Here is a 288,358-nt window from a genome sequence, read left to right as displayed (position 1 = left end):
CAGTCGTTCTCGGGTAACAACACCCACTTATCATCTTCGGTGAAGACGAGCATATATGGTTTGTTTTTGACGACGGTAGTGCTCTCAACATCGTCTAAGTCGAACAGTTTACCTCCGAACGATGGGTATATTACCCAATTATTATCACCGGTGTTGACAAGGGTGTACTTAGTGTTGACTGTTGCTCTTGTGGTATCTATCATATCACTTAGGGTTCCACCGGAGGGGATTTCAACGCGTTTGTAAATGTTGTTTTTCAGTTGCAAGGCATACGATTTACCATCTACTCTGGGAGCGTCGAAACCGCGTGTGTCTCCGAGGTCGGAGATCCCGATATTGACGCATTTTTTCACTCCGGGCCCTTGTGCGCTGGTCATGTTACGTGAAGCGTTAAGCTGAGGTATCCTATATTTACAGGATTATGATTTATATCTAACACCGATATTGTCAGCTCAGGTATGTTGCCCTGGGTTAATCTCTTATACTGCCGTGGTGAAAACGACTCGGTTCTACCGTCGTTGAATTTCTCAGTTTTCACCGGCACTGCTCTCAGTATAGTGGAAGGGTGGCCTCCTTGAATGTTGTACGTTGTGCTCACCTGATCGAGATGAATGTACAGCTCTCGGTACGGTACTAGATCGGGTAACTTCGTGCCTGTGACGGTTGTTGTTGGTTTTATCTCGTCAGGAGACATACCGAGTATCCTCGCTAATGGTCGGCCTAGCCTCAATGAGGTTCTTCCGTTGTTGATTAACACCACTGTGCCGTTTGAGTCGTTCATCTTGAGTTCGGCTCCCAGGGGTTTGAAGACCTCGTCGTTTAGCGAGCACACGCTGTAGTAGCCGTCAGTTATTTGACTGCGAGTTCCACTGACGAACAGCTTATTGTTGCTGATATTGATGTTAGTCCATTGCGGTAGGTAGGTGATATCGCAGAGTGCGACTTCGAGTTGACCTGACGTGTTATCGATCGCGTGCGTCAGCTGAACGGCCTCACCGCTCGTTATTCCTGGAAGTGTTATGTACATATTACATATATATTTATTATATAATAGTTTTAAAATGTATTCCCCTGGTGTGTTTTACCCTAAACTGGACGTAGATTTCTCCCCCATGAAGATCGTGGTTGCTCCTGAGTTGTATTTCAATGCCCAGCTTTTAGATGTGTTCGACAAGTATAAGCTTTCGGTGACTAACATCAAGGCAGTCCACGCTTGGTTCAACAACCCTATGCAGTTCTGGCAGAATCAATTAAACTTTGCCGTGTGGTGCGCTACAACGGGGTGTGGTGTGACATTGACCGACACTCGGCGTGGACCGCTGAGTCAGTCTGTGTTCAAGTTCCACGTGTACTACCAGGTCAGACGTATCCTTAAAGAGATCAGCGCCCCCCTCCCACAGGACAAAGCGTGGGACGCAACAAACAACCCGTACGATAGACGGGTCTATGAACGTATTTGCAATGAATTCGAAATAAATCCGAAGACCGATTGGCGTTTGCCGGGGACGAACCACGGGTTGGGTATTCCTTACAGCGATGGGCTCTCAGTAAAAGCATTTAAGAAAGATTTACTAACAAACTTTATAAAACGAAAAATGTTTAGTCCTGGGAATTTTTTCCGTGAATTAGATGAAATTGTTCCTAAACCTACCAAATATGGACCAAAACCAGTGAAAGATGCAAGTGATGATTTACTGAAACGAGGTATACTTAGGCAGGACTTTGCTTTGTCGAGTAATGAATGGAGGGATGATCGTATGGACTTTAAAGGTGGTGTTGCTTTCACAATCCAGAAAGTGGAGCAGTCAACCTCAGACGGGTGGAAAATGTTCATGCTGGACACGTCGAAAGGATTCACTCGTGCTGGGGTAGTCAGGTTGAACGACTCGATTCGAACGTACGTGTGGGCGCTGTTGGGTTCTCAGTCGATGACGCGTTCCAACATCATCGGTAAGGGAACTGCTTTCGGCGCTCAGAAACAGTTCGTTGCCAACGTTGAGGATGCTATCAATTCTCCAGTTGATCTCCCGCGGGCCATCAACCGTTACCAAAACATGTTAGAATACGCCAGATCGAAAGTCAACTACGTGTTCGGCGTGGGGTTGTACATGGCTCCGAGTGATATGCAACTGAGAGTAAAAAAAGTGGTGGGTTATAACAACAAAATAGTCATAGCCACGAAGGATCAAAAGTTGGGTATCAACCCCGATATTAACACCCACTATATCCCACACATCCCACCACGTGAAAAGGGTATAGTGGCGCCACCCCCGGAGCCTAAAGTTCATGTACCCCCCACACACCCTCATGTGCATGTGGGGGTACCCCCCTATCAGCAGCATATTGATAATAAAACAGCCCTAGTGGTTGGTGGGGTAACTTTGGGACTTATTTGGTTAAAGATTTCTTAGCCGCTACGTACACCAGACCCGCCACGGCGACGATGGCTGCCCACATGTTTTGACTGAGCCACGTGGCAGTTTTAGCCAGAGCGCTCAACAACCACGAGACGATGCTACCCAGGATGCCGGGAAGGGCTTCGGCAGCTTTACCAGCCAGTTTAGCTAGGCCTTCCCCGAGTTTTTTTATCCAGTCTTTAACACCACCGCCACTTGGAGTTCCCCCGCCGCCGGCAGGCCCCACAGGGGTTCCCCCCGTCAGTGACACCACCAGGGTTGATATAATGAAACCCAATGCAGTCAGAATGCTGGCGATGGTGATCCCTTGCTCCCGGAACAATATCCGAATCCTGTTGGCTAAAGTTGTATCCTCATTCAGTATTCTATCGATTGTTTCCCGAATGCGACTGATCTGGGATCGAAGCTGTTCACGATTCGAGGAAGCGGATTCCAATCGTGTACGTCTCTCGTCTTCTAAATCACGTATTCGTTCATTGATACGACGCTTCATATCATCGTTTTCAGTTTCGTTGAGTTTGGTTTTTTCCTTAGCGATGTGCTCGTCGATTTCGTTCAGTTTCCCCATGTTGTTCACGAGTTCTCCACACACGCGTTTCACGGCTTCGTCTAAGCCGCGCAGTTCCCTTACCGGAAAGTCAAACCCCAGTAACGGTTTGTCCCAGTAGGTGCTCAACAGTCTGAGGCTTCTGTAGCACGCTGTGGTGTCATTTCATCTCTAGTGGTGAGGTGGGATCTGGTAGCTTGCAGATCTTCTTTAACGGCCTTAGGTATTGCACCACCGTAATCATTCATGTTTAGATTTTTACGGATAAATTCGACACCATGGCGGCTGGCTAGAGTTGACAAGGCCAGTGGTTTTTTATTGCGCTTGTTAACGAGGTCAACCCCTGGGTCAGACTTAAGGCGTAGAACACCCTTTGTATCAATAAAAAAATTATCAAGGTATCGGCCCTGTGGTTCAACGTAGTTTTTATCTCTTCTTAAACTTTCGTAATAATCATCTACCGTTGTTGCCAAAAGTTCTTGGTTCAATGATGAACTAGTAAATGAGGTCTCCTGCTCATCATCGAATGCCTGGGCACTAGCGCCCGGCATCTCCGTCATATCTATGTCTTCATCCATTAGTATTTAAATATATTTTATTTATATATAACAATGTACGGCAGAAAATTAGATCCTTTCAGAAGATTGAGAGAGCCATTAGGCGCCAGAGCCGTGCGACAGTCGGTGACCATCACCAACAATCCCAGCAAGATAGACCAGAATCAAACTCTGCTGGTTAGATTTCCAAACCTTGGTGAGAATGACCTCATTGTACCAGGCACTGTTCGACTGGCGTTCAATATCACGTTGACCTCCGACAACGACAAACGCGAGCTAGTGCGGAACGTGGGTCAAGCTATCATCAAGAAAACGACCGTCAAGATCAGCGGTAACGAGGTGCTGAGCATCGACGACAGCGACGTGTTTCACTGCTACAAGGATCTCTGGAAAAGCGAGGGAGAACGAGTCAATGATGTGTACCAGGGCATCAGCAAATCAACCCGGGCGCGCATAGGATACGTCTTCACGACAGACCAGCAAGACAAGCTATCGGACGGTGAAAAGGCCATCGCTCTAGCATACGGAAATCGATTCTGCGTGCCGCTCGACTTCGAGTTGCTCACGGGACACGCGCCGTTTTACCAGGCCGCGCTGGGTGATAGGCTCGAATACGAGCTCACGTTTAACGACTATAGTAAAGTAGTGCGTACGCCGAACGGTGATGAGGCTAGTTATGCCATAGACAACATCTCTCTGGAGTTCGACATGGTCACTAGCCCGGAGCTGGCCAGGCAGGTTCGAAGCCAGTACTCTGGGAAGATGGCTATCCTGTACGATCGCGTACTGAGGCATAGATCAGTCGTGCGAGATAAGAGCGACACTGTGTGGAATATCAACCTGAACGTGCCGGCGCGATCGATGAAAGGTATCCTGGTCGTTCCCGTGGAGGATTACGATCCATTCCGGAGGGACAGCGAGAAGTTTTTCAACCCCGAGATTGAAAAGGTGGAAGTTACCATCGAGGGCGTGCCCAACCAGCTGTTCAGTCATGGTATGAGACCACACCAGCAGTGGGATGAGATAAAAAAGCTACCAGTGGGGGATTATATAACAAAGGACCTGGACCTCGGCTCCGTGCAGATCGGTGAATACCTGACCACCAAGTACGCCCTATGGTTGGACATGCGATCCACGGATGATGATAAACTGCACGGTAGCGGGCGCCGTATAGATAACGGCAGCGAAGGGATAACCATCCAGATTACTAAGAAGGCTCAAACCGCTGGTAAGTTGAAATTATATCTGTACGTTATTATGGACGCGCAACTTAATATAGACAATGGGAGATTCGTACAAGCCATCTACTAGTGGGGGAGACCCCCAGGGGTACCCACAACTACCCACTGACCCACACTGCGCTATCATATGCGGGCAGACTGGTTGTGGGAAGACCGTTTTCGTCTTGGATATGTTGGAGGGTTACTACAAGGATGTGTTCGATAACATCGTTATCATGTGCCCTACTCTGAGCATGAATAAAACGTACGCGCGACCTTGGGTGATGACTGACCCGGACGTACACAAAATCGACCCTGGGACACGCCTGCAGGACTGGTTGAAAGCTCTTCACGAGAAATTTAAAGGGGAACCGACGCTGTTCATACTGGACGACTGCAGCGCTAATCGCGAGATAACAAAAAAGAGAGACATGCTATCGTACCTGGCCTTCTCCGGCCGGCATGCAAATCACAGCGTCTGGGTGCTAACGCAGAAGTTCAACTCGGTGTTGAAAGACCTCAGGGAGCAGACGCGATGGGTGGCCTTATTTCACTGCAAGGACAGGGATTCGTTTGAGGAGTGTTTGAGAGAGAACGATGTGATGAGTAAATTAGAACGGGAACGGGTGAAGAAACAGCTCGCTGAAACTAAACACGCTAAGCTCGTTCTAAAAACCGACCAACCAGTAGCATATATAGTATGCTAAAGCTAAGCAAAGCTAAGCTAAAGCTAAGCAAAGCTAAGCAAAAGCTAAGCAAAGCTATGATATTTGAAGTATTTGTCGTGTGCAACTTAACCTTCATTTCTCTGTGTTTTGCCTGTATCGGGTATTATATAGTTAAAACTAAATCTTACTTGTTATATTATAAGATGGAGTGTGAGGAATTGCTCGAACAATTGTCGTTGGAGGGTTCCCCCACGCCGCCCGCAGGCCCCACTGATGACAAGCGAGAGAAACTGGTGGCGTTGGCTGTTGGCGGCAAAGCCAAACATTACTTTGGAGACTACACTCCGGATAAAATTAACAAAATGTCAGCCGAAGAAATCGATAAGCTGTACGCTAGATACGAGTCCCGGCTAGGAGCAGAAATGACAAAGACAATAGGATCGGCTATGACCCAGATATACACCGGTATTGTGTCATACTTCTTTCCCATTCCACCAGAGCGCCGACTTTACCTGTGGGAGGACCTCGAGAAAGACCCTTTTATCGAACACGCCGTGAGCTCTATCAGCTGCGGGCTGTACCACAAATATGGTATGTTGTTGGCTCCAGTGACGGCGGCGATTATCACGGCAAAACATTGTCAATTTGAGAGAAAGAATAATAATAATAGTATAGATGGATGCTGCACAGGAAACCCCAGTGGACACAGTGATGGAGGAGACCCCACCCCCAACAGTGAGTCCCGAGGTGACGGTGGAGACCCCTTCAGTGGGGGTACCCCCAACAGTAACCAGGCAGAAGAATCCTAAGAGAGTAGCTGCCGGTAAAAAACGGTGGTGTAACCAACATAAAGTGACCAACCCAACCCGACTGTTGTTGGCTGTAGGCGTAACTGCTGCCGTGGTTATAACATTGTTATACGTGGGGGTACCCTCCCACAGTGAGGGAAACTCTGAGGGTACCTCCAAGCCGCCGGCAGGCCCCACTATTGACCCGCATATCATGTTATAATTTTAATATTTTATATCATATACATAATGTCTGAGGGGAAAACGTTCGTCAACGACGCATACCACGCCACAGTGGTCGCCAGTCTAGCCGTAGGGTACGCTCGGTTGACTAAAATGGTGCTTAAACAACCAACTATCAAGCTAGATTTCAACCTGCAGGATATGGGTATGCTCATAATGAACCTTGGTATGGCGATGGCCACAAAAGACATCCTAGTAAAACAAGGAATAATACCTGAAAATATAATGAAATAAATATAGGGATGGCCACGATAGCTATGATGGCCGGTGGGGCGTTAGTGAATGCCCTGGCATTTTCCGGGAGTAATTTCCTCTTCTCGAAACTACGAGATGGGGCTGAAATACAGGAAGAAAGGAAGCGACACGATCTCGCTATTGAGAACTTACAAAAGGCACAGGCCGAGTACGCTAAAAAACGCCTCCAGAGGATCGATTTCATTAACGAACAACTCAAGCGTGAAAACCATGCCGTTCAAACATTCAACGATGTTGATGAAGCAATGAAAGAATACTACCTACTAACTGGTAAACAATTGGAACCGCTCAATAAACCCACACTCGCTCAGTACTACACACCATCCAAGGGACAAATGAATCGTGAACTGGGCTTCATAGTGTTGGGTATAGCAGCTACTGCGTTGGTTGCGAAGCAATTAAACTAAAATACCCATATAAGTAAACATGAGACCCGCTCCATACCGATGCGAATATATACTTATGGGGAAGACTGAGGCCTGTGGTAGGAAATGCAGGAATCAGGGGTTCTGTTGTTTCCATATGGGAAGTCCTAACTACACGTGTTCTGTGTGTGGTATCGGGGTTAAAGGACACTACTGTCTATGTAAAGCTCACGGAGCGAACGTAGTCAGACATCAACTCATCTACGAGAATAAAAAAGGCTACATAAAAGAACGTAGGCGACTGCTCAAGATAGCCACTTAAGGGTTACCTCCCCTTACTGTGAACCAATTAGACATTGGTTCTCTTAGGTGTAAACACGATGTCTACTGTAAGCGAGCTCAAGCGGGTCGCAAAACAGAGAGGTGTCATCGGGTATTCTCGAATGCGGAAGTCAGCATTGTTGAGATTACTAGGTTTAGAAGCCCCTCCTACGGTAAAACAATTAAAAGCTCAAGCAAAACAGCTTGGACACACGGGTTATTCAAACCTGGGGAGAGCCGGGTTAACCGCATTGTTATCACATGCCCCCGTAGCACGTCCCACTGTAAAACAACTGAAAGCCGAGGCACACGATTTGGGTTTAGGCGGGTATTCCCGTATGAGAAAACCACAGCTTGTAGAATTATTACGACAGAATAGAGCTATTGACCTACAGTTCGTGCGCACTAAGCACGCCGTAGGCAACTATTTGGGAGGTTGGCGCATGCACGTTGATAGAAACATAGACATTACAGATATCAAGCCTCTGATAGCTGATAAGGTCAACCAGGAACTAAATAACCAAGGAAGTATCAAGTTTCAGATCACAGTGAAAATGTCGCTCGATAAGGAGGGCTCCACAGGGGTCACTGAGTATGTTCAGCCTTACTTCCGAGGTCAACAAGAGGTCGTCACACATGCAGAGACCATTGACGCATCAATCGATACCAGTTTTCAGCAGATACGAGAATACCTAGAACGCTATACACACTTGGGGTCCGGGTGGGCTGTAGATAAAATCGATAATGTCTATCTAGACATAGCTAACTACGTGCCGTTCAGAGGCGGGTCATACCTAGCCTTGCCTCCCTACTATAGGAACAAACATGCCATAGTAAACGTTAAGAATAGAGGAAACGATTGCCTGAGGTTAGCTATCAGGTCAGCCTTATTTCCAGCTGGCACTCATTCAGATAGGCTTTCTAGCTATCCCCAAGACGATGGGCTCAACTGGGATGGTATAGATGAACCCACCCCCATATCCCAGATCACTAAAGTAGAAAAACAGAATAATCTGGCTATAAATGTCTTTGGGTATGAAGGTAACACAACAATAGTACACAGGGTCAGCACGGTGAAGGATTGCCAAGTTATCAATATATTCATGATCCAGCGAGGTGAGAAGTATCACTACACGTGGATAAAACATCTCAGCCGGTTGTTGCACGACCAGTCGAAACACGTTGGGGAAAAATACTTTTGTGTACGATGCCTACACGGTTTCAGTCGAGCTGATTTATTAAAATCCCACCGGGATGATTGCCAAGGTGTGGGGCAGACGGCCATACGAGTCGACATGCCTAAGGAAGGTGAAAATATCCTAAAATTCAGTAACCACAAGAACCAAATGTCTGTACCTTATATCATATACGCCGACTTCGAAGCCTTAGTTGTGGGTGGGGATTCCCCCACACCCCCTAGTGGGGGTAGCTTCACCCACAAGACACAAGAGCATAAAGCCTGTTCGTTTGGATACATTGTCGTCCGTTGTGACGGGGAAACGAAAGCTCCGGTAGTGTATAGGGGCCCTGACGCGGCTGAAAGGTTTCTAAAGTGTTTGCAGGAGGAAGAAAAAATTATTAGGAATGCATTGTATAGAATCGCTCCCATGCGTATGACCCGAGCCGACAGGCTAGCTCACGCTAGTAGCACTAACTGTCACGTGTGCGACTCACCACTTAACGGTGATTCGGTGAGAGATCACTGCCACATAACTGGTAAGTATAGAGGCGCCGCTCACAACGCGTGCAACCTCAAGCTTAAAATCAACCCTAAGACAATAAACATCCCCGTTGTCTTTCTCAACTTGAGAGGGTACGACTCACACTTGATCATGCAGGCCATCGCGAAAATCGATGGTAATATAACGTGCATCCCCAACAACATGGAGAGATACATCTCCTTCAGCTTAAACGGACTTAGGTTCATTGACTCGTCACTCGACAGTCTGCTCAAGGCCAACAATACCTTCCCTATCACCGATCGATACACAGACACCGAGACTAGACCCCTGCTTATGAGGAAGGGTGTGTACCCCTATGAGTACATGGATAGTTGGGCCAAGTTCACCGAGACCAGACTACCCCCTATTGACTGCTTTTATAGCAAGCTGAATGAGGCGTCCGTCTCACGAGATGATTACTCGCACGCGACTAACGTATGGAATAAACTGGGTTGTAAGAACCTGGGTGATTATCACGACCTGTACTTGAGGACAGATGTACTGCTGTTAGCCGACGTGTTTGAAACGTTCAGGCGGACTTGTTTAAAGCAGTATAAACTCGACCCCGCATGGTATTACACCAGCCCAGGTCTGTCGTGGGACGCCTTGCTTAAAAAGACCGGAGTTAATTTGGAATTGCTCACAGATTACGACATGCACCTATTCATTGAGAAAGGCTTGCGAGGTGGGATTTCCATGGCATCCAAACGATACGCGAAAGCAAATAATCAATACGTGAAAGGTTACGATCCTAACAAACCAACCAATCACATTCTCTACCTCGACGCAAACAACCTGTACGGCTGGGCCATGAGTCAGTATCTACCTACAGGGGGATTCGAATGGGTACCCCACGTTGATGTTATGGGGGTTGCACCAAATTCGAACAAAGGTTATATCCTCGAGGTTGACTTAGAGTATCCCAAGGAATTACACACATCACACAACAGCTACCCCCTGGCCCCCGAACGTATGAGGGTTAACCCAGACTGGATGTCTGAGTACCAACATAACTTGTCAGGTGGTCGTGTGACAGACGTTGAAAAACTCGTGCCTAACTTAATGAATAAGACCAAGTACATCGTTCACTATCGCAACCTACAGCTGTACCTGTCGTTGGGTATGAGGCTGACCAAAATACACAGGGTGCTCATGTTCGACCAGAGCCCATGGATGGAGCCCTACATCAGAATGAACACAGACCTACGAAAAAAAGCCACCAGTGATTTTGAGAAAAATCTCTACAAGCTCATGAATAACTCGGTGTTTGGTAAGACTATGGAGAATCTGAGGAAACGCGTGACCGTGAAGCTGGTTCGGTCGAGTGAGGAAGACAAGCTCAGGAGATTGATAGCCAGTCCTGCATTCAACCGGAGTAAGATATTCACAGACAACCTGGTTGCCCTACACATGAAGAAAAGCCACATAAAATTCAACCGGCCTGTTTACGTGGGGATGAGCATCCTCGATTTATCCAAACACCTGATGTACGACTTTTACTACAACGAGCTCAAGAAACAGTACGGCGACAGGTATGAAGTGCTGTACACTGACACGGATTCCCTGCTGATGGAGATTCGAACCGAGGACGTGTACGAGGACATGAAAAAACACCTCGATTTATACGACACCAGCGACTACCCTAAGACCCATACCCTACACAGTACGGTAAACAAAAAGGTCCTAGGTAAGATGAAGGACGAGTGTGCTGGCACGCCCATAGCCGAGTACATAGGTTTGAGACCTAAGATGTACTCCATACTGAAAGCCGACAATAGTGAGATCCGGAAGGCTAAGGGGGTTAAGAAGTATGTGGTGAAACAACACATCAAACACGCCAGATTCAAGGAAGCCCTGTTCAAGACCCGTACCTTTAGACATAAAATGAACACACTTAGAAGTGATGGGCATAAGATATACGGACTGACTATAAACAAGACGTCCCTATCGCCTATGGACACGAAACGTTGGATAGCTATTGATGGTATAAACACATACGCGTATGGACATGAAAAAATTTGAGGCTATTTACTACAGCCCGCGTGGGTACTGGAAAGGAGCTAGCGCAGTAGACAAGCTAGCTAAAATAGCGCGAGTACCCACGGAGGAAGCCAAAGCGTGGCTTGAAAAACAAGCCCTGTGGCAGATCTATTTGCCGGCACCACGCTACGTGCCTAGAAGGAGGTTCGGTATTAACATACCTAATAGCGTTCACCAGGTAGACCTACTGTTCCTACCCCACGACAAGAGGTACAAGTATGCCTTAACCGTAGTGGACGTAGCCAGTCGTTACAAGGAAGCCGAACCCTTGACCACGAAAGATTCGGTCCAGGTAGCCAGAGGATTCGAACGCATATACAAACGCAGCCCGCTGACGTGGCCAACAGAGCTGCAAGTTGACCCCGGACGGGAGTTCATGGGTGCCGTGTCACAACTGCTAGCCAAACACGATACAAAGGTCAGGCGTGGCACGGCCGGAGCCCATCGCAGCCAAGCCATAGTTGAGAGATTTAATAGGACTTTGGCTGAGCGCTTGTTCGGCTATCAGTATGCTAGGGAGATGACCACCCCTGGAAAACGATCGACTGAATGGGTCACGAGGTTACCCAAGGTGGTGTCGGCAATCAACCATGAAGTCACCCGTCTCACCGGTAAGAAACCGGCAGACGCTATCAAACTAAAATCAATAGTTGCAGAGTCGGCCGCTCCATTGCGTGGGAAGGAGAAACAGATACCAGATAGGGCCCTAGTGAGGTATCTATACCAGCCGGGAGAACACGAGGGCGATAGCCGTAAGCGAGCCACCGATCCTATATGGTCAGTCAAAACTTACAACATAGATAAAGTGGATATGAAAGCCAACGAACCTAACTTATACTACTTGAGGGATGGGCCGGGTAGGGGATTTGTAAGAGAAGAATTATTGATCGTACCGTACGGCACAGTGTTACCTCCTACCAAGGCACAGTAATTACCGCCAACTTTTTTGTAGTAGGGGTAATAGTAGCAAGAGCTAATGGCCCAACCAAAGCCTTATTTATTAAATAAGGCTTTGTAGAGACATTTCTTGAAAGTGGTCCAGAACTATCATTCCCTATACTACTGTTCGTCTTCTGACGATGAAAGCTTGGTCTTAAATGTAGATTCATGGCCACGATTTCTGATTGTGGAAGTAATTCACAGTCCAGTTTCTCTGAACACCCCTCTCCAAGCTGTTTCAGTACGTTTAACTCTGAATATTGTTTTCACCTTGTGTTCTTTGTATATCCCACCGTCCTATTCTCTTCACCAGTCTGATCTTCAGGCTCCTTATGACCAACTTCCCAATCCCTGTGTAATATTGGGTGATTTGATCGGTCATAACCCACTTTGGGGCGGTAATGACACTAATGGAAAAGGAAAATTACTTGAAGATTTCTTCTCAAATAACAATTTATGCCTTTTTAACGATGGTACTAAAACCTATCTACACCCTGGAACTGGCTCGTATTCCTGCTTGGATCTATCAGCTGTTGATTCCAATTTACTAAATGAATTCGAATGGTCACTTCATGATGACCTCTGTGGTAGCGATCCTACTGTATTAAAGTCAATTACACCATCTGATGTTCCTCAGTCTTCGAGATGGAATTTTGCTAAAGCAGACTGGGCTCGCTATGAAACTCTTTGTGCAGAAAAGCTAACACCAGATGTTTTCATTGATGTTCCCGACTCTATACAGCTCTTTTCTGATAGGCTTCACAAAATAGCTGATGAATGTATTCCGAAATCCTCTGTTATTCCCCACATACGTAAACCTTGGTTTACTGCAGACTGCAAGCAAGCTAGGAAGGCACGCAAGAAGGCTGAGCAATATTTCCGTCGTCATCCAATTTTCCATAATTTAAATAAATTTAAAATACTCAATGCAAAAACCCGACATACTTTCAAGCAAAACAAGCGCCAATCGTGGCGAAATTATGTTTCGAAGATACATTCACGAACGCCAGTGTGAAAGGTATGGACATGATCCAGAAAATTAAAGGTAAGGGTAGCAAACCAAGCATACACCATCTCAAATGCGGAGATGAACTGCTGACGGATAAATCTGATATCGCAAATAAACTGGGTGAAACACTTGCGAAACATTCTTCTTCAGCTAACTATATTCCTCAGTTTCAAACATACCAAAAACAGCAGGTAAACACAATTCTCAATTTTCATTCAGATAATGGGAAAGATTGTAACGAAATCTTTTCTATTCATGAGCTTCATACTGCTCTTGAACAATCCCATAATACTGCAACAGGAACTGATGGTATACATTATTAGCTCCTAAAACACTTACCAGACTCCTGTTTAGAGACACTATTGAATATTTTCGATGAAATTTGGACATCAGGTAAATTTCTTCCATCCTGACGTGATGCCATAGTTATACCTATTCCAAAACCTGAATGTGACCATACCGATCCATCAAATTATAGGCCCATTTCTTTGACTAGCTGTGTTTGCAAAACCATCGAACGCATGGTCAATAACAGGTTAACGTGGTACCTGGAATCTAATAATTTCATCACAAATATCCAATGTGGTTTTCGTAAAACTCGCAGTACCGTTGACCATTTAGTTCGACTGGAGTCATTTGTCAAGAATGCCTTTATCAGTAAGCAACATGCAGTGTCGATCTTTTTCGATTTAGAAAAGGCTTCTGATACCACCTGGAAGCGAGGCATCTTAAAAGACTTACATGACTTTGGTTTACGGGGCCGTATGCCTCAGTTTATATCACACTTTTTAACTGACAGGCAGTTTCAAGTCCGAGTGGATTCTACCCTATCTGATCATTACCATCAGGATCAGGGTGTCCCACAAGGCAGTATTTTGTCAGTCACTTTATTTAGTATCAAGATCAATAGCTTAGGTAAAGTTTTAAATGATTCAGTTGATGGTTCACATTTTGTGGATGATTTTAATATTTCTTGTCGTGGGAAAAATATGCGTACTATTGAACGGCAATTGCAACTGTGCTGATGAATGTATTCCGAAATCCTCTGTTATTCCCCACATAGGTAAACCTTGGTTTACTGCAGAGTGAGTGAGTGAGTGAGTGAGTGAGTGAGTGAGTGAGCTAATATTTAACGTCACATCGGCAATATCTCAGCCATATCGTGACGAGAACATTTAATACTAAAATGAAAGATATATCTATTACAAAATCTGTCAGCGAAGGACAGTAAAACAACTAGGATATCACAGATTAGAATATAAAACTAGTAACTTTACCTAAAACAATGTATCTATACAGGACAATACAATGTAAAAATGGGCTATATATTGCTAACAACTGAAGGTAGATCACCATACTAGGGACCATGGGGACTTACAGTACTTTTGCTACCTGCATGGACCCTAGCTGGATTTACATCATTCCCTCAGCCGTCAGCAATTTGTGAAATCTAGCCATACAATAAAAAGACATTTATTCTACGATTACAAACCTGGAAATTTAGAATTTACTTTCACTGTTTGTTGACTTACATGCCCTCTCAGGAGGACAATAATTTTACAATACTTCAACCCCCTTTGAGGGTACAGCCACTAACAGTTCTAGTTACAAATCTAAACAACCAATAATTAAAATACGTCTATTTACAGAACATGTTATTCGAAATTCAACCAAAAAATCATTTTCTTTTAAAAAACCTATAATTAAATGAGAATTAATGTTTGTAAAAAGATCCTTGACAGTTTTGACATTGAAATATTTATCCCTTGTGATGGAGAATTCAACACAGTCAAGCAGGATATGCTTGACCGTGACTCTCTCATCACAAGGGATACAAAACGGAGGATCTTCACCTTTTAACAGGTATGCATGAGTATATCTGGTATGCCAATACGACATCGTCTTAAAATAACCTCTTCAAATCTGGACTGACAGCCCAAGTAGGTGTAACCAATATAGGGTTTTATTTCGTGTAATTTATTTAAACCTACTTGGGTGTCCCACTTCTTCTGGCACCCGTGGCGAGCCACCGCCTCGTGGTGGGTGCTGGGTAGCGCTAAGAGCTCGCCGACACCCCCGTAGTGGACCCGGGGGGATATTTGGTCCACCAACCCGTTAGCCGTGGGTTGCCCTGTGTCGGTGGAGAAAGGGATCCCGGTGGTTGAGGGCAGTAGGAGCCTGCAACCGTGTTCCTATTGCCTAACAGACCACTTTGGCCCTGACTTCACCTAGACGGGTGGTAGAACTGGCCCGGTTCTATCAATCGGCTGGTCACGCCAAGCCCTGTGCATAGAATTTATTTTTGCTCTTTTAACTTATTGGGTATTGATCCTTTTGATCTGAAATGTACACATATATCTTGACTTATTGGGTATTGGTCCTTTTGATTTGAAATGTACAAACATATATTGATGTATTACATTGCCTAGAGTCCTATGCCAGAAGGCGTGGCTCATGGGCCAATCTGGTAATATGGGCCTCTGAAATCTGTGGTTCTTGGGAATGATGTCATGGACCGAACCAGTCTGACATTTATTCTTTTTGTTTTCATAGCTTTTCATGTCCCAATTGCTGGAGTATAACATCCCTGTAACCCTGGTGTTGCAGTTTGGTTTCCACTGCTATGTCGTCCTTGTTGACACTCGATGGCGGGTGGGGAGCAGGGATGTCGAATTTACTTCTTTACAACATGGCACACCTACAATATGCTGGTTCTCGTTCTACAAATAAACGAAGACACGTAGAAACAGACACAATTTCATCGTCAGATGATGAATGTCCTGCAGTTAACCCTAATTCCTGGCCATGATTTCTGGTTGTGGAGGAAACTAACGGTACACCACTGAAGATCAATCCGTTTGTTATTTTAAAATCTATAGAGGGTATTTGTGGTACTGTGAAAAATGTCACTCGTCTTCGTAGTGGTTGTCTGCTGGTCGAATGTGCCACGAAATAGCAGTCTGTGAACTTGCTTACTGCTCACTACTTTGCTGATTCTGAGGTCACTGTCTCTGCACACAAGTCACTAAGCACGTGTAAAGGCATTGCCCGGGATCGCTCAAAATGCCTGTCTGACATGTCAGAGGATGACATTGTGGCAGAACTCAAATCTCAAGGTGTTATTTCTGTTAAACGTTTTACAAGGAAAGATCATGATAAAATTGTTTCTACAAATACTTACCTTTTGACATTTGCTCTCTCTAAACGTCCAGATTCTATCAAAGCTGGATATTTCGACCTTGGAGTGGATATATTTATCCCTAATCCACTTCGTTGCTTCAAATGTCAGCAATTTGGACATGGTGCCAGGTTCTGTAAGAATGTTTCAGTGTGCTTCCGTTGTAGTGAACAGCATGACGCCTCTGATTGCACAAATGATGTCAAGTGTGCAAATTGCCATGGCAAGCACATGTCATCTTGGAAGATGTGTCCAAAATTTGAGAGAAGTCAAAATCAATAAAATCAAGTACTCAAATAACATCTCTTTTTCAGAAGCAAAAAAACTTGTAGCAGATCTTTCAGCTGTAACTCCTTCCCCAAAATCTTACTCTGCAGCCGTGTCTTCCAGTGTTCACAAAGTGGATAATGGCTGCCAGACTGCAATATCCTGGGTGTTGAACAAACAAATAAAATTGTATACGATTTCTGGTGACTCAGACTGAGACATCTCCGAAGCCTGTGACGGAGACATCTGCTGTGTCCCAATCTGCTGAGTCCGAACCAGCAACAAACACAGAACGGTTAACGGAAAGAGAAAGGTAGTCATTAAAAAAGAAAGAAACAAGAACTCTGAAACATGTTGAGATCCCAGTGCCCTTGACGGTCCCTGTGGAGGTTCATAATCCATTTGAACTTTTACACATGGATATCACTCCGCAGATTAGTGAGCGGAGTAGAAACTGTCTCAGATCTCCTGTAGAACCTCCATGAGTTCTCAAAATATAATACAGTGGAACTGTAGAGGCATACGGACTAATTTTAATGATTTACAGCTTTTAATTCAAGACTTTAAACCATCAGCAATATGTTTACAGGAAACATACCTCAAATCCACAGATAATTTTGATTTAAGGCACTATAATGCCTACAACTGTTTCTCCCCTTCAGGTGCTAAGGCTACTGGGGGGTCCTCTATTTTGGTGAATCATGGAACTATCCACAGCACTGTCCCTCTCAATACCCCTCTTTAGGCAGTTGCAGTGCGTGTTACTCTGCATATTGTTTTCACATTGTGTTCATTGTATATTCCGCCATCATCGTCTCTGCAGCAATCTGATCTCCAGATGCTTTATGATCAACTCCCAAAACCTTGCATTATCATGGGAGATTTAAATGGTCATAATCCGCTTTGGGGTAGCAATAACACCAACACAAAAGGAAAGATTCTTGAGGATTCCTTCACCAATTCTGATTTATGTATTTTCAATGATAATTCTAACACATATCTTCACCCTGCAACTGGCTCATACTCCTCTCTAGATTTAACAGTTGCGGATACCAGCTTATACAATGAATTTGAATGGTCAGTCCAGCTTATACAATGAATTTGAATGGTCAGTCCACGATGATCTTTGTGGAAGTGATCATTTTCCCACTATACTCACAGCCATAAACCCAAGTGATGCTGCACCGTCGTCTAGGTGGAACTTTAACAAGGCAGATTGGTCTTTATTTGAGACCTTATGCAAAAAGCAGATTAAAACCCGAAATCTTTTTAAATGCGTCTGATCCTATTCAGCTGTTTTCTGGTGAATTAAATATGATTGCTGATGATTGTATTCCCAAATCCTCTATGGTTCCACACATTCGTAAACCATGGTTTACCATTGACTGCAAACAAGCTCGAAAGGCTAGGAAAAAGGTAGAAAAATATTTTCGCTGGCATCCAACAGTCCATAATTTAAACCAGTTTCAAATTTCAAACGCCAAGGCTCGTCGTACATTTAAACAGCATAAACGAGAGTCATGGCAAAACTATGTTTCCAAAATAACCTCGGCACCCATGGCGAGCCACCTCCTCGTGGTGGGTGCTGGGTAACGCTAAGTGCTCGCCAACCCCCGTGTGGATCCGGGGGCATATTTGGTCCACCAATCCGTTGGCCGTGGGTTGCGTCCCTGTGTCGGTGGAGGACGGGAGTCTGGGGGTTGAGGGCACTGGGGACCTCTGACTGCGTTCCCTTTGCTCAACACACCCCTTCGACCCTTACTTCACCTAGACGGGAGGTTGAATGGGCCCGGTTCAACCAATCGGCTGGTCATGCCAAGCCCTGTGCATAGATTATAAATATATCATTGCACAAATATGATTTGAAATTGAAATTTTGGTCTTGGATTTATTGGCTTCTGAAACATCTTTGAGGAACGACGTTCCTGTTACTCAACACACCACTTTGGCCCTGACTTCACCTAGACGGGTGGTAGAACTGGCCCGGTTCTATCAATCGGCTGGTCACGTCATGCCCTGTGCATGGACAAACTTCCTCAGCAATTATTGTGCATGTTTGTACATTTGTGACAATGAGCGTTTGTTATTATCATACTCTATACTATAATTATTTGCCTAGAGTCCTATGCCAGAAGGCGGTGGCTCATGGGCCAATCTAGTGATGTTGACCTCCGAATGATGTATGTCTCTAATTTCTTGTCTAGGGCCGAACCAGTCTGGCATTGAATTGGTAGACAAATACAGCTATTCGTGTCATATTCGCTGGAGTATACTATCCCTGTATCCCTGGTGTCAGCATCTTGGATACCCGTTGTTAATAGACACCGTCCTTGTTGACACTCCATGGTGGGTGGGGAGCAGGGATGGTGAATGATTTTCCTTTCGCCATGACTTTCCAACAAGCTGGTTCAACTCGACATGACAAAAAACGACGTCTGGACGAACTAGATCGTCCATCCGACACAAATTCAACCACTGATTCCTGGGCTAGATATCTAGTGATCGAAGCAACTGATTTTATGCCTATCAAACTCAACCCATTTGCCGTGTCAAAAGCTATCTATGGGATCTGTGGGGAGGTGAAAAATGTCACCCGTCTCCGTAATGGTTCACTGTTAGTTGAGTGCGCACGGAGACAGCAATCTCTAAATCTTATGTCTGTTAAAACATTTGCCAGTTTAAAGGTTGCCGTGTCCGTGCACAAAACTCTTAATTCTTGCCGTGGTATCATACGTGACAGGGCACGCTCTCTGTATGATATGAGTGAAGAGGATATTGCAGCTGAGCTTGAAGATCAGGGGGTTACAGCAGTGAAACGTTTCACCATTAAAAAGGATGGAATTGTAACTAAAACAAATACATATCTTCTAACATTTGCCAGACCTTCTTTACCACAGTCAATTAAGGTAGGATATCTTAACATCGGGGTGGATGTGTATGTCCCCAATCCACTCCGGTGTTATACATGTCAACAGGTTGGCCATGGGACTTACTCATGTCGTAATCCTGCAGTATGTTATCGCTGTGGCGATCCTCATGATGGCACAGGTTGCGAGAATGATCTCAAGTGTGTTAACTGCAAAGAGACTCATACTGCTTCTTCAAGGTCATGCCCTATATATCAAAGGGAATCGAAGATAATGAAAATAAAATGTGAAAAAAATCTCTCTTATTTTGAAGCCAAAAAACTTTTCACCACTCAGTCCTCAACCCCATCAAATATAACATATTCTGCTGCAGTTACCCGTTCTGTAGCAATGTCCTCAGCTGCATGTCAAACTGACTTGACCTGGGTCAAATCAGACAAACCTGCTTCTGAACCGAAAGAATCTACTGCCCCAGTCACTCAAATAACGTCTGAGTCTCAGACAGAAATTCAGTCTGAGTCATCACAATTGACTGCTTCGCCACTAGCCACATCACAACCACCCACTATTCCAGTGAAAAAGCAGAAAGGTAAAAAAATACATAGGAAAGAAACACATGTTGTTCCTCTACAAAATACTTTTGGGCCTCTAGACATGGAGGTGACCCTGTACTCACAGGACGAGCGGAGGTGCTTACCCCCGTCACGTTCTCGCGAAAGATCGCCCATTGAGCCACCATGACTCAGCTGGCCAATATAATTCAATGGAACTGCAGAGGGATTAAAAATAACTTTAACGAGTTACAGTTACTCGTACAAGATCATCAACCGTCGGCATTCTGTATCCAAGAGACATATCTTAAAGATACAGATAATTTTAAATTGAGACAGTATGATGCTTACCATTCTTTTTCTCCTCAGAGGGATCGTGCAGCTGGAAGAGCTTCTATTTTAGTACATCACAACGTCATCCATAGCCCTGTCGCTCTAAATACACAATTGCAAACTGTAGCTGTTCGTATTACTTTGCACATGGCGCTGACATTGTGCAGTTTGTACATACCGCCCTCTTCAAGTATTCACAAATCAGATCTTCAAAATTTATATGATCAACTCCCGAAGCCATGTTTAATCATGGGCGATCTTAACGCACACAACCCACTTTGGGGAAGTGTCAACACAAATAGTAAGGGTAAAAGCATCGAGTATTTCATATCTGATAATAACTTATGTATTTTCAATGACGATTCAGCTACTTACCTACATCCAGCTACGGGAACATATTCTTCCCTGGATATATCGTTTGCCGACTCAAATTTGTGTAATGAATTCGAATGGGAGGTGCATGATGACCTGTGTGGGAGTGATCACTTCCCAACTATTCTTAAAGGCATTATCCCTGGGGATGATCCACCCTTATCCAGACGGAACTTCAAGAAGGCTGACTGGTCCTTATATAAAACACTTTGTATTGATCATTTAAAACCTGATGTTTTTGTAAACAGCGAAGATCCTATACAGCTGTTTTCAGATATAATCAATAACATTGCTGACCAAACTATCCCCAAGTCCTCTGCAATTCCACATGTTCGCAAACCATGGTTTACTAATGACTGTAAACAGGCCAGAAAGAGTAGGAGGAAAGCGGAAAAGTTTTTTCGCCGCCACCCTACAGTACATAATTTAGATAGAGTAAAAATTTTAAATGCCAAGGCTCGACGCACTTTTAAACAGAGTAAACGTCTGTCTTGGAGGAACTATGTCTCCAAAATTAATTCCCGTACACCTATGTCTAAGGTGTGGAATATGATACAAAGAATTAAGGGCAAAGGTTCCAGATCTACTGTTCATCATCTGAAGGATGGTGACCGGTTATTAACTGATAAATCTGATATTGCCAACAAGCTTGGTGAAACTCTCGCCAAACATTCTTCTTCGTCCAATTACGTACCTGAATTTCAACACTACCAGAAACAGCAGGAGAAGAAGAGAATAAATTTTACCTCAGACAATGGCGAAGACTATAATGAATTATTTTCATTACATGAGCTACACACTGCCCTTGAGCAAGCTCATGATACAGCGTCAGGAGCTGATGGTATTCACTATCAGCTCCTAAAACATTTGCCCAAATCATGTTTGGAAACAATGCTCAATATTTTTGATTCAATATGGACTTCGGGAAAATTCCCGTCTTCTTGGCGTAATGCTATTGTAGTTCCTATTCCAAAACCTGGCCGGGATCATACTGATCCGTCGAATTACAGACCAATTTCTTTAACGAGTCGTGTCTGTAAAACCATGGAGCGTATGGTAAACAATCGATTAACATGGTTTCTTGAAACTAACAACCTTATCACAAATATTCAGTGTGGTTTCAGGAAGAATCGTAGTACCATTGATCATTTGGTACGTTTAGAATCCTTTGTAAAAAATGCATTTATCAATAAGCAACATGCTGTATCGATCTTTTTTGATCTCGAGAAAGCATACGATACCACCTGGAAGCATGGCATTTTAAAGGATTTACATGGTTTCGGTTTAAGGGGTCGTTTACCTCTTTTTATATCGCAATTTTTTCAAGGCAGGCAATTTCAAGTCCGAGTAGGTTCTACCCTGTCTGATCATTACAATCAGGATCAGGGTGTTCCGCAAGGCAGCATTTTGTCTGTGACCTTATTTAGTATCAAGATCAACAGTTTATCCAAGGTTTTAAACGATTCAATAGATGGATCACTTTTCGTGGATGATTTTAATATTTCCTGTCGCGGTAAGAATATGCATACTATTAAACGGCAACTGCAATTATGTTTAAACAAAATAAATAAATGGTGTCTTGAGAATGGTTTTAAATTTGCTAAGACAAAAACTAATTGCATCCATTTCTGCCGTAAGTATAAACCACATAAGGACCCAGAATTATTTTTTTTAAATGGCACTCCTATCAAAGTCGTTAAGGAGGCCAAGTTCTTAGGTTTGATTTTCGACTCTCATTTAACTTTTCTTCCGCATATCAAATACTTGAAAACTAAATGCCTGAAGGCACTTGATCTATTGAAAGTTGTGTCAAATTCAAAATGGGGAGGGGATCAAGCTACTCTCTTGCACCTATACCGTTCACTTGTCCGTTCGAAGCTTGATTATGGCTCCATCATTTATGGTGGAGCCTGCAAAAGCAATCTAAAACTCCTTGATTCTATCCACCACCAAGGTCTGAGACTTTGTCTTGGGTCGTTCCGAACTTCTCCTGTGGACAGTCTCTATGTCGAAGCCGATGAACCATCTCTTACACAGCGCCGTATCAAATTAGCTTTACAGTATATTACAAAACTATACTCTAACGAATCCAACCCTGCCTTTAACTGTGTTTTCGATCCTCTTTATGAGCATTTATACAACAAAAAGCCTTCTCTTGTTCCACCTCTTGGGCACAGAATTAAACCATTCATTTCTGCTGCCGGCATTGAGCTGAAAAGTATAGCGCCTTCCCGTCTTCTTTCTTCTCCTCCTTGGCAATTAGTGACGCCACAAGTTGACCTCACATTAACAAAGTTTAAAAAATCAGACACAAACGAATTACAATATAAACAAGAGTTTATGCAATTAAAAAATAATTATAGTACATACAAATCCTTATTTACAGATGGGTCCAAGGATGGTTGCACAGTTGCTTGTGCCACTGTCATTGGATCCAGAACAATATCTTATCGATTACCTAGTAACAGCTCTATTTTCACTGCAGAAGCAAACGCAATATTAACGGCTCTTCAATATATTCAAAGACATCCTAATCATGTACAGTATATAATTTTTTCTGACTCTCTTTCTTGCCTTCAGGCTATTAAAAATTTGTCTTGTAAACATCCACTTTTAATTGACATAATTGAATTGTATAATGATCTTGCAACTGGTCAGTGCGACATCGTCTTTTGTTGGTTACCCAGCCATGTAGGTATTTCTGGGAATGCAATGGCCGATCTTGCTGCTAAGGCTGCACTCTGTGACACCACGACTTATTCCATACAGTGACTATAAAGCTAGCATTAGAACTTACATTCGTGATCTGATGCAAAAGAAGTGGGACACCCAAGTGGGAATAAATAAATTACATGCCATAAAACCTTATATTGGTTACACTCACTTGGGCTGTCAGTCCAGATTTGAAGAGGTCATTATGCGACGATGTCGCATTGGCCATACGCGTTACACCCACAGTTATTTACTAAAAGGTGATGATCCTCCGTTTTGTATCCCTTGTGATGAGAGAACCACGGTCAAACATATCCTGCTTGACTGTGTTGAATTCTCCATCCTGTGTTGAATTCTCCATCATAAGGGATAACTATTTCAATGTCAAAACAATGAAGGATCCTTTTAGCACAGTTAGTACTCATTTAATTCTTGGATTTTTAAAGGAAATTGATTTTCTTATTGAATTGTAATTGATATGTTCTGTAGATAGTTGTATTTTAATGATTGGTAGTTTAAATTAGTAACTTAGATTGTTAGTGGCTGTACCCTCAACGGGGGTTGAAGTATTGTAAAATTATTGTCCTCCTGAGAGGGTACGTAAGTCCAATACTCTCATAGTCAATTTAAATCTACTACTAGTTTTTAATCATAGAATATTTGTTGTTTTAAGTCATGGCTAAATTTCAGGATAATCGCCAATAGCTGACGGGATGGTGTAAATCCAGCTAGGGTTCATGCAGGTAGCAGAAGTAATGTAAGTCCCCATGGACCTTAGTATGGTGATCTACTTCAGTTGTTGGCGATCTATAGCCCCGGTTTTATGTTGTATTGTCTTCTTTAATTCCAATGTTTTAACTTTCAATGCTAGTTTTATGTTCTGTGATACTCTAGTGTTTTTACTGTCCTTCGCTGACAGGTTTTACTTTTTCTCTTTTCTCATCCTAACATTACTATAACTTATATTGTTCTCGTCACGATATGGCTGCAATATTGCCGATGTGACGTTAAATGTTAACTCACTCACTCACTCACTCCAAAATAACCTCACGAACACCTATTTCTAAAGTATGGAATATGGTGAAGAAGATTAAAGGTAAAGGTTCCAAATGTAGTGTACACCATCTTAAAGAGGGAGACAATTTTTAACAGAAAAATCTGATATTGCTAACAAGTTAGGTGAAACATTAGCTAAACATTCCTCCTCATCCAGTTATCCACCAACCTTTCAGAAGTTTAAAAATCAGCAAGAAAAAAAGTCAATTAATTTTAGTTCAGATAATGGAGAGGATTATAATAAAATCTTTTCACGAGCTCCATATTGCACTTGGGCAAGCCCATGACACTGCTTCAGGAGCCGATAATATTCATTATCAGCTCCTTAAACATCTACCTGATTCGTGTTTAGAAACATTACTAAATAGCTTTGACAGTATCTGGACTTCTGGTAATTTCCCACCATCATGGCGAAATGCTATAATCATTCCTATTCCTAAACCTGGCCGGGATCACAGAGATCCATCTAATTACAGACCAATTTCTTTAACTAGCTGTGTTTGCAAGACAATGGAACGAATGGTTAATAATTTGGTACCTGGAAACCAACAACCTTATCACTGACATTCAATGTGGTTTCCGGAAAAATCGTAGTACCATCGATCATTTCGTACGCTTAGAGTCTTTCATCAAACATTCCATGCTAAATAAACAACATGCTGTATCGATTTTTTTCGATCTTGAAAAGGCATACGATACGACATGGAAGTATGGCATTTTGAAAGATCTCCATGATTTTGGTTTGAGGGGTCGTTTACCCCTTTTCATATCACAGTTTCTAGAAGACAGACAATTTCAAGTCCGTGTGGGGTCTACCCTGTCTGATCATTACAGTCAGGATCAGGGTGTCCCGCAAGGCAGTAACATTGTCAGTAACATTGTTTAGTGTTAAGATAAACAGTTTATCAAAAGTTTTAAACGATTCAATTGATGGATCGTTATTTGTGGATGATTTTAATATTTCTTGTTGTGGTAAAAGTATGCATACCATTGAGCGACAACTGCAGTTGTGTTTAAACAAGATGAATAAATGGTGTCTTGAAAACGGTGTCAAATTTTCTAAAACCAAGACTAATTGCATACATTTTTGTATAAAGTATAAGCCGCATAAGGACCCTGAACTGTTTCTCAATGAAACTCCCATTACAGTTGTAAAGGAGGCCAAGTCCTTGGGTTTAATTTCTTACTCACATTTAACGTTTCTACCACATATCAAATCCCTCAAGACTAAATGCCTGAAGGCACTTGACTTGTTGAAAGTTGTTTCACATTCTAAGTGGGGAGGGGATCATGCTACCCTCTTACAACTTTATCGATCACTGATTCGTTCGAAACTTGATTATGGTTCCATTATATATGGTGGAGCCTGCAACAGCAACCTAAAACTTTTAGATTCTGTTCACCATCAAGGTCTCAGACTTTGTCTTGGCTCTTTTCGAACATCATCTGTTGACAGCCTCTATGTCGAGGCTGATGAACCATGTCTTAATCAACGCCGTATAAAATTAACTTTACAGTATGTAACAAAATTGTGTTCCAACAAAGCAAACCTTGCCTATAACTGTGTCTTTAATCCTTTGTATGAGGATTTGTATAACAAGCAGTCTTCTCTTGTTCTACCTAATGGAATAAGATTGAAACCTTTCCTTTCTGCTGCTGGCATTCAGCCTTCCCGTTTACTTTCTTCTCCTCCTTGGCAATTGGTGAGACCACAAGTTGACCTTACACTGCCAACATTTAGAAACTCAGAGACTAATGAATTACAATATAAACAAGAATTTAATCAATTAAAAAGTAAATACAATACATGTAAATCCTTATTCACAGATGGATCCAAGAGTGATGGTGCAGTGGCTTGTGCCACAGTCATTAGGTCCAAAACAATCTCTTCCAGATTACCGGATCACAGCTCTATTTTCACAGCGGAAGCAAACGCTATATTAACAGCTCTTAAATATATTGAAAGACACCCTAAACATAAACAGTATATAATCTATTCAGACTCTCTTTCTTGCCTTCAGGCTATTAAAAATCTTTTTTCCAAACATCCACTTTTAATAGAAATTATTGAACTGTTTAATAATCTTGCTACCAGCCAATACGACATCGTCTTTTGTTGGTTACCCAGCCATGTTGGCATTTCTGGGAACACAATGGCTGATCTTGCTGCCAAGGAAGCACTCAACAAATCTGTGACACCACTTCTTATTCCATACACTGATTATAAAGCTACCATTAGATCTTATATCCGTGATCTGATGCAGAAGAAGTGGGACACCCAAGTTGGTATAAATAAATTACATGAGATAAAACCTTACATTGGTTATACCCACTTGGGCTGTCAGTCCAGATTTGAAGAGGTCATACTACGACGATGTCGTATTGGTCACACTAGATATACTCATGCATACCTGTTAAAAGGTGAGGATCCTCCATTTTGTATCCCTTGTGATGAGAGAGTCACGGTCAAGCATATTCTGCTTGACTGTGTCGAATTCTCCATCACAAGGGATATGTATTTTACAGTTAAAACGATGAAGGATCTTTTTACCAGCGTTAGTTTTCATTTAAGTATTGTTTTTTTTTAAAGAAATTGATTTTTTGATTGAATTGTGAGCAATGTGTTTCTGTAAAAAGATGTCTTTTAATAATTGGTAGTTTGGATTCGTAACTAGAATTGTTAGTGGCTGTACCCTCAAAGGGGGTTGAAGTATTGTAAAAATATTGTCCTCCTGAGAATGTACGTAAGTCCACAAACATTCATAGTAAATTTAAGTCTACCAGGCTTTTAATCGTAGTATTCCTGTTGTTTTAATTTTGGCTAGCATATTGTACACTCGCCAGCGGCTGAAGGGTGTAAATCCAACTAGGGTCCATGCAGGTAGCAAAGGTACTGTAAGTCCCCATGGTCCCTAGTATGGTGATCTACCTTCTGTTGCTGGCGATCTATAGCCTGTTTTTATATTGTATTGTCTGAATATTGATATTAGTTTTTAACTTTCCAAGCTAGTTTTAATTCAAATTGTGATACTCTAGTTGTTTTACTGTCCTGTGTGGACAGGTTTTATAACACACATATATTCCTTTTCAGTGGTTTGTTCCCGTCACGATATAGCTGAAATATTGCCGATGTGACGTTAAATATTAACTCACTCACTCACTCCTATAAAGTGCCTGCAACATTTACTAGAGCTTGTAGTATTCTAAAAGGATGCGGTGGTACCTGTGACGGTTTTGCTGAGCGTGTGTTTCAATGATATACGTTAAGCGATGTCTACTTTTTCTCTTACGGATTGGGCAGACCAATACTTGAATATTGTGTGTTGGGGAGATTCCTGCAGTACTGCTTAACACTTTCCACTGTTAACGATTTGATTCCAGAAAGAGACGAAATCTCCAGAACAATGGATCTGGATGACAAACACCTGCTCCTAACATCCTAACATAAGTATCACTCTTTCGTAATTACTGTCTTGCCTGTGCTTCAAAATCAACTTATTATATAATTGCAGAAATGCACGAGAGATGGGACATGATACTGCAATATGAAGCAATTTGGTAAAGATCCACGTGTGTGTATTAGCGCGGCATGTCATCTCTTTGTATGTGTTAGAAGTATATGTGGTAGGTTTACATTTAGTGGTATATATACTGAGTTGATTCCGACGAAGGTTACTATGGGTGTCCATGCGCGAAGCTTTAGACGTAGCGTACTGTAGTGCTGACTCCTCTCTCCACACTTTTCGAAACCCTTATCAACCTCTATATGTTTACTGTCGTCCATAAGGCAACTATACCTGGAACAGAATGGATCATGGCCCTCATAAATCTGGAGATTCGAAACGACTTCATCAGTGTTGAAACGTGTGAGCCAACCCACCCGACTAAATATATCCAGTGAATTATATCCGTTAAAGGTGTAAATTACTAAATCAATGACATTCTGTCATTATGCAATCCGAGTAAGAAACTTACGTATTTGTTTTGCAATCTACATAAATCATCATCAGTGGAACATGTTTGGATTTTTCTCCTCATGTTGGATTCCCTACCTTTTAAGTGGCAGTCAAATGCATCCAGCGCTTTTCCTGTTCGAGTAAAACCCTAAACCCTTCAGGCGTGCTCTGTTTGTTTTGGTTAGGGTAGGTTTGCTTTTGTTGGTATTGTTGATGTTTGCTATTTTAGATGTTGTATTATGACCGTGTCTTAATACGTGCGTTAGCCGAGTAACCGGTAATCAGTCAAATGTATTGTTATAGATATAACACACGTGATTATGCGAGGCATAACATTATTTTACGGGGGAATGTACATGTGGGGAGTTCTGATGAATGAACATGTGCAATAATTTCCATTAAGAGACGCTGGTATGGAACGAACATGATAATATGTAGCTACAGTAATATGCTCACTAAAATATTATTTGGATTCTGGATTAGAGTTTTCAGGAATCGCGGGGTTTAGCGGATCTATGCTGGTTGTTGCATGCGTCGTAATGCAACTTTTGCCTGAAGCCATGAAATCCTTATAATAAAATCAATAAGTGAATTAGTTCGAGACTCAATTATCTGTTAACATGTTTTAACGTGAAGGGTCAAACGAAAACTCTCTACGAATAAAATCGAACGTTTCATGGAAACTAGTACACTGCACCTCACGTTTTCTGTTTTGTAGAGTTTTCTTTTTCATTAATTTTTAATCCCTTATCATACTGCAGTATATACTAAACCACATGAGACCGTCTTCGAACTCAGTACATGACATTCTCTGTACATACTAAAGAAAGCATTGTGCAATGACCTGTTGGTTCTCTCCCAGAGTGCACAAATGCACGTCCATTAGCGTTATTGCTTCTTGTTACCTTGCACAGTACTGAGTTGATGAAACGAGTACTAGTTACCTTCATGCTGTTACACTTGTTAACCGTAGACTTATGTCAGTGCAATGGATATAGAACCTGGGTTCACTTTACTTCACTCACCTCACTGCACACCAAACCATCTGAAGTATTTTCAACCCTTTCCTTCCTTCCTTCTTTTGTCATCAAACGCAATGAATACATGATGTATCTTGCCGTCCAGTTAGTTCTTTGATCAGTTCTGCGATCAGTTGTCAGTAATATTTAGCTTTACAAGAACGATTGAATACTGATAAAATAATTTAGATGTGATAGAGGTGGCGTAAAATTCAATGACGAAATGGTGATGCATTTATAATTCTGTGAAAGAATTATGGATTTTACAGTCGATCACAGGATGAAATAAGGCTGCATTAATCCAATCTCTTCCACGTGTGGTATTAAAATACTAGCTTCCTGAAAGCTTCCGTTTGCATATCAACGCATAATTCCATTTTATTAATGAATTACGACTTTTTTTAGAGAACTAGGATGTGTTTCTCTACCTATTTGCTGCGTATATTCGTCATATTTGGAGGCGATTTGTTTGCACAGTGTATTCGAAAACTTCCGTTGCCGTGACGGAACTGGAATTATCCACATGCAAGGAATTCATCGATCTTTGTGACAACATACACCTCCTCCACCCTCATAGGTTTTCTGTAATGCAAAGCCTATTACACAATTTGCCGCTGTAACGCATGGAGAGAGCACAGGGTGTATTGCGATGAAAAACGACTTCCTTAGATCATTCGTATCCATATAAGACATAAATCATGTGTTTTCTGTTCTACACATGCGAAAATCAGATAACCATGCATTATATACAAATAAAAGTGGAGCGGGGATGTTGGTGTGTGCGTTGTTCGCCTAGTTCCACGGGAGTCGGGTGTACGGTTCAGAACTGGGCCAGATCGGGATCGTCAGGGCTGGGAAACCAATGAGGTTCAAAATGTATTTAGACGAAGCTATTTTAACCATATATGTTCATTCTATCTCTTTCACATATGTTAAAGAAAGTCGAGGATATTCCATTTGCGAGCATATCACGAGCCAATGCCAATGCATGTGAGAAAAAGTCTAAAAAATCCTTACATGCGATCCATTTACAAAGAAATGGAATAAATTGTCACATTATCTCCTAATTTCACTTCACCATCTGTTTCCTCTTTGGCTGAATCCTATGCATATTGTCAACCTGTAAAGCCAATATCTCCGGCTTTTTCATGGTACGCATGTATTTTTGTTATTTCTTCTTATATTCTTATTATTTTCATGTTACTTGTCTGGCACATATTAAATTCCATCACAATATTATCGCTCACTTTTTTGTTTGTTTGGGTTTTATATTTTGCCTATTTGCCTTGTGTTCGGGTTTGTTTACGGGTTCGAACATTACAGCAAATGATTTGTGAAAATCAGTTAGAATATGTGTATATACCAGATAAATGATATCTGTATAAAATCTTGCTGTGCATAAAACGCAGCGTGGATTACAGAGCAATTTGCTTGATGCAAGGTCTTCAAATCCATCAACTTCAAGTCATCTACAACATGAAGTGCTTTAGATGTTGCGCTGCAGTGGGTGATATTAAACAAATACAGTGTGTCCTTTTTAAGTAGAACGAACTTGTTGGTATTGTTATTTCTACCATTGTTACAAATGCAAACATATGTCTCCATCAGTATACTTGCATCATTGCGTCAATATATATTTGTAATGTTTTGTTCTGAGATCTGTGGAAGATATTTGTTCATTCGAATATTATATTTTTTCAACAAATGCACTTGCCCCTATGGATATACTGCGTCTGTTTGATGGTGTTTTATTTCCTCATATTAGTTAATATTGTTATTGGCACCCGTGGCGAGCCACCTCCTCGTGGTGGGTGCTGGGTAACGCTAAGAGCTCGCCGACACCCCCGTAGTGGACCCGGGGGTATATTTGGTCCACCAACCCGTTTACCGTGGGTTGCGTCCCTGTGTCGGTGGAGGAGGGGATCCTGGTGGTTGAGGGCAATGGGGTCAGGACCAGTGTTCCTGTTGCTCAACACACCACTTCGGCCCTGATTTCACCTAGACGAGTGGTAGAATCGGCCCGATTCTATCAATCGGCTGGTCACGCCAAGCCCTGTGTATGGACTTGTGTCATTACACAGTTTTAATTTGGAAAAGAGTTACTTTTGGACTTGGCACATTTGTATATAACATGTTAAAGATTGTCGATATGATGTTTTGAACTTTGCCTAGAGTCTTATACCCTGAAGGCGGTGGCTCATGGGCCAATCTGGTGGATGTGTTATTTATAACTCTTCTGCTGGAGTATATTATCCGAGTATCCTTGGTGCTGCAAGTTGGAGACCCACTTGTTTTTAGCATTGCCCTTGTGATACTCCGTGGTGGGTGGGGAGCTCGGGTGATGAAAATATAAACATTAAACATGGCTTATGAAACCCCAACTAAGAAAACCAAACGTCCTCTTGAAACTGATCCTATTGATGATGACATCCGACCGTCCAAATCAATTGATTTCTGGCCACGTTTTCTAGTGATTGAAACTATTGACAAGACACCTTTCAAGCTGAATCCATTTGCAATATCTTAGGGTATTCAAGGTATTGCTGGAGAAGTCAAAAACATAAGAAAGTTACGTTCAGGTGCGCTGCTGGTTGAATGCTCTAAAAGACAGCAATCAGCCAACCTTATGAGTACCGAATCATTCGTTGGCGTTCCAGTTACGGTCTCTGCTCATAAGACCTTAAATACAAGCAAAGGCATCATCAGGGACCGCGACCGACTATTTGCTGAAATGTCAGGAATTGACATCGCATACGAGATGAAAGATCAAAGTGTGCTCTATGTCAAACGCTTTTCGACCCGAACAACAATGAAACTGTTCCCACCAGTACTTATCTCTTCTCCTTTTCGTCTCCGACAGCTCCAAAATCATTGAAGGCTGGTTACTGCAACATCAAGGTTGACTTGTACATTCCCAATCCACTCAGATGTTTTAAATGCCAGAAGTACGGCCATGGTGTAAATACTTGTACATTGTCCGTTGTGTGTGCTCACTGTGGTGAAGTGAGAAGTTTCTCGGATGCCAAAAAACTTGTTAAGAGATCAGAGCTTCCAGACAGTTATGCGTCTGTAATCAAAACATCAACTGAATCCAGCCATAAACTATCTACTTCATCCACAAGCCGTCAAACAAATTTGACTTGGGTCAAATGTGATTCTCCCCAGATATTATATTCTACCACATCGTCTCAAACTGCGGAGTCACTTCCTAGTCAGTCACAAACGCAGTCAGAGTCTTCTTCTGATCTTAGGCCATCTTCTCAATCGGGTTCACAATCTAAATCGTGATGTGATACTCAGTCAACTGTATCAAGCAAAAGTAAACTGAAGCATGAGGCCTCAAAAAAGCAAAGTGGAAGAGCCCCGAAAGGGTCGGAAAATAGAATACAGTTACACAACAGATATGGATCTCTGGAGGACATGGACGTATCTGAAAACGTCCATTCTAGGGCACATAGCCTGTCGCCCTCCAAAAAGGTGCGGGGTAGATCTCCAATAAATCCTCCCAAAAGATAGTTTCTTCTTATAATATTATACAGTGGAACTGCACAGGGCTAAATAATAATTTTAATGATTTACAGCTATTGATCCAGGACTTTATTCCATCAGCAGTTTGTCTGCAGGAGACATATTTAAAGCAGACGGATACCTTTCAGCTACGCCATTTCAATGCTTACCATTCTTTTTCACCCCCGGGCGCGAGGGCCACTGGAGGAGCTTCTATCCTTATAAACCAGAATATTATTCAGAGCCCTATTATTCTTAATACTGGTCTCCAGGCTGTTGCCGTGAGACTTACTTTACACGTTGCACTCACACTATGCTCTTTATATAGAGTAAATGGCCACAACCCACTCTGGGGTGGTACGACTACTAATGCTAAAGGTAAAATACTAGAGGAGTTCTGTTCCGAAAATGATTTATGTATTTTCAATGATGAGTCGAACACATATCTACATCCTGGCACAGGAACATATTCAGCCCTTGATTTATCGGTTTCTGATTCAAGCCTTCTAAATGAATTTGAATGGTCAGTTGATGATGACCTCTGTGGGAGTGACCATTTCCCAACATTACTAAAACCTGTGAATCCTTCTGATGTTCCTCCAACATCAAGATGGAACTTCAAAAAGGCTAACTGGCGTTTATATGAAACTGTCTGTGTTGACAGGCTTAAACCTGAACTTTTTAATAATGTTCCTGATGCTATTCAACGTTTTTGTGATGAAATGAATGTTATTGCTCATGAGTGTATACCAAAGTCCTCTGCAGTTCCACATATTCGCAAACCATGGTTCAATGATCAATGTAAACAAGCTAGAAAGGAACGGAAAAAGGCTGAACACTATTTCCGTCGACACCCCATGGTGCATAATTTGAATAAATTTTAGATCGTAAATGCTAAAGCACGGCGTACTTTTAAACAAAGCAAACGCCAATCTTGGCAACGATATGAATCAAACATTAATTCACGTACACCAATGTCTAAAGTCTGGAATATGATCCAAAAAATCAAAGGTAAGGGCTCCAAATCTAGTATTCACCACCATATAGATGGAAACCAGTTATTAACTAATGAAACCGATATTGCTAATAAACTTGGTGAAACTTTGGCAAAACATTCTTCCTCGTCAAGTTACGAACCTAAGTTCCAAACATATCAAAAACAGCAAGAAAAGAAAACTATTAACTTTAATTCAGATAATGGGGAAGACTATAACGAAACTTTTTCGTTAAGTGAGCTTCATGCTGCTCTTGATCAGGCTCATGATACTGCTTCAGGAGCTGATAACATACATTATCAACTCCTGAAGCACTTGCCAGATACATGCTTAGAGTGAGTGAGTGAGTTAATATTTAACGTCACATCGGCAATATCTCAGCCATATCGTGACGAGAACATTTACTACTAAAAATGAAATATATATCTATTATAAAATCTGTCAGCGAAGGACAGTAAAACAACTAGGATATCACAGATTAGAATATAAAACTAGTAACTATACCTAAAACAATATATCTATACAGGACAATACAATGTACAAATGGGCTATATATTGCTAACAACTGAAGGTAGATCACCACACTAGGGACCATGGGGACTTTTGCTACCTGCATGGACCCTAGTTGGATTTACATCATTCCCTCAGCCGTCAGCAACTTGTGAAATCTAGCCATACAATAAAAAGACATTTATTCTACGATTAAAAACCTGGAAATTTAGAATTTACCTTCACTGTTTGTGGACTTACGTACCCTCTCAGGAGGACAATAATTTTACAATACTTCAACCCCCTTTGAGGGTACAGCCACTAACAATTCTAGTTACAAATCTAAAGAACCAATAATTAAAATACATCTTTTTACAGAACATGTTATTCAAAATTCAACCAGAAAATCAAGTTCTTTTAAAAAACCTAAGATTAAATGAGAATTTATGTTTGTAAAAAGATCCTTGACAGTTTTGACATTGAAATATTTATCCCTTGTGACGGAGAATTCAACACAGTCAAGCAGAATATGTTTGACCGTGACTCTCTCATCACAAGGGATACAAAATGGAGGATTCTCACCTTTTAAAAGATATGAATGGGTATATCTAGTATGGCCAATACGACATCGTCTTAAAATAACCTCTTCAAATCTGGACTGACAACCCAAGTAGGTGTAACCAATATGCGGTTTTATTTCGTGTAATTTATTTATACCTACTTGGGTGTCCCACTTCTTCTGCATCAGATCACGGATGTAACTTCTAATGCTAGCTTTGTAATCAGTGTATGGAATAAGAAGTGGTGTCACAGATTTGTTGAGTGCTGCCCTAGCAGCAAGATCAGCCATTGTGTTACCGGAAATGCCTACGTGGCTTGGTAACCAACAGAATACCATGTCGTATTGGCCAGTAGCAAGATTATTATACAATTCAATAATTTCAATTAAAAGTTGATGTTTACAAGAAATATTTTTAATCGCCTGAAGACAAGAAAGAGAGTCTGAATAGATTATATATTGTTTACGTTTAGGGTGTCTTTGAATATATTTAAGAGCTGTTAATATGGCGTTTGCTTCTGCAGTAAAAATAAAGCTGTTATCTGGAATTCTAGAAGATATTGTTCTGGTTCCAATGACAGTGGCACTAGCTACTGCACGACCGTCCTTGGATCCATCTGTAAATAAGGGTTTGTAATTGCTATATTTATGTTTCAATTGATGATATTCTTGTTTATATTGTAAGTCATTTGTTTCTGATTTTTTAAATGATGTTAATGTTAGGTCAACTTGTGGCCTAGCCAATTGCCAAGGAGGAGAAGAAAGAAGACGTGAAGGCGATATATTTTTCAGCTCTATACCGGCAAAAGAAATAAATGGTTTAATTATGTGCCCAAGAGGTAGTACAAGAGAAGACTTTTTGTTATACAAATGCACAGTTAAAGGCAGGGTTAGATTCATTAGAATATAATTTAGTAATGTATTGTAAAGACAGTTTCATACGACGTTTTATACGACAGATGGTTCATCGGCCTCAACGTAGAGACTATCAATAGGTGAAGTTCTGAAAGACCCAAGACAAAGTCTTAAGCCAGAGTCAAGAAGTTTAAGGTAGCTTTTGCAGGCTCCACCATATACGATGGAGCCATAATCGAGTTTCGAACGTACGAGTGATCGATATAGATGTAAGAGGGTTGCTTGATCCCCTCCCCACTTTGAGTTGGAAACAACTTTCAACAAGTCAAGAGCTTTCAGGCATTTAGTTTTAAGGGACTTAATATGAGGCAGAAATGTTAAGTGGGAGTCAGAGATTAGGCCCAAGAACTTGGCCTCCTTTACAACTTTGATGGGAGTGCCATCTAGAGATAGTTCAGGGTCCTTATGTGGCTTATATTTTCTGCAAAAATGTATACAATTAGTTTTGGATTTAGAAAATTTAAAGCCGTTTTCAAGACACCATTTATTTATTTTGCTTAAACACAACTGTAGTTGCCGTTCAATAGTATGCATGTTTTTCCCACGACAAGAAATATTAAAATCATCCACAAATAACGATCCATCAATTGAATCGTTTAAAACTTTGGATAAACTATTTATCTTTATGCTAAAAAGTTTAACAGACAAAATACTGCCTTGTGGAACACCCTGATCCTGATTGTAATGATCAGACAGGGTAGAACCCACTCGAACTTGAAACTGTCTGTCATTTAAAAAGTTGGCTATAAATTGAGGTAAACGACCTTGCAAGCCGAAGTCATGTAAATCTCTTAAAATACCATAGTTCCAGGTTGTGTCATATGCTTTTTCCAGATCAAAAAAGATAGACACAGCATGTTGTTTATTAATTAGTGCATTTTTAACAAATGATTCTAAACGCACTAAGTGATCAACAGTACTTCTGTTTTTACGGAAACCACACTGTATATCAGTTATAAGGTTATTTGTTTCCAAGTACCAAACTAGTCGATTATTTATCATGCGTTCCATGGTCTTGCAAACACAGCTTGTTAATGAAATCGGACGATAATTGGATGGATCCGTATGATCACGTCCAGGTTTAGGTATTGGTACTACTATGGCGTCACGCCATGAAGGAGGAAAGTTACCCGATGTCCAAATACCATCAAAATATTTAGTAGAGTTTCCAGACAGGATTCTGGTTAATGTTTCAGGAGTTGATAATGTATGTTATCAGCTCCTGTAGCAGTATGGAGTTCATGAATAGAAAATGTTTCATTATAATCTTCCCCATTATCAGAATTGAAATTAATACTTTTCTTTTCTTGTTGTTTTTGATATTGCTGGAATTTTGGAACATAATTTGAAGAGGAAGAATGTTTAGCAAGGGTTTCACCCAGTTTATTAGCAATATCTGATTTATCAGTAAGCAATTGATCTCCCTGTCTAAGATGATGGACACTAGATTTAGCACCTTTACCTTTGATTTTGTGGACCATGTTCCATACCTTTGACATAGGTGTCCGAGAATTTAGTTTGGATACATAATTTTGCCAAGATTGGCGTTTGATCTGTATAAAAGTACGCCGTGCTTTAGCATTTAAAATCTTAAATTTATTTAAATTATGCACCATAGGATGGCGACGGAAATAAGGTTCTGCCTTTTTCCTTGCCTTCCTAGCTTGTTTGCACTCATCGTTGAACCATGGTTTTCTTATGTGTGGAACTACAGAGGACTTTGGTATACACTCATCAGCTATGGAATTCAGTTCATCAGAAAAGCATTTAATAGCATCAGGAACGTCAATAAAACTTTCAGGTGTAAGTTTTTCAGCACACAGTGTTTCATATAAAGCCCAGTTAGAATTTTTAAAATTTCGTCTTGATGATGGAGGAACATCAGATGGAGTTACAGCTTTTAATACAGTAGGAAAATGGTCACTTCCACATAGGTCATCGTGGACTGACCATTCGAATTCATTTAGTAGTTCAGAATTTGTCAATGACAAGTCGAGAGCAGAGTAGATCCCTGTACCAGGATGTAAATATGTGCTGGAACCATCATTATAAATATATAAATCATTGTCAGAACAAAAGTCCTCCAACAATTTACCTTTAGCGTTTATATTCACACGACCCCAGAGTGGGTTGTGCCCATTTAAATCTCCCATTATAATACAGGGTTTTGGGAGTTGGTCATAGAGAACTTGCAGATCAGTTTTGGCAAACGTCTAAGACGGCGAAATATAGGGCGAGCATAGTGTAAACGCTACATGTAAAGTAATTCTCACAGCAGCAGCCTGCATATTAGTATTAAGTGAAACAGGGCTTTGAATAACGTTTTGTCTGACTAGAACGGATGACCCACCAGTGGTTCTATCACCCGGAGGTGAAAAACAATGATATGCATTAAAATGACGAAGGTCAAATGTATCTGTTTGTTTTAAATATGTCTCTTGGAGACATATCGCTGAAGGTGTAAACTCTTGGACTAATAGCTGTAATTCATGTAAATTAGTCCTCAATCCTCTGCAGTTCCACTGTACAATATTACTGGAATAAACTATCTTTTGGGGGGATGTATTGGGGATCTACCCCGCACTCTTTTGGAGGGCGACAAGCTATGTGCCCAAGAATGGACGTTTTCAGAAACGTCCATGTCTTCAAGAGACCCATATTTATTAAGCAATTGAATTTTATTTTGTGACCCTTTAGGAGCTCTGCCACTTTGTTGTTTTGAAGCATCAGGCTTAGGCTTAGATTTACCTGTAGCAGTTTGTTGTCTATCGGCTGAAGATTGAGACTCAGTGCGTGACTGCGAAGATGATTTATGATCAGAAGAAGACTTTGAAGTTCCAGGAAGTGATTCCTCAGTCTGGGATGACATAGCTGGGTATAGAAGTTGTGGAGAGTCGCTGTTGACCCAAGTCAAGGTAGTTTGGCAGCTTGTAGATGATTTTGTTATTTTAGGGCTACGCACAGATGCGTTTGCTACTGTAGCATAACTTTCTGTAAGGTCAGATCTCTTCACCAGTTTTTTTGCTTCAGAAAAAGAGATATTTTGTGTATACTTTATTCTGTTTATTTCCATTTGCTCTCTCCAGATTGGACACTGTTTCGATGAAGATGAATGGTCGCCTGAGCAGTTAGTGCATTTTTTAAAATCACTGTCACAATCTTCTGTTGTGTGTGTCTTCTCACCACAGTGAGCACACACAACAGACAATGTACAGGTAGATACACCGTGTCCATATTTCTGGCATTTAAAACACTTTAGAGGGTTGGGGATGTATGTCTCAACTTGGATGTTACAGTAGCCTGCCTTCGCTGACTTGGGAGCATTTGGAGAAGAAAAGGAAAACAGATAGGTATTTGTTTGGATTGTTTCATTACTTTTCCGTGTTGAAAAACGCTTTACATAAAGCACACCCTGATCTTTCATTTCGGATGCTATGTCAAGTTCTGACATATCAGCAAGCAACCGATCACGATCTCTGACAATACCTTTACTTGTGTTCAGGGTCTTGTGAGCAGAGACCGTGACCGGAATGCCCACAAAAGAATCAATACCCATCAGATTGGTTGCTTGCTGCTTTTTCCCACACTCAACGAGCAGGGCACCCGAACGTAAGCGTCTAAGATTCTTCACATCTCCAGCGATACCTTGAATACCCTTAAATACTGCAAAAGGGTTCAATTTTAATGGTGTCTTGTCAGGAGTTTCAATTACAAGGAAACGTGGCCAGTACTCAATCGATAAAGACGGTCTATGGTCAGTATCAACAGGATCAATTTCAAGTTGACGTTTTGATTTCTTGGGGGGGATTTCATAAGCCATGGGTAATGTAAATTGGTTCATCATCCGAGCTCCCCACCCACCACGGAGTATCACAAAGGACAATGCTAAAGCAAGCGGGCCTCCAGCTTGCAACACCAAGGATACTCGGATGATATACTCAAGTAGAATAATCATAAAGTAATTACTCTACCAGATTGGCCCATGAGCCACCGCCTTCTGGGCATACGACTCTAGGCAAATTACAAAACAACATAATTCAAAATCAAAGATGTTTCAGAAGCCAATAAATCCAAGACCAAAATTTCAATTTCAAGTCATATTTGTGCAATGATATATTTATAATCTATGCACAGGGCTTGGCATGACCAGCCGATTGGTTGAACCGGGCCCATTCAACCTCCCGTCTAGGTGAAGTAAGGGTCGAAGGGGTGTGTTGAGCAAAGGGAACGCAGTCACAGGTCCCCAGTGCCCTCAACCCCCAGACTCCCGTCCTCCACCGACACAGGGCCGCAACCCACGGCAAACGGGTTGGTGGACCAAATATCCCCCCGGGTCCACTACGGGGGTGTCGGCGAGCTCTTGGCGTTACCCAGCACCCACCACGAGGAGGTGGCTCGCCACGGGTGCCCAATAGGAGTGAAGTATTTCCTCCTGCTCAGTATATTTCATACATACAATGCACCTATTAAACGTTCTGAATCAGTGATATTTGTCACCCCCTACTATGACACGATAACAAACAATAAATTGAGCTGATTTTCCTCCTAATAGTTGTTGTTATTCATTTCATGGACGAATGTTATTGGGTGGAGACCGTTACATTGCACGGAAAAAGGTCAACTATGTTATTGATGAACTTCCTGCTACAAGACGGTTCAGACTCATGTGATTTTATCAGTGATTAGTAACAGTCCTGCATTGGCGTTTTAGCGGAAGTACGATGACCCTTTAGTTTCTCATGTTTCTTGATTTCAAGTTCACTACTGGGCATCTGGCTGTAAAGTATTTCCCTAACTACCAGTGGGGGTTCACGGGGCTACTAAAATGCTTTTGTTGATCTCTGACATGGTTACCTGTATTATGATCATTCCCCAAAGAGTGCGTTGTATATTGTGTCAATCTGTCTATAGACGTCAGATGCAGTGATGCACAGACATGTCACATGCCTAATAGTTGTGGGTGAGTGAGTGAGTGAGTGAGTGAGTAAGTGTATTGTTACTCTGTAACCCTGCAACATTCCGGCTCTGTAAATGATCGAGTTTGGACCAGACAACCCAGTGACAAACAGCATGTTCATCGAATTACGCAAGTGGGATATGATGTACTTTGCCAACCATGTTAGCGAGCCTGACCACCCGACCTCTCTAGTCGCGTAGATCAATTTTAAAGTAATTCGTCACCTACTGCATGTCTAAAATATCTTCCGTGCAATGAAATATAGATTATACTACATACACAATTACGTTCTTGTGTAAGGGAAACGATTTGAAAAGGCTTTGAATTTCATACAATGTACTCATAATTTACCTCTCGACCATTGATAGAAACAACTGTATCCATGGCTACATGATTTCATTAAGTGGGAAAGGATTAACTGTGTGGTTGGTCGTGGTTTTGTTAGAGGTGATAGAACACTGCTGAATAGATATTTGTTGCAGAAACACGTGGGCAGCTGTGGCCGTCGCACACGATATCAATAATATATTACCAAATGGTAAAATATTTTCCTGTGTATTCATGGGAAACAGCTACACCCATCAATACATAATAATACAACGATTGCTCGTGTGTCAGGAAGTTCTGTGGTTCGGTGATAACAGGTAAATCTCCCACAGGGATATTAAATCCTTGTATGACACGTGAGCAACACTATCACCGACACAGGTAGCCAGGGTATTGTATTACCTCATGCTATTATACACTGTTTCCATATTCATAAGAAAAATATCAATTGACTGATTCCGACTTTATCGCGACTATTGAATAGTGGTACTTTAGAGAAAGCTCATCGTGCCTGCCATGAAGAAAGTAACCTGGAAAACAGCCAAAAGCAAGTCAATCGCTCTCCTTTAATACACGGTAACATATGCTACAACTAGGAACAACCTGAAGAACAGGAACACAAATACTGACCACACATCAGATCGGATTCACACATGCCATAGAATGTTAGTTACATGGATTGTGCTCAATATGATGATCACTGGATTGTCTGATCTAGACCTGATTATGTACCCGTTTGTGTGACAGAGAAATGACTTTAACTGCATCCTGACGTGTCTGTCTAGCCTTAACTTGTCACTCAGGTGCTAAATTCATCACACTGATCATGATACTATTTATGTTTGTTGATTAAAAGACAAAACACTCACACAGTTCTGACTTAAATGAAAGCTATCAGCATCTATAAATCTCTTTACATATATGGCTCCTTATACTCTCATCGTTAATCACATCCCTGTTTAGCGGGCTTTAAAAAACACAAACCCGACACAAAAATTTACCCAAATCTGTAACTTCAACTGTTGTCAGTGTGTAGACGGGGATGCTTCGTGACAAAAAGTCATCCATACATATCTGAGGGTTTGGAATCAACAATCCTTCCCTGAAAACCCATCTTCTTGGGAGGGGCGATATTGCAGGCGTCCATCAACTGGATATAAACGTTACAGTGCAGATCGTGGCAGAAAACTTTACAGTGCACGTCGCGGCAGAAACTAACATATCCGAAACATTTGTGTGGATATTGACAAGGTGATGGAGGAAAACCTATCGCTACAAGAGGAGAAGAGTAAACAGAGACAACAAAACCCTTTCCATCTGCGAAGAAATCTCCGCTGAAAGCAGCGTCGATTGTACAATCATTTCTCTCGTGCAACACTTTGAATAGACAACTACCAGGTGTCACTCTGACCTATTACCATGGCAACCAACCGTAAGAAGCATATGAACGGGTAATTCCGGGTATCAACGTTTATGTTGCGTGTTTTACGACAGGTTCTTGAATGAGACGCAGCCTATTTTGTGGGAATCTCAAAGGACACAAAAACATTCTGACCTCTGTGGTAAGAGTGTTCCCACACTCAGCGGTTGCTATTGTGACGAATAAGGGTATAATTTAATACGACAGAAGGCCCTCCCATGTGAACGGCACAGGCGACTTTAATCTAACAGATGACAAAGATGAAAATGTCTCAGTTCTATATTGCGTGAGTTGTTTGATCCGTCGGGCGACGTGCCATAGATTTATCAAGGATACACTGTTCCACCGGAGTATGAATCCTAGACCCGCATCAGTTCATGTTATTAAATTTTGTCCTCCTTAGAGGATACATAATTCTCAAAACGTTCAAAGTCAGTGTAACTTCTCTTTAATCATAGAATCATAGCCGAAGAGATGGTGTAAATCCAGCTAGGGTCTACGCAGGTATCAAAAGTTTTGTACGTCCTCATGATCACTAGTATGGTGTATCTACTCTCAGTTGTTGCGACCTATAACCTGTTTCTATAGTAGATCATCTGCAGTAGCTATGAGTGAGGGTTACTTGCTAGTTTCTAATTGAAACCTGTGATAATCTAGTTGTTTTGCTCCCCTTCCTTGACACAGTTTAATACATTTTCATTTGTTTAATATGAAATTATAACTTGTCTCTTTGTCGGGAAATGGCTGAAATATTGCCGATGTGATTTAAAATCTTAACTCACTCACTCACTCACTCACTCATGCTGTTCGTGAAAATACTACGACGTTTAGATGTGCTCAGTATACATGCTGCTGACACGCTATGGTATTTACAACCAGGGCCCCGTTTCACAAACCTCTAGTAAGCCTAAGATATCGTCACTTTTCAGGTAGCATTCGAACGTCCTATGTTACAGTATAGGAGGTACGAATGTTACGAGAAACGTTACGAGAAACGTTACGAGAACTTAAGCTTACGATAGGCTTACGTTAGGCTAACGTCTTCATAAAACAAGCGCACTACAGGCCAGGTTCTTAGCAGAACCAACAGTAAACTAAACAGTGCTAAAGGGCGAGTTTACACGAAAATGAACCCTTCTGTCTTCCACGTTTTCATCATAAGATATCCTTGACAGGTCATGTCAAAACATTGATTACACAAGCCACGTGGATCTTTAGATTCTACTTGTGCAATTGTACAATCGTACAACTCAAGTGTAATAGTTATCGAGTTTTCTCTGAGCTAGAGCTGGGGCAAAGTCACCCATTTTGTGATAGGTTTAAACCGTGTGGGCACCCGTGGCGAGCCACCTCCTCGTGGTGGGTGCTGGGTAACGCGAAGAGCTCGCCGACAACCCCGTAGTGGACCCGGGGGGATATTTGGTCCACCAACCCGTTTGCCGTGGGTTGCGGCCCTGTGTCGGCGGAGGAGGGGATCCTGGTGGTTGAGGGCAATAGGGACCTGCAATCGTGTTCCTGTTGCTCAATACACCACTTTGGCCCTGACTTCGCCTAGACGGGTGGTCGAATGGGCCCGGTTCGACCAATCGGCTGGTCATGCCAAGCCCTGTGCGGGGATTATTCATGTAATTGCACAAATTTGATTTTGTGTTTGTTTCAATTTTGGTCTTGGCTTTTCACTAACAAAACATTTTAGATTTGAAAACTGATGTTATGAACTTTGCCTAGAGTCTAATGCTTATACCCAGAAGGCGGTGGCTCATGGGCCAATCTGGTGGAATAATTCTTTAATTTTTCTGCTGGAGTATATCATCCGGGTATCCTTGGTGCTTCAAGCTGGAGATCCGCTTGTTTTTAGCATTGTCCTTGTGATACTCCGTGGTGGGTGGGGAGCTCGGATGATGAAAAATGACTTATTCACCATTGCTTACGAAACTCCCTCAAAAAAACCAAAACGTCCACTTGACAACGATGATGAACAGCGACCTTCACAATCTATTGATTACTGGCCACGGTTTCTAGTGATTGAAACTATTGATAAAACACCGTTGAAATTAAATCCGTTTGCGGTTTCTAAAGGCATTCAAGGCATTGCAGGAGACGTGAAAAACATTAGACGCTTGCGTTCAGGTGCTTTGTTAATTGAATGTAGCAAACGACAGCAAGCATCCAACCTCCTTTCCATTGAATCATTTGTTGGTACACCTGTGTCCGTTTCTGCACACCGAACTCTAAACACAAGTAAAGGTATTGTAAGAGATCGGAATCGATTGTTCTCTGACATGACTGAACTGGATATAGCCACCGAAATGAAAGACCAAGGCGTCATGTTTGTCAAACGATTTACCACCCGTAAAAACTCAGAAATCCATCAAACAAATACGTATCTCTTTTCGTTTTCTTCTCCAACTGCTCCTCAATCCATAAAGGCTGGCTACTGCAATATCAGGGTTGAAACATACATTCCCAACCCTCTCAGGTGTTTCAAATGTCAGAAGTTTGGCCACGGTGTGAACACCTGTACGTTGTCTGTCACGTGCGCTCACTGCAGTGAGAAGACGCATGTGACGGAAGATTGTGAGAGCAGTTTTAGAAAGTGTGCCAACTGCTTTGGAGCACACTCGTCGTCCTCCAAGGAGTGCCCGATGTGGAAAAAGCAGATGGAGATTAACAAAATTAAATTTACTAGAAACATCAGTTTTGCAGAAGCTAAAAAAAATTGTACAATCTCCAGAACTAACTGAAACGTATGCATCAGTAACTAGACCACTATCAGATTCAACCCTAAAACAATCCAAAGTCAAAACTATATCAATAACCTGTCAAACAGACTTGACATGGGTGAAAACTAATACTCCCGAGAGGTTTTCACCGGAACAATCCACCCAAACATCAGTTTCAGCCCAAATCCAATCTGAGTCTTTGAGTAATCATGACACATCTACACCACAGGAGATAGCACCATCTCAGTCCAGTGCAAATGTCAAACAGGTTGTTAAAAGTAAACCCAAACCAAGGCCAGATCTTTCTAAAAAACTTCAGAGTGGCAGAGTCTCCAAAGGATCAGAAAATCGTGTTCAACTTTATAATAAATATGGTTCGCTTGAGGACATGGAAGTGTCCGAACACACCCATCAAAGGGCACATAGCTTGTCGCCCACCAAAAAAGTGCGGGGCAGATCCCCAATCAATGCCCCTAAAAGATAGTCCGTTCCAAAACTGTAGTACAGTGGAATTGTAGAGGGTTAAGGACCAATTTCAATGAGTTACAGCTACTAATCCAGGATTTTGCACCATCGGCCTTCTGTCTGCAGGAAACCTATTTGAAGCAGACAGATGCTTTTGATTTACGTCAGTTCGTTTCATATAATTATTTGTCACCTCCGGGTGACAGGGCCACAGGAGGGTCTTCAATCCTTGTAAAGCAGGATGTTATCCATAGTCCTGTAGCTCTCACAACAAATCTCCAAGCTGTTGCAGTGAGACTAACTCTTCATGTTACCTTTACACTATGCTCTCTGTATATTCCGCCTTCTTCAGCACTCCAGCAGTCTGATCTACAAGGTCTCTATGACCAACTTCCTAAACCTTGCATCATAATGGGTGATCTCAATGGCCATAACCCAATTTGGGGTGGTACAAACACTAACACTAAAGGTAAACTACTGGAAGATTTTATAGCCAATAATGACTTGTGTATATACAATGATGATTCAAGCACTTATCTGCATCCTGCAACTGGCACCTACTCTTGTCTAGATTTGTCTCTTGCAGACTCTACTCTACTTAATGAATTTGATTGGTCAGTCCACAATGACCTCTGTGGAAGTGACCACTTTCCAACTATATTATCAGAAAATACTCCATCTGACTCTCCATCATATACCAGATGGAATTTTGCCAAGGCAGACTGGTCGTTATTTCAAACTTTATGTGCATCTAAATTAAGACCCGAATGTTTCAGTCATATAACTGATCCTATTCAATTATTTTCTGACGTTTTAAATAAAATTGCTGATGAATGTATACCAAAGTCCTCTACAACTCCACATGTACGGAAACCATGGTTTAATACAGATTGTAGACAAGCCAGGAAAGCGAGGAAAAAAGGCAGAAAATTATTTCCGTCGTCACCCAACTGTCCATAATTTAAACAAATTTAAGATACTCAATGCGAAGGCGCGTCGTACTTTCAAACAAAATAAACGGCAATCTTGGAGGAACTATGTCTCCAACATTAACTCACGTACGCCAATGTCTAAGGTATGGAACATGGTTCAAAGAATTAAAGGCAAAGGTTCAAAAGTTGCTGTTCACCATCTTAAAGATGATGACAATTTAATTACTGACACACCTAAAATTGCAAATAAACTTGGAGAAACACTTGCCAAAAATTCATCATCGACAAATTATGTTCCTGAGTTTCAGAGATACCAGAAACAACAGGAAAAGACAAAACTTAATTTCGCTTCAAATAATGGTGAAGACTACAATGAAGTGTTTTCTTTACATGAGCTACATATTGCACTTGAGCAAGCTCATGACACGGCAACTGGTGATGATAATATACATTATCAGCTACTGAAACACTTACCTGAACCATGTCTAATGGCACTTTTAGATATATTTGATCAAATATGGACGTCGGGGGAATTTCCCCCTTCATGGCGTAATGCCATTGTAGTCCCAATACCAAAACCTGGCAGGGATCATACAGATCCGTCGAATTACAGACCGATATCTCTAACCAGTTGTGTCTGTAAAACCATGGAACGTATGGTAAATAATAGATTAACTTGGTATCTTGAAACCAATAACCTGATCACAAATATTCAGTGTGGTTTCAGGAAAAATCGTAGTACCATTGATCATTTGGTACGTTTAGAATCCTTCGTTAAAAATGCTATAGTAAATAAACAACACGCTGTATCGATTTTCTTTGATCTCGAGAAAGCTTATGATACGACCTGGAAGCATGGCATTTTGAAGGATTTACATGATTTTGGGTTCAGAGTCCGTTTGCCTCTTTTTATATCAGAGTTTTTAAAAGACAGGCAATTTCAAGTACGAGTGGGTTCAACCCTGTCTGATCATTACAATCAGGATCAGGGTGTCCCTCAAGGCAGTATTTTGTCCGTCACTTTATTTAGTATTAAAATCAACAGTTTATCCAAGGTTTTAAATGATTCAATTGATGGATCACTTTTTGTGGATGATTTTAACATTTCTTGTCGTGGTAAAAATGTGCGTACTATTGAACGGCAGCTACAACTTTGTTTAAATAAAATAAATAAATGGTGCCTTGAAAACGGCTTTAAATTTTCTAAATCCAAAACTAATTGCATACATTTTTGTAGGAAATATAAGCCGCATAAGGACCCTGAACTATCTTTAAATGGCTCTCCCATCAAGGTTGTAAAGGAGGCCAAGTTCCTGGGTTTAATTTTCGATTCTCATTTAACCTTCTTGCCACACATTAAATCCCTTAAAGTTAAATGTCTGAAGGCACTCGATTTGTTAAAGGTTGTTTCAAATTCCAAGTGGGGAGGGGATCAAGTTACCCTCCTAAACTTATACAGATCATTGGTACGATCTAAACTTGACTATGGCTCCATTGTATATGGTGGAGCCTGTAAAAGCAACCTTAAACTATTAGATTCTGTCCACCACCAAGGTCTACGACTTTGTCTTGGATCTTTTAGAACCCCACCTGTTGCCAGTCTCTATGTTGAGGCTGATGAACCATCTCTTACACAACGCCGTATAAAACTGTCTTTACAATACATCACTAAGTTATATTCTAATAAATCTAACCCTGCCTATAACTGTGTGTTCAGTCCGCTTTATGAGAATTTGTACGACAAGAGGTCTTCTCTTGTTCCACCTCTAGGACACAGAATTAAACCCTTTCTTTCTTCGGCCGGCATTGAGCTGGAAAACATAGCTCCCTCCCGTCTTCTTGCTTCTCCTCCTTGGCAGTTGGTTAGGCCACAAGTTGACCTAACATTAACTTCATTTAAAAAATCAGAAACTAATGAATTACAATATAAACAAGAATATAATCAATTAAAAACTAAATATAGCAATTACAAATCCTTATTTACAGATGGTTCCAAGAACGGTGGTGCAGTAGCTTGTGCCACTGTCATTGGATCCAGAACAATAACTTCTAGAATTCCAGATAACAGCACTATTTTTACTGCAGAAGCAAACGCCATATTAACTGCTCTTAAATATATTCAAAGACATCCTAAACACAAACAGTACATAATCTATTCAGACTCTCTTTCGTGCCTTCAGGCTATTAAAAACCTAGCATGTAAACATCCACTTTTAATAGAAATTATTGAACTTTATAACTATCTTGCGACTGGCCAATATGACATTGTCTTCTGTTGGCTACCCAGCCATGTTGGAATCTCTGGTAATACTTTGGCTGACCTTGCTGCTAAGGCAGCGCTAAACAAATCTGTTACACCACTTCATATTCCCTATACTGATTATAAAGCTACCATTAGATCTTACATCCGTGATCTGATGCAGAAGCAGTGGGACACCCAGGTAGGTGTCAATAAATTACATGCAATAAAACCATTTGTTGGTTACACCTACTTGGGTTGTCAATCCAGATTTGAAGAGGTCATTATACGACGATGTCGTATTGGCCACACTAGGTACACGCATGAATATCTTTTGAAAGGTGAGGATCCTCCGTTCTGCATCCCTTGTGATGAAATAATCACGGTCAAGCATGTCTTGCTTGACTGTGTTGAATATTCCATCACAAGGGACAATTATTTTAAATCAAGAACTATGAAGGACCTTTTTAGTAACTTACGTTCTCATTTAATTATTGCATTTTTAAAAGAATTGAATTTATTGACTGACATGTAAATAAATAAGTATTTTATGATTGGAAGTTGAATTAGCAGCTAAGATTGTTAGTGGCTGTATCCTCGAAGGGGGTTGAAGTACCGTAAAATTATTGTCCTCCTGGGAGGGTACGTAAGTCCCAAAACGATTTAAGTCAGATTTAATCTTCCACTTCTTTAATCGTAGAATATGTGTCATTTTAATTTGTGGCTAATCTTGCACACAGTCGCCAACAGCTGAGGGGATGATGTAAATCCAGCCAGGGACCATGCAGGTAGCAGAGGTACTGTAAGTCCCCATGGTCCCTGGTATGGTGATCTACCCTCTGTTGCTGGCGATCTATAGCCTGTTTTTATGTTGTACTGTCCAAATAGTGATACTATCTTTTTTTTAAGTTTCCACGCTAGTTTTAATACTAACTGTGATAGTCTAGTGGTTTTACTGTCCTTCGTAGACAGGGTCTTCATAATATCGATATATATTCTTTTTTGTCATGTCTGTTCTCGTCACGATATGGCTGCAATATTGCCGATGTGACGTTAAATATTAACTCACTCACTTTAAACCGTGTGGTGGCACCCATGAAGAGCCACCTCTTCGTGGTGGGTGCTGGGTAATGCTAAGTGCTCGTCTCCCGTGTGGACCCGGGACAGAATGTGTCCACAGCACCCCATTGCTTGTCGTAAGAGGCGACTAAACTGGGCAACCTGTTGGCCGTGGGTTGCGCCCCTGTGTCGGTGGAGGACGGGATGCTGGTGGTTGAGGGCAGATGGGCTTTTAACTGCGTTTCATTTTCCCAACACACCACTTCGGCCCTTACTTCACCTAGACGGGTGGTTGAATTGGCCCGATTCAACCAATCGGCTGGTCATGCCAAGCCCTGTGCATGGATTATAATTATACAACCGCACAGAATTTTTATTCGGAATTGTTGAACTTATGGTCTTGGCACCCTTCTTGGAACAATATTTGACTTGACTTTGATATGTTGTTCGTGAACTTTGCCTAGAGTCCTATGCCAGAAGGCGGTGGCTCATGGGCCAATCTGGTAGAATCATTAATCTCTTAATTTTTCTGCTGGAGTATATCACCTGGGTATCCATGGTGCTGCAAGCTGGAGATCCGCTTGTTTTTAGCATTGTCCTTGAGATACTCCGTGGTGGGTGGGGAGCTCGGGTGATGAACAAAGATGTCTTAAACATGGAATACCAAACACCCCCTAAAAAACAAAACGTCCACTCGATGATGTTGGAGAACAGCGACAAGGTGCTTCTACTGATCATTGGCCACGATTTGTGATAATGGAAACTCCGGATAAGACTCCCTTGAAACTTAATCCTTTTGCGGTTTCTAAAGGTATCAACGGAATAGCTGGAGAGGTACAAAACATCAAACACTTGCGTTCAGGATCCATTCTAACTGAATGTAGCAGAAAACAGAAGGCTATCAACCTTTTATCTACGGATATGTTTGTTGGAGTTCCTGTGATAGTCTCTGCCCATAGAACACTAAATACCAGTAAAGGTATAATCAGAGACAGGGATCGACTGTTGGCTGCTATGTCTGAGTTACACATTGCTTGTGAAATGAAAGATCAGGGAGTAATATTTGTCAAGCGTTTTACTACCCGCAGGAATAATGAAACCATTCAGACAAATACCTACCTCTTTGCTTTCTCTTCACCGAATCCTCCAAAGTCAGTCAAGGTTGGTTATAGCAATATGTCCGTTGACATCTATATCCCAAATCCTTTGAGATGTTTTAGATGTCAAAAATATGGACACAGTGTTAACAACTGTACAAACCCAATAACATGTGGCCACTGCAGTGAAACTACACATGTTACAGAAGACTATACTAGTAACATAAAGAAGTGCTCAAACTGTACAGGAAATCATTCTTCCTTCTCAAAAGACTGCCCAATTTGAAAAAAAAAACAAATGGAAATTACTAAAATCAAATTTACCCAAAATCTTAGCTTTGTAGATGCCAAAGAATCGTTGAATCAACAGCACCAAGTGGTTCATATGCATCAGTTGCCAGGACATCTTCGGACACTAATCCACAGGTAAATACCTTATCAGTACCCACCTCCTCAATACATTGTCAGACCGACTTGACACGGGTTAAAAGCAACACACCTCAGCCACTCACAGCTGAACAGTCTACTCAGACTGTGAACTCTGGAAATAACGTGGGTATCCAGCCAGACATTCCACCACAGTCTTCTAATCAAGATTCTTCTTCATCCGGGGAACATTCATTATCTCAGTCCAACCAACAAACTCGAACTAAAGTCAGTTCTAAAAACACCGTTCAAAGTATTCATAAACCAAGAACAGAATCATTGAACAAAAATGGCAGACCTCAAAAGGGTTCAGAAAATCCAATCAAGATATATATCAAATACGGTTCTCTAGAGGACATGGAAGTGTCCGAAAACTCCTATCTCAGGGCACATAGCTTGTCGACCTCGAAGGAAGCGAGGGGCAGATCCCCTATCAATCCACCTAAAAGATAAGTCAACCTGCTATTATCGTACAGTGGAATTGTAGAGGTCTTAGGACTAATTTTAATGAATTACAGCTATTAGTCCAGGATCTAACACCATCAGTATTTGTCTACAAGAAACATATCTAGAACAGACGGACATTTTTACTTTGCGCCAGTTTACAGCCTATCATTGTTTTTCCCCTGTAGGTGACAGGGCAACTGGAGGATCTTCTATACTTGTACAGAGGGATGTTACTCACAGTCCCGTTATACTAACAACTTCGCTCCAAGCTGTGGCAGTACGACTTACTCTCGGTGTTGCATTTACATTATGCTCTCTCTATATTTCACCTTCATCTGAACTTCAACAGACTGATTTCAATCACTCTATGATCAACTCCCGAAGTCATGTCTTATTATGGGTGATCTCAATGGTCACAACCCACTTTAGGGCAGCACTAACACTAGCACTAAAGGCAAAATACTTGAAGATGTTATTTCCAGTAATGATCTGTGCATATTTAATAATGACTCAAGTACATATCTGCATCCTGCACGTGGTACTTATTCTTCTCTGGGTCTGCCTTTTGCAGATTCTATTTTGATCACTTCCCAACTATTCTCTCAGAACTAACCCCATCTGCTTCTCCATCGCATACAAGATGGAACTTTCAGAAGGCTGACTGTCCTTTATTCCAAACTATTTGTAAATCCAAACTGCGACCTGGCTGTTTCAGTGATATAACTGATCCCATTCAAACATATGCTGATATTTTCAACGAAATAGCTGATGAGTGTATACCGAAGTCTTCTACGACTCCACATGTACGAAAACCATGGTTTAATGCAGATTGTAGACAAGCTAAAAAAGCGAGAAAAAAGGCAGAAAATTATTTCCGTCGCCACCCAACTGTCCACAACTTGAATAAATTTAAAATACTCAATGCGAAGGCACGTCGCACCTTCAAATAAGGCACCCGTGGCGAGCCACCTTCTCGTGGTGGGTGCTGGGTAACGCCAAGAGCTCGCCAACACCCCCGTTGTGGACTCGGGGGCATATTTGGTCCACCAACCCGTTTGCCGTGGGTTGCGGCCCTGTGTCGGTGGAGGACGGGAGTCTGGGGGTTGAGGGCGCTGGTGGACTGTAATCGTACTCCCTTTGCCCAACACACCCCTTTGACCCTTACTTCACCTAGACGGTTGGTTGAATGGGCCCGGTTCAACCAATCGGCTGGTCATGCCGAGCCCTGAGCACTATATTTCGTTGCTCATTAACTATTTGGCTTGGACACAATGTTGACATAATTGGTTTTAAGTATATATTGTATGATATATGAATTTTCAAATTTGATAAAATTTGCCTAGATGCTGGTGCCAGAAGGCGATGGCTCATGGGCCAATCTGGTAGACTGATTACTTGTTTAATCCTTCTGCTGGAGTATATCATCCCAGTATCCTTGGTGCTGCAGGTCGGAGATCCACTTGTAGATAGCATTATCTTTGTGATACTCGGTGGTGGGTGGGGAGCTGGGATGATGAATCTTATATACATTAACATGGAACCTGAAACCCCCCTGAGAAAAAAACGTCAGCTTGATAATGACCAAAGCACAAATGACAGTTATCGACCATTGAAACAGGTAGACTATTGGCCGAGATTTCTAGTGATAGAATCGGTGGATAAAAAACCAATTAAACTCAATCCGTTTGCTGTTTCCAAAGCAGTGTGTGGTATTGTAGGAGACGTGAAAAATATCAGGAGACAGAGATCTGGGTCGTTACTCATAGAATGTAGTAAACGACAACAAGCAACCAACTTGCTGTCAGTTGATACGTTGGCCGGATGCCCTGTTTTAGTATCAACCCATCGTACACTGAATTCAAGTAAAGGCAATGTCAGGGATCGATATCATCTTTTAGAGGACATGACGGAGCTTGACATTATGGCTGAACTGAAAGATCAAGGTGTCACGCACGTGAAACGTTTTACGAGGTGTCACAATTCTGAAGTAGTTCTCACAAACACATATTTATTGTCATTTGTCTCTCCAACGGCACCAAAGTCAATCAAAGCTGGGTATTGCAATCTTCCAGTTCAAGTGTATATACCAAATCCACTGAGGTGCTTTAAATGCCAGAAATTTGGTCATGGGATAAATTCTTGCTCCAACCGTATTACTTGTGCTCATTGTGGGGAGCAATCTCATGTTACAGAAGACTGTACAAATAACTTTAAAAAATGTGTCAACTGTTCAGGAAAGCATTCCTCCTCATCAAAAGATTGTCCGATATGGAAGAGGGAAATGGAAGTCAATAAAATAAAACATTCTCAAAATATCAGCTATGCTGAAGCTAAGAAGCTTGTTCCCTCTGTTTATCCAAATGACTCTTACGCTTCTGTTAGTAAAAGACCATCCACGACCACACTCTCAGTTGAATGTCAGACAGAGCTGACATGGATAAAACCTACTTCTCCTGAACCCATCACAAATCAAGAATTAGTACCACTAGGAGACTCTGCTACTCAGACTGTAGCCATGACGCCATCGCAGCCTCAGCCTATGCCTTTGTCACAGGACTCCGCAAGTCCAAAGACTCAGCTAGATACTAGAAAGTCCTCTGGTCGAAATGTTAATTCCAATTCCAAATCAGATTCGTGTCTGTCAAAAGCTGTACCTCGACATCAAGTCGCACAAACTGTGAAAGGAAACCAAAAACGTACTAGAATCAACCAAAGCGATAGAGTCGCTAAGGGTTCAAAAAAAGAGATTCAGCTTTTTAATAAGTATGGGTCCCTCGAAGATATGGATACGTCTGAACTTATCCATCACCGGACAGGGAGTTTATCGCCTTCTAGATCAAGACGTGGTAGATCACCAATAAATGCACCAAAGTGATGAATCATTCACCAAATATAGTGCAGTGGAATTGTAGAGGGGTAAGGACCAATTTTAATGCATTGCAGCTATTGGTCCAAGAGTTTGCACCACGAGCAATATGTCTGCAGGAAACGCATCTGAAACAAACAGATCTTTTTAAGTTACGTCAATATGATGCGTATAATTATTTTTCACCTCCGGGTGACAGAGCCACTGGGGGATCGTCAATACTTGTCAAACAAGACGTTATTCATAGCCCTGTAACTCTTACAACTAATCTCCAAGCCGTTGCAGTGCGACTTACTCTTCACGTTGCACTTACATTATGCTCTTTGTATATTCCGCTTTCTTCAGCACTCCAACTATCTGATCTACAATCTCTCTATGATCAACTTCCGAAACCATGCCTTATAATGGGTGATTTGAATGGCCACAACCCACTCTGGGGTGGTACAAATACAAACAGTAAAGGTAAAATACTGGAAGATTTTATATCCAATAATGAACTCTGTATATACAACGATGACTCAAATACATATCTGCATCCTGCAACCGGCACCTACTCTTCTCTAGATTTGTCTCTTGCAGACTCAAATCTTCTTCATGAATTTGATTGGACAGTCCACAATGACCTCTGTGGAAGTGACCACTTTCCAACTATTTTATCAGAAATTTCTCCATCTGAAGCTCCATCTTACACAAGATGGAATTTTTCTAAGGCAGATTGGTCCTTATTTAAAACATTGTGCTCATCTAAACTCCAACCTTCATGTTTCATTCAAATACGTGATAAAATTCAGCGTTTTTCTGACGTTTTAAATGAGATAGCTGCAGTATGTATACCACAATCCTCTACAAATCCACATGTACGGAAGCCGTGGTTTAATACAGACTATAAACAGGCTAGAAAAGGGAGGAAAAGAGCAGAGAATTATTTTCGAAATCATCCAACTGTCCATAACTTAAATAAGTTTAAAGTACTAAATGCGAAGGCACGTCGTACGTTCAAACAAAACAAACGGCAGTCCTGGAGGAACTATGTCTCCAGGATTAATTCACGCACACCAGTGTCCAAGGTATGGAACATGGTTCAGAGAATAAAAGGCAAATGTTCGAAATCTGCTGTTCACCATCTTAAAGATGGTGATAGTTTGATTACTGACACATCTCAAATTGCCAATAAACTTGGCGAAACGCTTGCCAAACATTCTTCATCAGAAAATTATGTTCCTGAATTTCAGAGATACCAGAAGTTACAGGAAAAGAAAAACCTTAATTTTGAATCAAATAATGGTGAAGATTACAATGAAGTGTTTTCCTTACATGAGCTACATACAGCTCTTGAGCAAGCTCATGACACAGCAGCGGGTGATGATAATATCCATTACCAGCTACTGAAACACTTACCTGAACCATGCCTATTGCCACTTTTAGATATATTTGATAAAATATGGACGTCTGGAGAATTTCCTCCTTCATGGCGTAATGTCATTGTAGTTCCAGTACCAAAACCTGGTAAGGATCATACAGATCCATCAAATTACAGACCGATATCGCTTACTAGCTGTGTCTGCGAAACCATGGAGCGTATGGTGAATAACAGATTGGTTTGGTATCTTGAAACCAATAACCTAATAACAAATATTCAATGTGGTTGCAGGAAGAATCGTAGTACCATTCATCATTTGGACCGTTTGGAATCCTTCGTTAAAAATGCTATAGTCAATAAACAACATGCTGTATCAATTTTCTTTGATCTTGAGAAAGCTTATGATACAACCTGGAAGCATGGCATTATGAAGGATTTACATGAGTTTGGTTTGAGAGGCCGTTTGCCTCTTTTTATATCAGAGTTTTTAAAAGACAGGCAATTTCAAGTCCGAGTGGGTTCAACCCTGTCTGATCATTACAATCAGGATCAGGGTGTCCCGCAAGGCAGTATTTTGTCCGTCACTTTATTTAGTATTAAAATCAACAGTTTATCCAAGGTTTTAAATAATTCGATTGATGGATCACTTTTTGTGGATGATTTTAATATTTCCTGTCGTGGTAAAAATATGCATACTATTGAACGACAACTGCAGTTATGTTTAAACAAAATAAATAAATGGTGTCTTGAGAATGGTTTTAAATTCTCAAAGTCGAAAACTAACTGTCTACACTTTTGTAGGAAATATAAACCGCATAAGGACCCTGAACTATATTTAAATGGCACTCCTATCAAAGTCGTAAAGGAGGCAAAATTCCTGGGTCTAATATTTGATTCTCACTTAACCTTCTTGCATCATATTAAATCTGTTAAAGCTAAATGCCTGAAAGCACTGGATTTGTTAAAGGTTGTTTCAAACTCAAAGTGGGCAGGTGATCAGACTACCCTCCTTCACTTATATAGATCATTGATACGGTCTAAACTTGATTATGGCTCCATCGTTTATGGCGGAGCCTGCAAAAGCAACCTAAAACTTTTAGATTCTGTCCACCACCAAGGTCTAAGACTTTGTCTTGGATCTTTCAGAACTTCACCTGTTGACAGCCTTAATGTCGAGGCTGATGAGCCATCTCTTGAGCAGCGACGTATAAAATTGGCTTTACAGTCTATCACAAAACTATGTTCCCATGAGTGAAACCCTCCATATGACTGTGTCTTCAATCCTCTCTATGAGGATTTATACACTCAGAAATCTTCTCTTGTTCCGCCTCTTGGTTTAAGAATAAAACCACTTATTTCTGCTGCCGGCATTGAGCTGGATCATATAGCTCCCTCCCGTCTTCTTTCTTCTCCTCTATGGCAATTGGTTAGGCCACAAGTCGACCTAACATTAATTACATTTAAAAAATCTGGCAAATTTCCTCCTTCATGGAGAAATGCCATTGTAGTTCCAGTACCAAAACCTGGTAAGGATCATACAGATCCGTCGAATTATAGACCAATATCGTTAACTAGCTGTGTCTGCAAAACCATGGAACGTATGGTGAATAATAGACTAGTTTGGTATCTTGAAACCAATAACCTGATCACAAATATTCAATGTGGTTTCAGAAAAAATCATAGCACCATTGATTATTTGGCACGTTTAGAATCCTTCGTTAAAAATGCTATAGTCAATAAACAACATGCTGTTTCAATTTTCTTTGATCTTGAAAAGGCTTACGATACCACGTGGAAACATGGCATTTTGAAGGATCTGCATGATTTTGGTTTAAGAGGCCGTTTGCCTCTTTTTATATCACAATTTTTAAAAGACAGGCAATTTCAAGTCCGAGTGGGTTCAACCCTGTCTGATCATTATAATCAGGACCAGGGTGTTCCCCAGGGCAGTATTTTGTCGGTGACCCTATTTAGCATTAAGATCAATAGTTTATCCAAGGTTTTAAATGATTCAATTGATGGATCGCTTTTTGTGGATGATTTTAATATTTCCTGTCGTGGTAAAAATGTTGAACGGCAATTACAGTTGTGTTTAAATAAAATAAATAAATGATGTCTTGAAAACAGTTTCAAATTCTCCAAGTTGAAAACTAACTGTCTACACTTTTGTAGGAAATATAAACCACATAAACACCCTGAACTATCTCTAGATGGCACACCAATTGAAGTTGTGAAGGGAGCTAAGTTCTTGGGTCTCATTTTTGACTCGCACTTAACGTTTTTACCGCATATTAAATCACTTAAGACTAAATGCCTGAAAGCACTTGACTTGTTGAAAGTGGTTTCAAATTCTAAATGGGGAGCAACTTAAAACTATTAGATTCAGTCCATCATCAAGGTCTAAGACTTTGTCTTGGCTCCTTTAGAACTTCACCTGTTGACAGCCTGTATGTCGAGGCTGATGAACCATCTCTTGAGCAGCGACGTATAAAATTAGCTTTACAGTATGTAACGAAACTATATTCAAATGAGTCAAACCCTGCATATAACTGTGTTTTCAATCCCCTGTATGAGGATTTATACAATAAGAAATCTTCTCTTGTTCCGCCTCTTGGTTTAAGAATAAAACCACTTATTTCTGCTGCCAGCATTGAGCTGGAAAACATAGCTCCTTCCCGTCTTCTTTCTTCTCCTCCTTGGCAGATGGTTAGGCCACAAGTTGACCTAACATTAACGACATTTAAAAAATCAGAAACGAATGAATTACAGTATAAACAAGAATATAATCAACTGAAACATAAATATAGCAATTCTAAATCCTTATTTACAGATGTGTCCAGGGACGGTGGCGCAGTGGCTTGTGCCACTGTCATTGGATCGAGAACAATATCGTCTAGATTACGAGAACAGAGTTCTCTTTTTACAGCTGAAGCTAACGCCATACTAACAGCTCTTAAATATATTCAAAGACACCCGAAACGTAAACAGTATATCATATATTCCGACTCTCTTTCTTGTCTTCAGGCTATTAAAAATATTTCTTGTAAACATCCACTTTTAATTGAAATTATTGAATTGTATAATAATCTTGCCACTGGCCAATACGACATCGTCTCTGGTAACAAAATGGCCGATCTTGCTGCCAAGGCAGCACTCAACAAATCTATGACGCCACTTCTTAGTCCATACTCTGATTATAAAGCTATCATTAGAACTTACATCCGTGATCTGATGCAGAAGAAGTGGAGCACCCAAGTAGGTACAAATAAATTACATGAAATAAAACCGTATATTGATTACACCTACTTGGGTTGTCAGTCCAGATTTGAAGAGGTTATTTTAAGACGATGTCGTATTGGCCATACTAGATATACTCATGTGCACCTGTTAAAAGGTGAGGATCCTCCGTTTTGTATCCCTTGTGATGAGAGAGTCACGGTCAAGCATAGTCTGCTTGACTGTGTTGAATTCTCCATCACAAGGGATAAATATTTTACAGTTAAAACAATGAAGGATCTTTTGACCAGCTTTAATTCATATTTAATTATAGGTTTTTTAAAAGAAATTGATTTTTTGATTGAATGTTGAATGTTATGTTGTGTAAATAGATGTATTTTAATGATTGGTAGTTTAGATTAGTAAAATGAATTGTTAGTGGCTGTACCCTCAAAGGGGGTTGAAGTATTGTAAAATTATTGTCCACAACCATTCACAGTAAATTTAAGTCTACCAGAATTTTAATCGTAGTATTCATGTGATTTTAATTTCGGCTAACTTTTCATACAATCGCCAGCAGCTGAAGGAATGGTGTAAATCCAACTAGGGACCATGTAGGTAGCAAAGGTACTGTAAGTCCCCATGGTTCCTAGTGTGGTGATCTACCTTCTGTTGTTGGCGATCTATAGTCTGCTTTTACACTGTATTGTCTAAATAGTGCTATTAGTTTTAACTTTCCATGCTAGTTTTAATTGAAATTGTGATATTCTAGTTGTTTTACTGTCCTTCGTCGACAGGTTTTTATGATGTATATATGCTCTTTTTCATTGTTGAATTGTTGAATGTTCTCGTCACGATATGGCTGAGATATTGCCGATGTGACGTTAAATATTAACTCACTCACTCACTTACCAGAATCCTACCTAGAAACTCTTCTCAATATTTTTGATGATATTTGGACATCGGGTAACTTTCCTCCCTCATGGCGTGACGCCATAGTAGTACCAATACCTAAACCTGGACGTGATCGTACGGATCCATCAAATTATCGTCCGATTTCATTAACTAACTGTGCTTGCAAGACCATGGACTAGTTTGGTACTTGGAAACAAATAACCTTATAACTAATATACAGTGTGGTTTCCGTAAAAACAGAAGTACTGTCGATCACTTTGTGCATTTAGAATCATCTGTTAAAAATGCACTAATTAATAAACAACATGCTGTGTCTATCTTTTTTGATCTAGAAAAAGCATATGACACAACCTGGAAATATGGTATTTTAAGAGACCTACATGACTTCGGCTTGCGAGGTCGTTTACCTCAATTTATAGCCAACTTTTTAAATGGCAGACAGTTTCAAGTTCGAGTGGGTTCTACCCTGTCTGGTCATTACAATCAGGATCAGGGTGTTCCACAAGGCAGTATTTTGTCTGTCACACTTTGTAGCATCACGATAAATAGTTTATCAAAAGTTTTCACCGATTCAATTGATGGATCGTTATTTGTGGATGATTTTAATATTTCTTGTCGTGGGAAAAATATGCACACTATTGAAATAAATGGTGTCCTGAAAACGGCTTTAAATTTTCTAAATCCAAAAGTAATTGTATACATTTTTGCAGAAAATATAAACCACATAAGGACCCTGAACTATCTCTAGATGGCACTCCCATCAAAGTTGTAAAGGAGGCCAAGTTCGTTGCCTAATCTTCGACTCCCATTTAACATTTCTGCGTCATATCAAGTCCCTTAAAACTAAATGCCTGACGGCGCTTGACTTGTTGAAAGTTGTTTCCAACTCCAAGTGGGGAGTGGATCAAACTACACTCTTACACCTATATCGATCACTGGTCCGTTCAAAACTCGACTATGGCTCAATCGTATATGGTGGAGCCTGCAAAAACAACCTTAAACGTCTTGATTCTGTCCACCATCAAGGTCTAAGACTTTGTCTTGGGTCTTTCAGAACTTCGCCCATTGAAAGTCATCGTTGAGGCCGATGAACCATCTCTTACACAACGTCGTATAAAACTGTCTTTACAATACATTAGTAAATTATATTCTGATGAATCTAATCCTGCGTATAACTGTGTGTTCAATCCGCTTTATCAGGATTTGTATCACAAAAAGGCTTCTCATGTTCCACCTCTTGGTCACAGAATTAAACCATTTATTTCTTCTGCCGGTATTGAGCTGGAACGTATATCGCCTGCCCGTCTTCTTTCTTCTCCTCCTTGGCAATCGGTTAGGCCACAAGTTGACCTAACATTAACATCATTTAAAAACTCAGAAACAAATGCATTACAATATAAACAAGAATATCATCAATTACCCTCTGATCCTTCTTCGGGGCCTCTTAGGCCCGGCATGACATTTAAAAGGTGATTCTGAGTTTACCTTTGGATGTTTTTTCACATGCTTTTATGACTTTTTTTCTAATTGTATTTTATACATATTCTCTAAATTTCTTCCAAAAACTTTGCATTTTCATAATTATTAGAGCGATTTTTTAAAAAAGGTCACACTAACTGCCAAGCGGGCTTGTCAGGCCCAGTGCCTTGGCTGATTTGTAACTCTTTATACTGATATCACATGAAGTGAGGACTTTGCTGCAGGGACTGGCATCTTTCCCAGCAGTGACGTGCAACTCATTCATGTCACTTTTTTGTGCAGAACCATTTAAAACATAATACCTACATGTGGCTTTGTTGAAATGGCTGTTCACGGCGTATCCTCGACGTTGACGCGTCTGAAAGTGATTCAGGAGATAGTTTGTATTTGCCATCAAGTGATGAAGATTCTGAATCCTCTGATACAGGAGAGTCTGACACTGACAGTAGTGCTGCTGCTGAAAATTCCATCAAATACGCTGGTAAAGATGGGAGTGTGTGGTATAGTCAACCGATTACTCAACGTCGTGCACCTGCCCATAATGTTATTCGCGGTCCTTTGAAGAAAGTGATACACACGGACCACATATCGACCGAATCTCATATGTTTCAGGCCTACACTAGTACGGAAATTATAGACATCATTGTCAAATACACAAATGCAGAGGGGCAGAAGAGAAATGATGAGCGGGGTAAAGAAGCATCTGAGTGGCTGAATACAGACAGGGATGAGATATTTGCACTGATTGGCATACTTTTAGCTTGTGGTCATTTGAAGCAAAATATGGTGGATGTTGATACTTTGTGGAGCACATCGTATGGGCCACCTATCATAAGATGCACAATGAGTAAAACAAGATTCAGAGACCTTGTGGCTGCTCTGAGATTTGGTGATAAATGTTCACGTTCCCAAAGGCGTGCTAAGGACAAATTTGCACCAATACGTGACATCTGGGCAAAGTTTGAGTTGTCCCTTCGAAGGTTTTACATACCAGGCGTCAATATTACCGTTGATGAACAACTTGTACTTTTTCGCGGCAGGTGCAGTTTTCTTCAGTATCTCCCATCCGAACCTGATAAATATGGGATAAAGTTATTCTGGGCAGTTGACTCGGAAACATTCTATCCACTTTCATGTATCCCTTATTTAGGCAAAGAAGGAACCAAAAGACAAGTTGGACTTGGACGGTCATTGACACTAGATTTGTGCAGGCCATTCTTTGGCTCTCACAGAAATATCACTGCTGATAATTGTTTTGCTTGTCGTGATCTGGCTGGTGATCTCCTGATTAATGGGCTTACATTTGTTGGAACTTTGCGCCAAAATAAAAAAATTCTACCTCCAGAATTTACATGGAAAAAGGGAATGCAACTCTACGAATCGCGCTTTGCCTTTCAAGATAAAGTAACCCTTGTACAGTACCAAAGCAAGAACAACAACAGCGTGAGGTTGATCAGCACCATGCACAATCAGCGAGAGATTGATGCTTCATCAGAGAAGAAAAAGCCAGTGATTGTGAATTACTACAACAGCACCAAGGGTGGTGTGGACACAATGGATTACATGGCCCACCAATACACAACCAAACGAAGGACAAGAAGATGGCCCCTTGTTATGTTTACAAATATGCTGGACACAGCAGGCATTGCAGCATTTACAGTGTGGACAATGAAATATTCTGAGTGGAAATCCACAAACACTAGCAGGTACATATTCTTTACTGTTTTCACATGTAAACTTAAGTCTGTACCTCATTGTTCTCCATCTATAGGTGCATTGTGTCGATATTATTTTTGCACTCTCTTACACTTTTCTCTGTAGATATATAATCTCTCATACATTCTCTCACTAACAATTGTCTTCTGCTCACATTTCATTTCATATTTCATTCTCATATATATTCTTCCTCACGTCTGTCTCTCACTCAATTAATCCTCTCAGTGTCTCATAGGCACCCGTGGCGAGCCACCTCCTCGTGGTGGGTGCTGGGTAATGCTAAGAGCTCGCCGACACCCCCGTAGTGAACCCGGGGGGATATTTGGTCCACCAACCCGTTTGCCGTGGGTTGCGTCCCGTGTCGGTGGAGGACGGGATCCTGGTGGTTGAGGGCACTGGGACTTTTAACTGTGTTCCATTGCCCAACACACCACTTTGGCCCTGACTTCACCTAGACGGGTGGTCGAATGGGCCCGGTTCGACCAATCGGCTGGTCATGCCAAGCCCTGTGCATGGAGGATATGTATCATTGCACAAATTTTATTTGGATTTTTACTTTCGGTCTTGGCTTATTTGTTCATTGAGCTTTTCGAAATTTAAAATGCATTTTTGAAGTTCTGAACTTTTGCCTAGAGTCTTATGCCCAGAAGGCGGTGGCTCATGGGCCAATCTGGTAGATTAATTATTTCTAATTCTTCTGCTGGAGTATATCATCCGGGTATCCTTGGTGCTGTAAGCTGGAGGCCCGCTTGCTTTAGCATTGTCCTTGTGATACTCCGTGGTGAGTGGGGAGCTCGGATGATGAACCGTATTACACTAACCATGGCTTATGAAACTCCAACAAAACAAACCAAAACGTCCACTTGATATTGACCTTGTTGATACTGACCATAGACCGTCTACATCGATTGAGTATTGGCCACGTTTCATTGCGATTGAGACTCCTGACAAGACACCGTTGAAATTAAACCCCTTTGCTGTATCCAAAGGTATTCAAGGTATTGCTGGGGATGTGAAGAACATAAGACGCTTACGTTCGGGTGCCCTGCTAGTAGAGTGCGGGAAAAAGCAGCAAGCAACAAATCTGATGAATATTAAATCTTTCGTGGGCATTCCCGTCACGGTTTCTGCACACAAAACCTTGAATACAAGTAAAGGTATCGTGAGAGATAGAGATCGATTGTTTGATGATATGTCGGAACTTGATATAGGATCTGAAATGAAAGATCAAGGTGTACTATATGTCAAGCGCTTTACAACTCGCAGAAACAACGAAACCGTCAAAACAAATACGTATCTGTTTACTTTTTCATGTCCTAATGCTCCAAAATCAGTGAAGGCAGGCTACTGCAACATACAAGTTGATACCTACATCCCCAACCCGCTCAGGTGTTTTAAATGCCAGAAATATGGACACGGTGTAAATACGTGCATATTGTCTGTTGTGTGTGCTCACTGTGGTGAGAAGACACACACAACAGAAGATTGTGACAGCAATTATAAAAAATGCACCAATTGCTCAGGCGACCATTCGTCCTTTTCTAAACAGTGTCCTATTTGGAAGGAGCAAATGGAGATCAATAAAATAAAATTTACTCAAAATATCTCTTTTTCGGAGGCCAAAAAACTGGTAAAGAGATCTGATCTTCCACAAACTTATGCTACAGTAGCAAAAACATCATCGGGATCAAAATCTAACACTACATCAACCACAGGCTGCCAAACTACCTTGACTTGGGTAAATGGCGATTCTCCACAGCTTTTGTACCCAGCTATATCATCACAGACTGAGGAATCACTTCCTAGTACCTCAAAGTCGTCTTCTGATCTCAAATCATCATCTCAGTCACACTCAAAGTCTCAATCCACAGCTGATAGTCAACAAACTGTGAAAAATAAATCGAAGCCAAAGCCTGATGCTTCAAAACAACAAAGTGGCAGAGCTCCTAAAGGGTCACAGAACAAAATTCAATTGCTCAATAAATACGGGTCTCTTGAAGACATGGACGTTTCTGAAAACGTCCATTCTAGGGCACATAGCTTGTCGCCCTCTAAAAGAGTGCGGGGTAGATCCCCAATAAATCCCCCCAAAAGATAGTTTATTCCACTAATATTGTACAGTGGAACTGCAGAGGATTGAGGACTAATTTACATGAATTACAGCTATTAGTCCAAGATTTTACACCTTCAGCGATATGTCTCCAAGAGACATATTTAAAACAAACAGATACATTTAACCTTCGTCAGTTTAATGCATATCACTGTTTTGCACCTCCGGGTGATAGGGCCACTGGCGGATCATCCATTCTAGTCAAACAAAACGTTATTCAAAGCCCTGTTTCACTTAATACTAATATGCAGGCTGTTGCAGTGAGAATTACTTTACATGTAGCGTTTACGCTATGCTCTCTTTATATTTCTCCGTCGACGACGTTTGCTAAAACTGATCTTCAAGCTCTATATGATCAGCTCCCGAAGCCCTGTATTATTATGGGAGATTTAAATGGGCACAACCCACTCTGGGGTAGTGTAACTACAACCACTAAAGGGAAATTGTTGGAGGACTTTTGTTCTGACAATGACTTATGTATTTATAATGATGGTTCCAACACATATTTACACCCTGGGACAGGGACCTATTCTGCTCTTGACTTGTCATTGACAACTTCCGAACTACTAAATGAATTCGAATGGTCAGTCCACGATGACCTCTGTGGAAGTGACCATTTTCCTACTATGTTAAAAGCTGTAACTCCATCCGATGTTCCTCCATCATCAAGACGAAATTTTAAAAAGGCTAACTGGGCTTTATATGAAACACTGTGTGCTGAAAAACTTAAACCCGAACGTTTTATTGACGTTCCTGATGCTATTAAATGCTTTTCTGATGAACTGAATTCCATAGCTGATGAGTGTATACCAAAGTCCTCTGTAGTTCCACACATAAGAAAACCATGGTTCAACGATGAGTGCAAACAAGCTAAGAAGGCAAGGAAAAAAGCAGAACATTATTTCCGTCGCCATCCTATGGTGCATAATTTAAATAAATTTAAAATTTAAAATGCTAAAGCACGGCGTACTTTTAGACAGAACAAACGCCAATCTTGGCAAAATTATGTATCTAAAATAAATTCTCGGACACCCATGTCCAAGGTATGGAACATGGTCCAGAAAATCAAAGGTACTAAATCTACTGTCCATCATCTTAAACATGGAGATCAATTACTTACTGATAAATCAGATATTGCGAATAAACTGGGCGAAACTCTTGCTAAACATTCTTCCTCTTCAAATTATGTACCTAAATTTCAGCAATATCAAACACAACAAGAAACGAAAACTATTAATTTCAATTCTGATAATGGGGAAGATTATAATGAAACTTTTTCTATTCATGAACTCCATACTGCTCTTGATCAAGCTCATGACACTGCTACAGGAGCTGATAACATACATTATCAACTCCTGAAGCACTTACCAGAAACCTGTTTAGAGACGCCCTTACCTATTTTTGATGATATTTGGACTTCAGGTAAATTTCCTTCTTCATGGCGTGATGCCATAGTAGTACCAATACCTAAACCTGGACGTGATCACACGGATCCGTCCAATTATCGTCCGATTTCAATAACTAGCTGTGTTTGCAAGACCATGGAACGCATGATAAATAATCGACTTGTTTGGTACTTGGAAACCAACAACCTAATCACAGATATACAGTGTGGTTTCCGTAAAAATAGAAGTACTGTCGATCACTTAGTGCGACTGGAATCATTTGTGAAAAACGCACTAATTCATAAACAACATGCTGTGACTATCTTTTTTGATCTAGAAAAAGCATATGACACAACCTGGAAACATGGCATTTTGAGAGATCTACATGATTTCGGTTTGCGAGCTCGTGTGCCTCAATTCATAGCCAACTTTTTAAATGACAGACAATTTCAAGTTCGCGTAGGTTCTACTCTGTCTGATCATTATAATCAGGATCAGGGTGTTCCACAAGGCAGTATTTTGTCAGTCACACTTTTTAGTATCAAGATAAATAGTTTGTCAAACGTTTTAAACGATTCAATTGATGGATCATTATTTGTGGATGATTTTAACATTTCTTGTTGTGGTAAAAATATGCATACTATTGAACGGCAACTGCAGTTGTGTTTAAACAAAATAAATAAATGGTGTCTTGAAAACGGCTTCAAATTTTCGAAGTCCAAAACTAATTGTATACATTTTTGCAGAACATATAAGCCACATAAGGATCCAGAACTATCTCTAGATGGCACTCCCATCAAAGTTGTAAAGGAGGCCAAGTTCCTGGGATTAATTTTTGACTCACATTTAACGTTTCTACCGCATATCAACTCCCTCAAAACTAAATGCCTGAAGGCACTTGACTTGTTGAAAGTCGTTTCAAATTCTAAATGGGGAGGGGACCAAGCTACCCTCCTGCAACTTTATCGATCACTGATCCGCTCAAAACTTGATTATGGCTCCATTGTATATGGTGGAGCCTGTAAAAGCAACCTGAAACTTTTAGATTCTGTTCAACATCAAGGTCTAAGACTTTGTCTTGGCTCCTTTCGGACTTCACCTGTTGACAGCCTGTACGTTGAGGCCGATGAGCCATCTCTTGAGCAGCGACGTATCAAATTAGCTTTACAGTATGTAACAAAATTATATTCCAGTGAGTCAAACCCTGCATATAACTGTGTTTTCAGTCCTCTGTTTGAGGACTTATACAATATGAAATCTTCGCTTGCACCGCCTCTTGGTTTAAGAATTAAACCATTTCTTGCTGCTGCCGGCATTGAGCTGGAAAATATAGCTCCTTCCCGTCTTCTTTCTTCTCCTCCTTGGCAGTTGGTTAGGCCCCAAGTGGACCTAACACTGACCACATTTAAAAAATCAGAAACCAATGAATTACAGTATAAACAAGAATATAATGAATTGAAACATAAATATAGCAGTTATAAATCCTTATTTACAGATGGGTCCAAGGATGGTGGTGCAGTTGCTTGCGCTACTGTCATTGGATCCAGAACAATATCTTCTAGATTACCAGATAATAGTTCTATTTTTACAGCCGAAGCTAACGCCATATTAACAGCTCTCAAATATATTCAAAGACACCCGAAACGTAAAGAGTATATAATATATTCCGACTCTCTTTCTTGCCTTCAGGCTATTAAAAATATTTCTTGTAAACATCCACTTTTAATAGAAATTATTGAACTGTATAATACTCTTGCTACTGGCCAATACGACATCGTCTTTTGTTGGTTACCCAGTCACGTAGGTATTTCTGGGAATGTGATGGCTGATCTTGCTGCCAAGGCAGCACTCAACAAATCTGTGACACCACTTCTTCTTCCATATTCAGATTAGAAAGCAAGCATTAGAACGTATATCCGTGATCTGATGCAGAAGAAGTGGGACACTCAAGTAGGTATAAATAAACTACATGAAATAAAACCCTACATTGGTTATACATACTTGGGTTGTCAGTCCAGATTTGAAGAAGTCATTTTCCGACGATGTCGTATTGGCCATACAAGATACACTCATGCATACCTCTTAAAAGGCGAGGATCCTCCGTTTTGTATCCCTTGTGATGAGAGAGTCACGGTCAAGCATATTCTGCTTGACTGTGTTGAATTCTCCATCACAAGGGATAAATTTTTCAATGTCAAAACTATCAAAGACCTTTTTAGCACTGTTAGTTGTCATTTAATCATTGGTTTTTTAAAAGAAATTGATTTTTTGGTGGAATTTTGAAAATTATGTTGTGTAAATAGATGTATTTTAATGATTGGTAGTTTGAATTAGTCACTTGAATTGTTGGTGGCTGTACCCTCAAAGGGGGTTGAAGTATTGTAAAATTATTGTCCTCCTGAGAGGGTACGTAAGTCCACAAACATTCACAGTAAATTTAAGTCTACCAGGATTTTAATCGTAGCATTCATGTTCTTTTAATTTCGGCTAACTTTTCATACAATCGCCAGCAGCTGAAGGGATGGTGTAAATCCAACTAGGGACCATGTAGGAAGCAAAGGTACTGTAAGTCCCCATGGTTCCTAGTGTGGTGATCTACCTTCTGTTGTTGGCGATCTATAGTCTGTTTTTATATTGTATTGTCTAAATAGTGCTATTAGTTTTAACTTTCCATGCTAGTTTTAATTGAAATTGTGATATTCTAGTTGTTTTACTGTCCTTCGTTGACGGGTTTTTATGATTTATATATGCTCTTTTTCATTGTTGAATGTTCTCGTCACGATATGGCTGAGATATTGCCGATGTGACGTTAAGTATTAACTCACTCACTCACTCACAGTGTCTCATCTTGTAAACATCTGTCAACCCTCTATTCTATTCCCTATTGCCACCTTTTGTAATTCTTTACCTGTCCCTCTATTAGTTCATAATACTTCCATGATTCCAGAAGGAGGGAATTCTTGAGGACAACTGCGGAACAGTTGATGTCACCACAGATACAGAAACGCAGGAATGAAGGAAGAACAACTGCCAATGTTCGACTTGAGGTTTCCAAGATCTTTGACACAGCAGAGGACACAGAACCATCCAGCCCAAAGAGAAGAAGGAGGTGTTGCCTTTGTCCATCGTCCAAGGACAGAAAGTCCAAACAAAGATGCGACAGTTGCACCAGAAATGTTTGCAAGGAACACAGTACCATGAAAATTGTCTGTGATGACAGTACTCCTTGACTGTTGCAGCAGCTCAGCCATTTTACATTATCAGATGTTTAGCTTACTGTTTTATAGTTTAAATTCTGTGACAGGTTTTGGCAGGCTGACGTTGACAAGGCATAAATATTGTACCTGAGTGTTCTATCAAAAGAAATATTGGAATAACAAATATCTTTCTTTTTCATTTAAAAGGCAAGCTTTATTTTTCTGAATATTACAGATAATTTGAAATTATTTTTTGTTCAGTATGGCTTGTAGCGCTCCTTTTTACTCTTGGTGGTCTTGCATTGGTCACATTTCTTGGGTGGTGGTCGCCAAGGAAAGTCAATAAGTTGTTTGATGGTCAGCCTGATGCACTGCAAAATAACATAGCTTTCATAAAATCCAATAACTGGCATACTGACATAGTTAGAGTTTATAGTCATTACAAAACTATTCATTCGGAGCTGTAAAGAGTTACATATGCGCTCTACTTACATCATCTTTCTTGTCATAGTGGGCATCATATTGGCCTGAAGATGCATCGGCAAAACGTTGTCGGACAACATTGCGTATTTCGAGGGGGTAGATTAGGGTAGACCCAGGAGTCGCAAGCTTACCACCATGCTGAAATATACATTGTAAATTTCATGTAAACCATTCTGAAATGTTAAATAAAGAATTTGAACGTAAACTATATATTGTAATGTTATACATGTGGTTAGAGCGAATGTTAAAGTAACAACAAAACGAAACTAAAAGAAAAACAAAACCTACAACAAACTGCCCATACATATATCTATAAGCCTCCTGACGGCTGGTTCCATGATGCATGAGGATGTGATAAAGACCCTGTTGAACTTTGTCTCTGTAACCAAAGATATCATCATAAAAAAGACCCCACATTTTTAGTTAAATATCACTGGTTTAAAACGTCTGTGATCAATAAACTGTAAAATTTTGAAACTTAATAAACTTATCCAATTTGTGAAAATATTGCAAATACTTACCCATTATTCTCAACCATCCTCATGAATTCATTCATTGTCCTTCCTTTTCCAAATAAACGAATTGCCAAACGCATCGGACATCCTAGGCAGCAGACATTGGATTGAAACTTTAAGTTTACTAGTACCTGGGCCTGACAGGCCCCCTTGGCAGTTAGCATGCGTTTTTTTTCACCAGGATCAGAGGGTTAAAACATAAATATAGCAATTACAAACCCTTATTTACAGATGGATCCAAGGACGGTGGCACAGTGGCTTGTGCTACTGTCATTGGATCCAGAACAATATCTTCTAGATTACCAGATAATAGTTCTATTTTTACTGCAGAAGCAAACGCCATATTAACAGCTCCCAAATATATTCAAAGACACCCTAAATGTAAACAATATATAATCTATTCTGATTCTCTTTCTTGCCTTCAGGCTATTAAAAATATCTCTTGTAAACATCCACTTTTAATAGAAATTATTGAATTGTATAATGATCTTGCAACTGGCCAATACGACATCGTCTTTTGTTGGTTACCCAGCCATGTAGGAATCTCTGGTAACACATTGGCTGACCTGACTCAACAAATCTGTGACACCACTTCTTATTCCATACTCTGATTATAAAGCTAGCATTGGAACTTACATCCGTGATCTGATGCAGAAGAAGTGGGACACCCAAGTGGGTATAAATACATTACATGCAATAAACCTTATATTGGTTATACCCACTTGGGTTGTCAGTCCAGATTTGAAGAGGTAATCATGCGGCGATGTCGTATTGGTCATACTAGATATACTGATTCATACCTATTGAAAGGTGAGGATCCTCAGTTTTGCATCCCTTGTGATGAGAGAACCACGGTCAAGCATATCCTGCTTGACTGTGTTGAATTCTCCATCACAAGGGATAAATATTTCAATGTACAAACAATTAAGGATCTTTTTAACACCATAAGTTCTCATTTAATTCTTGGATATTTAAAAGAAATTGATTTCATCTTTGAATTTTGATTATTATGTTCTGTAGATAGCTGCATTTTAATTCATGGTAGTTTGGATTAGTAACTTGAATTGTTAGTGGCTGTACCCTCAAAGGGGGTTGAAGTATTGTAAAATTATTGTCCTCCGGAGAGGGTACGTAAGTCCCAAAACATTTCCTGTACGTTTAGACTTATGCTGTTTTTAATCGTAGTATATGTGTATTTTTATGTTTTGGCTAGATGTGACTAAATTCCTAACAGCTGAGGGGATGATGTAAATCCAACTAGGGTCCATGCAGGTAGCAAAGGTACTGTAAGTCCCCATGGTCCCTAGTATGGTGATCTACCTTCAGTTGTTGGCAATCTATAGCCTGATTTTATGTTGTATTGTCCGAATAGTGATATAATTTTTAACTTTCCACACTAGTTTTAATCATACTTGTGACAATCTAGTTGTTCTGCTGTCCCTCGTTGACAGGTTTTTATAGTATCCATATATTTCACTTCAGTATTAAACGATATGGCTGAGATATTGCCGATGTGACGTTAAATATTAACTCACTCACTCACTCACTCACTCACGTACAAAGAGTATACATTATCATGTGAATGATGCGCATAAAGAACGCTTTTGAATTCAACCTGTATTCGAAGGTTTACACAACTCAGTACTCCAATCACCACACGGTGTTGCATAACATCATTACCCACGTAAATACAGGGAGAATAGCATACACTGAGGAAAAATAAGAATATGACATTATGAGACCAACCAAACATTTCATTGTTATTTCCTGTTGTCGGGAACAAATGTTGAACTTGAGTGTGATCACAACATATTTCGGGCAGATGAAACGAATACAGATAAGTAAACATTCACAGATACTTGATAATGCTTGAAGAATAGATCTCATAAAGAAAGAAGAACGAGGCGTGTATGGTATGATAGAGATAGATATATAGAGAAGGAATCTACGGACCAAGATATTTATAACAACACAAAGAACTATCTAATAGCCAGCGACACATAGAACAAGAAACATAAGACTTACAAAATATATAATTGAGTGGATAACGCACTTGGTACAGCAGCATATTATCCAGCTGCAAGTGATCCAGTTAAAGGTCACATGCAACCAAAAAATCAAACATAATTAAAACACATTTATCACTTATTCATGACATATAATATACATTGCTGCTTGTAAAAAAAAAACAAATAAACACAATTATAAGCGTACAATCGCGATTCAAAAGTGCAATATTTTGTACTTGGGTTTACTTTCCCCGAAATGAAGCCTTCGGGAGACCGAACCCAGTCATAGCGGGTGGAGATGCACTTAAATGTAACGACGGCTTCCGATTGGCTGTTTCATTTGCTGATATGCTGAGGGTTCATTGTGCCTACAGAAAGATGATCTGTTTGATGAGCATTTTAGAAGTATAGCCAGTCACAAGAAAGTAAGATTCTTTATGGATAACAACTTCTTTTTGTGTACCTGATGCGTCGTTTTCAGTATGGATTCATATACTGTTGTCAAACAAAATCATATGCACGAAAAGAAGTCGTTATCCATGAAGAATGTATATAGAGATGTTGGGTTTGGAAAATACATGTTCTCTGAATTTGCGCTCGATCCAATAAATAATCATATCAGTAGAGATGGTAAACTACTGCGTGGTTGGAATCTGTCATTCGTCCAAGTACAAAGCAGGACTTGAAACTGACAAGAGTTTGCACCAGCTTCCGTCAGATCCGGTCATCCGAAAAAAAATGAATGTAGTTTGTTTGCAACCCACAGACATAAAAACATGTCATGTGTATCACACGTGCCTAGTTACATAATGTGGCAGACACGGGACTCATGTGCACGAGTCATAAATAAACTTATTTTCTTTATGTCGTATAGTCTGATAGGTGTTAAGTTCAAACTGCACGTGGTCAGTGATTGAAGCTGTGTATTGCATGTTGTCTTTAGCAGACAGGCAGACAGACATATAGGTGTGAATAAACCAGACACTGAGCTTTCTCTGTGACAGAGACTGCTTACCACAATCAATAAGTTATTTTACGTAACGAGTAGATTATTTACTTGTTTGTGTACACAACCAAGATGTCAATGCTCACGACCTCAGACGCTGGGCATGCATACTGTTTCAAGCTCTGCGAACCTATTCACTGCTCATGCGTTATGGACGCAGCGCAGCACAGCTGTTGAAACCAGTTCCCCCCTCCGATTTCGTGGGCTTTATTTTCATCGCGTTTTTTTCAACTTTATAGGTTGAATTGGCATTTTTTTATGATTTGTTTCGGTAAGTGCATACCGAAAGGTACCAGAATCTGCAAAGTTCTGTTTTACGTTGCATGTGACCTTTAAGTTATATTTATATTTGATCAGGTCGGCCTCTCACGAGATCACTGTGTTGCGTGGGACCTTCATTTATGTACACACGGGTATGTGTTGTTCTCAATTTTGACCTTTTGATAATGACTTGTCGTTTATCCCAGAAGGAACCAATCTTGACTCTAAGATTTCGTCGATTCTCCGAACGTTTCCTGCCTATCTGGTGACTCCTGTCGATGTCCGAGATCGAGATACGGATGTCAGGATGCGCAGTTTTCAACTCTTCTGTTACCGATTCGTCTGTATTTTCTCCCTCGTTCCCAGTAATGCCTGCAATTCTGTTGAATGTCTTCAGTTATACTGTTCTAAATCATCAGTTTTCTGTGTGACTTCTTTTCTAAGCAATATAATCTGTGCCTTGAGGGGTTTGCTTTTGCCTTTGAGTTTAGAGATTGCGTTTAGAGTTTACACAACAGATCTAAAATTTCTGTGTTATGAGATCAGCAGTGATCTTCATAACCTGTTACCCCTTTCCAAAAGGTATTAATAAGCATATGTGTGACAATCGTATTCATGTATCGTACTAGGTTACCTCCCTTCCCCAATAATAAAGCTTATATGCTTGCAACGCAAGACTTGAACATAACCTGAAAGAGGAAGCTGTTGACTATTTTACATTTGACACATCTCGCAAGGGTGGCAGAGGCATTGATCTCCCGAAAGATGTTGGATACGCGTTCATCATGTGAGACAAAACGAGAATTTGACAATTTCAAGGTTGTATTCAAAAGTGATAGATCATAACATTAGACAACGTGCAAGTGTGTCCACGGATGGGATAGTTATAAGAGAGAATATAAAGGGTGCAGTTTCACAGCATACGTTTCAAGGGTAAAAAAGGACAGGTAAGCATATTAGATTTTTCTTCTCCCACCCACAGATATTTGATCCTTATTTCTGAGTGACTGAGTGAATATTGTTTAACTCCCCAGTGAGCTTTGCTTGAGCTCCTGTGTGAAACAGACGACTGGCGTTTTCTGCTCTAATCACGTGTGGCAGCATGAGCATAATCGATGCGATTCTGAAAAGAAGTAAATATTCTCGACGTTTCCAACATCTGACTCCCATTGTGCTTTGTTGTGAAGTAAATGTGGCACGAATTATCACTGTTACTCAAACGGACCTCTGCTGTAATACCATACCCTTCCTCTCGATAGATATCAAACATGTATGAGGATGATATAACCAAGGCCATCATGCCGGTTAATACGATGGCATGAAGTAACAATTTTGACAATTTTAATGATAAAATATGAGTGAAGCACAAGCATACTGATGCTGTTTTTAACATGTAACCGTGCACTATGTCGTGTCCGGAATAATGTTTTAACTTGACAGTTACTAATTTAACCGCTGCTAATTGTTGCTCAGCTGTGCACTTTGCTTTATGGTCTTTGTTGGAGGGACCTACTAATGGTTGAACGTTTACTTCATTAGTATACGATCACGTCGTATAACGCTTACGTTGCTTTGTTATGCGGTTTCCTGTCTTGAAATAATGCAAAGCACTGACTCATTTCTCATGTAAATAGTGAGAATAGTAATGGCGTAAATAACACACGTAATTGTCTAATATCTTTGCTTTAAATGTAGACCTGTGTCGTCAAGAGTAAATATAGGATGTAAAGGGAAGAGTTATTCTCTCCTGATTAACTCCTGCTAACATAACGAAGTCACGAGAAACCTTTCTCTTTTGAGTGTGTATTGGTGTATTTTCGAGTGTATGTAAATGTATAAATGACAGTCGTGTGAGACACAGGTAAACTGTAGCTCAAATGGGGTTGCGCAGCATAGAAAATATGACAAGTCTTCTTATATTCGAGCAAAGCAAGCAAAGGTTGGCAACGTACTTCCCTCGTATTTCCTACCCCATGTTCAATGATTTCTCACGTGAAATGTCGTTCTTCGTCTCTATTATCTGTCACCTTCCGGTTGAACGGAGTGAAGGAACAAGAGTAAGCAGATTGTTTATAAAAAATACCATATTGCCTAATCTTATCATGAAGCTGTTGGGGTTTATTTGTCTTATCTGTCGTCGCTATTGTTAGCATTTTCATAACATTTATTCAGTATGAAAACACTTCTGACGTGATGGACGAATGAAGCAGTTGAGGTAACTATAATAGCCTCCTGTTCCTTCACTCCATTGCACTGGAAGCTGGAAGGGGGAATGGAGGTGAAGAACGGTCTGATCCACCACGACTTGCGCTTAAAATGTTGAATACAAATTATTTCACGTGAGTAATTGTTCAACATGGGGTTAGAAATGTGAGTACAATCCAGTTAGGCAATGGGTGTATACCTTTGATGGTGGCGATATTTTATTTTGTCATGAAAAATAGTTCTCGAGCCGAAGCGAGGAAAGTACGTTGCCAGCCTTTGCTCGCTTCGCTGGCATGTAAGAAAGGTGGCCTTTTTCTCTATGCTGTGCAATCCATATGAGCTACATTTGCCTGTGTGTGAGGAAGTTGGAGAACTATCGCGCCATGAACATGGGTTGGATTCTCATCTACATGTACTTCCTGCTTACATGTCTATTTTTTCTGCACACCCACACCAGGCTTACGTTATACCCTCGTCTGGATTCTGAATGTAATACTTATCGGCGAAACCGCATTATCAGTGGTTCAAGGGAGATTACTCTCTCCCTCTACCTCGTTCAGGCGAATGTGGGCCCACATTCGAAACTAATGTACCTTGAAAACATCAAATAAATTATGTCTCACAAAAAATACTCAAAAATTCAATATAATTGTGGCATATTGACTTGCAATGTATGAAATAATTCCTAAACAAGTTAGACAATACCCAAAGACACTAAGCAGTGCCCCGCGAAACTAGGCCGTGGATTCATTAATATTCATGAGTTGTTTCTGTTTAATGTATATGACAGAACAACTGAAACCCTGTTGCCAATAATCATTGCCCATGTAGAAGTTGGCACCAAAATTATTACAGATGAATTCAAATCATATACTTGTCTACAAAATGCAGGGTATGACCATGACACTGTTAAACACAAAGATGGTTACGTAGATACAAAAACTGGGGCCCACACAAATTCAATCGAAGGATTTGGGGGCAATGCAAAAGCAAAGTTCAAGACAATGCATGGAGTCCCAAGAGCACAGTTGGCTTCTCAGCTTGATGAGATCATGTTTAGATGGAACAACAAAGCTGGTTCTATGTTCACAATCATGCTTCGTCTTTTTGCCAAATATTACACATTGTGAATCAATTTATGAGGTATGCTTCATTTTGTATGAAAATACTGAGAGTTTTCCATCAGCTATAGTGACTATAGCTAGCATCAGCTAGCATGAGTTCTCGTTAAATTGTTCATGTCGTTACTCCTCAAAATGTTCACGATGACCTTTTCCAACATATGGTACTGAAAGCATGTATGTATAATAGTTCCTGTCAACTATTTGACAAAACTACCTCTGATAGTTCTACACAGATATTTAATCAGCATCTGTGCGGGTGACTGAAGTTTTCCTGTCAGATTCAGTGTGAAATTTGATAAATTTTCTTCACTATCATGAAATGCATTGACAGGGATAATAGTAATCATCTTGTTTGTTGTTTTTAGCCTTGTGAATCAATTCATGAGTTATGCTTCATACATTTTGTATGACAATACTGAAATGTTTCCATCAAATTCATGTGACTATAGCTAGCATCAGTTCTTAAGCTTGTTAAGGGTTCATGTTGTTACTCTTCTAAATGTCCATGACGCCCATAAATTAACATTTCAAACATATGGTGCTGAAAGGATGTATGCATAATATAGCTCCTGGAATGAATAGAATTTAGAATCATCAGAACGTGTTATTTTTTCATTGTGAGAGTGATTCATTTTTGTAACATTTGAATGGTAAGAAAAGTAGATTTAGTTGGTTTCCAAAATGTGGGCCCACCTACAAAATCTCTGAAGAAAAACACATAAGTGGACCCATAAATCTGTCCACTTTAAGAACTTCAGTTTTTAAGGTGAGTTCGATCACATAAAGCAGATTTATTTATCTTCTTAAAATGTGGGCCCACCCACAAATTTCTGTATAGGGATAAAAAATAAGTGGGCCCACATGTGTTTTCATGTCAATGCAGTATCGTAGTTTTGTGGTTGACACAACTGTTAAGCAAGGACAATGGAATAGCCTACCTTTCCTGACTCTGACATCGGTTACTTCAACATCATGGGGAGCTCTGTAATTTTATAACTCGAGTAGGATTACTAAGAAAATACCTGTATCTATACAATGTGGGCCCACATCCGAGTCCCTCCAGTAACCAACAAGTGGGTGATCTAGAATTTGGTAATATTTGACAAACACGCAGAGAAGTCTTGAAGCTCAATAATGTTATTCATAGTGATGGAAATGGCTCTCTAAACAGAATAACCTGAGCATTTTAATGCTAAACCTGACGGACGATATCGTACATCGCTTTTGCAGCGCCATGTTTTTCTCAGGTACGAAACTAAACGTCATAGCTCGAGGCTGTATTTAGGGATGTCTCCTCTCGCAACTCGAACCACTGATAATGCGGTTTCGCCTACTTATCGATATCGCATATACATTCCTTTCAAATACGAATGATTTTCGTTGAAGAAGTACAGTTTTCATTGTGGAAATATTTCACTGGGTCCAACTGAAACAAAGATAAGATATTAAAAAAATGCAGTACATGTTGCTTACATATTGAAATATATTATGAAAATGAACATTATAATTTCCATGTGTACACAAAGTTATATTACTGCGAACAGATAACATGCTGTCATTCCCTCATTTTCTACCACACATAGAAATTGCAAACTAGTGGCCTAATTCACTGTGCCAAAAGTACGAAACCACATGCCGAAACTGAAAATTCAGTCACCTTGTCAAAAATATATATGTTTTTGTTTTCCAGCCAAAGTTTCCACCGAGCAAACATCACACGTAAATTTTGATAGCTACGACCCTGGTTTATCATCTATGATAATGAAAAGCACACAGTTGATTTATCTGAATTCGTAAACTAAATACAACGACTTTGCCATTGGCAGAGAAATCTGAAAATCTTCTTACGTCAAAAATAAACTGATTATACCCGTTTATCCAAGTACACAGCAAATGCCTATGTGCATTTCTTATGTAACAAAGAAGTTCCGTTGGTATCCTCAAAACAACATATGTCAAATTTGGGATTTCACTTTCTCAGTCAAGTACAAATTCTAGTACTCTTTTGGTTGAGTCCCATCCGGGATTCGAATACGCACCCTCAGAGTCAGGCACCCAATCGCCAGCACACAAACCCAGCCGCCTAGCCCGCTCAGCCACCGCGACTTCCACCTTACTGACAAAGTGAAATCCCAAATATGACATATGTTGCATTTGACCACTTTCTAAATGGCATCGGGTAATCCTCAAAACAGTTTCGGCCCATAAGTGTTTTCAGGCTGCTTGCGACACAGAGATTACATCTTTCTTGCTGTACCTCGCGTTTGATGGTATAAACCTACACGGGATAATTGCCATCATTCACTTGATGGTCAATTAATGAATTTATAACGGATATAAATAGCGGTAACACCACTAAAATTACTCGACATAGGTTCCCATCTGGTATTTCTCCAGTTTGGAGTAAATACTCCACATTGTATATTAAGGTCAGTAGTGTTTATGAGTGTAGATTTACGTAATCTATACTGAATACACCCTCTCGTAAAGTACGAGTGTAAAAACAACATCCTTCCTACAAAGAATTAACAGCCACTGCCTTGACTGATTGATTGTTGTTCATTATTGGCTCACTAATGGCGGCCATCATACAGTTAGTTGCCAGGTGTGCTCTCCCGGGTGACCAGTGAGATTATGTCAGTGTGAAAAATTCTCAAACGATGTGTCACTTTTTCGCTTATTGGAGTGTTGAAAGACACAAGACATAGAGCAGGATTATTTAGCAGCTCCAGGTGAATGGAATATCGTTCTTTTATGTGGATATTAATGGATCAATATCAAATAATGTTTTTCTTGTTTATGAATGAATAGTAATTCAAGTGATCGAAGTTACCACAGATGATGAAATATTCCATCCGCTGGATAACATAAATAGTTAAGTCTGCGTATCTTAAATAGTAAATTTAAACAGTTGGTGGGATGCATTATGGTGTGTTCAACAGACTTTAGTTCAATTAATACTGCCGTATGGCTCTGCTGTTTTGGGGAACAAGTGAATTCAGTTGTATATATGCCATCCAACATACGGCATGTCGTCTCTTTTTAGATGTAGGTCATAATACAACGAAATTAGCCGTAAGAGGTGAGATGGGTTGCTTCCCTAAACTCACAAAATACTGTATTGGATCTGTGTTATTGAAAACGCCTATAGTTTCCCAGGCCCGATAGCATTATAAGCAAATTCACAACTGGCCATTCTCCTTCAGTAAGCCATGCGATAACAAAGTTCTACAATTATTAAGTTCTTTGGATTTATCTCTTTTTGATGTGCTGCATATGTCACCAATGGATTTCATTTTTATAAAAGAGAAGTTGTTTGATATTGACTACTCTAACTTGATTACCCAAAACCCCTCTTGTACAATGGCTGTGTACATATTGTAAGAATACTGTTAAAGACGAGGTCCATTTTCTATAGAAATGTAACATATATTCCCACACGTGGCCAATTTTATGGCAAAATGCACGCTCTCTTAACCATCTGAATGTGATAACCTAGTGAATCCCTTAGTTGCTTCAGTGTTACTGATTTTTAAACGAAAAAAAACTACTATAACGTGTGATATTACACCACCCACCTTTTTTTCGTGCTATCTGTATACAGAGATATGTTTGTCTACTCATTGTTTTATGTATTTGTTACTTATGCTAAAAATGTTAAAAGAAGAAAACTACTATGTCGTATGATTTTACACCGAGATCAATATTTATGCATTGTCATATGGATCATAATTTGTCACGTAGACCTGTAAAAGCACATTGATAAATTTCATCAATGTGATTCAGAACATTCTATAAACTATGTAAACATCTGCATGACACATTAATAAAATAATCTCTCTCTCTCTCTCTCTCCCTCTCTCTCTCTCTCTCTCTCTCCCTCCCTCCAAATAGTCTATATTGTCCAAATAGTGATATTAGTGCTAACTTTCCACGCTAGTAATCTAACTGTGATATTGTAGCTGTTTTCATACCATATAAATATTCGGAAACCATGTCAGTGTTAAATGTTCTCGTCACGATATAGCTGAAACATTGCCTATGTGACGTTAAATATTAACTCACTCACTCTACATGTAGAATTAGGGCAACCGGCATTTACTTTGCCCACGGCCATATCTCTAAACCAATTGCATTTTTTAATACACGATTTTTTAATGGATGTCAACATTATAACAAGGAACACACAATTTGGGAGTATATTCACATTCTGTCATCGAGCTTTTTTGGTGTCAGTTAAGAAATTAAAGGAGTAAGGCTTTGCTTCAAAGCGTGGTGCTCTTTATTTTATAGAGGTTGACGTCCATAAAATGACTTTTGCTTTTGTGGTTCTTGCTTCTATTTAATAGTTCATAAGATTAATTTCCGAATTTCTCATTTTCAGAATGACAATCACCAACGCCGTGCCCAAGTCTTTCCTTTTACTGACACAATCCCTTTGCGGTCAGTTCCACATATTTTCTGAAATCCTATATATGCCAGTTAATGCAAATATTAGTTTTCGTTTACGATATTAACATGATATTTGATTACTAGTACTTCAAAAAACGTTATATATATGTTGCTGAAGACTTATATTCATAGTGTACAAAGACATATGGTTTACACCCTACGGTCCATTTAGGTATCCCTCTTTAAGATTATTTCAAATTTAGTAAAAGCTGATAACTTACCATCGAATTTCGAAAAAGTATAAATATATATAATCCACATTTCTGAAATGTTCTTTACAGTTTCTGCGGTACTCATCTGCTCATATCCCAACTATCTGTGGTCGTCTGGAGAGTTGATCTGTACAGGGGATGGCTTTATACACAAGTATATCAACCCCAGTGAATTTGATGTTGCTGAATGTCAACTGCCAAATGGAAAATGCGATCCTGCGAACGCATCGGCGTCTGTCATCAATAAAACTCAAACAGTCCTCAACATTACTCACATAAAAACAACAGATGCGGGAGAATGGTCATGTGCGACTAAACTTAACACTGATTCCAGATGTAATCTAACAGTTGTGAGTAAGTACTTTTTCATATTTCTGACTGTTCAGACAAAACGGGGCCAATTTCAAGCGATGCCCACGAGACATGAATATTTACTTACGTCCTTGAATCTGGTATTTGTAGTCTGAGGTCAAGATCGTTCGTATCGCTAACATAAGGAATATAGGAAAGGTATCTGTTGTGTTAGTTGTTTCATTTATTTCCAAAATAGGTTTGTGCAACAGGATATTTAGCTAACCCCGAAAGTAACATGCCCGAAAATAACATTTAAATTAAGGCCAGTTAAAATTTTCTGACAATTTCAGCGTGCTCGTGATTGAGATAAGAGTCCAACTTATGGTACATTGAGTCCCTTTCAAATAGACCTTCATCCAAGTGACATGTGGAAATGTTTGCGCTATGTATTATCGGAATGAGTTAGTTACTGCTTGTCTCCTTCAGGGGAGTCGTGAAAATATGAACTATGTCCTTGATCAAAATATAGGAATACCAGGAAGGACATTCACACCGTGAGTGCCAATATTTCCTAAAGCACGTCAGGTAGTCGATGCAAGATCTTGAAATTGTTTGGTGTTTACGTTTTGTCCCATTATCATGCCTTGATATGTATGAATTTTTACAAAGGGGAATTAGTCGCGTTTTCTCACTTCCCCTCCATCATTAATCTGGAAATCTAAAATACTTTGTTGAAATGGACAAAAATGAGATAAGGCGACGTGTTAATAAAGTCTCATTGTTTCCAGTTCTAACACTGGCTCTTCAGCATAAGAAGTGAACAACTGTACGCACGGAATCGCTCGTGTATTTTATAAGTCAGATTAATTTTTTGTGGGTACATTTCGCCTTAAGACCTACATTACAATGTTTGTGGTTACAAAATAGTATTCAAGTCACTTGAACATATGGTTACATACATGGTTACATGTATGGTTACACACAGTAAAAACATCTTTGAAATATATTGGTACAGACTTAACAGTCATAATGTTCTATTTGCTAAAACCTACCCATACTATCACGCTTTGATATTAGTTTAACCTCCAACCCCAACTGGTTGCATAGGGGTACATATATTTATACTTTTTCGAAATTCGATGGTAAGTTATCAGCTTTTACTAAATTTGAAACACTCTTAAAGAGGGATACCTAAATGGACCGTAGGGTGTAAACCATATGTCTTTGTACACTATGAATATAATTCTTCAGCAACATATATACTTGTCTTAAGAGATGACCAACTGAATTGAATCGTTATTATCTGCGTCGTACTCGATAATATCTCATACTAGCCGAAATATCTTGAATGATGACGCTTTTTTGTGTCAGTCACAGTCGATAAAAGATCTAATTCATTTAATCCACAACATTTATTTCCACTATGGTATCGTTCTATTGTTTGAATGTTTCAGAGACACCAACATGTAGCATCACCAGTAAGCAGGACACTAACTCACTTGTCCAGTACCAGGAGCTGTCCCTTACAGTGGACGTTCGAGACTACTACTGCTCCACCGCCCACAACATCTCCCTCCAGACCGGGAATGTGACAACCCTGCTGATGAAAGCTGATTCTGTACCAAGTGTCACCGATAATACTTCATCGGTAACACTAAATGTGACGGACTCCCATCTTGGCAAAGTAGGACTGGTGTTTAGATGTGACAGCAGTCAGTGGAGTGTAGAGTGTGCTGGTGTGACTAAATTCGGTTAGTTTTAACGCATCCACATGAAGCACATTACCAAGTGTATCAGCTCGTGTTGATGTAGATTCCAAATATGATATTTATAACAGAATGTCGTTGCAAAATAATGTAGCACCCATCAAAAGTATAGACTTACTAGCCTCTTACTTCAGACAGCTGTTGTAAACTAGATTTTGCAAAAATCATTCCATACCATTTAAAGGTACTGTTAAAACACGGACTCATATATGGTAAAACCAATTCGGAATGGTTAAAAAATTATTGTCCTGAGTTCAGTAAATGAGGAAAATCAGTGAAAATTGGCATTTATTTTTTCAATGAAACGTGACATCAATGCGCAGCTGTCTACATGTACGATATCTGCACATGCGTCTTAGAAATGTGATGCATGATCCTTATGCAGTTCATCTTAATTAAGTTTGCAGTTGATTTCTCCATGTTAGTGGAGAAATTATGCACACACGCACACACACACACGCGCGCACACGCACACGCACACACGCACACACACCACAAACATCTGAAGATCCTTAGGACAGACATAATTTCTTCAATTTTGACCGGTTTCACACAGTTGACGTGATCATCATAAGAGTAACTTTAGAGACTACACTTTGTGTGTAACGATATTGACGAAATATTGGATCTACCTTTATAGGAAGGTTCTGTGAAAGGTAATTCCTTAAACCGCTCAAAGACTTTATCAAGGGCTATACTTTGACCAGCTTTAGGTGTACTGTTACTTTTGTTCTTATTGAACGTCACATCTTCAGTATTTGTCATATTGAAAATGGTATACACACGCACACACACATATTGAGAGGAAGTGATTTAAGTGAGCCTAATCTTTTGATTGATGGGTTCCCATAAATACACATAATATATGATTTAATGTTTACATGATCCTTATAGCAACATATACTGAACGTCAATATTACACTATTCTGTCATCTTAGTTTAGCGCTTTTATTTAACAGCCCCAAAGAAACCAGAATGCGACATCACCAGTGACAAGGGCACAGAGACACTCACCCTGCACGGGGAAGTGACACTGACCGTGAACGTTGCTGCATATTACGATATACAAGGCTCCTACTGTTCTGGAGATACAAATTTCACACTGCAGACAGGTGAAGTCTCGCAATTACTACATGTTGGTGACCAAGGTCTTTCACCAATAACACTCAACGTGACTGAAACACACTTGGGTGGGGTAAGGCTGGTATTCAACTGTCAAGTCCAACACTGGAATCTCAGCTGCAACGGTGTGACCCGACTCCACAACAGTGAGTAATATGTGTTTCTTGAGTGAGAGATCATAAAACCACAAAAATATGCCCCGTGCCAAAACACAATAATGCTTATATGTAGCGATATCCTGTCATGGGTTACCACTATCCTGGCACTATTTGGTTCTTAATCGTATTCCATCTGAAGTATCTGAAACGTATCCTTACATCATGCCCTGAATCTAAATGATGAGTTTGACATCCATGTGTAATAAACTGGAACTATCGATAGGACGACCTCTTGTAAAAATGTCATTCCGTATAAATAAATACATAAATAGATAGTCCATTTCCATTTATTGTTTGTCGTTCCAATAAACACTACTGTGTAAGTGTACTTGCATATTGTGAGTGGGTGAGTTAAGCTTTACTTCGCGTGTAGCTATATCCCAGCAATATCACGGCGGAGGGCACCAGAGATGGGCTTCACACAATGTGTACATTGTGTATTATAAACGTCACTATACGATATAGAAAAATAATTCAAGGGTTGCATGCCAAAACGACCTAAGTCAGACTTGGTTGTTTTGGAATAATAACAGAGGTACATGCAGCTTGAGAAGTTTTTTCCGGTGATTGTAAGGGTGTTGGGGTATGATTTATAGTTTTCAAGAAAATAGCTATTAAAATCTGGTACACAGTGCCAAAATGACCTAAGTCAGACTAAGGTTGTTTTGGCTGATAACAGTCATGACTTATGTTGTTCTGGCATGGAACTGTCGTAGACTCTTCCGGAAGGAGGTAGAAAAGTCTTCCCCCGTGTGGATTCCAAGCAAACAAGCACCTCAAATTAAGGACAACTCTGGACTTAAAACAGCTTGTATAAATTATACAAAATGATAATTTATGATTAAAAATTCAACAAAATATGTGACTGAATGGTGAAATTATTAATTTAGACCTGTAAACTCCATTTTCCACTCCTGTGACTTAGGTTGTTTTGGCAGGGAATGAATCAAACATGTTAATAGGATGTTTTATTCCTACTAAATGGGTTCAAAGGATAATTAACATGGTTTGAAGCAGGAGATGAAACGTTTAAGAAATATTACATCTTTCACTTTTCAAATCTTTTGTTTTGGGGTAGTAAAATCTTGTTATTTATTTATATTTATTGCTTTTTACCCATTCTGAAGTACAATGAAAACCTCTGTTTCTTTCTTGTGACGAATGGTCTCTCTACTGCGGCTTTGAGAGAGACTTTTCAGCACTTCGAACCGACCATCTTATTCAGGAACTTAGCTACCGTTCATAGACGCTGTACAAGCCTGTCACTTTGGGCGAGATACATCTACCTCAGTCTTCAAAGATGTGTTTGCCTTTCAAGATCAGATGAACGTTATGGGTTTTCAAATTATATAATACCACTGTGTACCAATGTGGAGAAGCTTATGCTCTGTAGCGTACATGTTATCCTCGATAATGTCCGGGGTATACGTCCCGATAAAAACTCCACAAGAGTAGAAAAGATATATGGTAACATATACCCTGGAGATTATTGAGGATGCATACATGTATGCTCATTGCAGTCATTGCATGTACTAAAAAAAGCTTACAAATGAGTAAGAATACACTCAGGTAATTAGAATATACTGGAGTAAGAATATACTGAAGAAATAAGATTATCCTGAAATAATCACAATATACTGAAGGAGTAAGAATATACTGGAGGAGTAGGGATACACCTAGGAATCAAAATACACTGGAGGAATAAGAACATACTGGGGGAATAAGAATATACGGGAGGAGTAGGGATACACTGGAGGAGTAAGAATATACTGGAGGAGTAAGAATATACCGGAGGAGTAGGGATACACTGGCGGAGTAAGAATATACTGGAGGAGTAAGAATATACTGGAGGAGTACGGATACACTGGAGGAGTAAGAATATACTGGAGGAATCAAAATATACTGGAGGAATCAAAATATGCTGGCGGAGTAAGAATATACTGGAGGAGTAAGAATATACGAGAGGAGTAGGGATACACTGGAGGAGTAAGAATATACTGGAGGAGTAGGGGTGCACTGGAGGAGTAAGAATATACTGGAGGAGTAAGAATATACTGGAGGAGTAGGGATACACTGGAGGAGTAAGAATACACTGGAGGAGTAAGAATGCACTGAGTAAGAATACATTGATGGATTAACACTACACTGAAGAAGTACGAACACACTGACGAAGTAAACTTACACCCCGACAGTTTGTGTCCCTCGAAAAAATAACAAGTCGTTCTCTATAAATTCTTGTCTTTCAGCGAAATATTAAATTTACAATGTAAATGCAAGAATTCAGTCAATCTTTGATAACTGATGCACTTCAGGATTCGTATTTGTTATTGTTTATTCACCTTACTGCTATCGAGTGCATGTCCACAATATATCACATTAGGATTGCATGCCCATACCAGGACCTATTCTATTGTCATTATTATCATTTAGCATTGAAATAGAATAATATGTATAGTTACCATCACAATCAGGGTAATTTACACTGAATTAATCAAATTAGTTAAGTATATTAGTGACTTAGTTTATTTTGGCAAGCAACTTTTGTGACTTAGGTTGTTTTGCCATGGAAACTTGTGCTGACTTAGGTCATTTTGGCAGGTAATGAAGAAGTCAAAAATGCAATAAATGTTGAAATATTAATGGAAACTCGTGTAACGACTCACAATCCTTCATTGTATGTTTCATGTTATGAGTTAAGCCTATTTCCGCCTCCATATCTATAGTAAAACTGAAATACTGTTTTTCGTCTCTCCTGTAAAGTTGCAAAAAATGACTTAGGTTGTTTTGGCATGCAACCCTTCAATTTGTATCATTCACACCTACATGTTAATATTACGATTATGTGAATGATATAAACCATTTTCAATATCAAACAGTTATTTTTACCATGCACATACTAGAAATATCGTAGCCTCAGAACTGTTCGATGCCCAAGTACTATGACTGTATTCATTGTGTATGAGTAACACAGCAATCTGACTCAACATGTCCTTCCAACATTAGGACACAACGCTGGCTTTTTCACTGCGGATGCGTGTATTAGTTCGAAAAACATATTTTCATGTCGTGACTTTAATTACAACAATTCACTAACACGTTTCATTTCAATCGTTGTCCATTTACAAAACAATGTATATTTATTACTTTGCCGTTATCACAAGTTCTTGCCGTCTTTCGATCGACTGCACGGTCGCGTGTTCCAATTTCTGCATATGCCGGCGGCGGGTGGTTGTCGGGTGACAGCTGAGTGTAACAGATGTTTATACTCCTTAACATTGCCACGGGTTGCTCTCGTCGTGTTGATCATATTTTCCACATTTCATCTCATATCACTTTTGGGTCTAACTGAAATTATATATCATGCTCTTGCTTAAACTTCCCCTATGTTACAGAAAGAAAACCACTGGACCAAGTAGCGACACCCTCAGTGCTAATCATTTCTGCTTCTGTAGTTGGCAGCCTGGTTCTAATCGTCGTCGTCGCCATTGTCATCGTGTTTGTCGTTAAGAGAAAGGTAAATCGAATAAAACAACGCTCGTCAGTTCAATCTTGTTCGCCTCCATACATAACTGTGGGGCAACCCACAAGTGCTGCTTATGCTGCCGTGGAAGTGAATAACTCCATACGACTACCATCTGGTCCAGGTCGATCCCACAAGGTAGATGTGATCGATGCAGGAGGTTATGCTAGTGTCGCAGATGTCGTCACTAACGGTGAACACACATCTCCTTGGCCACCAAGGGATGAATCTGATGAATTATCTGCACCATCTGCAGATAGGCTTAAGAAGGAGATAGGTGTCATTGTACAGAAGATTGTCCCAGAAGATGATCAAGCATGTGTTAATGAACTGTATGCCTCTGTAAACAAGCTGGAGTATACGACTACAAAGAGTGATACTACATCAGTATGATAAGTCATCATTTTATTGCATCAACAGTATGATTTGTTCTGTTTCAAGTTTCGGAATTCAATTAAATTTCACTCTAGTTCATCTTTTTGCTACTGAATTGACGGGCGGTGAGATAGCCTAGTGGTTATAAGTTTTTTCGTCACGCCGAAGACCAGGGTTCGTTTCCCCAAAATCTGAGAAGCCCATTTCTGATGTCGCCCGCCGTGGTATTGCTGGAATATTGCGAGGTTAGATAGGGACATGGTTTCATTACTCTGTAGGTATAGTCATGGAATGAAAAGCCACACCGTGTAAGATTGTAGGTACAGTGAAATACGTTGGGAATTCCTCATGATGTAAATAATGTCAGTTATTCTGGTTACCAATACTTGGCCATATACATGGGTCAGATTGTTTCTTCACTGTACACGCGTACATATGTAGGTGTAGATATATGTCATGTGTTGTCAGTATAGACTACACACTAACCAGAGACCCCAATGCTGTGATCAGGGGTGACTTCATGAATCGTGTGGTTAGGTTCGTTGATTGCCAGCCAAAGTAGCGGACAGCTGTTGAAATTACGAAAGTTGTTTTCGTAATATCAGTTAACTGGATAGATAACCGGTATCAGGGTCAAAAATGAACGAACGACCTGCTCTTTTGTAGTTTTATAGTCTGTGATTGTCCGTCACAGCACCTTGCACAACACCTGATATGGTAGTGAACACCAGTGAAGAAGATATAAGTGTCTGAAGTGGGATGGTCCTTAGCAATACATACAAACGTAAGAGTTGGGGATGCATCTGTGTAGGGTGTATAGTGGGGTGGGGGTGGATAGTGAGTCCTCACGCAAGACAGGACACGTTCTTGGAAGGAAACAATTTACGTTGTTTAAACAGTATACGTTTTGAGTCACTCGCGTCATACTTAGGGAATAGCTATTTCGTTACGAACTAAGAAAATATACTGACCCGTAAAAGAAACGCACGTTCATTTTATTGCAAACATTCAGTTCAATACTTTTCTCGCAGTAAAGCATATTAAACTATTATCAAACCACGGTCACCACGATGACTTTAATGTTGTTTCCGTTTTTTCTTGGTGAAATTGCGCAAACGCGACCTTAGTGATGCAATTTTGCTTTTTGCATGACATTTTCGTGCTGCTCACAAAACATGTGCTTTTCGTGCTTGATGGGCCCTTTATAAGGTACGCCATTCAGAAACATCGCACATTACCAAATGTAACGGGGGATAGCTGAGAAAAGATGCGAAGTCTAACTCAATAGCAAAGAGGGGTCGCCATTGGGATGTTGCAGGCCGGATCCACAGCAACTGCGGTCGCCAGGCACTTCCAATGTCACATTGCGACAATCACAAGGCTCTCGGCAAGGAATCAACAGACGGGAAATATTCAGGATCGACCAAGATCTGGACGGCCGAGAGTAACAACGCCAACTCAAGATGGCCACATCCGGGTTACTCGTAACCGACAACAAAGAGCGACGCAGACGGCTTTAACCATCCAAGGACCACGTCACCACATCTCTGCAGACACCGTTCGTCGTCGACTGAGGGCAGCAGGCATCAGATGTCGACGTACTTATGTAAGGCCGATTTTAGCGTCACCGCCAACAACGCTTGCAGTGGGCCAGACAACATCAACGATGGTCAACAATTGCAGTGTCAACAATTGAGGAATCCAGGTTCAACATGTCTCACGCCGACGGCCGAGTACGTGTATGGAGACGACGCCAACGTTGCGTTGTGGAGGCTGACCGCTGGGCAGGAGGAAGTCTGATGGTCTGGGGAGGCTTCAGCTACCACCACAGAACACCACCTGTGTTTCGTCAACGTGTGACTGCTGTCGTTTACAGAGATCAAGTTCCCAACAACACGTTGTACCCCTTTTCCAAGCACAGCGTCCTCCCCAAATCTTCCAGCAAGACAATGCTCGTCCCCACACGGCACGGGTCTCCATGGACTTTCTGAGAGCTAACAGCATTCCTGTGCTGCCCTGACCCTCTCTGTCCCCCGATATGGCACCGATAGAACACGTGCGGGAAGAAATTGGAAGAAGAATGCACACAGCTGGTCCACCTCAAAACCTGAGGGATTCGGAAGCACGGTTGACAAGGGAATGGAATCAACTGCCACAAGCCTTCTTCCAGAGACTTGTTGACTCGATTAGACGTCGCTGTACTGCCTCTGTCGACAGCAATGGCGGTCACACACGTTACTGATTACGAGACTCTGTTTTGTCATTTTTACTGTTTATGGGTGCTTATGTTTTTGTTACCAGAGATGAATTTTCCATCAGAAATCATGCACCATTTCATCAACAATCATGTGTCTGTTGTTTTTTCAATTAATTAAGGTTATGAGTACCCAAGATAGCAGTGTAAGATTTTTGAAAACCGACTTGCGTTTCTTTTGCGGTTCAGTATAGTTCCTATAAAGTGCCTGCAAGAATTACTAGAGCTTGTAGTATTCAACGACTAAAAGGATGGGGTGGCAGCCGTGACGGTTTTGCTGAGCGTGTATCTCAATGATATACATCAAGCGATGTCTACTTTTTCTCTTACGGACTGGGCAGACCAATACTTGAATATTGTGTTTTGGGGAGATTCCTGCAGTACTGCTTAACACTTTCCACTGTAAACGATTCCAGAAAGAGACGAAACCTCCAGAACAATGGATCTGGATGTCAAACACCTGCTCCTAACATCCTAACATAAGTATCACTCTTTCGTAATTACTGTCTTGCCTGTGCTTGAAAATCAACTTATTATATATTTGCAGAAATGCACAAGAGATGGGACATGATACTGCAATATGAAGCAATTTGGTAAAGCTCCACGTGTGTTTTTTAGCTCGGCATGTCATCTCTTTGTATGTATTGGAAGTATATGTAGTAGGTTTACATTTAGTGGTATATATACTGAGTTGATTCCGACGAAGGTTACTATGGGTGTCCATGCACGAAGCTTTAGACGTAACGTACTGTAGTGCTGACTCCTCTCTCCACACTTTACGAAACCCTTATCAACCTCTATATGTTTACTGTCGTCCATAAGGCAACTATACCCGGAACAGAATGGACCATGGCCCTCATAAATCTGGAGATTCGAAAAGACTTCATCAGTGTTGAACTTGTGAGCCAACCCACCCGACTAAATATATCCAGTGAATTATATCCGTTGAAGGTGTAAATTACTAAATGAATGACATTCTGCCATTATGTAATCCGAGTAGGAAACTTACGTATTTGTTTTGCAATGTACATAAATCATCATCAGTGGAACATGTTTGGATTTTTCTCCTCATGTTGGATTCCCTTCCTTTTAAGTGGCAGTCAAATGGATCCAGCGCTTTACCTGTTCGAGTAGATTGATATGTCTGTTATGAGAATAGCTGTACCTCTTCGTAATGATCAAAGTCTGTCTGCTTTGACAACCCTAAACCCTTCAGGCGTGCTCTGTTTGTTTGGGTTAGGGTAGGTTTGCTTTTGTTGGTATTGTTGATGTTTGGTATTTTAGATGTTGTATTATGACCGTGTCTTAATACGTGCGTTAGCCGAGTAACCAGTAATGAGTCAAATGTATTGTTATAGATATAACACACGTGATTATGCGAGGCATAACATTATTTAACGGGGGAATGTACATGTGGGGAGGTCTGATGAATGAACATGTGCAATAATTTCCATTAAGAGACGCTGGCATGGAACGAACATGATAATATGTAGCTAAAGTAATATGGTCACTAAAATATTATTTGGATTCTGGATTAGAGTTTTCGGTATCGCGGGGTTTAGCGGATCTATGCTGGTTGTTACATGCGTCGTACTGCAACTTTTGCCTGAAGCCATGAAATCCTTATAATAAAATCAATAACTGAATTACTTCGAGACTCAATTATCTGTTAACATGTTTTAACGTGAAGGGTCAAACGAAAACTCTCTATAAATAAAATCGAACGTTTCATGGAAACTAGTACACTGCACCTCACGTTTTCTGTTTTGGTAGAGTTTTCTTTTTCATTAATTTTTAATCCCTTATCATACTGCACTATATACTAAACCACATGAGACTGTCTTCGAACTCAATACATGACATTCTCTGCACATACCAAAGAAAGCATTGTGCAATGATTGCACAATTGGTTCTCTCCCAGAGTGCACAAATGAAAACGTCCATTAGGGTAATTGCTTCTTATTACCTTGCACTGTACTGAGTTGATGAAACGAGTACTTGTTGTTTTTGATACTGCTGAATTGTAGGTACATAAGTAGAAGAGGAAGAGTGTTTAGCGAGGATTTCACACAGTTTATTCGCAATATCTGATTTATCAGTAAGTAACTGATCGCCATGTTTAAGATGATGGACAGCAGATTTAGTACCCTTACCTTTAATTTTCTGGACCATGTTCCATACCTTGGACATGGGTGTCCGAGAATTTATTTAGGATACATAATTTTGCCAAGATTGGCGTTTGTTCTGTTTAAAAGTACGCCATGCTTTAGCATTTAAAATTTTAAATTTATTTAAATTATGCACCATAGGATGGCGACGGAAATAATGTTCTGCTTTTTTCCTTGCCTTCCTAGCTTGTTTGCACTCGTCGTTGAACCATGGTTTTCGAATATGTGGAACTGCAGAGGACTTTGGTATACACTCATCAGCTATGGAATTCAGTTCCTCAGAAAAAACATTTAATAGCATCAGGAACGGCAATAAAACGCTCGGGTTTAAGTTTTTTCAGCACACAGTGTTCATATAAAGCCCAGTTAGCCTTTGTAAAATTCCGCCTTGATGATGGTTGAACATCAGATGGAGTTACAGCTTTTAATATAGTAGGAAAATGGTCACTTCCACAGAGGTCATCGTGGACTGACCAATCGAATTCATTTAATAGTTCTGAATTTGTAAGTGACAAGTAGAGAGCAGAATAAGTCCCTGTCCCAGGGTGTGAATATGTGTTGGAACCATATATTTATATTTACACTACCCCAGAGTGGGTTGTGCCCATTTAAAACTCCCATTATAATACAGGGCTTCGGGAGTTGGTCATATAGAGCTTGAAGATGGCAAAATATAGAGGGAACATAGCGTAGCGTAATTCTCACTGCAACAGCTTGCATATTAGTATTAAGTGAAACGGGGCTTTGAATAACGTTTTGTCTGACTAGAATGGATGATCCGCCAGTGGCCCTATCACCCGGAGGTGAAAAACAATCATACGCATTAAATTGACGAAGGTCAAATGTATCTGTTTGTTTTAAATATGTCTCTTGGAGACATAACGCTGAAGGTGTAAAATCTTGGACTAATAGCTGTAATTCATGTAAATTAGTCCTCAATCCTCTGCAGTTCCACTGTACAATATTATTGGAATAAACTATCTTTTGGGGGGATTTATTGGGGATCTACCCCGCACTCTTTTGGAGGGCGACAAGCTATGTGCCCTAGAATGGACGTTTTCAGAAACGTCCATGTCTTCAAGAGACCCATATTTATTGAACAATTGAATTTTGTTCTGTGATCCTTTAGGAGCTCTGCCACTTTGTTGTTTTGAAGCATCAGGCTTCGGCTTTGGTTTACTTTTCACCGTTTGTTGACTATCAGATGTCGATTGAGACTTTGAGTGTGACTGAGATGATGATTTGTGATCAGAAGACCTTGAGGTACTAGGAAGTGATTCCTCAGTCTGTGATGATATAGCAGTGTACAAATGCTGTGGAGAATCGCAATTTACCCAATTCAAGGTAGTTTGGCAGCCTGTGGTTGATGTTGTTTTAGAGCTAGAACCTGATGATGTTTTTGCTACTGATGCATAACTTTCTATAAGATCAGATCTCTTTACCAGTTTTTTGGCCTCAGAAAAAGAGATATTTTGAGTAAAGTTTATTTTTTTGATCTCCGTTTGCTCTTTCCAAATAGGACACTGTTTAGAAAATGATGAATGGTCGCCTGAGCAATTGGTGCATTTTTTATAATCGCTGTCACGATCTTCTGTTGTGTGTGTCTTCTCACCACAGTGAGCACACACAACAGACAATGTGCAAGTATTTACACCGTGTCCATATTTCTGGCATTTAAAACTCCTTAGCGGGTTGGGGATGTACGTATCAACTTGTATGTTGCAGTAGCCTGCCTTCACTGATTTCGGAGCATTTGGACATGAGAAAGTAAACAGATACGTATTTGTTTTGACGGTTTCGTTGTTTCTGCGAGTTGAAAAGCTCTTGACATATAGTACACCTTGATCCTTCATTTCAGATCCTATATCAAGTTCCGACATGTCATCAAACAATCGATCTCTATCTCTCACGATATCTTCACTTGTATTCAAGATTTTGTGTGCAGAAACCGTGACGGGAATACCCACGAAAGATTTAATATTCATCAGATTTGTTGCTTGCTCCTTTTTCCCGCACTCGACTAGCAGAGCACCCGAACGTAAGCGTCTTATGTTCTTCACGTCCCCAGCAATGCCTTGAATACCTTTGGATACAGCAAAGGGGTTCAACTTCAAAGGTGTCTTCTCAGGAGTCTCAATCACAATTAAACGTGGCCAATACTCAATCCATGTAGACGGTCTATGGTCAGTATCAACAGGGTCAATATCAAGTGGACGTTTTGTTTTTTTGTAGGGCGTTTCATACGCCATGGTTAGTGTAATACGGTTCATCATCCGAGCTCCCCACCCACCACAAGGACAATGCTAAAGCAAGCGGGCCTCCAGCTTACAGCCCCAAGGATACCCGGATGATATACTCCAGCAGAAGAATTAGAAATAATTAATCTACCAGATTGGCCCATGAGCCACCGCCTTCTGGGCATAAGACTCTAGGCAAAAGTTCAGAACTTCAAAAATGCATTTTAAATTTCGAAAAGCTGAATGAACAAATAGGCCAAGACCGAAAGGAAAAATCCAAATAAAATTTGTGCAATGATATATATACTTCATGCACAGAGCTTGGCATGACCAGCCGATTGGTCGAACCGGGCCCATTCAACCACCGTCTAGGTTAAGTCAGGGCCAAAGTGGTGTGTTGGGCAATGGAACACAGTTAAAAGCCCCAGTGCCCTCAACCACCAGGATCCCGTCCTCCCCCGACACTGGACGCAACCCACGGCAAACGGGTTGGTGGACCAAATATCCCCCCGGGTCCACTACGGGGGTGTCGGCGAGCTCTTGGCGTTACCCAGCACCCACCACGAGGAGGTGGCTCGCCACGGGTGCCTAAACTGATTTGAACACGAGTCACTCTTCTTACCATCCTAATATGCTTTTGAGAGTATGGGGTATGTCACAACACATGTGTGACTATGCATGCGAATGAGCGGTCACATGTTGTAAACCGGTAACATTTAATGAGGAAGGATATATCTCAAAATACCTAATGTTAACATGTCACTATGAGATAGGAAACTAACTTTCCTCAGAAATATTGATCCTAATTTGAATGATAACGACTCTTTAGGATTGCTTTGTAATTACACGCTGAATATGTGACATGGGAATATATTCATAACCTGCACTTGCATGTGCTTACACTAAAATTGGCGCAAACCACAATTTTCGGTGCAGGTGTTAGGTGTGGGTGTATAAATTACTTGCCTTTTTGTAAATGACAACTGACGCTCACTGTTTATCCATATAATGGTATCACTTCATAAATGGGCATAAATTAGCAACCTCAGGAAGCTGAATGTTTCTATGTTTGTTTCTTGTTGGGTTAACAGGTATCTGAACTAACAGTACGCCCCCCTTCTGGAGGAAGTGAGCAGCAATCTGTGCACAATGTTGCAGTCAACTCGGAAGGATCTGCCTCTGGTAATAGCCAATACGTCCATGCACTGCGTGTTCATTTTGGGTGCAAATCAGGTATTGTAGGTGTCACCTTGGAATCATATAACAGAATCATCACACGCGATAGGTCACAGAAATATATATGTTCAATCGGTCTGCAGACAAATCCCCTGTTGACAAAATCCCCCCAGGGAAAAACAACAACCTTGGACCCCCTTAGGACAAAAAACAACAACACGTAGAACAAGAAAACCGAATTAATAATGAAGGAAAAAAACTATTTAGCCGGCATCACACTTACAATGAAAAATAGCAAAAATTGGATTTTTAATTCAATACGTATACGAGACAGACAGACAGATGACAACCTTTACGTTATGGTATCAAGGAGTATGCCTCTCTAGTTCCTGGAATATCACAAAAGCCAGCTATATTGTCACTAATAAAGGTGTATATCACACTGTAGTGTTCACATCACACTTGTTTCTACAAGTTTTTTTTATCTGGCCTCATTGACTGATTATATACATACAGGGTTTCAGTACATCTAATTATCACTTCACATGCTGTATATCACTCTTCTGTGTTCATATCTCAGTGTTTGGGGATTTTGCCCAAAGGTTCTTATTTATTTTAGGGGGATTTGTTTCCTAATTGGTTTTGCCTTGAGGGTTTTTTGTCCAAAATGGTTTTGTTCGACAATCGCTCCGTCGTTCTAGTACACCACACAATTCACATCAGCCATTTCGTTCTAGCTGAAATACATCGTAGATGGAAATATGAATCACATAATTTCAGCTTGGTTTTATTACTTCATTCATTTGTCTTGTCAAGTCACGATATGGCTGAAATATAGCCAATGTGGCCATATATTTTAACTCAGTCAGTCGTTCGTCTTGAGTCTATGTGCTAATATTAGATTTTCAGAAACAAATAGACTTTGCTAATTTCATGTAACTGTTTCAGGTGGTGATCACCTGCATCCTGAAGCTGGAGGAGAATATACGGCTCTGGATAGAAGTGCTGTCCAACCTTCAAACATATACGAACCTCTGGCAACATACGAACAGATATCCAATATGTGAAGCGTTAAAAGTCTACGAAGACACCATATACCGCAATTTGACTTTGCATATGAACACATTCTCACCTTTGTACGAAAAACATTACAAATATCTTGAAAAACATTGCGATTTAGACTTATTACCAAAATCAATAATAATTACAATGTAATATGTAAAACAAAGACCACACTGAAACGATATAATGTGCAGTAGAGAAGGGTGAAAACCTCCAGTATGTTACAACAGTACTTTGTTAGACAAATGTATATGAGATCACGTGACCACGTTATATTGTTGGAGAAGCATGCGTATTTGTATGGATCACATTTAATACAGAAGTAAATACACATGAGTAATATACTCAGAGCGTTTCCCTGAAAAATTAAACGTGCGAAAAGTCGATATCTTAAGCTTTCCCTTGCTAGGTGTGTTCCCAATATGACTAGTCCTAGTTTGACTACCCGGCCAATACACAGAGCCTCTTCAGTTTCTCTCCTTTGCTTGATATCATTCTTACATTCCAGTAGCAGGAAGAGCTGTGTCCATGCCCTAAAATACTGCATATTGACTGTGTATTTTCAAAATAGTCAAAATACGTTGTATAATGATAGTAGATGCACTGTGACGTTGTGACTGCTTTGAAATACCTATATTTAGAATATAGTTGATATTTTCTTGGAAATTTTGACCGACTTCTATCAACATGGTGGTTACCCAGCATTTCCTACATAAAACGGCGAAAATAAAACCTTCCCTTTGAAAACAACGCCTCACTTTTAAATCAGGTGTTTTTTTATAGTTAACATTCAAATTTGCAGCGCTTTATGAAGTAAGCAGTATATAATTTGACATTGCCAACTTCAGTAAGTGCCCGTGTGCTGGTATCTAACCATACCTGATAAAGATAAGTGTCCTACTACTGCCACTTTTATTTGCCATTATACACGCACAACAGAATTTCCAGTTTGGACCTACAGTGTGTATGATCTATACCGTGTGCCATTTGCCAACAGACATGCCATTTACAAGGCATCTTTAATATTAGATACTTGCCCTATATCCTATGTCTCTAGGTACCTTAGACCAACAAACAAAATATTACAATAATCTATTCGAAACAGAAATAGCACATGGAACATAGAGGGACCATGCAATTTTCTAAGGTGTGCATTAACTACTGAGGAACCGAATACCTCCGTGATTATGTATTTAAACAACGACAGTTTAAAGCACGAGTGGGCTTCATCCCACTGTTGTGAACACTTGGATCATTCTTTGATCACAATTCCAATGCCACGTACAAGAATATGCATACGTTATAAAAAGGAGACACAAAATTTTAAAATCGACCAACGACAATCGCGTCAAGTTAGCGAAATCCAAAGCAAACTGTGATGCTATTCATCACGTAAGCACAAACCACAGTAGGGTCCTGAATTATCAAAATCAAGGTGGTTGAGAGCGCCAGATTCTCGTGTCTCACACACTACCTGCAGTCCACTGGTAAAAGACGTTTCGAGTTCTAAGTGGGGAGTAATGATGACACAAAGGTTGATGATCACTTACTTGATAAAATCATACGAGGCATATTTAAGTATCGTGTGCATAGGTGTAAGAATTATCCACGTGGTGTTACAAATATGTCAGGCTTTGGCACTAATTATACTAACACGATATTCCTGTAAAAGACGTATTTAGAAATCTGCAAAGCCTGATTCAGAATTTTTTGGAATATTAATATTTAACAACACATATCTGCAGCTGAACTTGATCTCACTCTCAAGTGTCCTCAGACAACTCCTGTCTTCTCTAACTTCACTTTGAAACCCATCCTTTGGTATCCTAACAGGATTACGACTAATTGCGCTCAATCTATACTCAGAATTAAACGTTGATACACCTTAACGTATATTCATGGATATTCTTGTGAATAATTTTTCCCAACCAGAGCAAAAGTGTGTTAAGAAGCATTTGTGGTGGTGTATTGCAAACAATAAGGCCCTTGTTCATGGCTGACAAATTTAAACCATGGACATCTCTCCAGCCGTATCGACAGAACTTGAATTTATGTTAGGTGATGTTTCACCTTTGAAACACGCCGGGGATAATCGACAGTTCTGACGTTATCCAAATCCTGCAACAATGCCACAGGAATTCCACCAAATCCTTCCTCGGATATAGTGAGTGAGTGAGTGAGTTTAGTTTTACGTCGCACTTAGCAATATTCCAGCTATATGGCGACGGTCTGTAAATAATCGAGTCTGGACCAGACAACCCAGTGATCAACAACATGAGCATCGATCTGCGCAATTGGGAACCGATGACATGTGTCAACCAAGTCAGCTAGTCTGACCACCCGATCCCGTTAGTCGCCTCTTACGACAAGCATAGTCACCTTTTATGGCAAGCATGGGTTGCTGAAGGCCTATTCTACCCCGGGACCTTCACGGGTCTCCTTGGATATAGACTGATCTTAACGGGGCGAAGTGGTCTGGTCTGTTTCTATGCGCACGGTGTGCACACTGGCTGCTACCTACAATTATACTTTGTGTATAGGTTCTTCTTATGTATAAAGTTGTGTGTCACTTGCTTGATAACATTTTGCACCTACATCGGAATGTAGCATCTATTAAACACATGGATTATCGATAACAAGCAAAGTGGAAAACGACTAAAACCTAACCTGACATCAATGGCTTTCGTGAGATTTTGCCTAGGAATTATTAGCCTTCAATCAACACATAAACAGACTCATCATGTTCACAAAGGTCATATTTTAGTCATCAGTTAAAACACTGTGATATTGTGTTCCTAATGCTATTTGTCTTTCCGTGTCGGCTGCATTCAAAGTACCCCTTAATATTTCAGGAAATTTTTCTCCCCCAATATGATTGTTATTTGTCATCGAAATGATTGCATGAGTTTCCTTATGTACGATAGTCATGCTTAGTTATATGACATAACTTTCGAACAACACAAGCCGCCTTTTCCCTAGTTTTAATGCCACTAAATCTCTCTCTCTCTCTCGCTCTTTTGTCAAACATCCTCTCTCTCTCTTCTCTTTGTCGTTGTCTCTCTCGTGGTCTCAACAAAGGTCATGCATAAATATGTATGTAAGAACATCTGGTATTGCGGAGTGCTATACACATCATGTTGACTTTAGTAAGGGAAGAAAAAACAATGTCATATCTCGTGTACAAATACACGTCAATATTGACTCATACCGGACAAGGAAATATGATATGGATACTAAGCGTGTTACGACTGTATAACACATCTGAGAATGATGAATGCATCTGCTCTGTGTCGATGCTTGCTGATACCCACTACATTTTCCCGAACACTGTGTCTCATTAAAGCGATTCATGAACACATACACTTTCATCGTATGACATGGTCACAATCCCATGCAAGTACAGTTGTTTAAGTGTTGTATGGAATAATACTTCACGGCATTCACTGAGAGAAACAACATCCAATGGTGGTATTAATTCATAGTCACTAAACGCCAAGAAGAAACGTTACCCTGAAAATAGGACAATTTAACACTTCTGAAAAAGGTGTACGTCACCATAATATGAATGTTTTTGAAATTGTTTTTTGATTTGCATAAAGCTGTATTGTTCAACTTATAACGTCTAAGATATATTTGATAGTTTTCAGAAATTCAATAGGGTAGGAGGCTAACGTTTCAGTTGACGTTTGGTATACATATGCATTAACACAGCAGATGTGGCGTGTTGCAGTCGGTTGCCGGATTTCTGTTGCCTTGACGGAAATCGCGCAATTACTTATTTGCGCATTCTGTAATCATGCAGCATTTACATGCCTCTTGTCAGCCAATGATGATGTTTTTGTATCACAATATAAACTTTTATTCTGGATCCGTTTTTGTCACATTATGAGGATCGGTGTAACCAGATAAGTAATTTTATTTTGAAATCGAAAACTGAGAGTGCATCACGTTTTGCTCATAACGGATGCTGAAGCCTGTCAATAATTATACGTCTCCCATTATTGGTGTTAGTAGTTTCAGCTTGTGTTAGATTTTCTTAGTCCAGTGATATCTTCGTGGATAGCGTTTCCGGTAGTTAATTGCGCGTTTCTGGAAACTTCGCATGACTGTGAAGGGGGCAAGATGCCTCTGTGATCCACATTACACTACGGGCACCCGTGAACGGCTACCTCCTCGTGGTGGGTGCTGGGTCACGCCAAGAGCCGTTCAAAGCCCCGTGTGGACCCGGGTCAACTAGGTCCATAGCACCCCATTGCTGGTTGCAAGAAGCAACCGAATTGGGCAACCTGTTTGCCGTGGGTTGCGTCCCGTGTCGGTGGAGGACGGTAGTCTGGTGGTTGAGGGCAGCAGGAGCCTGAACCGTGTTCCTGTTGCCCAACACACCACTTCGGCCTTACTTCACCTAGACGGGTGGTAGAATCGGCCCGATTCTATCAATCGGCTGGTCACGCCAAGCCCTGTGTGTATGGACTAGACTTATTTGTCATCACACAATTTGGATTTGTTCATGTTAACCATTGGGTCTTGCTGAAATTGTTCATAACAGATGTTTAAACTTTTGAACAATGATGTTTTGCACTTTGCCTAGAGTCCTAAGCCAGAAGGCGGTGGCTCATGGGCCAATCTGGTGGATTTGTTATTTGTAACTCTTCTGCTGGAGTATATCATCCGAGTATCCTTGGTGCTGCAGGCTGGAGATCCGCTTGCTCTAGCATTGTCCCTGTGATACTCCATGGTGGGTGGGGAGCTCGGATGATGAAATGAAAAAACAATAACCATGGCGTATGAAACGCCCTACAAAAAAACAAAACGTCTCCTTGAAGATCATACTGATACTGACCTTAGACTGTCCAATCCTACTGAATACTGGCCACGTTTTCTAGTTGTTGAGACTGAAGATAGAACACCCTTGAAATTAAACCCTTTTGCTGTGTCGAAGGGTATCCAAGGCATTGCTGGGGACGTAAAAAATATCAGAAGATTACGTTCTGGTGCACTCTTGATTCAGTGTACCAAAAAGCAACAGTCAACAAACCTGTTGAACACTAAGACATATGTCGGCATTCCCGTCACAATCACGGCACACAAAACGCTCAACACGAGTAAGGGAATTGTACGGGACCGCGATAGATTACTCGCTGACATGTCAGAATTAGATATTGCCTCTGAAATGAAAGATCAGGGTGTTCTTTATGTGAAACGATTCTCAACTCGTAAAAATAATGAAACTGTCACAACCAACACTTATCTGTTTTCCTTTTCCCTACCTTCTGCTCCAAGATCACTCAAGGCCGGCTATTGCAATCTAAATTTTGACACGTACATTCCGAATCCTCTCAGATGCTTCAAATGCCAAAAATTCGGACATGGTGTAAATTCTTGTACATTATCCGTTGTGTGTGCTCGCTGTGGTGAAAAGACACACACAACAGAGGATTGTGACAGTTCTGTTACAAAATGCACCAACTGCTCAGGGAATCATCCGTCTTATTCTAAAGAGTGTCCTGTTTGGAAACAGCAAATGGCAATAAATAAATTAAAGTTTACACAAAACATCAGCTTTGCTGAAGCAAAGAGACAAGTATTAAGCTTAGAACAAACAGAAAGCTATGCTTCCATTGCCAGAAGAGCGCCAGAAACAGCAACTAGAGTACCTACAGTATCCACTAGCTGTCAGACAAACTTGACTTGGGTCAAAACGGATTCCCCAAACCTTTTCTCACCCGCTACATCTACTCAAACACGAGAATCACTTACTGGTACGTCCCAAATACAATTAGAAACATCCCCTGATCTAGAACCATCTTCTCTGTCATCGACAAAGTCTCAGCAAAGTCTCAGTAAAATTAAAGGTAAACAGCAAGATTCTTCAAAGAAACTGAGTGGGAGAGCCCCGAAAGGGTCACAAAATAAAATTCAGCTATTCAATAAATACGGATCGCTTATGGATATGGACGTGTGTGAAAACGTCCATTCTAGGGCTCACAGCTTGTCGCCCACCAAAAAAGTGCGGGGTAGATCCCCAATAAACCCCCCAAAAAGATAGGTTATCAGAATAATCTTTTACAGTGGAATTGTAGAGGTCTAAGGACTAATTTTAATGAGTTGCAGCTCTTAGTCCAGGATTTAACACCATCAGCTTTCTGTCTGCAGGAGACCTATTTAAAACAGACAGATACTTTTGACCTGCGTCATTACAAGGCATATCATTGTTTTTCACCTCCTGGTGACAGGGCCACGGGAGGGTCTTCCATCCTAGTCAAACAGAATATTATCCATAGCCCTGTTTCACTTACTACTGATCTTCAGGCCGTCGCAGTGCGACTAACTTTGCATGTTGCATTTACATTATGCTCTCTCTATATTTCTCCGTCATCAACGTTTCACAAAAACGATCTTCAAGTGCTGTATGATCAACTCCCGAAGCCCTGTATCATAATGGGAGATCTGAATGGACACAACCCACTCTGGGGTAGTGTAACTACAAACACTATAGGTAAATTGTTGGAGGACATTTGTTCTGACAATGATTTATGCATTTATAATGATGGTTCCAACACATATTTACACCCTGGGACAGGGACTTATTCTGCTCTCGATTTGTCACTTACAAATTCAGAACTACTAAATGAATTTGAATGGTCAGTCCACGATGACCTCTGTGGAAGTGACCATTTTCCTACTATATTAAAAGCTGTAACTCCATCTGATGTACCTCCATCATCAAGGAGGAATTTTAAAAAGGCTAACTGGACTTTATATGAAACACTGTGTGCTGAAAAACTTCAACCCGAACGTTTTATTGACGCTCCTGATGCTATTCAATGTTTTTCTGAGGAACTGAATTCCATAGCTGATGAGTGTATACCAAAGTCCTCTGCAGCTCCACATATTCGAAAACCATGGTTCAGCGATGACTGCAAACAAGCTAGGAAGGCAAGGAAAAAAGCAGAACATTATTTCCGTCGCCATCCTATGGTACATAATTTAAATAAATTTAAAATTTTAAATGCTAAAGCACGGCGTACTTTTAAACAGAACAAACGCCAATCTTGGCAAAATTATGTATCCAAAATAAATTCTCGGACACCCATGTCCTAGGTATGGAACATGGTCCAGAAAATTAAAGGTAAGGGTACTAAATCTACTGTCCATCATCTTAAACATGGATATCAATTACTTACTGATAAATCAGATATTGCTAATAAACTAGGTGAAACCCTCGCAAAACATTCTTCCTCATCTAATTATGTACCAAAATTCCAGCAATATCAGAAGCAACAAGAAAAGAAAACTATTACTTTCAATTTAGATAATGGGGAAGATTATAATGAAACATTTTCTATTCATGAACTCCATACTGCTCTTGATCAAGCTCATGACACTGCTACAGGAGCTGATAACATACATTATCAACTCCTGAAGCACTTACCGGAATCCTGTTTAGAGACGCTCTTATATATTTTTGATGATATTTGGACTTCAGGTAAATTTCCTTCTTCATGGCGTGACGCTATAGTAGTGCCAATACCTAAACCTGGACGTGATCATACGGATCCATCTAATTATCGTCCGATTTCTTTAACTAGCTGTGTTTGCAAGACCATGGAACGCATGATAAATAATCGACTTGTTTGGTACTTGGAAACAAATAACCTTATAACTGATATACAGTGTGGTTTCCGGAAAAACAGAAGTACTGTCGATCACTTAGTGCGTTTAGAATCATTTGTTAAAAACGCACTAATTAATAAACAACATGCTGTGTCTATCTTTTTTGATCTCGAAAAAGCATATGACACAACCTGGAAATATGGTATTTTACGAGACTTACATGACTTCGGCTTGCGAGGTCGTTTACCTCAATTTATAGCCAACTTTTTAAATGACAGACAGTTTCAAGTTCGAGTGGGTTCTACCCTGTCTGATCATTACAATCAGGATCAGGGTGTTCCACAAGGCAGTATTCTGTCTGTCACACTTTTTAGCATCAAGATAAATAGTTTATCAAAAGTTTTAAACGATTCAATTGATGGATCGTTATTTGTGGATGATTTTAATATTTCTTGTCGTGGGAAAAATATGCATACCATTGAACGGCAACTGCAGCTTTGTTTAAACAAAATAAATAAATGGTGTCTTGAAAACGGCTTTAAATTTTCTAAATCCAAAACAAGTTGTATACATTTTTGCAGAAAATATAAACCACATAAGGACCCTGAACTATCTCTAGATGGCACTCCCATCAAAGTTGTAAAGGAGGCCAAGTTCTTGGGACTTGTTTTTGATTCACATTTGACCTTTTTGCCACATATTAAATCCCTTAAAACCAAATGCTTGAAGGCACTCGATTTATTAAAGGTTGTTTCTAATTCAAAGTGGGGAGGGGATCAGACTACCCTCCTTCACTTGTATAGATCACTCATCCGCTCAAAACTTGATTATGGCTCAATCGTATATGGTGGAGCCTGTAAAAGCAACCTGAAACTATTAGATTCTGTCCATCACCAAGGTCTAAGACTTTGTCTTGGTTCCTTCAGAACTTCACCTATTGACAGTCTCTACGTTGAGGCTGATGAACCATCTCTTGAGCAGCGACGTATTAAGTTAGCTTTACAATACATTACTAAATTATACTCTAATGAATCTAACCCTGCCTATAACTGTGTTTTCAATCCCCTTTACGAGGATGTATACAATAAAAAATCTTCTGTTGTTCCACCTCTAGGACACAGAATTAAACCATTTTTTGCTGCTGCCGATAATGAGCTGGAAAATATAGCTCCTTCCCGTCTTCTCTCTTCTCCTCCTTGGCAGTTGGTTAGGCCCCAAGTGGACCTAACACTGACCACATTTAAAAAATCAGAAACCAATGAATTACAATATAAACAAGAATATAATGAATTGAAACATAAATATAGCAGTTATAAATCCTTATTTACAGATGGGTCCAAGGACGATGGCGCAGTAGCTTGTGCCACTGTCATTGGATCCAGAACAATATCTTCTAGATTACCAGACAACAGTTCTATTTTTACCGCTGAGGCTAACGCCATATTAACAGCTCTTAAATATATTCAAAGACGCCATAAACATAAACAATATATAATCTATTCCGACTCTCTTTCTTGCCTTCAGGCTATTAAAAATCTTTCTTGTAAACATCCACTTTTAATAGAAATTATTGAATTATATAATGATCTTGCTACTGGCCAATACGACATCGTCTTCTGTTGGTTACCCAGCCACGTAGGCATTTCCGGTAACGCAATGGCCGATCTTGCTGCTAAGGCAGCACTCAACAAATCTGTGACACCACTTCTTATTCCTTATTCTGACTACAAAGCTACCATTAGAGCTTACACTCGTGATCTGATGCAGAAGAAGTGGGACACCCAAGTAGGTATAAATAAACTACATGAAATAAAACCCTACATTGGTTATACATACTTGGGTTGTCAGTCCAGATTTGAAGAAGTCATTTTGCGACGATGTCGTATTGGCCATACAAGATACACTCATGTATACCTTTTAAAAGGTGAGGATCCTCCGTTTTGTATCCCTTGTGATGAGAGAGTCACGGTCAAGCATATTCTGCTTGACTGTGTTGAATTCTCCATCACAAGGGATAAATTTTTCAATGTCAAAACTATCAAGGACCTTTTTAGCACTGTTAGTTGTCATTTAATCATTGGTTTTTTAAAAGAAATTGATTTTTTGGTGGAATTTTGAAAATTATGTTGTGTAAATAGATGCATTTTAATGATTGTTAGTTTGAATTAGTAACTTGAATCGTTGGTGGCAGTACCCTCAAAGGGGGTTGAAGTATTGTAAAATTATTGTCCTCCTGAGAGGGTACGTAAGTCCACAAACATTCACAGTAAATTTAAGTCTACCAGGATTTTAATCGTAGCATTCATGTTCTTTTAATTTCGGCTAACTTTTCATACAATTGCCAGCAGCTGAGGGATGATGTAAATCCAGCTAGGGACCATGCAGGTAGCAGAGGTACTGTAAGTCCCCATGGCCCCTAGTATGGTGATCTACCCTCTGTTGTTGGCGATCTATGGCCTGTTTTTATATTGTACTGTCCAAATAGTGATACTATTATTTTTTAAGTTTCCACACTAGTTGTAATAATAACTGTGATAGTCTAGTGGTTTTATTGTCCTTCGTCGACAGGTCCTTCATAATATGGATATATATTCTTTTTGTCACGTATGTTCTCGTCACGATATGGCTGCAATATTGCCGATGTGACGTTAAATATTAACTCACTCACTCATTACACTACGACTGTATGCTACAAACGTGGCCACAGTAGCCATTTTCATTTGGGGCAAAGTAATCCGTAAGCATTATGTAATGTTATTGAAACGTTTCTTCTCAAGGGTGTTGTCAAGCAAGCCACAGAGACTGTTTGTAAGGCTATGCGAAGAAATTCTAACTCATGCTATAGTAATAAATTCTGCATTGATTATAGGAGCAGATATCCACACTGTATTGCGTAGCGCCGGTTTTGGAGTGAAACGGTATTGTGTTTGGGCGTTTCATCGAGTGATACTTTGCAAACGAGTCGATCTTTCTCTGTTGTGTCCAATCCACCAATCTGGCTATTCATTTAGGTGAAGACTTGTTGGCAAGTTTAAGGGTGTACTTTGCACATGAGTCGACCGCAGGTGCACACACTCGCAACATTTGCTCTTCGTGCAAGGCATAAAATCGTATTGATACGTGAGACAAATCATGAGCATTACTGATTGATTCAGTTGATTGTATTCTGTACTTTAGAATCCGGTACCCCTTCAAAAAAATTTAAAAGTTGCTGTATTTCTGTAGCATGCTATATTCTGAAGAGTTACCTCCCTTGGGCCATTATAAAATTCATCTTTGTGGCAACTCAGATGTGAGCATGACTTGAACAGGGAAGCAGTTGAATGTCTCTCGTCAATTGGGGACTCTGAGTAGACATCACGTGAGTCAAACCGAGAATTTCACCGTTTCACTGTTGTATTCAAAAGGGACTCGTCAGAATATGAGGCAAATTGTGAGGATGGCCACAAAACGAATAGTAATAGGAGAGGGTAAATAGGATGCACGTTCCTTGGAAGTCATGACTCAGGTAAGCATATTATGTCAAATATCGTCTCCACCCATGGACGAATATCATGATCCTCATTTCTGAGTGAATATTGTATAACTCTCCAGTCAGCATTGATTAAGCACCTGTATGAAATAGAAGCGTGACCTTCTAAACATATGTTTGGCAACACGTAGACAATCTTCAATTCAGAAATGAAGTAACTATTTGGACAATTTTAGTCATATGATATAAGTGAAGTACAAGTACATTCATATTACCTTCAAAATGTTCTACTACTGTAATTGTGCACAGTGTCAAAAATGTATATTTGAACAACGTCAAGAGTCATTAATTGTGGTTCAGTTGTGCACTTTGCATAAGATGTATGGCACCCGTGTATGGCACCCGTGGCGAGCCACCTCCTCTTGGTGGGTGCTGGGTAACGCCAAGAGCTCGCCAACACCCCCGTAGTGGACCCGGGGGGATATTTGGTACACCAACCCGTTTGCCGTGGGTTGCGTCCCGTGTCGATGAAGGACGGTAGTCTGGTGGTCGAGGGCAGCAGGAGCCTGGAACCGTGCTCCTATTGCTCAACACACCACTTCGGCCCTTACTTCACCTAGACGGGTGGTAGAATCGGCCCGATTCTATCAATGGTCACGCCAAGCCCTGTGCATGGTGACTGTATTTTGCACATTTTAACTATTATTGGGTATTGGCCGTTTCTACTGTGTTGAGTATTCCATCACAAGGGATGAGTTTTTTAATTCACGAACTCTGAAGGGTCTTTTTAATAACACAAGCTCTCATTTAATCATTGCATTTTTAAAAGAATTAGATTTATTGACTGAATTGTAAATAAATATTTTATTATTGGAAGTTTAAATTCATAACTGTGCTTGTTAGTGGCTGTATCCTCAAAGAGGGTTGAAGTACTGTAAAACTATTGTCCCCCGAGAGGGTACGTAAGTCCACAAACATTCAAAGTAAATTCAAAGTTTCCACGTTTTTAATCGTAGCATAAGTGTCTTTTTATTTGCATGGCTAGATTTCCCAAATTGCTGACGGCTGAGGGTATGGTGTAAATCCAGCTAGGGTCCATGCAGGTAGCAAAAGTGTTGTAAGTCCCCATGGTCCCTAGTATGGTGATCTACCTTCAGTTGTGAGCAATCTATAACCCATTGTTATATTGTATTGTCCTCTATAGATAAATTATTTTAGGTGTAGTTACTAGTTTTACATTCATTTCTGTGATATTCTACTGTCCTTTGTTGACAGGTTTTTATAATGTATATATGATCTTTTTCATTGTTGAATGTTCTCGTCACGATATGGCTGAGATATTGCCGATGTGACGTTAAATATGAACTCACTCACTCACTCATTGGCCGTTTCTATGTCAAATATATACACTATTTATTTATTGAACTGCCTAGAGTCTTATGCCAGAAGGCGGTGGCTCATGGGCCAATCTGGCACTATTGACCTCCAGGTTCAAATTGTCATCAAATAAATGTAGGGTCTGAACCAAACTGACTTTTATTTTGTTTGGCAATATTTGCTACTTGTGTTCATATTGCATGAGTATAACATCCTTGTAGCCCTAGTGTTTGTCGTTGGGTTCCACTACAGCACTGTCCTCGTTGACACTCGATGGCGGGTGGGGAGCAGGGATGTCGAATGTTTTACCTTTCAACATGGCTTCCCCTCAAATCACTGGTTTTCGGTACACACCTAAGAGACGGCATATTGATATAGATACTATTTCGTCTTCTGACGATGAAAGCTTGGTCTTAAATGTAGAGTCATGGCCACGATTTCTGATTGTGGAAGTAATTCACAGTCCAGTTGCTCTAAACGCCCCTCTCCAAGCTGTTTCAGTACGTTTGACTCATAATATTGTTTTCACCTTGTGTTCTTTGTATATCCCACAGTCCTATTCTCTTCACCAGTCTGATCTTCAGGCTCTTTATGACCAACTTCCCAATCCCTGTGTAATAATGGATGATTTGAACGGTCATAACCCACTTTGGGGCGGTAATGACACTAATGGAAAAGGAAAATTACTTGAAGGTTTCTTCTCAAATAACAATTTATGCCTTTTTAACGATGGTACTAAAACCTATCTACACCCTGGAACTGGCTCGTATTCCTGCTTGGACCTATCAGCTGTTGATTCCAATTTACTAAATGAATTCGAATGGTCAGTTCATGATGACCTTTGTGGTAGCGATCCTACTGTATTCAAGTCAGTTACACCATCTGATGTTCCTCCGTCTTCGAGATGGAATTTTGCTAAAGCAGACTGGGCTCGCTATGAAACTCTTTGTGCAGAAAAGCTAACACCAGATGTTTTCATTGATGTTCCCGACTCTATACAGCTCTTTTCCGATAGGCTTCACAAAATAGCTGATGAATCTATTCCGAAATCCTGTATTATTCCCCACATATGTAAACCTTGGTTTACTGCAGACTGCAAACAAGCTAGGAAGGCACGCAAAAAGGCTGAGCAATATTTCCGTCGTCATCCAATTTTCCATAATTTAAATAAATTTAAAATACTCAATGCAAAAACCCGGCGTACTTTCAAGCAAAACAAGCGTCAATCGTGGCGAAATTATGTTTCGAAGAAAAATTCACGAACGCCAGTGTGAAAGGTATGGAACATTATCCAGAAAATTAAAGGTAAGGGTAGCAAACCAAGCATACACCATCTCAAATGCGGAGATGAACTGCTGACGGATAAATCTGATATCGCAAATAAACTGGGTGAAACACTTGCGAAACATTCTTCCTCAGCTAACTACATTCCTCAATTTCAAACATACCAAAAACAGCAGGAAAAGACAATTCTCAATTTTCATTCAGATAATGGGGAAGATTGTAACGAAATCTTTTCTATTCATGAGCTTCATACTGCTCTTGAACAATCCCATAATACTGCAACAGGAACTGATGGTATACATTATTAGCTCCTAAAACACTTACCAGAGTCCTGTTTAGAGACACTATTGAATATTTTCGATGAAATTTGGACATCAGGTAAATTTCCTCCATCCTGGCGTGATGCCATAGTTATACCTATTCCCAAACCTGGACGTGACCATACCGATCCATCAAATTATAGGCCCATTTCATTGACTAGCTGTGTTTGCAAAACCATGGAACGCATGGTCAATAACAGATTAACTTGGTACCTGGAATCTAATAATTTCATCACAAATATCCAATGTCGTTTTCGTAAAACTCGCAGTACCGTTGACCATTTAGTTCGACTGGAGTCATTTGTCAAGAATGCCTTTATCAGCAAGCAACATGCAGTGTCGATCTTTTTCGATTTAGAAAACGCTTATGATACCACCTGGAAGCACGGCATCTTAATAGACTTACATGACTTTGGTTTACAGGGCCGTATGCCTCAGTTTATATCACACTTTTTAACTGACAGGCAGTTTCAAGTCCGAGTGGATTCTACCCTATCTGATCATTACCATCAGGATCAGGGTGTCCCACAAGGCAGTATTTTGTCAGTCACTTTATTTAGTATCAAGATCAATAGCTTAGCTAAAGTTTTAAATGATTCAGTTCATGGTTCACTTTTTGTGGATGATTTTAATATTTCTTGTCGTGGGAAAAATATGCATTGACCTCATTTAAAAAATCAGACACTAATGAACTACAATATAAACAAGAATGTAATCAATTACATACTAAATGTAAGGCACATAAATCCATATCTACAGATGGGTCCAAGGTCTAGACTGCCATATAACAGCTCTACTTTTACTGCTGAAGCTAACGCCATCTCAGTGGCCCTTAAGTATATTAAAAGACACTATAAACATAAACAGTATATAATCTATTCAGATTTTCTTTCTTGCCTTAAGGCTCTTCAAAATATTTGTTGCAAACATCCACTTTTAATTGAAATTATTGAATTGCATAATGATCTTGCTACTGGCCAATACGACATCGTCTTTTGTTGGTTACCCAACCACGTGGGCATTTCTGGTAACGCAATGACCGATTTTGCAACCAAGGCAGCACTCAACAAACCTGTGACACCACTGCTTATTCCATACACTGATTATAAAGCTTCCATTAGATCTTATATCCATGATCTGATGCAGAAGAAGTGGGACACCCAAGTGGGTATTAATAAATTACATGCAATAAAAAATTATATTGGTTTTACCTATTTGGGTTGCCAGTCAAGATTTGAAGAGGTCATCATGCGGCGATGTCGTATACTCATGCGGCGATGTCGATATACTCATGAATATTTATAGAAAGGTAAGGATCCTCCATTGTGCATCCCTTGTGATGAAATAATCACACTCATGCATGTCTTGCTTGACTGTATCGAATATTCCATCACAAGGGATAAATATTTCAAATCACCAACTATGAAGGATCTTTTAGTAACATAAATTCTCGTTTAATTTTTGCATTTTTAAAAGAATTGGATTTGCTAACGGATTTGTAAATAGATAAATATTTATGGTTCGAGGTTTAAATTGATAGCAAAGTGGCTGTATCCTCGAGGGGGGTTCAAGTAGTGTAAAATTATTGTCCTCCTGAGAGGGTACGTAAGTCCACAAGCATTCAAACTCTGTGCTATTTTAATCGTAATATATGTGTCCTTTTAAATGCATGGCTAGACGTGCCTAAATTGCTAACAACCGAGGAGATGGTGTAAATCCAGGTAGGAACCATGCAGGTAGCAACAGTACTGTAAGTCCCCATGGTCCATAGTGTGGTGATCTACCTTCAGTTGTTGGCAATCTATAGTCCATTTTTATATTGTATTGTCCTCTATGATTAAACTGTTTTATAACTACTTACTAGTCTTAGATGGATATCTGTGATATATACCAGTGCTTTTACTGTTCTTCGTCAACAGGGTTTTAGTTTCTTATATTCTTTCATTCCACAATGTCGTTCTTACTTGTTCCCGTCACGATATGGCTGCAATATTGCCGATGTGACGATAAAATTTAACTCACTCACTCACTCCTTGATATATGATCACATGGTAGAAAGTTTACTATGTAGTGTTAGGTGGTCTTTGTTATTAGTTATAAATACCCCCCGACAGACCCTTGTTTCGATTATGTTAGATTCTTGCCTTCACCATCCTTACTTAAGGCATTCCTTCTGGACTCCTGAATTATTTTTCTGCAATAGGACAGTTAATCAGATTTCCTGTACCTATGTCTATGCCCATTACAGTACTTGGATTTGTTTTCCTCTTATAATGTTTTCAGTGCTCTTAAATATCATTGTTGGTCTGCCAATAAACCGAATTGTATTTACCGGGAAGGCTGTCCACACGTCCGAACTCTGAATGTATATATTCATATAACATTGGAAACCACATGAATTGGAAAGATGTATGTATCCAAAATGTATACAGATCCCATCAACTGTTTGAGCATAAATTCACCCTCGAACTAACGGGATGCACTTTCGGAATGCTGTCTTGCAGCAATTGTTACTCCTTGCGCATGCGACAACCTTAGTTGGCTGTATTCCAGCTAAGGGTTAGCAAACTGTGCACTTTAGCCCAAGGTGCTCCATGTCTCTTCAAGTAGCCTGAGGAAAGTTCCGTATGTGCCGTTTGTACAACGTGGATTTGCTTGGCACAACGTACTTCATGTACACGGTCATATCTCCATTCTTTATGGATTGCGATAATCTGTGTATGATATTGGCGACGATCCATTGCACTTTTGTTACATTTTTGGGCGGGTGCACTAAACAATAATGCTGAGCAAATTTTAGCGATTGTCTGTTTGGGTTTACACGTTTGTAGAGTGTTGGTGACATTCTTTAGCACAGTAACGTTTGTAATTTTGTGGTAACGTCCAATATTTAATGGATACATTTCTTTGAGTGTCATTTACAAATAATTCTCATAAGACGAACTATATCACAAAGAATACACAGATCCGGAGAAAAATTATGCTCCGTCATCGGGCTCTTGTTCATTATCAGGTAATGAAGGAGTACCCCAAAACCTTTTTAGATGCTGACATCTTTTTTAGACTACGGCATCATCTACAACAGGTCTATATGTTACGTATTTAATAGTTCATTAGACTACTTTATGTGTCAATTTTCCATTCCTAGGATGACAACCAACACAGCAGTGCCCAAGACCTTCCTGTTGCTGACACAATCACTTTACGGTCAGTTCAGTACATTTGGGGAAATCATTTCAGTAAATGACATTTTAACGAGTCCCTTTAAATGAAAATCGATGCAAATGTTATTTTGTATTTACGATACTTGAGTAATACAAAAGGGCTTGACAAACAATCACTAATCCACACTTTTGAAATATTCTCCACAGTATCTGCGTTACTCACCTGCTCACATTCCAACTATCTCGGGTCTTTTGGACAGCTGATATGTGGAGGGGAAGGTCGTGCACACACGTATACTAATCCCAATGGAGATGTCGCTGCTGAATGTGGATTGAAAGATAGATCATGCGACACTCAGGACGTATCAGCGTCTGTCATCAATAACACTCTCTCAGCCCTCAATATATCTCGTGTAGAAACAACAGATGCTGGCGAATGGTCATGTACTGCAGGACTTCATGGTGGCGGCAAGTGTATTCTTACAGTTGTCAGTAAGTATATTGTTACGAGTGTGTATTTTTTGTATATTTTGTTATTAATTAGGTAATAATTATGATGGGTCACATTTTACATAATAGATAATCCGCATTTTTAGAATTCTCGCAGCAGGCTTGTCCGGTAATTATCTGCCCTTGATTTCCTGTTTGTTTACTTCCGGGAGATTGTTTCGAGGGCATTCTACGGCGTTGGCGATGGCCGTAGATGTCCGAACGTTCAGGTAATGACTGAATATATATAAGAAGGCTGGTTGCCGTTTTGCAACACGGACATTCACTGGAGTTTCAGATTTTGAAAAATGTGTTGAATCATTACATTGATGAGGGAGTTTTTGAAGATGATGTTTTGAAAATGGTGCCAGGGGAAGGTTGAAAAATCAACTGAAAATAAAGAAACTTGAAATTCAATTACAAATTCAAAAAAAAGAAAATAGAAAACAATAAGAACTGAAAAAGATGGAAATGAAAACGTTTGAGATGGAGAAGGACACGGAAAGAGAAAGGGAAGGGAAAGGGACAGAGTCACAAAGGAATTAGAATTGAAGGAATTGCAAATCGACAAAGGAATTGCAAATCAACAAAGAAACTGCTCTGAAAAAAACTTGAAAACCCTTCTCAACCCAGAGATTCTTCATCATTTGACATTGCAAGGCGTACTAGGCTTGTACCACATTTTAATGAGAACGAGGTAGACAAGTATTTTCTACATTTTGAGAAAGTTGCTGAAAATTTCCAGTGGCCTAGGGAGTAATGGACTATGTTATTGCAAACTGTTTTGAAGGGTAAAGCTCAGTATGCTTATTCAGCTTTGTCAATACAGCAAAGCTCAGATTTTGATCTTGTGAAGAGTACACTTTTGAAAGCTTAAGAGTTAGTACCTGAGGCTTATCGTCAGAAATTCAGAAGTGCTCACAAAAGGGATTTTCTATTCTATTTTCAATTCTACCTATTTTGATGGTTTGAGACAGTTAGTGCTGATGGAAGATTCCAAGCACAGTGTTCATGCTGACCTTAAGCCTTATTTGGATGAACAAAAGATTGATGACTTACATAAGGCAGCAATGTTGGCAGATAATTATTGTTTGACTCACAAGAGTTCTTTTAAGTTCTTGTAAGTAATACTAAGTTTTCTGGCCCAAAGGGCTTAAGACTTCAGGACATGCAGGTTACAGTGGTGGTAGAACAGGTTCAAATTCTAGTGGCAAGCAGTCACATACTTTTCAGTCTAAGCCTAAGACTACCAGTGGTTCTGATCCTGTTTGTGCGTATTGTAAGAAGCCAGGTTATTTGATGTCTGCATGTTACAAACTCCAGTTTAGAAATCAGGCTACAGGTTCCCCAAATGCTTTTGTGTCCATCGCACCTACGACTTTCTTTCCAGGTGGTTATGAGGAGAGTTTTGTCTGTGAGAGTATGTCTCCAGATTATGTAGTTCGGAAGGTGTTTTTGCATTTTGTGTATAAAGGTTCTGTGTCACTTATGGGAGATAATTCTACCATTTAGCCCATTATTATCTAGAGGGATACTGGAGCTCTTCAATCTCTGATTTTGAGGGATATTTTGCCTTTTTCTGATGAGTCTTCAGCTAGCTCGGATGTTTTGCTTCAGGGTATAGGTAGCATTTCTTCTGCTCCTCTCCATTTTGTGAATTTGACCTCAGAATTGATTTCAGCTGAGGTGAAAGTTGGTGTTCTTGACTCTCTCCCAGTTCCGGGTGTTGATTTGTTGAGCGGTAATGATCTTATGGGGTCAAAAGTTGGCGCTGATCCAATTGTCACTGTTTTGCCAGAGAGTTCAGTTAGTATTGAAAAGTTGGAGGATGAAATCTCAGGTTTCTTTCCTTGTGCAGTGACTCGTTCAATGTCGAAAGGCATTTCTTCCAAGACTTCTTTGGAGAATGATACCATTTATGATTTGTCAGGTACATTCATGGATCATTCCTTGTGTGAGGTGGAGACAGATGACTTCAAAGAGTAGTAGCTCGTCAGGACTTCTTGATAAGTCAGATAGTTTGTCAGGTGGTGAACACATTCTTTCCAGAGAGCAGTTTATTAGTGCTCAGCATGAGGATGTTGAGGTGCAGACGTTGGCTGAGAAGGCTGTTTCTTTTGAGGAGGTTAGCAAGGTTCCAGTTTGTTACTACTACAAGGATGGTGTTCTTCGGAGGATGAATAGATTGTGCCATCAAATTGTGATACCAAAATTATTTCGAAAACACGTACTTTCAATGTCACATGAAAGTCCCATGGCAGGTCATTTGGGTGTAAACAAAACTTGTGAGAAAAGTTTGGCACATTTCTTTTGGAGAAGTTTGAGACACGATGTGGCTGAATTTTGTAAGACCTGTCATGCATGCCAAAGTGTAGGAAAAAAACATCAGAAAATTCCTTCTGCTCCCTTAAAACCCATACCGGCTTTTGAGGAACCTTTCCGTAGAGTTATTATTGATTGTGTTGGGTTCAGTACCTAAGACTAAATCTGGTAATCAGTATTTACTCACAATCATGTGTGCCTCTACCAGATTTCCTGAAGCAATTCCGCTTCGTAGGATTCTGCGAAACGTTCTTTTCCTGAAGAGGGAGAGTGTTACGAGTGTGTATTTTCTGTATATTTTGTTATTAATTAGGTAATAGTTATGATGGGTCACATTTCGTATAAAAGATGATCCGCATTTTTAGGATTCTCGCAGCAGGCTTGTCCTTGACTTCCTGTTAGTTTACTTCCGGGAGACTTTTTTGAGGGCATTCTATGGTTTTGTCGATGGCCGTAGGTGTCCCAACTTTCAGGAAATGACTGAATATATATATATATAAAGGCTGATTGCCGTGTTGCAACACGGACATTCTCTGGATTTACATCATTGCCAACAATCCGCCAACACCTGAATCCTTGATAATGAAAGTTCACATTCTAAATTCATGTTATATATGTTTGCCTAGAGTCTGATGCCAGAAGGCGGTGGCTCATGGGCCAATCTGGAGATACTGACCTCTAAATTCTGAGCTTCTTAAGGGGAATGGCATGGGCCGGACCAGCCTGACATTTCGTCTTTTAGACATCTTAGCTAAATACGTCTGTATCTCTGGAGTTTAACATCTCTGTAGCTCTGATCGTGCAGTTTGTTTTCCACTGTGGGATCGTCCTTGTTGACACTCGATGGTGAGTGGAAAGAAAAGAAAAATATACGTAGACATCTTTCAACATCATCTGATGATGAAGTGTCTTCCGCAGAAGTGGATACTTGGCCATGAGTCTTGGTCTTTGAAGCAACAGATGGAAGTCCATTGAAACTGAATCCCTTTGCCATTTCTAAGGGCATCAAAGGTGTCTGTAATGAGGTGACAAACGTAACAAGGCTTCGTTCTGGTTCACTCCTTATTGAATGTGCCCGAAGGTGACAGTCTATCAACCTGTTAGGATTAAAACAATTCGCTAACACTCCAGTTGTTGTCTCTACACACAGATCATTGAATACTTGCAAAGGCATTGTCCAACACAGATCTCGTTGTCTGGATTATATGTCGGAGGAAGACATTGTTACAGAACTGAAACATCAAGGAGTGACGTCTGTACAGCGTTTTACGAGAGAAAAAAATGACTAACACAAATACCTACTTGTTTACGTTTGGACTGTCTACTATACCAAAAGCCGTTAAAGCAGGTTATGTCAACATCTACAGCATTTACAAGTACCGTCTACCCCATCTACGTCTGTAACGGATCATAATCCATTTGAACCTCTCGATATGGAGGTTACTCCTTCACAACCAGTACATGGGAGAAGTCGTACTCGATCCCCTGTTGAGCCGCCATTAATAGTACTACCAATTTAATACAATGGAATTGCAGGGGTCTTGGGAACAATTTTAACGATCTACGGTTATTATCTCAAGATTTTAAACCATCAGCTTTTAGTCTACAAGAGACATACCTGAGAAGTACTGATAGCTGAATCGCGTCAGTTCAATTCATATCATTCATTCTCACCCCCAGGAGATAACGCCACTGAAGGTGCCTCTGTTCTGGTGAGGCAGGGTGTTATTCATAGCCCTGTTCGTCTTAAAACCAATCTTCAGGCTGTTGCTGTCCGTCTTACTTTACAGATAACCTTTACACTTTGTTCTTTTATATTTCTCCTTCTTCGGTTATTCAGCAGTCCGATCTTCAGTATCTATTTGATCAGCTCCCAAAGCGCTGTCTCATCATGGGTGATCTTAATGACCATAACCCTCTGTGGGGAAAGTCTGCAACTAACCATAAAGGTAAACTCCTTGAGGATTTCATTTCAAATAATAACTTATGAATATGTATTGATGGATCAGCCACATACTTGCATCTTGGTACAGGAACATAATCTGCACTTGATCTGTCACTAACAGAACCAGATATTTATAACGAATTCGAATGGTCAGTCCACGATGACCTGGGTGGAAGTGACCATTTTCCCACAATACTTTCTGCTATAAACCCTAATGATGATCCTCCCCCAAGAAGGCGGAATTTTAGAAGGGCCAACTGGACTTTATTTCGGACTCTTTGTTCCGACCAATTGAAATATGAATGTTTTGACATTGTTATAGATCCTATTCAGTTGTTTTCGGACAAGTTAAATGAAATAGCTGATGAAACTATTCCTAAGTCCTCTGCAACACCACACATTCGAAAACCATGGTTTACTGATGATTGCAAACAGGCCAGGAAATGTAGGAAGAAGGCAGAGAAATACTTTCGCCGGCATCATACAGTTCACAATTTCAATAATGTTAAAATAAATAGTGCCAAGGCTCGACGTGTTTTTAAACAGAATAAGTGTCATTCATGGCGAAACTGTGTTTCCCAAATAAATTCTCGTACACCTATTTCAAAGGGGTGGAACATGATTCAAAGAATAAAAGGCAAAGGTTCCAAACCTACTTTTCATCATCTGAAAGATGGTGACAGTTTATTGACAGATACAGTTGACATTGCCAATAAGCTTGGGGAAACTCTTGCCAAACATTCGTCTTCGTTTAATTACAGTCCAGAATTGCAAGAATATCAGAAACAAGAGGAGAATAAGAGTTTGAATTTTAACTTCATTACATGAACTCCATACTGCACTTGAGCAAGCTCAAGATACAGCAACAGGGGCTGATGAGATCCACTATCAGCTCCTGAAGCATTTGCCCGAATCATGTTTGGGAACACTGCTACATATTTTTCATTCAAAATGGACTTCAGGGAATTTCCCAACTTCCTGGCGTAATGCCATTGTAGTCCCTATTCCAAAACCTGGCCGGGACCATACTGATCCTTCAAATTACAGACCAATCTCTTTAACGAGTTGTGGCTGTAAAACCATGGAACGAATGGTCAACAATAGATTAACTTGGTATCTTGAAACCAGTAACCTTATAACAAATATTCAATGTGGTTTCAGGAAAAATCGTAGTACCCTTGATCATTTGGTACGACTAGAATCGTTTCCTAAAAATGCCATAGTAAATAAACAACATGCGGTATCAATATTCTTTGATCTTGAGAAAGCGTATGATACCACCTGGAAGCATGGCATCTTGAAGTATCTACAAGATTTTGGTTTAAGAGGTCGTTTACGTTTTTTATATCACAGTTTTTAACTGACAGGCAATTTCAAAGTCGAGTGGGTTCTACCCTGTCTGACAATTATAATCAGGATTAGGGTGTCCCACAAGGGAGTATTTTGTCTGTTACTTTATTTAGCATTAAAATCAACAATTTATCAAAAATTTTAAATGATTCGATTGACGGATCACGTTTTGTGGATGATTTTAATATTTCTTGTCGTGGGAAAAATATGCATACTATTGAGAGGCAACTGCAGTTGTGTGTAAACAAAATTAATAAATGGTGTCTTGAGAATGGTTTCAAAGTTTCTAAATCCAAAACTAATTGCATACATTTCTGCTGCAAATATAAACCACATAAAGACCCAGAACTGTTTTGAAATGGCACTCCCATCAAAGTTGTCAAGGAGGCCAAGTTCTTAGGTCTGATTTTTGACTCACATTTAACGTTTCTGCCACATATCAAATCCCTAAAAACTAAATGCCTGAAAGCACTTGATTTATTGAAAGTGTCTAATTCAAAGTGGGGAGGTGATCAAGCGACTCTCCTACATTTATATAGATCACTTGTCCGTTCGAAGCTTGACTATGGCTCCATTGTATATGGTGGAGCCTGCAAAAGCAACATAAAGCTGTCCATCATCGAGGTATCATGCTTTGTCTTGGCTCCCTTAGAACTTCTCCTGTTGACAGCCTTTACGTTGAGGCCGATGAGCTTTCTCTCAAATCAACGCCGTATAAAACTATCTTTACAGTACATTACAAAATTATCCTGCATTTGATTGTGTCTTTCGTCCCCTTCGTCCCCTTTATGAGGATCTGTATAACAAAAAGTCTTCCCTTGTTCCGTCCCTTGGAGTCAGAATTAAACCATTCATTGCTGCTGCTGGCATTGACCCGGAAAATTTAGCTCCTTGTCGACTTTTTTCTTTTCCTCCTTGGCAGTTGGTTAGGCCACAAGTGGACCTAACATTAACTACGTTTATAAAATCAGAAACTAATGAATTACAATATAAACAAGAATATCATCAAGTAAAAAGTAAATATAGCAATTACAAAACCTTACAGATGGGTCCAAGGACGGTGGTGCAGTAGCTTGTGCCACTGTGATTGGATCCAGAACAATATCTTCTAGAATTCCTGATAACAGCTCTATTTTTACTGCAGAAGCAAACGCCATCTTAACAGCTCTTAAATATATTCAAAGACACCCTAAACATAAACAATATATAATCTTTTCTGACTCTCTTTCTTGCCTTCAGGCAATTAAAAACCTGTCATGTAAACATCCACTTTTAATAGAAATAATTGAATTGCATAATGATCTTGCTACTGGCCAATACGACATCGTCTTTTGTTGGTTACCAAGCCATGTAGGCATTTCTGGTAACACAATGGCCAAGGCAGCACTCAGCAAGTCTGTGACTCCACTTCTTATTCCTTACTCAGACTATAAAACTGTTATTAGATTTTATATCCGTGGTCTGATGCAGAAGAAGTGGGATACCCAGGTAGGTATAAATAAATTACATGCATTAAAACCTTATATCGGTTATACTTACTTGGGTTGTCAGTCTTGATTTGAGGTCATTATGCGACGATGTCGTATTGGCCATACGAGGTATACTCACGAATATTCATTAACAGATGAAGATCCTCCGTTTTGTATCCCTTGTGATGAAAGAATCACAATCAAGCATGTCCTGCTTGACTGTATTGAATATTTCATTAAAAGGGATAAATTTTTTAACTCACGAACTTTAATAATGTTACCTCTCATTTCATTTTTCACAGACTTAAATTTGCTAAATGAATTGTAAATAGATAAATATTTTATTCTTGGAAGTTTGAATTAGTAACTTAGAGTGTAGCAAATATAAAGTCCCCATGGTCCCTAGTATGGTGATCTACCTTCTGTCGATGGTGATATATAGTACGTGTTTTATATTGTGTTGTCCACATAGTAATATTAGTTTTAACTTTCCACTGTAGTGTTAAATTGTAACTGTGATATTCTAGTTTTTTTACTGTCCTTTGTTGACAGGTTTATTTATGAAATACATATTATCCATTTCCGTGTTAAATGTTCTCGTCACGATATGGCTGAAATATTGCCGATGTGACGTTAAATATTAACTCACTCACTCACTCGCTGTCAGACCGATCGCTGTGTTTACATTCTGCACATATTTGATTCTCTCTCGCAGTAAGACTTTGGCGAGTTTACTATATTGCATCTTGTGACCCATTACCTTAGATTTTGTCTCACTTGCACTGTAATTGAGATCAGTGTTGTGAAATTGACTTGTGACTTAGTATACCTTGCTCTCTTTGTTTATTAGTAATACAGAATTTGAATGTTCATGACTTGTCTTTTTCTGATTTGCTGGTTCCCGGTGGATTTCATACATTGTTTGTCACGGCAAATTCTTAATCGTAACAATATTTCAATTTCACATTTCCGACTGTTCAGAAAGAAGTGGTATACGTTCAAATGATGCCAACGGTTTTTATGGATCATGAATGTTTGCACCTGACATCCGCTGAATCAGAGCTGTGTGTTATGAGGCCAGGCACGTTATTATTAACACACAGTCATTCTCCTGTTGATCAATGTTAGCACTGTGTCAATTTATGAAATATTCTGTATTGGATTATTTATTGCGTTTGGTTACCAGAAAGGTTATGTGGAATTGGATATTTAGGTAACCCGTAAAATAACATTCAGTTTGCGGTTTCAAGGTCAGTATGATCATTTTGACACTTTCCGCGTAATTCCAAGCTATTGTAAATTCATACCCTTCCAAGACGAGTTAATATTAAAGATTGTTTCGATCGGTAGTGTCTCATTGTTGTATTATCCCCCATCAATAATGTAGCACGATCTGTTGTGATGCACAACAATTGCATTGTGTGATGTATTACGTACGTCCCATTGTAGCCAATTCACCAGTGGCGCATACGCGCAGGAACTGAATTGTTCTATACTTGTCGAATCAATGCTTGTATTTCCTCTTTTATCTCATGATGGCTCTTGGTGCAGTGGTGTGGCGCAATAACCATACGGTCATGTTTCCCCTTGTTAAAGAAGCAAATGGTAAGATAGCAAATGACAATTTGACAACACGACAGCTTTAAAAAAAAATAACATTGTCATGATTTCTTAAACCTAACTTGTATCCTATATAGTCTAAAAGGAGCAGGTCATCACATAAATTTATTCCTGCGATTGTCTGGTATACATTTTCCCTGAATTCGAAATGAATGAAAATTCTAACCGATATGCTCCCTCTTGCACCGGCGCTGAGTGGAATGAACGAGAACATTCCTCGTAGGCCTCTCTTGTCCATGCACGAGTGTTCCTCAGGCTGCCCTCCTTATAGGACTAGTCCCTAGTCCCAAGCTGATCATGCAGCATGCTCCCTTATCTACCCACGTGAGTACCTCAGAGTGATCAGTCTTCTTGTCGCACCACTGTGTTGACGAAATGAACTCAACTGCATGAACGTTAGGGTTTAAAACATACATGCACACGGTAAGTTCTCGGCAACATACATTCTTGTCTTAGAAGACAATCAACAGCACTGATTCGTTAAACTAGACGTACTCGATACTATCCGAATATGTCTTGATTGATGACGCTACTTGTGTAAATCACTGATCTATCTGTCCTAAACTAGAATTTAAATTTTTTTAAACACAAATGTTGTTGCCTGTGGCGTTCAAGACACAAACGAAGGTTGTAGCAAGGGTTTTGCTGAGCCCATGTGTAAATACTTCGGTGCATGCACAGTTCATATACTTCTGTGAGACATATCAATGAAAGATTTAATTTGTTTACTCTACTTTCATTTATTAAAGCGAGGGTATCATTCTAAAGTTGGTAACGCGTGGTCTACTACTCCGAGGTCGGTCGCCGGTCGATCCCAGCTGATTGTAGCGCCTCCATAAACGGGAAATGGTTGTATGATGAACGTTAAAGTTCCTTGCCATAGATGACTGTGATCCGCCAGTTTCTAGATGTCCGATAGCGATGTTCCTGTCAGCTGCACTTAATCTTGGCATTTTCAATTCGTCGCTGAATGTCGTTGCACGCTAACTGAAAAGTGTTCACTGCCTTCCTTATATATCCTACATTCTGGTGCATAAATACAGCACTTTTCACGTGCTTAGCGCAAAAGGTTTAATTTGCATGTGCACATCTCATGAATCATATTCATTTCAAACATCACTATTTCGTGAAAAGATGTGTGTAAGCGATTTTTCATGGACATTACCTAGGTTTGATTTAACAATACAATGCCGTGAATTTGAAGTACTATTATCACCTGTGCGTTTCTTTTTTGACAGAGTATATTTTCTTGTCTCAACAGACGACCAACCGAACCGATTCGTTAAACCTCCTCGTGGTGGGTGCTGGGTAACGCCAAGAGCTCGCCAACACCCCCGTAGTGGATCCGGGGGGGGGGGGGGGGGGGATATTTGGTCCACCAACCCGTTTGCCGTGGGTTGCGGCCCTGTGTCGGCGGAGGAGGGGATCCTGGTGGTTGAGGGCAATAGAGGCCTGCAATCGTGTTCCTGTTGCTCAATACACCACTTTGGCCCTGACTTCGCCTAGACGGGTGGTCGAATGGGCCCGGTTCGACCAATCGGCTGGTCATGCCAAGCCCTATGCATGGAGTATTGTTATATTTTTCAATGCACAAATATCATTTAGAATTGTTATAACTTTGGACTTGGCTATATTATCTAAAACATTTTTTATTCTGACATATGTTGTTCTGAAATTTGCCTAGAGTCCTATGCCAGAAGGCGGTGGCTCATGGGCCAATCTGGTGGAACTATTAATCTTTTAATTTTTCTGCTGGAGTATATCATCCGGGTATCCTTGGTGCTGCAAGCTGGAGATTCGCTTGTTTTTAGCATTGTCCTTGTGATACTCCGTGGTGGGTGGGGATCTCGGATGATGAAGTCTCAACCCTTAATATGGCTTATGAAATCCCCACAAAAAAAAAACAAAACAAACGTCCTCTTGAAAATGATGTTGATGATAATGACCTTCGACCGTCCAGATCAATTGAGTTTTGGCCACGCTTTCTTGTGATCGAATCTGCTGATAAAACGCCTCTAAAATTGAACCCGTTCGCAGTTACCAAAGGTATTCAAGGTATTGCCGGGAAAGTTAAGAACATTAAACGGTTACGTTCAGGTGAACTGGAGGTTGAGTGTGGGAAACGGCAGCAGTCAGTCAATTTGATGAGCATAGAATCGTTTGTTGGAATTCCGGTCACTGTATCTGCTCATAAGACGTTAAACACGAGCAAAGGGATCATCAGAGACCGTGAACGGTTGTTTTCTGACATGACAGAACTTGATATCATGACTGAAATGAAAGATCAAGGTGTGCTCGACGTCAAACCCTTTTCAGTCCGTAAAAACAATGAAAGTGTTCGAACCAATACTTATCTGTTCTCCTTTTCATCTCCGACAGCTCCAAAATCATTGAAGGCTGGTTACTGCAACATCAAGGTTGACGTGTACATTCCGAACCCGCTCAGATGTTTTAAATGTCAGAAGTACGGCCATGGTGTAAATACTTGTACATTGTCCGTTGTGTGTGCCCACTGTGACGAGAAGACACTCACAACAGAAGATTGTACCAGTGATTTTAAAAAATGCACCAACTGCTCAGGCGACCATTCCTCATTTTCGAAACAATGTCCTGTTTGGAAAGAACAAATGGAAATAAATAAAATTCACTCAAAATATCTCTTTTTCTGAGGCCAAAAATATAGTAAAAAGATCTGATCTTCCAGAAAGTTATGCTGCAGTAGCAAAAACAACACTGGAGTCACGCTCTAAAATAACAAAATCATCCACAGGCTGCCAAACTACCTTGACTTGGGTAAATTGCGATTCTCCACAGCTTTTGTACCCTCCTATATAATCACAGACTGAGGAATCACTCCCTAGTACCTCAAAGTCGACTTCTGATCACAAATCATCATCATCTCAGTCACATTCAAAGTCTCAATCAACATCGGCTAGTCAACAAACGGTGAAAAGTAAACCGAAGCCAAAGCCTGATGCTTCAAAACAACACAGTAGCAGAGCTCCTAAGGGGTCACAAAATAAAATTCAATTGTACAATAAATATGGGTCTCTTGAAGACATGGACGTTTCTGAAAACGTCCATTCTAGGGCACATAGCTTGTCGCCCTCCAAAAGAGTGCGGGGTAGATCCCCAATAAATCCCCCCAAAAGAAAAAAAAGTTTATTCCAATAATATTGTACAGTGGAACTGCAAAGGATTGAGGACAAATTTACATGAATTACAGCTATTAGTCCAAGATTTCACACCTTCAGCGTTATGTCTCCAGGAGACATATCTAAAACAAACAGATATATTTGACCTTCGTCAATTTAATGCATATCATTGTTTTTCACCTTCGGGTGATAGGGCCACTGGAGGATCATCCATTCTAGTCAAACAAAACGTTATTCAAAGCCCTGTTTCACTTAATACTAATATGCAGGCTGTTGCAGTGAGAATTACTTTACATGTAGCGTTTACGCTATGCTCTCTTTATATTTCACCATCTTCGGCTTTTGCCAAAACTGATCTTCAAGCTCTATATGATAAGCTCCCGAAGCCCTGTATTATAATGGGAGATTTAAATGGGCATAACCCACTCTGGGGTAGTTTAAATACAAACACGAGAGGTAAATTGCTGGAGGACGTTTGTTCTGACAATGACATGTATTTATAATGATGGTTCCAACACATATTTACACCCTGGTACAGGGACTTATTCTGCTCTCGACTTGTCATTGACAAATTCAGAACTATTAAATGAATTCGAATGGTCAGTCCACGAGGACCTGTGTGGAAGTGACCATTTTCCTACTATATTAAAAGCTGTAACTCCATCTGATGTTCCCCCATCATCAAGACGGAATTTTAAAAAGGCTAACTGGGCATTATATGAAACACTGTGTGCTGAAAAACTTAATCCCAAACGTTTTATAGACGTTCCTGATGCTATTAAATGTTTTTGTGAGGAACTGAATTCCATAGCTGATGAGTGTATACCACATTCCTCTGTAGTTCCACACATAAGAAAACCATGGTTCAACGATGAGTGCAGACAAGCTAGGAAGGCAAGGAAAAAGGCAGAACATTATTTCCGTCGCCATCCTATGGTGCATAATTTAAATAAATTTAAAATTTTAAATGCTAATTGAGTGAGTTCACATTTAACGTCACATCGGCAATATTTCAGCCATATCGTGACGAGAACCATTCATGTCATACATAATAGAGAATGGTTAAAAAAAATCTGTCAACGAAGGACAATAAAGTAACTAGACTATCACAGAAAAATATTTAAAACTAGTAATGAAAGTTAAAACAATTCAACTATAGAGGACGATACAATATAAAAACAGGCTATAAACTGCCGACAACTGATGGTAGATCACCATACCAGGGTCCATGGGGTCTTACAGTACCTTTGCTACCTGCATGGACCCTATTTGGATTTACACCATCCCTTCAGCCGCTGGCGATTGTACGAATGTTTAGCCAACTTTAAAAAGAACAAATATACTACGTTTAAAATCGGGTAAGCGGAAATTAAACTGTGAAAGTTTTGGGACTTACGTATCCTCTCAGGAGGACAATAATTTTACGATACTTTAACCCCCTTTGAGGATACAGCCACTAACAATACTAGTTGCTAAATTACACTACCAATCATTAAAATATATCTATCTACAACAGTTATTAATCAAAATTCAATCATGAAATCAATTTCTTTCAAAAAAGCAATAAGTAAATGAGAACTAACACTATTAAAAAGATCCTTGATGGTTTTGACATTGAAATATTTCTGCCTTGTGATGGAGAATTCAACACAGTCAAGCAGGATATGCTTGACCGTGACTCTCTCATCACAAGGGATACAAAACGGAGGATCTTCACCTTTTAACAGGTATGCATGAGTATATCTGGTGTGGCCAATACGGCATCGTCGCAAAATGACCTCTTGAAATCTGGACTGACAGCCCAAGTAAGTGTAACCAATATAGGGTTTTATTTCATGTACTTTATTTTATTTATTTATACCTACTTGGGTGTCCCACCTCTTTTGGATAAGGTCACGGATGTAAGATCTAATACTAGCTTTGTAGTCAGAATAAGGAATGAGAAGTGGTGTCACAGATTTGTTGAGTGCTGCCTTGGCGGCACGATCGGCCATTGTGTTCCCAGAAATTCCTACATGGCTGGGTAACCAACAAAAGACAATGTCGTATTGGCTAGTAGCAAGATCATTATACTATTCAATTATTTCTATTAAAAGTGGATGTTTGCAAGAAATGATTTTAATCGCCTGAAGACAAGAAAGGGAGTCGGAATAGGTTATATATTGTTTATGTTTGGGGTGTCTTTCAATATATTTAAGAGCGGTTAATAGAGCGTTTGCTTCTGCTGTGAAAATAGAGCTGTCAGCCGGTAATCTGGAAGAGATTGTCTTAGACCCAATGACTGTGGCACAAGCCACTGCCCCACCATCCTTGGATCCATCTGTGAATAAGGCTTTATAGGTATTGTATTTACTTTTTAATTGATGGTATTCTTGTTTATATTGTGATTCATTAGTCTCTGATTTTTTAGATGTTGTCAGTGTAAGATCAACTTGTGGCCTAACCAATTGCCAAGGAAAAGAAGAAAGTAAACGAGAAGAAGCTATATTTTCTAGCTCAATGTCAGCAGCAGAAAGGAAAGGTTTCACTCTGATACCAAGAGGCGGAACAAGTGAAGACTTCCTGCTGTACAAATCCTCATACAAGGGATTAAATACACAGTTATATGCAGGGTTTGATTCGTTAGAATATGATTTTGTTACATACTGTAAAGTCAATTTGGCACGGCGTTGGGTAAGAGATGGCTCATCAGCCTCGACATAGAGGCTGTCGACAGGTGATGTTCGAAAGGAGCCAAGGCAAAGTCTGAGACCTTGGTGGTGAACAGAATCCAAAAGTGTTAGGTTGCTCCTACAGGCTCCACCATATACAATTGAACCGTAATCAAGTTTCGAACGGATCAATGATCGATAAAGTTGTAGGAGGGTAGCTTGATCCCCTCCCCACTTACAATTTGAAACGACTTTCAACAGGTCAAGTGCCTTCAGGCATTTAGTTTTGATGGATTTGATATGGGGTAGAATCGTTAAATGTGAGTCAAAAATTAATCCCAAGAATTTGGCCTCCTTGACAACTTTTATGGGAGATCCACTTAGAAACAGTTCAGGATCTTTATGCGGTTTATATTTTCTACAAAAATGTATACAATTAGTCTTGGATTTAGAAAACCTAAAACCGTTTTCGAGACACCATTTATCAATTTTATTTAAACACAATTGTAGTTGCCGTTCAATAGTACGCATGTGTTTTCCACGACAAGAAATATTAAAATCATCCACAAAAAGAGATCCATCAAGTGAATCGTTTAAAACCTTTGACAAACTAATGATCTTAACACTAAACAATGTGACGGACAAAATACTGCCTTGTGGGACACCCTGATCCTGATTGTAATGATCAGACAGGGTAGACCCCACTCGAATTTGAAATTGTCTATCTTCTAAGAATTGTGAAAATTGATATGAAAAGGGGTAAACGACCCCTTTAACCAAAATCATGGAGATCTTTGAAAATGCCATACTTCCATGTAGTATCATATGCCTTTTCAAGATCGAAAATATTGATACAGTATGTTGTTTATTTAGCATGGAATGTTTGATGAAAGATTCTAAACGTACCAAATGATCGATCGTACTACGATTTTTCCGGAAACCACATTGAATGTCAGTGATGAGGTTGTTGGTTTCCAGGTACCAGACTAGACGATTATTAACCATACGTTCCATTGTCTTGCAAACACAGCTAGTTAAAGAAATTGGTCTGTAATTAGATGGATCGGTATGATCCCGGCCAGGTTTAGGAATAAGAATGATTATGGGAAATTGCCAGATGTCCAGATACTGTCAAAGATATTCAATAATGTTTCTAAACACGATTCAGGGAGATGCTTAAGGAGCTGATAATGAATATTATCGGGTCCTGAAGCAGTGTCATGAGCTTGCCCAAGAGCAGCATTGAGCTCATGAATAGAAAATAGTTCATTATAATCTTCCCCATTATCTGAATTAAAATTAATATTCTTTTTTTCTTGATGGTTTTTAAATTTCTGAAAAGTAGGTGAATAATTGGATGAGGAGGAATGTTTAGCTAACGTTTCACCTAGTTTATTAGCAATATCAGCTTTTTCCGTTAAAAGAGTGTCACCCTCCTTAAGATGGTGCACGCTCCTTTTGGAACCTTTACCTTTTATCTTCTTCACCATATTCCATACCTTAGAAATAGGCGTTCGTGAGTTAATTTTAGAAACATAATCTCGCCATGACTGTCGTTTACTTTGTTTAAATGTACGACGACCCTTTGAAATTTTAAACTCATTTAAGTTGTGGACGGTGGGATGCCGACGGAAATATTTTTCTGCCTTTTTCCTAGCTCTTCTAGCTTGTTTGCAATCAATAGTAAACCATGGCTTCCGAACGTGTGGAACCATAGAGGACTTGGGAATACATTCATCAGCAATCATGTTTAATTCATCAGAAAACATCTGTATAGGATCAGACACATTGAGAACGAATTCTGGTTTTAATCTGCTTGTACATAAGGTCTCGAAAAAAGACCAATCTGCCTTGTTAAAGTTCCATCTAGACGACGGTGCAGCATCACTGGGGTTTATGGCTGAAAATATAGTGGGAAAATGGTCACTTCCACAAAGATCATCGTGGACTGACCATTCAAATTCATTGTATAAACAGGAATCAGCAACAGATAAATCAAGACTGGAGTATGAACCAGTCGCAGGATGCAGATATGTGTGAGAATCATCATTAAAAATACATAAATCAGCATTTGTGAAGAAATCCTCAAGAATCTTTCCTTTCCCGTTGGTGTTACTACTGCTCCAAAGTGGGTTATGACCATTGAAGTCTCCCATGATAATACAAGGTTTTGGGAGTTGGTCATAAAGCATCTGAAGATCAGATTGCTGTAGAGACGATGATGGCGGAACATATAAGGAACACAAGGTAACAACAATATGTAGAGTTACACGGACTGCAACTGCCTGAAGAGGGGTCTTGAGAGAAACATGACTGTTGATAGTGATATGGTTCACTAAAATTGAAGATCCTCCGGTAGCTTTATCTCCTGGAGGTGAGAAACAGTTGTAGGAATCATACTGTTTGATATCAACTATATCCGTTGATTTGAGATAGGTTTCTTGCAAACATAATGCTGTTGGTTTGAAATCTTGAATTAATAATTGTAAGTCGTTGAAATTGGTTCTAAGGCCTCTACAGTTCCACTGAAGAATATTGAAAGAACAGTTCATGGAGGTTGAACTGGAGATATTGGTACTGAGGAAGATCCTCTCCGTTGGATTAGTGGAGATGGACTGACTTCCATGTCTAAAGGTTCAAAGCTGTTATGAACCACTACAGGGAATGTTAAGGGGGAAGGCACCTCTATATGTTGGAGGGTCCTTCACTCTTTCTTCTTCAATTGTTTCCTTTCTTTGCTTGTCAGTTTTACAGTTTGTTGTGATACCTTTGCTGTATCAGTTTCAGATCCAAGCCCTGGTTTAGATGCAGTCTGATGTTCGCTATTAATGTCAGTCTGTGATACAGACGTGGTAGATTTGTTAACTTGTTTAGCAATTGGAGTCAGTGATCGTTTGTCTGTGACCCAGCAGATGTCAGTCTGACATGCTCTGTCCAAAGTGCATTTTGGAGAGGAAATGGCAGCAGAGTACGAGATTGTGGAGGGAGGAGTAGGAGTTTGCTGAGTCAATAGTTTATCTGCTTCAGAAAAAGAAATATTATTGGTATACTTGAGTCTGAGTATTTGTGATTGTTTCTGATAGACTGGACAGGATTTTGATGAAGAGAAGTGCTCACCGTGGCAGTTAGCACGCCTAATGGCATCTGTACAGGTAGTGCCTTCATGATCTTTACTGCAACGGGAGCAAGTTCGGGACTTAGTACACGACCTGGCCCCATGCCCAAACTTCTGACAATTATAACATCGGAGTGGATTTGGTACGTATACATCGACTCCGATGTTGAAACAACCAGCCTTAATTGATGATGGTACTGTGGGAAGTGCAAACGTGAGAAGATAAGTGGTCGTTGGAACAGTTCTGTCCTGATCTTTCCTGGTGAATCTTTTCACAGACGTGACTCCTTGAGATTTGAGCTCTGATGCTATCTCATCCTCGGACATATCAGAAAGACATCTGGCACGATCACGGATGACACCCCTACATGAATTTAGATATTTGTGAACAGTGACTGTGATTTCAGTAGTCCCAAAATGATCAGCTTTGAGGAGATTAATTGACTGTTGACGCCGTGAACATTCGACAAGCAGAGACCCATTTCTGAGACGCGTTACATTCTTGACATCTCCACAAATCCCTTCAACAGCCTTGGACACAACAAAAGGGTTAACCTTGAGAGGTGCTCCATCAACTCCATTAACCACCAGAAACCGTGGCCGTGAGTCGATATTACTTTGAGAGGCACTTTCATCTTCAGAAGAAATGTTATCTGTATCTAAATGTCTTCTTTTATTTTTCGATCTAGAACCAGTGGTGGGTAAGGTTGCCATGATAAGGACAATCGTTCAACATCCCCGCTCCCCACCCACCATGGAGTGTCAACAAGGACAGTGCTGAAATGGAAGCCGACTACAAACACTAGGGTTACGGGGATGCTATACTCCAGCAAAAGAGACACAGGTAGCTGCCATAGTCAAACAAGAGTAAAAGAAAGGCTGGTTCTGCCCTAGACATTTACCCGAAGACAAAGAGAACCTGGAGGTCAATAATGCCAGATTGGCCCATAAGCCACCGCCTTCTGGCATAGGACTTTAGGCAGAATTAGTTCTAACATGATAGTGTATATTAGAACAGATCAAGAAATAACGTAATAGTCAATGGTAACAAAGTTAAATGCGTCCACGCTCAGGGCACGGCGTGCCCAGACGATTCATAGAATCGGGCCGATTCTACCACCCGTCTAGGTGAAGTAAGGGCCGAAGTGGTGTGTTGGGCATTAGGAACACGGTCACAGGCCCCTGGTACCCTCAACCACCTGGATCCCGTCCTCCACCGACACAGGGGCGCAACCCACGGCCAACAGGCTGGTGGACCAAATATTCCCCCGGGTCCACTAGGGGGGTGTTGGCGAGCTCTTAGCGTTATCCAGCACCCACCACGAGGAGGTGGCTCGCCACGGGTGCCTTTAAATGCTAAAGCACGACGTACTTTTAACAAAACAAACGCTAATCTTGGCAAAATTATGCATCCAAAATAAATTCTCGGACACCCATGTCCAAGGTATGGAACATGGTCCAGAAAATCAAAGGTAAAGGTACTAAATCTACTGTCCATCATCTTAAACATGGAGATCAATTGCTTACTGATAAATCAGATATTGCTAATAAACTAGGTGAAACCCTTGCTAAACACTCTTCCTCTTCTAATTATGTACCACAATTCCAGCAATGTCAAAAACAAGAAGAAAAGAAAACCATTAATTTCAATTCTGATAATGGGGAAGATTATATTGAAACGTTTTCTATTCATGAACTCCATACTGCTCTTGATCAAGCTCATGACACTGCTAAAGGAGCTGATAACATACATTATCAACTCCTGAAACATTTACCAGAATCCTGTCTGGAAACTCTCCTAAATATTTTTGATGATATTTGGACATCAGGTAACTTTCCTTCATCATTGCCTGACGCTATAGTAGTACCAGTACCTAAACCTGGACGTGATCATACTGATCCATCCAATTATCGGCCGATTTCGTTAACTAGCTGTGTTTGCAAGACCATGGAACGCATGATAAATAATCGACTTGTTTAGTACTCGGAAACAAATAACCTTATAACTGATATACAGTGTGGTTTCCGTAAAAATAGAAGTACTGTCGATCACTTAGTGCGTTTAGAATCATTTGTTGAAAATGCACTAATTAATAAACAACATGCTGTGTCTATTTTTTTTGATCTCGAAAAAGCATATGACACAACCTGGAAATATGGTATTTTAAGAGACTTACATGACTTCGGCTTGCGAGGTCGTTTGCCTCAATTTATTGCCAACTTTTTAAATAACAGACAGTTTCAAGTTCGAGTGGGTTCTACCCTGTCTGATCATTACAATCAGGATCAGGGTGTTCCACAAGGCAGTATTTTGTCTGTCACACTTTTTAGTATAAAGATAAATCGTTTGTCAAATGTTTAAACGATTCAATTGAGGGATCGTTATTTGTGGACGATTTTAATATTTCTTGTCGTGGTAAAAATATGCATACTATTGAACGGCAAATGCAGTTTTGTTTAAACAAAATAAATAAATTGTGTCTTGAAAACGGCTTTAAATTTTCTAAATCCAAAACTAATTGTATACATTTTTGCAGAAAATATAAACCACATAAGGACCCTGAACTATCTCTAGATGGCACTCCAATCAAAGTTGTAAAGGAGGCCAAGTTCTTGGGCCTAATCTTTGACTCCCATTTCACATTCCTGCCTCATTTCTGCCTGAAGGCTCTTGACTTGTTGAAAGTTGTTTCCAACTCAAAGTGGGGAGGGGATCAAGCAACCCTCTTACACCTATATCGATCACTCGTACGTTCGAAACTCGATTATGGCTCCATCGTATATGGTGGAGCCTGCAAAAGCAACCTTAAACTCCTTGATTCTGTCCACCATCAAGGCTTAAGACTTTGTCTTGGGTCTTTCAGAACTTCACCTATTGATAGTCTCTTCGTTGAGGCCGATGAACCATCTCTTAATCAACGTCGTATAAAAGTGTATTTACAATACATTACTAAATTATATTCTAATGAATCTAACCCAGCCTATAACTGTGTGTTCAATCCCCTTTATGAGGATTTGTATAACAAAAAGTCTTCTCTTGTTCCACCTCTTGGGCTCAGAATTAAACCATTTATTTCTTCTGCCGGTATTGAGTTGGAAAGTATATCGCCTTCCCGTCTTCTTTCTTCTCCTCCTTGGCAATTGGTTAGGCCACAAGTTGACCTAACATTAACATAATTTAAAAAATGGTAACACACTGGCTGAAGTTGCTGCTAAAGTAGCACTCAACAAATCTGTGACACCACTTCTTGTTCCTTATAGTGATTACAAAGCCACCATTAGATCTTATATCCGTGATCTGATGCAGAAGAAGTGGGTACCAAGTGGGTATAAATAAATTACGTGAGATAAAACCTTACATTGGTTATACCCACTTGGGTTGTCAGTCCAGATTTGAAGATGTTATTTTACGACGATGTCGTATTGGCCACACTAGATATACTCATGTGTACCTTTTGAAAGGGGAGGATCCTCCGTTTTGTATCCCTTGTGATGAGAGAGTCACGGTCAAGCATTTTCGTACAATCGCCAGCAGCTGAAGGGATGGTTTAAATCCAACTAGGGACCATGCAGGTAGCAAAGGTACTGTAAGTCCCCATGGTTCCTAGTGTGGTGATCTACCTTCCCATGCTAGTTTTAATTGAAATTGTGATATTCTAGTTATTTTACTGTCCTTCGTTGACGGGTTTTTACAATGTATATATGCTCTTTTTCATTGTTGAATGTTCTTGTCACGATATGGCTGAGATATTGCCGATGTGACGTTAAATATTAGCTCAGTCGTTAAACTCTGTGTCGTACCCGACACTATCCGACATATCTTGATTGATGACGCTACTTGTGTAAATCACTGACCTGTCTTTCCCAAACTAGAATCTAAAAGCTAGCTTTCTTTTAACATAAATACTGTTGTCTGTTGCATCGACGCAACTGAACAAGCGAAGGTTGGAGCATGGGTTTGCTAAGCATATGTTTAAACACTTCTGAATGCACATCTCCTATACATCGTCGGTGAGAAATGTCAATGAAAGATTTTATTTGTTTTCTCAACTTTCATTAATTCAAACTATGTTCTTCTTCCTTCTCTCCTCACATCGCTCTCTCACTGACTTTTCAGAGACACCAACGTGTAGCATCACCAGTAAGCAGGACACAAACTCACTTGTCCAGTACCAGGATCTGTCCCTCACGGTGGACGTACGAGACTACTACTGCTCCACCGCCCACAGCATCTCCCTCCAGACCGGAAATGTGACTACCCTGCTGATGGAAGCTGACTCTGTACCAAGTGTCACGGATAACACCTCATTAGTAACACTAAATGTGACCGACTCATTTCTGGGCAAAGTAGCACTGGTGTTTAGATGTGACAGGAGTCAGTGGAGTATAGAGTGTGCTGGTGTGACTAAATTCGGTTAGTTTTCACGCATCCACATGAAGCAGATACAAAGAGTATATAATCTGTTGTTGATGTAGCTTCCAAATATGATATATAAAATAGAATATCGTTTTAAAATAATATGGCACTCATCAAAATTATAGACTTATTAGCCTCTTACTTCAGTCAACTGTTCTAAAGTAGATTGAAAAATATTTCTATTATGTTTAAAGGTATTGTTTAAACATGAACAGATGTATTGTAAAACAAATTCCGGATGTTGAAAAGATAACTGTGATGAGTTCAGTAAATGATGAAAATGAGTTAAAATTGGAAATTTGTCAATGCAACTTGACATCAAAGCGCAGCTTTTACATGCACGATATCTGCACATGCGTTTTAGACATTTGATGCATCGTCCTCATGCAGTTCATATTAATAAAGTTTGCAGTTGATTTCCCCAAATTAGTGGAGAAATTATATACACTCTGAAGATCCTTAGCACACACATAATTTAATCAAATTCGACCGGTTTCACACTGTTGATGTGATCATCATAAGAGTAACTTTAGAGACCACACTTTGTGTGTAACGATATTGCTAAACTATGACGTCACTGAGATATAAAGTCTCACTCCTGAACGCCGGGAATCTCCCGTCTGTCCAATGTAGCCCGATGAATAGGAAGGAGCCATATTTGTGCAGTACCTTTTACTTGTTTGTAATGGGAACCATCAAAATGAAGAGCGTTATTGCTCAGGATGAGCTTTCTGCTTTCGGTAATGAATTTTTTATGTATTCTATCTGGAATCACAGTCGCATATTTTCCTAGCCAATAGCTCATAGCTTATATTCCTAGATCATGTGGACTATAGAAGTAGAGATTAACAATAAAGCTTACAAAGTTTGTACCTTCTTGTACTGATTTGGGGAGACTTATTGAAAGAATCAGTAACTGAAAGGTTTCAGTAGTATACTCTCTCAAAAAGGAAACGCACGGGTAGATGGTAATTTTTCAACGCACTTTAATCCAAGTCAAACTATAAAAATATTATGACAACAAATTATATTGATTACATGTATAAATAAGTAATCAGTCACCAAAACACATCACTTGGTAAAGACAATAATCATAAATACGTAGGCTGACAGGTTTGGATGGAGAAGTGCATCGATGTGGGCGAACATTTCTTATAACCCACGAACTGACTAAGTCCATATAGAGGGGAATCTCACCGCTATTCATTACAGAAATGAAATTCGAGTTTTCGACCCCCAGATAAAAAATCTTCAGCCGGATAACGCCACACCCCATACAGTACGCATCACAATGAACTTCTTCACCAGTCAGAATATAACAGTGCTTCTATGATTCTCTGTATCCACAGATTTTAAACCCAATCAAACATCTGTGGGATTATCTCTATCGACGGCTTTAACGACGTCAGACGCTTCACAATGACGTGATTTTTGGAGAATGAGCTTTAGGTGTACTGTTACTTTTGTTCCTAGCGAGCGTCACATCTTCAGTACCTGTCATATTCAAAATGGTATTTATAAAAAATACTATATAAGAAGTAGTTTCCGAAATAATAACACAACTCGGATCTTCACCTACATGTTTCAATCGTGTATCTTAGAGAGAGCTCTAAGTGAGACTAATATTTTGATTGATGGGTTGTAAATTTCCATAATATTTGATTTAATGTTTACATCATTATAGCAACATATACTTTACGCCAATATTATACTACCCTGGCTTCTTAGTTTAGCCCTTTTCATTTAACAGCCCCCAAGAAAACAGAATGCAACATCACCAGTGACAAAGACACAGATATTCTAACCCTGCACGAGGAAGTGTCACTGACCGTGGACATTACTGCGTATTACGATATTCAAGGCTCCTACTGTTCAGCAGATTCAAACTTCACACTGCAGACAGGTGATGTCTCGCAATTACTACATGCTGGTGACCAGGGTCTTTCACCAATAACATTCAATGTCACTGAAACACACTTGGGTGGGGTAAGGCTGGTATTCAACTGTCAAGTGCAACACTGGGATCTCAGCTGCGGCGGTGTGACCCGACTCAACAACAGTGAGTAATGTGTGTTTCTTGAGAGAGTGAGTGAGTGAGTGAGTTAATATTTAACGTCACATCGGCAATATTGCAGCCATATTGTGACGTGAACATGTTACATATTGAAATGAAGACGTGCATATAGTAAAAACCTGTCAACGAAGGACAGTAAAATGACTAGATTATCACATTGAGAATATAAAACTAGCGTCGAAATCTAAAAAATAATAGAACAATACAAACCAATTTGGACATCACAATGTAAAATTGGGCTATAGATTGCCAACAACTGAAGGTAGATCACCACACTAGGGACCATGGGGACTTACAGTACCTCAGCTTCCTGCATGGACCGTAGCTGGATTTACACCATCCCTTCAGCCATTAGCAATTTGGACAATGCTAGCCATACATTAAAATAACAAATATACTACGATTAAAAACTATTGGTAAATTTAAACTGACAATGAAAGTATCGGGACTTACGTACCTTCTCCGGGGGACAATAATTTTACACTACTTCAACCCCCTTCGAGGGTACAGCCACAAACAATCAAAGTTACTAACATAAACTACCAAGCATTAAAATACAACTATATACAGAACATATTAATCAAAATTCAACAAGAAAATCTATTTCTTTTAAAAAAACAATGATTAAAGGACAATTAACTGTGCTAAAAAGATCATGAAGTGTTTTCACATTGAAATATTTATCCCTTGTGATGGAGAATTCAACACAGTCAAGCAGGATATGCTTGACTGTAACTCTCTCATCACAAGGGATAGAAAACGGAGGATCCTCACCTTTCAACAGGTACACATGGGTATATCTTGTATGGCCAATACGACATCGTCGCATGATGGCCTCTTCAAATCTCGACTGACAACCCAAGTGGGTATATCCAATATACGGTTTTATGGCGTGTAATTTATTTCTTCCCACTTGGGTGTCCCACTTCTTCTGCATCAGATCACGGATGTAAGTTCTAATGCAAGCTTTGAAATCAGAGTAAGGGATAAGAAGAGGTGTAATAGATTTGTTGAGTGCTGCCTTGGCAGCAAGATCGGCCATTGTATTTCCAGAAATGCCCACGTGGCTGGGCAACCAACAAAAGACTATGTTGCATTGGCCAGTAGCAAGATCATTATACAATTCAATAATCTCAATTAAAAGTGGATGTTTACAAGACACATTTTTTATAGCCTGAAGGCAAGAAAGAGAATCAGAATAGATTATATACTGTTTATGTTTAGGATGTCGTTGAATATACTTAAGAGCCGTTAATATCGCGTTTGCTTCTGCAGTAAAAATAGAGCTTTTATCTGGTATTCTAGAAGATATTGTCCTGGAGCCAATGACAGTGGCACAAGCCACTGTGCCACCGTCCTTGGATCCATCTGTAAATATGAATTTGTAATTGGTATATTTTTTTTTAAGTTGATAATATTCTTGTTTATATTGTAAGCCATTGGTTTCTGATTTTCTAAATGAGGTCAATGTTAGGTCGACTTGTGGTCTCACCAACTGCCATGGAGGAGAAGAAAGAAGTCGGGAAGGAGCTATATTGTCCAGCTCAATACCAGCAGCAGCAATAAATGGCTTAATTCTGAGCCCAAGAGGCGGGACAAGAGAAGACTTTTTGTTATACAAATCCTCATAAAGAGGGTTAAAGACACAGTCAAATGCAGGATTTGACTCAGTAGAAAATAATTTGGTAATATATTGTAAAGAGAGCTTTATACGGCGGTGGTTAAGAGAAGGTTCATCGGCCTCAACGTACAGACTGTCAACAGGAGAAGTTCGAAAAGACCCAAGACAAAGTCTTAGGCCCTGGTGGTGGACGGAATCAAGTAATTTTAGGTTGCTCTGACAGGCTCCACCATAGACGATCGAGCCATAATCAAGTTTCGATCGTACCAACGATCTATATAAGTGAAGGAGGGTCGTTTGATCCCCTCCCCATTTTGAATTAGAAACAACCTTTAACAAGTCTAGTGCCTTCAGACATTTAGCTTTAAGGGATTTAATGTGTGGTAAGAACGTTAAATGAGAATCGAAAATTAAACCCAAAAACTTGGCCTCCGTTACAACTTTGATGGGAGTGCCATTTAAAAATAGTTCAGGGTCCTTGTGTGGGTTTTATTTTCTACAAAAGTGTATGCAATTAGGCTTGGATTTAGAAAATTTAAAGCCGTTTTCAAGACACCATTTATTTATTCTGTTGAGACATAACTGCAGTTGTCTCTCAATAGTGTGCATATTTTTCCCACGACAAGAAATATTAAAATCATCCACAAATAATGATCCATCAATGGAATCATTTAAAACACTGGATAAACTGTTGATCTTAATACTAAATAACGTAACAGACAAAATACTACCTTGAGGGACACCCTGATCCTGATTGTAATGATCAGACAGGGTTGAACCCACTCGGACTTGAAATTGCCGGTCTTTTAAAAACTGTGATATAAAAAGAGGCAAACGGCCTCTCAAACCCAAATCCTGTAAATCCTTTAAAATACCATGCTTCCAGGTCGTATCATAAGCTTTCTCGAGATCAAAGAAAATTGATACAGCATGTTGTTTATTGACGATAGCATTTTTGACAAAGGATTCTAAACGTACCAAATGATCAATGGTACTTCGATTTTTCCTGAAACCACATTGAATATTTGTAATAAGATTGTTGGTTTCAAGATACCAAATTAAACGATTGTTTACCATTCGTTCCATGGTTTTACAGACACAGCTCGTTAAAGAAATGGGTCTGTAATTCGACGGATCAGAGTGATCCCGACCAGGTTTTGGTATAGGGATGACAATGGCATTACGCCACGAAGATGGGAAATTCCCCAAAGTCCATATAGTATCAAAAATGTGTAGAAGTGTTTCCAAACATGATTCCGGTAAATGCTTCAAGAGCTGATAGTGAATATTATCATCTCCTGTTGCTGTATCATGAGCTTGCTCAAGGGCAGTATGTAGCTCATGCAGTGAAAATAGTTCGTTGTAATCCTCAACATTGTCTGAGTTAAAATTAATTCTTTTCTTGTTGTTTTCTTGTTGTTTCTGGTATGTCTGAAACTCAGGGACATAGTTGGTTGAAGAGGAATGCTTAGATAGTGTTTCACCAAGTTTGTTGGCAATGTCAGCCGTTCCTGTCAATAAAGAGTCACCATCCTTGAGATGATGAACAGAAGATTTCGAGCCTTTACCCTTGATACGTTGAATCATATTCCACACTTTTGAAATCGGTGTACGAGAACTGATTTTGGAAACATAGTTGTGCCAAGACTGACGTTTATTTCGTTTGAATGCACGTCGAGCCTTGGCATTTGAAAGTTTTACTTTGTCTAAATTATGGACTGTGGGATGTCGACGAAAGTATTTTTCAGCTTTCTTCCTACACTTTCTGGCTTGTTTACATTCATTGGTAAACCATGGTTTACGAATGTGAGGATTTGCAGAGGACTTAGGTATTGTGTGATCAGCTATGGCATTGAGCTTATCTGAAAATAACTGAATTGGATCTTCGGTATTATTAAAATGGTCAGGAGTTAGATTTGAATAACACAATACCTCATACAGGTGCCAGTTTGCATTTTTAAAATTCCACCTAGATGACGATGAAGCAGCATGTGGGCTGGTCGCTGTCAGAACAGTGGGAAAATGATCGCTGCCACAAAGGTCGTCATGAACGGACCATTCAAATTCAGTTAATAAGTTCGCATCTGTAAGAGAAACGTCCAGTGCTGAATACGTTCCAGTGGCAGGATGTAAGTACGTGTTTGAATCGTCATTAAATATGCACAGATTATTGTCATTTATGAATTCCTCGAGTATTCTCCCTTTGGTGTTTGTAGTTATACTTCCCCAAAGAGGGTTGTGTCCATTCAGGTCCCCCATGATAATACAGGGCCTAGGAAGCTGATCGTATAGCTGTTGAAGATCAGATTGTTGCAGTGTCGTAGATGGAGGGATATACAGTGAACACAGAGTAAATACAATGTGCATAGTCAGCCGTACAGCAACAGCTTGGAGATTTGTCTTAAGAGGAATGGAGCTGTTTATGGCATCCTGACGAATCAAAATAGAAGATCCTCCTGAAGCCTTATCTCCGGGTGGAGAGAAGGAATGGTAACAGTTGTATCTTCTTAAAGCAAAGTCGTCAGTAGATTTAAGATACGTCTCTTGGAGACAAACTGCTATGGGCTGAATATCTTGGACTAATAATTGTATCTCATTGAAATTTTTCCTGAGTCCTCTGCAATTCCACTGAGTGAGACTTGAGCCACTCATGGGGGCTGAACTGGGGATCTAGGACATGTAGAAGGACCACTCCCAGGCACGATACAGTGCGAGGAAGTGATATCCATCTCAAGCGGTTCAAATGAGTTATGAACCGTCACAGGGGTTTCCAAAGTGGAAGGCAGCTCCAAATGCATTACCGTTTTACCCTTTTTCTTTGAATGTTTCTTTTTATTTCTTGATAGTTGACTTTTCTCATTTTCTTGGTCACTTGTAGAATGAAGCGTATGGACAGATAGCGGTTCAGGGAGATCGTCCGTCTGAGAGGCTGATGAAATTTCTGCAAAGTTGGAGATGAGATAAAGTTACCAAGGCTGATCTGCTTATCTGTCACCCAAGACAAATCTGTTTGACATGAGACTGATTGTCTTGTGACAACATGTGAAAATTGAGTTTGCTGAGTTAAAGAAACTGCAGCGGAGTAAGTAGAAGCAGTAGACTGTGTGACAGTGGAAACTAATTTTCTTGCTTCACTGAAAGAGATATTGTTTGTGTACTTAATTTTGAGGATTTTAGATTGGGTTTCAAATCTAGGACATGATTTGGATGATGCTAAGTGCTGTCCGTGACAGTTAGCACACTTGATTTCATTATTGCAGTCAGAGCTCTCATGCGCCCCGCTGCAACGGACACAGATAACCTTGTGATTGCAAGTCTTGGTACCATGGCCAAATCTTTGGCATTTAAAACATCTCAGTGGTGTTGGTATATACACTTCCACAGCAATGTTATAATACCCGGCCTTTATAGATTTGGGCAAAGAGGACAAGGCAAAGGTAAGGAGGTAAGTGTGTGTTTTGACAATAGTGTTATCCTGTTTCCTAGTGAACCGTTTTACAGATGTAACACCTTGACTTTTTAAAGCAGCTGATATTTCATCTTCTGTCATGTCAGACAGACACTTTGCATAATCCCGCACTATTCCTCTACATGAATTGAGTGACTTGTGCACCGTGACAACAACCTTGGTGTTAACAAATTGCTGAAGGTTCAGCAAATTGACAGATTGTTGCCTCCGTGCACATTCAACAAGCAGTGAACCACTTCGGAGAACAGTGACATTTTTCACCTCTCCACATACACTTTGAATGCCTTTGGACACAGCGAAAGGATTAAGTTTCAGTGGGTTTCCGTCAAAAGAAGAGATAACAATGAACTTTGGCCAAGAATTAGCTACATCTGAAGAAACTTCTTCATCAGAGGATAAAGATTCTACGTGGCGACGTTTATTTGCCTTCAATGAACCAGGATTGGGGTTTTGAGACATGGCGTGTGAGTAATATTCAGCACCCTTGACCCCCACCCGCCATCGAGTGTCAACAAGGACGATGTTGCAGAAGCAACCATCTACAACACCAGGGCTTCAAGAGTGGTATACTCCAGCAAATACAACGTGAATAGCCATATTTGCCTACCAAAAAGCACAGTCAGGCTGGTTCAGCCCTAAACAGGTAATTGGAGGCATACAGAATTCAGAGGTTGACATTACCGGATTGGCCCGTGAGCCACCGCCTTCTGGTATAGGACTCTAGGCAATTTAAAATCAGGAATAATTTGAAAATATTTGGATAACAGATATCAAAGACACCAATATCCAATGGACTAACTGTGCAAAAAATAGTTCTACGCACAGGGCATGGCGTGACCAGCCGATTGGTTGAATCGGGCCCATTCAACCTCCCGTCTAGGTGAAGTAAGGGTCGAAGGGGTGTGTTGAGCAAAGGGAACGCGGTCACAGGCCCCCAGTGCCCTCAACCCCCAGACTCCCGTCCTCCACCGACACAGGGCCGCAACCCACGGCAAACCGGTTGGTGGACCAAATATCCCCCCGGGTCCACAACGGGGGTGTCGGCGAGCTCTTGGCGTTACCCAGCGCCCACCACGAGGAGGTGGCTCGCCACGGGTGCCGTTTCTTGAGTGAGAGATCCTAAAACCACAAACATATGTCCCGTGCCAAAACACAATAATGCTTATATGTACCGATATCCTGTCATGGGTTGTCACTGTCCTGTCACTATTTGGTTTGTTCTTAATTGTATTCCATGTGAAGGGTATCCTTACATCATGCCCAGAATCTAAATGCTGAGTTTGCCATTTATGAATAATAAACTGGAGCTATCGATAGAACAACATCTTGTAAAAATGTCATTCCGTAAAAAATAATTCCGTAAATTTATTGTTTATCCAATAAACATTACTGTGTAGGTGTATTGGCATATTGTGAGTGGGCGAGTCTGAGCTTTACGTCGCGTGTATCGATATCACGGCGCAGGGCACCAGAGATGGGCTTCACACATTGTGTCCATTGTGCATTATGAACGTAATTGCACGATATTGAAAAATAATTTATTTATTCAAACCTACATGTCAATATTACCTTTGTGTGAATGATAGAAACTATTTTCAATATCAAACGATGATTTTTTCCTTGCACATAGCAGAAGTATTGTAGGCTCAGAACTGTACGATGCCCACGTACTATAACTGTACTCATTGTGCATGAGTAACACAGTAATCTGATTCAACTTATCCTCGCAACCCTTGGACACGACGCCGCGTGTATTAATTCAAAAATCGCATTTCCATGGTGTGACTTTACTTTCAACAATTCACTGTCACGTTTCATATCAGTCCTTGCCAATTTCCAAAACAATTCATATTTAATACATTGCCCTCATCACAATTTCTTGCCTTCTTTCGATCGACTACACGGTCGCGTGTCCCAATTTCTGCATATGCATATGCAGGAATCATGTCTTTATATGACTACCCCACGATATAAACCTCTCACAAAATGAGTGAGTTTGCCCCAGCTCTAGTTCAGAGAAAACTCGATAACTATTACACTTGAGTTGTACGATTGTACAATTGCACAAGTAGGATCTGAAGATCCACGTGGCTTGTGTTGGTACACAGCTTAGGTATTTGGTGTTTTAAGTAATATTTTACTTTTTATCTGGAAGTGGCGGCTGGTGAGATCAAGGACTTTCAAGTCCTGTCTGTTATAATGATAGGACGCCACAGCCTGTGTGAATATATAAGATACACGGGTATTCTAAGGATACTAATAGGGCTTAGCAGCCATCGACCGTATGGTAACTCAGAGGAAGGAGACTAAGTATGTTGCCATAATCGACAATCCATGAAAACAAGTGTAAAGTGGAAGTGTACACGAAAACTCACGTATCGTCGTATATGAACCAAAATAGATCTTTAACTACTTAATATCGGTGTTTGTAAACTCTATACTATTTTTCTTACAAAAAAATATATAACCTGCACTATAAGTGCTGAAGTTTATGCCGAGCTAAACAGTCGAGAGTTATCGCCCTGTTGATTCTTTCAAATAATTAGAATACGCTTGTGTTTACTGCACTTTTGCTACGATGTTCTTGACATGGATGATATAACACGTATACATCAGCAAGTGTATGCGACGGGTAGATAATCGGATCACTCACAGTATCAGAACAATACACAGTGTAAAAGGGTAATCCGAGATGGGCGTCATTTACATTTGAAAATAGTGGGTCTTTCACCGTGCACCATCTGATATATTTTGCTAGATGTTATTTTTGTACAATGTAACAGCGTGGAACCCACGTGAAATGGGTCCAAGACGTCAATCATAAATAATTTCGGCATCAATGACGTCATTTCCACGGGACATAAGCTATGTTGTATTCATTGTGGACACAGAAATCTTGGTTAATGCAGAAACTTAACTTGTAACACCAGACCAAAAGTTAGTTACTTCTGATGTCTGTGTTGCTTTGGCTATAGAACCACCTGTCAAGGATATCTTATGATGAAAACGTGGAAGACAGAACGGTTCATTTTCGTGTAAACTCGCCCTTTAGAGGCACCCGTGGCGAGCCACCTCCTCGTGGTGGGTGCTGGGTACCGCCAAGAGCTCGCCGACACCCCCGTAGTGGACCCGGGAGGGTATTTGGTCCACCAACCCGTTTGCCGTGGGTTGCGGCCCTGTGTCGGTGGAGGAGGGGATCCTGATGGCTGAGGGCAATGGGAGCAAGACCAGTGTTCCTATTGCTCAACACAGCACTTCGGCCCTGACTTCACCTAGACGGGAGGTTGAATGGGCCCGGTTCAACCAATCGGCTGGTCACGCCAAGCCCTGAACATTACTGTATGTAATGTTACACAAAAGTTTGAGAATCGTAAGATGTATAATATTAGGTCTTGGCCGACTTTTGGATCTTCAGAATTTCCAATTTCATGCCCAAAAGGCGGTGGCTCATGGGCCAATCTGGTGGAATTATTAATGTTTTAATTCTTCTGCTGGAGTATGTCATCCGAGTATCCTTGGTGCTGTAAGCTGGAGGCCCGTTTACTTTAGCATTGTCCTTGTGATTCTCCGTGGTGGGTGGGGAGCTCGGGTGATGAACCATTTAAACTAACCATGGCTTATGAGAACCCAACAAAAAAAAACAATACGTCCACTTGATATTGACCCTGTTGATAGTGACCATAGACCGTCTGCATCAATTGAGTATTGGCCGCGTTTCATTGTGATTGAGACTCCTGACAAGACACCATTAAAGTTGAACCCCTTTGCTGTATCCAAGGGTGTTCAAGGTATTGCAGGGGATGTGAAGAACATAAGACGCTTATGTTCAGGTGCCCTGTTAGTAGAGTGCGGAAAAAAGCAACAAGCAACTAATTTGCTGAACATCAAATCTTTCGTGGGTATTCCGGTCACGGTTTCTGCACACAAAACCTTGAATTCAAGCAAAGGTATCGTGAGAGATCGAAACCGATTGTTTGATGATATGTCGGAACTTGATATAGGATCTGAAATGAAGGATCAAGGTGTACTCTACGTCAAGCGCTTTTCAACTCGGAGAAACAGTGAAAGCATTAAAACGAACACCTATCTGTTTACTTTTTCATCCCCAGGTGTTTTAAATGCCAGAAATATGGACAAGGCGTAAATACTTGCACATTGTCTGTTGTGTATGCTCACTGTGGTGAGAAGACACACACAACAGAAGACTGTGACAGTGATTATAAAAAATATACCAATTGCTCAGGCGACCATTCGTCATTTTCTAAACAGTGTCCTATTGGGAAAGAGCAAATGGAGATCAATAAAATGAAATTTACACAAAATATCTCTTTTTTCGAGGCCAAAAAACTGGTAAAGACATCTGAACTTTCGGAAAGTTATGCTACAGTAACAAAAACATCATCGGGGTGTAGCTCTAAAACAACATCAACCACAGGCTGCCAAACTACCTTGACTTGGGTCAATTGTGATTCTCCACAGCCTTTGTGCACTGCTATATCATCACAGACTGAGGAATCACTTCCTAGTACATAAAAGTCTTCTTCTGATCACAAATCATCATCTCAGTCACACTCAAAGTCTCAATCGACAGGTGATAGTCAACACACCGTGAAAAGTAAACCGAAGCCAAAGCCTGATGCTTCAAAACAACAAAGAAGCAAAGCTCCTAAAGGGTCACAGAACAAAATTCAACTGTTTAATAAATATGGGTCTCTTGAGGACATGGGCGTTTCTGAAAACGTCCATTCTAGGGCACATAGCTTGTCGCCCTCCAAAAGAGTGCGGGGTAGATCCCCAATAAATCCCCCTAAAAGATAGTTTATTCCAATAATATTATACAGTGGAACTGCAGAGGATTGAGGACAAATTTACATGAATTACAGCTATTAGTCCAAGATTTCACACCTTCAGCGTCATATCTCCTAGAGACATATTTAAAGCAAACAGATACATTTGACCTTCGTCATTTTGATGCATATCATTGTTTTTCACCTCCGGGTGATAGGGCCACTGGCGGATCATCCATTCTAGTCAAACAAAACGTTATTCAAAGCCCTGTTTCACTTAATACTAATATGCAGGCTGTTGCAGTGATAATTACTTCACATGTAGCGGTTACGCTATGCTGTCTTTATATTTCACCGTCTTCGGCTTTTGCCAAAACCGATCTTCAAGCTCTATATGATCAGCTCCCGAAGCCCTGTATTATAATGGGAGATTTAAATGGGCACAATCCACTCTGGGGTAGTGTAAATACAAACACTCGAGGCAAATGTTTGGAGGACTTTTGTTCTGACAATGATTTATGTATTTATAATGATGGTTCCAACACATAGTTACACCCTGGGACAGGGACTTATTCTGCTCTCGACTTATCATTGACAAATTCAGAACTATTAAATGAATTCGAATGGTCAGTCCACGATGACCTGTGTGGAAGTGACCATTTTCCTACTATATTAAAACCTATTTCCATCTGATGTTCCTCCATCATCACGACAGAATTTTAAAAAGGGTAAGTGGGTTTTATATGAAACACTGTGTGCTGAAAAACGTAAACCCGAACGTTTTATTGACGTTCCTGATGCTATTAAATCTTTTTTCTGATGAACTGAATTCCATAGCTGATGAGTGTATACCAAGTTCCTCTGTAGTTCCACACATAAGAAGTTTCCGTCGCCATCCTATGGTACATAATTTAAATAAATTTAACGTTTTAAATGCTAAAGCACGGCGTACGTTTAAACAGAATAAACGCCAATCTTGGCAAAATTATGTATCCAAAATACATTCTCGGACACCCATGTCCAAGGTATGGAACATGGTCCAGAAAATCAAAGGTAAAGGTACTAAATCTACTGTCCATCATCTTAAACATGGAGATCAGTCACTTCCTGATAAATCAGATATTGCTAATAAACTAGGTGAAACCCTTGCTAAACACTCTTCCTCTCCAAATTATGTACCAAAATTCCAGCAATATCAAAAACAAGAAGAAAAGAAACTTATTAATTCCAATTCCGATAATGGTTAAGATTATAATGAAACGTTTTCTATTCATGAACTCCATACTGTTCTTGGTCAAACTCATGACACTGCTACTGGAGCTGATAACATACATTATCAACTCCTGAAGCACTTACCGGAATCCTGCCTAGAAACTCTTCTCAATATTTTCGATGATATTTGGACATCGGGTAACTTTCCTCCCTCATGGCGTGACGCCATAGGAGTACCAATACCTAAACCTGGACGTGATCATACGGATCCGTCTAATTATCGACCTATTTCACTAACTAGCTGTGTTTGCAAGACCATGGAACGCATGAAAAATAATCGACTTGTTTGGTACTTGGAAACCAATAACCTTATCGCAGACATAGAATGTGGTTTCCGTAAAAACAGAAGTACTGTCGATCACTTAGTGCGTTTAGAATCATTTGTTGAAAATGCGCTGATTAATAAACAACATGCTGTGTCTATCTTTTTTGATCTTGAGAAAGCATATGACACAACCTGGAAATATGGCATTTTAAGAGATTTACATGATTTTGGTTTGCGAGGTCGTTTGCCTCAATTCATAGCCAACTTTTTAAATGACAGGCAAATTCAAGTCCGTGTGGGTTCTACCCTCGCTGATCATTACAGTCAGGATCAGGGTGTTCCACAAGGTAGTATTTTATCTGTCACTCTTTTTAGCATCACCATCAACAGTTTATCGAAAGTTTTAAGCGATTCAATTGATGGATCGTTTTTCGTGGATGATTTTAATATTTCTTGCCGAGGTAAAAATATGGATACCATTGAGCGGCAACTGCAGTTGTGTTCAAACAGAATAAATAAATGGTGTCTTGAAAATGGCTTCAAATTTTCGAAGTCCAAAACTAATTGTATACATTTTTGGAGAACATATAAACCACATAAGGACCCAGAACTATCTCTAGATGGCACTCCCATCAAAGTTGTAAAGGAGGCCAAGTTCTTGGGATTAATTTTTGACTCACATTTAACGTTTCTACCACATATCAAATCCCTCAAAACTAAATGCCTGAAGGCACTTGTCGTTTCAAATTCTAAATGGGGAGGGGACCAAGCTACCTTCCTGCAACTTTATCGATCACTGATCCGGTCAAAACTTGATTATGGCTCCAGTGTATATGGTGGAGCCTGTAAAAGCAGCCTGAAAGTTTTAGATTCTGTTCACCATCAAGGTCTAAGACTTTGTCTTGGCTCCTTTCGAACTTCACCTGTTGACACCCTGTACGTTGAGGCCGATGAGCCATCTCTTGAGCAGCGATGTATCAAATTAGCTTTACAGTATGTAACAACATTATATTCCGGTGAGTCAAACCCTGCATATAACTGTGTTTTCAGTCCTCTGTGTGAGGACTCATACAATATGAAATCTTTGCTTGTACCGCTTCTTGGTTTAAGAATTAAACCATTTCTTGCTGCTGCCGGCATTGAGCTGGAAAATATAGCTCCTTCTCGTCTTCTTTCTTCTCCTCCCTGGCAGTTGGTTAGGCCACAAGTTGACCTAACATTAACGTCATTTAAAAAATCAGAAACTAATGAATTACAGTATAAACAAGAATATAATGAATTGAAACATAAATATAGCAGTTATAAATCCTTATTTACAGATGGGTCCAAGGACGGTGGCGCAGTAGCTTGTGCCACTGTCATTGGATCCAGAACAATATCTTCTAGATTACCAGACAACAGTTCTATTTTTACCGCTGACGCTAACGCCATACTAACAGCTCTTAAATATATTAAAAGACGCCATAAACATAAACAATCTATAATCTATTCCGACTCTCTTTCTTGTCTTCAGACGATTAAAAATCGTCCTTGTAAACATCCACTTTTAATTGAAATTATTGAATTATATAATGATCTTGCTACTGGCCAGTACGAAATCGTCTTCTGTTGGTTACCCAGCCACGTTGGCATTTCCGGTAACGCAATGGCCGATCTTGCTGCTAAGGCAGCACTCAACAAATCTGTGACACCACTTCTTATTCCTTATTCTGACTACAAAGCTAGCATTAGAGCTTACACTCGTGTTCTGATGCAGAAGAAGTGGGACACCCAAGTAGGTATAAATAAACTACATGAAATAAAACCCTACATAGGTTATACATACTTGGGTTGTCAGTCCAGATTTGAAGAAGTTATTTTGCGACGATGTCGTATTGGCCATACAAGATACACTCATGCATACCTATTAAAAGGTGAGAATCCTCCGTTTTGTATCCCTTGTGATGAGAGAGTCACGGTCAAGCATATCCTGCTTGACTGTGTTGAATTCTCCATCATAAGGGATAAGTATTATTCTGTAAAAACTGTTAAGGATCTTTTTAACACAGTCAGCGCTCATTTAATTATTGTTTTTGTAAAGGAAATTGATTTCTTGGTTGAAGTTTGAGTACTATGTTCTGTATATAAATGTATTTTAATGATTGGTAGTTTAGGTTAGGAACTAGAATTGTTAGTGGCTGTACCCTCAAAGGGGGTTGAAGTATTGTACAATTATTGTCCCCCTGAGAGGGTGTAAGTCCACAAACATTCCATGTAAATTTAAATCTACCAGGTTTTTAATCGTAGTATTCATGTTGTTTTAAGTTTGGCTGGCATATTGTACACTCGCCAGCAGCTGAAGGGATGGTGTAAATCCAACTAGGGTCCATGCAGGTAGCAAAGGTACTATAAGTCCCCATGGTCCCTAGTTTGGTGATCTACCTTCAGTTGTTGGCGATCAAAAGCCTGATTTTATAGTGTAATATCCTAATGGTGATGTTGTTTTTAACTTTCCATGCTAGTTTTAATTCCATTTGTGAACAAGGGATAAGTATTTTACAGTAAAAACAATGAAGGATCTTTTTACCAACGTTAATTCTCATTTTATTATAGGTTTTTTAAAAGAAATTGATTTTGTGGTTGAATTTTGAATAATATGTTTCTGTAAATAGATGTATTTTAATGATTGGTAGTTTGAATTAGTAACTTGAATTGTTGGTGGCTGTACCCTCAAAGGGGGTTGAAGTATTGTAAGATTATTGTCCTCCTGAGAGGGTACGTAAGTCCACAAACATTCACAGTAAATTAAAGTCTACCAGGTTTTTAATCGTAGTATTCATGTTCTTTTAATTTCGGCTAACCTTTCGTACAATCGCCAGCAGCTGAGGGGATGATGTAAATCCAACTAGGGTCCATGTAGGTAGCAAAGGTACTGTAAGTCCCCATGGTCCCTAGTGTGGTGATCTACCTTCAGTTGTTGGCGATCTATAGTCTGTTTTTATATTGTATTGTCTAAATAGTGCTAATAATTTTGATATTAGATGTTCTCATCACGATATGGCTGAGATATTGCCGATGTGACGTTAAATTTTAACTCACTCACTCACTCACTCACTCGCCCTGTAGCACTGTTTAGTTTACTGTTGGTTCTGCTAAGAACCTGTCCTGTAGTGCACTTGTTTTATGAAGACGTTAGCCTAACGTAAGCATATCGTAAGCTTAAGTTCTCGTAAAGTTTCTCGTAACATTCGTACCTCCTATACTGTAACATAGGACGTTCGAATGCTACCTGAAAAGTGACGATATCTTAGGCTTACTAGAGGTTTGTGAAACGGGGCCCTGGTTGTAAATACCATAGCGTGTCAGCAGCATGTGTACTGAGCTGATCTAAACGTAGTAACATTTTCACGAAGAGCATGAGTCAGTGAGTGAGTGAGTGAGTTAAGATGTTAAATCACATCGGCAATATTTCAGCCATATCCCGACAAAGAGACAAGTTATAATTTCATATTAAACAAATGAAAATGTATTAAACTGTGTCAAGGAAGGGAAGCAAAACAACTAGATTATCACAGGTTTCGATTAGAAACTAGCAAGTAACTCGCACTCATAGCTACTACAGATGATCTACTATAGAAACAGGTTATAGGTTGCAACAACTGAGAGTAGATACACCATACTAGTGATCATGAGGACGTACAAAAGTTTTGATACCTGCGTACACCCTAGCTGGATTTACACCATCTCTTCGGCTATGATTCTATGATTAAAGAGAAGTTACACTGACTTTGAACGTTTTGAGATTTATGTATCCTCTAAGGAGGACAAAATTTAATAACATGAACTTATGCGGGTCTAGGATTCATACTCCGGTGGAACAGCGTATCCTTGATAAATCTATGGCACGTCGCCCGACGGATCAAACAACTCACGCAATATAGAACTGAGACATTTTCATCTTTGTCATCTGTTAGATTAACGTCGCCTGTGCCCTGTGCCGTTCACATGGGAGGGCCTTCTGTCGTATTAGATTACACCCTTAATCGTCACAATAGCAACCGCTGAGTGTGGGAACACTCTTACCACAGAGGTCAGAATGTTTTTGTGTCATTTGAGATTCCCACAAAATAGGCTGCGTCTCATTCAAGAACCTGTCGTAAAACACGCAACATAAACGTTGATACCCGGAATAACCCGTCCATATGCTTCTTACGGTTGCTTGCCATGGTAATAGGTCAGAGTGACACCTGGTAGTTGTCTATTCAAAGTGTTACACTAGAGAAATAATTGTACAATCGACGCTGCTTTCAGCAGATATTTCTTCGAAGGTGGAAAGGGTTTTGTTGTCTCTGTTTACTCTTCTCCTCTTGTAGCGATAGGTTTTCCTCCATCACCTTGTCAATATTCACACAAATGTTTCGAATATGTTAGTTTCTGCCGCGACGTGCACTGTAAAGTTTTCTGCCACGATCTGCACTGTAACGTTTATATCCGGTTGATGGACACCTGCAATATCGCCCCTCCCAAGAAGATGTGTTTTCAGGGAAGGATTGTTGATTCCAAATCCTCAGATATGTATGGATGACTTTTTGTCACGAAGCATACCCGTCTACACGCTGACAACAGTTGAAGTTACAGATTTGGGTAAATTTTTGTGTCGGGTTTGTGTTTTTTAAAGCCCGCTAAACAGGGATGTGATTAACGATGAGAGTATAAGGAGCCATATATGTAAAGAGATTTATAGATGCTGATAGCTTTCATTTAAGTCAGAACTGTGTGAGTGTTTTGTCTTTTAATCAACAAACATAAATAGTATCATGATCAGTGTGATGAATTTAGCACCTGAGTGACAAGTTAAGGCTAGACAGACACGCCAGGATGCAGTTAAAGTCATTTCTCTGTCACACAAACGGGTACATAATCAGGCCTAGATCAGACAATCCAGTGATCAACAAAATGAGCACAATCCATGTAACTAACATTCTATGGCATGTGTGAATCCGATCTGATGTGTGGTCAGTATTTGTGTTCCTGTTCTTCAGGTTGTTCCTAGTTGTACCATATGTTACCGTGTATTAAAGAAGAGCGATTGACTTGCTTTTGGCTGTTTTTCCATTTTACTTTCTTCATGGCAGGCACGATGAGCTTTCTCTAAAGTACCACTATTCAATAGTCGCGATAAAGTCGGAATCAGTCAATTGATATTTTTCTTATGAATATGGAAAAAGTGTATAATAGCATGAGGTAATACAATGCCCTGGCTACCTGTGTCGGTGATAATGTTGCTCACGTGTCATACAAGGATTTAATATCCCTGTGGGAGATTTCCCTGTTATCACCGAACCACAGAACTTCCTGACACACGAGCAATCGTTGTATTATTATGTATTGATGGGTGTAGCTGTTTCCCATGAATACACAGGAAAATATTTTACCATTTGGTAATATATTATTGATATCGTGTGCGACGGCCACAGCTGCCCACGTGTTTCTGCAACAAATATCTATTCAGCAGTGTTCTATCACCTCTAACAAAACCACGACCAACCACACAGTTAATCCTTTCCCACTTAATGAAATCATGTAGCCATGGATACAGTTGTTTCTATCAATGGTCGAGAGGTAAATTATGAGTACATTGTATGAAATACAAAGCCTTTTCAAATCGTTTCCCTTACTTAGGAACGTAATTGTGTATGTAGTATGATCTATATTTCATTGCACGGAAGATATTTTAGACATGCAATAGGTGACGAATTACTTTAAAATTGATCTACGCGACTAGAGAGGTCGGGTGTTCAGGCTCGCTAGCATGGTTGGCAAAGTACATCATATCCCAGTTGCGTAATTCGATGACCATGCTGTTTGTCACTGGGTTGTCTGGTCCAAACTCGATCATTTACAGAGCCGGAATGTTGCAGGGTTACGGAGTAACAATACACTCACTCACTCACTCACTCACAACTATTAGGCATGTGACATGTCTGTGCATCACTGCATCTGAAGTCTATAGACAGATTGACACAATATACAACGCACTCTTTGGGGAATGATCATAATATACAGGTAACCAAGTCAGAGATCAACAAAAGCATTTTAGTAGCCTCGTGAACCCCCACTGGTAGTTAGGGAATACTTTACAGCGGAATGCCCAGTAGTGTTCTTGAAATCAAGAAACATGAGAAACTAAAGAGTCATCGTACTTCCGCTAAAACGCCAATGCAGGACTGTTACTAATCACTGATAAAATCACACGAGCCGGAACCGTCTTGTAGCAGGAAGTTCATCAATAACATAGTTGACCTTTTCCGTGCAATGAAACGGTCTCCACCCAACAACATTCGTCCATGAAATGAATGATAACAACTATCAGGAGGAAAATCAGCTCAATTTATTGTTTGTTATCGTGTCATAGTAGGGGGTGACAAATATCACTGATTCAGAACGGCGTGTTTAATAGGTGTATTGTATGTATGAAATATACTGAGCAGGAGGAAATACTTCACACCTATTGGTTTGAACTCTTCTCACGCAGAGTTTTAATTCCACTCGTAGGACCAAAGATTTCAAAACGAATAACAATATTAACTAATATGAGGAAATAAAATACCATCAAACAGACGCAGTATATCCATAGGGGCAAGTGCATTTGTTGAAAAAATATAATATTCGAATGAACAAATATCTTCCACAGATCTCAGAATAAAACATTAATAATATATATTGACGCAATGATACAAGTATACTGATGGAGAAATATGTTTGCATTTGTAACAATGATAGAAATAACAGTACCAACAAGTCCGTTCTACTAAAAAAGGTTTTCAACACACTGTATTTGTTCTAAGGAACATTAACATCATCCACAAAGTATTTGCTGTAATGTTCGAACCCGTAAACAAACCCGAACACAAGGCAAATAGGCAAAATATAAAACCCAAACAAAGAAAGAATATAAGAAGAAATAACAAAAATACATGCGTACCATAAAAAGCCGGAGATATTGGATTTACAGGTTAACAATATGCGTATGATTAAGCCAAATAGGAAACAGATGGTGAAGTGAAATTAGGAGATAATGTGACAATTCTTTCCATTCCTTTGTAAATGGATCGCATGTGAGGATTTTTTAGACTTTTTCTCACATTGGCATTGGCTCGTGATATGCTCGCAAATGGAATATCCTCGACTTTCTTTAATATATGTGAAAGAGGTAGAAGACTCTCGTCACCAATGAACATATATGGTTACAATAGCTTCCTCTAAATACATTTTGAACCTCATTGTTTTCCCAGCCCTGACGATCCCGATCTGGCCCAGTTCTGAACCGTACACCCGACTCCCGTGGAGCTAGGCGAACAACGCACACACCAACATCCCCGCTCCACTTTCATTCGTATATAATGCATTGTTATCTGATTTTCGCATGTATAGAACAGAAAACACATGATTTATGTCTCGAATGATCTAAGGAATTCGTTTTTCATCGCAATACACCCTGTGCTCTCTCCATGCGTTAGAGCGGTAAATTGTTAGGCTTTGCATTACAGAAAACCTATGAGGGTGGAGGAGCTGTATGTTGTCACAAAGATCGATGAATTCCTTGAATGTGGATAATTCCAGTTCCGTCACGGCAACGGAAGTTTTCGAATACACTGTGCAAACAAATCGCCTCTAAATATGACGAATATACGTAGCAAATAGGTAGAGAAGCGCATCCTAGTTCTCCTAAAAAGTCGCAATTCAGTAATTCATTAATAAAATGGAATTATGCGTTGATATGCAAACGGAAGCTTTCACTAAGCTAGTATTTTAATACCACACGTGGAAGAGATGGGATTAATGCAGCCTTATTTCATCCTGTGATCGACTGTAAAATCCATAATTCTTTCACAGACTTATAAATATATCAGTATTTCATCATTGAAATTACGCCACCTCTATCACATCTAAATTATTTTATCAGTATTCAGTCGTTCTTGTAAAGCTAAATATTACTGATAACTGATCGCAGAACTGATCAAACAACTAACTGGGCGGCAAGATACATCATGTATTCATTGCGCTTGATGACATTTTGCCCTGTGTGCTCGTGGTGCAAAATCAAGACAAAAGAAGGAAGGATTGAAAATACTTCAGATGATTTGGTGTGCAGTGAGGTGAGTGAAGTAAAGTGAACCCAGGTTCTATGTCCATTGCACTGGCATAAGTCTACGGTTAACAAGTGTAACGACATGAAGGTAACTAGTACTCGTTTCATCAACTCAGTACTGTGCAAGGTAATAAGAAGCAATAACTCTAATGGACGTTTTCATTTGTGCACTCTGGGAGAGAACCAACAGGTCTCTGCACAATGCTTTCTTTGGTATGTGCAGACAATGTCATGTATTGAGTTCGAAGACAGTCTCATGTGGTTTAGTATATAGTGCAGTATGATAAGTGATTAAAAATTAATGAAAAAGAAAACTCCACCAAAACAGAAAACGTGAGGTGCAGTGTACTAGTTTCCATGAAACGTTCGATTTTATTTATAGAGAGTTTTCGTTTGATCCTTCACGTTAAAACATGTAAACAGATAATTGAGTCTCGAACTAATTCAGTTATTGATTTTATTATAAGGATTTCACGGCTTCAGGCAAATTTGCATTACGACGCATGTAACAACCAGCATAGATCCGCTAAACCCCGCGATACCGAAAACTCTAATTCAGAATCCAAATAGCTCGTGGCGTATTAGTGAGCATATTACTTTAGCTACATATTATCATGTTCGTTCCATACCAGCGTCTCTTAATGGGAATTATTGCATATATTCATTCACCAGACCTTCCCACATCTGAGTGAGTGAGTTAACATTTAACGTCACATCGGCAGTATTGCAGCCATATCGTGACGAGAGCATTCTTAAAAAAGGAATCTATATGTATATGATAAAAACCTGTCGACGACGGACAGTAAAACAACTAGAATATCACAATAAGAAATAAAACTAGCGTGAAAAGTTAAAACTAATATTCCTATTCAGACAATACAATATGAAAACAGGCTATATAGATCACCAACAACTGAAGGTAGATCACCATACTAGGGTCCATGGGGACTTACAATACTTCTGCTACCTGCATGGCCCCTAGCTGGATTTACATCATCCCCTCAGCTGCTGGTGATTGTATGCAAGATTAGTCACAAATTGAAATGACACATATTCTACGGCTAAGACAAAATGGAAGATCAAATTTGACTTCAAATGTTTTGGGACTTACGTACCCTCTCAGGAGGACAATACTTTTACGGTACTTCAACCCCCCTCGAGGATACAGCCACTAACACTCTAAGTTACTAATTCAAACTTCCAAGCATAAACTATTTATCTATTTACAATTCATTTAGCAAATCTAATTCTTTTAAAAATGTAATAATTAAATGAGACCTAACAGAATTAAAAAGATCCTTCAAAGTTCGTGAATTAAAATATTTATATATTGTGATGGAATATTCAACACAGTCAAGCAGGACAGATCTTATAGTAGCTTTATAATCTGAGTATGGAATAAGAAATGGTGTACCAGATTTGTTGAGTGCTGCTTTAGCCGCAAGATCGGCCATTGTGTTACCAGAAATGCCTACGTGACTAGGTAACCAACAAAGGACGACGTCGCATTGGCCAGTAGCAAGAGTGTTATACAGTTCTATAATTTCAATTAAAAGCGAATGTTTACAAGAAATATGTTTAATAGCCTGAAGGCAAAGAAAGAGAGTCGCAATATATTATATACTGTTTATGTTTAGGGTGTCTTTGAATATATTTAAGAGTAGTTAATATGGCGTTTGCTTCTGCAGTAAAAATAGAGCTGTAATCTGGACGTCTAGAAGATATTGTTCTCGATCCAATGACAGTGGCACAAGCCACTGCACCACCGTCCTTGGAACCATCTGTAAATAAGGATTTATAATTGCTATATTTAGTTTTTAATTGATTATATTCTTGTTTATACTGTAATTCATTAGTTTCTGATTTTTTAAATGAAGTTAATGTTAGGTCAACTTGCGGCCTAACCAACTGCCAAGGAGGAGAAGAAAGGAGACGGGAGGGAGCTATGTGTTCCACCTCAATGCCGGCCGAAGAAAGCAAGGGTTTAATTCTGTGTCCTAGAGGTATCATAAACCGGATTGAACACACAGTCATAGGCTGGGTTAGATTTATTAGAATATAATTTAGTAATGTATTGTAAAGACAATTTTATACGGCTTTGTGAAAGAGATTATTCATCAGCCTCAACATAGAGACTGGCAACAGGTGAGGTTCTAAAAGATCCAAGACAAAGTCTTAGACCTTGGTGGTGGATAGAATCTAATAGTTTGAGGTTGCTTTTACAGGCTCCACCATACACAATGGAGCCATAATCAAGTTTTGACCGGATCAGTGATCGATAAAGCTGCAGGAGGGTAGCTGGATCCCCTCCCCACTTAGAATTTGAAACGACTTTCAAGAAGTCAAGTGGCTTCAGGCATTTAGTTTTGAGGGATTTGGTATGTGGTAGAAAGGTTAAATGCGAGTCAAAAATTATTCCCAAGAACTTGGCCTCCTTTACAACTTTTATGGGAGATCCATTTAGAAACAGTTCAGGATTTTTATGCGGTTTATATTTTCTACAAAAGTGTATACAATTAGTTTTGGATTTGGAAAATTTAAAGCCGTTTTAAGACACCATTTATTTATTTTATTTAAACACAGCTGCAGTTGCCGTTCAATAGTATGCATATTTTTACCACGACAAGAAATATTAAAATCATCCACAAATAACGACCCATCAATTGAATCGTTTAAAACTTTTTGACAAACTATTTATCTTGATACTAAAAAGTGTGACTTACAAAATACTGCCTTGTGGAACACCCTGATCCTGATTGTAATGATCAGACAGGGTAGAACCTACGCGGACTTGAAATCGTCTGTCATTTAAAAAGTTGGCTCTGAATTGAGGCAAACGACCTCGCAAACCGAAATCATGTAGATCTCTCAAAATGCCATATTTCCAGGTTGTATCATATGCTTTTTGAAGATCAGAAAAGATAGACACAGCATGTTGTTTATTGATTAGTGCGTTTTTCACAAATGATTCCAGTCGCACTAAGTGATCGACAGTACTTCTATTTTTACGGAAACCACACTGTATATCTCTTATTAGGTTATTGGTTTCCAAATACCAAACAAGTCCATTATTTATCATGCGTTCCATGGTCTTGCAAGCACAGCTAGTTAATGAAACTGTGACGGTAATTGGACGGATCCGTGTGATCACGTCCAGGTTTAGGTATTGGTACTACTATGGCATCACGCCATGAAGAAGGAAATTTCCCGGAAGTCCAAATATCATCAAAAATTGATAAGACCGTCTCTAAACAGGTTTCCGGTAAGTGCTTCAGGAGTTGATAATGTATGATTACACGATTACTAAGAAAGTGAAATCCCAAATATGACATATGTTGATAATGTATGTTATCAGCTCCTGTAGCAGTGTCATGAGCTTGATCAAGAGCAGTATAGAGTTCATGAATAGAAAACGTTTCATTATAATCTTCCCCATTATCAGAATTGAAATTAATAGTTTTCTTTTCTTCTTGTTTTTGATACTGCTGGAATTGAGGTAAATAATTAGATGAGGAAGAGTGTCTAGCGAGAGTTTCGCCCAGTTTATTTGCGATATCTGATTTATCAGGAAGTGACTGATCTCCATGTTTAAGATGATGGACAGTAGATTTAGTACCTTTACCTTTGATTTTTTGGACCATGTTCCATACCTTGGACATGGGTGTCCGAGAATTTATTTCGGATACATTATTTTGCCAAGATTGACGTTTGTTCTGTTTGAAAGTACGCCGTGCTTTAGCATTTAAAATTTAAAATTTATTTAAGTTATGCACCATAGGATGGCGACGCAAATAATGTTCTGCTTTTTCCTTGCCTTCCTAGCTTGTTTGCATCGTTGAACCATGGTTTTCTTATGTGTGGAACTACACACTCATCAGCTATGGAGTTCAGTTCATTAGAAAAGCATTTAATAGCATCTGGAACGTCAATAAAACGTTCGTGTTTAAGTTTTTAAACACACAGTGTTTTATATAAAGCCCATTTAGCCTTTTTTAAAATTTCGTCTTGATGATGGAGGAACATCGGATAGAGTTACAGCTTTTAATATAGTAGGAAAATGGTCACTTCCACAGAGGTCATCATGGACTGACCATTCAAATTCATTTCGTAGTTCGGAATTTGTCAATGACAAGTCAAGAGCAGAATAGGTCCCTGTCCCAGGGTGTAAATATGTGTTGGAATCATCATTATAAATACATAAATCATTGTCAGAACAATAGTCCTCCAACAATTTACCTCTAGTGTTTGTAGTTACACTACCCCAGAGTGGGTTGTGCCCATTTAAATCTCCCATTATAATACAGGGCTTCGGGAGTTGGTCATATAGAACTTGAAGATCGGTTTTGGCAAACACTGAAGACGGTGAAATATATAAAGAGCATAGTGTAAACGCTACATGTAAGGTAATTCTTACAGCAACAGCCTGCATATTAGTATTAAGTCTTTACCAGGTTTTTTGCCCCAGAAAAGGAGATATTTTGAGTGAAATTTATTCTGTTTATCTCCATTTGTTCTGTCTATATAGGGCACTGTTTCGAAGAAGATGAATGGTCGCCTGAACAGTTGGTGCATTTTTTATAATCACTGTCACAATCTTCTGTTGTGTTTGTCTCCTCCCCACAATGAGCACACACAACAGACAATGTGCAAGTATTCACGCCATGTCCATATTTCTGGCATTTAAAACACCTGAGCGGGTTGGGGATGTAGGTATCAACTTGTATGTTACAATAGCCTGCCTTCACTGATTTAGGAGCATTAGGACATGAAAAAGAAAACAGATAGGTATTAGTTTGGAATGTTTCATTGTTTTTTTCGGGTTGAAAAGCGCTTCACATACAGCACACCTTGATCTTTCATTTTTGATGCAATGTCAATTTCGGACATATCACCAAACAATCGATCACGATCTCTGACGATACCTTTACTAGTGTTCAAGGTCTTGTGAGCAGAGACCATGACCGGAATGCCCACGAAAGATTTCATGTTCATCAGGTTCGTTGCTTGTTGCTTTTTCCCGCATTCGACTAACAGGGCACCCGAACGCAAGCGTCTAATGGTTTTCACCTCCCCAGCAATACCTTGAATACCCTTGGATACAGCAAAGGGGTTCAGCTTTAATGGTGTCTTGTCAGGAGTCTCGAAAACAACGAAACGCGGCCAATATTCAATCGATGCAGACGATCTATGGTCAGTATCATCAGGATCAATATCAAGTGGACGTTTTGTTTTTTTGGTCGGGGTTTCATACGCCATAGTTAGTGTAATATGGTTCATCATCCGAGCTCCCCACCCACCACGGAGTATCACAAGGACAATGCTAAAGCAAGCGGGCCTCCAGCTTGCAGCACCAAGGATACCCGAATGATATACTCCAGTAGAAGAATTACAAAGAATTAATCCACCAGATTGGCCTATGGGCCACCGGCTTCTGGGCATAAGACTCTAGGCAAAATTCGGAACTTTCAATACTTTCCAAAACCAGAAAAGTCGATGAATAATTCAGCCAAGACCGAAATTAAAAGTCCAAATAAAATTTGTGCAATGACATACATATATATATAATCCATGCACAGGGCTTGGCATGACCAGCCGGTTGGTTGAATCGAGCCAATTCAACCACCCGTCTAGGTGAAGTAAGGGCCAAAGTGGTGTGTTGGGCAAATGGAAAGCAGTTAAAAGCCCAAATGTCCTCAACCACCAGGTTCCCGTCCTCCACCGACACGGGACGCAACCCACGGCCAACAGGTTGTCCAATTTAGTCGCCTCTTACGACAAGCAATGGGGTGCTGTGGACACATTCTGTCCCGTGTCCACACGGGACCTTCCCACATGTAAATTCCCCCGTTAAATAATGTTATGGCTCGCATAATCACGTGTGTTATATCTATAACAATACATGTGACTGATTACTGGTTACTCGGCTAACGCACGTATTAAGACACTGTCATAAAACAACATCAAAATAGCAAGCAACAACAATACCAACAAAAGCAAACCTACCCTAACCAGGAGAGTACGACTGAAGGGTTAAGGGTTGTCAACGCAGGCAGACTTTGATTATTACGAAGAGGTAGAGCTATTCTCATAACAGACATATCAATCTACTCGAACAGGGAAAACGCTGGATGCATTTGACTGCCACTTAAAAGGAAGGGAATCCAACATGCGGAGAAAAATCCAAACATGTTCCACTGATGATGATTAATGTAGATTGCAAAACAAATACGTAAGTTTCCTACTCGGATTGCATAATGGCAGAATGTCATTCATTTAGTAATTTACACCTTCAACGGATATAATTCACTGGATATATTTAGTCGGGTGGGTTGGCTCACAAGTTTCAACACTGATGAAGTCGTTTCGAATCTCCAGATTTAAGAGGGCCATGATCCATTCTGTTCCAGTTATAGTTGCCTAATGGATGACAGTAAACATGTAGAGGTTGAGTGTGGAGAGAGGAGTAAACACTAAAGTACTCTACCTCTTAAGCATCGCACATGGACACCCATAGTAACCTTCAACGGAATCAACTCAGTATATATACCACTAAATGTAAACCTGCTACATATGTCTGACACATACAAAGAGATGACATGCCGCGCTAACACACACACGTGGAGCCTAACTAAATTGCTTCATATTGCAATATCATATCCCATCTCTCGTGCATTTCTGCAAATATATAATAAGTTGATTTTGAAGCACAGGCAAGACAGTAATTACGAAAGAGTGATACTTGTGTTAGGATGTTAGGAGCAGGTGTTTGACATCCAGATCCATTGTTCTGGAGATTTCGTCTCTTCCTGGAATCAAATCGTTTACAGTGGAAAGTGTTAAGCTGTACTGCAGGAATCTCCCCAACACACAATATTCAAGTATTGGTCTGCCCAGTCCGTAAGAAAAAAGTAGACATCGCTTAATGTATATCACTGAGATACACGCTCAGCAAAACCGTCACAGCTGCCACCCCATCCTTTTAGTCGTTGAATATTACAAGCTCTAGTAGTTGTTGCAGGCACTTTATAGGAACTATACTAAACCGCAAAAGAAACGCAAGTCGGTTTTCAAAAATCTTACACTGCTATCTTGGGTACTCATAACCTTAATTAATTGAAAAACAACAACAGACACATGATTGTTGATGAAATGGTGCATGATTTCTGATGGAAAATTCATCTCTGTTAACAAAACATTCAGCACCCATGAACAGTAAAAATGACAAAACAGAGTCTCGTAATCAGTAACGCGTGTGACCGCCATTGCTGTCGACACAGGCAGTACAGCGACGTCTAATCGAGTCAACAAGTCTCTGGAAGAAGGCTTGTGGCAGTTGATTCCATTCCCTTGTAAACCGTGCTTCCGAATCCCTCAGGTTCTGAGGTGGACCAGCTGTGTGCATTCTTCTTCCAGTTTCTTCCCGCACGTGTTCTATCGGTGCCATATCGGGGGATAGAGAATGCCAGGGCAGCACATGAATGTTGTTTGCTCTCAGAAAGTCCATGGAGACCCGTGCCGTGTGAGGAATGAGCATTGTCTTGCTGGAAGATTTGGAGTGGACGCTGTGCTTGGAAAAGGGGTACAACGTGTTGTTGGGGAACTTGATCTCTGTAAACGACAGCAGTCACACGTTGACGAAACACAGGTGGTGTTCCGTGGTGGTAGCTGAAGCCTCCCCAGACCATCAGACTTCCTCCTCCGTAGCGGTCAGCCTTCACAACGCAGCAGTTGGCCTAACGTTCATTACGTCGTCTCCATAAACGTACTCGGCCGTCGGCGTGAGACATGTTGAACCTGGATTCGTCAGAAAACAACACTTGCTGCCATTGTTGATGCCGCCATCGTTGATGTTGTCTGGCCCTTTGCAAGCGTTGCTGGTGGTGACACTAAAATCGGCGTAAGGACGTCGACATATGATGCCTGCTGCCATCAGTCGACGACGAACGGTGTCTGCAGAGATGTGGTGACGTGGTCCTTGGATGGTTGAAGCCGTCTGCGTCGCTTTTTGTTGTCGGTTACGAAGGTGAGTAACCCGGATGTGGCCATCTTGAGCTGGCGTTGTTATTCTCGGCCGTCCAGATCTTGGTCGATCCTGAACATTTCCCGTCTGTTGATGCCTTACCGAGAGCCTTGTGATTGTCTCAATGTGACACTGGAAGTGCCTGGCGACCGCAGTTGCTGTGGATCCGGCCTACAGCATCCCAATGGCGATCCCTCTTTGCTGCTGAGTTAGACTTGGCATCTTTTCTCAGCTATCTCTCGTTGCATTTGGTAATGTGCGATGTTTCTGAATGGCGTACCTTATAAAGGGCCCATCAAGCACGAAAAGCACATGTTTTGTGAGCAGCATGAAAACGTCATGCAAAAAGCAAAAATGCATCACTAAGGTCGCGTTTGCGCAATTTCACCAAGAAAAAACGGAAACAACATTAAAGTCATCGTGGCGACCGTGGTTTGATAATAGTTTAATATGCTTTACTGCGAGAAAAGTATTGAGCTGAATATTTGCAATAAAATGAACTTGCGTTTCTTTTGCGGTTCAGTATATTTTCGTAGTTCGTAACGAAATAGCTATTCCCTAAGTATGACGCGAGCGACACAAAACGTATACTGTTTAAACAACGTAAATTGGTTGCTTCCAAGAACGTGTCCTGTCTTGCGTAAAGACTCACTATCCACCCCCACCCCACTATACACCCAACACAGATGCATCCCCAACTCTTACGTTTGTATGTATTGCTAAGGACCATCCCACTTCAGACACTTATATCTTCTTCACTGGTGTTCATTACCAATATCAGATGTTGTGCAAGGTGCTGTGACGGACAATCACAGACTATAAAACTACAAAAGAGCAGGTCGTGCGTTCAGTGTTTTTACCCTGATACCGGTTATCTATCCAGTTAACTGATATTACGAAAACAACTTTCGTAATTTCAACAGCTGTCCGCTACTTTGGCTGGCAATCAACGAACCTAACCACACGATTCATGAAGTCACCCCTGATCACAGCATTGGGGTCTCTGGTTAGTGTGTAGTCTATACTGACAACACATGACATATATCTACACCTACATATGTACACCTGCACAATGAAGAAACAATCTGACCCATGTATATGGCCAAGTATTGGTAACCAGAATAACTGACATTATTTACATCATGAGGAATTCCCAACGTATTTCACTGTACCTACAATCTTACACGGTGTGGCTTTTCATTCCATGACTATACCTACAGAGTAATGAAACCATGTCCCTATCTAACCTCGCAATATTCCAGCAATATCACTGCGGGCGACACCAGAAACGGGCTTCTCAGATTTGGGGGAATCGAACCCTGGTCTTCGGCGTGACGAAAAAACTTCTAACCACTAGGCTACCTCACCGCCCATCAATTCAGTAGCAAAAAGATGAACTAGAGTGAAATTTAATTGAATTCCGAAACTTGAAACAGAACAAATCATACTGTTGATGCAATAAAATGATGACTTATCATACTGATGTAGTATCACTCTTTGTTGTCGTATACTCAAGCTTTTTCACAGAGGCGTACAGTTCATTAACAGATGTTTGATCATATTCTGGGACAATCTTCTGTACAATGACACCTATCTCCTTCTTAGGCCTATCTGCAGATGGTGGAGATAATTCATTAGATTCACCCCTTGGTGGCCAAGGACATGTGTGTTCACCGTTAGTGACGACATCTGCGACACTTGCATAACCTCCTGCATCGATCACATCTGCCTTGTGGGATCGACCTGGACCTGAACAAGATTGAACTGTCGAGCGTTGTTTAATTCGATTTACCTTTCCCTTCACGACAAACACGATGACGATGACGACGACGACGATTAGAACCAGACTGCCAACTACAGAAGCAGAAATGATTAGCACTGAGGATGTCGCTACTTGGTCCAGTGGTTTTCTTTCTGTAACATAGGGGAAGTTTAAGCAAGAGCATGATATATAATTTCAATTACACCCAAAAGTGATATGAGATGAAATGTGGAAGAGGTTGTGGTTCACATCACATCAAAATATGGTCAACAAGACGAGGACAACCCGTGGCAATGTTAAGGAGTATAAACATCTGCTACACTCAGCCGTCAGCCGAGAACCACCCGCCGCCGCCGCGCGGCCGCGGGGACGAATAAATGTGTTCATGAAGAAGAGGACGTGGATGAACATTTTGTTGCAATATCCAAATGAAAATAGATCAGCTAAAATGATTAAAGTGGAAGACTGCACCTCACACACCCCATTACATCCCACCGTTGCTATCGGGATCTCAGAGACATTAACACCAAGACCAGTTCTGTATGTGTATTGAAAAGGCGACAGCTGTATAGAGACGTAAACCTAGAGTGACATCGTTTGTGTATTCCATCAGACAACCTCGAGCTCTGTTTTTTGTTATGATTTATATGCAACACGTTATTTGTACATGTGTGTTTTTTATTGCCCATGCTAGTTTGTAAACGAATGATAATGTATATATTATGTATCTCTCTCTCTCTCTCTCTCTCTCTCTCTCTCTCTCTCTGGTGTTGGTTTAACATTGCACCTCTGTGTCATTTTATTATCCAAACATGTGTTCCATAGGCGATATTTCTTTTTGTGAGATCAATCGATATTTCCTGTTTGACATCGTTTTGACCAAAAGTAGAAAACGTTGACCTGACATCCTCATTTATATGACATAACAATGCTTTGATGTCAAAAGCCTGATAAAGTCACTTTGCTATGACATCGCTACACTGCAAGTCTAATGGCAACACCGTGGTCAGAGATGTACATTTTTTCATTGAAAACTAATGAAGGGTTACTTTTTATCACCAGGTATGTAATGCGGGGGGATATAGTCGACGCCTCGTCTTTCTGTCTGTCCGTCCGTCGGTCCGTCGGCCGTTCGTAATCACTTTGTTTCCAGAGCATGACTCAAAAACTGTTCAATATTTTTGGACCAAAATTGATAGATATAATAATCTGAACATATGATTGTGCTTTTTGCTATGTACATAGTTTTGGCATTTTCACTTGTTTTTTTTTTGTTTTTTTTTCATGGAACCTTGTGGTCTTAGTCTAATGTTGGGGTGGGCTTCGTTTCGGAAGCATAGCTAAAAAACTATTCACTATTTTTCTGCAAAAAAACTTGGTAGATATTCCATTAGTGCCTTTTTCTATTTACAGGTTTTTTGCATCTTGTTTGTTTTTTTAATTTTTCCATGGATCATTTTGGTGTTAGTCTAATGGACGGCGGGTTTCACTTCCGGAGCATAAGCCAAAATCCGTTCAATATTTTTTTTTCAAAACTTGGTAGATATCTCAGTCAGAACCTAAAGTGGTGCCTTTTTCTATTCACAGGTTTTTGTAATTTATTATTTTCTGGGTTACCAGGGAAACGTTTCGGACGTAGTCTCAAAATGGAGGGTTGGGCTTCTTTTCCAGAGCAGAACTAAAAAACTTCTTAATATTTTTAATGATTGTCATAAATCATACAAAGTGATATACAGGAGTGAGTGAGTGAGTGAGTTAACATTTAACGTCACATCGGCAGTATTGCACCCATATCGTGACGAGAGCATTCTTAAAAAAGGAATCTATGTATATGATAAAAACCTGTCGACGACGGACAGTAAAACAACTAGAATACCATAATAAGAAATAAAACTAGCGTGAAAAGTTAAAACTAATATCCAGACAATACAATATAAAAACAGGCTATATAGATCACCAACAACTGAAGGTAGATCACCATACTAGGGGCCATGGGGACTTACAATACTTCTGCTACCTGCATGGTCCCTAGCTGGATTTACATCATCCCCTCAGCTGCTGGTGATTGTATGCAAGATTAGCCACAAATTCAAGTGACACATATTCTACGGCTAAGACAAAATGGAAGATCAAATTTGACTTCAAATGTTTTGGGACTTACGTACCCTCTCAGGAGGATAATACTTTTACGGTACTTCAACCCCTCTTGAGGATACAGCCACTAACAATCTCAGTTACTAATTCAAACTTCCAAGCATAACATATTTATCTATTTACAATTCATTTAGCAAATCTAATTCATTTAAAAATGCAAAAATTAAATGAGTGAGTGAGTGAGTTAAAATTTAACGTCACATCGGCAATATTGCAGCCACATCGTGACGAGAACATACGTGACAAAAAGAATATATGTCCATATTATGAAGGACCTGTCGACGAAGGACAGTAAAACCACTAGACTATCACAGTTATTTTTACAACTAGTGTGGAAACTTAAAAAATAATAGTATCACTATTTGGACAGTACAATATAAAAACAGGCCATAGATCGCCAACAACAGAGGGTAGATCACCATACTAGGGGCCATGGGGACTTACAGTACCTCTGCTACCTGCATGGTCCCTAGCTGGATTTACACCATCCCTCAGCTGCTGGCGATTGTATGAAAAGTTAGCCGAAATTAAGAGAACATGAATGCTACGATTAAAATCCTGGTAGACTTAAATTTACTGTGAATGTTTGTGGACTTACGTACCCTCTCAGGAGGACAATAATTTTACAATTCTTCAACCCCATTTGAGGGTACTGCCACCAACGATTCAAGTTACTAATTCAAACTACCAATCATTGAAATGGATCTATTTACAGAACATACTTTTCAAAATTCCACCAAAAAATCAATTTCTTTTAAAAAACCAATGATTAAATTACAACTAACAGTGCTAAAAAGGTCCTTGATAGTTTTGACATTGAAAAATTTATCCCTTGTGATGGAGAATTCAACACAGTCAAGCAGAATATGCTTGACCGTGACTCTCTCATCACAAGGGATACAAAACGGAGGATCCTCACCTTTTAAAAGGTATACATGAGTGTATCTTGTATGGCCAATACGACATCGTCGCAAAATGACTTCTTCAAATCTGGACTGACAACCCAAGTATGTATAACCAATATACGGTTTTTTTTCATGTAGTTTATTTATACCTACTTGGGTGTCCCACTTCTTCTGCATCAGATCACGAGTGTAAGCTCTAATGCTAGCTTTGTAGTCAGAATAAGGAATAAGAAGTGGTGTCACAGATTTGTTGAGTGCTGCCTTAGCAGCAAGATCGGCCATTGCGTTACCGGAAATGCCCACGTGGCTGGGTAACCAACAGAAGACGATATCGTATTGGCCAGTAGCAAGATCATTATATAATTCAATAATTTCTATTAAAAGTGGATGTTTACAAGAAAGATTTTTAATAGCCTGAAGGCAAGAAAGAGAGTCGGAATAGATTATATATTGTTTATGTTTATGGCGTCTTTGAATATATTTAAGAGCTGTTAATATGGCGTTAGCTTCAGCGGTAAAAATAGAACTACTATCTGGTAATCTAGAAGATATTGTTCTGGATCCAATGACAGTGGCACAAGCTACTGCGCCACCGTCCTTGGACCCATCTGTAAATAAGGATTTATAACTGCTATATTTATGTTTCAATTCATTATATTCTTGTTTATACTGTAATTCATTGGTTTCTGATTTTTTAAATGTGGTCAGTGTTAGGTCCACTTGGGGCCTAACCAACTGCCAAGGAGGAGAAGAGAGAAGACGGGAAGGAGCTATATTTTCCAGCTCAATGCCGCCAGCAGCAAGAAATGGTTTAATTCTGTGTCCTAGAGGTGGAACAACAGAAGATTTTTTATTGTATAAATCCTCGTAAAGGGGATTGAAAACACAGTTATATGCAGGGTTAGATTCATTAGAGTATAATTTAGTAATGTATTGTAAAGCCTACTTAATACGGCGCTGCTCAAGAGATAGTTCATCGGCCTCAACGTAGAGACTGTCAATAGGTGAAGTTCTGAAGGAACCAAGACAAAGTCTTAGACCTTGGTGATGGACAGAATCTAATAGTTTCAGGTTGCTTTTACAGGCTCCACCATAAACGATTGAGCCATAATCAAGTTTTGAGCGGATGAGTGATCTATACAAGTGAAGGAGGGTAGTCTGATCCCCTCCCCACTTTGAATTAGAAACAGCCTTTAATAAATCGAGTGCCTTCAAGCATTTGGTTTTAAGGGATTTGATATGGGGCAAAAAGGTCAAATGTGCATCAAAAACAAGTCCCAAGAACTTGGCCTCCTTTACAACTTTGATGGGAGTGCCATCTAGAGATAGTTCTGGGTCCTTATGTGGTTTATATTTTCTGCAAAAATGTATACAACTTGTTTTGAATTTAGAAAATTTAAAGCCGTTTTCAAGACACCATTTATTTATTTTATTTAAACAAAGCTGCAGTTGCCGTTCAATGGTATGCATATTTTCCCACGACAAGAAATATTAAAATCATCCAGAAATAACGATCCATCAATTGAATCGTTTAAAACTTTTGATAAACTATTTATCTTGATGCTAAAAAGTGTGACAGACAGAATACTGCCTTGTGGAACACCCTGATCCTGATTGTAATGATCAAACAGCGTAGAACCCACTCGAACTTGAAACTGTCTGTCATTTAAAAAGTTGGCTATAAATTGAGGTATACGACCTCGCAAGCCGAAGTCATGTAAGTCTCGTAAAATACCATATTTCCAGGTTGTGTCATATGCTTTTTCAAGATCAAAAAAGATAGACACAGCATGTTGTTTATTAATTAGTGCGTTTTTAACAAATGATTCTAAACGCACTAAGTGATCGACAGTATTTCTGTTTTTCCGGAAACCACACTGTATATCAGTTTTTAGGTTATTTGTTTCCAAGTACCAAACAAGTCGATTATTTATCATGCGTTCCATGGTCTTGCAAACACAGCTAGTTAAAGAAATCGGACGATAATTAGATGGATCCGTATGATCACGTCCAGGTTTAGGTATTGGTACTACTATAGCGTCACGCCATGAAGAAGGAAATTTACCTCAAGTCCAAATATCATCAAAAATATATAAGAGCGTCTCTAAACAGGACTCCGGTAAGTGTTTAAGGAGTTGATAATGTATGTTATCAGCTCCTGTAGCAGTGTCATGAGCTTGATCAAGAGCAGTATGGAGTTCATGAATAGAAAATGTTTCATTATAATCTTCCCCATTATCTGAAGTGAAAGTAATAGTTTTCTTTTCTTGTTGCTTCTGATATTGCTGGAATTTTGGTACATAATTAGAAGAGGAAAAATGTTTTGCGAGGGTTTCACCCAGTTTATTAGCAATATCTGATTTATCAGTAAGTAATTAATATCCATGTTTAAGATGATGGACAGTAGACTTAGTACCTTTACCTTTAATTTTCTGGACCATGTTCCATACCTTGGACATGGGTGTCCGAGAATTTATTTTGGATACATAATTTTGCCAAGATTGGCGTTTGTTCTGTTTAAAAGTACGCAGTGCTTTAGCATTTAAAATTTTAAATTTATTTAAATTATGTACCATAGGATGGCGACGGAAATAATGTTCTGCTTTTTTCCTTGCCTTCCTAGCTTGTTTGCAGTCATCGCTGAACCATGGTTTTCGAATATGTGGAGCTGCAGAGGACTTTGGTATACACCCATCAGCTATGGAATTCAGTTCCTCACAAAAACATTGAATAGCATCAGGAGCGTCAATAAAACGTTCGAGTTGAAGTTTTTCAGCACACAATGTTTCATATAAAGCCCAGTTAGCCTTTTTAAAATTCCTCCTTGATGATGGAGGTACCTCAGATGGAGTTACAGCTTTTAATATAGCAGGAAAATGGTCACTTCCACAGAGGTCATCGTGGACCGACCATTCAAATTCATTTAGTAGTTCTGAATTTGTAAGTGACAAATCGAGAGCAGAATAAGTTCCTGTCCCAGGGTGTAAATATGTGTTTGAACCATCATTATAAATGCATAAATCATTGTCAGAACAAAAGTCCTCCAACAATTTACCTTTAGTGTTTGTAGTTACACTATCCCAGAGCGGGTTGTGTCCATTCAGATCTCCCATTATGATACAGGGCTTCGGGAGTTGATCATACAGCACTTGAAGATCGGTTTTGTGAAACGTTGATGACGGAGAAATATAGAGAGAGCATAATGTAAACGCAACATGCAAAGTTAGTCGCACTGCGACGGCCTGAAGATCAGTAGTAAGTGAAACAGGGCTATGGATAATATTCTGTTTGACTAGGATGGAAGACCCTCCCGTGGCCCTGTCACCCGGAGGTGAAAAACAATGATATGCCTTGTAATGACGCAGGTCAAAAGTATCTGTCTGTTTTAAATAGGTCTCCTGCAGACAGAAAGCTGATGGTGTTAAATCCTGGACTAAGAGCTGCAACTCATTAAAATTAGTCCTTAGACCTCTACAATTCCACTGTAAAAGATTATTCTGATAACCTATCTTTTTGGGGGGTTTATTGGGGATCTACCCCGCACTTTTTTGGTGGGCGACAAGCTGTGAGCCCTAGAATGGACGTTTTCACACACGTCCATATCCTCAAGCGATCCGTATTTATTGAATAACTGAATTTTATTTTGTGACCCTTTCGGGGCTCTCCCACTCAGTTTCTTTGAAGAATCTTGCTGTTTACCTTTAATTTTACTGAGACTTTGCTGAGACTTTGTCGATGACAGAGAAGATGGTTCTAGATCAGGGGATGTTTCTAATTGTATTTGGGACGTACCAGTAAGTGATTCTCGTGTTTGAGTAGATGTAGCGGGTGAGAAAAGGTTTGGGGAATCCGTTTTGACCCAAGTCAAGTTTGTCTGACAGCTAGTTGATACTGTAGGTACTCTAGTTGCTGTTTCTGGCGCTCTTCTGGCAATGGAAGCATAGCTTTCTGTTTTTTCTAAGCTTAATACTTGTCTCTTTGCTTCAGCAAAGCTGATGTTTTGTGTAAACTTTAATTTATTTATTGCCATTTGCTGTTTCCAAACAGGACACTCTTTAGAATAAGACGGATGATTCCCTGAGCAGTTGGTGCATTTTGTAACAGAACTGTCACAGTCCTCTGTTGTGTGTGTCTTTTCACCACAGCGAGCACACACAACGGATAATGTACAAGAATTTACACCATGTCCGAATTTTTGGCATTTGAAGCATCTGAGAGGATTCGGAATGTACGTGTCAACATTTAGATTGCAATAGCCGGCCTTGAGTGATCTTGGAGCAGAAGGTAGGGAAAAGGAAAACAGATAAGTGTTGGTTGTGACAGTTTCATTATTTTTACGAGTTGAGAATCGTTTCACATAAAGAACACCCTGATCTTTCATTTAAGAGGCAATATCTAATTCTGACATGTCAGCGAGTAATATATCTCGGTCCCGTACAATTCCCTTACTCGTGTTGAGTGTTTTGTGTGCCGTGATTGTGACGGGAATGCCGACAAATGTCTTAGTGTTTAACAGGTTTGTTGACTGTTGCTTTTTGGTACACTCAATCAAGAGTGCACCAGAACGTAATCTTCTGATATTTTTTACGTCCCCAGCAATGCCTTGGATACCCTTCGACACAGCAAAAGGGTTTAATTTCAAGGGTGTTCTATCTTCAGTCTCAACAACTAGAAAACGTGGCCAGTATTCAGTAGGATTGGACAGTCTAAGGTCAGTATCAGTATGATCTTCTTCAAGGAGACGTTCTTTTTTTTTGTAGGGGGTTTCATACGCCATGGTTATTGTTTTTCCATTTCATCATCCGAGCTCCCCACCCACCATGGAGTATCACAGGGACAATGCTAGAGCAAGCGGATCTCCAGCTTGCAGCACCAAGGATACTCGGATGATATACTCCAGCAGAAGAGTTACAATTAACAAATCCACCAGATTGGCCCATGAGCCACCGCCTTCTGGCTTAGGACTCTAGGCAATGTGCAAAACATCATTGTTCAAAAGTTTAAACATCTGTTATGAACAATTTCAACAAGACCCAATGGTTAACATGAACAAATCCAAATTGTGTGATGACAAATAAGTATAGTCCATACACACAGGGCTTGGCGTGACCAGCCGATTGATAGAATCGGGCCGATTCTACCACCCGTCTGGGTGAAGTAAGGGCCGAAGTGGTGTGTTGGGCAACAGGAACACGGTTCAGGCTCCTGCTGCCCTCAACCACCAGACTACCGTCTTCCACCGACACGGGACGCAACCCACGGCAAACAGGTTGCCCAATTCGGTTGCTCCTTGCAACCAGCAATGGGGTGCTATGGACCTAGTTGACCCGGGTCCACACGGGGCTTTGAACGGCTCTTGGCGTGACCCAGCACCCACCACGAGGAGGTGGCCGTTCACGGGTGCCCAAAAATTAAATGAGAGGTAACAGAAATAAAAATATCCTTCAAAGTTCGTGAATTAAAATATTTATTCCTTGTGATGGAATATTCAACACAGTCAAGCAGGACATGCTTGACTGTGATTCTTTCATCACAAGGGATACAAAACGGAGGATCTTCACCTTTTAATAGATACTCGTGAGTATACCTCGTATGGCCAATGCGACATCGTCGCATAATGACCTCTTCAAATCTGGACTGACAACCCAAGTAAGTATAACCGATATAAGGTTTTATTTCATGTAATTTATTGATACCTACTTGAGTGTCCCACTTCTTCTGCATTAGATCACGGATATAAGATCTTATTGCAGCTTTATAATCTGAGTATGGAATAAGGAGATATTGTTCTCAATCCAATGACAGTGGCACAAGCTACTGCACCACCGTCCTTGGATCCATCTGTAAATAAGGGTTTGTGATTGCTATATTTATGTTTTAATTGATTATATTCTTGTTTATATTGTAATTCATTAGTTTCTGATTTTTTAAATGACGTTAATGTTAGGTCAACTTGTGACCTAACCAACTGCCAAGGAGGAGAAGAAAGGAGACGGGAAAGAGCTATGTTTTCCAGCTCAATTCTGGCCGAAGAAAGAAAGGGTTTAATTCTGTGTCCTAGAGGTGGAACAAGAGAAGACCTCTTGTCATACAAATTTTCATAAACCGGATTGAACACACAGTCATAAGCTGGGTTAGATTTATTAGAATATAATTTAGTAATGTATTGTAAAGACAGTTTTATACAGTGTTGTGAAAGAGATGATTCATCAGCCTCAACATAGAGACTGTCAACAGGTGAGGTTCTAAAAGATCCAAGACAAAGTCTTAGACCTTGGTGATGGACAGAATCTAATAGTTTGAGGCTGCTTTTACAGGCTCCACCATACACAATGGAGCCATAATCAAGTTTAGATCGTACCAATGATCTGTATAAGTGAAGGAGGGTAACTTGATCCCCTCCCCACTTTGAATTTGAAACAACCTTTAACAAATCTAGTGCCTTCAGACATTTAGCTTTAAGGGATTTAATGTGTGGCAAGAAGGTTAAATGAGAATCGAAAATTAAACCCAGGAACTTGGCCTCCTTTACAACCTTGATGGGAGTGTCATTTAAAGATAGTTCAGCGTCCTTATGCGGCATATATTTTCTACAAAAATGTTTGCAATTAGTTTTGGATTTAGAAAATTTGAAGCCATTTTCAAGACACCATTTATTTATTTTGTTCAAACATAACTGCAGTTGTCTTTCAATACTGTGCATATTTTTACCACGACAAGAAATATTAAAATCATCCCCAAATAATGATCCATCAATTGAATCATTTAAAACCTTGGATAAACTGTTGATCTTAATACTAAACAAAGTGACAGACAAAACACTACCTTGAGGGACACCCTGATCCTGACTGTAATGATCAGACAGGGTAGAACCTACTCGGACTTGAAATTGCCTGTCTTTTAAAAACTCTGATATAAAAAGAGGCAAACGACCTCTCAATCCAAATTCATGTATGTTGTTTATTTACGATTGCATTTTTCACGAAGGATTCTAAGCGTACCAAATGATCAATGGTACTGCGATTTTTCCTGAAACCACACTGAATATTTGTAATGAGATTATTGGTTTCAAGATACCAAACTAATCTATTATTCACCATACGTTCCATGGTTTTACAGACACAGCTAGTGAGAGATATCGGTCTGTAATTCGACGGATCTGTATGATCCCTGCCAGGTTTTGGTATTGGGACTACAATGGCATTACGCCACGAAGGAGGAAATGCTCCAGACGTCCATATTTTGTCAAATATATCTAAAAGTGTGACCAGACATGGTTCAGGCAAATGTTTCAGTAGCTGATAATGAATATTGTCATCACCTGCTGCAGTGTCATGAGCTTGGTCAAGAGCTGTATATAACTCATGTAATGAGAAAACTTCATTATAATCTTCACCATTATTTGATTCGAAATTAAGTTTTTTCTTATCCTGTTGTTTCTGATATCTCTGAAACTCAGGGACATAATTTGCCGATGAAGAATCTTTGGCAAGTGTATCGCCAATTTTATTTGCAATATGAGACTTGTCAGTAATTAAATTATCACCATCTTTCAGATGGTGAACTGAAGATTTAGAACCTTTACCTTTAATTCTTTGAACCATGTTCCGTACCTTGGACATTGGCGTGCGCGAATTAATCCTGGAAACGTAGTTCCTCCAAGATTGCCGTTTGTTTTGTTTGAAGGTACGACGGGCTTTCGCATTGAGGATTTTAAACTTATTCAAGTTGTGGACAGTTGGATGATAGCGGAAATAATTTTCCGCCTTTTTCCTCGCTTTTCTGGCTTGCCTACAATCGGAATTGAACCATGGTTTCCGTACATGTGGAGCAGTAGAAGACCTTGGTATACACTCATCAGCTATTTTATTTAAAGTGTCAGAAAAAAGCCGAGGGGATCAGTTACTTCACTGAAACACTGCGGCCGTAGTTTAGATGTGCATAACGTTTTAAATAACGACCAGTCTGCCTTGGAAAAATTCCATCTTGTATAAGATGGAGAATCAGATGGATTAGTTGCTGTTAAGATAGTTGGAAAGTGGTCACTTCCACAGAGGTCATTGTGGACTGACCACTCAAATTCATTAAGTAGAGAAGGGTCTGCAAGAGACAGATCCAGAGAAGAGTAGGTGCCAGTTGCAGGGTGCAGATAAGTGCTTGAATCATCATTGTATATACACAAGTCATTATTGGCTATAAAATCTTCCAGTATTTTACCTTTAGAGTTTGTGTTTGTACCACCCCAAATTTGGTTATGTCCATTGAGATCACCCATTAAAATACAAGGTTTAGGAAGTTGGTCATAGAGAGCTTGAAGATCAGACTGCTGGAGTGCTGAAGAAGGTGAAGTATATAAAGAGCATAGTGTAAAGGTAACGTGAAGAGTTAGTCTCACTGCAACAGCTTGGAGACTAGTTGTGAGTGTTACGGGACTATGGATAACATCCTGTTTTACAAGAATTGAAGACCCTCCAGTGGCCCTATCACCTGGAGGTGAAAAACAATTATATGAAGTGAACTGATGTAGATCAAAAGCGTCTGTCTCCTTCAGATAGGTTTCCTGGAGACAGAAAGCGGATGGTGCAAAATCCTGGACAAGTAGCTGTAACTCGTTGAAATTGGTCCTTAGGCCTCTACAGTTCCACTGTACAATATTTTTGCAATGGATTATCGTTTGGGCGGGTTGATTGGCGATCTACCCCGTACTTTTTTTGAGGGCGACAAGCTGTGTGCCCTTGATTGGACGTTTTTGGACACGTCCATGTCCTCAAGTGATCCGTATTTATTATAAAGCTTAATTCTGTTTTCAGACCCTTTTGGGGCTCTGCCACTTTGCTTTGTTGAAGAATCAGGTACAACTGGTAGTCTAGACTGCGTACCTTGTGTACCTCTCTGATGAGTGTAAATTGGCACGGCTCCCACGGCCGAAAGCTATGATTACACGATGCCATTTAGAAAGTGGTCAAATGCAACATATGTCATATTTGGGATGTCAGTCTCATTCAATTCATTTTTTAAATGTGGTTAATGTTAGGTCAACCTGTGGTCGAACCAATTGCCAAGGAGGAGAAGAAAGAAGACGGGAAGGAGCTATATATTCCAGCTCAATGCCGGCTGAAGAAAGAAAGGGTTTAATTCTTAAACCAAGAGGCGGAACAAGAGAAGATTTCTTTTTGTATACATCCTCATACAGAGAACTGAAAACACAGTTATATGCAGGGTTTGACTCACTAGAATATAATTTTGTTACATACTGTAAAGCTAGTTTTACACGTCGCTGCTCAAGAGATGGCTCATCAGCCTCAACGTACAGACTGTCAACAGGTGAAGTTCGAAATGAGCCAAGACAAAGTCTTAGACCTTGGTGATGAACAGAATCTAAAAGTTTTAGGTTGCTTTCACAGGCTCCACCATATACAATGGAGCCATAATCAAGTTTTGACCGGATCAGTGATCGATAGAGCTGCAGGGGGGTAGCTTGATCCCCTCCCCACCTAGAATTTGAAACCACTTTCAACAAGTCAAGTGCCCTCAGGCATTTAGTTTTGAAGGATTTGATATGTGGTAGAAACGTTAAATGCGAGTCAAAAATTATTCCCAAGAACTTGGCCTCCTTTACAACTTTTATGGGAGATCCATTTAGAAACAGTTCAGGATCTTTATGCGGTTTATATTTTCTACAAAAGTGTATACAATTAGTTTTGGATTTAGAAAATTTAAAGCCGTTTTCAAGACACCATTTATTTATTTTATTTAAGCACAGCTGCAGTTGCCGTCCAATAGTATGCATATTTTTACCACGACAAGAAATGTTAAAATTATCCACAAATAACGATCCATCAATTGAATCGTTTAAAACTTTTGATAAACTATTTATCTTGATGCTAAAAAGTGTGACTGACAGAATACTGCCTTGTGGAACACCCTGATCCTGATTGTAATGGGCACCCGTGGCGAGCCACCTCCTCGTGGTGGGTGCTGGGTAATGCCAAGAGCTCGCCAACACCCCCGTTGTGGACCCGGGGGTATATTTGGTCCACCAACCTGTTAGCCGTGGGTTGCGGCCCTGTGTCGGTGGAAGAGGGGATCCTGGTGGTTGAGGGCAATAGGGGCCTGGAACCGTGTTCCTATTGCCTAACACACCACTTTGGCCCTGACTTCACCTAGACGGGTGGTAGAATGGGCCTGGTTCTATTAATCGGCTGGTCATGCCAAGCCCTGTTCATAGCTCACTTTTTGCACATTCAACATATTGGGTATTGGTTCTTGTGATTATCAATTTCAATATAAAAATCTTTTGTTACATTTAATTGCCTAGAGTCTAATGCCAGAGGGCGGTGGCTCATGGGCCAATCTGGTGGTATGGACCTCTAAGTTCTGAGTTTCTGAGGACTTATGTCATGGGCCGAACCAGCCTGGCATTTCATCTTTTAGATTTCTTAGCTATTTATGTCCTTATTTCTGGAGTATAACATCCCTGTAACCCTGGTGCTGCAGTCTGGTTTCCGCTGCAGCATCGTCCATGTTGACACTCGATGGCGGGTGGGGAGCAGGGCTGTCGAATAATATTCTAATACCATGGCTCTAAATATGCATTCTGGTTCATCAAAGACGTACAAGCGGAGACATCTTTCTTCGTCATCCGATGAGGAGGTATCCCCTTCAGTGAATGATTCTTGGCCAAGGTTTTTGGTTATTGCAACTGATGATGGGAGTCCACTTAATATAAACCCTTTTGCTGTTTCCAAGGGCATCCAGGGTGTCTGCGGAGAGGTAAAGAATGTCACTCGCCTCAGAAATGGTTCGCTCTTGGTAGAATGTATACGACGACAACAATCTGTCAATCTGCTGGGCTTGCAGCATTTTGTTAACAAACAGGTTGTTGTCTCCGTTCATAAGACACTGAATACTTGTAGAGGAATTGTTAGAGACAGGTCTCATTGTTTGTCAGACATGTCGGAAGAAGAAATTGTGGCCGAGTTGAAAGACCAAGGTGTGAAGCGTTTCATCAGGAAACAGGATTCAAATGTGGTCAAAACTAACACCTACCTTTTCACTTTTTGTATGACAGTACTCCCTAAATCTGTTAAAGCAGGATACTGTAATATCGGAGTGGAAGTCTATGTACCAAATCCACTCCGGTGTTACAAATGCCAAAAGTTTGGACACGGTGCAAGATCTTGCACAGGCCAGTCTGTATGCTCACGTTGCAGTGGACCTCATGAGAGTACTGATTGCACTGATACCATCAAGTGCGCCAACTGCAGTGGTGAACATCTGGCTTCGTCTAAATCTTGCCCAATGTTTGAATATGAAAGCCAAGTTCTAAACATCAAATACGCAAATAACATCTCTTATTTTGAGGCAAAGAAATTAGTAAATACTCCATCTAAATCTTCTACTGGTCAAACATATTCAGCTACAGTTTCTTCGTCTGCTCCAAAATCTGGTAAGAAATCAGTTTCAACATCCTGTCAGACTTTAATATCTTGGGTGAATGCAACTCAGATAACCTTGGATGACAATCCTCCACTATCACATGAGTCTCAACGCTCCTCATCGTCCCAGACAGAATCTCAGCCAGAAGCCATGAATTCAACACAGGCGACAAAAGGCGTTGATCATATATCTAGCAAAGAAAAGAAAAAAATGAGGAAAAAGACCAGAGCTCTTCAACATTTAGAAGAGTCACCATCAGTGACGGTTCAAAATCAGTTTGAAGCGCTTGACATGGAGATCACTCCTTCACAAACAGGGTGCAGGAGTGGCGCTACCAAACACGCACGGTCTCCAGTTGAACCTCCCTAGATATTTTTATGACATTAGTACAATGGAATTGCAGAGGCCTTAGGAACAATTTTAACGACCTACAATTATTATCACAAGATTATACACCATCGGCGTTTAGTTTACAAGAGACTTATCTGAAAAGTACTGATAAATTTGAATTGCGCCAGTATAATTCATTTCATTCATTCTCACCTGAAGGTGATACAGCCACTGGCGGTGCTTCTATTCTTGTGAGGCATGATGTAATCCATAGCTCAGTTCCCCTTAAAAGTAACCTTCAGGCTGTTGCGGTCCGGCTTACTTTGCAGATAACCTTTACGCTTTGTTCTTTGTACATCTCTCCTTCTTCAGCTCTTCAGCAGTCCGATCTTCAGGATCTATTCGACCAGCTTCCTAAACCATGCATAATCATGGGTGATCTTAATGCCCATAACCCTTTGTGGGGAAGTGCCGATACCAACAATAAAGGTAAAATTCTTGAAGATTTCATTGCAAATAATAATTTGTGCATATTTAATGATGGATCTGTCACATATTTACACCCTGGTTTTGGAACCTATTCTGCACTCGATCTGTCGCTCACAGATGCAAACATATATAACGAATTCGAATGGTCTGTCCACGACGATCTTTGTGGAAGTGACCATTTTCCCACAATACTTTCAGCTATAAATCCGAATGATGAACCCCCTGCAACAAGGTGGAATTTTGATAAAGCTAACTGGCCATTATTCCAGACACTGTGTGCTGACAACTTACAGCCTGACTCTTTTCTCAATGCCCCAGATCCGATTCAGTTGTTCTCTGAAAAACTGAAGAATATCGCCGATGAAACTATTCCTAAGGCTTCTGCTAAACCACATATTCGCAAACCGTGGTTTACTGATGATTGCAAACAAGCTAGAAAGTGTAGGAAAAAGGCAGAGAAATACTTTCGCCGCCATCCTACTGTTCACAATTTTAATCATTTCAAAGTAAATAATGCTAAGGCTCGACGTACTTTTAAACAAAGTAAACGCCAGTCTTGGAAGACCTTTGTATCAAATATTAATTCACGTACACCAATGAAAAAGGTGTGGAACATGGTACAGAGAATCAAGGGTAAAGGCAGAAATTCTAGTGTTTATCATCTAAAAGATGGACCCGAGGTTTTAACAGATAAAATTGACATTGCAAACACGTTGGGTGAAACTTTAGCGAGGCATTCTTCTTCCTCAAACTATAACACAAAGTTTCAAAAATATAAAGATCAACAAGAAAAACGTAATATTAACTTTCATTCTGATAATGGTGAAGATTATAATGAACTCTTTTCACTACATGAGCTGAATACTGCCCTATCGCAAGCTCACGATACGGCAACAGGTGCTGATAATATCCACTATCAGCTCCTGAAACATTTACCTAATACATGTCTTAAAACTCTTCTGAACATTTTTGATCATATTTGGACAACAGGCCATTTTCCTCCGTCGTGGCGTCAAGCCATTGTTGTACCTATACCTAAGCCTGGTCGGGATCATACAGATCCATCAAACTACAGACCTATTTCACTAACTAGCTGTGTTTGCAAGACCATGGAACGCATGGTCAATAATAGATTAGTGTGTTTTTTAGAATCCAATAATCTTATTACTAACATCCAATGTGGTTTTCGCAAAAATAGAAGCACTATTGACCATTTGGTTCGACTAGAATCATTTGTTAAAAATTCCATTGTCCATAACCAGCATGCTGTATCAATCTTTTTCGACCTTGAAAAAGCTTATGATACAACATGGAAATATGGTATCTTAAGAGATTTACATGATTTTGGTTTGAGAGGCCGTTTGCCTCATTTTATATCACAATTTTTAGCAGGCAGACAATTTCAAGTTCGTGTCGGATCATCCCTGTCTGACCATTATAATCAGGATCATGGGGTTCCACAAGGCAGCATTTTGTCTGTTACCTTGTTTAGCATAAAAATCAATAGTCTCTCGAAAGCATTACATGACTCAATAGATGGGTCATTGTTTGTGGATGATTTTAATGTTTCATGTCGTGGTAAAAATATGCATACCATTGAGAGACAATTACAGATGTGTTTAAATAAAATTCATAAATGGTCACTTGAGAATGGATTTAAGTTTTCACAGATAAAAACCAAATGTATACATTTTTGTCGGAAATATAAGCCTCATAAAGATCCTGAACTGTTTTTAGATGGCTCTCCAATTACCGTTGTAAAGGAAGCCAAGTTTCTTAGACTGATTTTCGACAAACATTGGACCTTTTTACCACATATTAAGTATTTGAAGACCAAATGCCTGAAAGCATTAGATCTCCTAAAAGTGGTGTCCAATTTAAAGTGGGGAGGGGATCAAACTACCCTCCTTCATTTGTACAGATCACTCATCCGATCAAAACTTGATTATGGTTCCATCGTGTATGGCGGGGCCTGTCGAAGCAACTTGAAACTGCTTGATTCTATCCATCACCAGGGTTTAAGACTTTGTCTTGGATCTTTCCGCACTTCTCCTATTGACAGCATTTATGTTGAAGCTGATGAGCCTTCTTTAACCCAAAGACGTATTAAATTATCTTTGCAGTACACTACTAAACTATATTCGAATCAGACGAACCCTGCATATAACTGTGTATTCCATCCCCTCAATGAGGATCTGTACAACAAAAAGTCTTCTCTTGTTCCACCTCTAGGGATAAGGATTAAACCTTTCCTTTCTGCTGCTGGCATTGACCTAGAAAATATTTCTCCTTCTCGTCTGCTGTCTTCACCTCCTTGGCAATTGGTTAGGCCACAAGTCGACCTAACCTTGACTATATTTAAGAAATCAGAAACGAATGAGTTACAATATAAACAAGAATATAATCAATTACAAAGTAAGTATAATACATATAAATCCATATTTACAGATGGATCCAAGTATGGTGGGGCAGTGGCTTGTGCCACTGTCGTTGGATCCAAAACAGTATCTTCTCGACTGCCAGATCATACCTCAATTTTCACAGCTGAAGCAAACGCTATACTAACAGCCTTAAAATATATCAATAAGCATTCCAAATATAAGCAGTATATAATCTTTTCAGACTCTCTTTCGTGCCTTCAAGCTATTAAGGGTCTTTCTACCAAACATCCACTTTTAGTAGAGATTATTGAATTGTACAATGATCTTGCTACTGGCCAATACGACGTCGTCTTTTGTTGGTTACCCAGCCACGTTGGCATTTCTGGGAACACACTTGCCGATCTTGCTGCCAAAGCAGCACTCACCAAAACTATGACATCACTTCTTATTCCATACTCTGATTATAAAGATGTCATCCGATCTTACATTCGGGATCTTATGCAGAAAAAGTGGGACACCTAGGCAGGTATAAATAAATTACATGAAATTAAACCCCACATTGGTTACACCTACTTGGGTTGTCAGTCTAGATTTGATGAGGTCATCATAAGGCGATGTCGTATTGGCCACACTAGATATACTCATGAATATCTATTGAAAGATGAGGATCCTCCGTTCTGTATCCCTTGTGATGAAAGAATCACAGTCAAGCATGTCTTGCTTGACTGTGTTGAATATTCCATCACAAGAGATAAGTATTTTAAAACACGAACCATGAAGGATCTTTTTAGTAATGTTAATCATCGTTTAATTATCGCATAAAGTACGCCGTGCTTTAGCATTTAATATTTTAAATTTATTCAAATTATGCACCATGGGATGGCGACGGAAATAATGTTCTGCTTTTTCCTTGCCTTCCTAGCTTGTTTGCACTCATCGTTGAACCATGGTTTTCTTATGTGTGAAACTACAGAGGACTTTGGTATACACTCATCAGCTATGGAGTTCAATTCATCAGAAAAACATTTAATAGCATCAGGAACGTCAATAAAACAGCGAGCATAGCGTAAACGCTACATGTAGAGTAATTCTCACTGCAACAGCCTGCATATTAGTATTAAGTCATACAGGGCTTTGAATAACGTTTTGTCTGACTAGAACGGATGACCCGCCAGTGGCTCTATCACCCGGAGGTGAAAAACAATGATATGCATTAAAATGACGAAGGTCAAATGTATCTGTTTGCTTTAAATATGTCTCTTGGAGACATATCGCTGAAGGTGTAAACTCTTGGTCTAATAGCTGTAATTTATGTAAATTAGTCCTCAATCATCTCAATCATATTTGTGCAATGATATATTTATAATCTATGCACAGGGCTTGGCATGACCAGCCGATTGGTTGAAACGGGCCCATTCAACCTCCCGTCTAGGTGAAGTAAGGGTCGAAGGGGTGTGTTGAGCAAAGGGAACGCAGTCACAGGTCCCCAGTGCCCTCAACCCCCAGACTCCCGCCGTCCTCCACTGACACAGGGCCGCAACCCACGGCAAACGGGTTGGTGGACCAAATATCCCCCCGGGTCCACTACAGGGGTGTCGGCGAGCTCTTGGCGTTACCCAGCACCCACCACGAGGAGGTGGCTCGCCACGGGTGCTCCGCACTCTTTTGGAGGGCGACAAGCTATGTGCCCTAGAATGGACGTTTTCAGAAACGTCCATGTCTTCAAGAGACCCATATTTATTAAAGAATTGAATTTTATTTTGTGACTCTTTAGGAGCTCTGCCACTTTGTTGTTTTGAAGCATCAGGCTTAGGCTTAGGTTTACCTTTAGCAGTTTGTTGTCTATCAGCTGTCCATTGAGATTCAGTGCGTGACTGCGAAGATGATTTATGATCAGAAGGAGACTTTGAAGTTCCAGGAAGTGATTCCTCAGTCTGGAATGACATAGCTGGGTATAGAAGTTGTGGAGAGTCGCTGTTGACCCAAGTCAAGGTAGTTTGGCAGCTTGTAGATGATTTTGTTATTTTAGGGCTGCGCACAGACGATGTGTTTGCTACTGTAGCATAACTTTCTGTAAGGTCAGATCTCTTCACCAGGTTTTTTTTGCCTCAGAAAAAGAGATGTTTTGGGTAAACTTTATTGCCGTTTGCTCTTTCCAGATTGGACACTGTTTCGAAGAAGAATAATGGTCACCTGAGCAGTTAGTGCATTTTTTAAAGTCACTGTCACAATCTTCTGTTGTGTGTGTCTTCTCACCACAGTGAGCACACACAACAGACAATGTGCAGGTATTTACACCGTGTCCATATTTCTGGCATTTAAAACATCTGAGCGGGTTGGGGATGTAGGTTTCAACTTGGATATTGCAGTAACCTGCCTTTACTGATTTGGGAGCATTTGGATATGAAAAAGAAAACAGATAGGTATTCGTTTGGATTGTCTCATTGTTTTTTCGGGTTGAAAAACGCTTCACATACAGCACACCTTGATCTTTCATTTCACATGCTATATCAAGTTCGGACATGTCAGCACACAATCGATCCTGATCTCTGATGATACCTTTACTCGTGTTCAAGGTCTTGTGAGCAGAGACCGTGACCGGAATACCCACAAAAGATTCAATACTCATCAAGTTGGTTGCTTGTTGTTTCTTGCTGCACTCAATTAGTAAGGCACCCGAACTAATGTTCTTAACATCTCCTGCAATACCTTGAATGCCCTTTGACAGCTGATAGACAACAAATTGTTAAAACTAAACCCAAACCTAAGTCTGATGCTTCAAAACAACAAAGTGGCAGACCTCCTAAAGGGTCACAAAATAAAGTTCAATTGTTCAATAAATACGGGTGTCTTGAAGACATGGACGTTTCTGAAAACGTCCATTCTAGGGCACATAGCTTGTCGCCCTCCAAAAGAGTGCGGGGTAGATCCCCAATAAATCCCCCCAAAAGATAGTTTATTCCAGTAATATTGTACAGTGGAAATGCAGAGATTTGAGGACTAATTTACATGAATTACAGCTATTAGTCCAAGATTTCACACCTTCAGCGTTATGTCTCCAAGAGACATATTTAAAACAAACAGATACATTTGACCTTCGTCATTTTAATGCATATCATTCTTTTTCACCTCCGGGTGATAGGGCCACTGGCGGATCATCCATTCTAGTCAGACAAAACGTTATTCAAAGCCCTGTTTTACTTAATACTAATATGCAGGCTGTTGCAGTGAGAATTACTTTACATGTAGCGTTTACGCTATGCTCTCTCTATAGTTCACCATCTTTGATGTTTGCCAAAACCGATCTTCAAGCTCTATATGATCAGCTCCCGAAGCCCTGTATTATAATGGGAGATTTAAATGGGCACAACCCTCTCTGGGGTAGTGTAACTACAAACACTAAAGGTAAATTGTTGGAGGGCTTTTGTTCTGACAATGATTTATGTATTTATAATGATGATTCCAACACATGTTTACACCCTGGTACAGGGACTTATTCTGCTCTCGACTTGTCACTTACAAATTCAGAACTATTAAATGAATTCGAATGGTCAGTCCACAATGACCTGTGTGGAAGTGACCATTTTCCTACTATATTAAAAGCTGTAACTCCATCTGATGTTCCTCCATCATCAAGACGGAATTTTAAAAAGGCTAACTGGACTTTATATGAAACACTGTGTTCTGAAAAGCTTAAACCTGAACGTTTTATTGACGTTCCTGATGCTATTAAATGTTTTTCTGATGAACTGAATTCCATAGCTGATGAGTGTATACCAAAGTCCTCTGTAGTTCCACACATAAGAAAACCATGTTTCAACGATGAGTGCAAGCAAGCTAGGAAGGCAAGGGAAAAGGCAGAACAGTATTTCCGTCGCCATCCTATGGTACATAATTTAAATAAATTTAAAATTTTAAATGCTAAAGCACGGCGTACTTTTAAACAAAACAAACGCCAATCTTGGCAAAATTATGTGTCCAAAATAAATTCTCGGACACCCATGTCCAAGGTATGGAACATGGTCCAAAAAATCAAAGGTAAAGGTACTAAATCTACTGTCCATTATCGTAAACATGGAGATCATTTGTTTACTGATAAATCAGATATTGCTTATAAACTAGGTGAAACCCAAGCTAAACACTCTTCCTCTTCAAATTATGTACCAAAATTCCAGCAATATCAAAAACAATAAGAAAAGAAAACTATTAATTTCAATTCTGATAATGGGGAAGATTATAATGAAACGCTTTCTATTCATGAACTCCATACTGCTCTTGATCAAGCTCATGACACTGCTACAGGAGCTGATAATATACATTATCAGCTCCTGAAGCACTTACCAGAATCCTGCCTAGAAACTCTTCTCAATATTTTTGATGATATGGCACCCGTGGCGAGCCACCTCCTCGTGGTGGGTGCTGGGTAACGCTGAGAGCTCGCTGACACCCCCGCAGTGGACCCGGGGGGAAATTTGGTCCACCAACCCGTTTGCCGTGGGTTGGCCCTGTGTCGGCGGAGGAGCGGATCCTCGTGGTTGAGGGCAATAGAGGCCTGCAATCGTGTGCCTGTTGCTCAATACACCACTTTGGCCCTGACTTCGCCTAGACGGGTGGTCGAATGGGCCCGGTTCGACCAATAGGCTGGTCGTGCCAAGCCCTGAGTATGTATATTCTAATGCATAAATTTCCAAAACCTTTTAAAGTTTCTCAAATGTCTTGGCTAAATCTTTATATATTTGAATTTCAAATGAGTTACTTCAATTTTGTGTTGTAATTTGCCTAGAGTCTTATGCCCAGAAGGCGGTGGCTCATGGGCCAATCTGGTAGAGTAATTACTTTGTGATTATTCTACTTGAGTATATCATCCGAGTATGCTTGGTGTTGCAAGCTGGAGATCCGCTTGCTTTAGCATTGTCTTTGTGATACTCCATGGCGGTTGGGGAGCTCGGATGAAACTATACACTACAACATGGACCTTGAAACCCCTTTAAAAAAGAAACGTCAACTCGATAATGATCAAAGTACAACTGAAAGTTGCAGGAAATCCAAACAAATAGACTACTGGCCACGATTTCTGGTTATTGAATCTCCGGACAAACAACCAATCAAATTGAACCCGTTTATTGTTTCTAAAGCAGTTTATGGTATTGCTGGAGATGTCAAAAACATCAAAAGACTGAGATCTGGATCGTTGCTCATAGAGTGCAGCAAACGACAACAAGCAAACAACCTTCTTTCAACAGATAGTTTAGCTGGATCTCCTGTTAAAGTGTCTATCCACCGGACCCTCAATTCAGGTAGGGTATTGTTAGGGATAGGCATCATCTTTTGGAGGACATGACAGACCTTGACATCATGTGCGAACTTAGAGATCAAGGTGTCACGTACATGAAACGATTCACTCGACGTGATTCAGAACTCAACAGTAATTCCAACGCATACGTACCTGTTCTCATTTGTATCTCCAACTGCACCAAAATCTATCAAAGCAGGGTATTGTTATCTGCAAGTAGAACAGTACATCCCAAACCCACTGAGATGCTTTAAATGTCAAAAATTTGGTCACGGGGTAAATTCTTGTTGAAATCCTATAACTTGCGGTCATTGCGGAGGGCAATCCCACGTGACAGAAGATTGTGAAAGCAACTATAAAAAATGCGTCAACTGTTCTTGGAAACATTCGTCAAAAGAGTGCCCAGTGTGGAAGAGGGAAATGGAGGTGAATAAATTAAAGCACATTCAAAACATTAGCTATGCTGAAGCGAAGAAACTCGTTCCATCCTTTGATCAAAGTGCTTCTTATGCTTCAGTTACCAAACGACCAAATCCTACTACAGCCTCTGTTGAATTTCAGACAGAACTGACACTGGTTCCAAATGAAGATCTTGCACAACGCGGAGAATTTGCTACACAGACTGACTCGTTACACTGATCTCAATCTCGGTCTGTGTCTTCTTTACCAAACGGCTCTACATGCCTTATGACTCAATCGGATAAAACAAACACTAACAGTGAAAATGCTTCTTCGAAACACAAAACAGGCTCGGGTTCGTCCAAAAAAGTAAATGAAGCTCTGGCTAAACAAACTGTCGAAAGGAAATCAAAAGTTAAACAGAATCAATCAAAGTGAAAGGCTGACTAAAGGTTCAACAGATGAGATTCAGCTGTATAATAAGTTTGGATCCCTTGAGGACATGTATGTGTCCGACCATGGCAATGGTAGGACACATAGCTTATCACCATCAAGGAAGGTGAGGGGTAGATCTCCTGTACATCCTCCTCGGATGAAATAATGTCTTCATCTATAATTGAGTAGAATTGTAGAGGACTCAGAACTAATTTTAATGACTTACAACTGTTAATCCAGGATCATAATCCGTCAATATTCTGCATTCAAGAAACCTATCTAAAGCAGACGGATAATTTTGATCTACGTCATTTTAATGCATACCATTATTATTTCTCCCCCAGGCGACAGGGCTACTGGTGGATCATCTATCCTGGTGAGGAATAATGTTATTCATAGTCAAGTCATGCTCAAAACAAATCTCCAAGCCGTGGCAGTGCGACTTACATTACAAGTTGCATTTACCCTTTGTTCATTGTATCTTCCACCATCCTCTGCTGTTCAGTTACGTGATTTGCAAGCTCTTTATGATCAACTACCTAAACCCTGTTTGATCATGGGTGATCTCTGGGGTGGTACTAATACAAACACCAAAGGTAAATTACTGGAGGATTTCATCTCATATAATGATCTTTGCATTTATAATGATGGTTCAAAGACATATTTACATCCTGGCACGGGAACATATTCAGCTCTCGATTTATCAATGACTGATTCCACCCGATTTAGTGAATTTGAGTGGTCAGTCCATGATGACCTCTGTGGAAGTGACCACTTCCCAACAATATTAAAACCTGTCAACCCATCTGATGCTCTGCCATCATTACTATGGAATTTTAGAAAGGCCAACTGGGCTTTATATGAAACCCTGTGTGCTGACAAACTTAGACCTGGCTGTTTTCTTAATGTTCCCGATGCTATAAAAGATTTCTCTGACATACTAAACACCATTGCTGATGAGTGTATCCCAAAGTCCTCTACAATTTCACACATAAGGAAACCATGGTTTAACTCTGATTGCAAACAAGCTAGGAAGGCACGGAAAAAGGCCGAACATTATTTTCGTCATCACCCTATGGTTCATAATTTGAACAAATTTAAAATCCAAAATGCTATAACTCGCCGTACTTTCAAGCAAAGTAAACGTAGCTGAGCATTATTTTCGTCGCCATCCTATGGTCCACAACTTAAACAAATGTAAAATTTTAAATGCGAAAGCAAGGCGTACTTTCAAGCAAAGTAAACGCCACTCGTGACAAAACTATGTATCTAATATCAGTTCCCACACGCCTATATCTAAGGTATGGAATATGATCCAGAAAATCAAAGGTACGGCTCTAGATCTAGTGTTCACCATCTCAAAGATGGAAACCAGTTATTAAATAATAAAGCAGATATAGCCAATAAACTTGGAGAAACACTGGCGCAACATTCTTCTTCCTCGAGTTATCTACCTCAATTCCAAAAGTATCAAAAACAGCAAGAAAAGAAAGCTATTAATTTTACTTCAGATAATGGGGAAGATTACAACGAGGTATTTTTGATTCGTGAACTCCATACAGCTCTTGACCAGGCCCATGATACTGCTACAGGAGCTGATAACACCCATTATCAACTTCTGAAACATTTACCGGAATCATGTTTAGAGACCTTTTTACATATATGTTATGATATCTGGACATCTGGAAAGTTTCCTTCTTCATGGCATGATGCTATAGTTATCCCTATCCCTACACCTGGACGTGATCATACAGACCCTTCGAACTATCGGCCTATATCACTAACGAGCTGTGTTTGCAAGACCATGGAACGCATGATAAATAATCGACTTGTTTGGTACTTGGAAACAAATAACCTCATTACAGATATACAATGTGGTTTCCGTAAAAAACAGAAGTACAGTCGATCACTTAGTGCGTTTAGAATCATTTGTTAAAAATGCACTGATCAATAAACAACACGCTGTATCTGTCTTTTTCGATCTTGAGAAGGCATATGATACAACATAGAAATTTGGCATTCTGAGAGATTTACATGACTTCGGTTTGCAAGGTCATTTGCCTGAATTCATTGCCAACTTTTTAAATGACAGACAATTCCATGTCCGTGAGGGGTCTACCCTGTCTGATCATTACGATCAGGATCAGGGTGTTCCACAAGGCAGTATTTTGTCCGTCACTCTTTTTAGCATCAAGATCAACAGTTTATCAAAAGTTTTAAACGATTCAATTGATGGATCGTTATTTGTGGATGATTTTAATATTTCTTGGTAAAAATATGCATAGCATTGAACGGCAATTACAGTTGTGTTTAAACAAGATTAATAAATGGTGTCTTGAAAACGGCTTTAAATTTTCCAAATCGAAAACTAACTGCATAAATTTTTGTCGTAAATACAAACCACATAAAGACCCTGAACTGTCTCTAGATGGCACGCCGATTAAAGTTGTGAAGGAAGCCAAGTTCTTGGGTCTAATCATTGATTCACACTTAACATTTTTACCGCATATTAAATCACTTAAAACTAAATGCCTGAAGGCACTTGACTTATTGAAAGTGGTGTCAAATTCTAAATGGGGAGGGGATCAAGCTACCCTTCTCCATCTATATCGATCACTCGTACGTTCTAAACTTGATTATGGCTCCATCGTATATGGTGGAGCCTGCAAAAGCAACCTTAAACTTCTTGATCCTGTCCATCACCAAGGTCTAAGACTTTGTCTTGGGTCCTTCAGAACTTCACCAATTGCGTTGAGGCCGATGAACCATCTCTTGCACAACGCCGTATCAAATTATCTCTACAATATGTCACAAAACTATACTCTATCGAATCTAACCCTGCATATAACTGTGTCTTCAATCCTCTTTATGAGGATTTGTATAGCAAAACGTCTTCTCTTTTTCCACCTCTTGGGCTCAAAATAAAGCCGTTCATTGCTGCTGCTGGTATTAAGCTGGAATATATAGCTCCTTTCCGTCTTCTTTCCTCTCCCCCTTGGCAGTTGGTTAGGCCACAGGTTGACCTAACATTAACGACATTTGAAAAATCAGAAACGAATGAATTACAGTATATACAAGAATATAATCAATTGAAACATACATATAACAATTACAAATCCTTATTTACAGATGGGTCCAAGGACGGTGGTGCAGTTGCTTGTGCTACTGTCATTGGATCCAGAACATTATCTTCTAGATTACCATATAATAGTTCTAGTTTTACAGCTGAAGCTAACGCCATATTAACAGCTCTCAAATATATTCAAAGACACCCGAAACGTAAACAGTATATATTATATTCCGACTCTCTTTCTTGCCTTCAGGCTATTAAAAATATTTCTTGAAAACATCCACTTTTAATTGAAATTATTGAACTGTATAATACTCTTGCTACTGGCCAATACGACATCGTCTTCTGTTGGTTACCCAGTCACGTAGGTATTTCTGGGAATGTGATGGCCGATCTTGCTGCCAAGGCAGCACGCACCAAATCTGTGACACCACTTCTTCTTCCATATTCAGATTACAAAGCTTGCATTAGAACGTATATCCGTGATCTGATGCAGAAGAAGTGTTATTAAAAAGATCCTTCAAAGTTCGTGATTGAAAATAGGTATCCCTTGTGATGGAATATTCAACACAGTCAAGCAAAATGTGCTTGACTGTGATTCTTTCCTCACAGGGGATACAAAACGGAGGATCCTCACCTTTCAACAGGTGTTCATGTGTATATCTGGTGTGGCCAATACGACATCGTCGCATAATGACCTCTTGAAGTCTGGACTGACAACCCAAGTAGGTGTAACCAATGTAGGGTTTTATTGCATGTAATTCATTTACACCTAATTGGGTGTCCCACTTCTTCTGCATCAGATCACGTATATAAGATCTAATAGTAGGTTTAAAATCTGAGTATGGAATATGAAGTGGTGTCACAGATTTGTTGAGTGCTGCCTTGGCAGCAAGATCGGTCATCGTATTCTCAGAAATGCCTACGTGGCTGGGTAACCAATAGACGATGTCCTATTGGCCAGTGGCAAGATCATTATACAATTCAATATTTTCAATTAAAAGTGGATGTTTACAAGAAACATTTTTAATAGCCTGAAGCAAGAAAGAGAGTCTGAAAAGATTATATACTGTTTATGTTTATGTTGTTTTTCAATATATTTAAGAGCTGTTAGTATGGCGTTAGCTTCAGCTGTAAAAATAGAACTGTTATCTGGTAATCTAGAAGATATTATTCTGGATCGAATGACAGTGACACATGCCACTGCACAACCATCCTTGGACCCATCTGTAAATAAGGATTTGTAATTGCTATATTTATTTTTTAATTGATTATATTTTTGTTTATATTGTAAGTCATTCGTTTCTGTTGTTTTAAAAGTAGTTAATGTTAGGTCATCATGGAGCCTAACCAATTGCCAAGGAGGAGAAGAAAGGAGTCGTGAAGGTGCTATATTTTCCAGGTCAATGCCTGCAGCAGATATAAATGGCTTAGTTCTGAGCCCTAGAGGCGGAACAAGAGAACCCTTTTTGTTGCACAGATCCTTATAGAGAGGATTGAAGACACAGTTGTGTGCAAGGTTAGATTCGTTCGAGTATAGTTTTATAATATATTGTAATGCTAACTTTGTTCGTCATTGTGTAAGAGATGGTTCATCTGCCTCGACGTAGAGACTGTCAACAGAAGTTCTGAAAGACCCAAGACAAAGTCTTAGACCTTGATGGTGGACAGAATCTAATAACTGTACGTTGCTTTTGCAAGCCCCACCATATACAATGGAGCCATAATCAAGTTTCACTAACGGATTGGTGACCGGTATAAGTGCAAGAGTGTAGTTTGGTCCCCTCCCCACTTTGTGTTGGAAACAACTTTTAACAGATCAAGTGCCTTCAGGCATTTAGCTTTAAGGGATTTGATATGTGGCAGAAAAAGTTTAATGTGAGTCGAAAATAACACCTAAGAACTTGGCCTCCTTTACAACCTTGATGGGTGTACCATTTAGAGATAGTTCAGGGTCTTTATGGGGTTTGTATTTACGGCAGAAATGTATACAATTAGTTTTGGATTTAGAAAATGTAAAGCCGTTTTCAAGACACCATTTATGTATTTTGTTTAAACACTACTGCAGTTGGCGTTCAATGGTATGCATATTCTTACAACGACAAGAAATATTAAAATCGTGCACAAAAAGTGATCCATCAATTGAATCGCTTACAACCTTTGATAAACTGTTGATCTTGATACTGAACAATGTGACAGACAAAATGCTGCCTTGCGGGACACCCTGATCTTGATTGTAATAATCAGTCAGGGTAGAACCCACTCGGACCTGAAATTTCCTGTCATTTAAAAAGTTGGATATAAATTGCGGCAAACGGCCTCGTAATCCAAAGTCACGTAAATCTTTTAAAATTCCATGTTTCCATGTTTTATTAATCATAGCTTTCTTCACAAAAGATTCTAAACGCACTAAACGATCGATAGTACTTCTGTTTTAACGGAAACCACATTGTATATCCGTTATAAGGTTATTGCTTTCCAAGTACCAAACAAGTCGATTATTGATCATGCGTTCCATGGTCTTGCAAACACAGCTAGTTAGTGAAATGGGCCTATAATTGGAAGGGTCTGTATGATCACGTCCAGGTTTCGGGATGGGAACAATTATAGCATCACGCCAGGATGAAGGAACGTTGTCAGACGTCCAAATATCATCAAAAATATGCATGAGTGTCTCCAAACAGGACTCAGGTAAGTGCCTCAGTAGTTGATAAGGTATGTTAACAGCCCAAGAGCAGTATTGTGAGCCTGATCTAGAGGAGTATGAAGCTCATGGATCGAAAAGGTTTCAATGTAGTCTTCCCCATTATCTGAATTAAATTAATTGATTTCTTTTCTTGCTGTTTTCGATATTTTTGAAATTCTGGAACATAATTTGATGAGGAAGAATGTTTGACCAACGTATCACCAAGTTTATTTGCAATATCTTCTTTATCACTTAGTAACTAGTTTCCATCTTTTAGATGGTGGATGCTAGATCTAGAACCCTTACCTTTGATTTTCTGTATCATATTCCAAACTTTTGATATTGGCGTACGCGAATTAATTTTTGATGCATAATTTCGCCACGAGTGGCGTTTACTTTGCTTGAAAGTACGCCTTGCTTTCGCATTTAAAATTTTACATTTGTTTAAGTTGTGGACCATAGGATGGCGACGAAAATAGTGCTCAGCTTTCTTCCTTGCCTTTCTAGCCTGTTTGCAATCATCGTTAAACCATGGTTTAACCATATGAGGAATAGAGGACTTAGGAATACATTCGTCAGTTATATTATTTTGTTTATCTGAAAAACATGTTATGGCATCGGGAATATTATGAAAACGTTCAGTTTTAAGGTTCTCACGACAGAGATGTTCATATAAAGTCCAGTTAGCCTTATTAAAATTCCATCGTGACGATGGAGGAACATCAGATGGATTCACAGGTTTTAGCAATGTTGGGAAATGATCACTTCCACAGAGGTCATCGTGGACAGACCATTCAAGTTCATTCAATAAGTTAGAGTCTGTAAGTGACAAATCAAGAGCTGAATAACTTCCTGTGCCAGGATGAAGATACGTGTTTGAACCGTCGTTATAAATGCATATATCGTTGTTTGAAATAAATTCCTCCAGCAATTTACCTTTAGTGTTTGTATTTATGCCACCCCAGAGTGGATTGTGGCCATTTAAATCGCCCATGATTAAACACGGTTCAGGTCGTTCATCATAAAGAGCCTGCCGATCGCTCAGTTGAACAGCTGATGATGGAGAAATGTATAAAGAGCACAATGTGAATGCAACGTGCAACGTAAGTCGCACTGCAACGGCTTGGAGATTTGTTGTGAGTCTAACTGGGCTATGGATAACATTTTGTCGCACCAGGATTGAAGCACCACCAGTAGCTCTATCACCAGGCGGAGAAAAATAGTGATATGCATTGGATTGACGTACGTCAAAATTATCTGTCTGTTTCAGATAGGTTTCTTGTATGGAGAGAGCTGACGGTTTATAATCTTGGATTAATAATTGTAAATCATTTAAGTTGTTCTTAAGTCCTCTACAGTTCCACTGTAGTACAGGCGAAGACATTACTTCTTCGGAGGATAAACAGGAGATCTACCCCTCTCCTTTCGTGATGGTGACAAGCTGTGAGTCCTGCCATGGCTTTGCTCGGACACATCCATGTCATCAACAGATCTAAACTTGCTACAAATTTGGATATGATTATTCGCCCCTTTCGAGGTTCTTCCACTTTGAGTCTTTTTCAAAATGTCACTATTTTGTTTTGACTTGTGTTTTGAGGCTGACCCAATCGCAGATTCTGCAATCATCTAAAGTCTGTTTGGATATATGCATTTATAACGACGGTTCTGGGTTACGTGATCGTTTCTGAGATGTCAGCTGATATCTGCGATTTAAGAATGTCTTTGGATGAGTCAATGGTTTGTGAACTACAGGTCACTTGTGAAGACCTTGACTGGACATTAGCAGATAGCAAGGTTAGAGCAGAAGTCCTTGCCCATGTGTAGTCTGCCTGGCAACCTACAGAATTATATGTAATAGGTTTTTGCTTAGAGGTCTGAATAGATGCAACAACTGCGTTAGAGTACGTTGAGCCTGATTGTTCTTGTGAAAGAACAAGTTGTTTTGCCTCTGAAAATGACACGTTTTACTGATGCTTTATTTGTGAAATTTTATACTGAAGCTTCCAAGTAAGACACTCTTTGGAGGAAGATGGATGGTGGCCAGAACAGTTAACACAAGAAGGAGTTTTGTCAGAAAGGGTACCATCTTCACACTTTCCAGGACATCTGTGACATACAGCTTGATTGTGGCAAGACTTTGAACCATGACCATATTTTTGGCAGGTATAACACCTCAAAGGATTTGGAATAAATGTGTCAACTTTCAAATTGCAGTACCCCGCTTTTAGTGATTGTGGGTGTTTAGGCAGACAAAAGGTGAACAATTACATGTTTGTTTGGAAAGTTTCGTTGTTCTCTTTGGCAGTGAAGCGTTTGACATGGGTAACGCCTTGTGAGTGCAATTCTGTCACAATCTCCTGTTCGCTCATGTCTGAAAGGCAACGTCCAACGTCACGGACGATGCCTTTACTGCTATTCAATGTCCTGTGAGGGGACACCACAACAGGAACATTCGCGAAGACTTTAGATGATTGCAGAATCTGCGATTGGGTCAGCTTTCGACATTCAATGAGCAGTGAAACAGATCTTAGTTTTTTTATTTCTTTGACATCACCTGCTAAACCTTCGATGCCTTTGGCCACAGCAAAAGGATTGAGCTTAAGAGCTCCACCATCTGGTGCTAACATAACAAGGAAACGAGGCCAGTTATCCGGGTTAGTGACAATTTCAGGAGTCTCATCCTCCGAATAAAACGAATCATCGGATTCATAAGAACGTTTCTTTAGGTGACACCAGGGATACCAGGAGGGTATACTCAAGTAGAATCATCAAGAAGATTTTCTACCAGATTGGCCCATGAACCACCGCCTTCTGGCAAATTAAACTCTAGGCAAGTAATTTTGTATTTGCTTACAGTAAACAAGTGATGAAATTGAATTCAATTTTAACCAAGTCCAGAAAATACCCATTTATATAAATCAAATGTGTGCAAACCAACGTACATTGCACAGGGCTTGGCGTGACCAGATTGGTTAAACCGGGCCCATTCAACCTCTCGTCTAGGTGATGTAAGGGTCGAAGGGGTGTGTTGAGCAAAGGGAAGCCCCCAGTGCCCTCACACCCAGACTCGCGTCCTCCACCGACACAGGGCCGCAACCCACGGCAAACGGGTTGGTGGACCAAATATTCCCCCGGGTCCACTACGGGGGTGTTGGCGAGCTCTTGGCGTTAACAGGACCACAGGAACATCGGGCCCAGACTTGGTGGTACGCCTGAGAGTGTTCAGTGCAAGTTGTCGACCTTGGCCGCACATCTCTGAGTCTCCTCTGGATCTCGTTCCACGTGTGTTCTATCGGGTTTAAGTCTGCACTGAGGGTAGGCAATTGAAGACTCTGTATGCTCTGTTGCCTCAGAAAGTCTCTAGTTGCTCTGGCAGTATGGGGACGCGAGTTTTCCTGCTGGAAGACATGGTTTCAACGACGACCAAAGTATGGGGGAGTGAGTGAGTGAGTTTAGTTTTACGCAGCACTCAGCAATATTCCAGCCGTATGGTGCCAGTCTGTAAATAATCGAGTCTGGACCAGACAATTCAGTGACCAACAACATGAGCATCGATCTGTGCAATTGGGAGCCGATGACATGTGTCAACCAAGTCAGCAAGCCTGACCACACGATCCCGTTAGTCGCCTCTTACAACAAGCACAGTCACCTTTTATGGCAAGCATGGGTTGCTGAAGGCCTATTCTACCCCGTGACCTTCACGGGTCACCAAATTATGGCACGAGGAAGATCTCAGTGCTTGAACAATATAGGGTGCAGGTGTTCCATTTCCATTTCCCCTACCGGGACTAATATTCTGGAGCACAAAAGGGCCTAGTTTGGGACTGAGAGCAATAGCATCCCACACAATTGTGTTCAGACCTCACCACGAGTCTCTTTCCAGGACACAATCATCTGCAAAACGCTCCCGCGTCATCACTACACCCTCACTCTGCTATCAGTCGTCGAGAAGCAATACCGGCTTCCGGCGGAGAAGATTACAGTTCACCAATCCCGGGGACGAAAAATTCCAGTGATGTGCGAGTCGCTTGAGGCAATGTCGAACAGTAAGGATCGGACCCAGGTAAGGCCTGTCACATCTGACGTTTCTCTGCCTCAAACGCCTCCGCACTATGTCGGTGGTGATTGGCCTATGGTGATTTCCAGTGCTTGTCTGTGCAGTTTCCATAAACCTAGTAGAACCATTTTGCAGGTGAGGATATATAATCTGCTGGTTTTGCCTCAGCATTGTCACGGGCGGTCTTCCACTGCGAGGACGTTCGGCTGTGCATTCAGTGGATTGGACTCGTTGCTGCAGGCGGTATATTGTTCGAACATGAACAGAACTATGATATCCAACATGTCTTTCAGTCTGGTCAGCATTCAGTATTCAAGTTTGGTCTCTCTGCTCCCTTGATAATGGTGGCCTGTTGCTACTGTCGAAACGTGAATGAGTCGGTGTATGTTCGGTGACTCTACTTATAGGGATGACATCTCGTGATGCAAGTGCATTGTCATTTTCATGAAATGCACACCAAAAATCTCGTCCAATCATTACTTTAGTAACAACGTTTTCACGACGTGTTTCTTTTTATCAAATACAAAACCTGAAACCAAAATTTCTTAAACTGTGGCCACGAACCAGATCTAGGTAACACATAAAAAGTGAAAAAATAGAAACTAAGACGAAACATAACTTAACATAAAATTTCTCAGATGTTGTATCGCCACTTACAAACCTTTTAGAGGTAAAGGTAAAATTCCAGAGGGATATCAGTTGTCAGTCTGCTCTTGAAAATGTCAAAGCCATTCTCATGAATTTAGCAATATTGCAGGCACCAAAATTGGAGATAGTTTATGCCAGTGATGTAGGTGCAAGTGCTGTCCTGATTCAAGAGGAAGATTCAGGAATTGAACGTCATTTTAAAAAACTTTTCCAAGACATTTGACAAGCAGCAAAGGAATTATTCTTCCATTGAGAAAGAGACATTAGGCCTTTTCATAGTTCTACAGTATTTTGAAGTGTATCTAGGTACCACTGCATTATCAACTGCAGCGTTTACAGACCACAATCCATTGACTTTTCTTCATTAAGAATCAAAGACTTATGGAATGGAGTTTAACCTTGCCAGGGTTCATTTTTTTTATCAGAGACGTTAAAGGCAAAGAAAATGTTTGTCCTGAGGCACCTTCCAGGTTGTAAATATGTTACGTCAGAACTATCCTGACAGAACGTCGTCGACAAGCTCGCCGATTGTGGTGTCTAAATCATGTCTGCAACTGTAATTTGGTGGGGAAGTGTCGTTTTTACAGATGAGTTCAGGTTTAACATTACCGTTGATGGACGTCAACGTGCCTGTAGAAGGGTGCGCGAACGTAATGCACAAGCCTGTGTCTTGGATATTAATCGCGTTGGCGATGATTCCATGATGATTTGGGGTGGAATAACAACATGTCAAAGAACCCCTTTTGTGATTTTTCAGGGCAACGTAATCGGTGTGGGCTAAAGGGATCAGATTACTTGACCTGTGGCAATTCCTTTTCTGCAACGTCATGGCCGTGGGTTAACATTCCAACAGGACAATGCCCACCCTCATACGGTAAAGGTTGCTATGGATTTCTTACAACACCACAACGTTGACGTTGCCCAGCATGTTTGGGACGAGACAGATCGACGTCTACACCGTCTTCTTCATCCTCCCTCATACAGCAAGGGTTTGCATGTATTTCTTGCAACACCATAACGTTGACCTACTGTCGTGCCCTGCAAATTCACCGGATCCCTCCCCGATAGAGCATGAGATGAGATGGATCGACGTCTACGTGGTCTTCCTCAGATAACGTCCTTGGCCTTGCAACAGAATTTAGCATAGTTTTGCGTGACATCCCGCAAAGCCTTCCTTGTACGTTTGATATGCTCGATACGTCGTCGATGCACTGCAGTTCTCAACGCCGATGGAGGCATTATTGAGCATGTGACATGGTCGTTTGACCCCTTTCTCATTTGTGGACTAGTTATGATTGACTTTTCAATTGAAATTCTCTATACTTGTTATGGCCTCATGATCCCTCCATTAAAGTTTATATGTACTTTTGACATAGTTACCCTACTTATCAACTGGGATAATATTGTTACAGTGTACAGTTTAAGTGGCTGGCATATAGTTACTGTGTTGACGACACACACACGGACACACAGGGATTTACTTGAGTTGTCATCATTCGGCCTATCTGCATATGTATACTTCCTCTTCCTATTGTCAACATCGACCTAAGTCCAACATTGACCTCTCATCGTGTAACATTCAATATAACTGTTTGTCACTCTCAAACCAAGACGCAATGGCGCACACGCATAGGGAGTGAATTGTTCTATACCTGTCAAATCACTACGTGTATTTCCTCTTTTATCTCATGATGAGTCTTGGTGCACGTATGTAGCGCAGTAACCATACGATCACGCTTGGCCCCCCTCTCTAAGAAGCAAGTGGTAATATAGGGATGATAATGCGACAACATGACACACAGCTTTAAAAAAAAAGTAGCTTTGTCAAGATTTCTTGAAACTTAACACGTCTCCTATCTAGTCTTGTTTTCTAGTCATCGCATATATCTACTGTTATTAGGAATTGATCTTTTAGTTTTTGTATTTTCATTATTAAAAGTGTTTGCTAAGTACGTAAAACTATATACTTTGCGTTATTTAGATTCGAATTTTCCACATTAACCAAGAGTTCTATGTTCACAACAAACACATCAAGGCTCATGTGTCGAATCCGTTACTTTATGAAGTTTCGCTGTCAATACTGGGACTAACAGAAACTAGTTGTAGTAATTTAGAGTAATGAGGTGAATGAAATCAGTTGAGAGAAATACAGGACAAGTAGCATTTTTTAACACTAATAACGCTTGGGATGATAAAATAAGGGTCTAGTGATTATTTGACGTGGTTGTAAAATGATTACAATCAAAGCTAGGGAGACTGGTAATGTAATCCACTGAGAAAGGCACAATTTTTCCCGTAGATAGTAGGACTAATTATCATATGTGAGCCGTGGACTTTCAAAATTGGGACGATCATTTAGCTCATTGTTTGAATTGACTAGACTAATTAAAGACATGTGAAATTTCACTGTCAAAATCGGGAATTTATATAAACCCGTCAACAATGTTATACGTATGTGATATATTCTTTGAGGTGAGGTTCGGCATGAAAACACGCACGGTCATTCATATGTTGTGGTAAGCTTATATTTCAGCCCTAATGCTTTCTTCGTATTTTTACAACTGAGAATGCTTGAATTCTGATACTAACCCTAAATTGCGTTATGTAACGAAAGTTAAACAGATTGTCGATTAACGATTAGATGTATATGCATTTCTAAACTTGACATCAGTGTGAGTACACTTAAACAATTTCGAAAATACTGACACACTTCTGGCAAAAAATATATAAATAAATAAAATAAATGCAGTCCTTTCAGTTCCCAGGACACCAGCATGCAACATCACCAGTGACAAGGACACAGAGATTCTAACCCTGCATGAAGCGGTGACACTGACCGTAGACATTACTGCGTATTACGATATCCGGGGCTCCCACTGTTCAGTAGATTCAAACTTCACTCTGCAGACAGGTGACGTCTCGCAATTACTACATGTTGGTGACCAAGGTCTTTCACCAATAACATTCAATATGACTGAAACACACTTGGGTGAGGTAAGGCTGGTATTCAACTGTCAAGTCCAACACTGGAATCTCAGCTGCGGCGGTGTGACCCGACTCAACAACAGTGAGTTACATTAAAACTCAAATGCTAACGAGGAGTATGTTATCACAAGTACTTCTTTGATTGCGATCCGTAATACGTAGCAGTACCACCTATAATGCAGGGCATGTTTTTCACCCTATTACGCCTTTTAGACTGCGTGCAGTCTGGATCAGTATTGAGTTTTCTTTTACACTCACGTTCCACACTGCATTGCAGCTGAGTCTTCGTTCTGATTGTTTTATTCAAAGTAAACCAACATATGTCTGTTTTCTGACGTATTGTCTGACCTTGTCTGAATACTCCGTTTGCAGAAGATAAAGCAATTGGACAAATAGCCACAAGCTCAACTATAGTTATTATTGCTGGAGTTGTCGGTGCCGCATTGTGTCTCATCGTCCTCGCCATCATCATTTTCCTTGTCGTCAAAAGAAAGGTAAACTGATTTGAACACGAGTCACTCTTCTTACCATCCTAATATACTTTTGAGAGTGTGGGGTATGTCACAACACATGTGTCACTATGCAAGCGAATGAGCGGTCACATGTTGTAAACCGGTAACATTTAATGAGTGAGGATATATCTCAAAATACCTAATGTTAACATGTCACTATGAGATACGAAACTAACTTTCCTCACAAATATTGATCCAAATTTGAATGATAACGACTCTTTAGGATTGCTTTGTAATTACACGCTGAATATGTGACATGGGAATATATTCATAACCTGCACTTGCAAGCCGCAATTTTCGGTGCAGGTGTGGGTGTAGAAATTTCTTGCTTTGTAAATGACAACTGACGCTCACTGTTTATCCATATAATGGCATCACTCCTTAAATGTGCATAAATTAGCAACCTCAGGAAGCTGAATGTTTCTATGTTACTTTCTTGTTGGGTTAACAGGTATCTGAATTAACAGTACGCCCCCCTTCTGGAGGAAGTGGGCAGCAACCTGTGCACAATGTTGCAGTCAACTCGGGAGGATCTGCCTCTGGTAATAGCCAATACGTCCATGCACTGCATGTTCATTTTGGGTGCAAATCAGGTATTGTAGGTGTCACCTTTTAATCATATAACAGAATCATCACACGCGATAGGTCACAGAAATATATATGTTCAATCGGTCTGCAGCCAAATCCCCTGTTGACAAAATCCCCCCATGGAAAAACAACAACCTTGGACCCCCTTAGGACAAAAAAACAACAACACGTAGAACAAGAAAACCGAATTAATAATGACGGAAAAAGACTATTTAGCCGGCATCACACTTACAATGAAAAATAGCAAAAATTGGATTTTTAATTCAATACGTATACGAGACAGACAGACAGATGACAACCTTTACGTTATGGTATCAAGGAGAATGCCTCTCTAGTTCCTATAATATCACAAAAGCCACCTATATTGTCAGTAATAAAGGTGTATATCACACTGTTGTGTTCACATCATACTTGTTTTTACAAATTTTTTTTATCTGGCCTCATTGACTGATTATATACATACAGGGTTTTCAGTAAATCTAATTATCACTTCACATGCTGTATATCACTCTTCTGTGTTCATATCTTAGTGTTTGGGGATTTTGCCCAAAGGTCCTTATTTATTTTAGGGGGATTTGTTTCCTAATTGGTTTTGCCTTGAGGGTTTTTTGTCCAAAATGGTTTTGCTCTACAATCGCTCCGTCGTTCTAGTACACCACACAATTCATATCAGCCATTTCGTTCTAGCTGAAACACATCGTAGGTGGAAATATGAATCACATAATTTCAGTTGGTTTTATCACTCCATTTGTTTGTCTTGTCAAGTCACGATATGGCTGAAATATTGCCAATGTGACCGTATATTTTAACTCAGTCAGTCGTTCGTCTTGAGTCTATGTGCTAATATTAGATTTTCAGAAACAAATAGACTTTGCTAATTTCATCTAACTGTTTCAGGTGGTGATCACCTGCATCCTGAAGCTGGAGGAGAATATACGGCTCTGGATAGAAGTGCTGTCCAACCTTCAAACATATACGAACCTCTGACAACATACGAACAGATATCCAATATGTGAAGCGTTAAAAGTCTACGAAGACACCATATGCCGCAATTTGACTTTGCATATGAACACATTCTTACCTTTGTACGAAAAACATTACAAACATCTTGAAAAACATTGCGATTTAGACTTATTACCAAAATCAATAATAATTACAATATAATATGTAAAACAAAGACCATACTGAAACGATATAATGTGCAGTAGACAAGGGTGAAAACCTCCAGTATGTTGATAGACAAATGTATATCAGATCACGTGACCACATTATATTGTTGGACAAGCATGCGTATGTGTATGAATCCCATTCTATATAGAAGTAAATGCACATGAGTAATATACTCAGAGCGTTTCCCTGAAAAATTAAATGTGCGAAAAGTCGATCTCTTAAACTTTTCCCTGCTAGGTGTGTCGTGACACCGGTTTATTCCCAATATGACTACTCCTAGTAATATGACTACCCGGCCAATACACAACTTGTCTCTGTCGAGTGTTGTTTTAATTACTTGCTCTCAAAAACTTTAAAAGTTTTGTTTGATTTGAGAGAAATATTAACGTGGAAAAGTTCTCTGCAGTTCGAAGAATCCCTACATGCGATGTCACCAGTGTCAAGGACACAGGGACGCTTACACTGCATGTCGAAATGATCCTCAAAGTAGACACACTGCCCATTACTATGTACGAGGCGCTTTCTGTCCTCTTTCTCAGAATCAGCATAGTATGCACTGTTTAGGTAAATCGAACAGAAACCACAATCATCGGTTCAACCCTGCTGTACTCCGAAAGTATATTTGCAATGCAGTTTCGTTTGTGATTCTGTCAATCCAGAGCCTCTTCAGTTACTCTCCTTTGCTTGATATCAGTCTCACATTCCAGTAGCAGGAAGAGCTGTGTCCATGCCCTAAAATACTGCATATTGACTGTGTATTTTCAAAATAGTCAAAATACGTTATATACTGATAGTAGATACACTGTGACGTTGTGACTGCTTTGAAATACCTATATTTAGAATATAGGTGATATTTTCTTGGAAATTTTGACCGACTTCTAACAACATGGTGGTTACGCAGCATTTCCTACATAAAACGGCGAAAATAAAACCTTCCCTTTGAAAACGACGCCTCACTTTTAAATCAGGTGTTTTTTTTAGTTAACATTCAAATTTGCAGCGCTTTATGAAGTAAGAAGTATATAATCTGACATTGCCAACTTCAGTAAGTGCCCGTGTGCTGGTATCTAACCATACCTGATAAAGATAAGTGTCCTACTACTGCCACTTTTATTTGCCATTATACACGCACAACAGAATTTCCAGTTTGGACCTACAGTGTGCATGATCTATACCGTGTGCTATTTGCCAACAGACATGCCATTTACCAGGCATCTTTTACATTAGGTACTTGCCCTATATCCTATGTCTCTAGGTACCTTAGACCAACAAACAAAATATTACAATAATCTATTCGAAACAGAAATAGCACATGGAACATAGAGAGACCATGCAATTTTCTAAGGTGTGCATTAACTACTGAGGAACCGAATACCTCCGTGATTATGTATTTAAACAACGACAGTTTAAAGCACGAGTGGGCTTCATCCCACTGTTGTGAACACTTGGATCATTCTTTGATCCCAATTCCAATGCCACGTGCAAGAATATGCATACGTTATAAAAAGGAGACACAAAATTTTAAAATCGACCAACGACAATCGCGTCAAGTTAGCGAAATCCAAAGCAAACTGTGATGCTATTCATCACGTAAGCACAAACCACAGTAGGGTCCTGAATTATCAAAATCAAGGTGGTTGAGAGCGCTAGATTCTCGTGTCTCATACACTACCTACAGTCCACTGGTAAAAGACGTTTCGAGTTCTAAGTGGGGAGTAATGATGACACAAAGGTTGATGATCACTTACTTGATAATATCATACGAGGCATATTTAAGTATCGTTTGCATAAGTGTAAGAATTATCCACGTGGTGCTACAAATATGTCAGGCTTTGGCACTAATTATACTGACACAATATTCCTGTAAAAAACGTGTTTAGAAATCTGCAAAGCCTGATTCAGAATTTTATGGAATATTAATATTTAACAACACATATCTGCAGCTGAACTTGATCTCACTCTCAAGTGTCCTCAGACAGCTCCTGTCTTCTCTAACTTCACTTTGAAACCCATCCTTTGGTATCCTAACAGGATTATGACTAATTGCGCTCAATCTATACTCAGAAGTAAACGTTGATATGCCTTAGCGTATATTCATGGATATTCTTGTGAATAATTTTTCCAACCAGAGCAAAAGTGTCTTAAGAGGCATTTGTGGTGGTGTATTGCAAACAATAAGGCCCTAGTTCATGGCTGACAAATATAAACCATGGACATTTCTCCAGCCAGCACACTACAGCCCGTATCGACAGAACTTGAATTTATGTTAGGTGATGTTTCACCTATGAAACACGTCGGGGATTATCGACATTTCAGACGTTATCCAAATCCTGCAACAAAGCCACAGGAATTCCACCAAATCCTTCCTCGGATATAGAATGATCTTAACGGGGCGACGTGGTCTGGTCTGTTTCTATGCGCACGGTGTGCACACTGGCTGCTACCTACAATTATACTTTGTGTATAGGTTCTTCTTATGTATTAAGTTGCGTGTCACTTGCTTAATAACATTTTGCACCTACATCGGAATGTAGCATCTATTCTACACATGGAGTATCGATAACAAGCAAAGTGGAAAACGACTAAAACCTAACCTGACATCAGTGGCTTTCGTGAGATTTTGCCTAGGAATTATTAACCTTCAATCAACATATAAACAGACTCATCATGTTCACAAAGGTCATATTTTAGTCAACAGCTAAAACACTGTGATATTGTGTTGCTAATGATATTTCGTCTTTCCGTGTCGGCAGCATTCAAAGTACCCCTTAATATTTCAGGAAATTTTTCTCCCCGATATGATTGTTATTTCTCATCGAAATGATTGCATGAGTTTCCTTATGTACGATAGTCACGCTTAGTTATATGACATAACTTTCGAACAACACAAGCCGCCTTTTCCCTAGTTTTAATGCCACTAAATCTCTCTCTCTCTCTCGCTCTTTCTGTCAAACATCCTCTCTCTCTTCTCTTTGTCGTTGGCTCTCTCGTGGTCACAATAAAGGTCATGCATACATATGTATGTAAGAACATCTGGTATTGCGAAGTGCTATACACATCATGTTGACTTTAGTAAGGGAAGAAAGAACAATGTCATATCTCGTGTACAAATACACGTCAATATTGACACATACCGGACAAGGACATATGATATGGATACTAAGCGTGTTACGACTGTATAACACATCTGAGAATGATGAATGCATCTGCTCTGTGTTGATGCTTGCTGATACCCACTACACTTTCCCGAACACTGTGTCTCATTATAGCGATTCATGAACACATACACTTTCATCGTATGACATGGTCACAATCCCATGCAAGTACAGTTGTTTAAGTGTTGTACGAAATAATACTTCACGGCATTCACTGAGAGAAACAACATTCAATCGTGGTATTAATTCATAGTCACTAAACGCCAAGAAGAAACGTTACCCTCAAAATAGGACAATTTAACACTTCTGAAAAAGGTGTACGTCACCTTAATATGAATGTTTTTGAAATTGTTTTTTGATTTGCATAAAGCTGTATTGTTCAACTTTTAACGTCTAAGATATATTTGATATTTTTCAGAAATTCAATAGCGTAGGAGGCTAACGTTTCAGTTGGCGTTTGGTATACATATGCATTAACACAGCAGATGTGGCGTGTTGCAGTCGGTTGCCGAATTTCTGTTGCCTTGACGGAAATCGCGCAATTACTTATTTGCGCATTCTGTAATCATGCAGCATTTACATGCCTCTTGTCAGCCAATGATGATTTTTTTGTATCACAACATAAACTTTTATTCCGGATCCGTTTTTGTAACATTATGAGGATCGGTGTAACCAGATAAGTAATTTTATTTTGAAATCCAAAACTGAGAGTACATCACGTTTTGCTCATAAACGGATGCTGAAGCCTGTCAATAATTATACGTCTCCCATTATTGGTGTTAGTAGTTTCAGCTTGTGTTAGATTTTATTAGTCCAGTGATATCTTCGTGGAAAGAGATTCCGGTAGTTAACTGAGCTTTTCTGGAAACTTCGCATGACTGTGAGGGGGGCAAGATGCCTCTGTGATCCACATTACACTACGACTGTATGCTACAAACGTGGCCACAGTAGCCATTTTCATTTGGGGCAAAGTAATCCATAAGCATTATGTAATGTTATTGAAACGTTTCTTCTCTTTTCTTTTGTAAGGCTATACGAAGAAATTCTAACTCATGCTATAGTAATAAATTCTGCATTGATTATAGGAGCAGATATCCACACTTTATTGCGAAGTGCCGGTTTCGGAGTGAAACGTTATTGTGTTTGGGCGTTTCATTGAGGGATAATTTGCAAACTTTCTCTGTCGTGTCCAATCCACCAATCTGGCTATTCATTTAGGTGATGACTTGGTGGCAAGTTTGAGGGTGTACTTTGCACAAGACTGCAGGTGCACACAGTTGCTCTTCGTGCAAGGCTTAAAATTGTATTGATATGTGAGACAAATCATGAGCGGTACTGATTGATTCAGTTGATTGTATTCTGTACTTTAGAATCCGTTACCCCTTCAAAAAATTCATTTCTGTAACATGCTCTATTCCGAAGAGCTACCTCCCTTCCGCCATTATGTTCATGACTTGACCAGGGAAGGAGTTCAATGTTTTACATTTGACACCATCTCGCAACTTTGGTAGGGTCTCTCGAAAGACGTCGGTTGGGTACGCATACACTGGTTAGACATCACGTGAGGCAAACAGAGGATTTCACCGTGTCACTGTTGTATTCAAAAGGGAAACGTCAGAATATGAGGCAAATTGTGAGGATAGCCACTGAACGAATAGTAATAGGAGAGGGTAAATCGGATCCACGTTCCATGGAAGTCATGACTCAGGTAAGCATATTATATTTTTCAAATTTCGTCTCCACCCATGGACGAATATCATGATCCTCATTTCTGAGTGGATATTGTATAACTCTCCAATCAGCATTGATTAAGCTCCTGTATGAAATAGAAGCGTGGCCTTCTACACATATGTCTGACAGCATGAAGACAATCGGCAATTCAGAAATGAAGTTAAAATGACCCAACAATCCCTTTTCGTTCTCCTCGATATGTTAATCCCAATAGAATGTGTTGTGAAGAGAATGTAACACGAATGGTCTTATTTACTCGAACTTACCTCTCATGTAATATCCTACCCACCATCTTGTCAGATATTACAAATGTATGAGGATTAAATAACCTAGACCACAATAGCACCAATGACACATTCCGGTAAAGACGGCGGCGTGAAGTAACTATTTGGACAATTTTAGTCATATAATATAAGTGAAGTACAAGTACATTCATGTTACTTTCAACATTTTCAACAGTTTTAACTGTGCACTATGTCTAAAATATATATTTGAACAATATATCAGGAGTCAGGAGTCATTAATTGTGTTTCAATTGTGCACTTTGCATAGGTGGTTCTTTTTTGGAGAGAGACACTTGTGGGTGATACATACGAAAGTGAGAGTTTACTTCCTCAGTATATGATCACTTGGTAGAATGTTTGGGTTGTATTGTCAGGTGGTCTTTATTAGTAGTTATTTATAAATACCCCCGACAAACCTTTGTTTCGATTATGTTAGATTCTTGCCTTCAACATCCTTACTTAAGACATTCCTTCTGGACTGTTGATGTATTTTTCTGCAAAAGCACATTTAATCAGATGTCCTGTACCTGTGTCTGTGCCCATTACACTACTTGGATATGTTTTCCTCCTGTAATGTTTTCAGTGCTCTTAAATATCATTGTTGGTCTGCCAATAAACTGAATTGTATTTTCCGGGAAGGCTGTCCATACGTCCGAACTCTGAATGTACATATTCATGTAGCATTGGAAACAACGTGAATTTGAAAGATATATATATATATATCCAGAATGTATACAGATCCCATCCACTGGTTAAGCATAAGTTCATCCTCGAACCAACGGGACGCACTTTCTGAATGCTATCTTGCAGCAAGTGTTACTCCTTGCGCATGCGACAATCATTTAGTAATAAGCCGCACGTAAGTAACATGCAAGGGCTATATTCCAGCTAAGGGTTAGCAAATTGTCTTTTGCCCAAGGTGCTCCAATTCTTTTCAGGCAGCCTGACGAAGGTTCCACATGTACCGTTTGTGCAACGTGGCACTACGTACTTCATGTCCACGGCCATATCTCTGATTTGTAATGGATTCTGATTAATTATTTGGGACGATCGATTGCAATGTTCTTACATTCGTAATATGTACACTAAACACAAGATGTCGAGCGAAATGTTAATGCTGCTCGTGGATCTTCTAACTCAAAGATTTGTGCTTGGGGTCATACGTTTGTCGCGTGTTGGTGACTTCTTTCAGCACTGTAACGTTTGTAATGATTCACATTAGACGAACTTTTTTATGTCACCACTGTAATAAGGAACACAATATTTCGGAGTAAATTCATGCTCCTTCATTGGTTTCTTTAATAGGTGAGTGAGTGAGTGAGTTAATATTTAACGTCACATCGGCAATATCTCAGCCATATCGTGACGAGGACATTTAATACTGAAATGAAATACATGTATCGTATAAAAACCTGTCAGTAAAACGACAGTAAAGGACAGTAAAACAACTAAAATATCACAAATGAGATTAAAACTAGTGTGGAAAGTTTTAAAATAATATCACCATTCGGACAAAATCAGGCTATAGGTTGCCAGCAACTGAAGGTAGATCACCATACTAGGGACCATGGGGACTTACAGTGCCTTTGCTACCTGCATGGAGCCTAGTCGGATTTACATCATCCCCTCAGCTGTTAGCAATGTAGACATATCTAGCCAAAAATTAAAAATACAGATATACTACGACTAAGAACAGTGGAAAGTTTAAATTTACTGTGAATGTTTTTGGACTTACGTACCCTCTCAAGAGGACAATAATTTTACAATACTTCAGCCCCCTTTGAGGGTACAGCCACCAACAATTCAAGTTACCAATCCAAACTTCCAATAATTAAAATACATCTATTTACACAACATGATTTCAAATTTCAACCAAAAAATCAATTTCTTTTAAAAAATCAATAATTAAATGAGACCTAACGCTGGTAAGAAAATCCTTAATTGTTTTAACTGTAAAATACTTATCCCTTGTGATGGAGAATTCAACACAGTCAAGCAGGATATGCTTGACTGTAACTCTCTCATCACAAGGGATACAAAATGGAGGATCCTCACCTTTTAAAAGGTATGAATGAGTATATCTAGTATGGCCAATACGACATCGTCGTAGTATGACCTCTTCAAATCTGGACTGACAACCCAAGTGGGTATAACCAATGTAAGGTTTTATCTCATGTAATTTATTTATACCCACTTGGGTGTCCCACGTCTTCTGCATCAGATCACGGATATAAGATCTAATGGTGGCTTTGTAATCACTGTAAGAAATAAGAAGTTGTGTCACAGATTTGTTTAGTGCTGCCTTGGCAGCAAGATCAGCCATTGTGTTACTAGAAATGCCTACGTGGCTTGGTAACCAACAGAAGACAATGTCGTACTGGCGAGTAGCAAGACTATTATACAATTCAATAACATCAATTATAAGTGGATGTTTACATGACAAATTTTTAATAGCGTGGAGGCAAGAAAGAGAATTAGAATAGATTATATATTGTTTACGTTTAGGGTGTCTTTGGATATATTTAAGAGCTGTTAATATGGCGTTAGCTTTAGCTGTAAAAATAGAACTATTATCGGGTAATCTAGAAGATATTGTTCTGGATCCAATGACAAAGGCACAAGCTACTGCGCCACCGTCCTTGGGCCCATCTGTAAATAAGGATTTATAATTGCTATATTTATGTTTCAGTTGAATATATTCTTGTTTATACTGTAATTCATTCGTTTCTGATTTTTTAAGTGATGTTAATGTTAGGTCAACTTGTGGCCTAACCAACTGCCAAGGAGGAGAAGAAAGAAGACGGGAAGGAACTATATGGTCCAGCTCAATGCTAGAAGCAGCAAGAAATGGCTTAGTTCTGACCCCAAGAGGCTGAAGAAGGGAAGACTTTTTGTTATACAAATCTCCATAGGGAGGATTAAAAACACAATTAAATGCGGGGTTAGACTCATTAGAAGCTAATTTTGTAATGTATTGTAAAGATAGTTTGATACGACGTAAGTTGAGAGACGGCTCATCAGCTTCGACATATATACTGTCGATAGGAGAGGTTCTAAAGGAACCAAGACAAAGTCTTAGGCCTTGGTGGTGCACAGGATCAAGTAGTTTTAGGTTGCTTTGACAAGCGCCACCTGGACGATGGAGCCGTAATCAAGTTTAGATCGGATCAGTGATCTATATATGTGGAGAAGGGTAGATTGATTCCCTCCCCATTTTGAATTTGAAACTACCTTTAATAAATCGAGTGCCTTCAGACATTTGGCTTTAAGGGATTTAACATGCTGCAAAAAGGTCAAATGTGAGTCGAAAATAAGTCCCAAAAACTTGGCCTCCTTGACGACTTTGATTGGGGCACCACTGAGAAATAGTTCTGGTTCTTTATGGGGTTAGTATTTACGACAGAAGTGTATACAATTAGTTTTTGATTTAGAAAATTTAAAGCCGTTTTCAAGACACCATTTATCAATTTTGTTTAAACACAGCTGCAGTTGCCGTTCAATAGTATACATATTCTTACCGCGGCAAGAAATATTAAAATCATCCACAAATAAATATCCATCGATTAAATCGTTTAAAACTTTAGATAAACTGTTGATCTTGACGCTAAAAAGAGTGACAGACAAAATACTGCCTTGTGGAACACCCTGATCCTGATTATAATGATCAGTCAGGGTAGAACCCACACGGACTTGAAATTGTCTGTTATTTAAAAATTTAGCAATGAATTCAGGCAAACGACCTCGCAAACCGAAATCATGTAAATCTCTCAGAATGCCATATTTCCAGGTTGTGTCATATGCCTTCTCAAGATCAAAAATGATAGACACAGCATGTTGTTTATTAATCAGTGCGTTTTTCACAAATGATTCTAAACGCACTAAGTGATCGTCAGTACTTCTGTATATCTGTATATCTGTGATAAGATTATTAGTTTCCAAGTACAAAACAAGTCGATTATTTATCATACGTTCCATGGTCTTGCAAACACAGCTAGTTAATGAAATCGGACGATAATGGGATGGATCCGTATGATCACGTCCAGGTTTAGGTATTGGTACTACTATGGCGTCACGCCATGAAGAAGGAAATTTCCCGGAAGTCCAAATATCATCAAATATTGATAAGAGCGTCTCTAAACAGGATTCTGGTAAGTGCTTCAGGAGTTGATAATGTATGTTATCAGCTCCAGTAGCAGTATCATGAGCTTGATCAAGAGCAGTATGGAGCTCATGAATAGAAAATGTTTCATTATAATCTTCCCCATTATCAGAATTGAAATTAATAGTTTTCTTTTCTTGTTGTTTTTGATATTGCTGAAACTTAGGTATATAATTAGAAGAGGAAGAATGTTTAGCAAGAGTTTCGCCCAGTTTATTCTCAATATCTGATTTATCAGTAAGTAATTGATCTCCATGTTTAAGATGATGGACGGTAGATTTAGTACCTTTACCTTTTATTTTCTGGACCATGTTCCACACCTTGGACATGGGTGTCCGAGAATTTATTTTAGATACATAATTTTGCCAAGATTGGCGTTTGTTCTGTTTAAAAGTATGCCGTGCTTTAGCATTTAAAATCTAAAATTTATTGAAATTATGCACCATAGGATGGCGACGGAAATAATGTTCTGCTTTTATCCTTGCCTTCCTAGCTTGTTTGCACTCATCGTTGAACCATGGTTTTCTTATGTGTGGAACTACAGAGGACTTTGGTATACACTCATCAGCTATGGAATTCAGTTCATCAGAAAAGCATTTAATAGCATCAGGAACGTCAATAACACGTTCCGGTGTAAGTTTCTCCGTACACAGTGTTTCATATAAAGCCCAGTTAGCCTTTTTAAAATTTCGTCTTGATGATGGAGAAACATCGGATGGAGTTACAGCTTTTAATACAGTAGGAAAATGGTCACTTCCACAGAGGTCATCGTGGACTGACCATTCAAATTCATTTAGTAGTTCTGAATTTGTCAATGACAAGTCAAGAGCAGAATAGGTCCCTGTCCCGGGGTGTAAATATGTGTTGGAACCATCATTATAAATACATAAATCATTGTCAGAACAAAAGTCCTCCAACAACTTACCTTTAGTGTTTGTAGTTACACTACCCCAAAGTGGGTTGTGTCCATTTAAATCTCCCATTATAATACAAGGCTTCGGGAGTTGGTCATATAGAGCTTGAAGATCGGTTTTGGCAAACGTCGAAGACTATGAAATATAAAGAGAGCATAGTGTAAACGCTACATGTAAAGTAATTCTCACAGCAACAGCCTGCATATTAGTATTGAGTGGAACAGGGCTTTGAATAACGTTTTGTCTGACTAGAATGGATGATCCGCCAGTGGAGGTGAAAAACAATGATATGCATTAAAATGACGAAGGTCAAATGTATGTGTTTGTTTTAAATATGTCTCCAAGAGACATATCGCTGAAGGTGTGAAATCTTGGACTAATAGCTATAATTCATGTACATTAGTCCTTCATCCTCTGCAGTTCCACTGTACAATATTATTGGAATAAACTATCTTTTGGGGGGATTTATTGGGGATCTACCCCGCACTCTTTTGGAGGGCGACAAGCTATGTGCCCTAGAATGGACGTTTTCAGAAACGTCCATGTCTTCAAAAGACCCATATTTATTAAACAATTGAACTTTATTTTGTGACCCTTTAGGAGGTCTGCCACTTTGTTGTTTTGAAGCATCAGGCTTTGGCTTCGGTTTACTTTTCACAGTTTGTTGAGTATCAGCTGTTGATTGAGTCTTTGAATGTGACTGAGATGATGATGATTTGTGATCAGAAGACGACTTTGAGGTTCTAGGAAGTGATTCCTCAGTCTGTGATGATATAGCAGGGTACAAAGGCTGTGGAGAATCACAGTTTACCCAAGTCAAGGTAGTTTGGCAGCCTGTGGTTGATGTTGTTTTAGAGCTAGAACCCGATGATGTTTTTTGCTATTGTAGCATAACTTTTTTGGCCTCAGAAAAAGAGATATTGTGTGTGAATTTTATTTTATTGATCTCCATTTGTTCTTTCCAGATTGGACACTGTTTAGAAAAGGAAGAATGATCGCCTGAGCAATTGGTACATTTTGTATAATCACTGTCACAACCTTCTGTTGTGTTGTCTTCTCACCACAGTGAGCACACACAACAGACAATGTGCAAGTATTCACACCGTGTCCATATTTCTGACATTTAAAACATCTTAACGGGTTGGGGATGTAGGTATCAACTGGAATATTACAGTAGCCTGCCTTCACTGATTTGGGAGCATTAGGACATGAAAAGGTAAACAGATAGGTGTTCGTTTTGATGGTTTCGTTGTTTCTGCGAGTTGAAAAGCACTTGACGTAGAGTACACATTGATCCTTCATTTCAGATCCTATATCAAGTTCCGACATATCATCAAACAATCGGTCGCGATCTCTAACGATACCTTTGCTGGAGTTCAAGGTTTTGTGTGCAGAGACCGTGACCGGAATGTCCACGAAAGATATGATGTTAAGCAAATTAGTTGCTTGTTGCTTTTTCCAGCACTCTACTAGTAGGCCACCTGAACGTAAGCGTCTTATGTTCTTCACGTCCCCTGCAATACCTTGAATACCCTTGGATACAGCAAAAGGGTTCAACTTCAAAGGTGTCTTGTCTGGAGTCTCAATCACGATGAAACGTGGCCCATACTCAATCGATGCAGACGGTCTATGGTCACTATCAACAGGGTCAATATCAAGTGGACGTTTTGGTTGGTTTTTTTGTTGGATTTTCATAAGCCATGGTTAGTTTATTTTGGTTCATCATCCGAGCTCCCCACCCACCACGGAGTATCACAAGGACAATGCTAAAAACAAACGGGCCTCCAGCTTGCAGCACCAAGGATACCCAGATGATATACTCCAGCAGAAGAATTAAAAGATTAATAATTCCACCAGATTGGCCCATGAGCCACCGCCTTCTGGCATAGGACTCTAGGCAAATTGCAGAACAACATATTTCAAAATCAAAAATGTTCTAGATAAAAAAACCAAGTCCAAAGTTACAACAATTCCAAATGGCACGTGTGCATTGATAAATATAAAAAGTACTTCATGCACAGGGCTTGGCATGACCAGCCGATTGGTCGAACCGGGCCCATTCGACCACCCGTCTAGGCGAAGTCAGGGCCAAAGTGGTGTATTGGGCAACAGGAACACGGTTACAGGTCCCTATTGCCCTCAACCACCAGGATCCCCTCCTCCGCCGACACAGGGACGCAACCCACGGCAAACGGGTTGGTGGACCAAATATCCCCCCGGGTCCACTACGGGGGTATCGGCGAGCTCTTGGCGTTACCCAGCACCCACCAAGAGGAGGTGGCTCGCCACGGGTGCCTTCTTTAATAGGTAATGGCGGAGTACGAATTTACACCAAAACGTGAGGTTCGTTAGATTATAGATGTTGATATCCACAACGGGTATATATGATACGCCTCCTTATTTAATAGTTCATTTGAACAGTTTTTGAATTTTCCATTTCCAGGATGACAGCCAACACAGCCGTACTCAAGACCTTTCTGTTGCTGACACAATCACTTTGCGGTCAGTTCAACACATTTAGGGAAATCGGTTCAGTAAATGACATACTAACGAGTTTTTTTAAATGAAAATCGATGCAAAGGTTATTTTGTATTTACGACAATGTAATACCTGAGAAATTCCAAAAGAGTTGAGAAACAAACAATCAGTAATCCACACTTCTGAAATATTCCCCACAGTTTCTGCTGTACTCATCTGCTCACATTCCAACTATCTGGGGTCGTCTGGACAGCTGATCTGTGTAGGGGCAAGTCTGCTACACGTGTATGTCAACCCCAGTGGAGCTCGCGTTGCTGGATGTGAATTGTCAAATGGATCATGTAAGACTCGGAACGTATCGGCCTCTGTCATCAACAGCACTCACTCAGTCCTCAACATTTCTCGTGTAGAAACAACAGATGCTGGAGAATGGTCATGTACTGCTGGAATTGATGGTGACGGCAAGTGTATTCTGACTGTTGTCAGTAAGTATATTTCAATTTAATTTTTCCCAATGTTCGGACAGAAGAGGTATAATTTCAAAAGATGCCAAAGGTTTGTATTGATCATGAATGTTTGACCTTACATCCATTGAATCAGAGCTCTGTGTTATGAGTGAGTGAGTTAACATTTAACGTCACATCGGCAATATTGCAGCCATATCGTGACGAGAACAATATAAGTTATAGTAATGTTAGGATGAGAAAATAGAAAAAGTAAAACCTGTCAGCGAAGGACAGTAAAAACACTAGAGTATCACAGAACATAAAACTAGCATTGAAAGTTAAAACATTGGAATTAAAGAAGACAATACAACATAAAACCGGGGCTATAGATCGCCAACAACTGAAGGTAGATCACCATACTAAGGTCCATGGGGACTTACATTACTTCTGCTACCTGCATGAACCCTAGCTGGATTTACATCATCCCCTCAGCTATTGGCGATTATCCTGAAATTTAGCCATTGCTTAAAACAACAAATATTCTACGATTAAAAACTAGTAGTAGATTTAAATTGACTATGAGAGTATTGAACTTACGTACCCTCTCAGGAGGACAATAATTTTACAATACTTCAACCCCCGTTGAGGGTACAGCCACTAACAATCTAAGTTACTAATTTAAACTACCAATCATTAAAATACAACTATCTACAGAACATATCAATTACAATTCAATAAGAAAATCAATTTCTTTTAACTCATTAAGGGCGAGAGCCGCATATATGCGGCAAATTAATTAATATTGGGGGTTATGAAAAGCACCTCTCATTCAGCGAGAGCCGCGTATTGGGGGTTTTACATTTTAAATTCGTACATTACCTATAATTTCAATCAATTTAGCAGTAATGATCAAAGATTAACCTTTCTTACGAGAGAGATTACTTTCTGTGTTAATCAGAAGAACTATTAATGTGTTTTGATAACAATTGCTTGCAATGACGGGGGCTTATACAGGCAAATGAACACATGTCTGCGAGTAAAGGGATTATGAGATGTTGTTACAGGAGGTACTTGTTTGTTACTCGTCATTGGGAGTGAATACTAAGATACTGTGCTTGCACATTGATTGAATTAACGGTGACAAGGTTACGAAACCTTCTTCTAAATTAAATCATTCATTCACTCATTGTAATAGTTCATATAATGAATCGTAGACATAAATAGCAATATTGTATTACACTCATGTTCGTGTAGATTTGAAATAAACCAAGTTGCCGATTTAGACCTAATTCATTTGCGACTATTGATTTTTAAACGTTGACAATAATACATAATCGAATATGAAGTGATAACTCTTGCATCTACTCACAATATACATATATAGTACACATAAATCATACAAAGGTACCTGGGGTATTTTGTTCAAGCTGTTTCATGCTTATTTGAAATGTGATTTTTCAATGCAGTTTACATAAGCATTGTGTAAGAAACGTTTGTATTTGATCTCTGTAATTATCTTATCCTGTGTAATGATCACGTGTATTAGATCCATCGTCAATAAAAGGAGGAGAATATATCAGTTACGGAATTGATGCGTATAATCATTCAATCAGACAACACTAAATATATGAACACCTCTTTCAACCTGAAAATAACAGCCTCTGGTCGAATGCATGTCCAGGTAAACTTTTGTCCTGTGACAAATGTAAAACAAACTTATGCGCTGTGACATCATTGGACATCCTGTTTTGTGGAGTCACGCCCATTGCCAATCTTCTGAACCTCGTTTGCTTTCAAAACAAATATAAGAATGCCCATCTTCATAAATATTTGGGGAGATTCAACTACAAGTGTATACATCACAATAAATCAGTATCCTGTTACTTTTTTTAATTCTATAATACATGTACTTGAATTATGATATTTATTTATAACAATGTACAGATTATATTGAAATGTTCAGCAAGCCATTATGCTTGATGTACATGTAGTGTGCGCAAAAAGTATACGCAAATAAATACTATCTCTACTCAATGATTGGATTGGGTTATCCGGGGTAAAAATAATCGGATTGTACCGCTTTGAGCGCTTAGAAAAAAAATAAACTTGTCAAAGTGCTTGTTAGTCCTACGTGTACATTTCAGGCATTTTTACGATTATGTATGTTCACGATACACCAAAGTTTTTCATGATAGCTAGAGTTGATAAAGCCGAAATCTAGCATATCGATTGGTCAACGAACTAACCAATAGTCAATCTGTATCCAAGCTGTCTAGTGACCGAACGTACTCTTCAGCAATTTAGCCCACGCCCCATCACCTGTCATTTCCAATGTGACAGGTATCTCCTGATACGATTGGTCATAGATAACAAATCAGGGACTTTATTGAACAGTTAAGATACAAAACGTCCTATTCGGGAACTTTGATGACGCCCATCCCATGACCCTTTGTCTTATGTATGTGCAAGGAATAGCATTATACAATATGTATGCATGTATGTTCTTACATTTTCTGCGTTAAATCTAGATGAACCAAAGCGACAAACTGAATCTGTTATATGTAAGTCACAGACTAGCTTATTAGTACTTTCCTTTAAATATCCAGTATACACTTGCAATGTATCAGCAAAAACGCTTCTTTCATAGATTATTATGCATGTGCGTAAATTCGTCTTTACTGCCATTGACATAGATGTTTTGAACAATTTAATCTCTCACAATGATATGAGAGGGACATCATTTGGTTTAAGTATGTCTTACATACAATGAAACGGACTGGCAAACGTCGAGACATCAAATGCAGATGTTCAAGCTGTGATGTGTTTTTGTGCGTTGACTGTTTTGAGGCCTACCATAAAGACTTGTTCCAAGGACGATAACGCTTTATGCACTAGTTGTGTTGTACAAATGGTACGGTATACCATTCTTGTCAGTTGTTGGACACAATGTGTGAAGCCCGCGCGATACTGCTGGAATATAGCTAAAATCGCTGTAAAACTAAATTCAAACATTCTCTTCAATTGTTGCATTTCAGTCGTTATTCTTTTACATGTCCAAAATACTAAGAACATGTGTGTTCACCATCTGAGAACGAATACACTCATCATAGTGTCAGTCTACTCCCATACGTCTTATGTGTTTCTTTCATACATCATTACAGTAACTGATGTTATGTTTACAATACACAAATTGTTGCATGATAGTTGATACAGCCGAAACACAACATAGCCATTGGTCAACGATAAAGCCAATAATCAATTTCTACCCTATCACTTTGAGTGTCCAAACGTGCTCTTCAGAAATTTAGGCCACGCCCCATCACCTTGCCCTTCCTATGTGACAGGTTCTCACGATACGATTGGTCAAAGTATCAGCCAATATAATGAGTAACTGAGATAAAATGCGTTACAGTCGGGGTATTTTATCCCTTCACATGACGGGGAGCTTTGTTTAGCATCGAGTAATGATAAATGTATCATGCAGTATGTATGTGTATGAATGGTGATGTATGTTTGCAGCGTTAAGTTAAGATGAACAAAGTGACAAACTATAAATATCTATATGTTCCATGTTACTTATACACCTATTGATACTTTCCTTGAAATAGTCAGTAAGCACGAGCAATGTATTGGCAAAAAATCTAGACGATTATAATGCAAGCCCGCCTCTTTTTAAACTCTATCATAAATAATATATTAGAATTCAGTCCATACGATGAGAGAGACAGGAGGAATGTGTATATATGTTCATCTCGTACGTACAAAGACCGCGTAGGTGTTGATAAAAATACAGCACACACTGGCAAAGGGGTATGAGAGACACAGGTAATAAATTACATGAAATGCTGTAATATATGTATTCACATCGGCCTCTTTCCCATTTACATCTCTACGACACAATTAAATAATCAGTACTTGTTTGTGAGACTAGACAGTTTCCTGTCATATCCGAGACCTGCCAGGGAAATCAGGCATGATTAGCACTAATTAGCCTCGTCGCAGCAATCAGGCAGTCAGCGAGGGGTGCAAGGTGTTGGGCAGTGGAGCGGCTCCAGGGCTTAATGAGTTAAAAATCCATGAATTAAATGAGTACCAACTGTGCTAAAAGATCCTTCATTGTTTTGACATTGAAATAGTTATCCCTTATGATGGAGAATTCAACACAGTCAAGCAGGATATGCTTGACCGTGGTTCTCTCATCACAAGGGATACAAAATGGAGGATCATCGCCTTTTAGTAAATAACTGTGGGTGTAACGCATAATGACCTCTTCAAATCTGGACTGACAGCCCAAGTGAGTGTAACCAATATAAGGTTTTATGGCATGTAACTTATTTATTCCCACTTGGGTGTCCCACTTCTTTTTTCATCAGGTCACGAATGTAAGTTCTAATGCTAGCTTTGTAGTCACTGTATGGAATAAGAAGTGGTGTCACAGATTTGTTGAGTGCTGCCTTAGCAGCAAGATCGGCCATTGCATTCCCAGAAATACCTACATGGCTGGGTAACCAACAAAAGACGATGTCGCACTGGCCAGTTGCAAGATCATTATACAATTCAATTATGTCAATTACAAGTGGATGTTTACAAGACAAATTTTTAATAGCCTGAAGGCAAGAAAGAGAGTCAGAAAAAAATTATATACTGTACATGATTAGGATGTCTTTGAATATGTTGAAGAGCCGTTAATATTGCGTTTGCTTCTGCAGTGAAAATGGAGCTGTTATCAGGTAATCGAGAAGATATTGTTCTGGATCCAATGACAGTGGCACAAGCAACTGTGCCACCATCTTTGGACCCATCTGTAAATAAGGATTTGTATGTACTATAATTATTTTTTAATTGCATAAACTCTTGTTTATATTGTAATTCGTTTGTGTCTGATTTTTTTAACTTTGTTAATGTGAGGTCAACTTGTGGCCTCACTAATGGCCAAGGAGGAGAAGAAAGAAGACGAGAAGGCGCTATACTTTTCAGCTCAATGCCGGCAGCAGAAATGAATGGTTTAATTCTGTGCCCAAGAGGCGGAACAAGAGAAGGCTTTTTGTTGTATAAATGCTCATAAAGAGGATCGAAAACACAGTTAAAAGCAGGGTCGGATTCGTTAGAGTATAGTTTTGTAACATATTGTAAAGCTAATTTAAACTTAGAAAATTTAATTAAAACTGATTATCTTTTTTTCCTGCTGATCCTTAAATTGCTGAAAGGCTGGTAAATAATTGGACGAAGAGGAATGCTTAGCTAACGTTTCACCAATCTTATTAGCAATGTCAGATTTATCTGTAAGAAGAGTATCACCCTCCTTGATATAGTGAACACAACATTTAGACCCTTTGCCTTTAATCCTCTGCACCATATTCCATACCTTTGAAAGAGGTGTTAGTGAGTTAATGTTAGAAACATAATTTTGCCAAGACTGGCGTTTATTTCTTTTAAATGTGCGGCGAGCCTTGGCATTTGAAATCTTGAATTGATTTAAGTTATGGACTGTTGGATGTCGTCGGAAGTATCTTTCCGCCTTCTTCCTGGCCTTTATAGCTTGCTTGCAGTCACAGTTAAACCATGGTTTGCGAATATGTGGAACCATAGAGGACTTGGGAATACAATCTTCAGCAATCATAGTCAGTTCATCAGAAAAAACTTGAATAGGATCAGAAACGTCCAGAAATATCTCGGGCTTTAATCTTTTATTACACAAGGTCTTGAATAAAGACCAGTCAGCTTTTTTTAAAGTTCCAACTGGATGAAGGTGGGGCATGACTGGGGTTTATGGCTGAGAGAATAGTAGGGAAATGGTCACTTCCACAAAGGTCATCGTGGACTGACCATTCAAATTCATTATATAAAGTAGGCTCCGCAACCGAGAGATCCAGAGAAGAGTAAGAGCCAGTTGCCGGGTGAAGATATGTTTGAGAACCATCATTGAAAATACACAACTCATTATTGGAAAAGAAATCCTCAAGTATCTTTCCTTTTGCATTTGTGGTGGTACTACCCCAAAGTGGGTTATGACCATTTAAATCGCCCATGAGTATACATGGTTTTGGAAGCTGGTCATAAAGCATCTGAATATCACGTTGCTGTATGGAGTGAGTGAGTGAGTTAATATTTAACGTCACATCGGCAATATCTCAGCCATATCGTGACGAGAACGTTTAATACTGAAGTGAAATTATATGGATACTATAAAAACCTGTCAACGAGGGACAGTAAAACAACTAGAATATCACAAATATGATTAAAACTAGTGTGGAAAGTTAAAACTTATATCACTATTCGGACAATACAATATAAAATCAGGCTATAAATTGCCAACAACTGAAGGTAGATCACCATACTAGGTACCATGGGGACTTACAGTACCTTTGCTACCTGCATGGACCCTAGTTGGATTTACATCATCCCCCCAGCTGTTAGCAATTTAGTCATATCTAGCCAAAAATTAAAAATACACATATACTACGACTAAAAACAGTGGAAGTCTAAACGTACAGGAAATGTTTTGGGACTTACGTACCCTCTCAGGAGGACAATAATTTTACGGTACTTCAACCCCCTTTGAGGGTACAGCCACTAACAATTCTAGTTACTAATCTAAACTACCATGAATTAAAATACAGCTATCTACAGAACATAATAATCAAAATTCAAAGATGAAATCAATTTCTTTTAAAAATCCAAGAATTAAATGAGAACTTACGGTGTTAAAAAGATCCTTAATTGTTTTTACATTGAAATATTTATCCCTTATGATGGAGAATTCAACACAGTCAAGCAAGATATGCTTGACCGTGGCTCTCTCATCACAAGGGATGCAAAACGGAGGATCCTCACCTTTCAATAGGTATGAATGAGTATATCTAGTATGGCCAATACGACATCGCCGCATGATTACCTCTTCAAATCTGGACTGACAACCCAAGTAGGAATAACCAATATACGGTTTTATTTCATGTAATTTATTTATACCTACTTGGGTGTCCCACTTCTTCTGCATTAGATCACGGATGTAAGTTCTAATGCTAGATTTATAATCAGAGTATGGAATAAGAAGTGGTGTCACAGATTTGTTGAGTGCTGCCTTGGCAGCAAGATCGGCCATTGCGTTACCGGAAATGCCTACATGGCTGGGTAACCAACAGAAGACGATGTTGTATTGGGCAGTAGCAAGATTATTATACAGTTCAATAATTTCAATTAAAAGTGGATGTTTACAAGAAATATTTTTAATAGCCTGAAGGCAAGAAAGAGAGTCGGAATATATCATATACTGTTTACGTTTCGGGTGTCTTTCAATATATTTAAGAGCTGTTAATATGGCGTTAGCTTCTGCTGTAAAAATAGAACTATTATCTGGTAATCTAAAAGATATTGTTCTGGATCCGATGACAGTGGCTCAAGCTACTGCGCCACCATCCCTGGACCCATCTGTAAATAAGGATTTGTAATTGTTATATTTATGTTTCAATTGATTATATTCTTGTTTATACTGTAATTCATTCGTTTCTGATTTTTTAAAAGTCGTTAATGTTAGGTCGACCTGTGGCCTAACCAACTGCCAAGGGGGAGAGGAAAGAAGACGGAAAGGAGCTACGTTGTCCAGCTTAATACCAGCAGCAGCAATAAACGGCTCTATTCTGAGCTCAAGAGGTGGAACAAGAGAAAAGATTTTGCTATACAAATCCTCATAAAGGGGATTGAAGACACAGTTATATGCAGGGTTAGATTCGTTAGAGTATAGTTTTGTGACATATTGTAAAGATAATTTGATACAGCGTTGTGCAAGAGATGGTTCATCGGCCTCAACGTAAAGACTGTCAATAGGTGAAGTTCTGAAGGACCCAAGACAAAGTCTTAGACCTTGGTGATGGACAGAATCTAATAGTTTGAGGTTGCTTTTGCAGGCTCCACCATATACAATGGAACCATAATCAAGTTTGGATCGTACCAATGATCTGTATAAATGAAGGAGGGTAGTTTGATCCCCTCCCCACTTAGAATTGGAAACAACCTTCAGCAAATCTAGTGCCTTCAGGCATTTAACTTTAAGAGATTTAATGTGTGGTAAGAAGGTTAAATGAGAATCGAAAATTATACCCAAGAATTTAGCCTCCTTTACTACTTTGATTGGAGTACCATTTAAAGACAGTTCTGGGTCCTTATGCGGTTTATATTTTCTACAAAAGTGTATACAATTAGTTTTTGTTTGAGAAATTTTAAAGCCGTTTTCAAGGCACCATTTATTTATTTTATTTAAACACAACTGTAATTGCCGTTCAATGGTGCGCATATTTTTACCACGACAAGAAATATTAAAATCATCCACAAAAAGTGATCCATCGATTGAATCAGTTAAAACCTTTGAGAGACTGTTGATCTTAATACTAAAGAGAGTGACAGACAAAATACTGCCTTGTGGGACACCCTGATCCTGAGTATAATGGTCACACAGGGTAGAACCCACTCGGACTTGAAATTGCCTGTCATTTAAAAAGTTGGATATAAATTGAGGCAGGCGGCCTCGTAATCCAAAGTCATGTAAATCTTTTAAAATCCCATGTTTCCATGTCGTGTCGTATGCTTTTTCTAGATCGAAAAAGATTGAGACAGCATATTGTTTATTAATTATGGCATTCTTAACAAAAGATTCTAAATGCACTAAATGATCGATGGTACTTCTGTTTTTACGGAAACCACATTGTATATCTGTTATAAGGTTATTAGTCTCCAAGTACCAAACAAGTCGATTATTTATCATGCGTTCCATGGTTTTGCAAACGCAGCTCGTTAGTGAAATTGGTCTATAATTCGATGGATCAGTATGATCACGTCCAGGTTTAGGGATGGGTACAATTATGGCATCTCGCCACGAGGGAGGAAATTTTGCAGTTGTCCAAATGTCATCAAATATATGTAAAAGTGTCTCTAAACAGGATTCTGGCATGTGCTTCAGAAGTTGATAATGTATACCATCAGCACCGGAAGCAGTATCGTGAGCTTGGTCAAGAGCAGTATGAAGTTCATGCATCGAAAAGGTTTCATTGTAATCTTCCCCATTATCTGAAGTAAAATTAATATATTTCTTTTCCTGCTGTTTTTGATATTTTTGGAATTCAGGTACATAATTTGATGAGGAAGAATGTTTCGCCAAAGTCTCACCAAGTTTATTAGCAATATCTGATTTATTAGTCAATAACTGATTCCCATCTTTAAGATGGTGAATACTAGATTTAGAGCCCTTACCTTTTATTTTCTGGATCATGTTCCATACCTTTGAAATTGGCGTACGTGAATTTAGTTTTGAAACGTAATTTTGCCATGACTGGCGTTTATTTTGTTTAAAAGTACGCCTTGCTTTAGCATTTAAAATTTTAAATTTGTTTAAATTATGCACCATAGGATGGCGACGGAAATAATGTTCTGCTTTTTTCCGTGCCTTTCTAGCTTGTTTGCACTCATCGTTGAACCATGGTTTTCTTATGTGTGGAACTGCAGAGGACTTTGGTATACACTCATCAGCTATGGAATTCAGTTCATCAGAAAAACATTGAATAGCATCAGGAATGTCAATAAAAAGTTCAGGTTTAAGTTTTTCAGCACACAGTGTTTCATATAAAGCCCAGTTAGCTTTTTTAAAATTCCGCCTTGATGAAGAAGGAACAGCAGATGGAGGTACCGATTTTAATATAGTAGGAAAATGGTCACTTCCACAGAGGTCGTCGTAGACTGACCATTCAAATTCATTAAGTAGATTAGAGTCTGCAAGAGACAGATCCAGAGAAGAGTAGGTGCCGGTTGCAGGATGCAGATATGTGCTCGAATCATCATTACATATGCACAAATCAGTATTGAAAATAAAATCTTCCAGTGGTTTACCTTTAGTGTTTATATTTGTACCACCCCACAGTGGATTATGGCCATTGAGATCACCCATTATTATACAGGGTTTTGGAAGCTGGTCATAGAGAGCTTGCAAATCAGACAGGTGAAGTGTTGAAGAAGGCGGAATATACAACGAGCATACTGTGAAGGCAACATGAAGAGTAAGTCTCACTGCAACGGCTTGAAGATTAGTTGTAAGTGAGACAGGGCTGTGTATAACATTCTGATTTACAAGGATTGAAGATCCTCCAGTGGCCCTATCACCTGGAGGAGAGAGAGAATGATATCCAATGAACTGACGTAAGTTAAAATTGTCTGCCTGCTTCAGGTAAGTTTCCTGTAAGCAGAAAGCTGATGGTTGTAAATCCTGAATCAACAGCTGTAATTCATTAAAGTTGGTTTTTAGTCCTCTACAATTCCACTGGACAATACACGGAGAAACTGTTTCTATGGGGGACTGATTGGGGATCTACCCCTGATCTTTTTTGTTGGTGACAAGCTACGAGCTCTACAGAGGATGTTGTCAGAAATATCCATATCTTCAAGAGATCCAAACTTATTATATATTTGGATTGTATTTTCTGCCGCTTTTGAGGTTCTGCCCTTATGGTATTTTTTGCAGACTCATTTATTGGTTTGAGTTTTTGTTTTGGTAGTTGCTTCCCATTATTCCCAGAGGAAGGTTTGCAAATGGGCTGTGATGATGATTGTTCCTGGGAAGATGGCCGAGACTGAACTTCTTCTCTAACAGTTGTTGATGTACATACAAGAGTTTGCGTTGACTGGTCAGGACAGTAGATTTCGGGTGCAACAGTGTCAACGCTGATGAAGTGGACACTGTTGAAGTTACAGTTTGATTTGTTGATGTTCTCGCAACTGAAGCATAGGATTCGTTGGGTTCTGATGTGTGAACAACAAGTTTCTTTGCATCAGCAAAACTAAGATTCCTTGTGAATTTGATTTTATTAATTTCCATTTGTTGTTTCCAGATCGGACATTCTTTTGAAAAAGATGAATGTGTTCCAGAGCAGTTGGTGCATTTTTTAAAGTTGCTGTCACAGTCTTCAATAACATGAGTTTTTTCGCTGCAGTGAGCGCATGTAATAGCATTTGTGCAGTTGGTAACACCATGACCATACCTTTGGCATTTGAAACATCTCAACGGGTTAGGAATATAAGTATCAACATTGAGACGACAATATCCTGCTTTAATTGCTTTTGGTGCAGTTGGAGAAGGAAAATGGAATAGGTAGGTGTTTGTTGGTTTAGTTTCTGAGTTTTTTCGAGTTGTGAATCGTTTCACAAAAATCACTCCTTGTTCTTTCATTTCTGTGGCTATATCTAATTCACTCATGTCGGCAAACAGTTGATCCCGGTCTCTGACAATTCCTTTGCTAGTGTTCAAAGTTCTATGTGGAGATACCGAAACTGGTATTCCAACCAAAAGCTGTGTTGACATCAAATTTGTTGTTTGTTGTTTCCTGCTGCATTCAATGAGCAAAGAACCTGATCGCAGTCGTTTGATGTTTGGGACTTCACCTGCAATACCTTGGATACCTTTTGACACTGCAAACGGATTTAATTTTAATGGTGACTTGTCAAGTGTCTCAAGAACTAAAAATCGTGGCCAGTATTCAGTTGAGTTAGAAGGTCGTTGGTCATCATCATCACTGTCCAGTTGACGTTTGTTTCGTTTTTGGGGGGTTTGTATTCCATAGTTAGTGTAGAAGGTTCATCATCCGAGCTCCCCACCCACCACGGAGTATCACAAGGACAATGCTAAAAAGCAAGTGGGTCTCCAACTTGCAGCACCAAGGATACCCGGATGATATACTCCAGCAGAAGAATTATAAATAATTAATCTACCAGATTGGCCCATGAGCCACCGCCTTCTGGGCATAAGACTCTAGGCAAGGTAAGAACTTCAAAAATGCATTTCAAACTCAGAACATATCGATGAACAATAAGGCCAAGACCGAAATTAAAATGTCCAAATACAATTTGTGCAAAGGCACGTATATATAGTCCATGCACAGGGCTTGGCATGACCAGCCGATTGGTTGAATCGGGCCAATTCAACCACCCGTCTAGGTGAAGTAAGGGCCGAAGTGGTGTGTTGGGCAAATGAAACGCAGTTAAAAGCCCATCTGCCCTCAACCACCAGGATCCCGTCCTCCACCGACACGGGACGCAACCCACGGCAAGCAGGTTGCCCAATTTAGTCGCCTCTTACGACAAGCATTGGGGTGCTGTGAACACATTCTGTCCCGGGTCCACACGGGAGAAGAGCACTTAGCGTTACCCAGCACCCACCACGAGGAGGTGGCTCTTCATGGGTGCCTGCTGTATGGAAGATGATGGTGGGATATAAAGTGAACACAGAGTAATTACAACATGTCGAGTCACGCGGACAGCCACAACTTGAAGATGGGTATCAAGTGAAATAGGACTATGAATCGTACCCCGACTCACCAAAATAGAAGAGCCTCCAGTGGCCCTATCACCACCTGGAGAATACCGATGATAACAGTCATAATTCTTTAAATCGAAGTTATCTGTGGATTTCAGATACGTCTCTTGTAAACACAGTGCAGATGGTCTGAAATCCTGAACCAAAAGTTGTAAATCTGTGAAGTTGTTTCGTAATCCTCTACAGTTCCACTGTAATATGTGCGAAGAAATCACCTTTTGGGGGCATTAATTGGGGATCGACCCCGCCCTTTCTTTGAGGGCGATAGGCTATGTGTCCTGTGCCGAATGTTATCAGACACATCCATTTCTTCAAGGGAGCCATATTTGTTAAACAACTGGATCTTGTTGTCAGATCCTTTAGATGGCCTGCCACTCTGCGACTTTAGGGACGATTCCGTCCTGGGTTTTGTTTTGTTTTTTACAACATGTTTTCCATTTGTTTCTGATGACGTTGACTGAGATGACTGAGATGACAGTACGTTTTGACAAGTTGTTTGGGAGGAGGTAGATTCGAGGATAACAACTGAATCGGAAGTGAACGGCATTCGTTGAGGAGACTGTGTTGTTGTCCATGTGTAAACTGTTTGACATCCAATATCTTTACATGAAATATGCCGACTAGCAGGGTACTGGGCAGACTGTGAAGTTGGTCGTGACACGGCTGCAGAATAGGAAATGCGTGTGGATTCTTCTTCATCTAGAACGATTTTCTTCGCATCTTTAAATGAGATATTCCGTTCATATTTGATTTTAAGTATTTTTGACTCACGCTTCCATGTTGGGCATTCCTTTGAAGACGACATATGATCACCGCCGCAGTTAACACATGAAGGATCGTTCGTACACACATTACTGTCTGCACAACTACCAGCACAGCAATGGCAAGCAGCTGGTTTAGTACATGTGTTGGATCCATGGCCAAAACGTTGACACTTGTAGCATCTCAGTGGATTAGGAATGTAAATATCCACTTTGATACTACAATATCCTGCTTTAATCGAACTAGGAATTTTCGGAAGACCAAACGTGAAAAGATATGTGTTGGTCTTAAAGATTTCACCATGGCGTTTTGAAGAAAAGCGTTTCACAGCTACAACATGTTGGGTTTTCGTTCTTGCAAAATGTCATCCTCTGTCATGTCAGCAAGGAGATGACCATTATCACGCACTATCCCTTTGCAGCTGTTCAGGGACCGATGCGGGGAAACCACCACTGGAATATTTGCGAGGGTCTTGATGGAAAGAAGACTAACGGCTTGTTTGTGTCGTCTACATTTTATCAATAGACACCCACTACGCAACCTTCTAACATCTTCAACATCGCCAGCGATTCCTTGAATTGCCTTTTCAACAGCAAAAGGATTTAGTTTCAATGGATTACCATCTACTGAAGTGATAACCAAAAATCTGGGCCAATTTTCATTAGTCACAGGAGGCGTTCGCGGTTCATCAGTATCATACAAATCATTAGATTCGTGTGAACGTTTTTTCATCGGGGGTTCCATGGTTGTAGTGATTTTGATTCATTCCCCTAGGTCCCCACCCACCACGGAGTGTCAACAAGGACGATGCCTTACGCCTGCGGATCTCCAACAGGGGATACCAGGGGAGTATACTCAAGTAAAACCATCATAAAAATGGTTTACCAGATTGGCCCATGAGCCACCGCCTTCTGGCATGGGACTCTAGGCAGGATAATATAACCAATAAGGTACGCAGTAGATATCAAAATTGCCAATACCGAATAATAAGTACAATGTGCAATAACCAATAAGGCATGCAGTAGATGTCAAAATTGCCAAAACCCAATGAAATGTGCAAAAATATTCACCATGCACAGGGCTTGGCGTGACCAGCCGATTGATAGAACCGGGCCAGTTCTACCACCCGTCTAGGTGAAGTCAGGGCCAAAGTGGTGTGTTAAGCAACAGGAACATGGTTTCAAAATCCCATTGCCCTCAACCACCAGGATCCCATCCTCCACCGACACGGGACGCAACCCACGGCAAACAGGTTGCCCAATTCGGTCGCTCCTTGCGACCAGCAATGGGGTGCTATGGACCTAGTTGACCCGGGTCCACACTGGGGGTTTGAAGAGCTCTTAGCGTTACCCAGCAATCACCACGAGGAGGTGGCTCTTCACGGGTGCCTCTGTGTTATGAGGCCAGGCTCGTTATTATTTACTCACAGTAACTGTCCTGTTAATCAAAGCTAGCATAGTGTCAATTTATAAAAGGGTGTCTATTTTGCGTATATATTTTAGTTGTTTTACCTACTTTCAAAAAAAAGGATCTGTAGAACTGGATATTTAGGTAACCCTTAAACGACATTCAGTTTGCGGTTTTAAGGTCAGACCCTTTCTGAAGTGAATTACATATTACAGATTGTTTCATTGTCGCGTGGTCGATCATAGCGCAGTGATGCGTCTCAATAACCATGTCAGGGATCATGCTTCCCCTTTTCGAGAGAAGCAAATGGTACAATAGTGATGACAATGCGACACCAAAGCTTTAAGAAAAGGACCGTTGTCAGGATTTCTTTAAGTAACCTATGTAGTCAAAAGAGCAGTTCCCCGCCAACACATATTCTTGTTCGGACGCCTATTATTTGGTATAAGTTTTTACTGAATTTGAAATGAACTCAAACACACGAATTTGAATTGACTGACGTTTGGTTTAATGCATCTATCTATGTACACGTTAAATCCTCAGCAACATATGTTCTTGTCTTGAAAGACGATCAACCCTACTCATTCGTTAAACTGTCTTAAGTACTCGATACTACCCGAAATGTCCTGACTGATGACGGCACATGTGCCAATAACTGACGTGTCTGTTCCAAACTAGAATCGAAATTCGCGTTCATTTAACACAAATGCTGTTTGCCTCTGGTGTCAAAAGACACAAATGAACACGCGAAGGCTGTAGCAATGGGTTTGCTAAGTACATGTTTCAATACGTTTGTGAATGGTCAGTTCATATACTTCAGTGAGAAATGTCAATGAAACATTTATTAAATTTGTTTACTCTACTTTCATTTATTCAAACTATGTTATCATTTCTAAAGTTTGAATGTTTCAGAGACGCCAACGTGTAGCATCACCAGTAAGCAGAACACTAACTCACTTGTCCAGTACCAGGATCTGTCCCTTACGGTGGATGTACGAGACTACTACTGCTCCACCGTCCACAACATATCCCTCCTGACCGGAAATGTGACAACCCTGCTGACGGAAGCTGACTCTGTACCAAGTGTCACGGACAACACCTCATCAGTAACACTAAATGTGACGGACTCCCATCTGGGCAAAGTAGGACTGGTGTTTAGATGTGACAGCAGTCAGTGGAGTATAGAGTGTGCTGGGGTGACTAAATTCGGTTAGTCTTAACGCATCCAAATGAAACATATAACCAAGTGTATAAGCTGGTGTTGATCTAGCTTCTAAATATAGGAAAATAATGTAGTAACCATCAAACGTTTTGACTTACTATCCTCTCACTTCAGTAAACTGTTCTAAACTAGATTTTTGAAATACATTCTATTCTGTTTATAAGTACTGTTTAGTTGTCGGTCAAGAATTTACTGTTTGTGAACTCTCACTCTTGAACGCAGTTTATCTCCCGTCTGTCCGATATACCCCTCGCCGCATCCAGTGCACTTTATGACATATATGAGATTCTGAGGTGCGTCTGTCATATTTTCATGTACTTCGAAGATTTGATCAGTTTTGAACTGGTATACATTTCCCTCTATTAGATATTGGCGTGTATCACAATGTGATCTCTCGCATTTGGTTACAGATTATGTTTTTTAACAAGGCTTTTACAAAGTTTGCCATCTTCAAAATTTGCTTGATAATCTTTCCATGACCATTGCTTTTAATCAACTTGCCCTCTGATAGTTTATCTATCTCGTACGGACAGGCGAGGTTCATAAACGTTGGTAAATAGTTAAGGATTTCGAGGGTTTAAGGTGTATACAATTGGAAGGACAATTCATGATTTTTCCTTAATGTTTAGCAGTTCACTTCTGTTCAGTTGATTTGCTTTAGCAAGAGAATAGTTCACTACTTGCCTCGCTGTTTCTGTGTTAAATAAAACTTTTAATTCATTTAGCCTGAAGTCTACACGGTCTGGATTTGAAACTATGTTGCATTTTCTTCGCGCTAAAGGGTAAAGAACACTGTCTGTTGTGTGGCGTGTGTGACATCAATTGTAGTCTAGATACTGTTTTGAATCTGATACTATATAATGTATATCCTTTTACAATGTTGTTTGATATTGAACCGTGCACGTCAAGGAAAGGAAGATGTTTACTGTTTATCTCTCTCGTAAAAGACAAACTTGGGTGTAAATTTTGTAGCATGTTGGAAATCAAATTCCAAATCACTTTCACTTCGTTTCCAGAGAATAAAACAGCAGTCATCTAAGAATCTATTCATTGATGTTGAAATTAAATAGTTCGCCAAACGTCTCTTCTATTTTAGAATATAGTTCCTCTAAGTATCCTAGAAGAAGGGTTGCATAGGTATGAGCCATATTTGTGCAGTACCATTAACTTGTTTATAATGGGAACCATCAAAACGAAAAGTGCTATTGCTCAGGATGAGCTTTATTCTTTCGGTAATGAATTGCTTAGGTATTCGATCTGGAATCACAGACAGACCTTTTTGTAGCCAGTAGCTCATAGCTTATATTCCTAGATCATGTGGACTATTGGTGTAGAGATTAACAACAAAACTTATCAAGTTTGTACCCTCCTCTACTGATTTGGGGAGACTATTGAGGAAATCAGTATTACCCTGTAAATGGGTTTTGACGTGTTGGGTGAAAAAAGAAACGCACGGGTAATTTTTCAACCCACTTTAATCCCAGTCAGACTATAAAAATATTATGACACCAAATTATATTGAATACTAGTACATGTTTAAATGAGGAATCAGTCATCCAAACATATCACCTGGTAAAAACAGTAATCATAAACACGTAGGTTGACAGATTTGGATGGGAAAACGTGCAACGGTGTGGGCGACATTTTTTTTTCTTAAAACCGAAAGAACTGACTAAATGCTTATAGAGGGAAATCTTACCGCCATTCATTAAAGAGGTAAAATCTTTCCCGTTTACGAACAGATACAAAATTTTCAGCAGGATAACGGCACACCTCATACAGAACGCATCACAATGAACTTCTTCACCAGCCAGAATATAACCGTGCTTCCATGGCTCTCTGTATCCCCAGATTTTAAACCACTTGAACACCTTTGGGATTATCTTGATCGACGGCTTTAACGACGTCAGACGCTTCACAAACTACGGCAAGCATTGTAGGATGACTGGACTAGAAAACCCTGGATGCGGATCCGAACACTTATTCCGTCTATGCCCAGGAGATCCCAATCAGTGCTCCAAGCAAACGGAGGTCACAACCGGCACTGGCATTAAAGCCGGCTCCGGTGCAGCGCTGGGGTTGTCGTGACATAAACGTACCTTCATTTGGTGCAGCTTCCCATTGACCCTCATCATACAAAGCTTGATATCTGTGAGGGGTTTATTTACTGTGCTATTGTCATTCAAAATACAGATATTTTGTTCCCAGATGAATCTCGGTGCGTTTCGTTTTTGAGAGAGTGTATATCTTCAAAATTGCTTAACCTATGTGTTGGACATTGTGGCCCCGCAATAATAGGTAGTAATTTTAAATCATTCGCAGATTGGGTTTTACTGAACTTAATAACCGCACTTTTGTGAATTTGAGGAAGTCTGTAGAAGATAATTTCATTCGATTCGAAATTAATCAAGTAATCTTTTTTTACTGGAATAGGAGTGACGTATATATTTTTTTTAAGATTGAAGATTACTATTTTTCCGAGCCTTCTGGAAGCTTAATATATACCATGTGTAAGAATGTCTAGTGACAGCTGCAGATAATAGTTGGTGTCCATGAAAACTGTCACAGGCTCCGTCTTTATCGGACTTTTGATTCACAATGAATTCATTTTGGAGAACGAGTTTAAGGCTTTCTGTTTTTACCCGAAATGTTAGATATACCTTTATAAGAATGTTCTGTGAAAGCGAATTCCTTATATTGCTCAAGGACTTTATCAGGGGCTTTATTTTTACCAGCTTTAGGTGTGAAGTTACTTTTGCTTTTAGCGAGCGTCACATCTTCAGTACCTATGTCATATTCAAAATGGTCTCTATATGTATACATATATGTTGTGTTTTGGTACACACACGCATGCATGCATGCATGCATACATACATACATACATACATGCATGCATGCATGCATGCATACATGCATACATACATACATACATACATACATACATACATACATACATACATACATACATACATACATACATACACACATGCATGCATGCATACATACAGACATACATACAGGCATACATACAGGCATACATACAGGCATACATACATACATACATACATACATACATACATGCATGCATGCATGCATACATACATACATACATACAGGCATACATACAGGCATACATACATACATACATGCATGCATGCATGCATATATACATACATACATACATACATACATACATACATACATACAGGCATACATACAGGCATACATACATACATACATACATACATACATACATACATACATACATACATACATACATGCATGCATGCATGCATGCATGCATGCATGCATGCATGCATACATACATACATACATACATACATACAGGCATACATACAGGCATACATACATACATACATGCATGCATGCATGCATATATACATACATACATACATACATACATACATACATACATACAGGCATACATACAGGCATACATACATACATACATACATACATACATACATACATACATACATACATACATACATACATACATACATACATGCATACATACAGACATACATACAGGCATACAGGCATACATACAGGCATACATACAGGCATACATACATACATACATACATACATGCATGCATACATACATACATACATACATACATACATACATACATACATACATACATACATACATACATACATACATACATACATACATACATACAGGCATACATACAGGCATACATACATACATACATGCATGCATGCAGGCATATATACATACATACATACATACATACATACATACATACATACAGGCATACATACAGGCATACATACATACATACATACATACATACATACATGCATGCATGCATACATACATACATACATACAGACATACATACAGGCATACATACATACATACATGCATGCATGCATGCATGCATGCATACATACATACATACATGCATACATGCATACATGCATACATGCATACATACATACAGACATACATACAGGCATACATACAGGCATACATACATACATACATACATACATACATACATGCATGCATGCATGCATGCATGCATGCATGCATACATACATACATACATACATACATACAGACATACATACATACATACATACAGACATACATACAGGCATACATACAGGCATACATACAGGCATACATACAGCCCCAAAGAAACCGGAATGTAACATCACCAGTGACAACGACACAGAGGTTCTAACCCTGCATGAGGAAGTGACATTGACCGTGGATGTTACTGCGTATTACGATATACGGGGCTCCTACTGTTCTGTAGATTCAAACTTCACACTGCAGACAGGTGACGTCTCGCAATTACTACATGCTGGTGACCAGGGTCTTTCACCAATAACATTCAATGTGACTGAAACACACTTGGGTGGGGTAAGGCTGGTATTCAACTGTCAAGTGCAACACTGGAATCTCAGCTGCGGCGGTGTGACCCGACTCAACAACAATGAGTAATGTGTGTTTCTTGAGTGAGAGATCCTAAAATCACAAACATATGTCCCGTGCCAAAACACAATAATGCTTATATGTAACGATATCCTGCCACGGGTTACCATTATCCTGTCATTATTTGGTTTGTTCTTAATTGTATTCCATCTGAAGTGTATCCTTACATCATGCCCAGAATCTAAATGCTGAGTTTGCCATTCATGAATAATAAACTGGAGCTATCGATAGAACAACCTCTTGTAAAAATGTCATTCCGTAAAAATAATTACGTAAATTTATTGTTTATCCAATAAACACTACTGTGTAAGTGTATTGGCATATTGTGAGTGGGCGAGTCTGAGCTTTACGTCGCGTATAGCGATATCACGGCGGAGGGCACCGGAGATGGGCTTCACACATTGTGTCCATTGTACACTATGAACGTAATTGCATGATATTGAAAAATAATTTATTTATTCAAACCTACATGTCAATATTACCTTTGTGTGAATGATATAAACTATTTTCAATATCAAACGATGATTTTTACCTTGCACATACCAGAAGTATTTTAGGCTCAGAACTGTACGATGCCCACGTACTATAACTGTACTCATTGTGCATGAGTAACACAGTAATCTGATTCAACTTATCCTCGCAACCCTTGGACACGACGCTACGTGTATTAATTCAAAAATCGTATTTCCATGGCGTGACTTTACTTTCAACAATTCACTGTCACGTTTCATATCAGTCCTTGCCAATTTCCAAAACAATTCATATTTAATACGTTGCCCTCATCACAATTACTTGCCTTCTTTCGATCGACTACACGGTCGCGTGTCCTAATTTCTGGATATGCGGCGGCGGCGGGTGGTTGTCGGGTGACAGCTGAGTGTAGCAGATGTTTATACTCCTTAACATTGCCACGGGTTGCTCTCGTCGTGTTGATCATATTTTCCACATTTCATCTCATATCACTTTTGGGTCTAATTGAAATTATATATCATGCTCTTGCTTAAACTTCCCCTATGTTACAGAAAGAAAACCACTGGACCAAGTAGCGACATCCTCAGTGCTAATCAGTTTTGCTTCTGTAGTTGGCAGCCTGGTTCTAATCGTCGTCGTCGTCGTCACCATCGTCATCGTCTTTGTCGTGAAGAGAAAGGTAAATCGAATAAAACAACGCTCGTCAGTTCAATCTTGTTCGCCTCCATACATAACTGTGGGGCAACGCACAAGTGCTGCTTATGCTGCCGTGGAAGTGAGTAACTCCATACGACTACCATCTGGTCCAGGTCGATCCCACAAGGTAGATGTGATCGATGCAGGAGGTTATGCTTGTGTCGGAGATGTCGTCACTAACGTTGAACACACATCTCCTTGGCCACCAAGGGATGAATCTGATGAATTATCTGCACCATCTGCAGATAGGCCTAAGAAGGAGATAGGTGTCATTGTACAGACGATTGTCCCAGAAGATGATCAAGCATGTGTTAATGAACTGTATGCCTCTGTAAAGAAGCTGGAGTATACGACAACAAAGAGTGATACTACATCAGTATGATAAGTCATCATTTTATTGGATCAACAGTATGATTTGTTCTGTTTCAAGTTTCGGAATTCAATTACATTTCACTATAGTTCATCTTTTTGCTACTGAAGTGACGGGCGGTGAGATAGCCTAGTGGTTATAAGTTTTTTCGTCACGCCGAAGACCAGGGTTCGATTCCCCAAAATCTGAGAAGCCCATTTCTGATGTCGCCCGCCGTGGTATTGCTGGAATATTGCGAGGTTAGATAGGGACATGGTTTCATTACTCTGTAGGTATAGTCATGGAATGAAAAGCCACACCGTGTAAGATTGTAGGTACAGTGAAATACGTTGGGAATTCCTTATGATGTAAATAATGTCAGTTATTCTGGTTACCAATACTTGGCTATATACATGGGTCAGATTGTTTCTTCATTGTACACGTGTACATATGTAGGTGTAGATATATGTCATGTGTTGTCAGTATAGACTACACACTAACCAGAGACCCCAATGCTGTGATCAGGGGTGACTTCATGAATCGTGTGGTTAGGTTCGTTTATTGCCAGCCAAAGTAGCGGACAGCTGTTGAAATTACGAAAGTTGTTTTCGTAATATCAGTTAACTGGATAGATAACCGGTATCAGGGTCAAAAATGAACGAACGACCTGCTCTTTTGTAGTTTTATAGTCTGTGATTGTCCGTCACAGCACCTTGCACAACACCTGATATGGTAGTGAACACCAGTGAAGAAGATATAAGTGTCTGAAGTGGGAATGTCCTTAGCAATACATACAAACGTAAGAGTTGGGGATGCATCTGTGTAGGGTGTATAGTGGGGTGGGGGTGGATAGTGAGTCTTCACGCAAGACAGGACACGTTCTTGGAAGGAAACAATTTACGTTGTTTAAACAGTATACGTTTTGAGTCACTCGCGTCATACTTAGGGAATAGCTATTTCGTTACGAACTAAGAAAATATACTGAACCGTAAAAGAAACGCAAGTTCATTTTATTGCCAACATTCAGTTCAATACTTTTCTCGCAGTAAAGCATATTAACCTATTATCAAACCACGGTCCCCACGATGACTTTAATGTTGTTTCCGTTTTTTCTTGGTGAAATTGCCCAAACGCGACCTTAGTGATGCAATTTTGCTTTTTGCATGACATTTTCGTGCTGCTCACAAAACATGTGCTTTTCGTGCTTGATGGGCCCTTTATAAGGTACGCCATTCAGAAACATCGCACATTACCAAATGTAACGGGAGATAGCTGAGAAAAGATGCCAAGTGTAACTCAACAGCAAAGAGGGATCGCCATTGGGATGTTGCAGGCCGGATCCACAGCAACTGTGGTCGCCAGGCACTTCCAATGTCACATTGCGACAATCACAAGGCTCTCGGCAAGGAATCAACAGACGGGAAATATTCAGGATCGACCAAGATCTGGACGGCCGAGAGTAACAACGCCAACTCAAGATGGCCACATCCAGGTTACTCACCTTCGTAACCGACAACAAAGAGCGACGCAGACGGCTTTAACCATCCAAGGACCACGTCACCACATCTCTGCAGACACCGTTCGTCGTCGACTGAGGGCAGCAGGCATCAGATGTCGACGTCCTTATGTAAGGCCGATTTTAGTGTTACCGCCAACAACGCTTGCAGTGGGCCAGACAACATCAACGATGGCGGCGTCAACAATTGCAGTGTCAACAATTGAGGAATCCAGGTTCAACATGTCTCACGCCGACGGCCGAGTACGTGTATGGAGACGACGCCAACGTTGCGTTGTGGAGGCTGACCGCTAGGCAGGAGGAAGTCTGATGGTCTGGGGAGGCTTCAGCTACCACCACAGAACACCACCTGTGTTTCGTCAACGTGTGACTGCTGTCGTTTACAGAGATCAAGTTCCCAGCAACACGTTGTACCCCTTTTCCAAGCACAGCGTCCTCTCCAAATCTTCCAGCAAGACAATGCTCGTCCTCACACGGCACGGGTCTCCATGGACTTTCTGAGAGCTAACAGCATTCCTGTACTGCCCTGACCCTCTCTGTCCCCCGATATGGCACCGATAGAACACGTGCGGGAAGAAATTGGAAGAAGAATGCACACAGCTGGTCCACCTCAAAACCTGAGGGATTCGGAAGCACGGTTGACAAGGGAATGGAATCAACTGCCACAAGCCTTCTTCCAGAGACTTGTTGACTCGATTAGACGTCGCTGTACTGCCTGTGTCGACAGCAATGGCGGTCACACACGTTACTGATTACGAGACTCTGTTTTGTCATTTTTACTGTTTATGGGTGCTTATTTTTTTGTTACCAGAGATGAATTTTCCATCAGAAATCATGCACCATTTCATCAACAATCATGTGTCTGTTGTTTTTTCAATTAATTAAGGTTATGAGTACCCAAGATAGCAGTGTAAGATTTTTGAAAACCGACCTGCGTTTCTTTTGCGGTTCAGTATAGTTCCTATAAAGTGCCTGCAAGAATTACTAGAGGTTGTAGTATTCAACGACTAAAAGGATGGGGTGGCAGCCGTGACGGTTTTGCTGAGCGTGTATCTCAATGATATACATTAAGCGATGTCTACTTTTTCACTTACGCACTGGGCAGACCAATACTTGAATATTGTGTTTTGGGGAGATTCCTGCAGTACTGCTTAACACTTTCCACTGTAAACGATTCCAGAAAGAGACGAAACCTCCAGAACAATGGATCTGGATGTCAAACACCTGCTCCTAAAATCCTAACATAAGTATCACTCTTTCGTAATTACTGTCTTGCCTGTGCTTGAAAATCAACTTATTATATATTTGCAGAAATGCACGAGAGATGGGACATAATACTGCAATGTGAAGCAATTTGGTAAAGCTCCACGTGTGTGTGTTAGCGCGGCATGTCATCTCTTTGTATGTATTGGAAGTATATGTAGTAGGTTTACATTCAGTGGTATATATACTGAGTTGATTCCGACGAAGGTTACTATGGGTGTCCATGCGCGAAGCTTTAGACGTAACGTACTGTAGTGCTGACTCCTCTCTCCACACTTTACGAAACCCTTATCAACCTCTATATGTTTACTGTCGTCCATAAGGCAACTATACCCGGAACAGAATGGACCATGGCCCTCATAAATCTGGAGATTCGAAAAGACTTCATCAGTGTTGAACTTGTGAGCCAACCCACCCGACTAAATATATCCAGTGAATTATATCCGTTGAAGGTGTAAATTACTAAATGAATGACATTCTGCCATTATGCAATCCGAGTAGGAAACTTACGTATTTGTTTTGCAATGTACATAAATCATCATCAGTGGAACATGTTTGGATTTTTCTCCTCATGGTGGATTCCCTTCCTTTTAAGTGGCAGTCAAATGCATCCAGCGCTTTACCTGTTCGAGTAGATTGATATGTCTGTTATGAAAATAGCTGTACCTCTTCGTAATGATCAAAGTCTGTCTGCTTTCACTAAACCCTTCAGGCGTGCTCTGTTTGTTTGGGTTAGGGTAGGTTTGCTTTTGTTGGTATTGTTGATGTTTGCTATTTTAGATGTATTATGACCGTGTCTTAATACGTGCTTTAGCCGAGTAACCAGTAATGAGTCAAATGTATTGTTATAGATATAACACACGTGATTATGCGAGGCATAACATTATTTAACGGGGGAATGTACATGTGGGGAGGTCTGATGAATGAACATGTGCAATAATTTCCATTAAGAGACGCTGGCATGGAACGAACATGATAATATGTAGCTAAAGTAGTATGGTCACTAAAATATTATTTGGATTCTGGATTAGAGTTTTCGGTATCGCGGGGTTTAGCGGATCTATGCTGGTTGCTACATGCGTTGTAATGCAACTTTTGCCTGAAGCCATGAAATCCTTATAATAAAATCAATAACTGAATTACTTCGAGACTCAATTATCTGTTAACATGTTTTAACGTGAAGGGTCAAACGAAAACTCTCTATAAATAAAATCGAACGTTTCATGGAAACTAGTACACTGCACCTCACGTTTTCTGTTTTGGTAGAGTTTTCTTTTTCATTAATTTTTAATCCCTTATCATACTGCACTATATACTAAACCACATGAGACTGTCTTCGAACTCAATACATGACATTCTCTGCACATACCAAAGAAAGCATTGTGCAATGATTGCACAATTGGTTCTCTCCCAGAGTGCACAAATGAAAACGTCCATTAGGGTTATTGCTTCTTATTACCTTGCACTGTACTGAGTTGATGAAACGAGTACTTGTTGTTTTTGATACTGCTGAATTGTAGGTACATAAGTAGAAGAGGAAGAATGTTTAGCGAGGATTTCACACAGTTTATTAGCAATATCTGATTTATCAGTAAGTAACTGATCGCCATGTTTAAGATGATGGACAGCAGATTTAGTACCTTCACCTTTAATTTTCTGGACCATGTTCCATACCTTGGACATGGGTGTCCGAGAATTTATTTAGGATACATAATTTTGCCAAGATTGGCGTTTGTTCTGTTTAAAAGTACGCCATGCTTTAGCATTTAAAATTTTAAATTTATTTAAATTATGCACCATAGGATGGCGACGGAAATAATGTTCTGCTTTTTTCCTTGCCTTCCTAGCTTGTTTGCACTCGTTGTTGAACCATGGTTTTCGAATATGTGGAACTGCAGAGGATTTTGGTATACACTCATCAGCCATGGAATTCAGTTCCTCAGAAAAACATTTAATAGCATCAGGAACGGCAATAAAACGCTCGGGTTTAAGTTTTTCAGCACACAGTGTTCATATAAAGCCCAGTTAGCCTTTTTAAAATTCCGCCTTGATGATGGTTGAACATCAGATGGAGTTACAGCTTTTAATATAGTAGGAAAATGGTCACTTCCACAGAGGTCATCGTGGACTGACCATTCGAATCAGAGCAGAATAAGTCCCTGTCCCAGGGTGTGAATATGTGTTGGAACCATATATTTATATTTACACTACCCCAGAATGGGTTGTGCCCATTTAAAACTCCCTTTATAATACAGGGCTTCGGGAGTTGGTCATATAGAGCTTGAAGATCAGTTTTGACAAACGTTGAAGATTTCGAAATATAGAGGGAACATAGTGTAAACGCTACATGTAAAGTAATTCTCACTGCAACAGCTTGCATATTAGTATTAAGTGAAACGGGGCTTTGAATAACGTTTTGTCTGACTAGAATGGATGATCCGCCCGTGGCCCTATCACCCGGAGGTGAAAAACAATAATACGCATTAAATTGACGAAGGTCAAATGTATCTGTTTGTTTTAAATATGTCTCTTGGAGACATAACGCTGAAGGTGTAAAATCTTGGACTAATAGCTGTAATTCATGTAAATTAGTCCTCAATCCTCTGCAGTTCCACTGTACAATATTATTGGAATAAACTATCTTTTGGGGGGATTTATTGGGGATCTACCCCGCACTCTTTTGGAGGGCGACAAGCTATGTGCCCTAGAATGGACGTTTTCAGGAACGTCCATGTCTTCAAGAGACCCGTATTTATTGAACAATTGAATTTTGTTCTGTGATCCTTTAGGAGGTCTGCCACTTTGTTGTTTTGAAGCATCAGGCTTCGGCTTTGGTTTACTTTTCACCGTTTGTTGACTATCAGATGTCGATTGAGACTTTGAGTGTGACTGAGATGATGATTTGTGATCAGAAGACCTTGAGGTACTAGGAAGTGATTCCTCAGTCTGTGATGATATAGCAGTGTACAAATGCTGTGGAGAATCGCAATTTACCCAATTCAAGGTAGTTTGGCAGCCTGTGGTTGATGTTGTTTTAGAGCTAGAAGCTGATGATGTTTTTGCTACTGATGCATAACTTTCTATAAGATCAGATCTCTTTACCAGTTTTTTGGCCTCAGAAAAAGAGATATTTTGAGTAAATTTTATTTTATTGATCTCCGTTTGCTCTTTCCAAATAGGACACTGTTTAGAAAATGATGAATGGTCGCCTGAGCAATTGGTGCATTTTTTATAATCGCTGTCACGATCTTCTGTTGTGTGTGTCTTCTCACCACAGTGAGCACACACAACAGACAATGTGCAAGTATTTACACCATATTTCTGGCATTTAAAACACCTTAGCGGGTTGGGGATGTACGTATCAACTTGTATGTTGCAGTAGCCTGCCTGTACTGATTTCGGAGCATTTGGACATGAGAAAGTAAACAGATACGTATTTGTTTTGACGGTTTCGTTGTTTCAGCGAGTTGAAAAGCGGTTGACATATGGTACACCTTGATCCTTCATTTCAGATCCTATATCAAGTTCCGACATGTCATCAAACAATCGATCTCTATCTCTCACGATACCTTCACTTGTATTCAAGATTTTGTGTGCAGAAACCGTGACGGGAATACCCACGAAAGATTTAATATTCTTCAGATTTGTTGCTTGCTGCTTTTTCCCGCACTCGACTAGCAGGGCACCCGAACGTAAGCGTCTTATGTTCTTCACGTCCCCAGCAATGCCTTGAATACCTTTGGATACAGCAAAGGGGTTCAACTTCAAAGGTGTCTTCTCAGGAGTCTCAATCACAATTAAACGTGGCCAATACTCAATCGATGTAGACGGTCTATGGTCAGTATCAACAGGGTCAATATCAAGTGGACGTTTTGTTTTTTTTGTTGGAGTTTCATAAGCCATGGTTAGTGTAATACGGTTCATCATCCGAGCTCCCCACCCACCACGGAGTATCACAAGGACAATGCTAAAGCAAGCGGGCCTCCAGCTTACAGCACCAAGGATACCCGGATGATATACTCCAGCAGAAGAATTAGAAATAATTAATCTACCAGATTGGCCCATGAGCCACCGCCTTCTGGGCATAAGACTCTAGGCAAAAGTTCAGAACTTCAAAAATGCATTTTAAATTTCGAAAAGCTGAATGAACAAATAGGCCAAGACCGAAAGTAAAAATCCAAATAAAAATATATATACTTCATGCACAGAACTTGGCATGACCAGCCGATTGGTCGAACTGGGCCCATTCAACCACCCGTCTAGGTGAAGTCAGGGCCAAAGTGGTGTGTTGGGCAATGGAACACAGTTAAAAGCCCCAGTGCCCTCAACCACCAGGATCCCGTCCTCCACCGACACTGGACGCAACCCACGGCAAACGGGTTGGTGGACCAAATATCCCCCGGGTCCACTACGGGGGTGTCGGCGAGCTCTTGGCGTTACCCAGCACCCACCACGAGGAGGTGGCTCGCCACGGGTGCCTAAACTGATTTGAACACGAGTCACTCTTCTTACCATCCTAATATGCTTTTGAGAGTGTGGGGTATGTCACAACACATGTGTGACTATGCATGCGAATGAGCGGTCACATGTTGTAAACCGGTAACATTTAATGAGGAAGGATATATCTCAAAATACCTAATGTTAACATGTCACTATGAGATACGAAACTAACTTTCCTCAGAAATATTGATCCTAATTTGAATGATAACGACTCTTTAGGATTGCTTTGTAATTACACGCTGAATATGTGACATGGGAATATATTCAAAACCTGCACTTGCATGTGCTTACACTAAAATTGGCGCAAACCACAATTTTCGGTGCAGGTGTTAGGTGTGGGTGTATAAATTACTTGCCTTTTTGTAAATGACAACTGACGCTCACTGTTTATCCATGTAATGGTATCACTTCCTTAAATGTGCATAAATTAGCAACCTGAGGAAGCTGAATGTTTCTATGTTTCTTTCTTGTTGGGTTAACAGGTATCTGAATTAACAGTACGCCCCCCTTCTGGAGGAAGTGAGCAGCAACCTGTGCACAATGTTGCAGTCAACTCGGGAGGATCTGCCTCTGGTAATAGCCAATACGTCCATGCACTGCATGTTCATTTTGGGTGCAAATCAGGTATTGTAGGTGTCACCTTGGAATCATATAACAGAATCATCACACGCGATAGGTCACAGAAATATATATGTTCAATCGGTCTGCAGACAAGTCCCCTGTTGACAAAATCCCCCCAGGGAAAAACAACAACCTTGGACCCCCTTAGGACAAAAAAAACAACACGTAGAACAAGAAAACCGAATTAATAATGAAGGAAAAAAACTATTTAGCCGGCATCACACTTACAATGAAAAATAGCAAAAATTGGATTTTTAATTCAATACGTATACGAGACAGACAGACAGGTGACAACCTTTACGTTATGGTATCAAGGAGTATGCCTCTCTAGTTCCTGGAATATCACAAAAGCCACCTATATTGCCACTAATAAAGGTGTATATCACACTGTTGTGTTCACATCATACTTGTTTTTACATGTTTTTTTTATCTGGCCTCATTGACTGATTATATACATACAGGGTTTCTAGTAAATCTAATTATCACTTCACATGCTGTATATCACTCTTCTGTGTTCATATCTCAGTGTTTGGGGATTTTGCCTAAAGGTTCTTATTTATTTTGGGGGGATTTGTTTCCTAATTGGTTTTGCCTTGAGGGTTTTTTGTCCAAAATGGTTTTGTTCTACAATCGCTCCGTCGTTCTAGTACACCACACAATTCATATCAGCCATTTCGTTCTAGCTGAAATACATCGTAGATGGAAATATGAATCACATAATTTCAGCTTGGTTTTATCACTTCATTCGTTTGTCTTGTCAAGTCACGATATGGCTGAAATATAGCCAATGTGGCCATATATTTTAACTCAGTCAGTCGTTCGTCTTGAGTCTATGTGCTAATATTAGATTTTCAGAAACAAATAGACTTTGCTAATTTCATCTAACTGTTTCAGGTGGTGATCACCTGCATCCTGAAGCTGGAGGGGAATATACGGCTCTGGATAGAAGTGCTGTCCAACCTTCAAACATATACGAACCTCTGGCAATATACGAACAGATATCCAATATGTGAAGCGTTAAAAGTCTACGAAGACACCATATACCGCAATTGGACTTTGCATATGAACACATTCTCACCTTAGTACGAAAAACATTACAAACATCTTGAATAACATTGCGATTTAGACTTATTACCAAAATCAATAATAATTACAATGTAATATGTAAAACAAAGACCATACTGAAACGATATAATGTGCAGTAGGCAAGGGTGAAAACCTCCAGTATGTTACAACAGTACTTTGTTAGACAAATGTATATCAGATCACGTGACCACATTATATTGTTGGAGAAGCATGGGTATGTGTATGGATCCCATTCAATACAGAAGTAAATACACATGAGGTATATACTCAGAGCGTTTCCCTGAAAAATTAAATGTGCCAAAAGTCGATCTCTTAAACTTTCCCCTGCTAGGTGTGTCGTGACATCGGTTTATTCCCAATATGACTACTCCTAGTTTGACTACCCGGCCAATACACAACTTGTCTCTGTCGAGTGTTTTTTTAATTACTTGCTCTCAAAAACTTAAAAAGTTTTGTTTGATTTGAGAGCAATATTAACGTGGAAAAGTTCTCTGCAGTTCGAAGAATCCCTACATGCGATGTCACCAGTGTCAAGGACACAGGGACGCTTACACTGCATGTCGAAATGATCCTCAAAGTAGACACACTGCCCATTACTATGTACGAGGCGCTTTCTGTCCTCTTTCTCAGAATCAGCATAGTATGCACTGTTTAGGTAAATCGAACAGAAACCACAATCATCGGTTCAACCCTGCTGTACTCCGAAAGTATATTTGCAATGCAGTTTCGTTTGTGATTCTGTCAATCCAGAGCCTCTTCAGTTTCTCTCCTTTGCTTGATATCAGTCTCACATTCCAGTAGCAGGAAGAGCTGTGTCCATGCCCTAAAATACTGCATATTGACTGTGTATTTTCAAAATAGTCAAAATACGTTATATACTGATAGTAGATGCACTGTGACGTTGTGACTGCTTTGAAATACCTATATTTAGAATATAGTTGATATTTTCTTGGAAATTTTGACCGACTTCTATCAACATGGTGGTTACGCAGCATTTCCTACATAAAACGGCGAAAATAAAACCTTCCCTTTGAAAACGACGCCTCACTTTTAAATCTGGTGTTTTTTTTAGTTAACATTCAAATTTGCAGCGCTTTACGAAGTAAGCAGTATATAATCTGACATTGCCAACTTCAGTAAGTGCCCGTGTGCTGGTATCTAACCATACCTGATAAAGATAAGTGTCCTACTACTGCCACTTTTATTTGCCATTATACACGCACAACAGAATTTCCAGTTTGGACCTACAGTGTGCATGATCTATACCGTGTGCTATTTGCCAACAGACATGCCATTTACAAGGCATCTTTTACATAAGGTACTTGCCCTATATCCTATGTCTCTAGGTACCTTAGACCAACAAACAAAATATTACAATAATCTATTCGAAACAGAAATAGCACATGGAACATAGAGAGACCATGCAATTTTCTAAGGTGTGCATTAACTACTGAGGAACCGAATACCTCCGTGATTATGTATTTAAACAACGACAGTTTAAAGCACGAGTGGGCTTCATCCCACTGTTGTGAACACTTGGATCATTCTTTGATCCCAATTCCAATGCCACGTGCAAGAATATGCATACGTTATAAAAAGGAGACACAAAATTTTAAAATCGACCAACGACAATCGCGTCAAGTTTGCGAAATCCAAAGCAAACTGTGATGCTATTCATCACGTAAGCACAACCCACAGTAGGGTCCTGAATTATCAAAATCAAGGTGGTTGAGAGCGCCAGATTCTCGTGTCTCATACACTACATGCAGTCCACTGGTAAAAGACGTTTCGAGTTCTAAGTGGGGAGTAATGATGACACAAAGGTTGATGATCACTTACTTGATAGTATCATACGAGGCATATTTAAGTATCGTTTGCATAAGTGTAAGAATTACCCACGTGGTGTTACAAGTATGTCAGGCTTTGGCACTAATTATGCTAACACGATATTCCTGTAAAAAACGTGTTTAGAAATCTGCAAAGCCTGATTCAGAATTTTTTGGAATATTAATATTTAACAACACATATCTGCAGCTGAACTTGATCTCACTCTCAAGTGTCCTCAGACAAGTCCTGTCTTCTCTAACTTCACTTTGAAACCCATCCTTTGGTATCCTAACAGGATTACGACTAATTGCGCCCAATCTATACTCAGAATTAAACGTTGATACGCCTTAGCGTATATTCATGGATATTCTTGTGAATAATTTTTCCCAACCAGAGCAAAAGTGTGTTAAGAAGCATTTGTGCTAGTGTATTGCAAACAATAAGGCCCTAGTTCATGGTGACAAATTTAAACCACGGACATCTCTCCAGCCAGCACACTACAGCCCGTATCGACAGAGCTTGAATTTATGTTAGGTGATGTTTCACCTATGAAACACGTCGGGGATTATCGACATTTCAGACGTTATCCAAATCCTGCAACAATGCCACAGGAATTCCACCAAATCCTTCCTCGGATATAGATCTTAACGGGGCGAAGAGGTCTGGTCTGTTTCTATGCGCACACTGGCTGCTACCTACAATTATACTTTGTGTATTTGTTCTTCTTATGTATTAAGTTGTGTGTCACTTGCTTAATAACATTTTGCACCTACATCGGAATGTAGCATCTATTCCACAGATGGGTTATCGATAACAAGCAAAGTGGAAAACGACTAAAACCTAACCTGACATCAATGGCTTTCGTGAGATTTTGCCAAGGAATTATTGACCTTCAATCAACATATAAACAGACTCATCATGTTCACAAAGGTCATATTTTAGTCATCAGCTAAAACCTTGTGATATTGTGTTGCTAATGCTATTTCGTCTTTCCGTGTCGGCAACATTCAAAGTACCCCTTAATATTTCAGGAATTTTTTCTCCCCCGACATGATTGTTATTTGTCATCGAAATGATTGCATGAGTTTCCTTATGTACGATAGTCACGCTTAGTTATATAACATAACTTTCGAACAACACAAGCCGCCTTTTCCCTAGTTTTAATGCCACTAAATCTCTCTCTCTCTCGCTCTTTCTGTCAAACATCCTCTCTCTCTTCTCTTTGTCGTTGGCTCTCTCGTGGTCTCAACAAAGGTCATGCATAAATATGTATGTAAGAATATATGGTATGGCGGAGTGCTATACACATCATGTTGACTGTAGTAAGGGAAGAAAGAACAAATACACGTCAATATTGACTCATACCGAACAAGGAAATGTCATATGGATACTAAGCGTGTTACGACTGTATAACACATCTGAGAATGATAAATGCATCTGCTCTGTGTCGATGCTTGCTGATACCCACTACATTTTCCCGAACACGGTGTATCATTATAGCGATTCATGAACACATACATTTTCATCGTATGACATGGTCACAATCCCATGCAAGTACAGTTGTTTAAGTGTTGTACGGAATAATACTTCACGGCATTCACTGAGAGAAACAACATTCAAACGTGGTATTAATTCATAGTCACTAAACGCCAAGAAGAAACGTTACCCTGAAAATAGGACAATTTAACACTTCTGAAATAGGTGTACGTCACCTTAATACGAATGTTTTTGAAATTGTTTTATGATTTGCATAAAGCTGTATTCTTCAAATTATAACGTCTAAGATATATTTGATAATTTTCAGTAATTCATAAGGGTATGAGGCTAACGTTTCAGTTGACGTTTGGTATACATATGCATTAACACAGCAGATTTGGCGTGTTGCAGTCGGTTGCCGGAATTCTGTTGCCTTGACGGAAATCGCGCAATTACTTATTTGCGCATTCTGTAATCATGCAGCATTTACATGCCTCTTTTCAGCCAATGATGGTTTTTTTGTATCACAACATAAACTTTTATTCTGGATCCGTTTTTGTCACATTAGGAGAATCGGTGTAACCAGATAAGTAATTTTATTTTGAAATCCAAAACTGAGAGTACATCACGTTTTGCTCATAACGGATGCTGAAGCCTGTCAATAATTATACGTCTCCCATTATTGGTGTTAGTAGTTTCAGCTTGTGTTAGATTTTATTAGTCCAGTGATATCTTCGTGGAAAGCGTTTCCGGTAGTTAACTGAGCTTTTCTGGAAACTTCGCATGACTGTGAGGGGGCAAGATGCCACTGTGATCCACATTACACTACGACTGTATGCTACAAACGTGGCCACAGTAGCCATTTTCATTTGGGGCAAAGTAATCCGTAAGCATTATGTAATGTTATTGAAACGTTTCTTCTCAAGGGTGTTGTCAAGCAAGCCACAGAGACTGTTTGTAAGGCTATGCGAAGAAATTCTAACTCATGCTATAGTAATAAATTCTGCATTGATTATAGGAGCAGATATCCACACTTTATTGCGTAGTGCCGGTTTTGGAGTGAAACGGTATTGTGTTTGGGCGTTTCATCGAGTGATACTTTGCAAACGAGTCGATCTTTCTCTGTTGTGTCCAATCCACCAATCTGGCTATTCATTTAGGTAATGACTTGTTGGCAAGTTTAAGGGTGTACTTTGCACATTATAAACCCTTATTTACAGATGGATCCAAGGACGGTGGTGCAGTGGCTTGTGCCACTGTCAGTGGATCCAGAACAATATCTTCTAGACTACCAGGTAACAGCTCCATTTTTACAGCTGAAGCTAACGCCATACTAACGGCTCTTAAATATATTCAAAGACACCCTAAACGTAAACAGTATATAATATATTCCGATTCTCTTTCTTGCCTTCAGACTATTAAAAATTTGTCGTGCAAACATCCACTTTTAATAGAAATTATTGAAATGTATAATGATCTTGCAACTGGCCAATACGACATCGTCTTTTGTTGGTTACCCAGCCACGTAGGTATTTCAGGGAATACACTGGCTGACATTGCTGCTAAGGCAGCACTCAACAAATCTGTGACTCCACTTCTTATTCCATACACTGTTTATAAAACTGCAATTCGATCTTATATCCGTGATCTGATGCAGAAGAAGTGGGACACCCAAGTGGGTATCAATAAAGTACATGAAATAAAACCTTACATTGGTTATACCCACTTGGGTTGTCAGTCCAGATTTGAAGAGGTCATACTACGACGATGTCGTATTGGTCATACAAGGTATACACATGCATACCTGTTGAAAGGTGAAGGTCCTCCATTTTGCATCCCTTGTGATGAGAGAACCACGGTCAAGCATATCCTGCTTGACTGTGTTGAATTCTCCATCACAAGGGATAAATATTTCAATGTAAAAACCTTACTTTCGGATCTTTTTAACACAGTCAATACTCATTTAATTATTGGATTTTAAAGGGAAATTGATTTCCTTGTTGAATTATAATTGATATGTTCTGTAGATAGTTGTATTTTAATGGTTGGTAGTATAGATTAGGAACATTGATCATTAGTGGCGGTACCCTCAAAGGGGGTTGAAGTATTGTAAAATAATTGTCCTCCTGAGAGGGTACGTAAGTCCCAAAATTTTGAAAGTAAATTTACACTTTGCATGACTTTTAAGTGTAGTATTTGTGTTATTTTAATTTCGGCTAAAATTTCTTACAATCGCCAGCAGGTGAAGAGATGGTGTAAATCCAACTAGGGACCATGCAGGTAGCAAAGGTACAGTAAGTCCCCATGGTCCCTAGTCTGGTGATCTACCTTCTGCTGTTGGCGATCTATAGCCTGTTTTTTATACTGTGTTGTCCAAATAACGATATCAGTTTTACCTTTCCACACTAGTTTTAATGCTAATTGTGATATCCTAGTTGTTTTACTGTCCTTCATTGACATGTTTTATAATGGACACAATAGTCGTTTTCATTGCTGCATGTTCTCGTCACGATGTGGCTGAAATAGTGCCGATGTGACGTTAAATCGTAACTCACTCACACTCACTCACTTAAACCGTGCGGTAGTCATATAAAGACATGATTCCTGCATATTCCGGCCGCGGGGACGAATGAATGGTGTCTGTGAAGTGCAGACGCCGTACATACACTCACGTTATGTGTTCATGAAGAAGAGGACGTGGATGAACATTTTGTTGCAATATCCAAATGAAAATAGATCAGCTAACATGATTAAAGTGGAAGACTGCACCTCACACACGTCATTACATCCCACCGTTTCTATCGGGATCTCAGAGACATTAACACCAGGACCAGTTCTGTATGTGTATTGAAAAGGCGACAGCTGTATAGAGACGTAAACCTAGAGTGACATCGTTTGTGTATTCCATCAGACAACCTCGAGCTCTCTGGTGTTGGTTTAACATTGCACTTCTATGTCATTTTATTATCCAGACATGTGTTCCATAGGCGATATTTCTTTTTGTGAGATCAATCGAAATTTCCTGCTGTGACCATAAATAGAAAACGTTGACCTGACATCCTCATTTATATGACATAACAATGCTTTGACGTCAAAAGCCTGATCAAGTCACATTGCTATGACATCTCTACACTGCAAGTCTAATAGCAAAACCGTGGTCAGAGATGTACATTTTTCATTGAAAACTAATGAAGGGTTACTTTTTATACCCAGGCATGTAATGCGGGGGGATATAGTCGACGCCTCGTCTTTCTGTCTGTCCGTCCGTCGGTCCGTCCGTCCGTTCGTAATCACTTTGTTTCCAGAGCATGAATCAAAAACTGTTCAATATTGTTGGACCAAAATTGATAGATATAATAATCTGAACCTATGATTGTGCTTTTTGCTATTTACATAGTTTTGGCATTTTTACTTTTTGTTTTGTTTTTCCATGGAACCTTGTGGTCTTAGTCTAATGCTGGGGTGGGCTTCGTTTCCGAAGCATAGCTAAAAAGCCATTCAATATGTAGGAATATGTCATATTCTGATGACTCATGTTTATGATAAACAGAGGTGAGCCCCGGATATTTGTAACGTGGTGATATATGTGATATCAAAAGACAGGCGAGTGAGATTCCATACATATCAGATAAGTATTTTTATCTTTACTTTGCCGTCCAAAAATAATGTCTCAGAACACAAATAGTGTCTCAGTACAAAATTAGTGTCTCAGTACACAAAAATAGCATCTCAGTATAAAATACTGTCTCAGTACAAAAGAGAAAAGTTAAACCGTTACGTGACCGTTACGGGATTATTACACCAGCTTAATTACGGTTTATTTTACAACTTCAGTCTGGATATCAATTTTCTTCCTACAGCTAATGTCACCTGGCCGTGATAAAATTAGTTGGGGCTATTTATCTTGGATTTATTACAGTTGTGGACTGGATGTTTATACATGACCATTAAGACATTTACTGGTGCAATAAATAATAACTTGAGTTTTAAGCTTGACATGTTCAATGCTACAAAGCCTGTTTTGCCAGGTACGTTACATTAGCTGTAGCCATGACATGAAGGCTAATTAAAGTGGTGACATTTCAATATTAGCGACTCTTCAAAATAATGTGAGCATTCAGGCATATCTATTCAAAATACATGCATACAGAAAAATATATGTGGCAAATATATACAAACTACATACATGCAAAAAATATACATAGAAATATGAAGACTACAAAGATAAATTGTGCACTGTCACAAAACCATATTTTGGCAATAAAATTGTAGAAATTGTAAATTTTACTGGGAGAGAAACTGCCAAACTGGCACTGCAGCCAACGGACACGGACATGACGCTGAGACATCAAGACGCTGGATGTACAGTGATTGAAGTCAGTCCTAGGTGACAGCTTGTTCATGTCCAACCACATACTTGTACGTATGCCGAGGAAGTGGATTGGGTGACTTGAGTCTGCGGGATGAGAGGTGAACCGAGACATTCTCTATGACACGAGCTGAAGCAGAGTGGAATGTACCAGCTGCTGCCGCGGCAAAGATATATCAGAAAAGAGCTAGTGCATTGTGATCACCACCGTGCTACGCCAGTTGTTCTGCTGCTCTAGGTTATCGTGACATTGGTCAGTTTGATTTATACTTCCACCATGTCAGCCGGTCAAGGGATTTATCACCTCTGTCAGGAATCAGAAATCAGAATATTTATTGTCATAAATCATACAAATTGATATACAGGACATACAAATATTTTGATAAGCTAAAAATGTTGCAATAGCGTATGCAATACAATACAATACAATACAATACAATACAATACAATACAATACAATACAATGCAAATGCATAACTGAAAGAGATAATACCAAAGGATGATAGTCAGAGTTCATAGGGGAAATAAAGTTATCAGTATGAGGGTCACTACAAAAATGATTAGTGGTTAAACTTTTTCTTACATCATCTAGGCCTGTGCATGATAAGATGACATGAAATTCGTCACATATAACATGGTGGTTACACATTGTATACACCCTATTTCCTATGCAGATGTTATATCGGTCCATCTGATGGTTTCAACCTGTAAACAACTTGTGATAACCGAATCAGGGCTGCGCAGTACAGGAGATGAAGCCAAGATTTCTGAAAAGACCCCTCTATCATATTGTTTAACGCACTGTCCTGGACATTATTTACAGGTCTTGTTTAGACATGCATGTCAAGAAGACACAGTCTACTTAGAAATCATTGGAAGTGTTCGATGTCTTGGTCACTTCTGGTCAATCAACAACACGGTTGATGTGTATATACAGACCCCAACCATCAGTAAGCTATCTGATGATGACTTTTTTCAGGAACTGTCAGATCTGCGTTCTTCATGTGCTAAGATCCACACTGTATTTTTGGAAGATTTTAATGTTCATTTTAACACTCCACAAAAACCAAGTGTGAAGAAAATCCTTGACTTTCTCAATACTTATTCTCTCAAGCAACTCGTAATTAAACCTACTCATAAATCAGGGAGCATTCTGTATTGGATTGTTCCCCGACTGATGAGAACATTGTGAGAGAAGTTGTAGTTGCCGACAGACAAGCATCTGACCACATTGTAAAATATACCCTCTAATTCCAGAGGCCTCAAAATCAGTACCGCATGGTTTTGTGTAGAAATCTAAACAGGATTGATTACAATGCTTTCAAAGAAGATCTGAGGTAGTCGGAGTTTCTTCAGATAATACTTCTTCCACATGCTCCTTGGTACAAAGACATTGTTCACGAGGTCAATCGTCAGCGACGTCGAGCAGAGCGTCAGTGGCGTCAATCAGGACTGGAAGTAGACAGACAGATCTTCCGATAACACAGAAATCTCGTAGCTTCAGCTATCAGACAAGTCAAGGGAGATCACTGTCTAAATGAGACTGGTAACTGCTGTAGTAAACCTGACCGTCCGTACAGATTCATGAAATTTCTAAATCAAGTAATTCTTGAAGACACTTTCAACAAGTTATTTATGTCAAAGATAGAGATGATAAGGAACTCTCTCATATCTAATTGTTCAGTCAATGAGGTTGGTGAAAGTCCTACTTTCAGTAGGCATATTCTCAGTAACCTGGAGCCTTTCACAGATAAGGAGATCAAATCACTGGTAATGGGAGCTAAGTCTACAACATGTGAAAATGATCCAATGCCACCAAGCTTGTGAAACACCTGGACATGCTCATTCCTATGATCACTGATATTGTGAACAAGATCCTACAATGAGGTGTATTTCCAGAGGCCTTTAAGAAATCCTTTGTTCGACCACTATTCAACAAGTCTGAGCTACAGGGAGGCTGGTAGTGTGAGACTGCATCCGGGATTCGATCGCGCACCCTCAGAGTCAGGCACCTAATCGCCAGTACACAAAGTCAGCCGCCTAACCCGCCCAGTCACCGCGACTTCCACAAAATTGAAAGTCGGACAACTGGTGGTCTAGACTGCGTACTTTGTGTACCCCTCTGATAGGTGTAAATTCGCTCGGCTCACATGGCCGAAAGCTATGATTACACGATGCCATTTAAAGTGAAATCCCAAATATGACATATGTTGAATTTGACCACTTTCTAATGGCATTGTGTAATCACAAGGTGTGACCTTGTGGACAAGTACCAGTCTGCATACCGGGAACATCACAACACTGAGACAGCTCCTATACATGTCAGTGATATCCTGAGACAAATTGTGGACGCAGTGGCTTTGATACTCCTTGATATGCCATCGGCTTTTGACACTGTAGATCATAGTGTCCTACTACAGATCCTCAAAACAAGATATGGAATCGCTGGTACAGCCCTCAAGGATCAAGGGGTGACACAAGGCTCAGTATTGGGCCCACTGCTGTTTGTCCTGTGCATTGGTCCATTTGCTGACATCACCTCAACTCACAGTCTGCAGCATCATTCATATGCAGATAACCAACTTATCAAGGCAATGATGCAAATATCCCACTGACGGTCTAGCTGGGATTTCTGTGTGTACGAGGCACATCAAATCTTAAATGACAAACCATATATTGAAACTAATTGACAGCAAGCGAAAGATCTTTTGATTGGATCCAAACTTGCTTTTAAAAATCTTTCCCTGCTTTCGAAAATACCTGCCAAATCTGTGACAATAGCTATAGCTGAAGCTGTCGTCCCTGTCGGTTTCACTGCAATAGATCTTCGTATAGTCCTGTGACTTTCACCTTCTTTCTATCAGTAACATACGTCCCTATCTCTCAGTGGATGCTTCCCATGCCTTGGTCAGAGCCCTCATAACTTCAACGTTGGATTATTGCAACTGTTTATTGTTCGGCATTCCTCAGAAACTCTGTGACAGACTCCAGAAAATCCAAAACACTTCCACTCGCATCATTTAACGTTGTCATGTTAAGCCAGTACATTAGGAGCTTCACTGGTTGCCAATCAAAGTCAGGATCGAGCACAAGATACAGTGTCTTACCTACAAAGCCATGCAAGGTCTTGCTCCCCTGTACTTGTCTAACATGCTACCATCATTATCCAATTCACGCAATCTTCGTTCCAACAGCCGGGACCTGCTCACTGTGCCCAGCTTTAAACTGTAGTGCAGGGTTCTTTCACCTATGCAGACCCTACTCTCTGGAGCTCTCTTTCTTTGACCTAATAACTATTGACAATTTCGACTTATTCAAGTCAAAACTTTCTCCCAGCAGTAGTTCCCTGTGCTCTAGTACCACTTCTGTAATATGTACATACGTCACTCTGTAACGCCTTGAGCATGTCTGTCGATGTGGATTGGGCGCACATATAAATATGCATTTTTCATTATGTTTTACACATTGAGACTGAAATGGAGCATAGAGGGTTCGGGTGATCCTGGCACCGTCAGGCTGGTAAAGCTCATCAGCTCAGGGCCCTCGCCCCCTCTACACGCAGCCCAGACAGCGAATGGGACTTCTCCCAGGAAACTAGTCGAACCCACCAAGACCTTTCCAGAGAATATGGAGGCTCCCCAACACTGCAGCCTTCTGCTTTACCCAAATAGTCAGAAGGGCTGTGCTCCCGGTGGAGAACCCGGGCACTCTCCTGATCTGTGCCAAGGGCACCGAGGACAATGGGGTCAACAGTGTATTTGGGATTCAAGCAAGACATTTCAAAGTCGAGGTCCGCATATTTGTCATGCTTTTCCTGAATCTTGCCAATCACGTTGCTGTCAAAACGGACAGATAATTCAATGATATATATATTTTCAATGGCTTTGTAAAAAAGGACAAGATGAGGTTTGTTGGCTGGAATTCGCCTCAGGCTGTGTATGGGTCTATTCCTATTAAAAGCATCATTTTCCAGGACACCCTGACATGTTCAGGGTCGTGCCATGGATAGACTTCGGAGTCAAAGCCACAGGCATGGCGGAGACGAGAGTAAAAGCAACGAGCCATGCCATCGTGTCCTTTAAGATATGTTGTTTGTGCCAAGGAAGGGCATCCACTGACAAGGTGTTGGACAGTCTCTATAAATTCATTGTAACGATGACATTTCATGTTAACATTTTGATTAAGAATCACATTTTGACGATTGTGAGTGGGAAGAGACTGGTCCTGAGCAGCAAAAAGGAAGCCCTCAGTTTCACATTTGAGACCAGCCGACTTCACACAGGCGAAGGGGTCAGTTGGATTGCTGTTCTGTTCTGCACACTGCATGTACACACGATGCAATGGTTTCTCAGACAGCTTCTCCACAAGAGACCGACTCTGGGCAGACTTGGTGAAGGACTTCACCTGCTTTACTCCCATCACTGTACCGTCCAGCAGCACATCGCCATCAACGAAATCAGCCTCAAATTTCAGATTGTGTTCAACAACCCTGGCACGCTTAAAATAGCTGTGGAAGTCCTTGCTTTCATCACAAATCTTGACATGCATCATGTTTCGAGCATTTAGCTCTGAACTTCAGATTTTCTTTAAACGAGATTTATACTCGGCCCGAAGTCTATCTTGAATCTGTGCATTCTGGATATTGTCTCGAACTTACATTCCAAGATAGGTGTATGCCTGATCTTCCACAAGATGCTCAAAAACTCCTCCCCCTTGTAACGTGACTGATTCATCATTGGTTGCCTTGCCACCTTTCAAATGAGGAGTGTTACATTTGTCGAGTCCAAATACCATGCCAATATAACTAAAAAGGACTCGACAAGGAGAACCTGTTCTTTGAAATTGCCAATGTCATCCATGTAGAAGAAATGAGTAAGAGGTGATGGGGATCTGTGCTGAGGAGGTCCGGGGTGGTAGCAGAAAATAGAGACAAACAAAAAAGAGAAACTAAGGACTAAAGGAATTGGAATAGAAACCGAAGTCTGCACCTGCCCTTGCGGGCACATCTCAAATTGAGTTGACCAGCAACTCATTAAAGACTTGAGTAAATCAAGAAGCCGCTCAGGAAGGTCAATACACTGCAAAGACTTCAGAATCCATTCGTGAGGGACAGAGTCGTATGCTTTGTTTTGTAGTCAATCCAGCACATAGACAGGTTGCGGTGATACGTTTTAGCCTCTTCCAAAATCATTTTGAGTACAAGAAGTTGATCCTTCCACCCCCAACATCCCTTTCTCGCCCCCTTCTGCTCTCTGTAAATTATCGCATTGGAAGAGCAGTAACATGACACGGGGTTTGTCAAACACCCTGTGAATAATTTCTATTGCGTATTCACACACGATAGACTATATTATCATTAATCTGTGATTTGCGGTTTTCTTCCACAACACATGCTTGCATTTGTGTGGAGGAAATGCTTGTACAACAGCTGGTGTCTCGTTTATGGGTTGTTATATATTATCAGTTCTAAAAATATATGACAGGAAAATATAGGGTAGGGAAAAGTGGAAACTTTACAAATATGTAATGTGATATGCAGTCGGGTTGAGTAATTTGGGTAATTAATCTATCGGATTTAACAGCGACATTTTGAACGTTATTTCAGTTGTTAGGAGGTGGCTCGACCTAATTGTGATGGAAATAAAAGATGTCCCAGGTCGCAGCGGTTGTTCACTTCGATCACTTTCTTAATCATAAGACATCGTCCTTATGGAGCAAACGTAGCATAAGATGTGAGTGGCGAGGAGTGGATCAGAGTATGGTGAATGGAGTGAGCATATGAAGAGAGAGAGAGTTGAGTTGAATGGAGAAAAGGAATGGGGCGGGATGGAACGATTTTAGAGGAGCGGAGTGGTGGGGAGTATGGCAACTGGAGTCATGGAGGAATGGATTGGAGTGAGTGAATTAACTGGTGTGGAGTCTAGTCAACTGAGTGAGTGAGGAAATGGAGTGAGCGGATTGAATTGTGTGGACTGGGGGTGGTATGAGTGAAGCGACGTGAGTGAGTGAGTTAAAATCGGCGCCACACAATGCACTATAGGGTGAACCCTCCTTGTTAACCAGTGACATTATTTAACCATCAAGGTTACCTCGGCGCATATATTTATCAGTGAGAGGTACATCAGTACTATGCACCCTCAGCATCTAGCCACAGTGCTACTGAAATACTGACCATGTTGCTATACAATGACACTCCATACTGTTAGCTTCTTTTTAAAGCGAAAGAAGAAGTATTCCAAAACACCTGAATAGTCACATGGCCCGACGCAACATAATAAGGCCACAGCTGCATATGCTGACCTCGATCCGTATGTGCAGTGTGTGTGAGAGAGAGACGGGCCGTGCAGAAAACAGATAATTGACACTACACAGAGCCGGGTGCGTCGCTAAATCATAGGCGGTAAACATGTACGAGTTGCCTCCCTTTATAAAACAGTTTAACTGTTACTGAGTAATAGTAAACTATTGCTGGAGACGTAGTTGGATGTGACGCTATGTCGTAGAAAGATATTTCAACACGATCATAGGACCAATACACGTCCAAGAGATGCAAGTCTGCAAGACAGCACATGCGTGGGATTTGTTGCAATTGTACATCCATGTTGAATCCATCATGAAAGGCACTAGTCGACCTAAAATTAACTTCATTTAAAAAAACAGAAACTAATGAATTACAATATAAACAAGAATATCATCAAATAAAAACTAAATATAGAAATTACAAACCCTTATATAGAGATGGTTCAAGGACGGTGGTGCAGTAGCTTGTGTCACTGTCATTGGATCCAGAACAATATCTTCTAGAATTCCAGATAACGGCTCTGTTTTTACTGCAGCAGCAAACACCATATTAACAGCTCTTATATATATTCAAAGACACCCTAGACATTGACAGTATGTAATCTATTCTCTCTCTTTCTTGCCTTCAGGCTAATAAAAATTTGTCTTGTACACATCCACTTTTAATTGAAATTATTGAAATGTATAATGATCTTGCCGCTGGCCAATACGACATTGTCTTTTGACGAAGGTGCTTGAACACTTGGAGGCGCCACCTTCTTCGCAACCACCTGTAGAGGTTCAAAATTCTTTTGAATCGCTGGAAATGAAGGTTACTACTCCGTTTCAAACCAAAAGGAATGTTCTTCCTTCACGTTCTCGTTCACCCATTAACCCACCATGAGTGCAAGTCACATTATACAGTGGAATTGTAGTTCACGTCAGAATAATTTCAATGATCTGCAGGTATTAATTCAAGATTACAAACCATCGGTAATTTGTGTACAAGAAACTTTGCTTAAGACAAGAGATAAATTTGATTTACGGCTTTACAATTCATATCATCACTATTCTCCCGCGGGAGTTAAAGCTACTGGTGAATCGTCAGTACTAGTGCGACAAGGTGTGATACACAGTCCTGTTCCTCTAGCTACGCCCCTTCAAGCTGTTGCAGTCAGGGTTACATTAAACATAGTGTTTACTCTTTGTTCTTTGTATATACCACCCTCCTAATCACTTCAACAGTCTGAACTCAGGCTCTATATGAGCTCCCTAAGCCATGTGTTATCATGGGTTATTTAAATGGTCATAAGCCATTTGGGGTTCTCATGATAGAAATACCAAGGGCAAAGTACTTGAAGAGTTTTTCTTGCATAATGATTTGTGCATTTTTAATGATGGTTCTCACACGTATTTACATCCTGCCACTGGCACGTATTCGTGCCTTGATTTATCACTAGTTGATTCTAATTTGCTTACAGAATTCGAATGGTCAGTCCACGATGACCTCTGCTGAAGTGATCATTTTCCTACCATTCTAAAATTTGTGACACCTTCTGATGTCCCTCCATCATCACGATGGAACTTTGCTAAAGCTGACTGGGATTTGTATGAAATTCGCTGCTCTGCAAAACTAACACCTGATGCTTTTGGTGATGTTTCTGATCCGATAAAAATCTTCTTTAAAGAACTTCTTCAAATAGCTGATGAATGTATCCCGAAGTCTCCTTGAAATCCACACATACGTAAATCATGGTTTACTGCTGACTGCAAACAAGCTAGGAAGGCCCGGAAGAAAGCTGAACAGTATTTCCGTCGCCATCCTATGGTCCATAATTTAAACAAATTTAAAATTTTAAATGCTAAAGCAAGGCGTACTTTTAAACAAAATAAACGCCAGTCATGGCAAAAATACGTTTCAAAAATACGTTTCTAGTATTCACCATCTTAAAGATGGGAATCAGTTACTGACTAATAAATCAGATATTGCAAATAAACTTGGTGAGACTTTGGCGAAACATTCCTCCTCATCAAATTATGTACCTGAATTCCAAAAATATCAAAAACAGCAGGAAAACAAATATATTAATTTTACTTCAGAGAATGGGGAAGATTACAATGAAACCTTTTCTATACATGAACTTCATACTGCTCTTGACCAAGCTCACGATACTGATTCCGGAGCTGATGGTATTCATTATCAACTTCTGAAGCACTTGCCAGAATCCTGTTTAGAGACACTTTTACATATATTTGATGACATTTGGACAACTGCAAAATTTCCTCCCTCGTGGCGAGATGCCATAATTGTACCCATCCCTAAACCTGGACGTGATCATACTGATCCATCGAATTATAGACCAATTTCACTAACGAGCTGCGTTTGCAAAACCATGGAACGCATGATAAATAATCGACTTGTTTGGTACTTGGAGACTAATAACCTAATAACAGATATACAATGTGGTTTCCGTAAAAACAGAAGTACCATCGATCATTAAGTGCGTTTAGAATCTTTTGTTAAGAATACCATAATTAATAAACAACATCCTGTGTCAATCTTTTTCGATCTTGAAAAAGCATACGACACGACATGGAAACATGAGATTTTAAAAGATTTACATGACTTTGGATTACGAGGCCGCCTGCCTCAGTTTATATCCAACTTTTTAAATGACAGGCAATTTCAAGTCCGAGTGGGTTCAACCCTGTCTGACCAATATACTCAGGATCAGCGTGTCCCACAAGGCAGTATTTTGTCTGTCACTCTGTTTAGTATTAAGATCAACGGTCTTTAAAAGTTTTAACTGATTCAATCGATGGATCACTTTTTGTGGATGATTTTAATATTTCTTGTCGTGGTAAAAATATGCGCACCATTGAACGGCAATTACAGTTGTGTTTAAATAAAATAAATAAATGGTGTCTTGAAAACGGCTTTAAATTTTCTCAAACAACAACTACTTGTATACACTTTTGTAGAAAATATAAACCGCATAAGGATCCAGAACTATCTTTAAATGGCACTCCAATCAAAGTTGTAAAGGAGGCTACATTCTTGGGTGTAATTTTCGATTCTCATTTAACCTTCTTACCACACATTAAGTCTCTTAAAGTTACATGCCTGAAGGCACTAAATTTGCTGAAGGTTGTTTCCAATTCTAAGTGGGGAGGGGATCAAACTACCCTCCTCCATTTATACAGATCATTGGTACGATCTAAACTTGATTATGGTTCCACTGTATATGGTGGAGCTTGCAAAAGCAACCTGAAACTATTAGATTCTGTCCATCACCAAGGTCTAAGACTTTGTCTTGGGTCCTTCAGAACTTCACCTATTGACAGTCTCTACGTTGGGGCTGATGAACCATCTCTTACACAACGCCGTATAAAATTGTCTTTACAATATATTACTAAATTATACTCCAATGAATCTAACCCTGCATATAACTGTGTGTTCAATCGCCTTTATGAGGATTTATACAACAAAAAATCTTCTCTTGTCCCGCCTCTAGGATATGGAATTAAACCATTTCTTTATTCGGCCGGCATTGAGCTGGAAAACATAGCTCCCTCCCGTCTTCTTTCTTCTCCCCCTTGGCAGTTGGTTAGGCCCCAACTGGACCTAACATTAACCTCAATGTGACATCGTCCTTTGTTGGTTACCTAGTCACGTTGGCATTTCTGGGAACACAATGGCGGATCTTGCTGCTAAAGCAGCACGCAACAAATCTGTGAAACCACTTCTTCTTCCATACTCAGATTATAAACTACAGTAAGATCTTATATCCGTGATCTGATGCAGAAGAAGTGGGACACCCAGGTAGGTATAAATAAATTACATGAAACAAAACCTAATATCGGTTATACTTACTTGGGTTGTCAGTCCAGATTTGAGGAGGTCATTATGCGACGATGTCGCATTGGCCATACGAGGTATACTCACGATTATCTATTAAAAGGTGAAGATCCTCCGTTTTGTATCCCTTGCGATGAAAGAATCACAGTCAAGCATGTCCTGCTTGACTGTGTTGAATATTCCATCACAAGGGATAAATATTTTACATGACGAACTTTCAAGGATTAATCTTTTTAATTATGTTAGCTCTCATTTAATTATTGCATTTTAAAAAGAATTAGATTTGCTAAATGAATTGTAAATAGATAAATATTTTATGCTAGGAAGTTTGAATTAGTAACTTAGAGTGTTAGTGGCTGTATCCTCGAGGGGGGTTAAAGCATTGTAAAATTATTGTCCTCCTGAGAGGGTACGTAGGTCCCAAAACATTTGAAGTCAATTTGATCTTCCATTTTTTCTTAGCCGTAGTATTTCTGTCATTTTAATTTGTGGCTAATCTTGCATACAATCACCAGCAGCTGATGGGGATGATGTAAATCCAGCTAGGGACCATGCAGGTAGCAGAAGTACTGTAAGTCCCCATGGCCCCTAGTATGGTGATCTACCTTCAGTTGTCGGTATCTATCTATATAGCCTGTTTTTATGTTGTATTGTCTGAATACTGATAATAAGTTTAACTTTTCACGCTAGTTTTATTTCTTATTGTGATATTCGAGTTGTTTTACTGTCCTTCGTCGACAGGCTTTTATGATATACATAGATTCCTTTTTTAAGAATGCTCTCGTCACGATATGGCTACAATTATGCCGATGTGACGTTAAATATTAACTCACTCACTCACTTTGTTTCTATGATGCGACGTTTCAGTATAGCTTCTTATACCTTTTCCAAGCAAGAGCGATGTGGAAATATCATAGAAAAACTCCAGGACTTTACCAAAAGAAAACTGTCAGAAGCAGTCCAAATCCGCCGACACAAGCCCTCGAGTGAGTGAGTGAGTGAGTGAGTGAGTTAATATTTAACGTCACATCGGCAGTATTGCAGCCATAACGTGACGAGAATGATTAATTATAAAACTACAAATGAATTGATAGTACATACAGTGTAAAACCCTGTCAACGAAGGACAGTAAAACTAACTAGAATATCACAGAGTAGAAGGTAAAACAAGTGAATAGACCTAAAACAACGTATCTATAGAGGACAGTACTATATAAAAATGAGCTATAGGTTGCCAACAACTGAAGGTAGATCACCATACTAAGGACCATGGGGTCTTACAGTACATCTGCTTCCTGCATGGACCCTAGTTGGATTTACATCATCCCTTCCGCTGTTAGCAATTTAGACAAATCTAGCCATAAAGTAAAAACACACTTATTCTACGATTAAAAAGCTGGAAAACTTAAATTTACTTCAAATGTTTTTGGACTTACGTACCCTCTCAGGAGGACAATTATTTTACGGTACTTCAACCTCCTTTGAGGGTACAGCCACTAACGATTTGAGTTACTATTTTAATCTTCCAATTGTAAAATATTTATCTATTTACAGTTCATTTAACAAATCTAATTCCTTTAAAAATGCAATAATTAAATGAGGATTAATATTGCTAAAAAGATCCTGCACAGATTGTGAATTAAAATACTGATCCCTTGTGATGGAATACTCAACACAGTGAAGGAAGATATGCTTGACTGTGATTCTTTCATCACAAGGGATGCAGAACGGAGGATCCTCACCTTTCAAAAGGTATTCATGAGTATATCTCGTATGGCCAATACGACATCGCCTCATAATGACCTCCTCAAATCTGGACTGACAACCCAAGTGGGTATAACCAATATAACGTTTTATTTCATGTAGTTTATTGATACCCACCTGGGTGTCCCACTTCTTCTGCATCAGATCACGGATATACGCTCTATTAGTAGCTTTATAATCAGAGTATGGAATAAGAAATGGAGTCACAGATTTGCTGAGTGCTGCCTTGGCAGCAAGATCAGCCATTGTGTTGCCAGAAATGCCTACATGGCTTGGTAACCAACAAAAGATGATGTCGTATTGGCCAGTAGCAAGATTATTATATAGTTCAATTATTTCTATTACAAATGGATGTTTACATGACAGGTTTTTAATTGCCTGGAGGCAAGAAAGAGAATCGGAGTAGATAATATACTGTTTATGTATAGGATGTCTTTCAATATATTTAAGAGCCGTTAGTATAGCGTTTGCTTCCGCTGTGAAAATAGAACTATTATCCGGTAATCTGAAAGATATTGTTCTGGATCCAATGACAGTGGCACAAGCCACTGCACCACCGTCCTTGGACCCATCTGTAAATAAGGATTTATAAGTGCTATATTTATGTTTCAATTGATTATATTTTTGTTTATACTGTAATTAATTCGTTTCTGACTTTTTATATGTAGTTAATGTTAGGTCAACTTGTGGCCTAATCAACTGCCAAGGAGGAGAAGAAAGAAGTCGGAAAGGAGCTATATTTTCCAACTCAAGGCCGAAAGCAGCAAGAAATGGCTTATTTCTGAGACCAAGAGGCGGAACAAGAGAAGACTTTTTGTTATACAAATCCTCATACAGAGGATTAAAGACACAATTAAATGCGGGATTAGACTCATTGGAAGCTAATTTTGTGATGTATTGTACGGCGTTGGGTGAGAGAAGGCTCATCGGCTTCAACATAAAGACTGTCAATAGGAGAGGTTCTAAAAGAACCAAGACAAAGTCTTAGGCCTTGGTGATGGACAGAAGCAAGTAGTTTTAGGTTGCTTTGACAGGCTCCACCATATATGATGGAACCATAATCAAGTTTTGACCGCACAAGTGATCTATATAAGTGAAGGAGGGTAGTCTGATCTCCTCCCCATTTTGAATTGGACACAACCTTTAATAAATCGAGAGCCTTCAAGCATTTGGCTTTTAGGGATTTAATATGGGGCACAAAGGTCAAATGTGAATCAAAAATAAGTCCCAAGAACTTAGCCTCCTTGACAACTTTGATAGGGGTGCCACTGAGAAATAGTTCTGGGTCTTTATGGGGTTTATATTTACGGCAGAAGTGTATACAATTGGTTTTTGATTTAGAAAATTTGAAGCCATTTTCGAGACACCATTTATCTATTTTGTTTAAGCACAGCTGCAGTTGCCGTTCAATAGTATGCATATTTTTACCACGACAAGAAATATTAAAATCATCCACAAATAGCGAACCATCTATTGAATCGTTTAAAACTTTAGATAGACTGTTGATCTTGATGCTAAAAAGAGTGACAGACAAAATACTGCCTTGTGGAACACCCTGATCCTGATTGTAATGATCAGACAGGGTAGAACCCACGCGGACTTGAAATTGTCTGTTACTTAAAAAGTTGGATATGAATTCAGGCAAACGACCTCGCAAACCGAAATCATGTAAATCTGTTAAAATGCCATATTTCCAAGTTGTGTCATATGCTTTCTCAAGATCAAAAAAGATAGACACAGTGTGTTGTTTATTAATTAGAGCGTTTTTGACAAATGATTCCAAACGCACTAAGTGATCAAGAGTACTTCTGTTTTTACGGAAACCACATTGTATATCTGTTATAAGGTTATTGGTTTCCAAGTACCAAACAAGTCGATTATTAATCATGCGCTCCATGGTCTTGCAAACACAGCTAGTTAGTGAAATGGGTCTATAATTACACGGATCGGTATGATCACGTCGTGGTTTAGGTATGGGTACTACTCTAGCGTCACGCCATGAGGGGGGAAATTTACCTGATGCCCAAATATCATCAAAAATAGTTAAAAGAGTTTCTAGGCAGGATTCTGGTAAATGCTTCAGGAGTTGATAATGTATGTTATCAGGCCCTGTAGCAGTATCGTAAGCTTGATTAAGAGCAGTATGAAGCTCATGAATAGAAAATAGTTCGTTATAATCTTCCCCGTTATCTGAATGGAAATTAATAAGTTTCTTTTCTTGTTGTCTTTGATACTGTTGGAATTTCGGCATATAGTTAGAAGAGGAAGAATGTTTAGCAAGCGTTTCAGCCAGTTTATTTGCAATATCTGATTTATCAGTAAGTAATTGATCTCCACGTTTAAGATGATGGACACTAGATTTTGTACCCTTACCTTTAATTTTCTGTACCATGTTCCACACTTTAGACATGGGCGTTCGAGAATTTATTTTGGAGACATAATTTGTCCAAGATTGACGTTTATTCATTTTAAAGGTACGTCGTGCTTTAGCATTTAAAATTTTAAATTTATTTAAATTATGGACCATAGGATGACGACGGAAATACTGTTCTGCTTTCTTTCGTGCCTTCCTAGCTTGTTTGCAGTCATCAGTAAACCATGGTTTACGTATATGTGGATTAGAAGAGGACTCACATTCATCAGCTATTTTATGAAGTTCGGTAGAGAAAGAATTTATAGGATCAGGAACATCAAGAAAAACATCAGGTGTTAGTTTACTAGAACAAAGAATTTCATACCAAGCCCAGTTAGCTTTAGCAAAGTTCCATCGTGATGATGGAGAGACATCCGATGGTGTCACAGATTGTAATAAAGTGGGAAAATGATCACTTCCACAGAGGTCATCGTGAACTGACCATTCGAACTCACTTAGCAGATGAGAATCAACAACAGCTAAATCAAGACACAAATACGTTCCAGTTCCTGGATGCAAACATGTAGAAGAACCATCATCGAATATGCATAAGTCATTGTTTAAGAAAAAATCCTCCAAAACTTTACCTTTCGTATTGCTGTCATTGCTACCCCAAAGTGGGTTGTGACCATTTAAATCTCCCATGATTATACAGGGTTTCGGGAGTTGGTCATGAAGTGACTGAAGTTCATATTGTTGAAGACAATATGACGGTGGGATGTATAAAGAACATAAAGTGAACACGGCATTCAATGTCACACGAATTGCAACAGCCTGGAGAGGGGTACGAAGAGGGACAGGGCTATGAATGACACCCTGCCTCACCAAAACAGAAGATCCCCCGTTGCTTTATCGCCTGGGGGAGAAAAGTGATGATATGAGTCATATTGTCTTAAATCAATTTTATCTGTGTTTTTGAGGAATGTTTCTTGTAAACAAAGAGCAGAAGGTTTTAAATCTTGGGTCAATAGCTGAAGATCAGATAAATTATTCCGAAGACCTCTACAAATCCACTGTAATAAACTGTCAGGGCAGTTCATGGGGGCATAATAGGAGATCGTGAATGAGGAGGGCCTTTATGCTGCAATGGCACCGATGGAGAGACCTTATATCTAGAGATTCCAAGATATTGTGAACCTCCAGAGGAACAGTCAAGGGTAAAGGCACCTCAATATGTTTGAGGCCCTTTGATTCTTTTTTCTTGAGCTTTTGTTTTTCCTTCTTTGTGAGCAAAGTAGTCCGTTTTATCTCAGGTTCAGGCTGACTTTCAGTTTCTGGTACTGTTTCAGCAGACACAGTCGTTTGTGAGGAAGATGTGGAACGGGAAGGTGTGACTTCAGCATCTATTTCATAAAGAACCGTCTGTACATCAGATATCCAGTTAATTGACGTTTGACATCCTTGATCAACCTTTGTACGTGAGGAAGAAACTACAGCAGAGTACGACACTTCAGAAGTGGAAGAAGAGGACTCCTTTTCTACTATTTTTTGGGCCTCAGAGAAAGAAACATCTTAAGAATATTTTATGGTGAGAATTTTATTTTGTTGCATGTAGCATGGGCATGATTTTGAGAAGGACATGTGGTCGCCACTGCAGTTTGCACACTTGATTACATCTGTGCAGTCTGTACCGTCATGTTTCCCACTGCAGCGGGAGCAAACTGGAGAGTTACGGCAATATTTTGCACCATGTCCAAATTGTTGACATCTGAAACACCGGAGAGAATTTGGGATATATACATCAACTCCAATGTTGAAATACCCGGCTTTAATTGATGAAGGTATTTTTGATAGTGCAAACGTGAAAAGGTAAGTGTTTGTTTTGATAACTCTCTCACCATCTTTTCTAGTGAACCGTCTCACATGCGTAACGCCTTGACTCTGCAGCTCTGCTGTAATCTCATCCTCTGACATGTCTGAGAGGCACTTTGCACGGTCACGGACAATACCTCTACATGAATTTAAAGTTTTGTGTACTGAGACAACAATCTCAGTATTTGCAAAATGATGGGCTTTGAGGAAATTCACAGACTGTTGTCTCCGAGCACATTCCACAAGCAATGAACCAGAGCGGAGACGGGTAACATTCTTTACGTTGCCACATATGTCCTCAATTGACTTCGAAATTATGAAGGGATTGATTTTGAGGGGTTCACCATCAACACCTGTTACGACTAAAAATCGTGGCTAGTAATCAGTATTGTGTACAGATTCCTCATCCGAAGAAGTAGCAATATCTGCATCAACGTGTCTTCTCTTAGTTTTTGACCGAGAACCAGTTAGTTGTGGGGTAGCCATAATGAAGGAAATATATTCAACAGCCCTGCTCCCCACCCACCATGGAGTGTCAACGCGGACGGTGTTGTAGTGGAAGCCAACTACAGACACCAGGGTTACAGGGATGCTATACTCCAGCAAAATGGACACGGGTAGCTATTTTTGCCAAACAAGGTATAAGTCATTCAATCAGACAACACTAAATATATGAACACCTCTTTCAACCTCAAAATAACAGCCGCTGGTCGAATGCATGTCCAGGTAAACTTTTGTCCTGTGACAAGTGTAAAACAAACTTATGCGCTGTTACATAATTGGACAACCTGTTTTGTGGAGTCACGCCCATTGCCAATCTTCTGAACCTCGTTTGCTTTGAAAACAAATATAGGTATGCCCATCTTCATAAATATTTGGGGAGATTCAACTACAAGTGTATACATCACAATAAATCAGTATCGTGTTACTTTTTTTGAATTCTATAAAACATGTACTTGAATTGTGATATTTATTGATAACAATGTACAGATTATATTGAAATGTTCAGCAAGCCATTATTTTTGATGTACAAGTAGTGTGCGCAAAAAGTATACGCAAATAAATACTATCTCTACTCAATGATTGGATTGGGTTATCCGGGGTAAAAATAATCGGATTGTAGCGCTTTGAGCGCTTAGTAAAAAAATAAACTCGTCAAAGTGCTTGTTAGTCCTACGTGTACATTTCAGGCATCCTTACGATTATGTATGTTCACGATACACAAAGTTTTTCATGATAGCTAGAGTTGATAAAGCCGAAATCTAGCATATCGATTGGTCAACGATCTAACCAATAGTCAATCTGTATCCAAGCTGTCTAGTGACCGAACGTACTCTTCAGAAATTTAGCCCACGCCCCATCACCTGTCATTTCCAATGTGGCAGGTATCTCATGATACGATTGGTCATAGATAACAAATCGGGGACTATATTGAACAGTTAAGATACAAAACGTTCTATTCGGGAACTTTGATGACGCCCATCCCATGACCCTTTGTCTTATGTATGTGCAAGGAATAGCATTATACAATATGTATGCATGTATGTTCGTATATTTTCTGCGTTAAATCTAGATGAACCAAAGGGACAAACTGAATCTGTTATATGTAAGTCACAGTCTAGCTTATTAGTACTTACCTTAAAATATTCAGTATACACTAGCAATGTATCAGCGAAAACGCTTCTTTCATAGATTATTATGCATGTGCGTAAATTTGCCTCTACTGCCATTGACATAGATGCTTTGAACAATTTAATCTCTCACAATGATATGAGAGGGACATCATTTGGTTTAAGTATGTCTTACATACAATGGAACGGACTGGCAAACGTCGAGACATCAAATCCAGATGTTCAAGCTGTGATGTGTTTTTGTGCGTTGACTGTTTTGAGGCCTACCATAAAGACTTGTTCCAAGGACAATAACGCTTTATGCACTAGATGTGTTGTACAAATGGTATGGTATACCATTCTTGTCAGTTGTTGGACACAATGTGTGAAGCCCACGCGATACTGCTGGAATATAGCTAAAATCGCTGTAAAAGTAAATTCACTCATTCTTTTCAATTGTTGCATTTCAGTGGTTATTCTTTTACATGTCCAAAATACTAAGACATGTGTGTTCATCATCTGAGAACGAATACACTCATCATAGTGTCAGTCTACTCCCATATGTCTTATGTGTTTCTTTCATACATCATTACAGTAACTGATGTTATGTTTACAATACACAATTTGTTGCATGATAGTTGATACAGCCGTAACACAACATAGCCATTGGTCAACGATAAAGCCAATAATCAATCTCTACCCTATCACTTTGAGTGTGCAAACGTGCTCTTCAGAAATTTAGGCCACGCCCCATCACCTTCCCTTCCTATGTGGCAGGTTCTCACGATACGATTGGTCAAAGTATCAGCCAATACAATGAGTAACTGAGATATAATGCGTTACATTCGGGATATGTTATCCCATCACATGACGGGAAGCTTTGTTTAGCATCGAGTAATGATAAATGTATCATGCAGTATGTATGTGTATGAATGGTGATGTATGTTTGCAGCGTTAAGTTAAGATGAACAAAGTCACAAACTATAAATCTCTATATGTTCCATGTTACTTACGGCACCCGTGGCGAGCCACCTCCTCGTGGTGGGTGCTGGGTAACGCTAAGAGCTCGCCAACCCCGTGTGGACCCGGGTCAGCATGGTCCATAGCACCCCATTGCTGGTCGCAAGGAGCGGCCGAATTGGGCAACCTGTTTGCCGTGGGTTGCGTCCCGTGTCGGTGGAGGACGGTAGTCTGGTGGTTGAGGGCAATGGGAGCCTGCAACCGTGTTTCCGTTGCTCAACACACCACTTCGACCCTTACTTCACCTAGACGGGTGGTAGAATCGGCCCGATTCTATCAATCGGCTGGTCACGCCATGCCCTGACATTGCTCCTGTTATTTACAACAGCTTTTCATGTCCGTATTTCTGGAGTATGGTATTCCTGTAACCCTGATGCCGTAGGCTGGCTTCCACTACAGCACCGTCCTAGTTGACGGGTGGGGAGCAGGGATGCTGAACCTTATTCTTACACCATGGCTTTACCTACACACTCTGGTTCGCTGAAAACTAACAAACGTAAGTATTTAGATTCTCTGTCATCTGATGAAGATGCCTGTTCACAAGTTCCAATGTCTTGGCCAAGGTTCATAGTTATTACATCTGCTGATGGAAATCCCCTAAAACTAAATCCCTTTGCAATTTCTAAGGGAATCAAAAGTATCTGTGGGGAAGTGAAAAACGTCACCCGTCTTCGTTCTGGCTCAATCCTCGTGGAATGTGACCGGCGACAGCAGTCTGTTAATCTGTTGAGTGTTGAGCATTTTGTTAACTTAAAAGTTGTTATTTCTGCGCATGTCACTCAATTCTTCCAAAGGCATAGTGAGAGATCGTGCTCGCTGTCTGTCGGACATGACAGAGGAGGACATAGCAAATGAACTGACATCTCAAGGTGTAACTGCCGTAAAGCGCTTTACTAGAAAAAACAGAAGCTGGAAATGTTGTGAACACTCACACATATCTTTTCACCTTTTCATTATCAAAACTTCCCATATCAATAAAAGCTGGTTACTTTAACATTGGAGTGGAGACCTACATCCCGAATCCACTCCGTTGTTATGAGTGTCAACGGTTTGGCCATGGAGCCAGATTTTGCACTGGACCGACAAGATGCTTCCGCTGCAGTGGAACTCATGAGAGCTCCGAGTGTACGAATGAGATTCAGTGTGCCAACTGTGATGGTCCGCACTTGTCCTCGTCCAGGACCTGTCCAGCTTTTGAGCGCGAAACAAAAATATTACAACTTAAATGTACCAACAACATCTCTTATAGTGAAGCAAAAAGGTTACTCTCAGCGTCTTCTCCCTACACTAAAACATTCTCAGCTGCTGTGTCTTCCACGCGTCGAACTCCACCAATGTCAACGACATCAACTCAAACTGACATCTCTTGGGTACGTGATGACCAGAGCAACTATGGCAATACATCAGTATTAACATCTGCCACACAAACAGACATTCCATCCACAACTCATCCTAAACCATTAGATAGAGAGGCTACAAATGTACATATCAATCAGGATGACGCTCATGTATCTAGAAAATCAAAAAAGGAAATGAGGAGAAAGGCCAGGGCACTCCAGCACTTGGAGGAACTTTCTCCAACACAATCCCCTGTAGAGGTTCAAAATATGTTTGATCCTCTGGAGATGGAGGTGAATCCCTCACTCCCAGGCAGTGGGAATAGGACGTCCTCCCGTTCTCGATCTCCAGTTGAACCTCCGTAAACGGTTTCATGACAGACTACACTTTGCTTCAGTGGAATTGCAGAGGACTGAAGAATAACTTCAATGAAATACAATTACTAATACAAGATCATCAGCCGTCAGCGCTATGTCTCCAGGAGACATACCTCAAACATTCCGATACCTTTAACTTACGTCGGTACAGCGATTACCATTCCTTTTCCCCTCCTGGGGATAAAGCTACTGGAGGCACTTCTATTTTAGTGCGGCAGGGTATTATTCACAGCCGTGTCCCACTTCATACAAATCTTCAGACTGTTGCCGTTCGTTTAACTCTCCACATTGCATTAACTCTGTGCAGCTTATATATCCCTCCTTCGTCTTCTATTCGACTATCGGATCTTCAGAATCTCTATGATCAGCTTCCAAAGCCATGTGTTATTATGGGGGACCTCAACGGGCATAATCTGCTTTGGGGAAGTGCCCATACTAATGCTAAAGGTAAAATAATCGAGGAATTTATTTCCAATAATGATTTATGTATTTCAAAAGACGACTCAGCCACCTATTTACATCCAGCTACGGGAACATATTCTTCCCTGGATCTGACACTCACTGATTCTACCTTATCTAATGAATTTGAATGGGTGGTCCATGATGACCTATGTGGGAGTGATCACTTCCCCACCATTCTCAAAAACATCAGTCCTGGTGATGATCCACCTGTATCAAGAAGGAACTTTACCAGGGCTGATTGGTCTTTATATCAGACTCTATGTGTTGAACACTTGAAGCACGATCTTTTTAGGAACAGTGAAGATCCTATACAGTTGTTTTCGGATACACTAAATGACATTGCTGATAAAGCAATTCCTAAGTCCTGTGCAATTCCCCATATTCGTAAACCATGGTTTACTAATGAATGTAAACAGGCCAGAAAATGTAGGAAGAAGGCTGAAAAATATTTTCGAAAACATCCTACTGTCCATAACCTAGACAAAGTAAAAATTACTAATGCCAAGGCAAGACGTACCTTTAAGCAAAATAAGCGTCAGTCTTGGCGAAATTGTTTCCAAAATAAATTCACGTACACCCATCTCAAAGGTGTGGAATATGATGCAAAGAATAAAGGGCAAAGGTTCCAAATCTACTGTCCACCATCTGAAGGACGGTGATAATATATTAACTAATACAACTGATATTGCCAATAAACTTGGTGTAACTTTAGCCAAGCATTCATCTTCATTAAATTATATCCCTGAGTTTCAAAAGTACCAGAAACAACAAGAGAAGAAAAACATCAATTTCAACTCGGACAATGGTGAAGACTATAATGAATTGTTTTCATTACATGAGCTCCATACCGCCCTTGAGCAAGCTCGTGATACAGCAACAGGAGCTGATAATATTCACTATCAGCTCCTAAAGTATTTGCCCGAATCATGTTTAGAAATTCTTTTAGACATTTTTGATCAAATATGGACTTCTGGGAATTTCCCAACTTCGTGGCGTAATGCCATTGTTGTCCCTATACCAAAGCCTGGCCGGGATCACACTGATCCATCTAATTACAGACCAATCTCTTTAACGAGTTGTGTCTGTAAAACCATGGAACGAATGGTAAACAATAGATTAACATGGTTTCTTGAAACCAATAATCTTATAACAAATATCCAGTGTGGTTTCAGGAAAAACCGGAGTACAATTGATCATTTGGTACGACTAGAATCATTTGTTAAACATGCTCTAGTAAATAAGCAACATGCAGTGTCGATATTCTTTGATCTTGAGAAAGCGTACGATACCACCTGGAAACATGGTATTTTAAAAGATTTACATGATTTTGGTTTGAGTGGTCGTTTACCTCTTTTTATATTACAATTTTTAAGTGACAGGCAATTTCAAGTCAGAGTGGGTTCAACCCTGTCTGACCATTATCATCAGGATCAGGGGGTCCCACAGGGCAGTATTTTGTCTGTAACACTTTTTAGTATCAAGATAAATAGTTTATCCAAGGTTTTAAATGATTCAATCGATGGATCATTATTTGTGGATGATTTTAATATTTCTTGTCGAGGTAAAAATATGCATACTATTGAACGGCAATTGCAATTGTGTTTAAACAAAATAAATAAATGGTGTCTAGAAAACGGCTTTAAATTTTCTATGTCAAAAACTAATTGTATACACTTTTGTAGAAAATATAAGCCACATAAGGACCCAGAGCTGTTTTTAAATGGCTCTCCCATCAAAGTTGTTAAGGAGGCCAAGTTCTTAGGTCTAATTTTCGATTCCCACTTAACCTTTTTGCCGCATATCAAATCACTAAAAACAAAATGCCTGAAGGCCCTCGATTTACTGAAAGTGGTATCCAACTCAAAGTGGGGAGGCGATCAAGCAACTCTCCTACATCTATATCGATCACTTGTCCGTTCAAAACTCGATTATGGCTCCATCGTATATAGTGGAGCTTGCAAAAGCAACCTTAAACTTCTTGATTCTGTCCATCACCAAGGTTTAAGACTTTGTCTTGGGTCTTTTAGAACATCACCTATCGACAGTCTCTACGTTGAGGCTGATGAACCATCTCTTGAGCAGCGCCGTATAAAATTAGCTTTACAGTACACCACTAAATTATACTCCAACGAATCTAACCCTGCGTTTAATTGTGTCTTCAATCCCCTTTATGAAGAATTATACAACAAGAAATCTTCTCTGGTTCCACCTCTAGGGCATAGAATTAAACCATTTTTTTCTTCGGCCGGCATTGAACAGGAAAACATAGCTCCTTCCCGTCTTCTTTCTTCTCCTCCTTGGCAGTTGGTTAGGCCACAAGTCGACCTAACATTGACATCATTTAAGAAATCAGAAACTAATGAATTACAATACAAACAAGAATACAATCAATTAAAAACAGATATGGCAATTACAAATCCTTATTTACAGACGGATCCAAGACCGGTGGCGCAGTAGCATGTGCCACTGTCATTGGATCCAGAACAATATCTCATAGACTACCAGATAACAGTTCGTTCTATTTTCACAGCAGAAGCAAACGCCATATTAACAGCCCTCAAATATATTAAAAAACACCCTAAATACCACCAATATATAATATTTTCTGACTCTCTTTCTTGCCTTCAGGCGATTGAAAATGTCTCTTGTAAACATCCACTTTTACTTGAAATTATTGAATTGTATAACGATCTCGCTACTGGCCAGTGTGACATCGTCCTTTGTTGGTTACCCAGTCACGTAGGCATTTCTGGTAACACAATGGCCGATCTTGCTGCTAAGGCAACACTCAACAAATCTGTGACACCACTTCTGATTCCATACTCAGACTACAAAGCGACAATTAGATCTTATATCCGTGATCTAATGCAGAAGAAGTGGGACACCCAAATGGGTGTTATTAAATTACATGAAATAAAACCGTATATTGGTTACACCTACTTGGGTTGTCAGTCCAGATTTGAGGAGGTTGTTATGCGACGATGTCGCATTGGCCATACTAGATACACTCACGAATATTTACTTAAAGGTGAGGATCCTCCGTTTTGTATCCCTTGTGATGAAGGAATCACGGTCAAGCATATCTTGCTTGACTCTATTGATTTTGCCATCACAAGGGAGAAATATTTTCATGTCAAAACAATGAAGGATCTTTTTAATGTTAATTATCATTTAATCATTGAATTTTTAAAGGAAATAGAATTATTACATAAATTTTGAATAATATGTTTTTTAAATAGAAAGTTGATATTTTAACCATGGTGGTAAGAATTGTCAACTGCGATTGTTAGTGGCTGTACCCTCAAAGGGGGTTAAAGTAGCGTAAAATTATTGTCCCCCTGAGAGGATACGTAAGTCCCAAAACTTTCAAAGTGAAATTTAAACTGACCAATTTTTTAATCGTAGTATTTTTGTCATTTTAAATTTCGGCTACATTTTCCTACAATCACCAACGGCTGAGGGGATGGTGTAAATCCAGCTAGGGTCCATGCAGGTAGCAAAAGTAATGTAAGTCCCCATGGTTCCTAGTATGGTGATCTACCTTCAGTTGTTGGCGATCTACAGCCCGTATTTTATATTGTATTGTCCAAACAGTGGTATTTGTTTTAACTCTCCACACTAGTTTTAAATGTAACTGTGATATTCTAGTTGTTTTACTGTCCTTTGACGACAGGTGTTTATAATGTATACATATTTCGTTTCAATATAGAAATGTTCTCGTCACGATATGGCTGAAATATTGCCGATGTGATGTTAAATATTAACTCACTCACTCACCCATGTTACTTACACACCTATTGATACTTTCCTTGAAATAGTCAGTAAGCACGAGCAATGTATTGGCAAAAAATCTAGACGATTATAATGCAAGCCCCCCCTCCCCCTATTTAAACTCTATTATAAATAATATAATATAATTCAGTCCATACGATGAGAGAGACAGGAGGAATTTGTATATTTGTTCATCTCGTACGTACAAAGACCGCGTAGGTGTTGATAAAAATACAGCACACACTGGCAAAGGGGTATGAGAGACACAGGTAATAAATTACATGAAATGCTGTAATATATGTATTCACATCGGCCTCTTTCCCATTAAAATCTTTACGACACAATTAAATAATCAGTACTTGTGCGACTAGACAGTTTCCTGTCATATCCGAGACCTGCCAGGGAAATCAGGCATGATTAGCACTAATTAGCCTCGTCGCAGCAATCAGGCAGTCAGCGAGGGGTGCCAGGTGTTGGGCAGTGGAGCGGCTCCAGGGCTTAATGAGTTAATTCATGTTGTCGTTTCTCTGACACATTCGTCTTCATGGACGACAATGCTTGGCCATATCGTGCTCGTGCCTTTACTGATTTCGCTTGCTGCGGCAGCTCCATCTTGAGTGTGCTATTTGTATGTATGTATGTATGTATGTATGTATGTATGTATGTATGTATGTATGTATGTATGTATGTATGTATGTATGTATGTATGTATGTATGTATGTATGTATGTATGTATGTATGTATGTATGTATGTATGTATGTATGTATGTATGTATGTATGTATGTATGTATGTATGTATGTATGTATGTATGTATGTATGTATGTATGTATGTACAGATACAAAGGTGAATATTGGTATCGTTGATGCAAGCAGGTTGACACTACGGACAATGCAGGTTCTTGTGATAGTGCTTTTGCAGATTATAGTGTCATCACAGTAATGTTTTACCCATTACTTATCACAGTGACGTAGTTGCTAGCAGGACCTGCCTGTTACTTTACACAGGTCTCGCACACGCACCTGTTTCTGTACACCCTATGTACACGTTGTTCCCAAAGTTTAAACTGTGAATGAATGTCTTACATACCGCTGTACTGACTTGTTACTGACTATGAAATAAAACATGCTTACCCTTACGTAGTCATAGCCACCTTCTGTACTGAACGTCACAAATTTAAGTTGGATCAGCCTTCGGGGTGTAATGACATACGTGCAGGAGAGATGATTACGATATGTGTACGGGTAATTGGGGGATCTTATGGTTCCCGTGTGTCCTCGGTAGGTTCCACCACAGCCTGAAGTAAAAGATATTTTTATGTCATAAGGGTAATGTTGTTAACAGAGCAATGAACGAAATATCGCAATAGAAAGGATATGTTGCTGAAGATAGTGAAAGTTCAATAATACGATCATAGTCACCATAAACAAAACCAATAGCCCGCAAAACAAGCAAAGCAATAATACGTTAACAAATATCTTCTGTGCGATTGACGTTATGGTGGAGGCGAAGTTGGAAGACACCTTGGAACAGGTTCTGTGATAGTTAATGCCTGTGATTGCTCTGTACGTTAAAGTGCGTCATGATATCTCAGCAGGCTGCATCAGTTGAGTCAACAGGAACACTGCGGAGGTACTTTTTAGTGAGTGAGTGAGTTAATATTTATCGTCACATCGGCAGTATCTCAGCCATATCGTGACGAGACCAATACAAAAAAAAACATGATATATATCAATAATACTTGAAACAATGTAAAATCTGTTGACAAAGAACAGCAAAACCACTAGTATATCACAGACATTCATTTAAATCTAGTAATGATATCTAAAACAGTTTACGTATTGAGAACACTACAATATAAAAACGGACTATAGATTGCCAACAACTGAAGGTAGATCACCATACTAGGGACCATGGGGACTTACAGTACTTTTGCTACCTGCATGGACCCTAGCTGGATTTACATCATCCCTTCAGCCGTTAGCAATTTCGTCATATCTAGCCATATATTAAAACTACACGTATGCTACGAGTAAAACAGTGGAGAGCTTTAATTTACTTCGAATGTTATGGGGCTTATGTACTCTCTCGGGAGGACAATAATTTTACTGTACTTTAACCCCCCTTGAGCATACTGCCACTAACAATGTCAGTTACTAATTGAAGTGAGTGAGTGAGTGAGTGAGTTAACATTTAACGTCACATCGGCAATATTGCAGCCATATTGTGACGAGAACAGACGTGACAAAAAGAAGATATATGCATATTATGAAGACCCTGTCTACGAAGGACAGTAAAACCACTAGACTATCATAGTTAGTATTAAAACTAGCGTGGAAACTTAAAAAAATGATAGTATCAATATTTGGACAGTACACTATAAAAACAGGCCATAGATCGCCAACAACAGAGGGTAGATCACCATACCAGGGACCATGGGGACTTACATTACTTTTGCTACCTGCATGATCCCTGGCTGGATTTACATCATCCCCTCAGTTGTTGGTGACTGTATGCAAGATTAGCCTCAAATTAAAATGACACATATTCTACGATTAAATAAGTGGAAGATCAAATCTGACTTAAACCGTTTTGGGAATCACGTACCCTCTCGGGAGGACAATAATTTTACGGTACTTCAACCCCCTTCGAGGATACAGCCACTAACAATCTTAGTTGCTAATTCAACTTCCAGTCATAACATGTTAATCTATTTACAAGTCATGTAACAAGTCTAATTCTTTTAAAAACGCAATGATTAAATGAGCACT

General features: G+C 39.9%; 2 protein-coding genes and 1 pseudogene across 2 annotated transcripts; all 3 read left to right on the top strand.

Moving 5' to 3' along the window:
* The first annotated feature begins 82,190 nt into the window (after nucleotides 1-82,190).
* LOC137287405 (uncharacterized) lies at nucleotides 82,191-89,722 on the top strand. The gene is made up of 5 exons (XM_067819708.1): nucleotides 82,191-82,248; nucleotides 82,539-82,823; nucleotides 84,218-84,514; nucleotides 85,489-85,797; nucleotides 89,202-89,722. The coding sequence occupies exons 1-5, from the start codon at nucleotides 82,191-82,193 to the stop codon at nucleotides 89,720-89,722; spliced, it is 1,470 nt and encodes a 489-aa protein (XP_067675809.1).
* A 26,095-nt stretch (nucleotides 89,723-115,817) lies between these two features.
* On the top strand, nucleotides 115,818-209,124 carry LOC137287314 (uncharacterized). Its single transcript, XM_067819592.1, has 7 exons — nucleotides 115,818-115,875; nucleotides 116,040-116,324; nucleotides 138,066-138,349; nucleotides 159,992-160,005; nucleotides 206,818-207,119; nucleotides 207,419-207,531; nucleotides 209,035-209,124. The coding sequence occupies exons 1-7, from the start codon at nucleotides 115,818-115,820 to the stop codon at nucleotides 209,122-209,124; spliced, it is 1,146 nt and encodes a 381-aa protein (XP_067675693.1).
* A 23,386-nt stretch (nucleotides 209,125-232,510) lies between these two features.
* On the top strand, nucleotides 232,511-246,271 carry LOC137287234 (uncharacterized; annotated as a pseudogene).
* Nucleotides 246,272-288,358: the final 42,087 nt, after the last annotated feature.

Source organism: Haliotis asinina, chromosome 1, assembly GCF_037392515.1.
Source record: "Haliotis asinina isolate JCU_RB_2024 chromosome 1, JCU_Hal_asi_v2, whole genome shotgun sequence".
NCBI lineage: Eukaryota > Metazoa > Mollusca > Gastropoda > Lepetellida > Haliotidae > Haliotis > Haliotis asinina.
Note: the sequence above shows the minus strand (reverse complement) of the source record. Positions and strands in the feature narration are given on the sequence as shown.

Bases quoted from the DNA above. Each gene is read 5' to 3' on its own strand.
- LOC137287405 (XM_067819708.1), top strand. From the start codon at position 82,191: ATGACAATCACCAACGCCGTGCCCAAGTCTTTCCTTTTACTGACACAA. The intron at 82,249-82,538 runs GTCAGTTCCACA...TGTTCTTTACAG, and splicing joins ACTGACACAATCCCTTTGCG to TTTCTGCGGTACTCATCTGC. The intron at 84,515-85,488 runs GTTAGTTTTAAC...TTTATTTAACAG, and splicing joins TGCTGGTGTGACTAAATTCG to CCCCAAAGAAACCAGAATGC.
- LOC137287314 (XM_067819592.1), top strand. From the start codon at position 115,818: ATGACAACCAACACAGCAGTGCCCAAGACCTTCCTGTTGCTGACACAA. The intron at 115,876-116,039 runs GTCAGTTCAGTA...TATTCTCCACAG, and splicing joins GCTGACACAATCACTTTACG to TATCTGCGTTACTCACCTGC. The intron at 207,532-209,034 runs GTAAACTGATTT...TAACTGTTTCAG, and splicing joins TCCTTGTCGTCAAAAGAAAG to GTGGTGATCACCTGCATCCT.